Source organism: Antechinus flavipes, chromosome 2 (genome assembly GCF_016432865.1).
Source record: "Antechinus flavipes isolate AdamAnt ecotype Samford, QLD, Australia chromosome 2, AdamAnt_v2, whole genome shotgun sequence".
NCBI lineage: Eukaryota > Metazoa > Chordata > Mammalia > Dasyuromorphia > Dasyuridae > Antechinus > Antechinus flavipes.
The window spans coordinates 208,145,897-208,434,254 of record NC_067399.1 but is presented as its reverse complement, the minus strand read 5'-3'; the positions used below and the strand labels follow the sequence as shown (position 1 = coordinate 208,434,254).

At 34.7% G+C, this 288,358-nt stretch overlaps 1 protein-coding gene across 2 annotated transcripts; it reads right to left on the bottom strand.

Annotated features, from left to right (window-relative positions):
- Positions 1–79,433: 79,433 nt before the first annotated feature.
- TTC27 (tetratricopeptide repeat domain 27) lies at positions 79,434–286,040 on the bottom strand. Of its 2 annotated transcripts, none has more exons than XM_051976129.1 (20): positions 285,784–286,040; positions 277,933–278,107; positions 275,901–276,030; positions 271,879–272,019; positions 268,764–268,866; positions 252,219–252,383; positions 237,513–237,646; positions 234,753–234,865; positions 232,535–232,601; positions 197,573–197,686; positions 159,604–159,699; positions 153,827–153,949; positions 138,463–138,690; positions 121,749–121,847; positions 120,770–120,822; positions 105,009–105,174; positions 90,002–90,199; positions 86,991–87,102; positions 83,226–83,326; positions 79,434–79,678 (listed from the first exon to the last, which is right to left on the bottom strand). In XM_051976129.1, the coding sequence occupies exons 1-20, from the start codon at positions 285,869–285,871 to the stop codon at positions 79,556–79,558; spliced, it is 2,529 nt and encodes an 842-aa protein (XP_051832089.1). In that variant the 5' UTR covers positions 285,872–286,040; the 3' UTR covers positions 79,434–79,555. The 2 variants fall into 2 exon arrangements, with proteins under 2 accessions (XP_051832089.1, XP_051832090.1); XM_051976130.1 differs by having other exon boundaries at positions 79,434–79,675.
- Between the last annotated feature and the right edge of the window lie 2,318 nt (positions 286,041–288,358).

Sequence of the window (288,358 nt, the reverse complement as noted above, 5' to 3'; positions counted from 1 at the left end):
TCATTCCCATCTCAACTCATTATATAGATGGGGAAACTGAAGCAAACAGGATTAAGTGACATGTCTGGAGTCACACTGCTGGTAAATGTCTGATGATGGATTTGAACTCAGGAAGATGAATCTTTTTTTCTCTTTTTTCTTTTTTTGTATTATTATAATTTTTTATTTACAAGATATATGCATGGGTAATTTTTCAGCATTGACAATTGGAAAACATTTTGTTCCAATTTTTCCCCTCCTTCTCCCCACCCTCTCCCCCAGATGACAGGTTGACCAATACATGTTAAATATGTTAAAGTATATGTTAAATACAATATATGTATATATTTTTGTATGTATTGCTATACAGAAAGAATTGGACTTTGAAATAGTGTACAATTAACCTATAAAGGAAATAAAAAATGCAGGTGGACAAAAATAGAGGGATTGGGAATTCTATGTAGTGATTCATAGTCATCTCCCAGAGTTCTTTTGCTAGGTGTAGCTGGTTCAATTCATTACTGCTCTATTGGAACTGATTTGGTTCAGAAGACAAATCTTCTTGACTCAAACCCAGTGCTCTATCCACTATGTCATCTAATGGCCTCATTACAACCAGACTACAACTTTTCAAATACTTGAAAACAACTATCTAATCCCCCATGCTTTTTCTTCTCCTGCTTAAATGTGCCCAGTTGTTGTTGTTGTTGTTGTTTTTTATCAATGTTCATATGACATGAACTAAGGGCCTTTCATAATCCTGGTTGCTCTCCTCTGATCACTTTATAATTTATCAAGATCTATCTCAAACAGTTGTACCCAGATGAAACAAAACTTTAGATGAGATCTGACAAAGGCAGAGCATAGTGCAACTATTATCTCCCTGTTCCAAAATGCTGTGTCCCTTTTAATGCAGACCAAGATTAATAATAATAACTAGCATTTATAAAGTGCTTTAAGGTTTTATTCTCAATTTTTTTGAAAATTGTCATTTTATTCTCAAAACAACCCTGGTAAATGGGTGCTAGTATTAGACCCATTTTACAGATGAGGAAACTGAAACAGAGTTTAAATGATTTATTCAGGATCATACAGTTGGAAAGTGTCTGAAGCTTGATTTGGAAGTGGGCTTTCTTAACCTCAGATCCAATTCTCTTATTCCCTATGCCACCTTATTTCCTATCTTATTTTAGCTTTTTCAGCTTCTCCACCAATGTTTCCATTCCACAAAACCCTCAGCTCTTTTCCACAACTGCTATCTTTTTATACTCCTCTACCTTATAATAATGAAACTGACTTTTTCTACCCAAATGTAAGATTTTATATCCATCCTTATTAATTTCTCTCATAAGATTTAGCCCCAAAGGCTAGCCTATAAAAATCCTTTTGAATCCTGTCTATATCATTCAATGTTTTAACTATCCTGCTTCACGTCATCTGGAAATTTGAGTAGCATACCATCTATTCCTTTATCCACAGCATTGATAAAAATGTTTAGCAGCCCTGAGCTAAACACAGATCCCTTAGAGGTTTTATGCAGTATGCTTTGTATTAGCTATTATTATCCTCTCATCTGGCCTTTTTACTTTCAACTTGAATAAAACAGTTGTGCCTATGAAAAAGGGCCTGAAACAGGATCTCCATATCTTTCTTTCAATGTGCCTTGTCTTAAATTTCTCTAGTATCCCCTATGCTGCCTATAATTGCCCTGCCTATGCACTCAGTAGGCACTCAGTTCTTGACCTCTCAGTGTCCTCAATCTCAATTGCATTCCTCACTTTATTTATCAATACCAGTTCATTCTTGGCATTGTTTGGAAGCTATTTCTTGAAAAGTTATTAAAGGCTGGTTCCAAGATGGATTTCAAGGGCAGAATCTCCCAGGGCTTCTAGAGAAGTTCTGTAAGCCAGCTGGTGAATAGCAGTCTGGGGATGCTTCTGGTTGCCATAAGGCTGCTGCTTTACTTCCTAACCAAATTAGCTCTGTGAATACACAGATTACCCCCATCCCCCACTCCGATGTCCTAAAAAAAGAACTGAAGGTCTGTCCACAGAGAGGCTACCAAGTCATTTGAGAAATGATGCAGAGTTTAGTGAAAAGGAAACATTGATAGGATTAATCAGTTTGCTTTCAATGGAATTAATCTTGAATCTTTTCCTTCAGTGAGATGTGTTTTTTCGTCTGGACCAAACATGGGCATTACTATCAGAACCTCTTATCTTCTTCCTACGTAGCAAAAGAAAAGAACATCCATTATTCTATTTTTTTCCTGCAGAATTCTGGACTTTTAAAACTTTGCTGTCTTTCCCTATCTAGCACACACATCTTTTTTTGCCCTCTAGGTGATACTCATTTTTAGTTTTACAGAGGATGGACTCTTCTATGACTTAGAGCCATTTGACAAATGGAGTAAAGGATATTATTTTAAAAATATTTAACTGAGGAGTAGGGAGAGAATGAGTCAGTCACATAGCAAGAGATAGGAATAATGAGCAAATCCATTTACCCTACTGATATACTTGTGAGGCCAAGAAAAAGGAAAAGGAAGGGCTCTAGTGTATGAGCTGCATTCTTTGTGCAGATCTTATGGGAGGATATGGACCAGGATAATACAGGATAGGCAGACATGGGTGACTTGAAATCTTCATCTTTAGAAAGCTCATCCACACAGATGAGATACAGAGATAACTGAATATTTGAAAGGAAGCAGAGCCTTGAAGTATATACCAAGCAAAAGTATCCAAATCCAAGCTGTTTGTGTATCAATTCAAGGGATAGCTACTATTTGATTTAAGAATGGAGAGAACACATTTAAATTTAAACGTAGTAATTATTAGCCCTGAGTACTGAGGACATCATAATAATTCCAGATCAAACAAAGGAGATCTAGTATGATAGAATATCAGTGAATTGTTTGGAGGGGAAGTATCTAAATAAATATTTTATCCGAAATCAGCTAGGCTATCAGAAGTGGGTGTGGGATACCTGAAAACAGAACTAACTTCACCTTGTTTTGGTAAAAATAAAATGTTTATTGAAAGTATTTAAAACTAAATCAATGTGATGGCAAAGAATTAGAAACTAAAGGGATGCCTCTCAATTAGATTAGCTGAATGAATTATGAAAATGAATATATGTGTATACATATATATGTGTGTGTGTATATATATATATATATACACTACTGTAATATAAGAAATGATGAAGGGAAAATTGCAAAGAGACTTGACAAGACAACACTAGCTGATATAGAATAAGTAGATGTGATATGAGTAGAACCATATCTAAACAATCTAAACAATAACAATAATATTGTAAATATTGAACTCTGATAAATGTAATGACCAGTTACAATTTTATAGGATTCTAAATGAAACATGCTACTCACATCTGAGAGAGAGAATGAAGGTTGCAGAATCTGACATATTTTGGTGACACTACCAAGGAAGAAATTTGTTCTGAACAACTGTGTATTTGCTGCAAGAGTTTTCTTTTTATAATAGGGGAGGAGGAAAGAGAAAGAAACTAGGCATTTTGTAAATTAAAAAAATTAATTAAAAATTGAAAATTAAAATGATTGTGATTTGTAAACCACAAAATCCACTAAGTGTGATATGTTTAAAGAAAACTAAGCCAATCACATTTTGGGAAGCCAATATAAAGATCACTAAGTCCAAATTAGCAATTGATGAGGCAGCACATTTAAAGTATTTGGTCCATGTAGAATGTCAATTCCTAGAATACAATATTGTTGATCTCTTATCCAGTCTAAAAGAATGGTTCAAACTCATGTTATAAAAGCAAAGAACTTAAGTTTTATCAGATCAAAGAAGAAAATCGCATGGATATAATATCCTAGAAAAGAAAGCCTGCTTGTCTCAGCTTTTTATCGTGACACCCTTCAAGTTGAATTCTGAAAGGATTCATTTGCATCTGGTCATTTGACATTTGTTGTGCTTGGGTCATTTGACTCTTCTTTTCTCTTCCACAGAAGAAGGAAAAGAGATCCTTCATTTAGAAGCTTCCTGGTACAATGGCATGAGATAAAAGAGCTGAGTTCAAGTCTCTGTTCTGCCTCTTACAATAAAACAAACATTTATTAAATTTAAGCATTATGATAGGCCCTAGAAGAAACAAAATATCCTCAAAAAGTTTACAGAAAGAACATGACAATGTGTGTAGGGGATAGAGTTGGAAGTGTGTTGTTAATGATGGTAAGGGCAAGAATAAATTCAATATATATTTATTAATTGCCAACTATATTCAAGGGACTGGAGCTTCCAAGCTAAAACCGATAAACAGTCCACATCTTCAAATCTTGCATTGCAGAGCTTGGAAAAAAAACTTGAGAAGATCAATCATTTTCATCTGAAGTACTCTGAGTTGGTTGGTTTCTTTGAGTATTATAAAATCATAATTTCTAGTCCAACTTCTTCATTGTACAGATAAGAAAACAGATTCAGGGAGTTTTAGTGACTTGCCTGAAGTCACACTGAGTAATTGTTGGTTTGTTTGTTTTTTGGTTTTAATCCTGGTCTAGGGATTCCAAATTCAGCCCTTCCCCTGTAGTACCTGCAGGATACCACCCACAGACACTTCAGCTAGGCCTTGAAGAAAGAAAAAGAGCCAGCTATGCAAAATTTTTCACAATTACTTCATGTGTAAAATGGGGATAGTTATTGTAATATTTACATACACAGAAAATATATATCCAGAGTTCTTGGGAGGAAAGTTTTGTTTTTTTTAATGAAAGCATTAGAGTCAAGGTCAACATGAAAAAAGAAAACTGGTTTAAAAAAAATTAACAGCAATTTTCTCTGATAAAGGCCTTATTTCTCAAATATATAGGGATCTGAATTAAATTTACAAAAATAAGAGCCAGTCACCAATTGATAAATGGTCAAAGGATATGAACAGGCAATTTTCAGAAGAAGATATTTTTTTTTAAATCTCCAAGATACTACTTCACAGCCATTAGATTGGTTACTGTGACAGAAAAGGAAAATGACAGATGTTGGAAAAGATATGGGAAAATTGAGACACTAATGCTCTGTTGGTGGAGTTGTAAACTTATCCTATTATTCTGCAGAGAAGTTTGGAACTATGTCCAAAGAGCTATAAAACTGTGACTACTTTAACCCAGAAGTACTAATACTAAGTACATATTCCAAAGAGATCAAAAAAGGGAAAAGAACCTATAAGTACAAAAATGTTTATCATAGCTTTTTTTTGGTAATAAAGAATTGAAAATAGAAGGAATGCTGGTCTACTGGGGAATGGCTGAATAAGCTATGATATATGATTATGATGAAACACGTTTGTGCTATAAGAAATGGTGAGGGGATTAGTTTCAGAAAAGGAAGAGACATATGAATTTATGCAAAGTGAAGTAAGCGAAACCAAAGATCACTGTACACAATTGACTGGAATATTTTAAGGATGATCAAGGGTGAAAGACTTAGCTACTCTGATCAATACAATGATCCAAGATCATTCCAAAAGATTCATGATGAAAAATCCTATCCACTTCTAAAGAGAGTACAGAACTCTGAGTATGTATCAAAGCATATTTTTTTCACTTTATTTTTCCTGGGGGTTTTGCAACATGGCTAATATGAAAATATATTTTGAATGATTTCACATGTATAATTGATATCATATTGCTTGCCTTTTCAGCGGATGGGAGAAAGGCTGGAGAGAGAGAAATGAGAACACGAAATAAAATTTTAAATGAATGTTAAAAATTTAAACAGAACAAATTTATTAAAGGGGGAAAAAAATTAAGAGTGGAGATCCCTAGTGCCCAGAAAAGTTTTTTTAATGAAAGCATTATGAAATTTCATTAATTCATGTAGATCCCCCCATCCTCTAAAGACTAGAGATGCCTTTTAAAGACTTTAAAATTCTAGAATGAGCAACATTTGTATGAATGAATGTCAAAAAGGTAACTGTCAAATTGACAATTGTAAAAGAAAAATTAAACAAGTATAACATAGGCAAGACTTAGCATTCCACACAAGACAGGGGCTAAAGGGGAAGAAGCACTGGAGTTCTCTGTTTACACAGGATTTAGACAGGGCTGGAGAAAGCATTATCTCTCTTGTGATGGGTACAGGAAGGATGTGTGTTTCCAGGCAAAGAGTGCATTTTAGGAGAAAGGTCAAAGTTGGAAGCAAGAGAATTCCTGTTAAACTTGTTAAACACACAGTTGTATCTTGTTTAGCTTTCACTTTTGAGTATCAGTCAAGGGTATTTTCCATGAGATTCCTATATCCCTGTCTAGATTCTACATTTCTTGGAAAAGGCCCTTGAAGATAGGAGATAAAGTGTTGGACTTGCAATGAGAAAGACCTATTTGTGTTTGAACCCTGCCTCACATACTTACTAGCTTTGTGACTCTGGACAAATCATTTCACTTCTATTTGCCTCAGTTTCCTCATCTGTAAAATGGGGATAACCGTAGTACCCACCACCCTCTCAGAGTTTTTATGAGGATCAAATGAGATACCATATGTAAAGTGCTTTGTAAATCTCAGAATGCTATCTAAATATTAGTGATTCTTATTGTCAGGGGTGTATGTGTGCATGGACACGTGTGTGTGCAAAGACAGCCTTATGCTGTTGTGCATGTATATATGAGGAAGATTGCCTTCTGTTGTTGTGTGTGTGTGTGCAAGTGACTGTATATGCAGATATGTGTGCAGACTGCCTAATATTGTTCTGTGTATACATGTGTGTGCAGAAGCTGCCTTATGTTCTCATATGTGTATATGCTTTTTTTCTTTTAGTGTGCAAACTGCCTAATATTCTTTTGTATATGTGTGTGCAGAGACTATGTCCTTGTGTGTGTGTGTGTGTGTGTGCAAGTGTGTGTGTGCAGACTGTCCAATATTCTTGTGTGTGTGTGTTTGTGCAGAGATTGCATTATGGTCTTATGTGTGTGCATGGGTGTGTGGAGAGACTGTTTTATGTTCCCCTGTGTGTGTGAAAGTATGTGTAAGCAAACTGCCTAATATTCTTGAGTATGCACATGTTTGTGCAGAGATTCTCATGTTCTTTGTGCATGTGTATGTGCAGAACTGCTTTATGTTCTTGTGTATGTGTGCAGATTGCATACAAGTGTGTATGTGTGTGCAGATTGCCTAATATTCTTATGTATATACAAGTTTATATGTGCAAACTGCCTAATATTCTTGTGTGTGTGCATGCATGTGTTTGTGCAGACTGCTTTATGTTCTTGTGTGTATATCAGTGTGTGTGTGTGTAGACTTTCTAATATTCTTGTGTGTGCATGAGTCTGTGCTGAGTGCATTATGTTCTTGTATCTGTGTATGTAGAGACTGCCTAATATTTATATGTGTGTGTGTTTGTGCTGAGTGTATTATGTTCTTCTGTGTGTTTGTGCAGAGACCACTGTATGTTCTTTGTGTGCGTGCAAGTGTGTGTGTGCAGACTGCCTAATATGCTTGTATGTGTGCATGAGTTGTCCTGAGAGTGCATTATATTCTTGTGTGTGTGCAGAGACTGCCTTATGCTCTTAAGTGTATGTGTGTACGTGAAGAGACCTCCACCTTCAGTTACATAACCCCATATTGTGATCCACAGTTTGAGAAGCTTTGACCTAGACTACTAAAGTCCTTCAGTCAGTCTGTATCAGAGATGGCATTTGAATCCAGATCTTTTATCTCTCTGTATATATTGTAATAACTCTAAATTTCTATGTACCCCTTAAATTTTAATTCTGATACTTGATTTTTAATAACTAATTTCACAAGTTCAAGATAAAGGAAGAGTAGCTAGATAACTATTTATCTGAGAATTTAGTAGGCTATAAGCGCAACAGAATTCAACAATGTGAGAAGGCAGCCAAAAAGCTTGGATTAGCTTTCATTAAAAATTAGGCTTCATTAAGAGGGACAGAATGTTCAGAATTAGGAAAATAAGAGTCCCACTAAATTGTGTCTTCATCAATCACATCTGGAGTGTTTCTTGGTGTCATATTTTAGGAAGAACACTTTAATTGTACAGAGCAGGGCAACTGGTATGGTGAATGGCTTAGAAATTACATCACTCCAGAGAGCCATAAGACCCCTTAGTTGGTCCATTATAAGCTGAACCACATTAGCCATATCTAAACCCTCACTGCTCCTCAATGATCCCTCAAATGAAAGTATGTTCAGTCTGGAAAAGAGAAGACTTTGAGGGACATGATAGTTAAATTTAAATATATGAAGGACTACCATGTGGAAAAGTTCATCTGCTTTGCCTCAGAGAACAGGACAAAGAACAACATCTGGAAGATTCCAAGAAAGCTGACACAAGGAGCTATTCTAAAGTGGAATGAGCCACTTTGGGAGAGAGCAGTTTCCTCTTCACTAAAGATCTTCAAATGAAGGCTAGATGATCCAAGTAACAAGTCATGCTAACAAGGATTTTTTTAAGTACTTTCTATCTATCAGATAGTGTACTAAGAACTGAGGACACAAAGAAAAGTAATTGTTGGACATGTTATAAACTGGATCCTTGTACAGATTAAACTAGCTGGCTTCTGAGATCCTTTCCAGCTCTGAAGTTGTGATTTTGTGGTTGTCTTCCTCACCATCCATTTTTTTCCTCACTGCCTCTTAATCTAGCTTTTATTCCCATCATTCTCCTGGAATTGTTCTCTCAAAAGTGACCAATTGGTTTTCAATGGTCACATACAGTGGTCTCTTTTCAGTTCTCATCTGACTTAATCCCAGAATTTTATACTACCTACCACTTCTTCCTTCCAGATCAGAGGTTCTAGAATCCTTGGGATCTGTTATAATTATAATATAGTATTTTATGTATATATATATACATATATAGTATTATAACTATAATCTTGTACACTTTGTTTTATGCATTTAAAATGCATAAGAAATTCACTGGATTTTCAAAGACCTCCATATAACAAAAATAGTTAAGAATCCTTGAGCTAGTATTTAATGCTGTCCTTCTGGCTTAGATTGTGGACTGGGGAAATAACTAAATGAGATAGAGGAACATCATCTGTGCCTTGTAAATATTCCTGAACAAATGCAATACTAATGAATTCAGACAGTCAGTTGAAAAGCCCAGAAAACCAAGTGCAGGTGATGTCTTGATTTGTGCACGAATTGGATTTAAGTGAGGCAGAAGAAAGAATATGGGATCATATATTATACAAATGAGAAAACTGAAGCATGGAGAATTTAAATGTCTTGTCCACGACTGCACAATTAGTAACTAAGGGATTTTTGGACAAAGGTATTTCTGATTGCAAATCCGGCGTTCTATACACTAAATCACATTACCTCTTTAAAAAAAAAAATACTGAAGATTCAACAAAATATTAGAAGAGTATTTGCTTTAAATAAGTTGTTTCCTCTTGTTTTGTTTTTTTGTTTTGTTTTGTTTTAAAGAGTCTTAAGATACTCACTTCTGTTTATAAACAGTTGTATAAACTCAGCATCTCATCTTAGCAGCAGATTTCCTGGGATACAGAGCTCACAGGCCTTCCATATTTTGTCACTGGAAATTCAACTAGAAAAACAAATCCCTCACAGTTTTCTTTTTCCTTTTTGTGGTGGCTGTCTCATTCTTTGGCTGTCTCTGGTTCTGATTATAACTATCACCAGTTTCAAAAGATGTGCTTCTAGGTGCCAAAACATCCCCAAAGCTGCTGCTGGTGGAACTTTCATAGGCTACCCGACACCAATTTTTCCTCCTCAAAACAAGAACACTCTTCTCCTTCTACCTATTAATTGACCAGTGGAGAATGAAGACTTGGGTTAATTAGTGTGGAATTGTTTCCATTAAAAGCTTAACAGAATTACTACCAGCTAAATTAACAGTAGAGGGAAACAGCCACAGTTAAATTGCATTCCACTGTTTCCAATTAAATAGGAAGTCATGGGTGTGGCCAGCCCCAGCATTACAAATTAGGAATCCTTGCCAAAGCTGAACCCCTTTGTTTCTAAGTTATCAACAATTCTATGTAGTATTTGTACATTGAATATGTTTTTTAATAGAGCTAAAGTTCTTGCAAAACACAGGTGAGATGTAAAAAGGCAAAGTTGAATGGCAAGAGAGAACAATTTCTTTCCTCTATAGTTTGCATTTCTAATGCATTAAGAATTCTTCTCCATCAGGTTTTCTCCTCCCATCCACCCCACAATGAGAAAATTGGTCAATCACACTAGGCTCCGGCTCCTTAGTCAATCAACAAACAAGGATGTATGCAATTTGTAGATGGAGGCTAGACAGGAAGTGTGAAGTTCAGAGAAGATATTTTTGTGTCCTCATGAAACTAATCACTAATAGTAGTTTGCAAATTACTGTGGTTTGGGAACAACCTAAGATACCAATATTTTCTGTGATTTATTGGCAAGTGTAGGAATAGTAATGGATCTAATTTTGAGATCTGACCTAAATATGTAGTAGTTACTTGATTAGTTATGTCTCTGAGACTTGGTTTTACATACCTGTAAAATAGAAATTACAACACTTTCATTAAAAGACAGACCTAATTTTCAGTCCTTCCTCTGACACATATTGGCTGTGTGATTTGGAGAAGTCATTTTACCTTTTGGTGTAACTCTGTCACACAACTCTTGAAAAAATAATTTGCAAACTAGTTACCAATAATATAGTTGCAGATAATAAAAAATAGTTGCAGTAATATAAGAAATTTCCTATACCAATGAAATCATAGGTATAGTTTGTTTTTTAAGTTTAAATACTTGCATTGCCTTACTCCAAGGGATTGTTGTTAGTGATTTGTAATTGAAGATATATGACAATATCAGGAAGTGTTGTGAGCTTTTTCTTCTCAAAATACAGCCAGGTGATAAAAGTTCAGATCTTTTATTATCTCCAATATAGCCCGGTTAGCTTAGAGGCCTATCTCTCTGCTTGGTTCCAAGAGCTCGCTCCGAATGTCGCCAAATCCAAAGGTCTGGTCCTTCAGCCTCTGCCTCTGCTTTCTTCAGCCTCCAGCCAGCTCCAGTCTTCATGTCATTCCGGTGAAATCTCGACTTGTAGCGTCTTCCTCTCTAGAACTCTCCAACTGGCCCATTGGCCTATTTATGCTTCTTCCAGAGAGAGGGGATTATGGGTAGTTCTACTTAGTACCTTGTTTCAGGTTCTGCCCAAAACATCTTCTTGTAAGATTAGATCAACTCTAATTAGTTAGCAGTTAGTAAGGATTCCAACATCTCCCCCTTTCTTTTGTTTTAAAACATAGGGGGTTTCTGAGGGGGTACACATAAATCCATCAATATGGGCCAGAACTTTGTAACAGATATACATGGTATACATAAATCCATCAATATGGGAGGCATTATACATAATTTACATAAGTACATAGCAATATAACACAGGCTAGTAGTAATGTAACAACATGAATCAACCTAAAAATTTACACATGTCCATAAGTCCTAGAAACAGTCCAATAGGATTCCATTGTCCATTAGTTCATGTGCCAGGAATCCAATAGTTCCTGTAAGCCCTGAATACTGCAAAATCTCATCAACAATTTTTCATCTCAGGGAACCCAATGATTCTTGCTGGTTTTTCAAGAAGTAAAACAGTTTCATCTTGTGTTAGGAAATCCAATGATTCCTGAAGCTTTTAAAAGTCTTTTTAACAGTTTCATAGTCAGCCATCTGATTCTTTCTCCATCTGTGGAAATATAAGCAGATCCTCTTCCCCAAGCAGTTAATCTAATTCCCTTCTATTAACCAAATTTGGGATTTCTCCTCATCATCTGGTAATTACATTGGAGTCGTTTGCATTGGATATTGTCTTGTTGTCTTAAAAGGCCTGTATTCTTCCCAACTGTAATCCTGATTGCTTTTCTGTTGGTTGATGACATCAGAATCCTGAATTTCTAAAGTCTCTCTGGGTGTAACCTCAGCTGCTATCATGCCCCACCTGTCCTTTGATTGATACTTTAGAGCTGGGCCCTGCCTCTCATTCCTCTGGGTCAATATACATTTAGAAGCCCAGTGAAAGCCTCCATTACATTTTGGACATGGGGTTTTGGGTTTTCTCTCACCCTGTCTTCTCACTCTATCTCCATATCTACAATGAGCTCTCAAATGTCCAATTTTTCCGCACTGAACACATCGACGAGTTTCTCTAGAATTCCTCTGCCAAGAAGGACCTTGTCTTTCCATGTTCATCATAGTCTGGGCATAATAAGCATTTGTGCCCACTGTGGCACAGTGTCTTATGATTTCTTCTAAAGGAGCATCTTTGTCTAGCCCCTATATAATTCTTTTGCAAACCTCATTGGCATTTTCCTTAGCCAAATGTTTAGTCATTATTTCTGTTGCTGCATTGTCTCCAATGGTTCTTATTACAGCTGTTTGTAAACGTCCCACAAAATCTGCAAAAGGTTCATTGGGACCTTGCTCTATTTTTGTGAAAGCATTATTTCCATCTTTCTGTCCAGGGAGAGAATTCCAAGCTTTTATTGCAGCCTTAGAAATTTGCTCATAGACTGTTATGGGATAATAAATCTGTTCTGAACTCTCTGCATACTGACCTTCACCAGCTAGTTGGTCAAAAGTGATTTGTACAACAGCTCCTTTTTGCCTATTGCGTTGGGCTTGAATCCTACATAATTCATGAAACTCCGAAAGCCACAATAAATTTTGTCCCGGTTCTAGACAAGTTTTCGTTATGGATTTCCAGTCATTCGGGGTTAGGATTTCATAAGACAAATTATCCAGTAACATCTTCACATAAGATGATGTAGCCCCATAAAGAGTGCAACCCTTTTTCAAATCTTTAATTTTTCCCAAATTAAAAGGAGTGTATTTTCTCTCTTTTTGACCTGAGGAGTTGAGCTCTTCAATCACAGGATATGCATTTATAAAATCAGATATATCTTCTCCTTCATGTTTTGCTTTAATTAATGCTTTTTCTAATCTTGTCAAATTCTGCTTTACAGGAGAAGCTGACTGTGTTTCTGTCTCTCTCCCTCCCCCTTGTTCCACCCATGAAGGGTTCATTGTGGGGGGAGGGTCATGAGATGTGGAATCACCTAATTCCTCCTGCTGTGAAGTATCAGACTCAGAATTGTAATTAACTCCATTCTCATCTGATTCATCCTCCTTTTCACCTAGTAAAGTTGGCTTTTCTTCCTCCTGTACTTTCCTTTTCATCATTCTATCACTTAAATAACTTCTTATAGCCAATTGTATTACATTATATGTATTAATTATTGAGTTAGGCCCATTTTTATCATAGAATTGACAAAGATCCTCTCCAACTAATTTCCATTCATTTAGATCTAATTCCTTATCAAGAGAGAAACAAGGACATATGTCCTTTACAGTTTGTAAAAGTTCAGTGATTTGCTGTAAACTTATAATTAAACCTTGGCTTTCCATAACTTTGACAATGCTCTCTAAACATTTTCCTTGAACAGAAACAGGCTGTTTTCTAAATATCTGTCCCATCTTAGCTGAAATTCTACTTTAACTCTTCTAACAAAATTTCTTTGTTGCACTCACCCTAATTTCTGGGTTGAAGTCTTTTCCACTGGATCAGGATCAGAGGCTTTTCCACTTGAATCAGGATCGGAGCTTTTCCACTGAAATCCACTGAGGGGGTCTGTCAGCCCCACGTTCAGAGCGCCAAAATGTTGTGAGCTTTTTCTTCTCAAAATACAGCCAGGTGATAAAAGTTCAGATCTTTTATTATCTCCAATATAGCCCGGTTAGCTTAGAGGCCTATCTCTCTGCTTGGTTCCAAGAGCTCGCTCCGAATGTCGCCAAATCCAAAGGTCTGGTCCTTCAGCCTCTGCCTCTGCTTTCTTCAGCCTCCAGCCAGCTCCAGTCTTCATGTCATTCCGGTGAAATCTCGACTTGTAGCGTCTTCCTCTCTAGAACTCTCCAACTGGCCCATTGGCCTATTTATGCTTCTTCCAGAGAGAGGGGATTATGGGTAGTTCTACTTAGTACCTTGTTTCAGGTTCTGCCCAAAACATCTTCTTGTAAGATTAGATCAACTCTAATTAGTTAGCAGTTAGTAAGGATTCCAACAAGGAAGGTGGTGATTTGTGTGTGAAGTGGATTCGTGAGGCAGGACTGTGCAAAGTCATCTGCCTCAATCTCTTCTCTAGAGCCACTAGAAGCCAATGACAAGACATAGATCATGATGACTGGAGGTGGCCTACTCTAAGGGATGCTGTGAGACTCAAGAAGAATATATGAGAAAAGCTTTGTAAGCTGTAATGTGCCTACAGAAATGTGATATTTTACAAGAAGTGGTTCATAAAATTATTACCATCTACCTCCTTTCTCTTTTTCTAAGTTTACTTTGCAGGGCTCACAAAGTTGCAGTCAAGTTTTAAACTTTAAATAACAGGGTTTGAATCCTAATCCTAGCGGGCTCAGAACTATGCTGGGCATCAGGCAAAGGCAATCACGAAATGGTCCTTACCCTGAAGGATGATAGCAACACATCTGCTATGGAAGATAAAGGAACAAAGAAATTGTATGAAGAATTTGAGAAGAGCCTCCAAAGCAAATCAATATAGATCACAAGAGATGCTCATTTCAAAACAAAATAGGAATAGGGCTGAAAGGACAAAAAATGTGTTTGAAAATACTGTTTGAGGTGAAAAAATAAAATGAACTAAAGACCATAATCAAGTAACCCAGCTGCCTCAGGCCTCATGAATGTATTCTTTTAGAAGTGTCAGAAAGAGTTAGATGTGTAAACCATAGACGTTGCCCAAACCAGAAAAATGATTAAATTGTAACAGAAAAGGAATGATTGGTGACCAACTTGGGAACTGTTCCTGCATCATCTGTCATTGTATAATCATATCACCCATGAGGATTAAAATCATAACCAATTAGAAGAAAGGTTAAAGATAAGAAAACACTGTATGCAAATATAGCCATTTTAACTCAGTCTGTTACTTGAGCTGTTGACTCCAGAAAATGACAAATGAAGAAAGGTAAAGTCATCCTTGAGGCACTGACTTTATTCTGCCACTAATGTGATATTCCTAAAGCATAGTCTTGACCAGGTCACTCCTCTGATCAATAACCTCCAGTGATTTCTTATTACCTCTAGGAACAAATACATATGTTTTGATCTTTTTTGTTTTGACTTTTAAAGCTTTTCACAGTCTGGCTCTAATCTTTCTCTGACACAACATTTCTTCTCCCTTCACCATGGAAGTTGCACAAGCTGCTTCCCATATCAAATATGTACTTTCTCCTTAGAATCTGCCTTTTTCCTTTAAAATTCGGTTTATATACTCCCTTCAAAGAGACCTTTAATCATCCTGTTATTTATAATAGCATGTATTTTTTTTTTAAACAGGGGCAGCTAGGTTCATAGAGGATAAAGTGCTGAGCTCATCTTCTTGAGTTCAAATTTGACCTCAGACATTTACTAGCTGTATGATCTTGGGTTAAATGACCCAATTTGTCTCAACTCCTCATCTATAAAATGAACTGAGAAGGAAATGGCAAACCACTCTGGTATCTTTGCCAAGCAAACCCCAAATGGAATCAAGAAGAGGCAACACAATAGAAATGACTGGACAATAACAATATTTTAAATATACACATATTCACATGTGTAAATATTGTCTTATGTTATAAAATATAGGTCTTTGAGAGCAAAATCAGCTTCCATATTTATCTTTGTTCCACCTGGCACACAGTAGAGTACTTTAATAATTGATTAACCAATATAATTCCTTAAAGATACTTAAGCACTGCAATGTAGTCACCACAAAGAAGAGACATATTTATGAAACTGCATCAGCAAGAAAAACATTTGGCCCTACAAGATAGAGAGACAAGGACAAGGCTAATTCAAAATACAAATTCATTTTCAAAATATTATGGAGAAGAATGCTATGGAGAAATAATATTGCCTCATAGCATAAAAAGAGAAAGTGAAAAATAAAAAGCAAGAGAAAAAAATGAGCTTTAAAGAGCTTGGTCTGAAGCTTAGTTAAGCCAGATCATCCCTAATGCATTTTTAGGTGAAAGTGGAAGGAGTATAACAAAGAGACCTGAAAGGGAACAGATCTGCCAGTATTTAGGGTCATTTACAGTAGAACAACAGAACCTGGATTCTGGAACACCTGTACCTGACATATAATGTGAAAAAATGGCAAAGGCATTAAACAATTTAAGAGTACAACTCAAACTGACCAAATACATACATAAGAAATTTATACCAATGTACATAATGCAATTTTTAAAAAATAAAATTTTATTGATCTTTTTCTATGTGAAAAAAATCACTGCCCCTCTCCCTCCAAGACAGCCATCTCTTATATAAAGAATTTAAAAAGAGGAGGAAAAAAACAGTTCAGCAAAACCAACTGACATAACCAGAAAGTCTGATAAATTAAGTGTTCTACATTTTATAGTCCTCTTACCATCTCATAGAAGTAAAGGGAGTTCCCTTCATAGTCTCTTCTTTAAAGCCATGTTTGGTCATTATAATTTTGCACACTTCACTTTTTATTGTTTTGTATTGTTTTTGTTGTTCTTTTCATTTTTGTAGTGATTATGTATATTTCATATACTATATATTCACTTGAAATAATTTTTCATTGTTGTAATAATTGCATATAATATTTGCCACTTCTGTATATTATTTTCCAATTGCATATGCTAATCCACTTTGCATCAGATCATGTTAGTCTTTCTGTGCTAATGTATACATTATTTTCATTATTTCTTATAGGACAACAATATATTCCATCACATTCCCATATCATAACTTACTTAGCTATTCCCCAGTTCATGAGCACCCATTCTGGACTGCTATAAAGAGTGCTTATGTAAATATTTTGAAGATATTTAAATTCTTATTACTAATCTTGAGGTATATGCTCAGGAACAATCTCTGGGTCAAAGGATATTTTAATCAATTACTTTGCAAAATTTAAAATTATTTTACAGATTGATTAGAGTAATTCATAATTCTAAGGTGATGAGATTTTTAAGGCATTTAAAGATTAATTTTAAAGAAAGAGTAAAGATCCCTCTTCTCTCCATGAAAAAAATCAAAGCTATTTAAAATTTATTTTAATTGATTAAGAAAAACATCAGCAACTTTTACCTTTTGTACCTATGGAATAATTAAAATTTTATTAAACAAAACATCATGTTATCTGTTAGGCATATTAATAGGAAAGTAAAACAATCTCTTTTCTCAAAAAGTTCACATTGCTTGTGGAAGGTTTCAGCCAAATAAGATGAAAAGGTCCAATGGTGATGCAGTAGCAAAGCGGATGACAAAGCATAGTCTTTAACATCATTTTCATTGATAGAACTTCATCTCTGATGTTATACCAAATACATCGGTGACGAGAACTTCTTTATTGGCTCTTTAGTTGCTAGGTTGTTGTCCTTTGTTCTCCAAAAGGACCAAAATGATATAACTCTTTTGGGATCAAGGTACAGTGTCTTACTATGGCTGATCAGATCAATATTAGCTTTGAAAGCTGTACCATAGATTGGGTACAAATAGCCTGTATAAACATTTGGAATGGAGATGTCTCTAAATTTGTGCATCTCACATTTCTTTTGGGCTACTGCAATTCTGTTTTGTTCACATAAGATAGCTCATTCTTTGATATAAGCAATACATACTGGATGATCCTGTCCCAGTGTCTCTCCTGTCTCAGTTAATTCCAAAGCTCTTCAGTGAGACCTTGAGAGTGGTCTCCTATCACTTCTTCTGACCTCCATGTGAATGCTTGCCTTGTGTAAGTTCTCCACAAAATGGTCTTTTAGGCAAATGTACTTTTGACTTTCAAAGAATGTGGCCAGCTCCTTAAAGTTGTGAACTCTGCAGAAGAATCTGAAAGCTCAGCAGTTCACCTCCAGAAAGGAAGTGGGGATAGTAGCACCTGCAGGAACATTTGAGAGGTTGCATCTCCACAATGGCTGTTCCCCTGGACAATGGCTGTTGGACCCAGGCCAATAGCATGGTTGGTCCAGTGGGTAGGACTGCTATTTCCTTGCCTGTTTTATGATGGGCTTATCTACCTGATGATAGCAGGAAGTAAGCAAACTTTTATGACTCATTTCCTACCATAAATTACCTCCTCACAGGAGTACAATTGACTGAAAGTTAAAGAAGAGGCAGCTGGGTGATACAGTGGAGAGAATAGTGGCCTTGCAGTCAGGAGAACTAGTATCAGACACTTGATAGTTACTAGTTGTTTGACCCTGGACAAGTCATTTAACCCTGATTACCTTGCCAAAAGAAAAAAAAAAAGAAAAAAGTTGTAGAGAACATAAGATCTTACTTGCCTATGCTTATTATAGACATTAAAAAGCATTTGATTCAGTAGGACAAAAAGCAACCTTAATCATACCAGATTGGTAATGAACACAGGAATTGAAAAGACTTTGTTCAATGATCCACTCAGCATCAGCATCAAATGAAGCATAAAATAAGATATGCTCACTGACAGTATTCATCAGGGAGAGATTCATGCACAAAATCTAAGTAGATAAAATTGATTTAAATTAAATTAGAAATCAATTTTAAAACATATTAAGATGACTAAAAATAGAAAAAACCAAAGATATTCTAGCATTAAAAGTTGACCTTATGCCTATTTAAATGGATGAATAAATAAGTGGAAAAAATATTTAAATGCTTATTATGTGCAAGTAGAAAAGTTCTATAAATGCCGCTAGTTTTAAGAAATACTAATTACATCAAATCTCAGAGTGTTGCACGGTCATTGACTTTAGGAGCAAATTAACTTAAAAGTAATCTGTTTAGCAATTCACATAGGGAAAATGAACAATAGATCAAAGAGCTTGATTTCAGCTCCTGCGGGATTCGAGAATAGATCATTAAAGAGATAACTAGAGAACATTTTTTTTTAAATAAAGGGAGTAGAGATCACAAAGAAACAGTTACATCAGGAAAAGGTCATATCAAACTAACTTTATTTCCTTTGTTGATAGAGATATTAAATGATAGATTAAATAAAGTATAGATATACATATATATAGCATTTATATAATTAAATTTATATATATATATATACATATATATAAAACAGACTTTAAAAAAGCCTTTGATAAAGTATTTCATACTTTTTTATACTTGTGGAAAAGATGGGAAGATGCACGTGGTTGGATTCATAAGAGCATCACTTAGAAATGAAGGAATTTTAGAATTTATCCAGTCCTATTTTGTCATTTTATTTACTTATTCTTCCCACCTTATTTCCCAAAATTGAAACACTGTGTTAGGATCAAGCTTTGTGAGCTTCTGGTCCTATTTTGTATTCTTTGGTATCCTTCTGTATCCTTTATATCCTGTTGCTGATTCCTATGGGCACTATTATGTTTTTCAAGGATCTCAGGAGCTGTGCGCATTGTTCAGTACCCCAAATGGTCTGATTTAAGGTGGTCTGATTACTGCCCTCCTTCTCTGAGTTTTGCAAATTCCTGGCCTAGATATAGGTCAACACAAAACAATTGTGAACTTACTTCCTGGTTGAAAATCCAATAGACTATTACAGAACTAGAAAGCTTTGCAAGTTCAGTTTGACATAACTGCAGGTTCCTCCTTGATTTGAGCTCCCTCCCTTGGTTACTCAGATGCAAGCTTCAGCCTGGACTATGGCTGAATCTGTGACACTTATGCTGTTCCTCCTCCTTGGCCAGTATACCACTTCGGGTCTGGAAATGCTACTTGTCCTACTCTGCTACCCCTGGTCACAAGTCCTTTTATCAGACCCCCAGTTCTGAGATCAGAGACACCTGTTCCTGTTCTCCACACCATTGTTAGGTCCTTCTCTGGTGTATACTAGAGCTTTTGTCACCATCGGGGGAACATGGAGGCACCCTCTTGCCTAGACTCTGACCCCAGTATCCATAGAGCTCTATTTATCTTTCTGGGGGTGAAAGAACTGGGCTCTATTGCTCCCTTTAACTCTACCATCTTGCCTATCATTTTACAAATGAAGAAATTGAGGTCAATTTCTTGAAAATTGAAAAAAGTCAAGACACAAATATTAAATTACAGAGCAAGAATCAAGTAATTTGATGACAAGCCCATTACTTTTTCTTGAATGCTGAAGATTCAGAGTAGTCATTACTAATTCATTATCATTGTGGCAAGAGGTCTTCAGTGAAGGATCCTGAGGGAGGGAGGTGTATATTTGGCCCTCTGTTATTTAACACTTTTTAAATATATGATCTGAACAAAGGCATGCTCTGCAAATTTGAAGATGACACAGAGATTCGAGGAATAAGTAACACAGTGGATAACAGAGTCAAGATCTAAAAACATCTTGTAAAGTTAGAGCATTGGACCAATTAAGGATAAATGTAAAACCTGACTTTAGGATTTACTGTAGGATTTTTCTGACTTTTCCATCATACTCGAAAAAGCTCATTATTAGGAAAATCTCATCATCCTGCAAAATCCCAACAGCCTCCAGGTACTCCAATTCACCTTTACCCTTTGTTCCTTTGATAGGAAGATGCAATCATGAACTCTAAAAGTTCCATTTAAAAAGGGAACTCAACTAAGAACATTTCATTTTTTTTAACCTGGCTATACCACTTTGGACTTTTTTGATATTTTCACCATGTCCCTGCATCAAGTAGCTTCTCTACCCTCCCCACCCCCACCCCCATCCCTGCTTTCCTGCTTCCTTTTGTGTATTATTTCCTCCAACTAGATTGTAAACTCCTTGAGGGCTGAAATTATCTTCCCTTTTTTGGTATTTGTATCCCCAGTATTTAGCACAATGCCTAATACATGATTGGTCCTAATAAAGTATTCTTTGAACTATACCAACCAATCAAATATTTATTGACATTGCTATAGATTCAAAGAATCAACTCCCCAAATTCAAAATGGCCTGGGTAGATGGCAATTTGTCCAAAATGAAACTCAATATGACTTAGCAGTGTAATATAGCAATTAAAAAAACTAAAGCAATCTTGAGCTGCATTAAAAGGCATAGCTTTTAGGAATAAAAAGAAGATAGTGACTCTGAATTCTGCCCTGTTCCTACCACCTCTCAGTGTGGTGTTTATTGCTAGATGCCACACTTTAGGAAGGACATTAATAAATTGCAAAATGTCCAAAAGGGGCAAGTAGGATAGTAAAAAGCCTTGAGTCTATGTTATAGAAGAATCAATGGAGGGGGAAAAATGAGGATATTTAGCCAAAAAAACAAAAATCTCAAAGAGCATATGTATTCAAATATTCAAAAGATGACTACAGGGGGAAAAATAATTTGTTCTGTTTGGCTCCAGAGAGTGTAAACTAAAGAAGCAGGTAGAATTTACAAAGAGGTGAATTTGATGTCAGGAAAAACTTTCTAATAATTAGAACCTTCTAAAAGTAGAGTAGGAAGAGGTGATGGGTTCCCCTCTTTCCTACTTCTATTAGGGAGTAGATGACCACTTTTCAGGTATGAATGAAATCAGTACCTTTCAACTCAAAAATTTTGTGATTCTGTGAAGAATGCATAATGCTCGGATTATGACATGCAACTGCTCACTGAATATCCATTGAGTCAGCTCATTCACAGATATCTTGAACTAGCATAAGAAATAAACAGTGAGCTTGGAATTAAACAGGAGATAATTATGCTGAATTACGTTTGGATAATTCTGCTGCACTGTCAATAATTCAAATATGTTCACTTCTACAAAGCCCATCTTTTTCATTGTAATAGACATATTACAAATTATGGAATATAAGGATTACAATTTAAGGTAATTCAAAAGACTATAAAAAGTTACATCATGGTTAGAGTTAGGCTATAATACAAGAGCAAGTAGGTGGCAGTATCGGGAGTGAAGTCAGGAAGACTCAGCTTCTGGCCTTAGATATTAACTTGCTATGTAACCTCAGTCAATTCATTTAACTCTGTTTGCCTCAATTTCCTCATCTATAAAATGAGCTGGAGAAAGAAATGGCAAACCACTGCAGTATTTCTGCCAAGAAAACCCCAATTGGAGTCACAAAAAGCCAGACATGACAGAACAATAAAAACAAGAGCATCATGATAGCAATGATGGTGACTTGTTCTTAAGAAGTGACATTAAAGACATCATCAAAGACATATTGGCTGTCAAAGAAAATGAACTGCTCATACAGTGTAAGTGAGGAATCACCTGATAACAGATAGGCAGCCACGGAGCCAGTAGCACCTCGGATAGATCCTCTGAAGATTCTGCAGACAAATATGGACAAGAAAAACTTAGGGGTAGATGAATTGGATTTGCGATCTATACCGTTAGAGAAAAATCTATGATATCATTATTATTAAAGAAAGATAGTTGGGAGTACCCTCCACCCGAATGGAAAACTTGTCCTGAGTTTTAGAGTAAGTCTTGATTGAGAAGCAGAAAGACTGGGAAGAAAGTTTGAGAACAAGAAATGCCTGGAGGACTGGAAAGAAGGCATCAATTCTTGGGGGGAAGGGGCTGATAGAAGAAGGCATTGAACAGAGAAGCTGAGAATTCGGGAAATAACTTTGTCTGCTTCCTGCTTTTGTCTAATGGGGAGTCTGTTTGACCAGATACATCCACTTCCATTTGTCAAGTTTGATAAGATCTTTACCATTTTCTAAACATTTGTTAAGTCATTTCACAAAAGAAAAAGGAAAAATTAGTAAGGGAATTAAATTATGCAGTAAAACCTTTAGATTTAATATTATTCTTTCACAACACTTATATAGAGGAATAGCAAGGTAGTACACTGGATAGAGTATCAACCCTGGAGCTAAAAAGATCACATGTTGTTTCAGACAGTTGTGTGACTCTGGAAGAGTCACTTAATCTTGTTTGCCTCAGTTCCATCATCTAGAAAGTGAGCTGGAGAAGGAAATAGCACATCATTCCAGTATCTTTGTAAGAAAATCCCAAATGAGATCACAAAGAGTTGAACATGACTAATAAAACCACATTCAGCATAATGAGAACAGATTCAGAGAAGTCCTATGGGACAAATTACCCCCTTTCACAATGTGTTACCTGGATTCATTCCATGGTGATACTTCAATTGTGGAAATTCTGTGATAAATTGAATTCTACCTTCCACTTACTCTTTGGATTTAGTGTTTGAATTAATTAATCTAACAAAATAACAATTGGTTATTCTTCCTTTGACCCATGTCATAAAGTAAATACAAAATAATTCATTGGAAAGAAATGCCTACAATGTGGAGAGGATCAGAAAAGGTGTTTTATAGGAGATGGTGTCTAAGCTGTCTTGAAGGAAGCTCAAGATTCCAAGAAGTAATACTTTCTAGGTACATGGGACAACTTGGGCAAAGGCACAGAGATACAGACAGCAAGTAGCCCAATTTAATTGGAAAATAGGGTAAAGAAGAAGTAATCTGAAGAAAATCTGAAAATATGGACTGAGTCAAATTGTGGAAAACTTGAAATATCATAAGATATTTAACTATTTGGAACTATGCCCATAGGATTATAAAACTGTTCAAACTCTTTGATCCAACAAAATCCAAAGACATTTTTTTCAAGGGGAAAAGGACCTGTATGCACAAAAACATTTATAGCAATTCTTTTTTTGTAGTAGCAAAGAATTGGAAATAGAAGGATTCCCCATCAATTGGAGAATGACTGAAAAAAAGTTATGTTATATGATATGGTAGAATATTTATGTGCTGAAATAAGTGATGAGCAAGATGCTTTCAGAAAAACTTGGGAAGCTTTATATGAACTGATGCAAAGTAAGGTGAGCAGAGCTAAGAGAACACTACATACAGTAATAGTAATATTACACAAAGATCAACTATGAATGACTTAGCTATTCTCAGCAGTTCAATCATCCAAAATAATTTTCAAAGGATTTATGATGAAAAAATGCTATACATCTCCAGAGAAAGAACTGATAGAGTCTGAATGCAGATCAAAGCATACTTTTATTCTCCTGTGTCTTTCACAGGCTAATATTGAAATATGTTTTCCATGACTGTGCATATATAATCTATACCAAATTGCTTGCATTCTCAAGGAAATGAGAATAGAAAAAGGAAAAAACTTTTGTATTATTAAGAAGCTCTTCCTGACAGCAGATCTAAATTAGTCTTTTTTTTTTTTTTTGGTAACTACTATCCATTGAATCATGGGTTGGTATCATAATAAGTTAGAATCATAGAGTTAGTACTCTAAAGTTAGGAAACTTTAGAGGCCATCTGGTCCTCCCTCCTCATTTTACATGTGAGTAAATTGAGACTTAGAGAGGTTAAATGACAGCCAGGGTCACACAAGGCTGGTGAATCATATAGGCAAGATTTGAACCTGGGTCTTCCTGATTGCAAAACAGATGAAAGAGAAGGAGAAAGATCATCTTCGGTCATTCTGATCCATATCTTGCCACTGGATCCAGATGACTCTGATAGAGAAAGTGATGGTGGTGACAGCCCTCTTTCACTTGAATCCAATTCATTTGCATGTCATGACATCACTTACCTGATGTCATGGGCATCTTCAAGAACAAAAGACAAACAAAACTACACAGACAAGATTAGTTCTCTTTCTACATTAAAGAGAGTGAGAGTGAGAATGAGAAGAAAGGATGTTGAGGTATCAATTATAGATGGTTTTTTTCAACCATGAAAAAGAGGAGGGATATAGGACAATAGTTAATGGGAATGGACAGATCAAGTGAGATATTGGGGTATTGAAGGAAACAGGCATGTATGTAGACATTAGGAAAGCAGCCAGTAGAAAAGAAAAGATTAAGTATAAGGGAGAGTAGGGATGATAGAGGGAGCAATCTGTTGGATGAAATGGTCATGGCAATTAATATCAGCTCACTTCCATGAGCATATATCCAAGGACCTACTTTGTCAATTCAAATCAAGTCAGTAAGTGTTTATTAAGTGACTGTTATATGCCAGGAAGCACTGAGGGATACAAAAAAAAGCAAAAATTGTTCCTTCTCCCAAGGTTTTTGCAGTTTGATAAGGAAAATAATATGTGAACAATTACATACAAACAAGATATATACAGGGTAAGTCAGAGATAATTTCACAGAAAAGGTACTAGTATTAAGGCTTCTAGTTGAATGATGATTTTAGCTGGCATTTGAAGAAAATCAAAGTTGAGAATGGAGAGAATTATAAGGAAGATCAGCAAAAATGTTCAGAGTGCAGAGTAGTCAGACAGGTAGGAGAAGACCCAGAAGAAATCAGTGTCATAAGAACAGAGAAGAGAACAAAAAATAAGATGGTGATTGATAGTGTCATTGGTTTCAAGGATGTCAAGAAGGGTGAGGATTGAAAAAGCCATTAGATTTGGCCATTAAGAGATCATTTTAACTTTAGAGAGAGCAGATTCAGTTGAATGATCAAGCAGAAAGTCAATCTGTATAGGATGTAGAAAGGGAGAGAAAAGGAAATGAAGGTATTGATTATAATAGACAGCCTTTTTATAGACTTTGGCCAGGGAAAAGATATGTGGAGGGAAAGTTAGGGAGGATGGAAGGATTAAGTGAGAGTTGTTTTTTGTTTTTTGTTTTTTGTTTTTTTTTTTTTTTTAGTATATTGGAAAACAGGATTTTTTTGGACACTAAGTATGTTGTCAGTAGGCATATAGAGATTGAAGATAAATGAGAGTATGGGGATTATAGATGGAGTAATATACTGGAGAAGACAGGATGGAATGAGATCACTTGTGCATAGAAAATGGTTTGCCTTGGCAAGAGAAATTCTTTGTTTTATATGATAAAGGGAGAGAGGAAATTGCAGTGGGAACAAGATTGTGTGTGTAGATATAGATGTGTAGAAATGAGGAGCAGGAGGAAGTTCCTAATATGAGGGCAGGTGTTAGGGAAGAAATAAGGGCAATGAGCCAGGCACTGACCTCATTGAGAAAAGAAGAAAGGTATACAGGAAGTCAGTAGATAAGAGTTACTAGAATTTGGATTAGGCCATAGATGTGAATAGCATGAACTTCAAAGGAAGAGAAGCTACTGAATGATAATGGTAAAGGAAGAACGTGGAAATGGCAAAGAGATCCTGGAAGTATTCCCACTCTTTTACCTCAGCCAATGAGTCAGGGGTTTGAATGAAAGTGAAACAAATACTAGAATGAAACAAATACTGGAAATGTTGGCCTAGGAGATAGTAAGAACAAAAAAATGGAAGGGGTTAGAAAGGAAAATATTGACTCCTAAAGCAAATATATTACCTTAGAAGCAGGCATTACAGGAATACAGTGGAAAGGGTGACTAGATCTGCAGTGTGATATATTGGATTAAGGAGGGTAGAAATAAGGAAATGGGCAGATGAGACAGAAAAATGGTGTTTGAATAATGACAACCAGGCGTTCAAAATCCCTGGAATGAGAATATCAGGAGGTGAGTAAATCATCAAGGAATGAGTTCAGGTAGGTTGCCAACATCCCTAGGAGTTCTACCTCAGGTTGAAGTCCACTAAATACAAAGTACTATGCAAGGTGCTGGAGATAAAAAGAAAAAAGTGAAAAATAAAATCATTCCTAGCAAGAAGAAGATGCAATCCTCTAGATTTTTTCATCATGCTCCAGGAACCCCTTCATTCTACAAGATCACTTCAGCCCTGCAAATCCCACTTTGTCACTGGCTTCTGCCCCTGAGCTCTCTCTGTTTTACACACTCAGAGAGCTCCTCCCATAAACTCCACTTAAGGAGGGCACTCAAGGTAGCCATCCGGATTCCTTCACCATATTCCTCTATCATATCTTCCTTCCACCCTAATTCCTGCTTCTATTTCTTTGCTTCCTTTTGTATTTTGTCTTCCCCCTTAGATTATAAGCTTCTTGAGGGCAGAGCAGAACTCTCTTTTGCTTCTCTTTGTATCTCCAGGATCAGCACAGTACCTGGCATTAAGCAGAACTTTAATAAATATTTATTGTTTGACTAAGATGAATGCAAATAGCTCTTACCTAAGTGGTTTATTCCCCAACAATTGCTTAGATGGAGAGGAATCTGCAGCCTTAAGTAAAGACCAGAAATTTCACACAAATCTTCTCCCCCATAGGAAACACAAATAAATAGTAGCAAGTCATTTATTCTTTGCCAACCAGCTCAGACACAACATAAGGAGAAAAAGTTATTAGCGAAAGTTGAAGGAAAATTGGCACCAAATCATACCCTGAGGAATCTTTGTTCCTAAGGTGAATTGTACAACAAAGCTGCCCATGCTCTCTGGAATGATCCGTTCCTCCTTCCTGTCCACACAGAAAACACTATGATCTTGATGTCGATTTCTTCACCAGACTTCAGTCATAGAGTCATTCAATGAATAGAATTTCAAGGAGACAGATACCTCTCTTTTCAAGCAATGAAAGTTTAAAACAAAGTAGTTAATTGCTTTTTAAAACCTCTGAGTATACAGATTCCAATCTCTCTCTCAAGCTTTAATAAGCTTTATGATTCTTTGTTGTGCCTAATCAAATTCTTCTCTAAGGAGAATGAGAACAACAGAATTGAGCCCTAAATTGAATAAACATTTGTTAAGCACTTACTATGTATCATTTTTTCCTTCTTAAAAGCTTCTTCAACCCTTCTTCCCTCTCTTTTCCCTTTCTCTCTCTTTCTCCTTTTTCCTCTTGTGTTTGAATACACAGAAGTATATACACAGAAAAGTGCGAATCAATGAAAGAGCCAGAAACCCATCAATTCAAATTGTATTAGAATATTTGGGACCCAAAAGCAAACCAAAATGATCTTCCTGTAATTACTTTAAATTATCCTGAGTGAAAACAATCACACACATAAATAAGCTAATACAACAACACAATAAATACAAAGAAATTTTGACAGAATAATAACTGGAGAAGTGAAGAGATGTCTGACATAAATGGTGGCAATTGTTCTGAGTCTGAAGGAGGAACTAAAGGTCTCAAAAGACAGAGATAAAGAGAGAAGGAATTCCAGAAATATTGAACAGCCTGTGCAAATGAAGAGAGAAAAACAAGGAGGTCCTTTTGGCTAGAATGGAGAGTATGTGGAAGTGAGTAATGTATAATCAACCTAGAAAGATAGGTTGGAACCAAATTTAAAAGGACTTTAAATATCAGAGAAGATTGTATTTTATTCTAGAGGCAACAGAAAGTTACTAAAGCTTCCTGAGCAGAATGATACAGTTCAGACTTGTACTTTGAGAGTATCAGTTTGGCAGTTACTTTTATGAAATCATACCCTAGCTTTGAAAGTTTTCCTCAGGCTAAACAACCTCAAAAATTCTTAATCTTTCCCACAAATCCCAATTATCCATCCTTTAAAACATTAGTGTTACTCTTCTATAGATTTATATTGCAACTACTTCACAAAATGTGAGGACAAAAATGACACTATATTTTAGTAAGGGCTTGACTAATGCCAAGGATAGTTGAAGGATTATTTCCTGACTCTTGTATGTCATACTGTGAATACACATAGTATCATATTTATTTTTAAAATAACATGGTATACTTCTCTATTTGCTCAGTTTTCCTGACTCATGTCACATGTGTTCATTGCTCCTCAGAATGACCTCAAGAGACAAATGCCATGATAGAAAGTACTCACAAAATGCAAGAGAGGTGGGAAAAGGAGGGGGCACCCAATCCCTTGCACTGCTTTTGCTCCCATTTGTGGTTCAGTGCATTTTGACCCTTTGTCTACACCCCTTCCTCTAGGCAGATTTTGAGTCTTTCATTTCTCTGACCTACCCTCCCAGAAATTCTTGATACTTTGAGGACCATTCTGAAAGATACTCAATATTCCATCTCCAAATGATGACTCTCTTGGCGGCAAAAAATTGGAAATTGAGGGAATGCCCATCATTTGGGGGATGACTGAAAAAACAGGTGTAGTATATGAATATAATGGAATACTATTGTGCTAGAAGAAATGATGAACAAGTGGATTTCAGAAAAACTTGGAAAGATTTGATCCTGACTGAAGTGAACAAAACCAGAACACCATCGTACATAGTAACAGAAACATTGTGAGATGACCAAGATCGACTTTCTCAGCCAAATAGTAATCCAAGATAATTACAAAAGATTTGTGATAGAAAATGCCATCCATATCCAGAGAAAGAACTATGGAATTTGAATTTAGTGTTAGACTATAGGAATAGAAGAATGTATTTTCATTTTTAAAATTTGCTTTTTTTTCTTTCTTATATTTTTTGCTTTTATTTCTTCTTTCACAAGATGACAAATATGGAAATAAGATTAATGAGATTATACACATATAGCCTATATTGGATTGCTTCCTGTCTTGAAGAGAGAAGGTGGGAGAAAAATTTGGAACTAAAAATCTTACAAAAATGAAAGTTGTAAACTGTCTTTATCTGTAATTAAAAAGAAAATACTATTAACTGCAAAAAAAAAAAGAAAAAGAAAAAAAGAAGAAAAGACTCCTTGAAAAAAAGAGGCCTTTTTCAGAAGCTCTGAAGCCCTGAACTAAAATTTCCTTTGACATCAGGTTGGTCAAGGAGGAAAGTTTATACTGTAATTTCAGAACTGCAGGTCCACATGAGGCACCCTCCCTTTCCTCCACTCCCACTTTTCTCCACCCATGGTGAAGAAGAGAGTCACAGCTGTCATAGAGCTAAAGATGGTATATTCAGCAGGGAAGGATGGGAATAGTCTCTAGCTTAAACAACAAACCTGACAATTATAGGATCTAACCCAGATAAATATAGTTGCTGAATAATTTATTTCCTCCCCTTTTGTTTATTTGAATCAACATATTACATTTTAGGTTAAAGGAGCCTATAGAACAAGTAGTATTTTCAGTGTTGAATTTCAAAGTATTTCATAATCTTAATTAAAAAAAAAAACTCTATTTGGATGCAAATGGAACACTGTACTATTATTTAAGGTATTTATTGGGACACTACCCCAAAAGAAGTCTAATAACAAAGAGATGGAAAATTTTCCTGTTTTAGGAAACAGACTTCTCACCATGAATTCTCTGTGACATCTGATTTCCCACTTAGTTCAACTGATCCAAATAGTCACTAGGTAAGGATGGATGTGACACAGGCCTAGCTGTGTTCCAGTAGCACAAAAGGAAGTGTGAGCTACACAGTACTGGGAATTGGAAATCCTGTCTTCATTACTCAATCAAAGCTCTACTACAGCAGCAGCCAAGCTCTAGGACATCAACCATCATTTATATGAGCCTTCCATGTTTGGAAACACTTGCCTTTAGAAAATTTTCCACATTAAAACAAAAACAACCTTGAGTCTTAAATATCCTCAGCTTTCCATTCTATAAAAGACTTAATTTATATCACAAAATGGGGCACTGAAATCTTCATGGAAGAGTTAGGGAACAAGTAGACCAAGTCATCTATGGTTCAAATTCTAGCAGACAAATCACAGTCAAAAACCTAAAAGCAGCCTAACCTATCCCTCTGAATAGGTTTTCCCTATACCCTGTTGGAGGTTTAGACTACTTTTCTCAATCCCATGCTTAATGCAAGAGAGATTCAGAGACAAGTTTTCCCTAAAAATTTCTTAGATCAATATAATAGACTTGGCTGATGGCATGTAATTAATTTTTGTTTCTCCGATAAGTCTCATCTTCTTTTTTTTCCTGAGGAAATTGGGGTTAAGTGAGTTGCCCAGAGTCACACAGCTGGGAAGTGTCTCATGTCTGAGGCTAGATTTGAACTCAGGTACTCCTGACTTCAGAGCTGGTGCTCTACCCACTGTGCCACCTAATTGTCCCTAAATCTCATCTTCTAACAAAAATGAGACTCACTATTACTTTGGCTACTTTGAGGTTATCCCCCTTTTCAAAAAATAAATTTTTAGAGGTTTTATTGAGTTTTTAATCACCTCCTTCTCCCAGAAGGTTAAAAAATAGTTTAGTAAAACTTTAAAAAAATTTGACATTATTTGCAGAGTTCTTCACCCACAGTCCCCCATGTCAACAAAGACTTGGGATGGGAAGGTGGCCATGGTAATACCTTTTCATAGGGATGACTCCTGCTAGAAAAATATTCATTTTATGGATATCTTTGCCTTTTCATTGTTTTTATTTCCCAATCTTCTTCCAACTTATCCATCCCTTGCAGCAAAGCTTTTAAAAACAAGAGTAAAAGCAGTTTAGTAAAGCTAACCATATACTGAATAGTTTATATAATCTTCCACATTCATAGTTCCCCAGTTCTACATTGAGAGGAGGAAGATGCATTTTCCTCTTCTTATCCTAGACCAAGCTTCTGTGATTCCTTTTCAGAAATGTAATGAATAATCTGTGTGCACAATAGATAATAAGCATTTTTGCTACAGATTTAATGGCACATTTCCATTTGGAGTTAAAATCTTTTTATTTTAATTCATGCCAATTAAATTCTTCTTACCACATAATCCAGAAATAAATTTGTGGGCAGGAACTTTGCAGAAGTGGAAAACTATACCTTAAGTTGTATGATATTTTGGCTGGTAAATGTGTTTTTTCCCCTTCCCTCAGCTTCCCTACAGCCTCAGCTTCCACTAAAGTAGTTTTCTTCTTTCCTCAAGATTTTGTCTTAATTTTCTAGAATCCTTCATAAAAAGATTCTTTGTGATTCAATGGTGCTCCCTGAAGGAACACTCTGAAGAAGTGATAATAACGTTCTACCCCGCCAGTACTGGGACAGGGATATATGGAATAGGGAAGGTTTTCCCAGGGCTCTGTCAAAGAGAGGAGGGGCTAGACTGCTGACTCTTTAGACCAGAAGACTTGGTCTATCCACTGCGCCTAGTTTCTTTTCTTTTTCTGAAAACTGCCTATTCATTCTTATAAATGTTTAATCTTGAATCTTTGACTGTTTTCTATCTATTTGAGAATAAGTCCTTTATCAGAGAAACTTGCTGTAAAAATTTCCTCCCAATTTTCTATTTGTAATAGGAAGATCTTTGATACAGTAGATACAGAAAAAAATCTGCCTCTGTCACCTTTTATCTGTATGAGCTCAGTTAACGCATTAACCCATTTTTGCTCTAGTTTCTTCATCTTAAAAATGAGGGGACTGGATTAGATGTTCTTTGAGGTCCCTCCCAGTTCTTGATTCTTGATCCTGAGTAGATATACTTAGGGCTATATCAAGAAAGGAAAGTCTGACACTGTGAATGAAACATATGTTGTCAAGGTCTTAGTGAAGTCTTAAGTTATAAGAAATAGGCTTCTTTGCTATCTCTGTTTCTAGGATGCTTACTAGTAAACAGTGGATATACATGCTTTTATGCATTCAGAAGAAGTATTTGGGAGCCAAACTCTGAGGGAAGGCATAATTCAAAGGTGGGATCATCTATTTCTCACAGAGATTCTCAGGGGAATATTTAGTCCTGAACAAACTAATGAATCTGCAACCTTGGTTACTGTTGTTTTATCTTGGCTGTCTCTGTCTTCATAAAAAACCTTTTAATGTGAAAGTTTTATAGCTGAAAGGAACTATAAGATAGGCAGTATAGTGCAGTGGATAGGGAGATGGCCTTAAAACCAGGGAAATCAGGGCTCAAGCTTCTCTCTAATAACATGCTAATTGTGAGAACCTTCACTTCTCAGAGCAGGGAGTTCTCAAAGACTATAAATTTCAAAGTAATTGCCTAATCTATGTTGGTAGAGAGAAATTTCTCATTAGAGGCTCCTTGCACTCATGAAACTTTAGACCTAGTCTAAAAACAATGAACAAAAAAATGGGCTAACTCCTAAATTAGGTCTTAATTCTATAGATTATTAGTCAGAAGGCAACAAAGAAAAATAAATTTCATGCTTGCTGTTATATTTTGGCATTGGACAGTAGAGATGAGTGTACTGGAAAAAACATAGGATTTGGAATTGGAGGATCCAATTTAAATTCTAGCTTAGTTGCAGGTAAGTCATTCCCCCCTTATGGGCCTAGCCTCCTCCTCTTCACGAATGAAAGGGTTGAACTTTCTAAGATTCCTTCCAATTCTAAATATACCATCCTATGATCTACTTGTATGTTCAGTGAATGCTAAATGATAAAAACATCTCCAACCTGAGTATAAGCCAGTCATGAATGTTGTGGATAATGTGCAAAGTCTCTCAAACATCTGACATATTGGAAAATCCTCACCATCTCAAGTCCTTTCCCCATGATATTTTCATGATGCATCTGGCTTTCTACTTAGATTATCTCTTCCGACAGTCAGAAGGTAGATATAGAGAGTGTCCTGTGGCATGAGTAACATAAGCAGAGCATGGTCTAAGAAGTACTGGGAATTATTCCATTTCTCACTTTGAAGCCAGATACAATTGCAGCCAAGATATGTTGACACTGGACATTTTGCTGTTCTTTCTCTATTTTGGAGCCACTTTGTTTTCTGCTAGGGATTTTCCATTCTAACATAAATCTCTGAATTTCATTGTATTAAAGAATATATTCATTTCCACATCAATTAAAATGAAAGACATATTTGATTGTTCCCATGGGTCTTGGCCAAGGTCTTGACTAATGAGAAGGGAGAGTCCTAGACTCCCTTCCTGCCATGCCAGCTAAGGACATCACTTTCTTGGCCTTCCTCGCAAAAGGACAAAAATTAAATTCTACTGTATCAAAGATTTTCCTATTACAAGTAGAAAATTGGGAGGAAATTTTTACAGTAAGTTTCTCTGATAAAGGACTTATTCTCAAATAGATAGAAAATAGCCAAAGATTTTAAGATTAAAATTTTATAAGAATGAATAGGCAGTTTTCAGAAAAAGAAAAAGAAAAAGTGGATAGAGTACTAAGACAAGCATTAAGAAGACTCTTCTTCATGAGTTCAAATTTGGCTTCAGACACTAGCTGATCCCAAGCAAGTTGCTTAACCCTATTCACCTGAGTTTCCTCATCTGTAAAATGAGCTAGAGAAGGAAATGACAAACCACTTCAGTATCTCTGTCAAGAAAATCTCAAATGGATGATAAAGAGTGACTGAAATGACCCAGAAGTACACCATTAGGTCCATATCCCAGAGGGATTTTTTTAAAAAGGAAAAGGACCTATGTGAACAAAAATATTTCTAGTAGCTCTTTTTGAAGTAGCAAAGAATTGGAAATTGAGGAGATGCCCATAAATTGGGGAATGGCTGAACAAGTTGAATGTAATGGAATATCATTGTACTATGAGAAATTATGAGCAGGATGCTTTCAGAAAAATTTGGAAAGATTTATATGAACTGATTTAAAGTGAAGTGAGCAGAATCAGGAGACCATTATACACAATAATAGCAATATTGTACAAAGATCAATTGTGAATCAATTATTCCAATGATCCAAGATAATTCTGAATTTATTCATAATGAAAAATGCTATCTACTTCCAGAAAAAGAACTGAAGGAGTCTGAAGGCAGATTGAAGCATATTTTTCCCACTGTCTGTTTCTGTTGTTGGTTTTGGACTTTGTTTGTTGTTATTGTTTTTTGGTTTATATTTTTATTTACAATATGACTAATATGGAATACATTTTGCATGGCTATAGGTGGATAATCTACACTAGGTCCTCTCCTTCTCAAGGAGAAAGGGCAGGAGAGAATTTGGAATTGAAAATTATGAAAAATAAATATTACATGTAATTGGAAAGAAAATAAAATATAAAATTTAAAAATTAAATATGTTTTTTTAAAAAGTCTTTCTTACTATTATGCTGTAAAAATGATGAGCAGGATGCTTTCAGAAAAAACCTGGACTTACCTGAACTGAAATTTGAGTGAAGTGAGAGCAGAACCAGGAAAGCATTATACACAGTCACAATAACAATGTGGGATGATCAATTATAATAGATTCAGCTCTTCTCAGCAATGCAATGACCCAAGAAAATTTCTTTAGACAGAAATGTAGATTTGGAAGTAGCCTTCACTCAGTAATAGCTTGACTAATTCTTAGTAGGCACCTAATAAAGGTTTTTGATTGATTACAGAAGTAGGGCTTTCCTGACATTCCCCTGCTAGTCAATCCTATGAAATTTACTTCATCTCTATACATTTCCTTGAGCTACAATGATGTTTACTTCTATTATCTATCTTGGTTCTATTCTATGTCCAAAAATAGAATAACTTCAGTGCCAAGTAGGCCTATTTCCACTCAATCACACTGCTTTAAATCACTATTCTCATATTGATTGTATGTAACATTAAAGGTCTTGAAATCCTGTCTCATCTTGCCTTCTTCCTCACACTAGTTTCCATGGAAGATTTAAAAGAATACAGAATGGATAAGGGTACTTCTAAATAGGACAAAATGTAAGTAAAGTGAATAAAAAACTTGGAGATAGGAAGAAAAAGAATAGAGAAGGAATTGAAAGAAGTGGGAACATAAACACCAAAAGAAATTCCTGACAGGTAAATGTCCTAGAAATACCTAGAGTAATTTTGGTGGGGTGGAGTGATTTAAGAGAATTAGGATACGTTGTGCATATTGATCTAAGGAGTTCTTTCATAAAACAAAAAATGTCAGTATCTTATTCTTTCCACTGAGTACTCATTCAATCTACTCTTCTACTTTTCCCCAGTCCTGTATGTCAAAATAAACTACTAACTTTCTTCTCTTCTTCAAGTATAAACAGAAGAAATAAAGAGAAGAGTGCTCTAGGATGGGACCAAAAAGCTCCCAACCCACCTATAACAAAGAGAGCATACTTTGATTTTAAAAATTATAAAGTCAGAAGGGACATTAATAATTATCTAGTCCAACTTTTTATCTTATGTGTAAAGCTCCTGTACAGACTCCCTAACAAGTGGTCATCTAGTCTTTTTAAGAAAACTTCCAGTAATTAGAATTCACTGCATTTTGCAAGGTAGTCTATTCTACTGTTGATCAACTCTAACTGCTAGAAAGTTCTTTTGTTGTATTAAGCCAAAAATCTGTTTCCTAAAAACTTCTCTATTTCCTAGGGTAGTTGATATATGTCCTCGGGATCCTTATTGCATCTTCCACTACAAATGTGTCAGATCTCCAGAGCTTAACTACCTTTATCTCAAGGGTACCCTTAAGGAGGGGAGTGGGCAAGCAAAAGATTTTAGTTTGTTCATTCTGCCATGATTTATTAAATTATTATTACTCTAGACTAGAACAAGATTCTTTAATGCCATCAGCTCAAGCCCTATCAGTATGTTCCAGTCTTTTCCCTTTCCCCAAGATTTATTAGTAAAGAATTAATTTAATCAACTAAAATAGTAAAGTAAGAACAGCTGGTACAAAACAGCCTTCCCAAATGTGGCATAAGCACATCCAGAGACCAGAGAGAAGTGGGCTCAAACTTAGAGATCATGTATGGCAAAAAAAGGTAAATAATAGATTCTGGTTGTTGTTTCTCTCTCTTTTTTTTAATTTGTGAGGCGCTAATAAGTTCTCCCTAGCAATGGGACTTAAAATTGATCTCAGAGGTTGGGCTTTCATGACATTCTTTGCTAGACTCCTTGCTGAGCTATAAATTCAGTCTGTCCTTGCTTCCTGTTTCAAACACTATCCCCATCCAGGGATGAAAGCAATAAAGGGGAGATGGGATGTCCAATATCTATCTACCAGACTCTTTGAAGTTTACAAGGTCCTCCTCTTGTCAAGAAGATGGGGATAGGAGGAAATTGAACTAAAGTTTCTTGTTCTCTCTTCAGGGATGTGCTTGAAGGTTTAAAAAATTCTAAGATTTTGAAATTGTTTCTGAATTCTTCTTCAGGTCACTAGGTAATTTCCAAATGATCTTTGGGGAATGATCAAGTTTTCTTGCTATAAGATACCTGTGTAATGCCCAAGGTTTGGGGAAATTGTTTTTGTTATTAGCACTTAGTTGAATTCCAGTGACTTATTGATTGAGATATCTTCTCACCTAGTTAAAGTGTAAAAGCTAAAATGAGATGAGATAGTTTCAACCCTGCTTTTATACTCTATCCCTAGTTTTAATATTTACTAGCATCAGTAAATCTACTGATTTATGCTTGATAAAAATCAAATCCTGAATAGCTCTTTAGTGACTTGGGAAAGCTGTTTTCATTTTTGAATGCCTTTTTCAGTGCCTTGTACTAAAAAGTCTTGGGGAAATCTATGTGGCTTAGTTCACAATCAAAAATGACAATTTACATCCTTCTATACTTTCAAATATGACATGGTATAACTTAACAAACTTGATTTGGACAAAGTCCTAATATAGATTGCCACCTGTTTTGTGGCAAAAAATGGTCTTCACCAAACCCCTCCCCCCAAAACAATCAAGAAAGAAAAAAATCAAAACTTCTCAGTGGAAAAGTCTAGTGGCTTATAGAATTTTCTGAGAACTGTAGGGCCCCATGGACTATCCCATCTCCTTAAAAAGAATAAATTTTGATTAATCCATCAATCAAAATGGAGAGTAATTTGGATTGGAGTTTGTTAGATTTGGTTCAAATCCTACCTTAGCTCTTAGTAAGTCACTTAACTTCTTGGGGCCTTATTTTTCTCATCTGTATAATGAGGGGGTTAGACTCGATGACCTCTGAGTCCCTTCCAAATCTAGATTTATGATCCTTTGCTCTCTCCATAGGAAACCATTACCCCCTACTATGCGAGGCTAAAACAGGATTCCTTAGATTTACAGGATGACTGGCACAAAGGAGGAGCTTAATAAATCCTCATTGACTGATTGTTAGTGTTTATAAATCTTCCTTCTTACTCTGTGGAACATGGAATGCTGATTTGTTCAATCTGATTATATTTAATAAACATTTATTTTAGTGCCTGTAATATGCATGTGAAGAGGCAGTATGGATGGCAGATGTGGAGCAGACTCAGAGTCAGCTAGGCTTGACTTCTGGTCTTGCATCCAATTTATACTTATGCAGCTAGGTGACAAAGTGGATAGAGCACTGAGCTATAGAAGTCAAGAAGACCAGAGTTTTCATCTTGATTTAGATATTCCCTAGCTATGTGACCTTGAACAATTCAATCTCTCTCTGTATTTTCTCAATTGTAAATGGGGATAATAATACCTACTTCCCAGAGTAGTTGTGAGGATCAAATGTGAAAATATTTATAAGGCACTTAGAAAAGTTCCTAATACATAGAAAATGCTGCTACTGCTGCTGCTGCTACTCTTACTACTACTACTATTACTACTATTACTGGTACTAGTAGTAGTTAGTCAAAAAACATTTAGTAAACATCTACTATGTGCCAGACTCTAGGCTAATAACTGTACTGATATTATGTAACCTAGAAAAATCACTTAACTTCTGAGAAACACAGCAGAAAACAGCTGCTGACCAAGTAGAGTGTTTTGTATGTTAATACATCAAACATATGTGGTTGCATCAGTTGACACAGGTCACAACCCATCTATCACTTTCTCAGTCCAAGACAGCTGACTCCCATCAAAGAAGATAAATAATAATGTACATAATAAGTTTCTGTGGTGAGTTTTGACTCTAAATCTTGATTCCAAGTCCAATCACACTTCTTTTTAATGTAGTATTTTTTCTCAGACAAAGGAAAAGTCTTTAATCTAAAAAAGGTCAAGGTCACCCACTGCCTCCTGGGCCATCACCAGTCTTGTCACTGGACTCTAATGCCTATGGAAGAGACAGTAAGGCTGATAACTTTGCAAAGCTCTTCCTCATTTAAATTCAATTCATGAACAAATCAAGACATCATTCTCCTGATATCATTTGTCTTCTTTGGGAATGAAAAACAAACAAACAACAATAATGTTGAGTTTATATACTAGGCGTTAAGTATACTGATGAAACAAGAGGTTGGAACCAAAATGCAACAATAATTATAACAATAACCATAATCATATTCAGGCACTAATTGTTTTAAAATTCTATAATTCAATCTCTATAGAAAGTACTTCATACATTTTACTTATCTCCAGTGGCTCCAGTGGCATTTTTCTACTCACTAAACTCTTAAGACTGGTTTTAATTCTATCCCAACACCCCCAAAATGATCTTTTTTCCCTTACTTTTTTATTAAAGTATTTTTTTCTAGCCTGAATAGGAATCCTTCACCCCCAACAATAAGCAAAAGCAGAAAGATGCATTCTTTAAACCTTTCACCTTCTCTTCAGCTAGCATTTATGGCACACATAATTTATAAGTGCCTCGGGCAGGAAGAAAAACATAGCACATACTCTGAGAGTCATTGGAATCATTCCTTCAGTTTCCATACCTCCCAGCTCTGAAATGGAACTAATGAGTAAGTTCTCGCCACTTTCTTTTGCTGCTTATTTTTTAAAGAGAAGCAAAATATCCAGAGGCATTGAAATGTGCTATGCTGAGACCCCATAACACTTACATTTTACCTTTATTAAAGATAAAATTTCTTGAAAGGTATTTGCATTAGCTTCTTATGTTTTTGTATCTTCCCTAGAGTTTAGCACAGAGCAAAAGGAGTCCAATAAATAGTGGCTGAATGAACTAAAGTTTTGTGTAGCTCCTTATGATGGTAGTCCCTGTAAACTATTTCCTATTTAAATAACACAGTGCTTGTTACATAGTAGGTGCTTAATAAATGTTTGTTGATTGCCTGACTTTTCTAACTAGCACTTTTACTAGTGTAACTGTAGCCTACTTCCTATTTGACAGATCTATTTACTGCTAAGCTACTAGTTACATGAAAGAATACCAATATTAAGCTTCTGTTGCTTTACTTTTTTTCCCTGGGCAATTGGGGTTAAGTGACTTGTCCAGGGTCGCACAGCTAGGAAGTGTTAAATGTCTAAAAACAAATTTGAACTCAGGTCCTCCTGACTTCAGGGCTGTACTCTATCCACTGCACCATCCAGCTGCCCTATCTATTTCTTTTCAATAATTTGTTCAACATGCAGTAAGAATTCGCTGAATTCCTGTGGTTCAGTGTTTGGACTTGGCATCAAAATCTGAGATCAAAATTCACTACAGAAACTTATCTTATTATGTGCATTATTTAACTTCTCTGACTGAAGGCAGTTCTTTTCGACTTAAAAAGTGATAAGTAGATAACCTGTGTCAGTGAAGAACTCTTGTAACACAGATGCTTCATGTGTTAAGATGAAAAGCACTATCCTAGGTCCTGAAGGATATAAACAGATAAATAAAATCCAGTTCTCAGGTAATTATCCTGGGTCACTCTCCTTGATGGAACCCCAGAAAGTCAGGTATTTTGAGAGTTAAAATCCTCTTCAAAACATTATTCAAACCCCATCTATCACTCCCATTAATATATTTAATTTTATTTGTCAGACAGAGGGTACACTGTACAAAGAAATAACATTTAATCAATAAAATTTACAATAGACCATCCCCTCAAAAACAAAAATCATCCTCATGAGTTCAGATTTGATCTCAGACATATTTATTAGCTGTGTGACCCTGGATAAGTGACTTAACTCTGCCTCAATTTCCTCATATGTAAAATGATATGAAAGAGGACATGGCAAATAACAAGTATCTTTGCCAGGAAAATTCCAAATGGAAACAAGAAAAATAACAGAAATTTGATGATATTTTCTTCTGACTGTCCTCATACTCTGCCTTTCTAACTACTCCTTGTTAATCTTTTTTCTGCTGAATCTTCATTAAAGTCATGTCTAGGAAAAGTGAGTATCCTACAGGTCTCTTTTTGGGACCACTTTTTCCTCTATACTATTTCACTTTCCATAGATTCAATGATCATTTCTGTGCTGATGACTCTCTGATCTATTTGCACAGTTTTAACCTCTTGGCTGTTCTCCATTCCAATATCTCTAACTATTAGACATAGCAAACTGGATATTTTGTAAACATTTTAAACTCATTGTGTCCAAAACAGAAATGATTAATTATCTTTCTCCCCAAACCTTTCCCTCTTCCAAACTTTTCTATTTCTATTACAGGCACTACTAATCTCATAGTCACACAGGCTTGTAACCTAAATGCCATCCTTGACTTCTTACTATCTCTCATTCCCTATGTAAAATTTGTTGTCAAAGTCTTATCTTTGTAATATCGCTCCTTCTTCTTCTCCACCTTACTTCAGGTCTTCAACTCCTCATGCCTGACCTATTGCAATAACCTGCTTTCCAAAAGTCTCTCCCTATTCTAGTCTATCCTCCACTCAGCTGTTAAAATAGTCTTCCTAAAGTACAAATCTGACCATATCTCACCCCTGTACTCAGTTACTCCAATGATCCCCAATACTTCCAAGATTAAATACAAAATCCTCTGTTTATTGTTCAAAGCTCCTTCCTACCTTTCTAATCTTCTTATACCTTATCCCACACATGCTCCCTCCATGTATTCTGCAAACCTGTAGCACTGGCTTCTTCCTGTTCCTCCAATAATGGTCTACCTTTGGATTCTGGGTATTTCTACTGGCTGTCCCCTATGCCTGAAATGGTCTCCCTCTTTCTCTTTCTGTATATCCCTGGCACTTTAACAGAGTGCCTGGTATATAGTATGTATTTAATTAATATTAATTTAATAACTGGCTGACCATTGTCACCATTATGTTCCTTTGGCTTATGCAAATCACAAAGGAAGGACTTGTTGGAGAAGTTGGAAAAATTTGGCAAATTTTGGCCTCTATACCACCAGTAACAAATTACATCTTATTCTTTCTGTATTTTTTAATGCTTATAAAGTAGCAGAAGATTTAACACATGTGCATAAATATCCACAGTTCAAAACAGAATATCATAAATGCATGAATGAGATATAATAAAAGTGTTCTGAGAGTTCCAAGGCATGAAAGTCATTTCTGAGCTTAGGAACTTCACATAAAAAGTGGCATTTGATCTGAATCAAAGAATGAGAAGGAAGTCAACAGACAGCTAGAGGTCATTTGCTGATTAGTTAGGTGTCAACTCAGCCTCTTCCAATAGTCTCCAAACACAGAACCCTGAACTAAAATATTAGGAAATCTCTCACTCACCTCTTTCTGCCTCTTCTTGCTGATATTGTTTGCTGATAGACTTTTGGTGGATTTAAGGGATAATACCTTTGAAAAGTTTCAAAAGAGAAACACTAATGTAATTTTTTATTCACTGTGGATTAGTTAAGACTACTCTTATTTTATTTTAATACATGTACCATATAATTAAAAAGAAAATGTGTGTCATCTAAATAGAAAACATAGTGTTTTCCATTGACCTATAAGCAGAGCCATAAATTGAGTAAAGTAACCAAGCTCTGTCCCTGGACTTTGATATTAGAGGGTGCAAAAATACTCCAGCAGTAGAGAAGACATTTTATTAACCAATTTCTGCTCCTACTCAACTGAATTTATCTTAACTATTTTTGTATTATTTTCACATCATGAATTACAAGCTTGAAGGCAAACTTCTCTAGAGTATTCCATTCTACTTACTTTTATTAACTGGGAGAATGAACCTCAAAACCTGAAAAAATTTTTGAAAGAAATATATTTGATCATTTGGTAGAGATCCAGAAGGTGTGGTTCCCTACTGAGTCTTTGTGATATTTACATTAAATTAACTTCAGACAAAGGATAAAGACTTGTCTGATTGGTCACACATAGCAAGTAGTCTCTAGAGAAAAACAATTAGAGTTGCAGGTAAATCAATCTAATTTGGGGAATCCAAAACACAAGTTTTGTCTAGACTCAAAATAAAATCTGAGTGGATCCAAAACAAGCACTGGGTGGAATCTAAACATTCTTTACAGCCATCTGGCTTCCCTGGAGGTCTCTGGACTCTATAGTAAGCTTTTGGGTTACACAAAACTTTGTCACACAAAGTTAGGTTCAAACAATAATATAATCACGAGTATTTTTTCATACCCCCTGATGCCAAAACAGCTATTTACAAATCTTCTTAGAAGCAATTAAGAGTAGATCTCCAAGGTAGAGTAGGAGAACAATAGTTCGAGTCCAACCAAGAAGCAAAGATGTTAAGAATGGTCCTCTGGCATTGGAAGTGTGATCTGCCCTTATGTCTGTGCTAGTCATGTGTTTCCTATGTGTATGCCCTTCTGTGTGATTCCTATGTCTGGCCATTCTTCCCTTTAATGGTATGAATAGTTGTGGAATATTATGCCCTAGGTTTGTGGGAGAGAATATTCTACTGCTATTTTTTTAAAAAAAAAAACTATACTATTTCATTATTTACCATAAACTAATTGCAACTTCTGGTTAACTAGTGAAAATAAACATACTGGAGAGGGTGTGGAGCTAAAGTTTTGAGTGAATAGAGGTCCACAAACCTTGAACCTGGGTTGCCTTTTCTGGTACTGGGGTTAAGAGTTGGTGCCTTAGAAAATATAAATAAATGATGAATAAAGAAACAGAGGGTCAGAGAATTTAAATGATCACACAGCTAGCAAGTGTTAGAGGGAGAATCTGAACTCAGGTTATTTTGATACTGAGCTCTGCAGTCTTAAACACGACATCATGCTGACCCATTAGCTGAAAATTTTTTTGAGATAATAGTGCAACCCTAAGAAGCTGTGTTCTCATGATAGTTTTCCTTGTGCTGAGAGACACCGTATCTGTCCTCAAGTCAGGGGTTCTTTTTGTGGATCATGGGCACCTTTTGTAGGTTGGCAAATCCCACAGACTTCTTCTCAGAAGAAATTTTAAATGCATAAAATAAAATATATAAGATTACAAGGGAAATCAATTAAAGTGAAAAAGTTATCAAACCAGCTTTTAAAACAAATTCACAGACCCCAGTTAAGAATCCCTATCCTAGGGAAAGTATTATGCATTGGACTGCACTGTAACCTTTGGAAGTCTTAGGCACAGAATACACAAAAGATTGATATATCCTGACTCTGGGCCAACCAAGCTTAGTAACAGCTGTCCCCTTGGAACGTCTCTATTCACTTAGATGTGTGTATGACAGAGGCCCTGGGACCCTGACAGTTCAACATGTACAAATCTTTATTCATTCCCTATTTAAGCTGAAAAGCCCGCCCAAGCTAATGAAGAGATACTATGTGGGTATTGCAAGTAAGGAAGAGATCTCTTATGCGTCATTTATTTTGCCAGAGGCAGCTAGTCGGCGCTAGGGCCAAGAGTCAGGAATATCTGAATTCAAATCTGACCTCAGGCACTTACTAGAAGTGCAAATTTGGACAAACCTCTGTTTGCCTCAGTTTCCTTATCTGTAAAATGCTTTATCTTTTAGGGTTATTGTCAGGATCAAGTGAGACAATATTTGTAAAATGTTTAGCACAGTTTCTGATGCATAGTAGGTATTTTATAAATGCTTATTTCCTTCCCTCCTTTCCCTCCCCCTTCCCAGCCTATGACTATCACTTTTGTCCAATTCTGCTTAGTTGACCAGGCGCAGTCCTGGAGAGGGGCCATCTCAAGGAACCACATTCTAATCTTATTAAAAATGCTTGACAGAACTATTCTTCAGACTTGTTTGGCTTTTTAAAATGGCGATTTTATAGAAATAACTCTGTATCAATTGCTGTTCCCTTAGAGATAGGAATCTGTGGGCTCTTGCAAGAACATTATTGGAAGGGGGAAAGTGATCCTTCTTGCTTCAGTAAGCCACATTTCTTCCCTGCTTCACATCTGTCCTCAGGACTAGGCCCCAGCCAAAACATTCTCGTTCAAGCTCTCACCTCGCCAGAACTCTGGGACGGCCGAGGCATTCTTTTGTTCTCCATGAATGAAACAAGATACCTTTCATTCTCTCCAGCCTGTGCCCCTTCCTGGTATTGCTGCTTTCATTTAAAGAATGTACCAGTTGCATTCCTGAGAACAAGAAACCAAATGTTGTCAGGGCCTATTGGTGATACTAAAAAATCCCTTACAGAAGTAAAGAAGAGACAGGCAAAGGAAGAGTTTATTGGTGTGATTGGAATAAGTGGAGTAGAATTGGTTGGATCAAGAAACTTCTAATAAAATGCAATACCTTTGATCTTGAGATCACTAGTTTATTTAGGGGGGTTCCTATAAAACCACCCAGACATTCCCTCCAAATATGCATCTGGAATCCCGCCAGATGCACTGAAAGGTTTCAAAGCCCCCCCCCTTTTATCCCTTTATGCTGGTGGTCTTTGAATTATCATTGCCAATGGGCTATGAGAAGATCATCTTTGTTGGAATAAGAGCTAAAATTCTATGGAAGTACACTGACTTCTTCCTGAACATATTTGAAACATGTTTCACCCTAAGAAAATAAACTAGTTACATTATGAGAAAAAGAACTTTCATCCCAATTTTGGTAAAATCAGCTCTAGATAGTTAGAAATCAGCTCTAGACAGAGCAGCTAGATGGCACAGTGGATAGAACTCTGGACTTGGAATTAGGAAGGCTCATTTTCATCAATTCAAATCTGACCTCAGACATTTACTAGCTGTGTGATCCTGAAAAAGTCATTTAACCTTATGTGTATGTATGCATACATACATACATATATATATATATATAGAGAGAGAGAGAGAGAGAGAGAGACATATACACAGTTATATACTATGTATATAACATAAATCAGGTATGATATAGGTTGTTTATTTCCACATAGAAAATAGAATGGCTAAACAGTAGTCACAGAATGATTAGAACAAAATCCAGTAACAAATCACTAATAGTACAATTCAAGTCTCATTGGACCACAAATACTTTTGTTGAAAGTTTGCTACTTAGCTAAACATATTTCTTTTCCACTGAACCAAGTCCAGTTAAATACCAAGTATAATATTTCAAATGGTCTGGCTTTCTTTTTAATGGAAGTCACCTTTTATTTTAATGCTAATCTTCTTCTACTACTGTTAAACCTTTTAATGCTCTGATAGCCATTGTTACATCTCCCCAATGTACACACTTCTTCTAGAAATTTTAGGACTTTTTGATACTTTTAAAAGCCTTTGAAACTCACAATGATAAATGGTGAAGTCACCATCATCCCGTTCATTCCTTATTTTTGGAATAAAGGGATCTCTTTTCTTGTTCAATATCTTAATCCTTTCCCAATAGAAAATAGTGGGTCCTCACTTTCACAATAGGAAAGGCAATAATGTAAACAGAGTTACTCTTTATTAAAAGGTTGACTTCTCATCCTTTATTTCCTCAAGAAAACCATTTTTGTCCTTGACCTATCACCTACCTTTCCAGGGGACTTATCCCAAGAACCTAAAAAAGGCTTTAAAGAAAAACAGTCTTTCTTGATATTTAATTTTACTAAAACCGAAGTTTTTAATATGCTTCCTCAGAGGCAAAGGCAGTTGGTGATCTTGGTACAAACCAGGCAAGTCTCCAATTCATAACGGAGGATGGAGGAGCAGTCCATAGCACCGTTATGCCAAAATAGAGCAGAGACTCCTCTACCCCTGGCTGAAATCATATCTCAATTTCTGGAATGTGGAAGCCAAGAGGACTGCCTCATGGATGCCATCTTTACATTCTAATCTATGTGGTAACCCATAACATTAGGGGTTTTCTGGCTCAGCAATGAATCAGGGGGACAGAAAGAACCCAGAAATGAATCATACATATCCAGAAGAAACGGAGGATAATGGTACATGTTTAGTTTCCATAAAGCCCCTTGGGGTCAGGCAGAGAAAATCTGTGTGTTCTAAAAAAATGTATGGAGAGGAAGAGGGAAGAGTCTATGAATTTGACTTGAATGCTTTAAGGAGAATGCCCTAAAGAGTGCTACGGGTCTTGCCCTGATTGAACATTTGCTTTCCTCAGAAAATTAGCTGGGATACATTTTTAATTTTGCTCAGAATCTCAAGACAGAACACTCTTCTGTGTAGTCTTAATCTTTGTCTTTTTCGAATACCTTCACCAGACGTTTGTACTAAAAAATCTTTGAAAAGTCCATGTGGCACAAATCTTACAAGAAGAAATCACAATCAACTCTCCAAATTCAGAATTATGCAAATTTAACAAAGAACATTTTACAGATGTTTTTATTTGCTTTACTTAAAAGGGGCTTACCACAATCACAAATATAGAGCTAAAAATTGCCCAAAAAATCCAAATTGGAATAAACAAAGCTAGGAAAAGTGGGAAAAATAGAGAAAAGGAAAACTAAGTTTCCTTTCTCTGAGAAAGAAACTCTAATCCCATTCTAGCTTCCCAAACACATTGATGTCTCTCCCTAGGGATTAGGGTTGGAGTCAACTAGAAGCAACTCAGTCATCCTTCAGATGAGAAACCACACTGCTTTGCCTGGAAAATTCCTTGGAGACTCCGCAGTCGGTTGCAAAATCAGCTGTGGCACACTTGGCATGTGGAACTAACAGTACAGAATCAAATACACCTCAGGACATACATAACAAGGATGATTAACTCGGCATCCCAGGTTATTACTTTACATCACCACACATGGCAAAAACCCATCAACCACCTCAGCAATGGACCTAAGTATAATACAAAGCCTCTTGGCAGGTTGCTTCAGTTACTACAAGTCAAAATTACAAGCAGAACATTGCATAACAAACTTGAGCAATCACAGAAAGTCTATAAAATAATAAGATAAGCAAACTAGTAAAAAGCTATGTGTACAGAATTAACAGAAAAACTAGACAAAGTTAAACTAATGTAGCTACAATATGAGCATAAAATGAATATAAACCAAATGAGCCTAATCAGAAAATAAAAGAGTATACTTAAGGATGTAGTAATTAACACACCTATTGATATGAGCAATGTATAATAAATATTAGCATATAAACAAACAAGCAGAGGTTATCTCAAAAAAAAAACAAACTGCTCTAGCTTGTAAAGAGAATCACTGAAAAATGCTGTCCTGGTACATTATTTAAAAAAAAAATAGAAAAATGCAAAATTTTCTTCAGTGGATACCTTCAAATAAGGGCATCCAATAAGAAGAGTCCTAAGTGAAGAAGACCTCTAGAAGGTCCTTACAAAATCAAAGGTGAAGTCTACAAGCATTTATTATGCATCTATTCTGTGCTAGGTGCTATGCTAAGCATAGCAGATATTAAAAAAAAAAAAAGCAAAAGACAATTCCTGTTCTTGAAGAACTCACAAATGGGAGATATAGCATACAAATATATGCAAACAATATATACAGGATAAATTGGAGATAAACACAGAGGGAAGCCACAAAGATTAAATGGAATTTGGAGAGGCTTCTAGTAGAAGGTGAAGTTTTTAGCTGAAAAACTAAGGGAACCAGGAAGCAAAGATGAAAAAAGAGAGAATTCCAACCATGGGAAAGAACCAATGAAAATGCCCAAAGTATGGAGATGAAATAGCTTATTTTAAGAACAGCAGGGTACAGCAAGGAAGCCAGTATCACTGGACCTTTTCCTTTTCATCTATAATACACTGTTAATTTATATATAAATACAAACATACACATACTTAAAAATTATTTTTGTCCTCCAATCCCCTTTCCCCAAATTACTCTTCTCACTCTATAGAAGCTCTTATATTTAGACAACGGTGAGTTAGTTGAATAGTGCCTATTATTCTAGCTGTGGTTCTGGCCCAACTCCAAAGATTCTTTAGAAGTATGGTATTTTTTTGTCATGAATTCTCTTGATTATGTCTTCTTTTTTTCCTTCAGATAAAATGCTTACATTTTCTTGTTATTCTGAGGCAGCATGGATTAGTAGATTGGACCCTGGACTTGGAGGGAGGAATATCTGTGGCCAAATCCTACTTCAGATATTTACTAGCTGTGTCACCCTAAATAAATCACCTAACTTTCCTATAACTCATTTAACTGTACCTGTACCTCAATTCTCTCATTTTCAAAAGGAATAGGATAAGTCAAAGAAGAAACAAAATTACCAGTTTTTGCAGATGATATGATGATTTACTTAGAGAATACAAGTCAAGTAAAACATTAAAGTAATGTCCAGCAAAGTTGTAAGATTTAAAATAAATCTACATAATTCATCAGAATTTCTGCATATTACAAAAAAAACACTTGCAAGATATAGAAAGAAAAATTACAATGCAAGAACTCCAGTATATTTAAAACACGTGTCTACCTATTAAGACACACACAGGAACTGTATGCATACAATTACAAAGCATGTTACAGAATTATAGACATGCTTAAATAACTGAAAGAATACTAATTGCTAATAGGAAGGCCAAACTAATATTATAAAAATGACAATTAGTTTACTTAGTCATATTAGAAAAAATGAAATTTATATGAAATGAAAAATCAAGTATTTTAAAAGAAATTATAGAAAAAATGGGGAAAATGAAGCCTAGATGGACCAGATATCAAACTTTGCTGCAAAGCAGTAATCATTTAAATGATTTGATATTGGTTAAGAAATAGAGATTGATCACTGGAACAGATCATATACATATATAAGTACAAAAGAAAATAAACTAGCCTCATACTTAATAAATCCAAAGATCCTAGATATGGAAGTAAGAATTAATTATCTGATGAAATTTTCTGGGAAAAATTGAAAGTAGTCTGGTGGAAACTAGGTGTAGAACAACATTTCATTGTAAATACCAAGATAAGTTCAAAATCGATCTATAAAGAATAAAATTATAAACAAAATAGAGGACCAAGGAAGAAATTACATTTCCAGTCTAATACAAAATATATTGATGTACAAAAGATCACATAAGATGGACAATTTTGACTTTGTAAAATTAAATTTTTATGTACAAGTTTATGTTGCTGTTTGTCAGACACTTTGTGATCCCATTTGAAATTTTCTTGGCCGAGAAACTACTGAAGTCTGCTATTTCTCCAGTTCATTACAGATGAGGAACTAAGGAAGAAGGTTAAGTGATTTGCCCAGGATCACATGGCTGATGTCTGAGGCTGGATTTGAACCCAAGTCTCCTGACGCCAACGCCTGCTTAGCTGCTCAGAAGACAAGTAGTTACTTCTGGAGAAGGGGTGCTGATAGGGGAAACACAAAAATCTTTCCAGTGAATTTCTCTGTTAGATATATAAGATCCAAGATATATAAAGGACTGATATAAATTTTAAGAATAAGTGAAAGTTTCCAATTTTGACAAATGTTAAAAATATGAATAAGGAAGAAACCTAAGTCACAGAGGAAAAATGCTCCAAAACAGGATTAATTAGAAAACTGCAAATTAAAGCAATTCTGAATTTCCATCCTATGCCCATCTGATTGGCAAAGCTGACAAAAAAGGAAAATGATAAATGGAGCAATTTCAGGAAAACAGGCACAATGACATACTCTTGTTAGATCTGCAAATTGATCCAGCCATTCTGGAAAAGCAATTTGGAACTATGACCAACAAGTTACTAAACTGTGAATATCCTTTGATCCAGTAATATTTGGCCTATATCCCATAATGACTAAAAAGAATTGGGGGGAGAGAGAAGAGGAAGGTAAAGAGAGAAAGAAAGGACCCACATGTACAAAAGTATTTATGGTGAAGAACTGGAAATGGTGGGGTGCCTGTCAATTGAGGAATGGATGAACAAATTATAGTATATGAGTGTGGTATGTTATATGAATAGACAGAATACTATTGTGCTGTAAGAAATGAAGAAGGGAATGGTTTCATTGCAACCTCAGAAGACTTATGTGAATGCAGAAGAAAGTGAGGAAAACCAGGAATAGTTTCCATAATAACATAATAATTATAAAGATAAACAGCTTTAAAAGACTTTAGGATTCTGACTAATCAATTGACCAACTGCAATTTAAGAAGAATCATGAAGCATTTCTTGATAGAGAAGTGATGAAATCAGTGAAGACTAAGTTATATTCTAGTCAGGGAGAGGAAGAGACACATGGTCAATGGATTTGTTTTGCTTGCTTACAAAAGTTTGTAATATGGGGTTTATTTTTCTTTCTTTTTTTCCAGTGGTAGAGAGGCAAGAGGGAAAGAAAATAGATTTTTGTTTATTGAAAAAATATTTTTTTCAAAAAGAAAAAAATGAAAAGGGTAGACTTGGTAGCCTCCAATGTCTCTTCTAGCTATAAATCCATGATCCCAGCAAAGTGAGTCTGACATTAAGATTCATGTTTTTAAATTTTCCAAATGTTGTAGTTCAGTTTATTAGATCATATTTGTTTTTTGTTGAAAAAATATTTTGAAAAAATGAGTATTTTTCAGTGATCTCTTTCTTCTTTGTGCCTACTAGAAGTATTTTTTTCTTTTTCATCAGTTTTGAAATTTGAATCTGATGAACACTAGTTTAAGTTCATTGTGCCTCCATAATCTGACCACACTATTCTTTCTCTCTATTTCATTGCCTCCAATCTAGTAATAAATAACCCTCCAAAAGGTCTTTCTACCTCCACTCTCTCCCGATTCCAATCCATCTTTCATACCCCTGTCTGGCTGCTTTATTTACACAAATCAAACCTATCACTCACAAATCTTGTGTGACCTTATTTCTTAAAGATTAAAGTTCTAACTTCTTTGGCATTCAAGGCTCTCCACATTTTGGTGCCTTTCCAGATTTATTTTACACCACCTACAACTATGCAGTCAGTACTTCACTCAAGTATTGACTGACTCCATTCCCTCATTCACAATATTCATTTCTCTTGAAATATCTTCCTCAGAGACTCAGTGAATTCTTTTCTGATTCTCCTAACTACCATGACTCTCACACCTAGGACTTTGAAAAGCTTACTACCATTCTATTATGGCTATCATGTTATATTGTTTAATGCTTTTCTGCATAGGTGTGGATCATCCCCCATTATACTTAAGCTCCATGAGGCCGGAGAACATAGCTCATTTAAACTTTAAGTTCTCCCTTGCTAGCCTACTGATCTGAGGGGTATGTGGAGTGTTCAGGAAGAGGAGCATCTCTGCTAGGAGGACTTGCAAAGCCTTTTTTCAGAGTTGTCCATCCACCTTTGGCGTTCACCTTTCATCCAACCCTCACCTGTGGCACCAAGAAGCTGTAGCATGCACAGCAGACATACCTAGTAGTAACCTATCTCAGCAGATGGGCTACATCAGGTTCAATCTACAGGCTTCAAACCTGGTGGAAACTTCTGGTGGAATGAATGAATGAGGACAATTTGTTCCAATGTCTGGGAAGGTTGCTGAAGCAGGCATTGTGGAACACTTAGAGGCAGATCAAACATGGAAGGTCATCCACTGCATTCAAGGCCATCTCTAGTTATCTTGATTTTTGTCTTGCCACTAGACTTTGATGACTCTGGAAGAGAAATTAAGACTGATGACTTTGTGCAACTCTGACTCTGACTCACTGAAATCCATTCCACGACCAAGAATCACCCCATAATGTTATAGGTCCTCTTCTTTGATACAAAGGATGAACAATAATTGTACACAGTGGGAACACTATTCCATGATGTGATTTCCCTTTATCGCTTTATTTTTTATGCAAAAATATGAAATACAACTGAGATGAATATGTATAGAATGGGACAGAAACTATTGCCATATTCAAGGACTACTGGGGACTGGGATTATGCCTGAAAAAGATATATTCATAAGTGACTGTTTCCAAATCTTCAAACCATTAAGCTTTTTATGTAGCTTTTTAAGATTCAAATGCAAATTATTCAGATTTTTTTAAGCTTCCTTTGTCCTGAAGGAAAGATAGAGAGGAAGCCTAGAAAAAAGAAGGAAGTAGCCCATTCTGGAAGTTCCTCTGAGAAGAGAAGCAACTGAAGAAGATGGAAGAGCAATACCCTCCCAGCACTGCTGCTAGAGCAATAGTAGTGATTGACTAGCCTATAAACTTGCCAAGAGAATGATGAGATAAAAAGGGAAGAGACTCCAATTGTCACTTTATGTTCAGAACAACTCATTAACCTTTTACCTCTCCATTTCTTAATTTGTTCTTGCTCTTGTTGATCCTATGTCCCATGTAAATTTTTTTCGTTCTTTTTCTTTTTTCTAGATTCATTTTCTGTGTTCTCAAAAGAAAACAATTTCTCAAAGAATGTGTTTGAATGTGTGTTTGTCTGTGTCTGTGTGTCTGTGGGTGTGTGGTGTGGTTTTTGGCCTTGGGGGAATTAGGAGAAACAGAGCAGGAGCCAGTAATCACCTGAGGACAGAGTCAGACAATCAATAAATATCTATTAAATATCTACTTTGTGCCAGACATTCTACTAAGTGCTGGGAATTTTTAAAAAAAATTTAAAAAGTCAAAATATCCCTGTCTTCAAGGAGCTCACATTCTTATGGAGGCGACAACAAGCCAAAAAATATATACAAAGATGTTAAATGAGGGCCATCTCCAGTTGGCTTGCTCCCTTTTGTTGACATTGCTTCCAAATCCTTCTCCAGGTTTTTTAGGTTTCCATTTCTTGTTTTTAGTTTTTTCCCTCCATTTTTTTTCCACTTTGAGTAAGTTACCTGATACTTTGTCTTCCACCCTATTAACCTTTAACAAAAAGGTTTCACACCATGATATAAGCTAATACCTGGAAGTTACCAATCAGGTAACTCCACTTTCTATTCACAATTGTGCTTGATTTTGACTTCATTCCCTTCACAGGATATCCTTTTTCAGCTTCTTTTGTAGGTTGTCTTTACTCTTTGGACTGCAAGCTCCTAGAAAGAAGAACTAAATTCAAATTCAAGCTCTGATATAGTTGGGTGACCCTAGGATTCTATTACACCATCTCTAAAATTGTTAATTGTCATCTATTTTTTAAAAAATGTTCCCAGTCCTGGAGTCATCCTCAATTCATCTCTCTCCATCAGACCACAACTCTTTTTTTTAATATAAAGCTTTTTTATTTTCAAAACAATGCATAGTTTTCAACATTCATTCTTGCAAAACCTTGTGTACCAAGTTTTTTTCTCCCTCCCTTTCCCTCACCCTCCCCTAGATGGCATGTAATCCAATATATGTTAACCATATACAATTCTTCTATACATATTTCCACAATTATGCTGCACAAGAAAAATCAGATCAAAGAGAGGAAAATTGAGAAAGAAAACAAAATGTAAGCAAACAACAAAAAAGATGAAAATACTATGTTGTGATTGCTTTCTCCATCACAAGACTATTGAAATTGACCTGAAACACCTCATTGTTGAAAAGAGCCATGTTCATCAAAATTGATAATCATATAATCTTGCTGTCACTTGCACACTGTTCTTCTGATTCTATTCACTTCACTCAGCATCAGTTCATGTAAATCTCTTCAGGTCTCTCTGAAATGATCCTGCTGGTTGTTTTCATAGAATAATAATATTCTGTAACATTCATATAACACAACTTATTCAGCCATTCTTCAAATGATGGACATCCACTCAGTTTCCAGTTTCTGGCCACTACAAAGAGGGCTACCACAAACATTTTTGCACATACAGGTCCCTTTCCCTCCTTTATGATCTCTTTGGGATATAAGCCTAGTAGAAACACTGCTGGATCAAAGGTATGCACAGTTTGATAGTCCTTTGAGCATAGTTCCAAATTGCTCTCCAGAATGATTGGATCAGTTCACACCACCAACAATGTATTGATGTTCCAGTTTTCTCACATACTCTCCAACATTTATCATTATCTTTTCCTGTCATCTTAGTCAATCTGAGAGATATGTAGTGGTACCTAAGAGTTGTCTTAATTTTCATTTCTCTGATCAATAGTAATCAGAGACCCTTAAGTCTAAACATCTTTCCCAAATCTCTACTTATATGGCCATATTTTCAGGCCAATTTCTTTTTTCACCAGAACTATTGGAAGAGCCTCCCAATTGGCTTCCTTTCCTCAATTTTCTCTCTAATCTACCCTCCAGAGAGCTGCCAAAGTTATAGCCCTAAAGCTAGATCTGACCATGTTATTTTCCTGCATAGTAAATTCTAATAATTCCCAAATATTTCTAGGATCTACTATATGTCCTCTCTTTGTAATTTAAAAACCATTTATTATCTGTTGCCAGCCTATATTTCTAGGTTTATTGCTTATTAGTTGCCTTCACATACTCTGTAGTCCCACCAAACTAGCCTTACCTTTTTACTCATGATAATCCACTTACGTATCTAGAATATCCCTCCTCAATTAATACTTCTGCATCTCAGAATTCAGTCTTTTTCAAAGTTCTACTCAAAAGCTACATCCTCCTCTAGACCTTTCCTGATTATCTACCCCCATGATACTATTTTCACTATGATACTATTTATACTTTGTATATACTGAATACATTATTATATGCAGGCATATCATATTTTCTGATAGACTATAAGCTCCTTGAGGGCAGGGACTATTTCATTTCTATTTTTGTATCCCTGACACCTGATCTATATCAGTGGTTCTCAAAATGTGATCCAGAGCATCCTGGGAATCTCTAAAACTTGTTCAGAGGGTCTACAAATTCAAAAGTAGTCTTTATTTCTAATGTGGGAAATATCTATAAGTATAACCGACAAACAAAAACTCTTTGGATAGATCCTCAATAATTTTTAATAGTACAAAGATACCGAGAACAAAAGTTGGAAAATTACTGGTGTATTGGCCTATACTCAGTGCTTACTGAATACTTAAACATTAATTAATTGATTGGTTGAAAGTATAACAACATTATTTTACCTATTTTGTGGAATTTTTGTGAGGAGAGTTCAGTGTGTAAAACTTTGCCATTTTTTTAAAAAGTCACTTTTGACTCTCCATGACTCCTTTTGGGAACTTTCTTGACAAAATACTAGAGTGATTTGCCATTTCCTTCTTCAGATCATTTTATGGATGAGGAAACTGAGGAAAACACAGTTAAGTGACTTGCTTAGGGTCACACAGTTTGTAAGCGTTGGAGGCTGGATTTGATCTCAGGAAAATGAGCCTTCCTGACCCCAGGTCTGGCACTCTATCCACTATGCCACCTAGCTGTTGCTATGTAGACCTTTAGGTTCTCTATAAAGGCAAATTGTCATCAATGAATGGCCTGCTCTTTGGCTAGCATTGAAAGCTTGTCCAGTTTTATAAAAGCCACCAAATTTACTGTTCACTGGTCAAGCCTTTAATAACTCTTTATCACCTCCAGGCTATGATGAGGGTTGAGTTAACCCATTATTACTGGAAGAAAAATAACAGAGTATATGCAAAGGCTTGGGGGAGTCCTTATTACATAAAGGAAAATTTCCTATTACATAAAGGAAAATATGGTATGTTATCTACTACCTATTTTTAGATTCTGAATTCTGGTATCTTACTCTAAGCAATTGTTAAGGCAAAATGAAATTGAATTTGATAGCTAGAGTTCTGTCCTCCCTCAACCATGTTATAATATGTCATACAGACCAAGTGTAGAAAAGCAAGGACAGTAATCTAGGAATGAGGAGACCAGGATCTAGTCCCAATCACATGATCACAAGCAATCTACTTACCATGCCCAGGATTTCTATAGTGCCTGCCATGTACAGAACACTCTGCTCTTTTATAAAAAAAAAAATTACCTCATTTTGATGTTTATAACAACCTGGAGAGGTGGATACTATTGTTGTCCCCATTTTACAGTTCAGGAAACAGAAGCAGAGGTTAAAAAACTTGCCTGAAGTCACACAGCTAGTGTCTGAGGCCAGATTTGAGCTTAGGTCCCCCTGACTCTGAGGTCTAGCACTCTATGTATTACACCACCTGGTCCCCATTTCCTCCCAATGTGATGGGGACCTTCCTTCCTTGCTTTCACTTTACATGTGACAATGTCATTGAGGTACATGGACTATCCATCATTTAACCATTAGTTTTGCCACCTGGATGACCAGTTCATCTTCTTTTCCTTTTATGCATTTCTTTGATGACATGTTTTATACTATTTCCTTGCATTTCCCTGACTGCATGTGTTATGACCTGCCCCTGATTACTACAAATTTCTCCACTGCTTTTTGGGTGACTGTGAATTTCAATTTTTTTCAGACAAGTGTCCCATGACACTGGTAGAATGTATGTGCATGTGTATATGTGTTCATGTGTGTTTAAGATGGCCCTTGTTTCTGTAAGAAGTTTGAAATAATTAAATGAGTTGCATACTTTTCCAAAGGCATCTGCTCTTCCCATTCAAGTCTGAGCCTACTTCATTGCCCCATTTGTAAAGCCTGTTCAACACACAAGCATAAATAGGTCATCCACCCAACTGTATTTCATAGCACAGCAGGCATTTGTAATATACTTTTTTCTATATGGATAATTAATTCCAGATTACCTATTTTTTTAAAAGCTCCCTTTTACACTTGAAAAGGTGGGGTTTTTTCAAGGTTATGGTGCTAAAAAAAAAGTTCCAGAATCAAAACCTGAACCAAGATTTTTCATGACAACATTCCATGATAGTGCTCCTCCTCCTCCTTTCATCTTCAAGCCTTCGCACTGATTAAAATGTTTATTTCTACCTCTTGGAATCTACTTTCCTTCAAGACATAGTTCAATCAACATTTTCTACAAAAAACCTTTCTTGATCTTCCCACTCCCAGTCCTTAGTAGTCTCCCTACCAAAATTACCTTTAGATAATTTATAATTTGAATAAAATTTTGTATATAATACTATTGTGCATATTATCTCCCCTGAAGAACTATAAGCTCTTTGAGGGCACACAGTAAATGTTTGATAAATACTTGCTGACTAAATGATTATGTAGCTAGGTGGTAAATGGGATAGAACACTGGACTTGGAATCAGGAAGACTTCTTTTTGAGTTCAAATCTGACCTTAGAAATTTTTACTGTGTGACTCTAGGCAAGTCATCAAATTTTGTTACCTCGGTTTCCTCATCTATAAAATGAACTAGAGAAGGAAATGGCAATGACTCCAGTATCTTTGCAAAGAAAACATCAAATGAAATCAAGAAAAGTTAGACATGACTGAAAAAAACAACAACAATAACAGACATTCATATTAAGAATTTCACAATTGGCTCTCAGGAGCAGTTTTGACCTGGCTCTAGCTAATCCCTACCTATATACATATAAGATGAAGTAATATAAAATAGGCGAAAAAATATTATCCTGACAGAAGTCAGAGGAATTCAGTCTGAATACTAGGAAATCTTTTAATTTTACTGGATCTCAGTGTTCTCATTCATTGAATAAAAAAGTGTGTTTAGAAAAAGAAGGAAGAGAACAAGCACTTGTTGATCAAGCAATCATATTTATTAAGCATCTATTATGTGCTGGGCAATGTCTTAATAAAGATGATTTCATTTGATCAGGATTTTTAAATTTATTTTTGTATCATGAACCTCTTAGGCAGTCAGGTGAAACCTATAGACCTCTTCTCATAATAATGTTCTTAAATGTATAAAACAAAATACATAAATTAGAAAGGAAATTAATAATAAAGAAGCCTATATGTACATATGTATAGTTATCAAATATATACACAGTTATCAAAATAAAATTATCAATATAGTTATCAGAAGGGCAGCTAGATGGCCCAATGGATAGAGTATGGTCCTGGAGTCAGGAAGACCCAAGCTCAACTCTGGACTTAGACACTAATTGTGTAACCCTGGGCAAGTCACTTAATCCTGTTCTTGTTTCCTCACTGCAAACTTAGCTACAGAAGGAAATAGCAAAGTACTCTGGTATCTCTGCCAAGAACATCTCAAATGGAGTCACAAAGAGTTGGACACTACTGAATAATAACGTGTGTGTGTGTGTGTATGTGTGTGTGTGTGTGTGTGTGTGTGTGTATCTTTTAGGAAGTTCACAAACCCCAGGTTAAGAATTCCTGAACTCTAGAGGATCTCTAATGTCCTTCCAAGCTCTACATCTCATTAGTTCATGTCCAGATTGAACTAGGGAAAGTACAGCAGTTAGTTCTGCAGTTAACACCTTAAAAATCATTAGCATAATTTATCTTTTGCCTTTTTCCTTCTGGCTACAAAAGATCTGCCACCAATTTTAACTTACTGCAGAAAAGCACTTTAATATCGGTTTTCTCCTTCAAGGCTCTTGGCTAGTTTTCCCCCCTTCATAGATCATAATGCTGGTGTGGGGCCAAGAGATGCTGTAGTTGACTCACAGGTCACTGCAGTTTATGAGAAGTAGGAATAATAAAGAGGAAGGGAGCTCTGACATCATTGATGAGTGAAGGGGAAAAAAACCCACCCTGGTGTGTGCTGAGCAGGCTAATTACCCAGCTCTGGATAATGTGAAAAGAGACAGGGCATTGTTCTCTCCACTAACTGAAGCAGAAAGCACAGTCATGGGAAATGCCATTAACAATGGCCAGGGTCTTCTGATACCCCAAATTCCACAGCCGGGTTTTATGATAGGAATTGCAGAGGGGCAGTAAGCAAGGAGAAAGCTGAAATCTATTGCAACCAATGATTCCAAAAACTAACACTCGGAAAGTAGGGAGGCCCATGATGGCCAATCAAAGGATGCAGTTGGGAAAACCCCATACCCTTCTTAAATTAACTCTACCACAGATGGCCCAGTGAAGGCTCAAACTACTTCTTTGTCCATTAACTTAATTCCATTAAGAAAAGAAAAATATCAAGATCAGCTAAGTTTTTTAAGCTCCTTGCCTGGGGAAACCCCAATACAGCCCCAATTATGATTAGGTCTTGGTCTGTGAAGAACTTTCATGGTTAAAAGCAAACCAGAGCTACCTCTGACCCATAAGGGATTACTCTTTTATTAGTATAGCCCAGGGATTAGTAGAAATGTTTGGCTAATGAATGTTACTACTATATTTGAGCACATGCCTAAATAAGCTACTTGTCGATTGAAAGCTATCTATTTATAAGCACTTGTGTATGCTGTGAAAAATCCATCTGTGTTATCGTGCTGTGCCTTCCACCATTCCAGCAAAGGGTCCTTTGCCCTATTCACTTGAGGCCCCACTCAGTTAGGGAAACGAGGAAGTATGGATTTTATTCCTCACATTTGGCCAATAAACCAAGAGTTAAGTCCCTGAGCAGTGGTTCGAGGTCATTTTAACATTAAAAACTCTAAAATAGGGAGGAAAAAAATTGTTTTTTCCACAATACTAACTGCAGGCATTAACCCAGTAGTGTTTGTTTGGATAATTTCCCACAAATGCCACAAATCAGTCATTTGTGTTTATACTCTCAAATGTTCAAACTCCTTAAATGTAAAAAGTAGCATATTTATTGCATAGGCATAGAGTCTCCAGACCTAAGTTTGTATCTTAGTTCTAGCATTTACTAGCTCTGTGACTCAGATAGAAAGCACTTAACCTTTCCTTGCCTCAGTTTTCTTCCTCTGTAAGGGGAGAGCTTTCGGAGGGAAAGGGCTGGATTTGGATTCAGAACCCTGCGTCCCAGTCTACGTCTGCTGCTCATTCCCTGGTTGACCAACACCTTTGCAGCTTTGTCTCATCGGTAAAGGAGAAAGTTGGAGTGAATGACCTCAGAGTTCCAGTTCTGCATCTACATAATGAGCTCCAGAATCATCATTATCATCATGGATTCTAGTTCTCATTTCTATTTTGAAAAGCTATTTTGGTATGCATCTTACACAGAGATCATTATGCTGTCAAAGTCTAGGTTTGATCCTTGTTATTCAATCAAGCCCTCCTCAAAACCAAGGAAGATCCTCTCATCCATGGTCCTAAAACTTCCTTGTGCAAAGGCAGAGCCTTAAAGGATACATCCCATCCCATAAGGGATTCAGTAATGAAGAATCTGGCAAGGACCTCCAGCTGCTCAATCTACCTCATCTGACCCCCTGTCAGGTCAGATCCATTCCCTATTTTCTCATTGGCTTGGCTGCAGACAAGACATTACTTCCTCTTTCAGAATAGAGACTCTGAAAATTGACTAAATTGATAAAGCTGTCAGGATTTTCAAAAGAGTAACTAGGAATATATAGATTTTAAAAGCCCTAGACAACATAGTAGAACAAAAGCTAAATGTTTATCAATGGACATTGCCAAAAATGGAATAGGGTTTACATCAAATGATCGTTTATTGTTCAATCCACCTGTTGACAGATCCATACATATCTATAGAATTTAAATCTTTGTGCAATATTCATACTGTAAACATTCAATCCAATTCTGTTTGAAATCAGGTCTTCCTGAGTCCAGATCTGGCACTATATCCACTAGGTCACCTTAGCTGCCTTTGTAACAAATACTTATTAAACATGTATAAGTCAGGCATCTTGAAGTCAGAAAAATTCATTTTCCTGAGTTCAAATCTGACTTCAGATGCTTATTTAGCTTTGGGACCCTGGACAAGTCACTTAATCATGTTTGCCTCAGTTTCCTTATCTGTAAAATGAGCTGGAGAAGAAAATGATAAACTATTCTGGTATCTTTACCAAAAAAAAATCCCAAATAGAATCATAAAGAGTCAGACACTATTGAAATATAGTTATACAGGAACAGCTAGGTGGCCTAGTGGATAGAGCACCTGAAGTCAGGAGGACCTGTGTTCAAAACCAGCCTCAGACACATAACATGTCCTAGCTATGTGACCCTGGGCAAGTCACTTAACCCCAACTGCCTCATCAAAAAAAAAAAAAAAAGAAAAGAAAAGAAAAGAAAAGAAAAGAAAAGAAAAGAAAAGAAATAGTTATACAACAAAAATGTTAAGATATTAGGACAGGTGCATGGGCTATATGGACAAATATAAAATATTTCTGCCCTTAAGAAAATTACATTTTATTGGGAACAAAATGTGCACAGACAAGTAAATAAAAAGCCTACAAATGATAATTTCAAGAGGGAGAAAGTGAACATATCTGAGGACATCAGGAAAGGCCTTTTATAGGTGATGGTACCTAAGGTGGTCTTTGAAACAAGCCAGGGATTCTGAAGCAAAAGTAAGGAAGGAGGAGATTCTAATATGAAATCTGAGAAAAGACATGTCTAATAATAGCCATCTCTTTGAGGGGAGAGAAGGGGAAATAAAGGAAATTTATACAACTTTATTGTGTATTTAAAAGAAATAGCAAGTTATATATAATAGATTTGCAGTTTCATGAGCAGTCATCTCATTATACTATGTTATAGAAATGTTTTTTTATTCCATAAATTAAAAATACATTTTTAAAAAAATAAAAGGCATGGAAATTGGAGATAGAAAGACTATTAAGCCAACCTGACCACAATAGTGCAAGAAGAACTAGGTTAGACAAAGCCTTTGTGAAAGTTTTTAAATGTTAGATGGAGATTTTGTAAATTAGCCTGGAAGTAAGACAAAGTCACTGGAGACTTTTGAGTCAGGGGAAAAAATATGGTCAGATATTTCTTTTAAGAATAACAATTGGGTAATTTCATGGATGATGGGACTAGAGAAGGGAAAGAGACCAGTTAAGAGGCTATTGTAATAATCCAGAACAAGAAGTGATCCCAAAAAAATTTGAATTAGAGTGGTGTGGGTTAAGTGAACAGAGAGCAAATAGGGAAAGGGACATATCCAAGAAAGCTTGAGAGAAAAGACTCAGCAAGTCTTGGCAACTGTTAGGATAAGTGGGATGAGAGACAGGGAAGACTCATCCAGCAACAGCTATAAAATGATGGCGATGAAGCCATCTCTTAATCCCTTAGTGCCTTGGTTTCCCAATTGAGAAATTGTTCATTTCTTCAGAGCTGTTTTTCAAACAAAACACTAGCACTGGAAAACTAGGATAAAACTTACAGGCACGCGGTGCTTGGAAATACCAAGTATTTAACCATGTCATTATTAGGCACCAAGGACTCAACACTAAATGAAATACAGCTGTTTGAGCAGACATTGTTAGCTGTACTGCACACAGCTGGTGTGAAAGGGCTCTCTGAGACAGGAAGGCCTCTGTGGAAGGTATTTGTTTTCAAAAGAAAGTATATGTATTTTACAGTGGGGGTGGGGAAACCCCCTTTTTCTACTATAGGGGGCCCAGTTTCTCAGGAAGAAAAAAGTGAAAGGGCTACACACGTTGAAAGCAAATTTTTAGGGATGGGGGGGAGAAAAGTGAAACTATTTAATTTGATTGTTTTTAAAAATAGAATTAAGGAACATAAACTTTTAAAAATGTTTCTTGTTATCAACATTTCAATATGTATAGAACAAAGGGATTATGTAGGAAATCATGTAGTTTTTATGTACAGTTTTGTTTAAGTGTATTAACACGGAAGTAACCAAGTTATGGCATTTACATCCCTTTCTGAATTTTTTTTCCCGTTTGTTTTCTTCTGTGTATTTTTAATGCTTTGTTGATGTTCTTTCTTTTGGTGGTTCTATTACAACTCATTAACTCAGTTCCATCCAACTTCTCAAAACATCAGTAGAAGCTCTCCTTGTAGTAAATAAATGTAATCAAGCAAAACAAATTAACACATTGGCCATGTCTGAAAATGAGGGCTTCATTCTACACCTGAAGAATCTTAATTTACTCTGTTCAAGAACAATCATGCAATTCATTTCCAAAGGACCCATATTGAAAAATGCTATTTATCTCCAGAGAGGGAAATGAAGAACATTGAGTGCAGATTGAGGCACACTTTTTTAAACTTTGTTTTTTCTTGGGTTTGTATGTGTGTGTCTGTGTTTTCTTTTGCAATACTGCTAATAAGAAAATATATTTTGCATGACTTCATATGAATAATCAATAACATATTGCTTGCCTTCTCAATGGGTGGGAAGAAAGAAGAGAATTTGGAACTCAAGATTTTTTTTAATGAATTATTATTTTTTTTTACTTATAATTGGGAAATACTTTACAAAATGCATTTTTAAAAATGTTAAACTCCCAGCCAATAAGTAGAAGGGATATTTCATCATTCCCTTTTAAATCCTGATTGATCATTCCTTGAATCAAAGATCTCAAGTCTTTCAAAGCTATTTTCTTTTACATTATTGTGATCTTCAAATAAATCAAGAACATACAATTTAGCAAATAAACGATATGGTAGATAGAGCAATAGATTTGGAGTTAAGAAGACCTATGTACTTCTAATTGTGTGATCCTGGGCCAGTGACTTAATCTGTGTCTGCTTCATTTTCTGCATCTGGGAATAATAATGGATATGATAATAGTACTTACCTCCCAAGGTTGTAAGTATCAAATGAGATCTTTGTAAAGCACTTTGTAAAGTTTTAAAAAAGAGCTATATATTATTATTATCAGTCACTTTCTTATTATTGCAATTTATAGGAGAGAATTATTTACAAAGAAAAAAACAGTGAGAAGGAAGAAAAAAGAAAAAAGAGAGACTGGGAAACAAAGAGGGAAGGTGAGAAAAAGATAAGGGTCAATATTCACTACCCATACAACTTTGGAATGCTGAATCTTGGATTACCTCAGGTGTACCTCTTTGTTCCATCTCCATCACTATTCCCTGGCAAGTTAGGTTTCCTTTTCACAAACCAGCCAGAGGAAACTTAATCCCAGTGGTTATATTCAGAGGCTTGTTTTAGCTCAATTGCTCCTGTTTACATGAAGCCTTTGTTGATCTTCTTAATTATTATGTTTACTTATTAGTGTCTTAATTATTATATTTACTTTGCTTGTATTTTTGATTTTCTAATCTGTGTGTGTTGTTTCTTCCCGGTAGAATGTCTGCTTTGGGAGCAAAGTCTCTTTATTTTATGTCCTCAGCACTTAAGATGGTGCTATGGCTTATTTTTCATGCAAACATAAATACTTGTTGAATTGAACTAACTGAGATTACAAATAGGTGATTTTTCAAAAGCTGAACTTCCAAAATCATTTGGGATTCAAAATATATTACCCCTCAGTAAAATATATCTATGACCATTACATGGTCATAGATAGTGATTAGATTCTTAGGATAACCTATAAGAACATAATCCCATATATAACCAAATTATTGTAGTATACTTAAACGGAACTACAGCTTAAATGGAAGCTTTTGGGGAGTTTTTGATTGAAAAACTCTAAATTTTTCATCTAGACTATCTCTGCTCTATTTTTGGCCTGGGTTTGGGATGGAGTCCTTGCATCATTCTCTGTTCACATATATTCTTTTAATGTTTGAGCAAGAACTCTATATTCATAATACAGCCTTCATCAAATATACAACGAAGTCTTTAAAGTCTTCCTCTTATGATTTATGCTAAAATCTAAAGATATGATTCTTAGATTCCATACTATATATGGTCAAACCACAAAAAAGTGACATGTATTCATATTTCATTAAGATAGAGGAGTGACCTCCTCCAAAATGCTCCATAATTTTGAGATATTTCTTAGCAGAGACCAGAAAGCAAAGATCAAGCGAAAAGATCCTTCCTTAATGGAAAGGTAACTGTGATTGGAACAATTTATTGTGGCTATATTTAATGCTGGAAAAATGGAGTTGTTCCATTGTTCCAGTATTGGCAGAGTGCCCTATCTTAAGAACCAGGATTGACTTAGTAGGTACTAGTAATAAACTTATGCTTGCTATGATTTCTAGGTTGTCTCCAGGATGTTCCCTGAAATATGTAAAATCAGACTCTGTGAGGTCATAAAACTCAGCCACAACTCTAACCACCATTTTAAACATTTTTTTTTTCCTATGGAAAGATCTGTTATGATTCAGATTTCCCTGCAGTTTTTCTTTTTTGTTTCTTTTCTTTTATTTCCCTCACTGTCTCCATTTGGCTGTTTCTTTCTCTGAGGGGTACACTGAGATCCCCAATTATTATAGTTTTACTTTCAATTTCTTCGTATAAATCTATTAACTTTGACTTTCAGTATTTAGACGTCATTCAGAATATTTCCTCATCTGTAAAATGAATTGGAGAAGGAAATGGCAAAGCACTCTAGTATCCTTGCCAAGAAAACCCCAAACAGGTTATGAAGAGTCAAACATGACTGCAACAACTGAATGACACAGAGCAATCAAGTCAAGAATGAATATTAATTATCTATGTTCCCCTTAAGCATATCATAATCCTTGTTTACTTTTAATCAGCTCTATTTTTATCATTGCCTTCCTTGAAATCATAATTGCTGCCCCTGCTATTTTCAGTTTGGCCAAAGTGTTATAGATTTAAATTAAGATCCTTATTTCATCTCTGGGAATCTCTTATCTTTCAAGGGTGTTTCTTTTAAACCCCGATTTGTTTCAAAAGCTTCTGCTTTTTAATCCATTTTGCTGCCTTTCTTTGTTTAATGAGGTGAGTTTATTTCATTCATTTTCACAATTATGTTTGTTAATCATGTATTTTTCTCCTGTTCATCTTGTTTTTTCTTTCCTTTTCCTTCCACTTTTTCTTCCTCTCCTCAGAACTTTTTAAAGAAAAGAAGTTCTTATTCATTTTTGCTTTCTTCTTCCCTTATCTCTGAATAATTAACCCTCCATAAATGGAGTTTGCTTTGCTTATGGTTAATTCCTTCCTGAATCTTTACTGCCCTTCCTTCTCCTTGTTCCCACCTATTTCCTTTTTGCATTTATTATATTTGTGCAACAAACTTCTTGTTTCTCTGCGTGTATATGTCTGTTCAGTCCTCCTTTGTTCAGGTCAAATGAGAATGAGTTTCCTGTAGAATCCACTTCTCCTACTCCCTTCCCCATGCTTGTATAGCCCATTGTACTAGATGAAATGATAAATTCCATCCTATTCTTCCCTGTTTCCATTATATTCCTTTTTAATTCCCTTTTCTTTCTTCTCTTAACATCTTCAAAATGTAACAAAACCACAATCGGATGTATTTACTCCCCCGGGACATTTGAAGACATGAGGGTCCTTCTTCTAACCCATTAAAATATAAATACTTTATTATCAATATTCTCTTCTATTTGCTCAAATGTATTTACCATCCCATATTTTTTTGAGTCTCCTATGTTTACATTTTAAAATACCTATTCATCCCTGGTCTTTTCAACAAGGATTTTAGGAAATCAAAGATACAGTTTCCTCCTATAGGCATATGCTTATTATTTTCTAGGTAAATTATCTTTGGTTATAATGTTTTATCAGTTTTTATCAACAACAATAAAAAAAAAAAAGAAAGAATGGATCAATGAACTGCCATAAAACTAAAAAACACCTCCTCATCATTACCATCATGGCTAACATTTCTATAGAGCATACTGTATACCAAACACTGTACTAAGTACATTATGATTATTATTTCATTTGGTCCTCACAATAACCCTAGGAGTATTACCCCATTTCATAGCTGAGTAAACTGAGGTAAACAGCAGTTAAGAATCTTGTCTAAGGTCACACAGCTAGTAAGTATCTGAGGCCAGATTTGAATTTAGGTACTCCTGACTCCAAGCCCAGTGTTCTATCAATTGCATCACCAACTGTCTCCAATTTTACTCAATTATATGTCAACAGAACTGACAACTTATAAAATGGATCAATATGTGAAAAAAAATTAAAATATCTAGACTAACAGAATAAGAATTTGAGAATTCAAATAAACCAAGTCTCAGGAAAATAAAATGAATAAACCACATACTCCTAAAGTTGGGGATAAGGAAAAAGGCAGGACTATATGAATTTATAAATTAATTCTTTTAAACACTCAAAGAATAATTACTTTCAGGGAGTAAATTCTTAAATGTTTAACCACTAGCTTTCTGGAAGGAGGGGAAGTATGTGCATGATACACTCTTAAATTTGATCTGCATTATTAACATTTTCTCCATAACTTTCTAAGTTGTTCAGTCATTTTCAGTCATGTCCACTCTCCATGACCCCATTTGGGGTTTTCTTAACAAGGATATTGGAGTGGTTTGCCATTTCATTCTCCAGCTCATTTTGATGAGGGGGGAACCTGAATCTCTCTAAAACTCCTTGAAGGACAGATTCTCCTTGAATTCTGGCCTCTATAAAAGACCCCACCTGAGGGAAACAGGACAAACAGCTTCATTCTGTTATCCTGAGAGGCACTGCCCCCATTGATAACACTCACTACTGATTAAGCTTCCCACTGAATTAAACATCAGCCTAAAAACACTCATTCAATTCCAAGATTTTCTGGGCTGGGACTGCACCCAGCCCCCATCAAGCAACCCCCAGCTTGTAACCAAGGATCTCATTATAAAAATGAGAGTTTTAAACTCAGTCCTTGCAGAGGACCTAATATGCTAACCCAGGCATAGCAGCAACCTCTGTCCTCTGAAATGATATTCTCTTTCAGCATTAACCTCTCTTAACTCTCTCACTTATTTCCCTAATGAGACTTTATACCTCTCTGTCGGGATTTCTCTACTAGAAACTTTACTTCTCTGTCAGACCTTGCCACTAAGGAATTCAGTCTTTCTATTCATGCATAGCAAAGACTGACTTCCCAATGCCAATAATAAACTTCTTTTTACCAATCCAGTTTTTCAGGTTCCTAAATTCCTTTATGAAGGACCTCTGTGTTGCCAGAAGGGAGTTTCCACAACTCCCTACCATGCACCGAATCTAAGGAGATTTAGGGGAGTCAAACCTCTTCATTTGGTTCCCTGAACCCCAAACCTGTCACTAACCTCATCATTTAACTCCCTAACCAACAGAAACCCTAATCTCATCATTAGATGAGACCTGACCGGGAACCCCGAATCTAGATCTCATCAATTTGACAGGTGAACAAACTGAGGCAAAACAGGCTTAAGTGATTTATCAATCTGATATCAGGCTATGAAGTAAACTCATAGAAACCATCAATCTTTTTATACCATCTCAGCAACAAAATACAACAAGAAGAGAAAGAAATGTCATTTAAATTAACTAAAGAAAGTACAAAGTATTTAGGAGTCCAAATACCAAAGCATATATAAGAACTACATGAATACTCTAGAGAAATAAATACAAATCTAAATATATGGAGACACAATAAGTACTCATGGATGAGTTGTGCCAATATAATAAAAATGACAAGGTCAAAGAATTTATTTATTTAATATAATACTAATCAAACTACCAAATGATTTCTTTATAGAGCTAAAAAGAAAAAATCAACAATACAAAATTAATCCAAACACTGGGAAAACATGGGATCTATCAGTACCAGATCTGAAACTATAAAACAAAGCAATTAATAGAACTGTGTGGTTCTAGTTAAAACAATAGAGAGATACGTCAATAAAACAGGTCAGTCAGTCAGCTGGTAAAGTACACATTACAGAGCTTAGTGCAACACCTGACACATTAACTGAATGATTACAGATAGAAACAAATTAATAGAACAACACAATATTGAATAAATCCAAAGTCCTCCAACTATTGGGATAAAGACTCAATATTCAACAAAAAAATGCTGAAAAAATCAGAAAAGCAGAAAATTGGGTTTAGATCATACCATATACCAAGACAAGCTCCCATGGATTTATGACTACAGTCTGAAAGATCATATCATAGATAAATTAGAGAAGCAAGAAAGGAAATAATGTTTTCAGACATGAGGGGACTTGTTTAGCTTAGCTATGCATATTTGTTACAAGGATTTTCTTTTTCTTTTCTTTCTTTTTCAATTGGGAGAAGTTGAGAGGAAGAGATAAGCTATGGATAGAATTGACAAAAAAAGAAAAAGGAAAAAAGAGAAAGAGGTCATTGAAATATTTTTAAAGGCAATGAAGAAAACAGAAAGTCCAGGTTAAAATGCAGAAAAGCAGAACAGTTTTTAAAAGTACATGTTTTAGCATTTCCACTCCTTCTGTTTTTGTCCACTTGCATTTTTGTTTTCCTTCTCAGGTTATTTTTACCTTATTTCTAAATCTGATTTTTCCTGTGCAGCAAGATAACTGTATCAATATATATATATATATATATACATATATTGTATTTAACATATACTTTAACATATTTGACATGTATTGGTCTACCTGCCATATATGGGAGGAGGTGGGGAGAAGGAGGGGAAAAGTTGGAACAGAAGGTTTTGCAAGGGTCAATGATGAAAATTTACCCATGCATATGTCTTGTAAATAAAAAGCTGTAATAATAATAAAAAAAGAAAAGCACATGTTAAATTTATCACATATTTAAAAGGAAAAGCAATTTGTAATAGGTTTGCCTTTTCATTGTACAATCTTCTTTTTCTGTTCTACTTTGTATAAGAAATTGTCATTTTTTCTAGAATTTGTTTGTAATAAAAAATAATTTTAAAATGTTATTCCTTATTTTACTTAATAATTAGGGAGAACTTGGGGTGTTATCTCAGATCCCCCACAAGAAAGGAGTCTCTTGGGTAGAGAAGACCTATCCTAGTGGTTAAAGGGAGGAAGGATATTAACTTTTGTCATCATCCTTTTTGAACCTGGAACTGGTGAAAGAGAAAAAAGATGCCTTATCACTTTGTGAGCTTTTCAAAGGCTAGAGGTCATCATATAAATGCCAATGGGGAATGGCACCCTTGGGAGCAAACCCTTATTCTGGTGCTTCATCACCAGAGCAAGAACACAGAACAACCAGAAAACAAGGAAATCCCTGGGGGATATTTACTTTCATGGGGACAGATATTCGACCAGAAAGTTGTTCCAGCTAAGGAGTTTTCACTCTGACCAAAACAATACTTGGACTGCTCATGATTATCAACAAAGAATTACAGGAGGAACAAAAGTCCCTTGGTCTGGCCATATCTATTGGAAGGACCAGAGAGAAACCTGCCTATTTGGGAGTTAAAGTGACTGATTTGGGGGAGTGAATTGCTTACTGGGGAACATTTGTTTTCTGTAATTTTAACTTTGTTTTCTTTGATTTTTCAATAAAACATTTCTTCTTTCATCCTTTTTTTAAAGGCTTTACAACTTTCTCAAATCTGTTTCCTTTTTTCCCTCATCCACCCTATTCTCTCTTGCCTATACTATTATAATAAATAGCCACTCACCTGGTCCGGTTGCTGTTTCTACCTATCTCTAATTCATTCTTCACAACATTGCCAAAGTAACCTGCCTCATACACACATTTGATTGTATTACTCTTCTCCTCAAAAACTTTCAGTGACTCCCCACCTGTTAAAAGATGAAATAAATTCCCTTCTCTGGCATTTAAGGCCCTCCATGAAGTTTGGCTCAGTCTGTTCCACTTCATTTAATTCTATATTCTGTCCCTTTCTCATCTTGCACTCAACATGCCAATCACATCAGATTGTTTCTCATTCCTTGATATTGTCCAAACTTTATTGACTCATTGCTCTTGGCCACACCAGCCAATCGTCTTCAGAAGACTTTTCTGCATCTTTAATGTCTTCCCCTTTTAAAGCCTATCCTAGTCACTGTCTTCCTCTGTGAGTACTTCAATTCAATGAATATTCAACAAGTAATTTTTTTCAAGTGTAACAACACAAAACTGCTGCAGAGTTCAGGAGGGCTGGTATAATTAGCTCTTCTCTCTAAGGTCTCAGATATCTATTAGCTGTTAGACTCTGTTCAAGTTAATTTCTGTTTTCTTCAACTTCATCATCTTCATCTTCATCATCAGCTACATCAAATAAGGATTATAATGGTACTTACTTTCCAGGGTTATTGTGAAGATACAAGAAATTTGTAAAGCACATTGGAAACTTTAGAAGTGTTACAAACATGCAAAAGGAAAAATAAGAAATTTGCAAGAGCATGATGACATTTAATATTTTAAAATTTAAAAAATAGCATTAAAATAATTTTAATACACAGTAACAAAAACAAAGTTGAGAACATTGGTTTCCTCTAAAAGTGAAGTAATAACATTGTGTCAAAAATCATCTCTGACAAAAAAATATTCTGGATTTTTCACTGTTACACAGGTAATATTAAGAAGTGGCTTTAGGGTTTGGAAGTATGGAGTAAAAAGCCGGAAATGAAACATCAGAGTCAAGTTGGAAGGAGCCAGCTAGGGGCTAAACATGTGAGTTAGCCTGTTGTAAAAGCCAGTGATGGCAAGGGAGCTGGAGGCTGGAAGATAGTCCAAAATGGGGAAAACCAAGCAGTAGGTCAGGAATTTAGGAAGGTGAGTGGTGGGGATATTTGGAGGATCAGGATGGAAGGGGAGAGGAGTCAGAACCAGTGAAGACTGGACAAGGCACCAGCCTCAAAAAAGAGTTTAGTTCTGCACCAAAGGCTATGAGAGTCAGGTGTTCTTTCTATAGTTTCTGCTATGGGCAGGAGCTATATGTAGTCCAGTGAAAAGTTTGAGTCCAAAGATCAGGGCAAGTAGGTGAAGGGGCTTGAATAGGAAGTGGAGAGCTATGAAGTTCCTGACAGGAACTACTTATTGAATTTGCTTCCCTTTCCATTTTTTAACACAAGAATAAAATGCTTGTGTAAGTAGAAACGTCAGTAAACAAGTCTGTTAGAATAGTACATTATTACACAGATTCATAAAATCAGTTAGAATACACTATATTAGCCTGAGATCCAAGAGCCCCCAAGGGATCTATAGTTAGACTTGGCAGATCCATGAACTTGTTGGGGGGAAGGGTTACATATTTATATTTGTACTGATTGCTAACTGAAATTTAGTAATTCAATAGCTTCAATTATTTTAAAACATTATTCTGAGAAAGAATCTATAGGTACTACCAGATGACCAAAGAGTCCATGACACATACATAAAGGCTAAGAATCCCTGATTTAATCCAATCCTCTTTATTATCCTGTAGCAAATGCACTATAGGGAAAATTAGGATTAGAGGTTAAGTCACACAGAGAATTAGTCACACAGCTGGGACTCACAATACCCAGGTCTTAGTCCTCCGAGACCAGAACTTTTTCCATTACTTCACACAATCTTTACTAGAGGTCAAACCACGTTCCACAAAAATGGAATAATGTATAGAAAAAAGCAATACTATTCTAGACCACATAAGGGTATTAATTTGGTCCCACAATACTCAGGATCTCACCATAATTTTATTTTAATGATTTAAGAAATCCACTTATTTTAAAGAAAAAAAAATTTTCTATTGCTTTCTATTAATCTACATTTTTTGTTTTCAGTTATTTAGATGTGCAGCACTCCATTGTGCTATGGCAGCAGCTTTTGGGCTGGAAAAGCAAGGGGGAAGATTATCACTGTAGCAGTAGTGCCAACATTCAAGATTGGAAAGCAGACACGGCATGAGGGCACACTTGTGGTAGCAGGGTGGCTGCCAAATTCTCCTGTGAGGAGATAGCAGCCATTATTAATCTACCAGCACCAATTCTCCTGAAATCTAGTTCATGCTGGTCTGTGGGACCTTTTGCCTCCTGACTCTATCTAGACCTTGAGTCCATCCTGATGCCAGATTTCTCTAGGGTTTCTGTATTGGTGTTTAAAGATTGACTTTATTGGATGTATGGGCTGAGACTGAAGGGACATTCTTGCACACAGGGAAGTAACTCATCCTCCACATTTCCTAAAACTTCAGGGTCAACACTGCTTCTGTATTTTTTGGAGGGCTAGAGGCTTTCAAGGTTTAGGCAAATAGTGGGATCACAGCCCCTTTGTCTCTACTTTGTTTCATTATGCACTAATAGTTTTCTTATTGATTTATTTTCTTATTGATTTGTATTGACTCCAGGTAAAAAGAATTGTATCTAATATCTAAGTGTGTCATTGGCTTCTGTTGAAATCTTGGGCTTGCTAGCCAATGTGCCCAATTTTGGGGTCTATAAGGAGAATTATGAGTCTTAAAAAACAACTTGGGACGATTAAAACAGAGCAGGTATAAGTAAATTCATTACTCAGGGTTTGAATCAAGGAATCTAAGGACGGAAGGGACCTCAGGGTATCATTTAATCAAAATCCCTTGTTTTGACAGACTGCTGCTGTTCACTTGCTTTCAGTCATGTCTGACTGGGACTCCATTTGCGATTTTCTTGGCAAAGATACCAGAGTGGTTTGCCATTTCCTTCAACTTATGAAGAAACTGATAAAAGTAAATTGTGTCCAAAGCCACACCACAAGATAGAGGCAGAGACTGGCCTCGATCCAAGGTCTCTGGTTGGCCTCTCAATTCAGTGTTTTTTTCTTTCCTTTTCCGTCCATTATGATGAGGCTTTGTAATTACAAAACTCACTGAAACATAGTAAGGTCAAGGATTCAAAACCTATTGAAACAAGGGACTTTAACTAAATAATCTCTAAGGTCCCTTCCAGCCTAAGGATTTTCTGAGTCAAATCCTAAGAAACACATAATACCTGTTCCATCTCAGTAGACTCAAATTGTTTTCTGGAACACATGCAATTCCCTTGTTATTATTGATTTATTTTCAGTCATGTTCAATTCTTCGTGATCCCATTTGAGATTTTCTTGGCAAAGATACTGGAGTGGTCTGCCATCTTGGCTCATTTTACAGATAAGGAAATTGAGGCAAACAGGGTTAAGTGACTTGCCCAGGGTCACATAGCTAAGTGTCTGAGGTCAAATTCAAACTCAGGGAGATGTCATCCATTCCCTAGCTGCTCTGAAATTCCCTTACAATCCCTGAACCTAACCTGGCTTTATTGATTTTAAAGCCTGAGATCTTTGTTGTGTTTGTATGAAGTGGCCAAGAGAAACAGATGCATCAGGTAATCTGGACTGAGGTAAGGAAACGGGGGAAGAGATCTGGATTAATTGCAGTTTGATTAATACTGTTATAATTTACATGTTATAATTTTCCTATTCTCCCTCTACTTTTTCCAGGAGTAAGACAGTATTTGCAGGTGGAACTTCCTTACTGTTTCCCATATGCTGTGCTTTTGTCTCAGGCTGTCCCCTCATATTTGGATTACATGTCACCTATTGTTGGAATCTTTACAAACTGTTACATCATTAGAGTTGATAGAGACAATAATTATCTAATTTAGCATGATTCAGTATCATTGATCTAATCCTATAAGGAGATGTTTTGGGCCAGAACCTGAATCAAGGTACTAAGTAGAACTAATTGATACAATGCTTGTGTTCACACCTTTACTCATTGGAGTTCACAAGTATGGGAGATTCACAAAGTTAACTGTGTCACTTTGTGAATTCACACCTCCCTTGAAGCTCTTAGGGCCAGAGAGCACTCTGGGAGAAAATCCATAATCCCTCTCTCTCGCATCCCACAATTCCTCTTTCTCGGAGGAGCATAAATAGAGCTTCAATGAGCCAGTCATGGGAGTTTTCAGAGTGAAGAAGCTACGAGAAGAGAATTCAGCTGAATTACATTGGAGAGGAGCACTCTGGGCCAGACACAGAGCACTCTGGGAGATTGAGAGCCAGAAGCCCTCTCTCAGAGGCAAGAAAGATTCATTACAACTTTGACCTTGGTGCTGGCTGGAAGCAGAGGCAGAAGCAAAGGACAAAGCTGCAAGAGCTCTGAGAGAGAGGCCTCTAAGAAAAGCTAACTGGGCTATATTGGAGACAATAAAAGATCTGAACTTTTATCACCTGGCTGCGTTTTGGGTGATTATTATTTTCAACTGCAACTAAAACTGCCTCCAGAAAACCTCCCTGAGAAAGCTGCTTTCTCCCAGAGAGAACTATTATTTTAAAAGAAGAAAATCACCATAACCTATCTCTCAGGCGTAGGCCTTTCCTCATTTTCCTCCCCAACATCTAAGAACTACATCATTTAAATTACTTGGTATTACTTTATGTATTTTATACATACAAACTGTCTCTCTCCAATAGAATGTAAACTTCTGGAAGCCAAGTACTGTTTGATTTTGTGTAGTAATCACTTAATAAATGTTTGTTGAATTAATTCCCCTGCAGGTATCTAATTTTAAAATTCAGGAATAGACAGAAGTCAAAATGCCATCAATATCACTATGTTTTTTAGGATATAGTACATCTTTAAAGAATTTTCTCCTTTGGAGCAAATACTTTTCTATTTAGGCATTTCTGAAAAGGAAATATTTGTTAGTTGCTACTTAAATAACCAGCGATGACTGCTATATGCCTGGAAATGAAACCAAAGCAAAGTCCAATATGAATAGTTGCACAGCTTGAGGGTCATCGTGGTTTTCTTGAGATAGTCAAAGAACTTGAGGAAAGCCTTTAAGACATTGAGTGTATTCTCTGTGGGAGATTTGTGGAAGGTTAGACACAAATCCCAAAGGACTTGGGAAGGGCTTTCACCCTTTACCAATGAGATCACAGATCTATTCTTAACTGTGCCTCAGATCTATGCCTTTTACATCTCATACTTGTCAAGCTGATTTTTTTGAACCCAAGGGCAAGATTATTTTTGTCTCTATTGAATTATGTTATTAGATCCAGCCCAGTGCACTAGCCTGTCAAGATATTTTTGTATCCCAATATTAGCCTATGATGTGATCATTTTCCCACCTAGATTTGTAGTAGTTGAAAATTCTATAAACATGAGATTTGTATCTTTATCCACGTCATCATTGTCCCCCCATTTTTTCCCCAAATACTATGGATCTCTGGGAGATTTGTACCTTTATCCACGTCATCATCGTCCCCCCCATTTTCCCCCAAATACCACAGATCCCTGAAAAGCTTCTATCAAGATAAAATCAAACTATTATGACTATTTTGAGTCCAGCACCAAATCCAACTCCAAATCCATCTAACTGTAGTCATATAACTAATCTCTCTATCAATTCCACAAAAAACATTAAATCAAATGCTTAACACTAGAAGAACTAGAGCCAAGATTATGGATCAGAGGCAGTCACCCAGTTGAACTCTCCCACCATTCCCTTCCATACAATTTTAAAATAATGCCTTAAATCAAATTTTGGAACAGCAGAGCCAACAAAAAGTCAGGGTGAGATTTTTTCTGGCCTAAGAAAACTTAAGTTGGCAGAAAAAGTATGAGTGTTACTCAAGGTGGAGGTCTGGTGGGGGGGAGGTCCACTCTGGAACCTACAGACTCAGCAACAACTACCCCACAAGCACCTCTTAAGAAGCCCTATGCCAAGAAAACATGAGGGGGTTAGACAACTGCTCAGAAAAGATTATAGAGGATCCTTTTGCTGGCACTGGGTATAGCTGATGCTGATTGGCAACACTATTGTCCATTGGGTCACAGAGAGAAATGCTGGTGATCTCACAAGGGAGCAGGGATCTGGTCATAGTTCCAAAGCAGAGAAGAGCACTGGCATGTGTAGCTACAGAGGAGCAGGAGAACCTGCTCCAGGAGACTCTTCCAAGATCACATCAGTTTGGAAACACCAAGAACTTCTAGCCCCCCATAATTAGCTCTAAAAACAGCAACACAAAAAAGCCTGAAGCTTGGAACATTGCCTCCCCACCCCTAAATGAAAAAAGCCCAACTTTAAGATATAATTCAAAGTCAAGAAATAGGCTCGAACAATGAGAAAAAACTACCAGTATGGCAGAAATGAGTACATAAACTCAGAACAAGCCATTAATGTGAAAAAAGCTACAGTCTCAAAGGAAAAAAAAAAAATGCTAATTAGACTTAAGTCCAAAAAGAATTCCTAGTTAGTTCCTAGAATTAAAGAAAGAAATAAGAATGATAGAGGGAAAAAATTGGGAAAAGAATTTAGAGTGATACAAGACAATTATGAAAAGAGGATTAACAGTTTAGTAAAAGAGGAACAGACACAAAAAATCCTTTAGAATTATGCATATCCTTTGACACAGCAATATCATAACTATTACATTTGTATCAACAAGAGATCAAAGAAAAAGCAAATGGAACCCATATATACACAAATATTTATGTCAGCTCTTTTTGTGGATGGCAAAGAATTAAAAATCTAGGGGATGCTCATCAATTGGAGAATGGAACAAGTTGTGGCATATGATTTGATGAAGTATTATTTTAAGAAATGATAAAAGGAATGGTTTCAGAAAAACATGTCAAGATCTATATGATCTAATGTAAAATGAAGTGGGAAGAATGGGAAGATCATTGTCAGTAACAGCAACATTGTAATGATGAACATTGAGTGCAAATTAGACTATAGTTTTCTCATTTTCTTTTTCTTGTTTTTTTTAAAATGTAACTAATGTAGATATATATTTTGCATGGTTTCACATGCATAAGTGATTATATTGCTTGCCTTCTTTACAAGGAGGGAAGAGAATAAGAGGAATAATGAGAATTTGGAATTCGAAATTTAAAAATTAAAGAATGTGAAAAATGGTAAAGAATTTTTTAAAAGTTGAAAAAAAAAGAAAATGAGCTCTTATAAGAAAATATTGAGTAAGCAGTTTAGTGGGTAGAAATATCTGGGTTTAGTATTTTTTTTTTTTTTTGCTGTATATTGAGTTGCATGACCCTGTACAAATCCTTTAACCTCTTACTGTCCCAAGGTAATTCTCTCAGCCTATAAATTGCAGAGAAGATACTGATCTACATTAGTAGAGGGGTTACTTCACCAATAGCTTCCCACAAAAATGAAATCATAAAGGGGGAAAAAGAGTGAGTAAATGTGCATCCAACTAAGATGAGCTTGATGATTACTGCTCCTTGCCTATGGAATAAAATATAAAATTCTTATTGTTTGTCCTTCATACTCAAAAAGGACTAATGACATCAAAAGTGGAAATTAAAATACAGTGTATCTGACAGTGGCTTAGTCTCACCAAAACAAGTACCACAGACTGGGCACAAATGGTCTGTCTGAACATTTGGGATAGAGCTATCTCTAGATCTACACATCTAATATTTCCTTTGTGACACTGCTTTGCTCACAGAGCACAGAACTTTCTTTGATGGTTCCAGATGGTTACCAGAACCTGGAAATCTTCTGTCAAGATGAAATCAAACTATTAATGACTATTTTGTGTCCGGCACCAAATACAATTCCAAATCCATCTAATTGTAGTCACATAGCTAATCTCTATCAATTCCAAAAAAAAAGCATTAAATTTGGGTGGTCCCCCAAAATTTAAGAGAACAAGAGGACAGACTTTAACAAGTTGGATAGTTTTCCCAAGAAGGATGTATTGAAAAACAGAGGAAAAAATCATTCTATTTGTGAGAACAGTAAGTGGGATTATGAAAGTAATGACACTAGTCAATCTAGCACAGTATCAAAAGCAAAAGACCAGACTTAAATTTCACAAGATCTCAAATTTTTGTATATAGACTATCTGACTGTTCCTCACCATAGTATTTGCATACATTAATGTGAAACATTTTGCCCTGGCATTTTTACAAAGATTCATGATTTATAATCTTCACTCACAAAAACCTTATGAAATGGTCATTTTTTAGGACAAGCAGTGTAGATATATAAAGAGAGAGAACAGTGGATAGACAGATTGATCAATTTATCTATCTCTCTATTTGTATACTGTCTGTCTGAAAAAATTATCATTTCATAAGGTTATTGAGTATATACTATAAATCATGCATTCTTGCAAAAATTCCAGGGTAAAATGTTTCATAGTAACATTTGTGCAAATAAAACTAAACACAGGCAACTAGGCTCCCACTCAGTTGCCAATGGTTTAGTTAGAATTCAAGTGAAACATGTTCTTTTCACAAGTCCATGTTTCTCATTTTGTCAAACCTATATTCTTATGACACAACTATATAATCTTTTAAAAGTATAAAGACTTCCATCTTCAGATCTTTTTTTTTTTTTTAATCATTTGTGGACAACTTAGAAGCCAATGTAATCACTTTACAATCTGGTAGTCATCTCTCACTCTGTCCCACTCTATCCCCCAATTTAGACTAATCTTTCCAAATAACAACCCAATTAATGTTCAGCTGAGACAACAAACTCCATGCCACAAAGAGCTGTCATTTATTCCCTCATAATGCTCCAAAACTTTATGAATAATAAAACATATTTTATCCCACAGTGCCTAGATCCTTAAAAAAAAAAAAAGCTCATTTCAAAAGCTTGAGGAGTCTAAGAAAATCTAATGGGGGTGAGGGCAAGAGGGAGAATATTCAACAATAACAACAAAAAAATAGGACTTTTATTTAATGTTTGCTTTGTGATACAGAAGCACAAGAGTGACTGCTGAAGAACAGATATCTTGTTGAATCATCTCTTTCCAGTGCTTGTCCCTTGACAGCTCAATATTGATTCCTTAGTTGGTTGCTCATGTCTTGGAGTTCTGTTATCAAGATGTCCATTGTAGTCATTTCCTCAGCTAATTCAGGGGAAATCTCACCACTTGCCAAATCCACAAAAAGCTGCTGCAATATTTGGAAAGAAAAAAAACATACACATACATACATAAGGGTTTTGTTTCAAAAGACACCTGGACACTACCATTTCCCACCCTCACTCCTTTCCAAAATAGTTTTACGTTTATTTATACATATACCTGCAGGTGGTATGACTGAAGTAAAGTGATAATATGGGCCACAGGAATTGAAAGTTCTGATACAATGGAAGGTCGGGATACCCAAAGGTTAAAGAATAAAGCATCAGAGGAAGTCTGGGGACTGATGGGAAAAGTAAGCCAAGTTCTAAATCCTAGAGAAAGGGGAGTGACTCAGAAGTGGCTAAATAATGATAGCAACGAGGAACTAGACAAATGATACAGACAGGTACAGTGAAGCGCAAAGAAAAAGTTAGTGAGACAGAGAGAAGGGCAGGAAATCGAAGCGGGGAACAAGGAATAGAGAGATTCCTTCTTCTAAAACTCCATGTGGTTTGGGGACACAATTCAATCCAACAAGCATTTATGTGCCTACTATGTGCCAGATCTATGTAATGAGTGCTAGGAACACAAGACAAAATACACACACAGTTCAAGGGAAACAATATGTGCAAAGACAAATAAAAAATATAAAAAGTAAATATAACAATTTCAATGAGGAATAGGAAAGGAGAACTCTGACAATTGGGCATATCAGGAAAAGTTGGCATTTGAGCTTAGCCTTGAAGAAAGTTAGGAATTTGTAAGAAGCATCTTAATATTTAAATTCATCAAGCATTGAATGAGGAACAATTAGATAGTACTTGGCTCTCCTATGTTTCTTTGACTTGATTTCCTGTATTTTCTCAACTGGTTGCTAGATTAAGTGTATTTAGTGGAGGTATATCCATGCAGCCATCCTAATTTCATTCCTATAAAATGTACAAAAATGGCCTCTTTTTTTTAGGGTCTCTTACTGCATATGTGAGTTTGACATCTCAATTTATATGGGAAGGGAAAAGAGGCATATGTCTATTATTAAATCATATATAATTGGAAACCTCAAACTAAAATGCCAGGAGGAATTTTTTCCTGCCTTTTTCAGATGATCTAATGAAAAAGAATGAGAACAAAAATCTAACCCAGACAATCATTCCCGGCCTCACATCCACTTTTTGGAAAGTCCATCATCACAAAGCAAGACTTTTCAACTAAATGTAAAAATTCATTATGAATACAGGGTTATACTAAAATAGGTGCTCAAGATATTAGACTTATAAAGTAGAAGTTTTACGAGTGAAGGAAGGCTCTTCCACTGAAAGGGAGACTACAAGTGAGAATTTTTAAATATACATACAAAAATACTGCTACTTTCAAGTTCACTTGTTACTGTCAGTAATAATAATATTCACTGTCATTAAGACTAGTATCAATTAACAAATGAATCTTGGGAGAACTCATACTCATTTAATAAAAATCAAAATTTCTTTTAATTATTCATGAACCTGTTCAGATTGTCTTAATGAAGGGGGGGCGGGAGGAAGCAAATACTTTCAATTTTCAGACAGTGAAATTTTTCTTCAAAAGCTTAATTTCTTGTTCTTAAATTCAGTAAACTTTCCAGTGCTAAACACTGGATGTTAAATTTGTTTTTGTTTTTTTTTACAACAGTAATAAATGTTTTCCACTTTGGAAATTAAATGCAATACCTTAATTCCTCAGAACAAAGAAAACTTTTATTAATTATTCATCATATGTTATGGTCTTTAAAAGAATATGCACATACTATAGTTTTTCTTTACAATTTCAAAAATGCAGGACACATCACAGACATAGTTGCATGATCATATACTAAGGATGGTTTACATATATTTTGAATTCTTGTTTTTATTTTCCATTTTTTAAAAATGTAATACCCATGATATGAACATAAGGGAGGATGAATACTATGACCTACCACAATATCTCTTCAGGTCAAACAATCAGATAACTAAGGAATTGAGGAAATGATGAGCAAAGATAATAGAACAGAGGGAAAAAAACTAAGAGCTCTGGTTAAGCATAGTTATGCTTTTAATAAAGGATGAAGGCTTTGCTTAAAAATTGTTCCATTTCAAATTTTAAAAAAATTTTCTGTAAGAAAAGGATGGAATTTGTTAAGCAAAATTTGCATAAAACTTTTTACTAACAGCAAAGTTAAGTGGTAAAATTCTAAAGACTCCAGATATTGCTGAGGAGAGTTATTAATGAATAATCCTTAGAATTATTTTTAAAAACAATACCAAAAAAAGCTACTACTTTCTACCCAAATAGTGACTTTCAAAGGAAAGTGAGGGTACATTTAAAGGATGCTACCTGTAAAAACAAAACCTGATTGAAAGAATCAACTGCCAAGTGGCTTCTGGCTGCCAAGTGTACCTAAGATAAACTAATCTTGATCAAGGAATCCTGAGGGGGCTAAAACTAGGTGCAGCTTTGAGCTCTGGCTGAACAGGAAACAAAGGGCATATAATAGGAGACTAAATCGAAAAGGTAGGTAGAAAAAAATGTCTTTTCTGTAAATATTTCAGGTATGAACTTCTGGGAAAGGTAAAGACAAGATTCTAAGTAGAAAAGTTAAGTCAGCTATTTATCAGTGCTAAAGAGGGAAAAGAAAAGCTTCACTTTGATAAAGGGCAAAGAGAGCTAGTTAAAAGGCCCATCTGAAGCGGCTTTCTCCCAAACAAAGGAAGACATATAGATACCTCCTCTCATGAGTATACTCTAAAAAACTATCTGATTCTAAAAGGGAATTAAAGTCAGTTTGTGGCCCAAGATTAAGTGACTATTGATAAAAAAAAAGAATAGAAAAAGAACAAACATATGCTTAGATATTATATTTCTTTATATTTTGTCTCCAGTGTTATTTTAAGGTTAGTCAGCTCAGTTTATGTTTAATCAATACGGATTAATAAAATTTTCTTTTCTTTCTAAAATTCATTAATTATTTTGAAATTTGATTTCATTATGTGAACATGTTCTTTTAATAAACAATCATACTTTTATGGAGAAGCAAATAGGCTACATTGTGTACCTTAGTTTCTGACCCAACCATATTCATAGTCTAATTCTTGAATCTTTATTTTATTTAATAATTAATAGGCAAATATTTCACAAATTGTGAAGGCATTATTCTAGTGTAAGCAATCATCATCATAATCATCATTAATACCATCTACTTGGTAGCAATTATTCAATCTGTAGGCTTTGGGCCCAAGAGTAATCAACAAGCATTAAAAAAGGATGTTTTCTTAAAAATTCAAATGTATTTCAATGATGGAAATTTCTCCTAGACTCCACAAAGATCCCTGATTTGGAAGAGAAGGAAGGGTTTAAAAGCAATCATATCAGGGCAGCAAGGTAGCACAGTGGATAGAGTAACAGCCCTGGAGTCAGAAGACCTGAGTTCAAATCCACCTTAGACACTTACTAGCTCTGTGACACTGGGCAAGTCATTTAACCCTGATTGCCTCCCAAAACCCCAAAATAAATGCAATCATGCAGATTTATAGACACCATTTATAGACTGTGTCTCTAAGAAAGAAACAATCCAGTCTCACCTTAGCTTTGGATGACAAACCACGTAAGTTGAGTCGAGCTGATGAAAGAATCTGTACTGCTTCTTGAGGATCTGACTTGTTCTTACTGCAGTGCAATGCCACTGGATGTTATATAGGAGAAAAACAATCAATCAAAATCAAATAAGAAGCATATGTGCTAGCAACAGTGATTTTTAATAATAACACTATATCCAATACCCCTCAGAGAGTATTTCAACATGAAAGCACAATTGAAACTTTGGGGAAACTGCCATAATTGTCTACACAATTTTCATATTTTCAAAGAAACTCTACTCCTAGGACATGAATTTCAAAAAAATTCAACATTAGTGAGCTCCCATCCCCTTCCCAGGAAGCAGCTACAAACATAATTTACCCTACCAAACAGTAGTAAACATTAAGTGAAAGAGTCTTTAGAGATCATGTCATTGTAAAGATGAAAGACCGGAAGCTCAGCAAAGTAAGTAGCATATCCAAAGTCACCAAGCAATAGGTTAAAGAGTTAGGATTCAACACTAGGTGAACTGACTCAAAATGTAATGCTCTTTCTATAGTACCAAGTTGCCTGCAGGTATGAGAAATTCATATAAAAAGTTGTGAAAAAAAGTAATCCTGGAAGTTTTTCTATGACTTTTTTTTGTTTTCCTTTAAATATTATACCAGTAAGAACTCAACTAGGGCAAGAGAGAAGTTTTTCTCTTTTAAAAATACTTCTAGACAATGAACTATGCCTAGCACTCTATAGTATTGACCAGACTTCAAGTGCTGAAGGGATTCTGAATAATGAGTAAGACCAAGATTTTTTTTTAATGTGATAAATGGGCAAATGTAATAGAACAATAGAATGTATTTTACAGCATAGTGCAAACCTATCCTAGCTAAGGTCTTTGGGCTTTTTAAATCTCTATCAACTTTGTATCAGAAAGAAGTATGATTTTCATTGTTTATTTTCAGTCCTCCAAAATGAGAAAATCAAATCCTCTAAGGTAGAAGCAAAACTCAAAGGTATACTCTGCCTCTCTCATTTTTAAATTAGATCATAAATACACACATAGAAACACTGAAAAAACTTTCCAAATATGACACGAGAGATTTCAAGAATATTGCACTTTCCTATTGACTACTTTGAAAATATCCACCCATTGTGAAATAGCATGCAAAAATATGATGCAGTTTGAGATCTAACACCCCTTCCACCCAAAATTGTAAAGTAAAACTGACAACAAAACAGATGAGTGAACAATGTCAGCCCCTTGTGCAAAAAAGCCCAAATCATCCAGGCGAGATTGCCCTTACCAAATCTTTTGAAGATTAGAGCTGCCTGCTTAGAATGCATTATGCACAAGAAAAACATGTTTATTTTCCCTTGATAACATGCAATTAACTAGATAAATAGAAGGGTATTCAAGAAAAAACAGTCATAGAGTAACAATTCTTATTCTCTACTGGCAAATGAATTTGCATTGACCCAAGAAAATATTCACAGAAAAGATCATAAACCCAGATTTCTATAAATCTGAAGTGGTTCATTTGATGCTTCTTCAAAGGTCATGTATCTTTTTTTCCACCACGATATTTTCTTCATTAGGGCTGTTCAACATATACTGAAAATACACTAAAGCCTATAATGAAATCAAGAAAAGAAACCCTTGTTTTCCCCAAAGTATTAAAATTCAGGTTGGAAAAATACTGAACTATTTGTAAATTATAACCAATATAAATAGCTGATAGAGTGTAAGGTTAGGAATTAGATCCATGATTTCTTTGGAGTAAGAAACTTTTAGATGAGGAAGTTCTAACCAATACAGGTGAGTAGCTTCTCTACAACTTAAGAGTTTTAGACAGATGTTTCACCAGGGTCAGAGAAAGAAGGTACATCAAAGTCTAGATTTGAATCCAAGCATTCCAAATCCAAAGGCCAGATCTTTATCTACTATGCCATGATGTTTCTCAACACTAAGTTGGAATTTTTTTTAGAGTATTCATTAAACCTGTATGTTTACACCTATACGGCTTTAAAAGTCAATTGCCTGATCATGACAAACACATCCTGAGCCTTTCGTGTCAGGGATTTCCTGAAAGAATTTTCCTTTGTAGTTGAAAAACTAGCTGAAAACTGCTGAAAAAAAAAGAATATTTTGTAAAAGATGTCCCATTCGTTGTGCACAACTTTGCATTATGTTATTTTCTCAAGAATTTGATAATAATCATATCCATTTGGATAGGTAGACAACTGTTTTGCAAGAAGTGTTGGATGGATGTTGAACAAAGAATTTCTGAGAAGATATGCACAAGGTAAACGGGCTGAGATGGGCTGTGATTTGTGTGGTGAAGGAAGTGCCTATATGTGTAAGGACATATTTTAGCTATGTAATATGGTCACCTGAAAATTTTCTTAGTTGGTATTTCAGGAACTTCTGCCCTTTTTTTGGAGCTGAATTAACTACATAGGCCCTCCATCTGCTTAATTACAAGATTAAAGAGGTTTACACAAGTCATTAGATTTCATTGAGAGGTCAACAAATACTTCATTATCTCCCTAGTTCAGGAAAAGTCTGAAAAAGAAATCTAATCCCAGGTGGAATGAACAGCAGGGAGGAGTTAGGCAAAATTCTAAAACAGGGCATCTGGACAGCTTCCTAATCCCCTGATTCAGGTCTTTAAAATGTGACTTCATTATATTTTTTGAAGCAGATTCCCAGGATATCAGATACACCCATGCTGAAATACAAGTAAAAATACTTATCACTAAACCCAAAGGACAGATTTTTGGAACATCCACTTTTCTGTACCCACCCATTAGTATAAATAATAAAAAGTTGACATTTGGGATTCACTGTGAACACAGACATACTTGCAGCAAACAATGTAAGCTCCTAGGGAGTATATTTTCTTCTTTTAGATATAACAGTTTTAGAGCTGCCATGACTATAGGAGTCTGTAAATCCTCATAAAGCGAATGTTCCTTTATAAATGAGTAAAAGAAGGCAGGAAGCAACAAAATTGTTGGCCTAATATTTCCATTTAAGTAAAATTGAGCCATAAAAATTGGTCTTCTATGTAAAAGGCCAAATTCAATTTAAAAATATGGCTATCTATGAAAACAAATGGTAATAATAGTTTAATGTGGCACAGCATCCTAGATTTAAAAAACATTTTTTCATTTGATTCTTTTAGTGAATTCATAATCAGATGAAGTATTATAGATGAGCAAACATGCTCAAAAGGAGTAAAATAATTTGACCAAGATCATCTGGTTCATATGTTGGAAAACTAGGTTTTGAAACAAGGGCTTCTCTTTCTGAATCCAGTGTTCTTTTCTCACAATAAATGTCTATAAAACAATAAATTCCAAGACCCTTTTACTTCAAAAAGTTTTCAATGCAGGAAAATCTCTGGCCACTAAATTACTTACAACTAATTAGGTTCTAAAATTAACTAGTAAGTAAATAGTGTAACTTTGTTTTTAGCAGGTAGGTGGTACAGTGAGTAGATCAAAGGAGTTGAAATCAGAAAGACCTGAGTTGAAATCCTGCCTCAGACACTAAATATTGACCTTAATCTCTCTATGCTTTGGTTTCTTTACTGGCAATCTGGTAATAACAGCACCTACATCCTAAAGTTGTTGTGAGATAGATGAGTTAACACATATAAACTGCTTTGCAAAAAGTAAATCACTATATAAAAGCTAGCTTTTATTATTATTAGTGAAGTTCATAAAAGTGAGAAATGATTATAAAATGTTGCAATATATGAAAAATATACCATGTGCAAGTTCTACGGCCCCTTTAACAATTTCCTTGAATGAAGCAATGTCTTTCTCCCAAGAATTGGAGTGTGTATCACATTTATAAGCCTTAGTGAGATACTGGAGGACCTAGAGAAAGAAAAAATGCAATATTATCAGCAAAACAAAAATTTTTTCTTTAAACTTTGTATTGCCTGAAAATCACATGGAATTAATTCCAATCTGAAAAATTGCATTTGTGCAATAATTAGTTCTCTGTTACTCATCACAATGAAGAGCATAGTAGCATATTGGACAGAAAATAGTCATTGACATACAGAACCATACATGCTTACTTAGATAGACCCTCCTCTCCAGAACACAAAGGAACCGAGGCTCCAAAAACTTACATGATCAAATAAGAGTCAGGAATGGGACTCAGAGATAATTCTGAGTCTACTGATTGGGTTCTAATCTCATAGATTTTGTATTACTCAACAGCAGTCTCTTTCTCTCTGTCAGAGGATATAAATAAAATAGGTCAAAATTAAAGCACTTAAGAGGTCATCCAGACTAAGCCCCTTATTTCATACATGAAAAAGCCAGGGCCAAAAAGCTCTAAGCAATAGAATTAGAGGTCTTAAGTTTGTATTCTGGCTTGGCCTCACTACTGTGTGGTCTTAGGAAAGTCATTTTACTGGAATCAGTTTCCTCATTTGTAACATGGAGATCACAGGAGAAAAGATTCAGAGTTGAAGGAAGCTCCGAGCTCCCCTAATCCAATCCCCTTATATTAGAGATACAGAAAAGGAGGTCAAGAGAGGTGCAGACAACTGTCCTCAGGTGTGTAAGTAGGAAGAATTAGGATTTGATCATAAGGTCTCCCTAATTCTGAGTCTGGTCTTATTCCACCCTCTCATACTGTACTTACAGTCACAGCTGATTGTCTACATCAGACAGTTGGTGGAAGGATCCAAAAAGAGAATTTATGAGCATTACTTATGGGCCTTAAAGGATATAATTAACAGTTATTGTCATTTATGAAGACATTTGTGATGATGGTGAATGCCCAAGGCCAGACATTTAGTGAGGAGCACAGAGATTTTGAATCCACTTCACTTATCTGTTTTAAAAAAGTCTATCACTATGTGATTGTGTTTGTGCCTGCATGTGTGTGTTTCGGTCTTCCGTGAACAGATAGGACAGGGAGAGAAATCATCTTCATGTGTAGAGAGCCAAGACAGTGGGAGAACTCTGGGGAAGGTATAAGACCCTTCAGCCCAGAGGGCTGAATACAGGCAATACAGGTCTGCTATATAAGATACATAAAAACTGAATTAAAATGCTTAAGCACAAAAGTCATTTCCCAATAAATAATGTTCAAAAGAGATTAAAAGACAGTTTTCAAAAGGAAGAAACTCAACTTACCAATAATCAAAAGAAAAAAATACTCCAAATAACTATTAGAAAGATTCAAATTAAATTATTCCTGAGGTCTTCTTTTACAGATCAGCAAAAAAGACAAAAAAGGAAAATGGCAAGTGCTGAAAAGACCATAGGAAAACAGGCACATTATCGCACTTTTCATACAGTGATGAATTGATCTAGTCATTCTGGAAAGGGATTTAGAATTAGTTCCCATCAAAGTCACTGCACTGTGTCTAAGCTATGAACCAGAGCTATCACTAGACTTATACTCCCAAAAAAAGAGGAAACAGTCTTCATGTGTACAAAAAATTCAGCAGCTCATATTTGTGATGACCACGTATTTAAAATCAGCCAGAGTCAGGAATTCAGGTTAAGGGAAAAATCTTCAATCTTTATTCTTTTTGAGGTGAAGGGAGATTGCGATAGCAATATGGGCAGCTGTGATAGGAAGCCAGCTAGTAGAGGAGGATTGGAGGTGAAGGGCTGTCGCGATAGCAATACGAGCAGCTGTGACAAGACGCCAGCCAGCAGCCTTCCTTCCCCTTCCTTTTCCACTCCCCTGCCTCCACCCACCCAAAACGTCATTTCCTATACAACACATCAGGACTTGCACAAAGAGTGGGCGAGGCCATTCTTTCTCCAAGCTTATATATTAATAGAATATGGTCCAATTACTATTTAGCCTCATGTGCTTGGGACCTCAGTGCATCAACTCGAGCCTCAGCCCATTACACATATTGTTGTAGCAAAGAACTGGAAACAAAGAAGGTTCCCACCAACTGGGGAATGGCTAAAAAAAAAATAAGGCATATGAAAGTAATAGAATAGTACTGTGCCTTAAGAAATAATAAGAGATAGCTTCAGACAAATCTAGAAAACTTATATGAACCGATGCAGAGTGAAGTGAGCAGATCCAAAAGAATAAAACACACAATAACAACACTGTAAAGAAAAAGAACTTTAAAAGATTTAAGAACTGATCTCTCTCTCTCTGTGGAGAGAGAGAGAGAGAGAGAGAGAGAGAGAGAGAGAGAGAATATAGCAAATGTATAGATTTGTTTTGGTTTAACATTATTATTTGTCATAAAGAATACACTTTTCCTTTTTTATTTCTAGGACGGGATGTTGGAGGATGAGATGAGTTAGTGTTGTCAATTTTTTTTTTTTAAAGAGTCATTGAAGCACTTTAAAAATGTATAGAAAACTAAGGAAAAGCAGGACAACTTTAAAACTTGCAGGTTGATTTATTATATACTTCTTTATACAACAAGTTGCATATACTAGAATTTAGTAATTTCTCTCTCTCTCTCTCTAGATATATATACATATATATATATATATATATTCATTCATATTCTTCCCCCCCCCCCCCCAATTCTAATTTGTAAATAAAAAATACTATTTTGGAGGGTTTGCTAAGTTTAAAAAAATTGTAATAAAATGAAGATAGATGTTGGGATAAATGGCTTCAAAGATACTTTCCAGTTATACATCAATATTAATAAGATTTTAATTTTCAAACAAATTCTCCCTCTGTCCAACCAAGAAAACAGATCAATGCATGACTGATTTATTGCATCGTAGATTATGAAATAACATCCAAGAGAATGTTAAAAGTTACCTTTTCATTTTCATCAGGATTATCACTCTGACCATTCCCATATATTTGTGCATACAACCTCCAGATCTCTCCATCATTTGTTACTCTTGAAGTCACTCTGCCAAACAATTCCCGTAATTTCCCTTTGAGGCCAGTTGCAATATCTCCACTACGATCAGTCATTCCATCAGTGACTGCCCTGACCAGAATCTTTAGAACCTTATGAAAAAATGCATATTAGTAAATTACAAAAATATCATGTAATTTTGTTTAATAGGTTTACTTTCAAAAGTTCTTTTCTAGAATATATATGTACTAAGATCAGAAATTAAACCTATATTCAAAAGACTATTACATGCAAAGTATTAAATCAGCTTTTGTAGAGGATATTTATTTATATATTTAATATACATATGTATATGTATGTATGTGTATATATATATATGTACAAAAGGCCAGTGATTGCCTCTTCATATGGGTGGGATGCCAAAAATCTATCCCCAAGTTTTAGCATTATGTGGGCCTAAGAAGAACAAAGGAATACCCATGTATGCCTTGATACAGTGTAAATTTCCTCTATCTTGAATCGATGGAGGTTGATGGGAGGAGGTAGAAAAACCATGTTTTTGCAGTCCCACAGAAGGGCAGAATCAGCATTAGCAATGCCAGAGAGTAGCAAGAAGATATGTGCCTACAGACAAGTCAGATATACCATCTGTAAAATGGGAACATTTGCAGTAACTACCTCATAAGGATGCCAAAATGAATGAGGTAATATATGTAAAATATGTGGCAAGCTTTAAAATGCTACTGTAGTGTCAGTTAGTGTATTTTCTCCAATAAAATGTAAGCTCCTTGAGGGCAGGGGATAATTGGGTTTTTTGGTTCGTTTGTTTTTGTTTTTTTAGTCACTGTATCTCTATGGCCTAATACAATGCCTGACACATAGTAGGCATTTAATAGTACTGAATGAAATTAAAGAAACCCTTTTAAAATCCTAAAATGCTATAGAAATATGAGCTATTATTATATCAAATTCCTACTCTAATATTTAGGGACAAAATTTAGAGATACTCAGTCTCTCTGAAATGGACAGCAAGTGTTATGGATCATAGGATTTAAAATTGGGAAAGACCTCAGAGATCATGTAGTCCGATCTCCCCATTATATCTGAGGTTAAGTGAAGGCCACACAACTGGCAATGGCATGCTATTAAAGCCCTGTGATTTGATAGCCAGTCACTAGGGTCACTAAAATAACTTTGTTAGAAAAAAATATTAGATGTTGGGCAAATGACATATTCCTAAATAAAACAGCAAAGTGGTGCTAGATTTGGTGCTTTATAGTTAGAAATGGAATTAAGTCATATTTTATCTATATTTCTTATTTCTCAATTTAATGTGATTCAGCAAGAATATGTCAAGGTCCTTGCTTGGCTTTTAAATAAAAATCAATTATTGGGAGAAATGCAACAGGGTTTTTGCAAAAAGAAATAATGTTTGATTTGCAGATGAGGAGAAGATCACTTGGAAGGAACCAATTAATGCAATATATTTCAATTTTCCCAGTCTCACAAAGATTCACACCAAACGCTATTCTTGGTATTGAAAGTACTCCTTTGTCAAAAAGAAGGAAGGAACTTGCTTAAACAAGTTTTCTTGGAGATTGTGCTAGGATCTGTCGATTGACATTTAGAAATCAGAAGGAATGAAAAGTGAAATTTCCAAGTTTGAAGATTACATGGGATTCTTATAGGTAGTACAGCTGAAACTCAGGGGAGATATCCATTATTTGTTCTTGTTCCTTGAGGCCAATCATCCATAGATGCCCATTTATCAGTTGCCATTAAACTCCTGACACTTTACCCAGCTATTTAATCATCCTCATATTCCACATGTCTTTGCCCATATCAGCAGATCTGCTTATTTGGTCTGAGTTTTTTCTCTGTCTTATCTCACTGTTCTTCCAAACCTTAACACTAATACAAAAAAGAGAATTACAGATTTGATGCTAAAGGACAAGGAAACAAACCCAGAAATGTTTAAATGTATCCAAAAAGCAACTGTGTCATTCATATTTAATTCTCTGATTTTGGTAATGTGAGTATCATATTAAAATATTTATTATAAATATAATAATATAATATTATATATATACATATATATAATATTTAATTTAATAATTTAATCCAAATTCCAAAAGCAATAATTTTCCTCACAAAAACTGAAAACCTTGGGAGGAAGTCACCATTCCAAGAGCTTATGATAGATAAGAAGAACAAAGGCAGAATCTGATATACAGCCTAGATATTCAGAGATTAGATTTCAAAAATTAACATGCTTATATTTATATAGTTTGCCCTGGACATGGAATAGAAAAGCCATGTCTGAATCCTCCCCCATTTGGCTTTTACTGTCTGTATTACCTACTATCTCAGAGTCAAAGTTTCTTTCTTTATACATGAAGGAGTTGGATTTGATAGCCTTTGCAACTCCATATCTTTGATCCTCATTTGACCCTTACAGCTCTCCCATTATTTAATCTGTGATTACTTCTGCAGAGAAAATTATTTCTCCCAAATGTTTTCAGTGACTTACAATGTTAAAGAACTGCCTGGGATACTTAAATAGTTAAGCAATGTGTCTAGGGCTATAGAACTTGTGAGAGGCAGGACCTGAGCCAAGGTTGTTCTAATTCCAAAGTGAATCTTTATGCCTTGTTGCCGCCTCTTACTATTTTACTATCTCTATTTTACATGAATTCTGAAAAGCTAAATGGCTTGTCCATTGTCACATAGGTCTCTCCTGAGTTCAAATCCAATGCATTATATCACAATGACAATTTGAAAATTTGAGAAATAATGGATAGGTAGGACACCACTCCTAAAAATTTGATAAGGGAGGTGGTCCAAGGGAAGTAGCAACTGCCCAAAACTAATATTCTAACAACACAAGAACTAATGACTCCAATGAGGAAGAAAAAGGAGAATGCATATCAAGCCATCAAAGGGGATTTCACAGTGAACTTGTGGCCAAATTAAAGATTTAAAAAAGACATACACAAAAGAAGCCAGGGCGTGGGACTGAGGATGAACACAAATGATAAATAGGCAGGATCCCATAAAAACAATATTAGAGGAGGATTCTGGAGAGAAGGTGAGCAGATCAGAATTCCAAGCTCTCCAGATTCACCCCCCCTCCCCAAGACAAAATAGTGCCTCAGGGCAAATAAAGAGTGGTTAAAAACAAACAGGACTTGGGGCAGAATACGGTCTTGCTGGGATGGAGAAGATTCAAGAAAGACTCCAAGAATAAGGTTTGACCCCAAACCTCTAGGCTATTTCTGCTGAAACAAACAAGTGGGGAACTTTGGGATAAACAGGATTAGGAGGTAGCCTCAGCCCCACCACAGGAACTCTCACTTTCCAGACAGTGAGGGAGACCCATGTCTGCTGATAAGGAATGCCAGGCCCACTTGTGCTGTGGAGACTCAGACACCCTGGGTAAGAAGGAATTAGCACATGGCAGGTGGTGCAGAAGCAATGGGGCAAGAACGCTGCTGGCTGTGGGTTCCTACAGGTGGGTATTCTTAATGTGAGGTTCCAAGCTAGAGGAGACAACTGAAGCAGGAACTGAGACCAGAGGCACCACCCTCCTCCCCACCACAGGGCGAGAGGTGATTACATTGATAAACTCTTATTTAAAAAACAAAAACAGGCTAAGGAGAAAGAACAATTTTTATGGAAATAGGGAACTGGAAAGACTAGGGTTCATCTTTGGAGAATATTCTGCTGTCTCAAGGAGTAAAGTTCAATGGTCACCTACCTCAAAAGAATTCACAGATGAATGCAAAAAAGAATTTAAAAATCAAAAGAGAGGGCAGCTAGGTGGCCCAGGAGATAGAGCACCAGCCCAGAAATCAGAAGGACTTGAGTTCAAATGTGGCCTTAGACACTTAACACTTCCTAGCTGTGTGACTCTGGGCAAGTCACTTAACCCCAATTGCCTCAGCAAAAAAAGAGAGACAGATAGATAGACAGAGACAGACACAGACACACAGATTGAGAAAAAGAAACAACAACAACAACAACAACAACAAAAACCTAATAAGTTATTAAAAGAAAGTCAACCAACTAGAAAAGGAGATCCAAAATCTTAAGGAAGAAAGTGACTCTGGAAATTAGAATTGGGCAAGAAGAAGCCAGCAAAATCACGAGTATAAAAAATAAGATATAAAGAATGAAAAAACAGAAGACAATGTGAAATATCTCATAAGAAAATCAATTAATCTGGAGAACAGATCATGAGAAAAATTAATAATTATAGTACCCGAAGGCTATGATTTTAAAAAATAATCTTGACAAAACGAAAGCAAATTATGTTGAAGTAAAAGAATAAGATAGGAAAAATACAAATAGGAAAAATATATATCCACTGATCACCACCTGAAACAGATCCTACAAGGAAAACATAGATGAATTTCATTGCTAAGTTTTCAAAATCTCCAGGTTAAAGAAAAAATTTTATAAGCAACAACAAAATTCAAATATGCTAGGGCCACAATTAGAATCATACAAGACCTATTAACAGTTACAATAAAAGATCACGGGTCTTGGAATATTATATAACAAAGATCAAAAGTAATAGGGTTATTATGGTCATATCCAGCAAAAAATAACTATAATCCTCAATGGGGAGTAGAGGGAGGGGAAGAAGGACATTCAATGACTTGCCAGACTTTCAGGATTTTGTTGCAAAAAAAAAATCTGAACCTAACAGAAAATCTGACACATAAGAAATAGAAGGTAAACATCAAAGACTAATTTCAAGGGACATAGTAAGGACAAACTGCTTATGTTTTATATGTGGAAATGTAAACCATATGTCTAAGATTGTCATTAGTAATTGGGTAGTTCAAAAGAAAGATTGGGCTAGAGCTGAGTATGATGTGAGTCTATAAAAGCCAAAACGTGCAGGGAAAGGTAAAAAGCAGTAATTATGTCATAAGAATGAGGTGTGAGAGCAGGAACTGACACAGAGGAATCAGATGAGGGAGGAGGGCTGGTAGTTCTGAAATCACTTCTTTGGCCCTCACCCTTTTTTTTTCTAGATTCTCTTGAATCTCACCCCATTTTCTTGGCCCTGAAATATGGCATGGTCCAGGCCCCTTTCTATCACTGTGCTGCATCTAGTGGACTAAAGGACCACATGTCCTTCTTGGTCAGATCCAGGGTAGACTCGTCTTCTTACTATGAACTTTTGTGATGGTATAAAACTAGAAATGTTACTCCAGTTTGTAGAGAACTTTTGAAACACATTGTTTATCCTGTGAGATGACCTACGCTCAAAACTGGTGAGCACCCAAACATTCCATTACATCAGCATTGCTCTACTCTCTCTTTCATGGTATGGAAGAACTTATTCTGACACAAAACAATCGTGTAAAGGTTGTTTTTCACCAGGGATGTCAGGAAACCATCTTATTGACTTGTACTAGCTGTGCACAGTATTGTTGGTCTGCACGTGACATTTAGAGTCCCTGCTGTGTGGAGTCTGGGGGAACAACTGCAGAGAGCAATGCACAAGCTGTGGGTACTGGCTCTCCTCAGTATGTTTAGATAAGGAATTATTCCCATGAGGCAAACAAAGGTTTCTCAGACCTTTCTCTAGGAGACAGTCTTTAGTTGAGGAGTAACCCGAACTCCAGTCTTCAGAGTTAGTCATCCACTGTGCACTCCAGCACAGATCCTCATCACCTCATATCTGGGTTGCTGGTTGGCCTCCTTGATCTCAAGTCTCTCCCCCACTCTAAGCCATCCTCCACTCAGCTTTCTAAAACACAGGTCTGACCATGCAAACTCCAGAGGCTCCCTCTGACTTCAAGAACTAACGCAAAATCTCCTGTCTTTTAAAAAACCCTTTATAACCTGGCCTGCTCCTACCTTTATCTTTCCAGTCTTTTTTATATTATATTTTAGCTCTCCTCCCAACTCCCACCTTACTTTCTGATCCAATGATATCAGACTTCCACTGTTTCCTGCAGGGAATCTGCTGGTTCCATTTTTTTCCCACTGGCTTTCTCCCATGCCTGAAATTTCCCCTCCATTTCCTTTTCCTGACTGCTCTAGTTTTCCTTCAAGTATTAGCTCAAATTCTACCTTCTTTTCCTATCTTTTTCTGACCCATCTCAATTCTAGTATCTTCCTTTTATTGATTATCTCCAATTTATCCTGCATATATCTTATTTATTATATGTAGTTGTGTTCATATTGTCTCTCCCATTAAAGTGTGAGCTCCTTTATAGCAAAGATTGTCTTTTATTCTTCTCCTTATCTCCTTATGTCCTTTATTCTTCCTTATCTATGATTAGCATAGTGCCAAGAATATAATAAGCACTTAGTAAATGTGCTTATTGATTTGACTTGGTCTCCAACCCAGGGGCAACCCTTCAAGAAGGAAGTGAGGAGAGGGAAGAGGAATGTCGGTCTGAAATCCCTCTACTTCCTTAGGTCCAGGAAAAACATCCTTTTTTCTTTATACCACCCTCAGATCTAATCACTGGAGATAAGATAGGCTCAAAAAAGGTTTATATATGCAAGGGTTGGAAAAGAAGTAAGAACAAAAACAAACCAAAAAGCAAGGTTATACAAGGCTTAAGTGCAAAGTTAAAAACACAATAGGATTCCAGTTCATTCTTGACCTTCCTCTTATTTTAACGTTTAATAACTTTTTAATTTAATTAAGGCTAACTCAGCAAACTTTATTAAGTACCTACTATAAGTTGGGCACTATAAGTGTTGGGAACGTAAAGGCAAAAGATAAAACCATCCTTTTAGAATTCTGCTCTTCCCAATGTAGCACACCTCTTCATTTTAAAGACCAGGAAACTGAGATCTTAAGAGAGATACTAAGCTGAACACAGTTGTACACACCAGTAATTTCTGCAGTTGGGGAAGTTGAGACTAAGGTGATAATTGACAAAGCTATTAATAGAAGGAATTTAAGCATAGACATCCCTTAACATCCCCTAACATCCTCAAACGCACACTTGTGACATAATAATTGCTGACACTGCTAAACAACTTTAAAACTTACAACACATTTTAACTATTATTATTTCATTTGATCTTTATGTCTACCCTATTTATCCCGTGAGATAGGTGCTAAATTACTTCTCTCCCTTTTTGTTTGAGATCTATCATTTCAACAATACTGGGAAATCCTTATGTATAAACTTATTCTATCAGTACAGCTCAGCAATTAGTCTATAATCTGTAGTCTGAAAGGGTCCTTTGATCACCGAAAGATTGAATCATTTGCTCATGTTCATAGAGCTAAAATGTGAGAGATAAAACTTGAATCTAGATCTTTCTGACTGCAAGGTTAGGCCTATAGTTCTGACGCCATGTGTCCATTCATATTCCCATTTTATAAGACACTGAGGGTCAGAAAGTTTATTTGACTGCTCAAGATCATATGGCTAGTAAATATCACAGGTGGTATATGAAACGATGCCTCTCAACTTCATGTCTAACAATGCAATTGGGAAAAAAAAAGTTTAAGATATTGAGGCCATTTTATAATAGCCCAGAAAAGAATTCTATAAAATTGAGACTTTATGCTATGGACAATAAATTTTGTCTGAAAGTTCCTGAGGTTGTTTAACTTGGAGAAGAGAGGACAGAGGGAACATGATAGCTTGATTTTGAATACTTAAAAAGATATCCTGCAGAAGAGGGAAAATACTTTATCTGTCTTGTCCCAAAGGGACAACTAAAAAAATCAGTAGGTGAAAATTACAAAGAAGTACATTTAGAATGTCTCAATGTTGAAGACAACAGTATTGTATTTTCCCCCATGCTACTACCACTTATTAGAGGTCTTCAAGCAATGGCCAAATGACTACCTGTGAGGAATATTATAAGAGAGATTGTTGGAAAAGACTGAAAAAATGATTACTGCTCAGACCCGTGGAGAAACTAATTCTTACTAGGGAACTTATAGTCTTAACAGCTGAGATCTAGTAAATAATAGCTCAATGATTGGGATTTTTCTCCAAATGCTGATGTTTCAGAGCATCTAGCACATAGTATAATCTCTTCTAGATGCCTTTCTATATAAAGATAAAGTACAGGTGGAAACAGTGAAATTGTGAAATCAACTTGGAAGAAAATTAAACAATGATAAGAATGTCACAAAGATTGAAAAGGAGAGCATTGCTGTACTTGCCCTATTTCAATAAATCAAAAATCTTCCAGATAATTCGATATTCCAACATGCAAACATTTTTATGTCTAAGGAACAAAGATCAATACAAGAAAGGAATCTATTGATGTACTAGTAGATAATTTCCTAATTAAGAAAGAATATAACTCTGGGAAGCTATATGAAACTGTGATTTAATAATAATTGAATAATGAAATGTATATATCATTTAATCTTTAAAATTACATAAACAAAAGTTTAATTATAATTAAATACTTATCAAATGATTATGTAGTTAACATTTCCATCACATTTTAAGCTTTGAAAAATATACACTATTTAATTTGATCTTCACCAAAATTCTATGAAGTAGGTGCTATTATTATATCTACTTTGCAATGAGAAAACTGACTCAGAGGCTAAATGACTAAGGGAAGATTCAAATCCAGGTCCTGCTACTTCTAACCTTAGCATTTTGTCTACTTCACTTGCTGCCTATCTAGTCACTAAAGCATGTGAGAAAAACTACCACCAATGCTCATAACCAATTCCATACAGTTATTGACAGAACTTCGGCCGGGAGAGCTCTTTATGGTAGGCTTATAAGAAAATGTCTAATTGACTGTCTCTATATTCCAGTGCCTGAAAGTGGCTCTAAGGTGAAAAGCATTATAAATTTTGTTATTAGTTAATTTGCCCCAAGACTTCAGAGTTAATGTGTATAGAGGGCAGGGCTGGACTCCATATTTTTCTGACTCCAAAGTAGGGCCTCTATCTACAATACCATGCTACTTCCCACTCATCTATTAAGCTCCCATCTGGAGAGAGAGTTTCCAAAAATGTCACACTGATAGAAGACTACTCCTTTATCAGAATCCTTACAAAAATGCCAACTTTTCTTTCTTTGGATGCTATTTACTTATCACAGACTAGTTTAGTCTTTGAATTCTTTGGAAATGAAATGAAAATTCCAACTTGAAAAGTAAAGCTAGTCCCATGTTATTAACTGGAGAGGAAATAGAGGATAAAGGAAATTTAACTGACTGAGGATTTAATATATAGCCTGGCTTCTTTAGATATTAACAAAATTTCTTCTAATTACTGACCAAGTTACAAGCTATGCTATGTCAGATGGGGTATAGGAATAAAAAATAATAAAAATGATAAAAATCAACATCTCTAGGAGGTCATTTAAAGTTTGCAAAAACACTTTACATGCATTAGGTCATCTGGAACTCACAATAACCCTTACTACAAATGCCATGAGACTGGGAACCTAAATTCCTTGTGATTTGCATTCTAATTTGTCCTAAAATAGAGCTAGAATGAAATTTAACAAAATCAAGCATTTATCTGACATCAGGAAGAAATCATATGAAAAGAACAAAAATAATACATCATATCCTGGCTAAAAAATGCTTTAATCTCTCTCATGTACACTCAGGACAGACATGCCAGAGCATAATGAGCTCCTCTACAAGGTGCTCTTTACCTTTGTTCAGCAGCACCGCTTCCTCTCCCCTAACTCAAATCCAATGTGGAAAGAAATACTTGTTCTTCCCTTCAAAATGATTTCATTCATTCTCCCCTTGCCTTTCTGAAGGTATGTGCACAGAGTAAGCAATTGTGCACCCAAAAAAGAGTCCTGGGCTTGGGGCTCCCAAAAGATTTCTAAGGACTGGTTCTTAGAGGGCCATTGAAGTTCAGACAGTATTCAACATGGCTAAGCCACAATTGAAGTTGAGTCTTTAGTTGTTTCTTGGAGACAGACAATCACAGGCTGTTCCTGCCAATTCCTGAGGGAATGAAGAGATTCTGCTGCCACCTCTTCTCACACATCTGACAGTCCTTGAACGCAGTTCAATTTTCTACAGCTTTTAAAGAATGTTTCCATCCTGATTAGAGTTTATTTCAGTTTTGAAGAGACTCAGTAATGGGACCTCTAGGAAGAGTCCACAGATGTAATAACTGCAGTTATGCATCCGTTCAAAAGGATTTGGGTCTTATCTATAATATTCTAATCATTATCACTCATATATTTATGCTGATTTTTTTTGGTCTTGGCATATAAACCTCCCAGTTGTAAAAAACTAAACAGATGTGATGTTTAGAATGCTCTAGTTTGAAAGATTAACAAATTAATCCCTCCCGGGTTATTTATACCTTCTGAATCCAATTCTCCCTATGCAACAAGAGAACTGTTCGGTTCTGCAAACATATATTGTATCTAGGATATACTGCAACATATCCAACATATAAAGGACTGCTTGCCATCTAGGGGAGGGGGTGGTGGGAGGGAGGGGAAAAAAATCGGAACAGAAACGAGTGCAAGGGATAATGTTGTAAAAAAAATTACCCTGGCATGGATTCTGTCAATATAAAGTAATTATTAAATAAAAATTAAAAATAAAAATAAAAATAAAAAACCAAATTAATAGATGACAATATTAAGGATTTCAAACTGGCTGGCAATATTGGGGAGATTGTTAGCCCCTAAATTATAGAATGTAGTCCTTTATCCTAAGGAATGTGTAATTGGAGTAACAAATCCTTCTGAAGAAAAATAGATGTAGATAAGAGAAATAGAAGTGGTGCTGGCGATAGAGTACTGGGCCTAGAGTCAAGAAGACCTGAATTTAAATGTAGCCTCAGACACATACAATCTGTGTAACCCTGGCCAAGTCACTTGACTTGTTTGCCTCAGTTTCCTTATCTGTAAAATAGCTGGAGAAGAAAATGGCCAACCACTTCAGTATCTTTGCCAAGAAAATCCCAAATGGCATCAGGAAGAGTTGGATACAACCGACACAACATGTCCTTGGATGATGTCTTTTATACTACCTGCTGAACACAAGTGAGGGTACTTTTCTCCTCCATAATTCTATGGATCACCTCATATAAATTCGGATTCCATAATGTACCATGATTTGTAGCCACATACAATCACAAAAACACTGGTGTTTAAACAATTAAGCTTTTCAACAGTGAGCAACTTGGGATTATTTAATGAGTTGTATTATTTCCTAAATGCACACAATCCAATTTCCTCTAAATTCATTTTGGAAACTGGCCAACCTCATTTCAATCTCTTGTCAAAGACTCATAGACTAAGGCAAAGCCTATCTAATTGCATGTTATACTCTGACCAATATGCATTTTTTACCCATTAGGTTTTTCCTCTCTAGATAACTACACTGATCTCCTTTGAGGATTTCCCTCAGAAATCCTTACAAGGTTGATACAATCAGCAAAACATTTGTGAATAGAGCATGTGGGGAACTTCATTATGAATTAGAAATCCCTCTGCCATTGGATACCATTTAAGGATTTCTATAAGATAGTGGTAAGTAGCTCTGCCAAACTGTCACTCTGTTTTATATCTTGCTTAATACTGATTAAGTTCTTCAAATAAAAATAATTTTCACGACTGACATTTATATAAGCTTATTGTATATGGCAAGTTATTATTTCATTTGATCTCACAACAATCAAGGGAGGTAGGGACTATTATTATCCCCATTTTGCAAATGAGAAAACTGAGGGAAATAGATGTTAACTGACTTGCCTAGGCTCACACAGCTACTAAGTGTCTGAGATTAGGTTTGACTAGCTCTCTTTCTATTTTTCTACCTAGTTGTTCCATAATTCACAATGTTTAACAAAGTTATCTCCATGGCTAAAACTTGTGAGATATATAAGATGTTCTGTTATAGAGAGATTTAGAGATAAATCTATAACATTCTGTTATAGAGCAATAGAGAGATATAAAGTAAATAAAAATTCATATCTGTCAGGATAATGTCAATGAGCTCAAGAGGTACAAAGGAGAAGGGTATGATGGATGGGAATGAATAACTGGAAAAAAGAGATGTATCAGAGATGAATGAAAAGGTCTATCTTTTATCTCACTTTCTTTGCCTCCTAATTTCTTTCCTCCCTTTCATTTTCTTTTTTTCTAAATTCTCTCTTTAAAAATAACAAGTATTTGTTAAATGTTTATTATACACCATCCTCTATGCTAAATGCTGGGGATTTGGGAATGCTAAGAAAGACAAAGTACATACAATCATTCCTTTCTTGGCCTAGGAATTTTAAACATCAATTAAGCCATACCTCAAACTCTGACCTGCTTCATGTGTCCTTTGCTACATGGGCTCTGGGAGAAGACAGAATTAAGGAATACATCAAATACACATGTTCAGAGACTAAGGGTGGGGGAGGGAAAAGGGGGAATTTGATAAAGGTCTTATTTCTCAAACATAGGGAACTGAACCAGATTCATACAAATAAGAGCCTTTCTCTAACTGCTAAAAGTCAAAGGATATGAACAAGCAGTTTTCAGAAAAAGAAACTATCAATAGCTACATGAAAAAATGCTTTAAATCATTACAGATTAGAGAAATGCAAATTAAAACAACTTTGGGGTATCACCTCATAGCTATCAGATTGGCTAACACAACAGAAAAGGGAAATGATAAATTTGGGGGAGAAGACATTGAAAAACAGATATACTGATGCATTGTTGATAGAATTGTGAATTGACCCAATCATTCTGAAGAACAATTTGGAACCATGTCCAAATTGCTACAAAATTGTCCATTCCCTTTAATCTGGCAATACCACTACTGGGCAATAACAAAGGGATCAAAGAAAAAGGGAAAAGAACCATATATACAAAAATATTTATAGCATCTCTTTTTGTGGTGATAAAGAATTGAAAATTGTCAGGATGCCCATCAATTGGGGAATGGCTGAACAAGTTATAGCATATGATTGTGATGAATATTATTGTTCTATGAGAAATGACGAGCAAGCTGACTTCAGAAAAGCTTAGAATGACTAATATTAATTGATGCTTAGTGAAGTGAGCAGCACTAGGAGAACATTATACACAATAACAATAGCAAGATTATGTGATGATTAACTATGACAGACTGAGTTCTCAGCAATGTGTGATCCAAGACAATTCCAAAAGACATGAGATGGAATGTGCCATTTGCATCCAGAGAAAGAACCATGGAGAAGTTATCCTCAGCTGACTTAGCAGAGACTATAGAGGACAGTTTTAAGTGCCATCTCTGACAACGAGTAGATAATTCCAGAAGAGCTACAGACTTTAAAGGAAGCTTTGAAACTTCTAAGAGCCAAAGCAGTTCCATCTATACAGGTAAAGCTACTACTAGCTTTAAAGGATAAATTGTGAAAAAGTCCCAGTTATGGTTGTGAGACAAGCCAAGTTAAACCCAACTTTAGTAACAATGGAAGTACACATAACTGATTTAAAAAGAGATATTATCACAACAATGCAGAGCATTTTTTCAAAAATTTATGTTCTTTTAATATTTCTGAGTTCAAATTTTTTAAACACAATTGAAGTAAATTGAAGTAAAAAATACTTCAATACAATGCTAACAAAATTTCTTTAAATTTTTAAAAATAAGTGATTGAATTATTAGTTAACTGTTAGCCTATTTAGATATCCATGTTAGACACAGCTTTCCATGTTTGACAAAGCGACCAACTAAAACTGTAAACAATGTCCCCAGAGGATGCTTTTGTTTGGACTTGACTTATGACTTTATTGGTGTAAAAAACTCTCAGGAGATACTCTTTACCAATAGAGATTAGCACACAAAAGGGAGGAAAATTTAAAAGGGTATTCCAGATACTATTCAACTGATTAGGAGTATAATTTAAAAAAAAAAAAAAAACAACAACAACAACACAACAACTTTTTTTTTTTTTTTTAACAGCAATGGAATATAAATCAGGAACTGTGGCCTCACGTCTTGGCTCTGTCACTTACTCACTATGTGACAACAGCCAAATCACTTCATCACCAGACTTTAGCTTCCTCGCTGTAAAATGAAGGAATTCAACATCGTTGTCTCTCAGGTGGCTTTAAGCTATATCGTTCTAGGATTCAGTTTGGATATGACAATAACTCACAAAACCATTTCACATTTATTTAGGGTTTTCTCACAACAAACCTGGAAGGTAAGCAATGCTGTTGCTCAGTTATGTTTCCGTGACTCTTTTTGTTTTTGGTTTTCTGAACAAAGATACTAGAGAAGTTTGCCCTTTCCTTCTCCAGCTCATTTTACAAATGAAATTGAGGCAAACAGGGTTAAAGTAACTTGCCCAAGGTCACAAATTAATAAGGGTCTGAAGGCAGATTTGAACTCAGGAACATGAGTCTTCCTGATTCAGCCTAGCAGTCTATGCATTATGGCACACCTATCTGACCAAGATAAGCAATACAGGCATCACAATCTTGATTTTACAGATTTAGAAACTAAGAATTAGAATGATGAAGAAGTAATTTATCATAGTAAGAACTTGGATCAGTGCTGACTAACCAGGTCTGCATTCTTTTTGCTCACAGATTCATCTCCAGTAGTCCCATTAGGAATCACCAATGTAAAAGCACCAAGTGTATTATTCTGTGTAGAGTCTGTATCTTGCATGAATGCATATTAATTTTTAATTCATTGATTCAGAGGTTTGAATAAAATAGAGATAAAATTCCTGATTTATTATTGCTTTAAAAATCTGGCATTATAGTACCAAGGAAAAGACAGCCAAGTCTTCTAATTTGGAGGATATTTAAATATGGAAAATTATACTTTTCCTTTGTGAAATATAACAATTTTCATTTAAATTAACTTTGAAAGAATTACATATTACTACATTATAATTTGATAGTGATAGTATATTAAAATGTTATATTCCATTTCATTATATTATTTTAGGTATTATATATTTTATTATATTATATATTTAAGGATTAATTTCAAATGCAAAATTGAATGAATCTCCCTTACCTGGACATCTTTGTATTTATCTCGTAAATCCATAAGTCGATGATAAGCTTTAATGGCTTCTGAAAATTCACCAACATCAGTGCTGGTGAGAATATAGTTTTCCCAGATCTGCCAATGTTCATAATTACACTTAAGAGCTTCCTGCAGTGTTCGAAAAGCTTTGATTCTGTGGAAGGTGAAATTAGGAAAGTGATACACACAAACATTAGAAAATATAAACGTATATGGTATTATATATAATATCCTACTTAAAATATTCAAGATTCAAAATAAAATATATATTTTCAGCCATGTAGGAAACAAATTATTTTATCTTTTTTTCTTGCTAATGCATATTTGTTTCAAGAAGGGTTGTTTTTGGTTTGTTTTTGCTTTGCTTTACTTTGTTTTTGTTTTTTCAGTTGGGAGGGGGTTGAAAACAAAGGGGGATAGTGAAGGAATTGTCGAAAAGAAAGATAAAGAACTGAAAAAAGAGAGGGAAACTAATGTATTTTTAAATGCACAAAAGAAAATAGCAAAAATCTCACAAGAACTCAAACAATTTTTTGTTATATATATTTATTTTTAAAATGAAAAAAAATTAATAAATTCAGCTTCAGTTCAAAACTAGCCCCTTGTTTTTAATTTGGTTAAATTATTTCTCAATTTAAAAAACTAAGGTCATTTCAGGTGTTAGCAAGTTAATGGAATTCACTACAGAGTTGGTTCAATTTGATTTAAAGATCTAGTTATGATAAAACTACTTTAAATGTGTTCAGAAAATCCCATGTTTATATTTTCTTTAGATGGCTGCAAGAAAAATGTAAGTTCTATCAGGAAAACAACATTTTTAAAAACTTGAAAAAGTTATAACTATTGCTAGGAAATCATATTAAATGGGTACTAATATCTACATAGCTGACATTACCAAAATGTCTGTTGGAAAGAAAGCTGTTTTTTCTCTTTAAAGGCATAAGTTTATCCCTGATGATTGGGAAGATAAAAGAAGAGGTGGAGCACAAGAGCTTTTGTGCTTTCCACGCAGAGATACCTTATACTGTTCTTCTGTTTTCCTTCTTAGTTTGCATAGCAGAGAAGAACAAATACTAAGGGATTTGCCTCAATGGCTATGAAGAAGCCTGAAATCAGTGGAAATTACCTTTTAGTTCTATTATGGTCAGGTGGCTCTGAAAAGCTGGAAGAGGTATTTTGAAACTGTATAACAGAACACTTCAAGACAAATCACTGGAAAGAGTGTTTGATGTTCAGTTGAAGTGTCCAGTTCCAAATCAGTCGTGAGTACAAAATTACTCAGTGAATTAGAATGAGCATTCTAGTCAAAGCCCAAGGAAAGGTGAAACTGTGACTCAGTTCAAGATAAGCAAAAAAAGTTAATGATTTATTTAAAAATCTGCCCAACATAATATTAGCTTCATGTATAATATTGGCTGACATTGCTATGTTAATAGAATTCTACTTTTATAAACAAATAAATGGATGACTGCTATCAAAAACCTTAGAAGAAAACACCACTTGTAGTTCAGACTGTGGCTTCACAGAAAATCACATTAGTATCATCATTATCAGCAACATACTCCTGAGGAAAAAATAACAGCTGACAATTATATATGACTTTAACATCGGCAGGATATTTTACATATCCTCAGAATCCTATGGGGTAGATTTTACAGCTAATCTGAGGAAAAAGAAAATTGGGTCTATAGAAATCTATAGGACTGTCTGGGCAAAATCAAGGCTAAAAGCCAAGGACCTTGTCTCTTCAGATATGTGTCTCCCATTACAAATGATATTATTTAGCTTGCCCTTAAAATGGAATGGAGAAACATTTATTAAATACTTTCTATGAGCCAAATACTGTGCTAGGTAAGGGGGACATAAATAAAGAAGTGAAATCATTTCTTCTCTCAGAGATAATACATAATAGAGGATTAAATTCATGGCAGATGGAAAAGGTCAGGAAGAACTTAGCAGGGGAAATGGCAAGGTCAGAAGGAAGGGAGCTCTGAGCTGCCTCTAGAAGAGATGAGCATTGGAAGTGGGGCATAAGGGAAATAGTCAGCAATAAGCTGAGAGTGGGCTGAGGAGGGGAAGGGGAAGGTCTGTGTTTTACTGTGTTCAGAAGTACCAGTATTTGGTAACTGGCCTGCCCATTGGCAGGTTGGTGTGGGGAAGGAAAAAGTCCTTACGATTCCTTCTCACATATTGAAGAAATCTAGAATACTACCTTTTTGTGCTCAGTCACTGGTAAAATAAGATGAGGATAGGAGGTTGGAAGGGAGTCAATGTTTTGATGTCTATCTTGTTTTTCTGTATTAGGAATATGCCAAGGTAAAACACAGATGTTTTCAACATAAGATGAAATCATTCTCGGTACAAGTGAAACTGTGACCTACTTAACTTCTTCCTAGTTTGGATCTTTGCCTCAGTCTACTGATTTAAATGTTAATCCCAGGTCAACAGACACTCCATCACAATCATCTAAAAGTCTTCAAGTGAAAATTCCTTTTCATGTAGAAAATTAGTAAGAATGGCAGGCACCATCATCTGCTGACCAACTCAGCAAAGCCCAGATTTGCAGTGGAGGGCCACTATCCCCCGACCCCCATGCAGCCTTGTGCCTCACAGCTTACAAGGCGGCTCTCTACACCTTGGCATTTCAAATTCCCAAAGTGCAAAAATAGGAGGGCGGATAAGACAGTTACTTTGTCTGCTCTGAAACACATACAATATACCCATCTTTTAAATCCATTTCCCCTTTTCTCTTCCCTCTGACACCATTATTGTACTAAATTATGGGCCTAAAATAGATCACAGTAGCCTTCTAACTTGTTTTCTTGACTTTAATCTCTTGAATGCTTCTTACTCAACACTACCATAGTAGGAATGATGATTGTGCTTCTGTCCTCCTCAAAAACCATCGATGGCTCCCCAGTGTCAACTATTTTAAGTTCAAATTGCTTAGCTTTGCATTCAAGTTTTTTTCTGTAAAAAAGCCACTTTTCAAAGTGGCTAACTCAGTCTCCCAGGAGTTGTTCTACTCTTTCCAATTTCTGGTACTCTCTAACATTTGAGAGGTCCTCACAGGGATATATTTGCTGGTAATCTCCAAGACTATCTCTTGGAAATTCCATTTATCCTTCAAGGCCCTTGCTCAAATACTGTGTACTCTAAGAAGTCTTTCTTGATTCTCCTACCTAGAAATAACTTTTTTCTGTTCAGACCTCTCCCAGTATAGCTGCATTCTCTTCTGTTACCTATTTATCACTTTACTCTTTCATTTGCCAGATTCTCAACTTGCAGAGGACAGGAGCTGGGTCATATTCCCATTTGTAACTCCGTCAGTATAACAACATGCTGTACACACAGTAAGTACAAAATGTTTACAGAATACCATATAAACTCTCTGGAATAAAATACAAATTCCTCAGCTTGGGATTTAAAGTCATTTACAATCTGATTCCAAATAGCTTTTCCTGTCTTTCCCGCACTTTTTGTTACAGCCAAATTGACTTCACTTCCCTCAAGGCTCAGTTTGAGGGCTATCCCTACAAGTCTTTCCTGGTACCTCCCTTTGTTAAACTTTTCTCCCTCCTCAAGCTTCCTTAAATTGACCATTCTGTTTATGTGTTATATTCCCCAGTGAAATATAAGTTTTTTTGAAGGTAGATTCCCCCCCCCCCCCTAGTCTTTGTATTCCCAGTGTCTCGCACAGAGAAAGTATAGTGCTCAATAAATGGGTTAAATTAAGTGAATCACAACTTTGAAAGACCTGAGAACTCTGATCAAAGCAATGAACAATTAAGTAAGAGCCAGTGAAAAAAGATGTTACCCATCTCCTGACAGAGAGGTCATAAACAGACTCAGACTGTAAAAAGAGAAAGATATTTTTGGATATGATTAGCATGGGAATTTGTTTTCTTGAGAGGCAGACGTGTTAGAAAGGTTTTGTTTTGTTTTGTTTTATTTTTTTTTTCCTCGAAGGTGGGATGATGTGGGAGCAAGAGGAAAATAAATTTAATTTTAAACAAAGAAATGAAGTAAATTACTATTAAAAAGGTTGACTACTTCTATGCTAGATTTTGTAAATACATTGCTGAAGTTTTTTTAAAAAGTTAAATAATTGTAATCGAGATTATGAAAGTATATCGGCCCCAGAGAAAATTAGAATTAGGGACAGCTAGGTGGCGCATTGGCTAGAGCACCAGCCCTGAAGTCAGGAGGACCTGAGTTCAAATTTGATCTCAGACACCTAACACTTCCTAGCCGTGTGACCCTGGGCAATTGCCTCAGGGAAAAAAAAAAAAAAGTGGAGAGAAGAGAAAATTAGAATTAGTAGACAATGGAATAAAATACAAACATTCTCTGGAACTAGACAAGATAAAACACAAAGCCAATTTTCTTTCAGTGAATTCCTCTTCAAACCTTTGGGGACAATATTGTAAAAATCTTTACTCAAACCTGAATTTTAATTCTACAATATGAATATGCTTTCCAGGTCCTCAATGTTTCTACTATGTCTATGATTTTCTTTTCTTTTTTCCACAAGCAGAGAGCCAGAAAAATATTTGTATTGCCAATTTTAAAAACATCCAAAGAATAAGGGTCAATTTCAAGGCTAATTATCACTCCAAATTAAGCACTGTGCTTAGCCATGCATTGTGCTTAGCCATGATTGATGTCAGTAAAAAAGAATTAAAGCTTAAAGGAGAAGCAAGGAGAAGGGAAGAAATAGAATAACACATTGTCTGGGTGACTACTAAACAAGTATGCATTAGAATACTTGAGAAGGAATCAAAAGAGTTATTGATCCCTAAACAGCAATGAAGGAAGACCCAACAGACTTTCAATGAGAGTAATCTCATAAGAACTGAATGAAGATCTTTCCAAACTTTCAGGCAACTTTAGGAGTTATTTTAGAACTCTGCATTTTAGAGGCTCTTTATTATTATTGTTAATTATATATTTATATGATGTTTTAAGATTTGTAAAATTCTTTATATATATTATTTAATTTGATCTTTCCAACAACTTTATAAGGTCAATACTACAGTTATTATAACTTCCATTTTAGGGGTAGGGAATTAACTACAGAGAAGTGAATTGATTTGGTCAGAGTCCATACAACTACTAAAGTATCTGAGGTGAAATTCAAACCTGAAACTTCCTATTGTCAGGTTCACACTCAAACTACTCAGCCAAGTTCTCTCTCCAAATTCCACAAGGAATCACTACAAAAATAAAAAACATGATTTAAAAAAAACAAGAGTAGAGGTGAAGATTCCCAACAGTTAGGGAATCCAACTTCCAAAAGCTCACAAACTTTTACTTATTACAATATTTACCCACATCATTCTAAGCTTTATGGATATAAAGAAAAACAAGAAACAAGAGGCATATATGCACACACACCTTGCAAATATGTAAGGTCTCCTTCTGTTACTTAGATTTTAACCATCCAAAGAACAAAAGGGAAGTAAATTATATGGTCATTTCTGATAGCAATCTTCATGGAAAATCCCTTTGGATATGTCAATGGATCTATAATTTGCTTTATGAAGAGGCTACCTCTGTAGGATTTCAGTCCACAAGCAGATAAAGATAATTGACTATATTGTGGAAAGAGCAGCATTGGAAAGAACTTAATATGTAACTTTGGGTAGATTACTGATCCATTCTTTCAATTAAAGAGTGTTTCCTAGTCTTGGGATTCCACCAAATCTCAACTAAAGTCACCTTCTACAAGAAATCTGTACCTGTCCTTAATTTTAGTGCCTTCCTCTAAGACTTCTACAATTTGTTCTCTTTCTTGGGCAAAATTGTTTTTCTGTTGTCGCCTTTATTTACTTTGTGAACTCCTCAAAACAGGGATTTTTATTTATCTATTTTTATTTTTTTGGCTTTCTTTCTTTCCCCAACTTTCTTCACAGCACTGGGCACACAGTAGCCACTTAATAAATGCTAGCTGACTGACTTTCCCCCTAGGGCATACATTAGAATGTGTCTAATTAATGAACAAACTACCCATAGACTGAATCAAGAAATTCAATACAAGATGGGCCTAAATGACTCATACTTCTCACTGTAAACTCTTTCCATATTTTAAGGCCTTTAATTGGGAAGCAATTTTAAAAAATAAGAAGTAACTCATCAAATTTTATAAGCTGTGTGTTTTGTTTACAATTATAAAAGAAACTCTTGGTATAAGAGTTTCCTTTTTCCTCTCAAAAGAAGCTGTCTCTTCTTATCACAGACCTAACAATTTAAAAACCACAGGGAGTAGGAGATATTTTAGTCCATGTTTTTTCCAAATACTGAAGTTATTATCTTTATGAAAACAAGTTTAGAAATACTAGACTACATACACATACATATAATACACATACACATATCCTTCCTTGAACAGATTTACAAAAATGTCAAAAGCTCTAGAGGCCCAATAATTTGGCAACAACCTTTTCTGAAATACTATTTCCATAGTGTTCTCATTGTTAGAACACCAAATTATACCAGTTTGAAATAACCACCTACAGGAGAGTATTTTGAGGAGGGCAAAAGTTGCTCTGTTGAAATTTTTTGCTTTACTGAGTTATTTTAAAATTGTTCTCAATGACTTCAATAGAGGCAAAAATGATATACTAATCAGAACTGCAGATTACACAAAATAAGAAGGAAAACTACATCAGTAGATGTCAGATTCAGAACTCAAAAACAATACAGGGCTGAATCTACTATTAATTCAATTAAAGGTAAATATAAAGGAATCCAAAAGCACCAAAGTGCCTATCCTCAATGAGAAAATTAAATGGTTTTATATTTAATTGAGATGAGAGAGGTCCTTTTAAATGTACTGTAATTTACATATTATTTGTAAAGTTCCCACCAAGAGTATTGTTTAAGTGTATTATCTATTTCTAAAGAAAAAATTCCTAGGAAACATATAAATAAAATAGCAGCCCTCAATTGCAATTACCAAAAGTGATATGATAATATCCCACACCCCTCTACCTTCCCCATCAAGACCATAAAAGTTAAGCTAATCCTCTGCATAAAATACAAATAAACCATCCCCACAGACTTGATTGGCTCAGGGGATTAAGGCAAGTCACCTAGCAGTTGACTCATCTGCCTGATGGTCTCAATTGACGCGGCTCCTGTTCATCTAAGGACAGAAAAAATTCCCCTTTGAGCAATTTGGGCCCTTCAAACTCTGTATCATGAGTCATAGTAACCTGTCCTATGTCAAGTTTCCATATGGAGGTATGTGTATTTAAAATGAATGCTGTATTTTTGTTCAGTCATTTCTAGGCAATGACTAAGTAAACCTCCTTTGGCTCACTGCTGAATGACTTATGAATGTTTCATTTCATTCCAAGACTAGACATAAACTACCAGGAGACCTTACTGAGTCAGGCTTAGTCCACTATATCTAATAACTTTTCCCAATTTTCTGATGACATCATCATTATCATCATTTATAAATATTTTCTGAGCATAAGTTAAAGTATAGGACATTATGGTAAAGCACTGAGATAAAAAGTCACATGTAAAGTCCCTATCTGAAAGAGGTTTATAATCTGGATGTTTTTTTTAAAAGGGACTGTTGGATGTTACTTATATTGTTATTAAGTTAAGTTATTTAGGTTATTAAGGTCATTAAGGTTAAGTTATTTGTCCAGGGTCACACAGCTAGTAAGCGACCAAGGCTAGCATTAAACACAGAAAGATGAGTCTTCGTGACTTGAGGTCTGGTACTCCATCTATGGCGCCAAGTAGCTACCCAAATACAAAACACTGGGTTTTAAATACAAGTTTTAGATATAACTTCCTTTAGCCAGGGAATTTTTTTTATCTTTTTCGACTTTTTTTGCATGGGCTATTGACCACTTTGGAACAATCTGGGGAAACCTACAGATCTCTTACCAGAATGTTGCTTTGTTTTTTTTTTTTTTTTTTTTAACGCATAAAGCAAAATGGATTACAAAAGGAATCAGTTATATTGAGTTACTAAACTATTTTAAAAATAAATTCAAGGATCCCAAATTAAGAACTCCTACCCAAGAAGAGAATCCCTTCTCTTTCCCATTACAAGGGTTAAGAGCATAGCATTCCCACTATCTGGAAAATCTGCATGAAATTTTTTGGCTTTCCTTTCATACCAGATAAGAAGTCTAAATTATTATGGTCTTAAAAGATAAAATATGTTGATATTATACAATACTAAACATATATTTTGTGTATTACTGACTTTCTAAGTTTTTTCTGTATTTGCTAATCTTTGTGTCATCTACAGGTTCCGCAAAACTCTCCAAAAATTCCTACTTAATTTTTTATGCCAACCTGCAATATATCAAAAGCCTTGATGGGGAAATTTGAAAATTGGCAGGGATAACTGTAGACCTTTAGTTTTGTCAACAATGCTCCTGAGTCAAAACAAAAAGATCATAACGTTAAAAGAATCAGAGTTGTGATTTCTATACAAAGCAGTTCACTTATCATAAAGAACTTTGTTAATAGCTAAACAAAGTATGCATCTAACCTTGCTAATTTATCTTGTAAATCTGTGCTGTTAGTTAATACTTTTTGTAAGAGTAAAAGTAAGGCAAGAAAAAGATTACTCTCCCTCTCTCCAATCCATTCCTTCCTACTGACTCCCAAGTATAAGATCCAAAACCTCTCCTGCCATTTGTCCACTAAATCCATACTATTAACTGCAGTTGATCAAGAACATGTACCTCTGCCTCACTTAAATTTAATTCATGCACAAGTTTGGTTCTCTTTGAAAATGAAGGACGATGCGTTTTTGATTTCCTTCAGGCTAATAGTACACTATTTCAAAGTCCGATTCTTTTTGTATAGCACAATAACTGTTAGGACATGTATACTTATATTGTATTTAATTTATACTTTAACATATTTAACATGTATTGGTCAACCTGCCATCAGGGGGAGAAGATGGTGGGAAGGAGGGGAAAAATTGGAACAAAAGGTTTGGCAATTGTCAATGCTGTAAAATTACCCATGCAAATAACTTATAAATAAAAAGCTATAATTAAAAAAAAAAAGAAAATGAAGGACGAACAATATTAATTGTTGTAAATTTTTGTAAAACTAGGAAAAGGAAGAAAGTGTAGTTAAAAAAAAAAAGGACTAGATAGTAGGATACTTGGATTCTAGTCTTATATCTGCCACTAATTGGTTAAACTTGGCCTAATTTATTTCTCTGAGCCTTATTTTTTTCATCTAAAATCTGAGAGTCAGATTAGATGACTCCTCAGTTTTCTTATTGTTCTAATAATCTAAGGTTTTATGATTCACTGCAGTGCAATTTTCATTGTGACACATTATGATAATCAAAATATCTTCAAGACAAAAATGATTTCTTAATGGCTCTATTATTTCAAACAGTACTTGTTATAACAGTCAGAAAGCTCTGTTCCCAATACATACTAGTTGCAAGAAAGTTACTTATCCTCAAAGTGTACCAAGTGACTCTTTATAAAGTTGTCTATTTGCATTAGTGGAAGGAATTCCCCACACATATGAATTCACAAGTATGACTAATTTTCACCTCTTTCCCTCCCTCTGTAATTATGACATTAATTCCCATTTGGATAGTTGATTGAGTTCAGTATAACTGTATATGACCATCATAATCTTTCCTTAAAGAGATAAAGAAGAAAAGTTGAACAATTAAGCAAAATAAAACTGCAGTGACATTGGCAAAAATGGGGAAAGAATCTCTATTTAATATTCAGATTCAGACTCTTTTTTGTTATAAGCCGTATTTCATTCTTGCCACAGTTTTCTGAATTAGTTTTGACTAAGGATTCTGACTAAATCACAAGAAGACAAATTATTTTTGCTGCTGTTGTTACAAACTGTTTCAAAGAGAAAAGGGATTCTAGGATTATTGATTTGGAGCTGACATCAGAGGTCATTTAGTCCAATTCCCTCATTTTACAGATGAGGACACCATGAACCAAAGAGTTGGAAAAGTTTATTCACACAGGAAGGAAGTAGCAGGACCAAAATTTGGACACAAGCCCACTGTCTCCAAGTCCAGCACTTTTCCCAAAAAGTACAAATCTAAATCAAATTGTTTAACCAATAAATAGATAGTTTTGTTCTTGGCAGAAAAAGAAATTACTTAATTACTCTTAAATTATTATTTCTATTTATTGGTTTTCAAATGTATTTACACTAATTACTTTCCTGAACTATAATAAATAGAATAAACCATTATTTTGCTATATCTACCATATTTTTTATTTAATTTTATAAGTTAACTTGGACTATTTCTATGTTACAAAGAAAACTCTGAAACAACTATATAAATTTCAGCATCATATTTTAAAAGTTCAATTTTGTTGTTGTTGTTGTTGTTGAGGCAATTGGAGTTAAGTAAGCTTGCCCAAGATCACATAACTAAGAAGTATTAAGTTTGAATTCAGGTCCTCCTGACTTCAAGGCCAGTAGTCTATCTACTGTGCCATCTAGCAACTCCTAAAGTTCAATTCTTTATAGTAAAAATTAAACTTTTAGAAGCCAAATATAAGTGCTTATTTTCTATATTATGTACTAATCTCACTGGTTTCCCTCCTTCCCCCCTCTCCCCTACTTTTACTACTTTTCACTACTCCCCTAGCCTTCACCATGATCACCACTTTATTTAATTCACTCAGCTTTGGAACTCTCACCCTTGAGTTTAGCTTTCTTAATCTTTAAATGCATGAACACAAATTCACATAGCATACTATATCTGGCTGGCCCTGGTCCAAACCCTCCAGACTAGTGTTTCTCAAAGTGTGGTCTAGGGTCTCTTGAGGATCCCTAATTCTCTTCCCAGGGGTCCACAAGGTCACAACTATTTTCATAAAATTTAAGATGTTTTAATTTCTAATATATTAAAGACTAAAATAATAGCCACATAAATAAAAGTTCTTAGGATGGTCTTCAATTATTTTTAAGAGTATAAAGAAATCCTGAGACCAAAAAGTTTGAGAATCTCTACTCTAGAACATGTTTCATAACCTTTCTAGCAATAACCAATAATATTACTATTGTTTCTGGAAGAGATAAATCAAACTATTGCCTTATGGCTTTCTACTCATCATTTCTGTGGTCAACAAATTGTCCCTCCCTAGCTGCCAGTCCTCTATCAATGTCATTTCCCCTTTTGAAAATGTAAATATTTTGAGGGAAGGGAAGTCCAGTTTTTATATTTCTAATCTCCCATCATTTAATAAAATAGTAAAGGCTTAATAAATGCTTTTTATTCACTTATTTGTTTGATAATGAGACTGTTCTGTTCTCTTCCATCATTCTCCCTGGCTGCAATATTATAGTTTCATGTTCCTAGCTTTCAATGACTTTTCTTAGAAAAAAGAAGGAAAAAAGGAAGGATGGGAGGGAAAGAATCAGTCTTTAGAAACACATAATATATAAGAACACTTACATAACAAAAACATAAAGAAGCAATCATTCTAAAGAAAAAGAAGAAAAAAAAGAAGCAATCATTCTGAAACTAAGTAACACAAAAAGTGAAAAAAATTTCTGAGTGTATCTAAATATTGCAGAACATAAAAAAATAAAATCATTCAGCTAGGTATACAATATGCAGATAACTATATCACTACAGTATTTCTCAGAAGCTTTTTCATATAGATGAGTTCATTTAATTCTCATAATAGCCCTATAAGATAGTGAGTATGAGAAGTGGAAAAAGTCTTGTCTAAGATCAAACAGCATGGCCACTACTACCCAGGATGAAGCTCAGAACTTCCTGATTTCATCTTTCCAATCCTTCTCTCTGCCTAGGTTTCCTAGGCTCAACAAATGGTGAAACTTCTTTAGAAACAAAACAAAACAAAAAATCACAATCACAATTGACTTCTTCAAAAAGGGAGTTTCGTTTCCAGAAGATTCATTAATCAAGGTATCCCTTAATAGTGAAGCCTAATGGGTAAAATTAACAAGACAGGGAAAATTTCCTAAGGGAATTTTGGAAACCATCAGCAAAGGTATTTCATGTTTTACTAAAAAGAGCAGTTGCAATATACTACATAGTAAAGAATGCTGCAGTGGTGGGGAGAACAAGATGATTTAAGTGACCATAGTCATCTCTAGCATTTTTTTTTTTTGAAAGAGGCAACAATGATTTACCCCTGGTATCACAATCTCAGAAGTCAAAGATGAGCTATGTCTGATGCAAGAAGAGAGAAGAAGGAATGGAAGGAAGGCTTCCCTCTGATGTTATAACTTTACTACAATACAATGAGCTAATTCAGAAAAGCTGCTAAAAGGCAAGGGGGGAAGGGAGTTGTGTGTAGGAACTCCTAGAAAAGAACTATGTTCACAAGATTGATGGGCTGAAAGACAAGGAGCACCAAGAGTCCAGTAACTCAAAATTATCAGAGTAACCAGAAAATATAGCTGAGATCATCCTGCAAATATGCCAAGCCCCCCTCCCCTTCAAGTCCCCTTACCCACTTTTAAAACTTAATTTAGCTGTCTTTTGATTTAATACAATCAGCTGCTATAGAAACCTAATATTAATGATTTACTGAAAGAGTGAAAAAAGAACAAGCCATGTGTTATTCACAGACCCAGAGGAAACATTTCAGGATTTCAAAGAGATAGGAAAAAAATATTTCCTTCCCTTTAAGCCACTGCAGACTAACCCAAGGGAAATGAAATAAGTAGACATGGCACAAAAGGCCCCTGGCTCCAGCATCTACTCCCTCTTCATCATTACTGGAATAATGTGGGGCACCAAACCCAGTTTAACTCAAGGGCTGGTGTTTAAAGAATCTCTTACCCCAGAATCCATAATATATGAAGGCTGTACCTAATCTACTATACACTATATCATCAAACCATCTAAGAAAAGAATGGCTCAGTTTCCATGACAACAGGAATGTTATTTTCATTCAAGGGCCTATCCTGTACTCATTCTTTACAACTAGTGAACCTGGATATGTGGGGCAAATGAGTCCAAGATGATTCCTAAGCTGAAAACCAGTATGGTATCCTCAAAAGAAAGAAAGAAGTTTGGAAGACAGCTGGATTAGGAAAAGAAAATGAGTTCTACTTGGAGCATGATGAATTTGAGACTATGGGAAATCCAATTCAAATAGCCCGATAGTTAGTTATTGATTATAACATCATAGAATCCTCATTCTAGAACTGAAAAAACCTCATTAGTCATATAGTCTAATCCCTCTCATTTTACATATAATGGAACTGGGGTCCATGGAATTAATGTGATTTTTTTTCCAAGGTCACACAGATAGTAAGTTCCATAAGAAGAATATGAATCCAGGTCTTCTAAATTCACAGCACACTTGTTCATGTAGGACTAGAGCTTGGGCACTTAAAGCTCCAGAGATAGAAAGATAGATGGATTGGATGTATACAACATACAAATGCATATATGGATATATGAAAATGCATATCTACTTTAATGATGATAAATTAAACACATAGGAGCTGGTGAGGTCAGTAAGATAATATAGAAAGAAGAGAAGGCTGTGACTAATTCTTGGATATAAACCACAAATGAGACAGTACAACATGGATGACGATCCAGCAAAGGAAACTGGAAAGATGTCAGAAAATTAAAAGGAGAATCAAGAAAGAGCAATAACATGAAAAGCCAAAGTTATCCATAGAGGAGTTGGTAGACAAAAAGGGATTTTTCGTCTTCGGGAGACAGTGTTGAGGAATTATAAGATAAAGAGAAGGAAAAAAATCAACTATTAAGTGAGTTCCTCAGTTGTAGTATGTGAGATAAAGGATCAATCAGGCACCAAAGAACTGAAAAATAGCTAAACAAAGTGTGGTACTTGAACATTACTGTTCTGTGAGAACAATGATGATAAAGAAAATCATAGAAAGTCTGAGGGGAACTGATATCAAGTGAAGTAAACAGACCAAAGCAAACAATATACACAATGACTAGAACAACTTAAATTAAGAGAATAATGAACCAAAACAATAAAAAAAAGCACTACAAAATTACCAAGAACAAGCTTGACTTCAGAAAAGATATAGGAGAATAAATCTTGCCACTCCTTTGCAGAGATGACATATACACAGGAATAGAACATTGTACATATTGTCAGTTTTTTTTTTTTTTGATGTACTGATTTTTCTATCACAATTTTTTATTTTTTGTCCTTATGCTTTAAAAAATGCTTTGTTATAAGAGACAGATCTTTGGAAGGGGCAAGAATGAGAGATACAAGGGATAGAAACAAAAATATATTAAGAAAAAAAATATTTTTTAAAGAACCAATTATGGAGGCCTAGAAGGATTGTCTTTGATAAAATCAGGATCCAGTTGAGGCTAAATAACAAATTTGTCATCAACTCAGTCAGCAGGGTTTCAGGACTTTCTCCTATTTCATTCCGTAGCATATGAAATGAAATGGCAGTTAGTATAGCAAGTAAACAAAAAACAAACAAGCAATGCCTCTAACAAATGAGCACCCAGGACAGGTCTTTTTCTGCTCCAAACTTATCCCAGATTAGATCTTCAGGTCAGGTTTGATGGAAAAGAGAGCATATGCTCTGCATACAAGTAACTTCTGAGTGGGTCTCATCACTCACCACTGTGGTAAGGAATCAGACTCACACATGTAAGCTAGGGTAACCAATAATCAAATATTTGTATATTTGTCAATCTAGGTGCTTGAATTGATCTTCCTTCTGTTTTCATATCCTCTTCCTGTTATTTGAAAAAGAATAAGCAGAAGCAAACTTCCTTTGCTTCATCCCAGGACCTTAGAGGGTGAGGGATTCTGTTTAACTAATACCACTTCTATAACTAAAAAACTCCTTTTCCTTCCTCTCCAGTATTATATAATCCTTCTCTTGTAACCTCAGATCAGATCTATCTATGAGAGAGATGGAGAGGAAGAACTCAGAAGTGATGACTTCATATCTCTAAGGGACCAAGGCCAGCATAGGGCTTGTCACTAGGAAGGCACAAGTAGTAAGAACTGTCTTCTGTGAAGAAAGGTAGCAGGACCAGGCCTGGGTAGAGACATGTGCATAAACCTATGGGAAAGTTGTTGCTAATGGGAGACCAGTGACCCTGAAGCCCTGTGTGTAGCACTACAGCCAGATTATAGGTCACATTTAGATAAGTTTCAGTATATTTAATAAAATACTCATAGTTAACATTAGTAGGCATACTATCACTAGAAATAAGACCATAATACTACATGAAATTTTATTTCAGTGTAGAGTCGGGGGAAAACAGACATCTATTTTTAAGAGAGTCTATTGAAGGAGAGAGGAAAGGGGCTCATATTCAGTGAAATTGAGTATCTATATGTTAATTAATACAAACAATTTAAATTTACTGCCTTGCCTTTGAATTTAATATTCAAAAATAAAAGACTGAAATTTTTATTAAACAACTGATATTTTTCAGAAATAAAACTCAAAAGGTTATATAAATGTAAGTATGTATATATACATACATATATACATGCGAGCACACACACATGCATATATAGATACACATGCACATTTATGTGTGGTGTGTGTGTGTGTGTGTGTGTGTGTGTGTGTGTGTGTGTTACATTAAAAATCAACCCTGGACCAAACTACTCTGTGAGCAAACTTAAAATAGCAGAATGGAAAAAAGTCAAAGAGTAATAAAACTGTGGGAGTGATAAGTTCATTGCTAAGATAGAAGGAAATATGATTTGTTGACTTTGGAAGAAATGTTCTTATTTGTTTTAAGTACTTACTTTTGTTTTAATCTGATATAAGCAGTAGATAAATTGTTCCAGGCTTCAGCATTCTATAATGATAAAAAGGAAATATAATTAATAAAATCAAGTATTTCAAATTTGGAGGGAAAAAATCATTATCTAAAATATGGCATTTTTAATATCTTTTTATATTTCTTATTCAAGGTAATAACAAAAAAATAAACTTAATTTTTATAATGATAAATTTTAAGTTGTAATCTTCAAAATGCCATAAGTATAATTAATTTTAAAAAGCACTATTATGTCTTGTACACAGTAGGAAATTAATAAGTGATTGTTGCATTAGACTGAACTACTTAAGATTTATTTTCCATAGGAAACTGAAGGGATACTGTTATTATGCCTTAACATGGTATTTTTGAGAGGGCCAATAATGAGATTTTTTTTAACTTTTCATCAAAGAAGAATTTTAGTAACAGACTTAATTAATTATGTACTGTTAATATAGACAGTACATAATATCACCTGAGAATATGAACATAGTGACTAGGAAATTTTATTTTAGTACAATGGATGGATAAAATGGAGATTTCAAATTAACAAGTATTAAACAAAAGTTATTATTTCAGTTGATCTTCACAATACACCTTGTGATACATATACATATACTATAATTATATATATATGTATATATATATATGTGTATATATGTATATGTGTGTGTATATATATATATGTAATATACTCTCTTTCTCTCTCTCTCTACACACACACACACACACACACATTACTCAAAATTTTTTCCTTGGTAAAATAGCAAGGCAGTTTGCTTAATCCCTAGATTTCAAGGTAACTCTGAATGGTTGTACTAAACTTCTTTCTATCCCTCTCTCCCTTAAGAGGAGGTTTCCTCCTGCTATCACAACTCTGTTGAATTGGTACACAGCCTAAATGAGTGAGTAGAGAAAATCATTTGTAGTTGTGACAGAAAGAAAATCAATAAAATCAAACATACATCAGGCTCCAATGTCACACAGCGCTGAAAGGCCTTTGCTGAACCTCCCCAGTCCTCCAGTGCTATATAAGCACAGCCTAGGGAAAACCATACTCCCAACTGAAAAGAAAAAAAAAGTCAAAGTCACTCTAGCATATGAACAAAATTAAATAAACATTTTCAGGGGACAATACTGAACAATATTTATAAAACCATGAACAAGTCTTACTTCAAATGTTGATTAAGTAGATGATGTAGAAACACTACTAGCTTGTCTTAATTTTTACTTTGCAATTTGGTATCTCTGAAATATAATAAGGTCAATATCTGAACAGTGGAAAGAACACTAACTTCGGATTCAAAAAGGTAAAATCTTACATGACTGAGGACAAGACTTTCTGGACTTCAGTTTTCTCCTCTGAAAAAATGAGGCTCCTAAACAGCTTCTAGAGCTATGACTCTATGAAATGAGTTTTATATGTCTTTTACTATTTTCATAGCAGAAAAAGACTGAAAGATACCCAAAGATGCCCAAACACACAAACTGGATGCGTCCAGTATTAGGTTTAACTACCAATCAATTGCAACCTCTGTATGACATTTTAAGGGGAGACAGTGCTTTAAATTCACCACGCCAGCTTACAAAAGAAGCTCAAGAGACCTTGAGAGAAGTTGCACTGGCTTTATCCAATGTAGTTGAAAGAGTAACTCAAAAACCCTTGGAAATATCAGTTTTTGCAACGAAAGAAGCACCCACAGCAGTCCTTCATCAAGGAGACAGTGTGATAGAGTGGGTGAACCTCCCAGCACAACCAGAACAAAGCCTTACGCCTTACCCAGTGCTTGTGGCTAGGATTCTATTAAAGGCCATTAAGCGAGCAGTACAATTATCTGGGACAAGACCTGACAAGATATACACCTTTTATACAAATGCACAAATTAATGTATGCTGTGAAACCATCCCAGAGTGGCAAATTTTATTGGCCATGGCTCCAAATTTTAAAACTAAAATTTTTTTAAATTCCTAGTCAATTTATTATTCTCAGTAGTACAATTATACACACCTACTCTGAAGAACTTACAATGAAAAATCCTTTCCATACCCAGAGATGGAACTAATCAAGTCTGAATACAGATCGAAACATTCTCTATTGCTCTATCTCTCTATTTTTAACTTAATTTTTCTTTTTTTCTTTCCCTGAGGCAATCGGGGTTAAGTGACTTGCCCTGGGTCACACAGCTAGGAAGTGTTAAGTGTCTGAGTTCAAATTTGAACTCAGGTCCTCCTGACTTCAGGGCTGGTGCTCTATCCATTGCACCACCTAACTACCCCTAACGTAATTTTTCTTGAGATTTTTATTTTCATCAGGGTGGAAAATCAATGTTTTCTTTCACAACTTGACTTTTATGGAAATGTTTTGCATTAACTTCATATGTGGTTTCTTAATTGTGGATGGGGATAAGGGAGAGAGCCTAGAATTCAAAAATCTTCAAAACAAATATGAAGAAAATTATTTTGAATGTACCTGGGGGAAAAAATAAATAAATAAATTTTTGCACACTTCCTAGCCAAAGTATGAAACTTTTTTAGTATTTTAGAAGTACCACAAAGCATTAGAGAATCAAGTCAAATCATTTTAAATTTATAGATGAGGAAACTGAGGCTGAAAAAATTAAGACTTTCCTAAGCATACTCCTTGAGTCAGCAGCAGAGCTGAAAGTAATCCTTTTATCTTTGTCTTTTCTTCTTTTTCCCATTTTTCATCTTCCCCTTTTCCTTTTCCTTTCTATAGTATTTTTTTAATTCTTTAAAGCACTAGTTATAAGAGTTGATCTTGCTTATGTAAAAACATTTATTATCTTTTCATTAAGACATGCCAATCTCTCTTGAAACCACCATTAATGTTACTATGTAGAAAGCTAAATGTACAAGAAATAAAATGTCATTTAAGCAGTCTTCATTAGTCCAGTATAGATATTTACAAATATTTCCACTAATTTTTCCTCTAACAAATCAAGTCAGCATGTCTATAAATAAATACATATGAATGCATACAAACATATGTATGTATAAGACTAGTCAATTCAAAAAAGCACTATTATAACGAGTGTGGTAATAGCAAGGGACTAATAAATGACTGTTGGACTGGACTGATCTACTTAGGATTTATTTTCCATAAAAAGAGGAGAGGGGAGTTAGTGATGGCGTACTTTCAAGGAACAGTCACTTCTTAAAAAAAAAAAAAGTTTCAATACATTCAAAAGTGTATCCTGAAGCTAAATAGGAAGTAGTTCTACAGTTTAACCAAAAAATAAACTATGCCAGGGACATTCTGTCATTTGCCAAAGAAAGATTTAACTTAAGGGTGAGCTCTTACATGAAGCCTCTCCTGATCTTCCCAGTTGTTATTGCCCTCCCACAAATACTCCCATATTACTTTGTATGTGTATTGTCTTTAATTTTCTAAACATGTTGTTTCTCCAAAACAAAAAGCAAGCTCAAGAGAAGGCATTTTCTTTTTGCCTATTTTATCTCTGCTTACCTAGCATAGTAATATGCACCTAGAAAGCATTTAACAAATGCTGAATGAATGAAGGGGCTTAAGCTGGGAATTATATCCATATTCTAATATAGATAGTTCTTACAAAAATTATAAAAGCACCCTTTCTTAAAAAAAAAGATGAAGAAAACCAAATATATTAAAACTTTCACATGAAATGTTTTAAGGCTTTCAAGTTAATATAAATAAAGGAGATACACTATTCTCTTGACTTATTATAAACAGAAAACTTTTCTACTGGAGGGAAAATATCTCCCAAATAACTTAGTAGGAAGCAACATTTAGCTGAGAAATAAGGAAAGGTATACCAATGCCATGTATTGGTAAGTCCTGGCAGATACACCTGTTGCACTCTATTTGCATTTTAACTTTGGACTCTAATTGTGGAATGAAAGGGTTCATTCTTTGTTCAAGAAATTTCAAGCAGACCTTCTTCTAGTACCAAAATAAAAATGACAGGAATTATCCTCAAGGGACTCAAATCCACCAAGTGCTCTATTTGCTATTTTGGTGGCAGCAAAGGACAAAGTATTCCCACAATAACATGGGCACGTAGTGGTATAACACACCAGTGAATGTAAGCTCATACTATAAATAAAAGTGATCTGTTTCAGGTTTAATTAAAAAAAGACCTAACAATAGTCATAAATGACTAAAAATTTTCCCTGTCTTATGACTTCTGCTATCTTTTTTTTTTCCTTTTAATTTGAGGGATAGGTTCAACTTGGTCCAGGATAACAAATTTTATTACATAAGCAATATCAGCCCTTATAACTAGTGCTTTAAGAAATCCAAAAGTAATATAGAAAGGAAAAGGGAAGATGAAAAATGAGGAAGAGAAAAGAATTAGGCAAATAACCTAATACACACACACACAAACACACACACATACACATTTTAAACTGGCTACTACTATTATTGCCATGGTGATCTTGAGAATTTTTGTCTATGTGCTATGACTATTTAGGTTACCTTCATTTATGGATAAAGTAAAACTATTGACAGTAAGAAGGCTATGGAAATCATACATAGATTATACTCTATGAAATCATATGACAGATCTTTTATAACACTTTTAACACAAAATGTCTAATATCTATTTGGAATCTATCTATTTGGAAGCTAATTATGTATGCCTAAACCACTGTGTAAAAATGACAAATTCTAAAGTTTGTGAATAATCACATTCCCACAAAATAAGTACTAAATAGAAAAAATGAAATCAAACCCAAACAAATCTCATCATATGATAAAACACAGTATGTAGTACAATGTCAAATATTAAATGTAGGAAATAAGGTAATACTTTACAAGAAGGCATGAGCAGATGAAAGAAGAAAAACAGATTGGAAAAAAAAATGAAAAAATGACTCCCAGAGACTACCTTGAAAAATCAGGAAATACCAACAACATCCTTAATCATATAAACACACATATATACAATTAAATATCAAAGGAATAACAAACAAAAGCCCACCAGATAGCCTATTGTTGCTCCTATATCTTAAAATGTATGGTAATAGCATATTCACTTTTAGTGCAATAAAATCTAGAAATAGATACTGACAACATTTAAGCAAAAATGACTTTTTTTTAAAGTAAATTAATGATAACAATTGCAGAAAAACACAACTTAGTATTAAATTGGGTGTGTGAGAAAAGGAAGAAAGTAACTTGCTTTTATTTCAGTTTTCTCATGAGATATCTCATGTGGGAAAAAAGAGCCCATTATATAACATTTCAATCCATCAAAAACACAATATGCTAAGCATCAGGAATACAAAGGCAAAAAGACAAAACATACCTATCTTCAAAGAGTTTCCATTCTAACAAGGGAGGTAATATGTACCTATATTAGGTATGTACAAACTATATACAAATCAAATGCCAAATGATCTTGGAAGGGAAGGCAAAGGAAGAAGTTGGAGGGGGTAGGGTGTGGTACAGATCAGGAAAAGCTTTCTTCACCAGGTGGTACTTGAGTTAAATCTTTTTGAAAAAGGGATTATGATGTAGATGGAGGTGAGGAGAGCATTTCAGAGGTTGAAAGGACAGTGCAAAGACACAGAGATGGGAGGGGAAAAATGTACAAAACTGGGAGTCCATGTTATGAAGAGTTTTAAATTGTAAAACGTAAATGTAAAAATTTACATTGGATCCTAGAGACAACTAGATTTTAATCTACTAGATTTTAACTGGTAGAGGAATGACTTGGTAAGACCTGATACATTTTAAGAAATGTATGGCTAGGTGGAAGATGAACTGGAAGAGGGGGAGTTGAGGCAGGAAAACTATATAGAAGGATATTACAATAGTACAGGCAAAAGGTAATGAAGTCTTCAACTAGAGTAGTGGTTGTGTGAACAAAAGAAGAGGACATATATGAGATATTGTGAAGATAAAAATGAAAAGACTTGGTGTTTGAATGTATATATGTGTGGCTGTAAGAATGAAGAGCTGAAGAAGACAGCAAAGGTTCTAACCTGAGCAATTGAGAGAACAGTGAAATCAATAATAGCGAAGTTCAGAGGAGGGATGGATTTGGTGGGAAAGAGGGTGCTGAGTCACACTGAGCTTGAGACACATATAGGACATCCACAAAAATGTCTAAAAGGCAGTCTGTGTTACGGAATTGGAACTTAAGAGAAACACAAAGGATGTATATTCTCATAATTGATGGTTTTGATAAATCAGTGATTGCCAGACAAAATAATTAGCAGTCAGCATCCAGAAGGAACTGAGGTTTCTAACAATTTATTGCATAAGAAAAAGCACAGCTAAAGTATATCCTGAGCAAACCTAGGAAATAAAGGTTCTAGAATTTTTACTTAAAACCTCTCCTGTTTTGATAGACCGCTCAGGCAAAAATAAAAAAAGGAATCAAGGGAACAATTTTACTTTATATTTAGCAAAGAGCCCCCAAAGACAGATAATCTGATCTCATCTTCTAGGCTGAGTAAGAGCAGCCAAGTTTGATGAACAAGAACTACTAAGAAGAAAGAGTGCTCATGCTACAATTTATGAAGATCTTATCTTCAGAGAAAGATAAGAAATGCAGAGTACAGCATATGAACTGGAAAATCTGAAAAACAGAGGTCCCCTCATTTTGAAGGAACATTAGAAAATTTGAGAGTCTTGACCAGAGGTTCTTAACTTGGGGCCCAGAGCAATGCATAGATAAATTTCAGGGAATCCATAAACTTAGATTGGGGAGAGGGGGGAGGGAAGAATTACATCTTTTCCTTTTACTAGTCCTCGGGTTCCCTTTATAATCCTATGTATTTTAGTTTCTGTATTTAAAAACATTATTCTGAGAAGGGGTGACACTAAAAAGGTTAAAAACCTCTAGACTATATGGAAAAAATTTTATTAAGACTTTAATTCCTTTGACTATTACTTTATATGTATACTATAATGGTTACAAAATCAAATTTTTAATGAAGCACACAACTTCAAGAGACATCATGATAGAGAGCAGGCCTCAGAACTAGGAAGATTTGGCTTCATGTCCTGGCTCTGACATCTTCTAGTTATGTAAGCCTGGAGAAGTCAATGAACCTCCAGGCTACTCTCTAAGACCTTAAGTTTTAGAAAAACATACTAAGCTGTATTATAGAGTTTCTTCATCTTGAAATTCACTGTGTCAATGAAATTACTCAATCCATATTCCTATTTATCCTTATATATATATGACCGTATTTTTAATGGAAGAATCTGACTAGATGCTTCTCTGGAGTGCTCTCACTTGAAATATTCTTTGAAAGTGGGTATTGGGAGCATCTTTGTTGATTGACTGATTGATTGACAGAACCTGAAGTGTCACTAATTTTTAAAAGGGCACAAGTGCCCCCTAGTGATAAAATAAGCGTATTGCAGGTGGAACACACCTCAGAGTAGTCTAACACGGAATAAAAAAGACTGTAACTAGGACCTCACACAAAGCCTGACAATTAATACTAGTGTCCCACTTTATAAGGAGATGTTCAGTAACACTGGCTGGTTTGCATTCCTTCGTGATCAAGCCCAAGTGAGCTCAGAAAGCACTAATATCCATTATGAACATCTGGAAGGAGATGTCTTTGAATCTATACGTCCCTCCTAGAGCATGTTGTCTTCTTCAGTGCAGGCACACCAAGCTGGACAGTCCTGTGCCAGTGTCTCCCACGTCTCATAATCAATTCCAAAGTTCTTCAATGAGACCCTGAACATGTCCTTGTAACGCTTCTTCTGACCTCCATATAAACAAATTGCTTTGGGTGAGTTCTCTGTGAAATGGCTTTTAGACAAATGAACATTTGGCAACAGAACGATATGGCCAGTCCACCCAGAATTACAAGCTTGTCCTGTTTGGCACACTGATGATGAAGGACTCCAGGACTTCATAAAGTTTTTCTTTGACCTCCTTAGTGTTCATCATGGTGGGAGCAAAGGCACTGATGATGATGATAATGCGGCACTTTTCTGTTAAGTATCAACTGCATTGTCATGAACCCACCACTTGCTCCTTTTAGTAGACATACAAGTTTGTTGACAAAATTAAATCTGACTGCAAAGTCCACATCAGCTCCACTGTGCTTTTCATTACAGTGACTCCTTCAAAAAATGTGTCTGTAGCTCACACTTCAGTAAGTTGGTCGTCATTGGCCAGCCTTATTTCATTCAAAGAGGCTATTTGGATACAATACTTGCTAAATTGTCCTGCAAGAAGAGCTGCTTGTTTTTCAGATCTACTGGATTTTGTGTTGTCCATCCAGTGTGGGCACATTCCATGTACCAGTGGTGAGTGGAATCATCTTAGCACAAATTTTTGTTGTTTTTTTTGTTTTCTGCTGCAGAGGGATCCCCGCTTGCTCTGGTAAGCAGGCCGGTCAGGTTTGATGAAGCAGATAATTTTAGGGCATCTTCCTCAGGCCAGGAAGTGAACAATGTGATTCCTCAAAAGCCCTGGATGACTGTAGTATCTTCAATGTGTGACTGAACCTTAAGTGCTCCACAGCACCTGCTTCTGCCATCTGCATGACCTGTTAGATCAAATTATTCACATCCTCCTCTTTGAAGAAGAAAGTTTTCACATGCTTGAGATAGACATTCCCCTAACTCACTGAGGGGGGATGTATCCTCGATCTGATTTACCCCATCTACAAACAGTTTTATCAGGGTATGGCCACTGTGCATGCCGCAGTTTCTTGGGGTCACAGGTGAGATTTGGGTGGCAGATCGGCATTAAAGGTAGAAAGCAGTCCTGAAGGGTATGTGCATCTCATATGCCAGAGATACAAGTCTTGCCATAACACTTCATTTCACCCTTAGGGACATGAAATGACTCACAAAGACCAAGAATCATTAGAAATACAGAGAGAGTAATTTATTTGAAAAGCAGCTGTCTCTCTTTTCTATCTTTTGAGTTCAACATACAACCTTTCTTCGTTTCAACAGCTGTCATCACATTTCATAAAGTTTACAAAGGATGAACAATCAGAAGCACTCATTTTACTCACTTTTCTTGATGAATCACTCAAAAAAACTAAACAAACATACTCCAGGGAACAATTGCCTAGAACTTTTATTTTCGAAATGAGGAAAGAATGGGCTTTTAACATTTAGTCAAATGCAGTGAAATTTAAAATATTACATCTTATCTTGACATATTATATTCCATCTTAATCCAACAAGGCCAAAATATAGGCAATTTCAACAAAAGAAAAAAAACAAAAACAAAAATCCAATGTCAAATCATACAATAAGATCAACATTATTTTAAAACAAGTAAACAAAAAAAAAATCAAATAGTATACACACATTACTTTTTGGAGAGGAAGAATCCATCAACTATGAAATATTTTTTTACTATATCTAAACTATTCTCCTTCCTAAAGAAGCAGAAGTCTCACACCACTTAAGCATGCTCTTCTCCAAAGGATTTTTCTCTATTTTAAATGGTTTCCATATGTATTTGCTTCACTTGGCACTTGGTTTTGGTTTCCTTTTCCCTGGTCACTCATTATTAAATGGCTTTCTTTTACTTTCTTGACCTAAACATAATCAACCATTTCCTCAACCTGGAAATCCTATGCTGTCTTACACTATAGGGTTGGTCCTGCCATTATTCTATTCCAACATTTTCAGTGGCTCCCTTTTCTTTAGAGAGTAAAGCCGAAATACTTTTTCTTTGTATTCTCACCTACTTCCTACTTTTTCAGCCTTAATCTATGTTATTCCCCTTTATGGGTTTGGCTCTATCTATACTTAACGATTCTCTTTCTCCCAGATAGATTTTATTTCTCCATTGCTAAGTCTTTGCTCACACTTTTCTATGCTTGGAATGTCTTTCTAATTCCTACTGCTGAATTCCTACACAAAACCCTACTCAAATGCCACTTTTTCCAGGGATTGACTATTAAGAAATAATATAGCCTGATGTTGGCTGTTGGAATCTTTACAAACTGCTAACTAATTAGAGTTGATCTAATCTTACAAGAAGATGTTTTGGGCCAGAACCTGAAACAAGGTACTAAGTAGAACTAATTAATACAAGGCTTGTGTTCACACCTTTACTCATTGGAGTTCACAAGTATGGGAGTTTCACAAAGTAAACTTTGTAACTTTATGAGTTCACACCTCCCTTGAAGCTCTTTGGGCCAGAGAGCACTATGGGAGAAAACCCACAATCCCTCTCTTGAAGGAGCATAAATAGAGCTTCAATGGGCCAGTCAAAGAAGTTCTTCAGAGTGAAGAAGCTACAAGTCGAGATTTCAGCGGAATTATGCCAGAAGCCCTCTCTCCGAGGCAAGGCAGAATATTTTCCACTTGGCTGGCTGGTGGCAGAAGAAGAGTTTTCAGAGGAAGAAGCTACCAGTCGAGAGTTCAGTGAACAACCAGATTCATCTTCATCTCACACCACTGTGGTAGGTGGCTGGGCTCCTGCACGCCCCCCATTGAGACCAAGCTGGTCTGAAAGACTCACCAGAAAGCTAGCCGAGCCCCAAGTGAAGGAGACAAGAGATTCATTCCATCTCTGTGTTGGTTGGAGGCAGAAGAAAGCAGAGGCAGAGGCTGAAGGACAAAACCTTTGGATTTGGCGACATTCAGAGAGAGCTCTTGGAACCAAGCAGAGAGAAAGCTCTCTAAGCTAACCGGGCTATATTGGAGATAATAAAAGATCTGAACTTTTATCACCTGGCTGTGTTTTGAGAAGAAAAAGCTCACCACATTGGAATTGGAGACCAGAGACAGTAAGGCTTCAATCTAGTTCTGATATATAGCTTACCACCTATATGAGTTGGACAAATAAGAGTTTTCTCTGAGGTTCTTTCCTCAAATGTGAAATAGGGATATTACCTGCATCACTTATTAGTTCATGGGGCTTTATAACTTGCAATACCATACAAAATATGAACTACTACATAAAATTTTCCATGATTACTTTAATGGACAATACTTCATTAAAAAATTTTTCTCTAAAGTAACAATTATAGAATATTACCTATTATAACTATCTGCATTTGGGTCTTAGCTCTCCCCTTTCTCCTTACCCCCAACTCCCAGATTCTAAGATTCATGAGTTAAACAACATGTGTTAACTACCCTTTGTAATCATCAGTGTAGATCATTAAACTCTATAGTACCTTTTAAAAAAAAAGAAAAATGAAAATGAATCAGAAGAACAATACAAAATGAACATCATAGTGTGACTGGGGAAAAAAAATGAAGCCAAAAGCTGAGTGATTATGATGATCTATCATATCTCAAGAGGAAGAGATGAAGGAGCACCTTTATAATACTATTTTATTTCTTAAAAATAATTTATATCAGGGAATGGTTGAATAAGTTATGGTATATGAGTGTAATGGAATATTATTATTCTGTAAGAAATCAGCAGGCTGATTTCAAAAAGCCCAGGAGAGACCTACATGAACTGATGTTAAATGAAGTGAGTAGAGGCAAGAGAACATTGTACACAACAACAAGATGATGTTCAATTCTGATGGAGTTGGCTCTTTTCAACATTAAGGTGACTCAGGTCAATTCCAATAGACTGTTGTGATGGAAAGAAACCTTTACATCCAGAGAGAGGATTATGGAGACTCAATGTGGATCACAGCATAGTATTTTCATTTTTGTTGTTATTTGATTTTTTCCCTTTCTCATTTTTCATCTGACTTTTCTTATGCAACATAATCAATGTAGAAATATGTTTTGAAGAATTGCACATGTTCAATCTATATTAAAATATTTGCTGTCTGGGGGAAGGGGTAGAAAGGGAGGAAGGAAGAAAATTTTGGAACACAAGGTTTTGAAAGGGTAAATGTTGAAAACTTTTTTTCATGTATTTTGAAAAATAAAAATATTAAAAAATTAAAAGTACACAATTCAAAAATTCAAAAAAAAGCATTTATATCAGCAACACTATATGCATAAACACTATTGATTAAATATCAAACAGATTTTTTAAAATACTATCAATTAAATATCAAACACATGTTTTTTAAACAATCATGTTATCACACTCAAATAGAAATGAATCCCTGCGGGCTATATATTGACTTAGAAAATAAGTTAACCTGATCTATATTGCACTGTATATTAAATTATTTTGTTAAACATTTCCTAATGACATTTTAATCTGTTATAGGCCTCACCCAGGAATTTTACAGTCAGCTTTGCTCAGAGTTTGACACCTCTGCTATACAATATATAACATTTGTTGATCTTAAAACTATGGTGCCATTTTATTTATTTTAAACAGTAGACAATGATTTGTAGTTATTCAAAGGTGTTTTCTATACACAGAGTTTTACAGTCACATATTGTATGTCAAATGGATAGAAGCAGTAACACTCTCAGGGTATAGCGAATAAACACTTCAAAAGTCTAAATAATATCTTTTTGTTTTATTATCCAAAATCAAACAAATTAAGAAAGGCTTTGGATATTCATTTCATTCCTCCTACCATTCCAAAATGCCCAAAGAAAAAAGTGCTTTTTAATTGGAACCACATGACACAGAAGTTAAATAAAGTCTCTCTCCTTTGTACTAAGGCATTGCTAATAGCAAGGCAAGTGAATAAGATGCTAGTGACATATGTACTGACACAAGTATAAAACCTTAGAGTTTTTTTAAGAACCAGCTGAACAGTCTGTCCTTCATTTTCCTAATATACATCATCCTTTAAATGGAAAAGTGTAAGACTTCACTGATATACACAATCACTTGGGTAGCTGGTTTTGCTTGGCTGTTTTTCTTTTTTTCCTTGTTTTCTTTGCTCATTTTTGCATGAGGTGGTAGAAATGATTATGATGTGAATGTACATAAAAGATATAAATAAAACTTAAAGAAAAAAATTAATTATTTACCTAATTTCTATCAAAGGTACCGTGTAAATCTGTATCTCTTCTGGGATCTGTGCTATGCATTTATAAAATAGCAAGAAGCTAAGGAGAGGATTAAGGGAAAACTTAACCTTGCAAAAATCATAGGAAAAGGTTTGAGTTGGATAATCATCATAACAATTTGTTGTTATACATATATTTGTTGAGGTTATTGGTATAAATATAGTATGGCTCACGTGTTTTTCTTGGAGAAGTAAATAAAAGAAATGATGAAAGTTTATTTAATCAGGTGTTCATAGTTAATAATAAACATAAATGGGATTGCTGGTTATTTAATCCTGCAATCTCATGATGAGCAGAAACAAAAACACTACCAACCAATCAACAAGCATTTATTGTTTATGATTTGTCAGATTCCATACTAAAATTTGGGGATATAAACAAAGGTAAAAAATTCCTAACTTCAGGGCATTTGTATTCTAATGGAAGAGACAGTATGTAAAAAAAAATAACATAAATAACATGTATACAAGATATACATAGAGTAAATGTCAAGTTAGTAGGTTCTAGAAGTTGGGACAACCAGGATATTTACAGTCAATGTGTTAACAAGTATTGGAAATAATGAAAAAGTTAAAAATTCTATGAAGAAATGAAAATTATGTCAAGATATAAATTTACACTTGGATACTTCAATGTGTCAGTATGAAGAAAACAGAAAAAACTATGGAAAATATGGCTCAGGAATAGGAAAAGATAAATGTTTGTGTACTATTCAAAAGCTGTACACTTATATATCATGAATACTTTCTTCCAGAAAAAGAGTCAGAAGGTTCTAGACATTACAGGCACTGGAAAACATCAGAAAATGAAATTTAGTGTATTTTAAAAGACAGAAAATGAGTGGTTACCAAGATAGAAATTGCTTCTGGCTTAGATATCAGTGGATAGTCAACCCATGAACTAGTTTGGACAATGGTCAAAATCAACACCAAACTAGAAGAAAGAAATATGGGAAGACAGCATTCAGGCAATTATAACAACTAAAGCCTGGCTGATCTATTCAAACAAAATACTAAAGAATGGAAAACAGATAAAAGAAAAAAGTGACTTTGTTTATCATATTTTCCTACAAAAGTTTAAATCATGCAAAGGAATCATGACCATATTGGGCTAAAATATTTCAGAAATTGTACTGAACAACAAACATTTGAACTTCTTAAGGAATGACAGAATGCAGACCTCTCCTTCTTCAATGGATCTTCCATAACTACATCAAATTCATATGAGATGCCTTGATTGACACAGAGAGATAACTTTGTTCAGCAACCCTCTGATTATTAATACTGAGGATTGCATGTTCACCAGTGTTTGTTACCAACACAAAAAATGTACTTAAGCAAAATCCAAAGTTAAAGGTAACATACAATCTCACCTTGGAGAAAATCTAGTCAAGCCTTCTCATGTTACAGATGGGAAAAATGAGACCCAGAGTGGCAAAGTGATTTGCTTAAGGTCACACAAGTAGCACATGGCAGTGTTGGAATCCAAACCTAGATCTTCTGGCTCAAAATACTGGGTATAACATCATGCCATCTCTTGAGGTAGGAGAAAGGTATTCTGTAGTATTTTGATGCTTTCTTCTCTTATTACAATATTGCCTAAATAAAAGGCAACTGGACTAGAGTATTATTGAGGTCCTTTCCAGTTCTAAAAGTACAATCTTGGAACTACTCAAAAGAGGCTGACTTAATAATCTATACAGGAACAAAAAAAGAAGATGAATTCATCCAGACTGCATCATGCAGCTGGACTAGCAACTCGTCTTGGATAAGAATTCAAGTTAGAGACAATGAACTGAGCCCAGAATGAAACACCAAGAAAAGGATAAGCCTGGATTGCATCTGAGAAACTGAAATGTTTTCAATGATTCCAAGCTGCTCTATGTTAAAAAATTAAATGACTGTCTCAAAAGAATCAGAATTATTGGGGGTGGCTCAAAGAACAATGGTGATAGACGCTGCAGGAGTATACAGGATACAGCATATGGTTTGAGCACAAGAAATGGCATGAAAGATGTCCAGGAAATGTATAATTGGGGGAAAAAAAGTAGATTGTGGAACATAAGCAAGTAGTAACAGATGGATATACCAAATACTGCCCTGGTACCCACATAATGCTTTAAAAATCTAAAAGGAAAGACTATAGCATATTGGACAGATTTTCCATGGAGGATTCCTCCTATGATGGATTCATAGGCTGGCATCCATACATCCTTTATGATTTATATAACCGGAGAAAAGACCCATATTCCTGAAAACATGAAGGTTTTTAGATATAAGGAATATATATATATATATATATATATCTTTTTCCCCCCTTTCTGAGGCAGTTGGGGTTAAGTGACTCACCTAACGTCACACAGCTAGGAAGTGTTAAGTGTATGAGACCAGATTTGAACTCCTGACTTCAGGACTGGTGCTCTATCTACTGTACCACCTAGCTGCCCCAAGGAATATTTTCATAGAGAGATATAGATAATAGAGATTCAATGATTACATAAGACTAGGCGATAAAGCACAAATATTTTAGTTCTTATGAAAAGCCTAGTATGGAAAAAACTCATAATAACTTGCCAAACACTTTCTCTGATGTATTTCTTCACACTAATAATAAAAAACAGAGAAACCTTGGCAGTAGTGACTTTGAAAGTTGCAATTTGTGGACAGGGAGATAATATGAAAGAATGAAAATTAATGGGTAAAAAAGAGTGGACAATTTCTAGTATTAAAATATAAGAGATATATCTTATGGCTCTCAAACTTCAGAAGGGAAACATGCAACTTGGACAAATAATAAATGTTGCTACCTTTGTAATGGATCTAACTATGCTTATTTTGATCTTTTATTAGAGTTACAAGGAGGTAGTATTATGAACAAAGACTCTAAATGTCATTTGAATATAAATAGGAAGCTTTGTATCTATTATTAATGCATGTTACTTACCAGCACCATAAACAACCAAGAGGTTAAAACCACATGAATTATTCAAATAGCACTTTCTTTTGCCTTAATTTTATTTTCTAAAGAGTATGGCAAGGTACCAAGTAAGCTGGAAATACTTGAAATTGACAACAGTATGATCACTGAAATAAAGATTTTTCTATTTTGATTTTAATTTCTCTTCTTTCCTCTTTCCTGAGATTTGAAAAAGATTTTTAAAAAATCCTATAGCCTATATTAACACTTTATCTCTAGGGAAAGTTTAAATTTGGATCAAAAATATATTTCCATTGTTGCCTTGTGTTAGTACCATACATCCTCTGAACTGTCTACTTTGACATGATGTAGAGTCTGCCTGAATTGGATTCACATGTGGTGATGCAGAAACATCTTCTAAAACATCTGCATACATTGTGTCTGGTTTTTAACAATTATCATTCCTTTTGTTTCCCTGGAATAATTAGTTCCTAATTATATTACTCCACCATAACACCTCTCATATTTGTACCTTTCTTTCCATTCCTGCTGCCACCAGCCTTAACCTATTGACTGGGTTATTTTATGACAACAACTTCCTATCTAGTTATCATTTTCTCCCACTTCATACTCTAAGTCTCTCTACCCAAGTCAAAGTGAGAACTAGATTATTGTTCCTAAATGCTTCCTTTGCACATAATGCCTCTTTATCTTCTCAAAACTAACATTTTTCCATGATTACCTGCAGAATAAAATCCAAACATCTTTAATTTGGCACTTTACAGCAATTTACTCTCTGTTCCTAATTGTTATTTCTTGTTTTTTCCTCTAATTTCAGTCCTATATAAAGTCTTTGTCTTGACCAAACTGATTTAGTCATTCATTTGGCATCTTCCCATCTCCCCTGCACACACCTCTTCCCACATATTGACCTCTCTCCCACTTCAAAAAAAAAAAAAAAAAAAAAAAAGGCTTTACCCTTCTCTTCTTTCCAAAACTTATAGAAAAAAATCAAGTCATAAAGAAATGATTGGAATTTATCAGAAAACAATTCTATGATAATGTAGTAAACACAAATCCCATATCCTCTATAATTCTTTATGGGCACATGATTCCCTCTTTGTTCCTTTCCTATGTATTTTTTAATTTATTAAGGAAAGGTTAAAAGAAAAAAAAAAGGTAAAACATGATATGAATAAAAATCAACTCCTAACATGAATCAAATATCTCTAGTGTTAAATTCAACTGTCACTAAATTCTTCTATAGAATGTTTTTTATACTGTTTTTCTCATTTGTGGTCTTAGGGCTTTTTCATCATTCTTTCCTCTCTGTTCCAGCCAAATTTTAAAGGCTGCTTATCATTTCTTTGTATTCACTTTATAAATAATTTTCATTTACTCATCATTACAGATCTTTTCCCAGTAAATATACATTTTTTACCTTGAACACTAGTTAGAAATCGCAGCAACTATTTTCAGGGCCATTTGTGTTTCTGGTTCTAGTTCATGATTCTCATTCTGCCAAAAACTTTTGCTTTTAAAAGCCATTCCCACTCTCTATATCACAGCTCAAAGTGCCTGGGATGGTATAAATGAGGTTCAGAGAGAAACAATGATGCGGGAAACAGAATGATTTGTAGTACCCAAAGAAAATACATATTACCTCTGCACTATGTATGCTAAAAGATAAAGGATGTAGTCTGTGTCCAATTATTTTAAAGAATAATCCCCATTTAGCCATTTAGTCATAGAAAAAAAAAAGAGTATTGATTCACTAAGAGTAAATGGGGGATTAGGGAGTAGAAAGCAGGGGCAATGAGCATAAAACCACCAAAAAAGCAGTGGGATTCTATCTGTTTTCTGACCTGCATGGGATTAATCTTCACAGAACGTTCAAAGCACTCCACACATTCTTTAAACTCTTTGTTGCGAAGATGAAGGAGCCCCTTGGAACGCTGGGCACGAGCACTCCGATGATTGGACAGCTCCCAGGCCTTGTCATAGTAATGGTGGTCTCGAAGCACATCCCCAAGCAAACAGTATAAAGATGGTGTTTCTTTCTTCTCTAATTCTTGCCTTAAGATTTCTTCTGCCTGATAGTAACAGAAATAAATCAGTTCCTTAATAAAGAAAACCAATGGCCAATCTAATGCATGGAATACATTATTCAATCACAGAAGAATTCCATACGTTCCCAAATATTTATTGTTTTCTTAAGAATACCTATCCAACGGAATAAAACATCTTGGACACAGATTGAATTAGAGATGAACAACGGAAATGAACTACTCTTCCAAATATACTTAAGGTTAAGTGACAAAGAAGAAATAAGTCAACTCCTTCGTTTGTTTTACCTGCTTTGACCATAAGTTGTAATTCCAAAAATGCAACGTCACAGCCAGATTGAAGATGTGAAATATGTAGAGAGCCACAGACAATGGGGAAACTCTAGGAAGGTATAAGACTCTTCAGCCTAGAGGGAACCTGCTGACAATGTCTGCTTCAGCTCCCCAACTCCCTTAAGGGCTTTCAGTATTCTTGAGAAGTCAGGGGGCAGTGACAATCTGTGTTGGGATTAAAGCAGAGTGATAGCAAGTGGAAGAGTGATACCAGGCGGCAAACTACATACAATAACAAGTTGCTTATGTGGTCCCACATGCGCAGTGTATACTTAGCGCGTGCCCAGTATTGTGTTTGTTACATAAGGATATGAGGGTGTATAAAGGGGAAAGAGCTTGGAATAAACAGACTCCATATTTCCACCATCTTCATGGGTCTTCTGCCTTCCTCACTCCTATACTAAGATGGTATATTCTGGCTCCCCAACCTAGGGGCCCTAGAAAGCAGGACAACCTGCTGACCTATCATAAAGGGAACCACAGAATCTCATCATAAATGAGGACTTCAAAGGCTATGTACAAGGCAGCAAGGTATTGCAGAATGCTGAACCTTTAGTCAGGAAGAAACAAATTCAAATCTACACTCAGACACTTATCTATGTGTCACTTAACTTCTATTTGCCTCAGTTTCTTCAACCATAAAATGGGGATAATAACACCTACTTTGAAAGGTTGATATGAGATTCAAATGAGATAATATATGCAAAACTCTTAGCATAATACCTGGCACATACTAAGTACTATATAAATGCTAGCTATATAGATGTTGTTGTTCTATTCCAACTGCAACTGAACAGGATTTTTCTTTAGATCATTTTTATTATCATCAAATATCCTCTAGCCTCTGCCGGAACATTTCCAGTAAAGTTACAAAAATAATAATAATAATAATAAATAATAAATAGCCTACACTTTTAGGGTAAAGGTAGAATTTGCCTACAACAGTTCATTGAGGTAGTTAGTACAAGCTTGTCCCACTACTGGAGGTCTTCAGGGAGAGGATAGAAGCCTCCTTGTCAGGATAGTTGGTATGAGATGGAAGGAGAAATTCTAGAATTCCATGAATAGAACAATGACTCCTTTTGATACTATTATAATCCATGGCATGTGATGTATTGACAAATGACATATGATTATATTACATGATGTAAATATATTTTAAATATTTATAGATTATCATTTATATATTTATTTTAAGACTATTTTTATCATAATATTTTATACTTTTCTATATTTAATATTTGTGTATTTATTTGGGGATATATGTTTTATATATACATATACACAATACACAAATGGATCACCTTTAAAAGGAATTTTCTTCAATAAGCATTCATTAAGCACCTACTACTATCTGCAAAGCATAATGACAAAAATGAATCACTCTTTGCCCGCACTCCTCTTCTCTCCCTCACCCACCAAGGAGCTAATATTCTGTTGGGTTAATACAACATAAATATAGAATAATTGGAGATATACTAAATACTAATAACTGAGGCCAGCAGGAAAGTCTTCATGGAGGCAGAAAACATATGATATAAGCCTTGGGGGAAAAAAATAAAGATTCAGAGGGGTAAAGAGGTGGAGTAATTTCATTACAAAAATGTAAGGATAACTTGTAAGAATACACAAAGAACACTGAAGAGAGATCTATATCATGGCTTATGTTGTACTTTGTTGTGTATGGTCTTTTATATTGTGGTATAATGTTGTGTCTCATTTCTAATTTCTCACTTTCCTAACTCCTGCCACCATTATGGACTCTTACTGTCTAGTGCCAATTGAGTGTTATGGGCCAGAGCAACTCTTTCAAATCAGTTTTATCTATCTTCATTGAAAAGTATTATTTTGTGAAAGAGTTGGAAATTCCCCCCAATTCTATGATTCTATGGATTAAATTTTCAGTATTAATCTCTATAGAGGCCTAGATACCAGAACCTGTTCTGGCTCAAAAACAAAAAACAAACAAACAAACAAACAAAAACTGGCTGTCTTCTATTATTTGGAGACAAATTCACTCTGTATTAGTACAAACAGTCTACTATGTAAAAAGGCAGATTTTGGCCACATAGGGGCCAAGTTGTTTTTTTAAAAGATCTTTCAGGCTAAAGAGATGATTTCATTTAGTTCTAGAGAACAAAGCTATGTTCTGTCAACCAATAAGTTGTTGGAAATCATTTAAAAATTAAGGTACTTTGCTATTGTGACATAATACATGCCTCAATGTTAAGCAGTCTTATTCACTTAAAAAAAAAAAAAAAGCAACAGAATTGGAATTGGTATGACTATGAAGAACAGTTTGCACAACTAATTTAGCTGGTGAGATGTTTGCAAGAATCTGAAATCCTGCTTTTCCTTTGCTCTGTTCAATGCATTGTGTAGGGTTGAATGTAGGCATACATATAGACAAACATATTAATTATATTTTTAAAACACTATACATAAATTTCACATGGGTACAAAGTTTCTGAGAATCCTTTCTAGTACTTGAACCTCTGCAGGACTAGAAGCTATATTTCTCTCGGGAAAGAGCCTTAATCCTGGCATTATGCATAATGGATAAGAAAACCATGAAAAGAAATATCATTTCCCCCATATTAGAAAGTAATCTATTATCTGGTTATTTCCTGTCTTATTTCCTCTTTATGCAGATATATATATATAGTAGATTTAACTCTGCTCTGCTTCTACAATTCAGCTGTATCTCTGATTCTATTCCTCTGTTTTAAATGGTTTTCTTTAGGCTGGCCCACATAATTTCCTACCAGATACCTATTTCCACCTCTAAAACATTGCCATTTTTCCTCTAATTACTTCCTTCCTCTTTATGCTTTTGCAGGTGTGATTCTTTCTGGATCACATCAGACCATCTCTTCTCATTGTTGGCCTACTCAACAATCTCCAATAAACTTCACAGGGTGAAGATTTAAAAAAAAAAAAAAGTATAATTTTGAAAACCTGAAAATGCTAGGATACAGATAAGAAGGAAGTAAGGAGAGAGGGAAGGAAGGAGGAAGGGAAAAAGGGAGGGAGGAAAGAAATGAAGGAAGAAAAAAGGGAAGTAGGAAGGGAGGGAAGGGAAAAAAGGAGGAAAGGAGGGAGAAGAAAGGGAAGAAGGGAGAAAGAAAGGAGGGAGGGAGGAAGAAAAGAAGAGAGGAAGGGAGGAAGAGAAGGCAGGGAGGGAGAGGAGGAAGAAATGAAAATAAAATAATAGTGTCATCCAAAAAAAAGCTTTTCCACAAAACAGTGGCTCCTCTCCCAAACATATATCGAATATGACCACACTTTGAAGCCTCCCTAGCTCCTATTCCACATAACTCCACTCATTTTGAGAAGTAAAGGCCAAAATGTAATCATAGGTTAGATACAGATTTTTAAAATTAACTTGCCCAAGAAGGTTTTGACATATCAATAATTTAGGGCTAACTTATGATCCAAACCCATATTACCTGCCCCAATGCACTTCTCCCCTAGAATCCAACACACTCTCCTTTTTGAAAACTACTTACCCACAAAAGGGCATAATGACCCCAGAGCTTTGTGGTGGCCAGGGCCAATCCAGAAAACATTTTAACTCTCAGCTGGACTAGACACCAGAATTAGAACACACATAGTACCTGTCCCTCCAGAGACTAACCCTTTATTTATACAAAGAGAACATTTTCATATCAAAAATTAATTTAGGAAATTTGCATAGTTTCAAATTAAATCAGAACACAAACCACATTTTCTCCTTGGCTATTTTACTTTACTGGAATGTAAAGGAGGAAGAGCAATAAATCACATGCTAAGGTAAGGAAGTACTATTGATGTTTTACAGCTATATGCTACTAACCAATGCTGAGTCCAGGTATTGTACACTCTGTCACACAAGCTGTGGGATGTTAAGAATGTTGAACTTGGGGAGAGTGGGGAGAGTGGAAGGAGGTAACTGATAGAAAGGCAAAAAAGTACAAGAAGTCCCCTCCTTAGGGTAAAATGTCCTATTTTTAATTTTTTTCAATGTTCTTAAACCCAAATTTATGTGTTGGATAAATTAATTTGTTCTCCTTCAAATACTGACACCTTTCTCTCTCTTGCCACAAGAATGATATTTTCCAAGGGCAGAATTTATATGCAATATGTTTCCTTCATTCCCTAATCATATTTCACCCCTCAATCTATGCCATCTCCTTTCCAAAAGGTTTTCTTCTCTCTTCTTACGCATTCATTTTCAATTAGCACCCTTTAAAGAGCACATCTTTTATAATCCAGTGTTTTTCCCTTATTGGGAATATTATCTAAAAATGTGCCTTTTGCATTGGCTGACTGCACTAAAGTAGAGTAATGGCATCATAAAAAGCTATGCTGAGATTCTGCCAAATCTCAGGTGTGGGTGGGATATTTCCAGGACATGCAAAAAATTATCACTCCTAACTGTAGGCTACCACATGAGCAATGAACAAATATAAAGATATATTTTTGAGTTTGCAAGAGGCTATTCAGGTAGAACACTATCCAATAAAGTAAAAAAGCTGAATAAAACATGCAAAAATTTAATAAAGAACTTCTGGCAAAGTCTCTGGAGTACATCTGCAGAAAATTTATCAGATTTTTCAGCCCTCGAAGTACTGCCACCACCCGAAAATGGACTATTTTTGCAATATATTTGTTGCAATTTGTCCCAACTCTAATTTTTGTTCTTAGTTCACTTTTAGGGAAATGAGTAAATCCTGATAATGGATCTCAATATAAAATTAAGTACATTAAAAGCCTCAAAGAGAACCTACAGACACCAGTGGAAGATAACACAGGGTTTGAACTGGTATATGACTAAGAGAATCTTATTCAATACTTGGCAAGGTCTATGATTTCAATGGTGTGGTTACTTCCTCCAACAAAAAGCACAAAGCCACCTCATTTCATAAGTTTGCTATGAAGGTTAGACTCAAAGAAGAAAAAAAGACAAAGGACCTTCTTTATTTAAAGAGGTGAGTTTCCACAAGCTGGAACATCTGCATATAGTCAGACTCTACTGATGTGCTGGCTACTTTTGCTAGAACTGCTTTTTCCCCTTTTTTTATTCTTGGTGACAAGGGAAGGTTCAATGGGTATGGAAGGGAAAGAGGCACATCTTAAAATGAAGGTGATATAAAAACATAAGGTATTGATAAATATTTAATAAAAAACATGCTGAGTAAAAAAATCATCAGTGGGGTACCAAACCTTGTGAGTTCTTTGTACTTAACTATGCTATTCTTCTGATGATAACCACATGGTCCGTTGTCAGGTTTTTAGCATAGAATCACAAAATCATTGATTTAGAACTCTTGAAGAGACTTGAGAGGTCATCTCTTCACAGAATAGATGCAGAACCAAAACCCAGAGACAGAAAAGTAACTTCTTGAAGGTTAACTGAGACAGAAAAAGTAATTTGTTGAAGGTTAATACAGGTAATAAATGTTAAAGTCAAATGTTGAATCTAGGATCCCTGATTCCAGGTACAGAATTCATTCCGCTTTACCACACTGCTTGACAGGAGCTCCTGGAACTTGTGTTCTAAGGCTATATAATTCAGGAACCCAGGTTTACATGCATACAACAAAAAAGCAGCAAATTAGAATGTAGTGGGGACTGCTGCTTACTAATTTCTTCAAAAACATATCATCTTCTTGAGGAAATGAGTCTCTAGCACTCCCTTATTCTATTGACAGAAAAAAAGCAGCAGGAGACCACTACAGTCTTTCTGATCTTGCTTGAGGACCAAAAAGGCAAGCAAAATGGAAGAGAATGACTTGGTTGAAATTTCTTTCCCAAGGAGATAGGGTGGACTGAATAGTTTCTTTGGGGGAAAAAAATCTTGGAAACTAACTGGAGTTTCTCAAGGTTAAAAAAAAAAAATAGCTGTCCTTATCAACAGACACAAAAAAGTGATTATGTAGCTGGAAGACCAGAGATGAGTCAAGATTAGGACTATAAGAATTAAATGAAATTCTTGGTAAGAAGCTAGATCCAAAATACATCTATGACCCTTACTTAAAGAAATGGAAGACTATGGGCACAGAATATGGCATGGACTGTCAGATGAGATCTCTATATCAGTTTTGCTTAACTGTTTTTCCTTGTTACATTACAAGGAGAAATTCAGTGAGAGCATGGGAAAGATATTTAAGAATATCTTAAAGTGAATGATACAAACATACCAATAAAGTTTGTTGCTGTTTGTTTTTGTTTGTTTTTAAGGAGGCTAGATTTAAGCAATGGTGGTTTTAGGGTTTGTTTTGTTTTGAATACAATTGAGCATGAAGGACACAACAGATGCCTTATAGACCTCTGAGTTAGAAGAAAGGCCTTCAAAACTATAGTTAAAATTGCCCTGCCCACAAATAAATAGGTCATAACTTTAAGGAAGTAGGAAGAAGCCTAGCTTCTTTTAACAGAAGGAAACAGAATCTGCTGGCCAGATGGAAAGGGTTCCTTTGTAAAGATGATTGTTCCATAAAGTCAATGCCAAAGGAAGCAAAAAAAAAAAATTGTTGGTGTTGTCTGATCTTAAGATTTCTAGGTGAAAACAAAACTCTCCTCACAGTTAGAACATAGAACTAGACCTCTGTTAAGAGATGATTTTTTGAATGATGCAGAATTAGACATATGACTTAAAGATGAAGTTGGGAAAAAAGGATAAAGAGAAATAGCTTTTCCCCTGGGCTATTCCATTAAGCAAAGAAAGTGTGTCTCTGAGTCTCTAGTTTGATGCCTATTCCAGTCATAATGACCACTACTACAGAAAGAGTCTTAAGAGAAAGTGCTAGTAAAGTTAGGATCACATTCATGATTCCAGGTTAAGAAGGTTCAATAGTCATTATAAAGAATGAGAAATTGAAGATTACTTATAACTGAAAGAGTTGCGTGCTTTGGCTACATTTAAAAATAAATTGTCAAACCTTAAGATCAGATGGTATAAGGATGGTGTATACCTGAGGACATTATCTTCTCTGGCTGTAATAGCTCTAGCATCCTTTAACACACTAGACTGTGAATTATTTCTATTTATAGGGACAGAACTTTCTGAGCACCTCTTTGGCCTTAGAATGTCAACAAGGGGGCAGAGATGAAGTTCTCAGGCTGAACAAGGAAAATTTAAAACACAGAACAGAGAATCAAAAGTTTAGAGCTGCAAAGTAACTTAGAAGTCATCTACTCTTTCCCCCCTTGATTATAGTATTGGAAACTAAGGCCTTGGAGTGATATGACTTAAGGTCACAATCAAAAGGTAAGAGAACCAGCAGATGTAGACTTTGAAACTACAAGATTCTGTCCATTCCATCACTTTAACTGCTTATGGCAGAATGGAATGTCTCTTAATTTGGAGGTAGAGTATTTCAGTGCAGAGACCAAGTTCTAGAGTTCCAGGACCTAGATTCAATTCCTGGCTCTGCTACTTGCTAGCTATGACACTAAGTACTCTCTTCCCTAGAGCTTGCTATATGACTTTTGAGGTCCTTTCCATATACAAATCTGCAATATACTTAACACTAGCATTTTGATGAAGAGGGAAGTCTCAGAACCTGAGACTGTCACTAACAACTTCTATAATCCTAGTCAGTCTGCTTCTCCAGATCCCTAGATTGGTTCCTTCCAAGCTTAGTTCAAGCGTCACCTCCTACAAGAAACCATACCTGATCCCTCTAGCCTCCCTCGCCTTCAAAATCACTTTACGTTACTTTACTTTACTTTGTATATATTTCGTCTTGACTTAATCCCTATACATGTTTCCCTCCCTGCCACAGTGAAATGTAAGTTCCTTGAGGGTAAAGATTATATCCAAAAAAAAAAGAAAGACAAAAGTTCCTGCATCCCCATCAGAAAAGACAATAATAGTTTGATGCATGAAAGGAGGATAAACTGTGATTGGCGAGACTCAGTCTGCCCATTGAGGAAGAGTGTGTTGTAGAAAATTGCTCTCTTAGAAAGAAGAGTATACTTGGCAGCTGGCTTACAAGTGCAGGATTCTTCCACCTTTGGCAACTGATATTTCCAGGAGATACTGTTGTATGGTCATGGACCCATTCAATGAATATCGAGTTGCAATACCAGAGACTTGCTACACTGTTGGCAACCTCTGATAAGGGAAATCACTAATTGATGCCTCGGTGTCAGTTCTCTATGACCTAAATAAAGAGAGAGAAACACACGGGTGTCCTCTTGCTTGTTGATATAGACAGAGACGAGGAAACACCAGAAGCCACATGTGGATGTCCCTAACATAAACAGAGAGGCAGGACACATATCCTCCCCAGCAAGTCACTAGATCAGGGACACTCGGATGAAGCTAAAAGCCTTGGAAAGACTCCAAGCAATGAGAGAACGGCTCTCTCTCCTGACAGCTGCCAGACATAATCCTTTCATCTTTGGAAAAGAAAGAGGCAGGCTCTTCCTGGGCTGAATTCTTGCTGTATGAGCAACAACTGAGAGGTGAAAAGTGCAAGGCAAAAGGCCCTTTGACCTCACCCCACACAGTCACTCGCAATCACAGCTCTTTTTGTGTGGTAGTTCCTAGCACTAATCTTTGTCGCAGTATGTGAAACATCCTCTCACAGCACTCTACATTATTAGGTGCCTCCAGGAATATGCTCTGCCCTGGTTTTAAGAAGACAAATGGCCAATACAAATATCCCAATATTCCTATATCCAAAATATATTTGAATAATTAGAATTGCTGTTTTGGGCAGCCTGTTCATTTGATCAGCTAACTAATCACTTCCTGGTTTTGCATTATAAAATAATATAGTATTTCCCATTTGGGGCCTATTTTTCCCACTTGAAGGAAACACAATTAGTTTAAATTTATTGATTTAATTCATGTTTTAAAAACTATTAAGCATTGTCTACCATGAGAAAGAAATTTTCCCCAATGCTTTCAGCACTCACTGTTCTAGATTCTTAAATCTGATTGCTCATTTTTCTTCCATGAGGAGAGAAAATAACAATCTCCAATATGTTGTCTTCTCTGTCAGCATGAGTATACGACAAGGACTAGTGAGATGTTTCACTCCTTGTCATTCAATTTTTGGTAAGCACTAGCAGACAGGCATGAAGATGATACCTCCAAAATCATATGAAGAAATAATAAGTGAAACAAACAAAAAGAAAAAAAAAGGGAAAGAAAAAGTCCAAATATAATCTATGTAGAAATCTTGTTTATGGAGTCTTTAAAAAACCTCCTAGACCTTTGTCTAGATAGCATACATCTTTCAGCAAGAATCTTCCCCTAACTCAGAAATGACAGCACATATTTATCCTTCAGAATAGGGTCAAATTTGTTTTATAAAATGAGAGGAAAACAGAATGTTGTGAGTCAAATGAGTTCTAGGGAATACTTCTAGCAAATGAGAAACAGTTCTGACATCTACTTTGTCAGTCTGTATTCAAATATGTGATGGCCCCCTTCTGTTGTCTGTGATTGACTAAAAGAAGTTGAGAGAAATCTAAAACATGGGGGGATACTCACACAGATGTCTGTAGATCACAAAAATTGTGCTTCTCTGAATCTTCCATTTAAAAGAATATTATTCCATTAACTAGATTAAAATTTCACAAAACCCAGGATTCAATCAAAATATAGTATCAACTAATGGATTTTGCTCAATTATAAAGGGGTGCCATTTTAAGAATAAAATATGTGCTAACCTCTTAAGGGAGAGGAAATAATGCATATTGGATAGAAAGCCATAATTAAAGGCAACAAAGTTTGAATTCCATTTCTTGACACATACTGGTTGTGTGGCTTTGGTCAAGTCACTTAACTAACTATTCTGGATAATTCTCTCCAATTATAAATTGCATTGTAGTTGCAGGCCATCATTGGTACAGGAAATTCCTTCACTTTGAGGTTCATTGTATCAATGAAATGACCAGCTGATTTTCTATTTTTTCCCAAGAAAAAACTTTAGGCTATATTTAAACTTTTCTGTAAATGTAATATAACAAAAAATGGGTGACATAAGTATTTGTGTTTGATAAATCTTGAAAGAAATTCATAGGATCTAAATGATCTCTGATGTGTTGCTGTAATTCACAAAAGATATGTCATAGCAAATCTCACCTTCTCAACTGATTTTTCCTCATTTCACCAGAAAAAATTGAGACCATTCAGAGACAGTTTCCTTTTTTTCCATTTCTCATCTCACATCTTCATCACAGAAGATACCTCCTATCACTACCTCCACTTTTACTCACTCCATCTCACATGAGATAGTTTTTCTCCTTGCCAAGGCAAACTTGTCTAAATACACAAGTGATTCTATTCTATACCACCTTCTATAAAAGACTGCTCCTTACAAATCTTCCATCTCTCCCTATTGGCTGCATCTTCTCCTTATGTTTCTTCTATGTTTTTGTGACACTGATCACTCTTGAGTCTCCTCTTCTCAATCTTCATTCAAGTCATGCCCATTAATCATAAGTATCCCTAGGGCTCCATCCTGGTCCTTCTTCTCTTCTTACTCTATATTATAATTTCACTTGGTGATCTCATCGCTCTCATGATTTCAATTATCAACTCTATACTGCTGCTTCTCAAGTCTACTTATCCTGTAGACCTCCAATGGCTTTAAATGGATGTTTACATGCCTTGGTAACTAGTTGGACATGGGCATGTGAAAGTGTAAGGTATTGTAGGCATGACTGCTTCAGAGGTACCCTCAACAATAACAGGAAAGTTAGAAAGAATAGAAGGTTTGTGGGGAAAGATAAATTTAGTTTTGTACATGTTGAATTTGTTTGAGATGCCTAAGGAAAGAGTAGGAAAATTAGATTCATCTCAATTCAACAAATATTTTTAAAGTGTTTACTATGTCAAAGAGATATACAAAGATGAATATTCAAAATTTGCTGCTTCAATTTCAACTGAATATACAGAAGGTCCAGGAAAGAACTTATACTATATTTCTAAGTCAATGATTCCAGATTTTTTTTTTGAAATTCATACTCTTACATTATTTATCTAAAATGTTAATTGAAACATTTACATAGTTAACTCTTGATTAACCAAGGCAAATGGTCTACTTAGGGGGAAAAGGCAGTGTGGTCTAGTGAAAAAAAACATCTAGTTAGAAATCATGAGATTCCCAAGACATTTGACAAGTCATTTAGCCTCTCTGAAACTCAATTTCTTCCTTATAAAATAAGAAGGTAGACTAGAAAGAATTATCATGTCCTTTTTTAAAAATCTAAAATTATATGAGTCTATAGTACCCTAGTGTTGGAATCCTTACAAACTGCTAACTAATTAGAGTTGATCTAATCTTACAAGAAGATTTTGGCCAGAACCTGAAACAAGGTACTAAGTAGAACTAATTAGTACAATGCTTGTGTTTACACCTTTGTGTTCACACCTCCCTTAAAGCTCTGGGCCAGAGAGCACTATGGGAGAAAACCCATAATCCCATTCTCTCAGAAGATTCACATATAAGGCCAATGAGGAGAGAAAGCTATTCCAGAATACATTTTCCACTTGGCCGGCTGGTTGCAGAGGAGAGTTCAGCTGGACTGGAGAGGAGCGACTCTGGTGCAGACAGAGAGCACTTTGACAGATGTCAGCAGAATTACGCCAGAAGCCCTCTCTCCGAGGCAAGGCAGAATATATTCCACTTGGTTGGCTGGTGGCAGACGAAGAGTCTTCAGAGGATAAAGCTACAAGTGAGAGTTCAGTGGACAACCAGATTCATCTTCATCTCACACCACTGTGGTAGGTGGCTGGGCTCCTGCACTTCCCCACGGAGACCAAGCTGGTCTGAAGGACTCACCAGAAAGCTAGCCGAGCCCCAAGAGAAGGAAACAAGAGATTCATTCCATCTCTGTGCTGGTTGGAGGCTGAAGAAAGCAGAGGCAGAGGCTAACGGACAGAACCTTTGGATTTGGAGATATTCGGAGGGCTCTAAGCTAAACTGGCTGTGTTTTGAGAAGAACAAGAACTCCAACATTTGAACTCACTACACCCTAGAGTAATTTTTTAAGTCTAAATTGGCTTCACCTCATGAATTCATTTTAATCAGCTGCCCTAAAAAAAAATCAATTGGTATACCTATGTTATAGAAATGAATTTTGTTATTAAGCTAAACAAAACACACTAAAGGAAATATGAATATACACCCATTTTATAAACAAATTATTTTTCATTATCAACTATCTTAGGCCTCTTATGCTATTATTTTCTTGCTTTCATGTACCCAAAGCCATAAGGTATATGTAAATGGTTAAATGAGTGGACTTTCTCCAAATTCTCTGCTAAAATTCTTGTCCCGTATTTCACTAAAAAAAAAAAAAAAAAAAAAAAAAAAAAAAAAAAAAAAAAAAAAAAAAAAAGAGATCATTCACAAACAGCTTCATTTTCTTTCCTGTTCCTCATCTCACATCTCCTAGATAACTTCTGTCATTATCTCCTTCATCCCATCTCACTTAATGAGATAGTTCTTCTCCTTACCAAGGCAAACTCTTCCACATATACAAGTCATCTAATTCTATCTCATTTTCTCCAGAAGACTGTTCTATCATCCCTACTTTTAACTAATCTTCCATAGTTCCCTGTCTATAAACTGTTTCCCTATTACCTATAAACATGTCCATGTCTCCCTCATTCGTTAAAAAAAAGAAAAAAAACTTCACTTGATCTACCCATCCCCATTTGCTATCATCCTATATCTCTCTTTCCTTTTGCGGATAAATATGTTGGGAAGGCCATCTATAATCCATTCCCTTTCCTCTCAATATATTCTCCACTCTTCACATTCTATTTTCTGACTTCCTTATTCAATTGAAACTACTCTCCCCAAAGCTAACAATGATCCCTTAATTGCCAAATCTCATGTCTTTTCTTAATCCTTATCCATCTTGATTTCTCTGCAGCCTTTAATGCTATCATTCACTCTCTGCTTTCTAGGTTTCCTAGACAATGCTCTATCTTGGTTCTCCTCTTAGTTGTCTCACTGCTTTTGTTTTCCTTGCTAAATGTTCATCTACATCAAGTCAGTCAAGAATTCTGTCCTGGGACCTCTCCTCTTCTCCATCCATCTTACTTAATATGGTGATTTCAACAGCTCCCAGCATTTCAACTGTCATCACTATGCATGTGTCTCTTCCTATTTACCTTTTCAGTCCTAATTTTTCCTAATCTCTACTGCTGTATCTCCAACAATCCATTAGACATCGAGAATTGGGTTTCCCATTGACATCTTAAATTGATCTCATTTTTTCCCCTTAGCCTCTCCTTTTCCTAATTTCTCTATTACTGTCCAAAGTATTGCTCTCCATGCTTACAACTCAAGTGTTATCCTGAATCCTTCTCTCTCATTTTTCATCTCTAAGTTATTTCTAGGGCCTGACATTTCTACTTTCATACATGTTCCCTTTTTTCCTCTGACACATTGCCACTAGTAGTACACGCCCTCATAACTTAATACCTGGAGTAATGCAACAGCTGACTGTTTGGTTCACCTGCCTTGAGTTTCTCTACACTCCAATCCATCCTCCATTTGGCTGTTGAAGTGATCTTCTTAAAATCCAGGTTTGACCATGTCATCCCTCTATTCAATCAACTCCAGTGGTTCCCTATTGTCTCTAGGATTAAATATGAAATCTTGTTTGCCTTTTAAAGCCTTTCAAAATCAGGCCCTTTCCTAGCTTTCCAGATTTCTTGTCCCTTACTCACCTCCATCCCAGCTCCTTCATGCAGTGACACCAGCCTCCTTGTTTCCCACATAAGACATTCCATCTCTCAACTTGGTTGATTTTCATGCCTGGAACTCTTCCTCCTCATTCCCAACTTCTAGCTTTCCTAGCTTCTTTCAAGTCTCAGCTAAAGCCCCATCTTCTGCAAAAAGCTTTTTCTAGTTTCCCTCCCTTTGCTATCTCCAATTTATCCAATCAGCACAGGATTTATATATTGTTGTTTCTATTATTCTCAGTATAATATTTGTATATTGTAGTAAGTTCCTTAAGAGCAAGGGCTGGCTTTTGCTTTATTTGTATCCCTAGCACTTAGCATAGTGCCTGGCATAAAATAAGAGCTTAGTAAGTGCTAGAGATTTACTTTCTTATACTATGTTTTCTAGATTTACAAACCATATTTTATCTACTTTAGATTTCAATTCACAATGGCATTTGATTTCAATATGTCCACTTATTTAGATAGTTATGTTTTTACACTCATTGATATTCTTTTAAGTTATGTTCATTTGGTCAGAGGGAGAACCAACAACACTAGCAACAAATAGGAATATTGCAATATTTTCCTTATTACACAATATAAGGGTGGGATCAAATATGCATTACATATTTGACAATTTGTCCTCCCCAAGAGGGACTGTCACACCCTCTGGTCTTTCCTGAATAGGGTTTGCCAGCTGTTCTCCCTCTTAGTTACCTCCCTTTTCTGTCTCACAGCTGACTACACAGCAGGGAACCTAGAGACATCAAGAAGGAATTTTCTAATTTTCTGCTTCAAATTTTCTGCAAACATTTGGAGTTTCTGTTTCCTGATCTATATAAAACTGATGGAAGAACAGTTAGAAAGGAAAACAAAATAAAATGTAACATGATCTAATTGCTTATTCTTCTTCCTGAAACTTTCAGTACTTATTATATACATACAATATGAATGGAATGAAGCAGAACATCAAACTGAAAAAAAAAAAAGTCTGGAAGAGCATTTTAAATAAATTTTGTGCCATCACTTTGTGATGGCAATTCGGAAGAATTTAAACTGACATACAAGAGTGAAAAAAACAAATTCTTTAGAAGATACACAATAACTGTAGTGTCACATCAGTATAGATGATTTTTAGTTACATACCTTCCCATGATGTCCAGCTCGCTCGTGACAAATAACAACATCTTCCCACATTTCTAGTTTCTCAAAGATCTGAAGGGCTGAACTAGTGCATCCCAATTCAAAAAGCAAAGTTGCAAGCTGGCGCTAGGAAAAGCAAGTTAACATAAATTAACATTTCTTAATAGAGACAGGAAGACATATACATGGAATTTCATGCATGGAACATTATATATACTTAGAATACAATGCAAATGCACATGTGTGCGCGTGCGCGCACACACACACACATAATGGTTTGAGGGAAACATAATCAATATTGCTCAAGTTAATAATAATTAAAATTTCTAGACACATAGAGTTATATAGATGTACAAGTAAGTATATATGTATATAGATACACATATATATGCACACATATATGAATATATATATGCACAATGGTCAAATAATAGTCCATTTGAGAGACATATATCTAGTATTTACAATCTGTTAGTATTTGTATAACACTTCAAAGTCTATGAAGTACTCTACAAATATCTCATTTTATCATCACAACTACCTGGAGTATTCTACTCCCCAGATTTACAAATGAGGAGAATAGGCAAATAAGTAAGTGATTTGCCCAGGATCACACAGGAAGCTTCCGAGGCTGAATTTGAACTCGTGTCTTTTTAATTCCAGGCTGATACTCCTTTTCCTTTCAGAGAGATCCCATTTTAGGGGGAAGGTCTACACTGAGACAAACAGTTATCATAATCACTCTCTTTAGAGAAGTTGATCAGCTCATAAACTGAAAGCCTCTTTATTAGAATCCTGTGGAATCTGACGTTTGCTTACCAAGATCTTACTCCATCAAGAATGAAGATAGATGCATATGAAAAAACTAGAGGGAGGAAGAAGGATGAGAGTTGTCTTTTAAAATATTTAAGAGAACAGAGGAATTTCAAATGTCCATAAGCACTTCTATTCATAATTCTCCAAAAGTCTTAATGGAGTTTTAATTATATAATTGATATGCATTACTGTTAAGTGGTAATACTCTACTCACTGCTAATCACTCTTCAAGTCAATTCACGTTAGAACTCTAGTCAAGCAGCCAGAAAGAAAGGACCTCTGGGAAGTCAGAAATGTCACATCCATCGATGGCAAGAACAAAAATGCTTAAGTATTTTATTCATATTAAAGGAGGGCTGCCAACCAGCCTATTTCTATCACAAAAGCCAGTTGCATCTTATTAACATGGCATGTTAGGGATAATTTTTTAAAGATGTGATTTTGGAATGAGGTGCTGATTAGTTTTTCCTTTCTTTTGTCTTGCTTTTTAAAATTTTGTTATAAGGAAAGGCTCTATGGAAGAGGTAGGAATATGTTAGGAAATGAAAATCCAAAACAAAAAAAAAACCAATAAAAATTAATTTTTAAAAAGGTTGTGATTTTGATAACTTCATATGTAAACTATAGAGGCTCTCATTCAGAACCTATTTACTCTTAACTTAGATACAATCCTAAAAAACTTAATTAGCTCATGAACTCAATCCTAGCAAGTTAGAAAGAGTTAAATCATAATATGCAATAAGAAGGAATAGAGTCCAAAAGAAAAAAAATAGGAAGCTATATAAAAATAAAAGAAATTCAAAAAGGAAAGCTCTTTGGAGCCAGTTAACATAAATCTGTAATGTGATATGTCTTATGACATTTTCATCCTCAGGGGAGAAAATAAACATGTTTTAATATTTTAGGGCACAGTTTATATGAAAATGTAGGTATATGAACTACTATATTTCCTGAAGATGCTAGATAGCTCGTACCCTAGCAAGGACAAACTTAATAAATTTTAACAAAACAAACTGCCCCAAATATTGGTACATTCACAATGAACTTGGTTCATTTGGAAAATGACAAATATTTAATTTTAAATAATAATAATCAAGGCTCAGTTCTTTTACTCATTTCAGCCTAACCATTAAAACCTCAAATCATTGAGGTTCTAATACATTATTACCACAATATTTTAAATTCACCCAATTAGCAGTATTTCTACAGATATGCATCATAAACAACTTAAAAAGTATTTTTTACAACATATTTTCAAATATATACTAGAGATATTCCTGGAGAAGATCAACTTACTTAATGTAATTCATTCCCATGTTGGGGAACTAACTTTTAAATTTTGGCAGCTAATAAGTCTAAAAATGGAAGGGAGAAAAAAGAAAGGAAAAGTAGATAAGGTTCCTGAACAAGACACTCCATCTTCATGAGATCAGGATGTTAATTGGCAATTCTCTTTATCATCATACTCTTCTGTAACCAAAAATGTTATTACCCTACAAGTATTGTAACATTTCAATTTGAATGAAACCCTACACTCTTCCACTTAAAGCTTCTCAATCATTATGATGAGGAAAACAGTTACGAGATTTTTAAAGACCTGATTACCACACCACAAACTTAAGTATTACAGCAAGCAAAAAGTCTGAGGATGGCCTGCACCAATAAGGCCTGATGATGGACTATACCTCGTTTTGCAAAACCTGTTAAGACCTTCCAGCTAACTATTGAGCAATTCATTGCCACGTTGGCTGGAGAAGGACTACTTTTTTCAGCCACAGTAACTTTTGAAATCCATCTAAAAGTCTGTGTCATTATACATGTTGATGGCTAAATTCCTGAAGTTCTAAAATTTTATTAAATTACTATGTAGATTAGTATGAAGAAAAAGTTTTAAATTTTTATAACAGATACTTTTTTAATAATAGTTTTTTTTATTTTTCAAAATACATGCAAAGATAGATAATTTTCAACATTCACCCTTGCAAAATCTTGTTATAAATTTTTCTCCCACTCTGCCCACCTACCCCCTCCGTTGGACAACAAGTAATCCAATATAGGTTAAACATATATAGTTCTTCTAAACATATTTCCACATTTATCATGCTGCACAAGAAAATCAGATCAAAAAGGGAAAAAAAAACAATGAAAAAAGGTGAAAATATTATGTTATGATCCACTTTCCGTCCCCATAGTCCTCTCTCTGGATTTGGATGGCTCTCTCCATCACAAGTCTATTGGAAAGGGCCTGAATCACTTCATTGTGTAACAAATGCTTAACAAGGAGAAGCCATTGAAGGCTTTTTTATATGTCCCCAGAAGGACAAAATAATAAAAAGAGAGAAACCTGAAAGAGGTACCCTTAAGATAAAAAAAAAAAAAATTACTCTGTGTAAATATATATAGATTGTTTATGTGTGATACACACACATAAAGGCTTTAAATTGCACTAAGGCTTTTGAGACATCCTGTATATTACTATATCCCTGTTGCTTTCTCTCTCTTTTTCATACACACACAAACCGGCAAGTACCACATGCACATACTCAGTCATTTATATCTGTGTGACACATCACACACATATATATAATACATATTGATCATATATAAAATTGTGTACATATACATATATTCACACACAAATGCGATATACACACGTGACTGTGGGAATGTGTAGGTGACACCTCAACTGAGAATTATACACACACACACACACACACACACACACACACAATATTAATGTAATTAATATTTATACAATATATGATATATATTAGAGAATTATCTTAGGAAAGAATTATCTTGGGGTGGTCATATAGCTTCCAGCCTCTTAAACTGTGACTTACAACCCTAAATGGGATCTTATAACTGAATGAGGTCATGAAATTATGATTTATTATCAGGAAATGTTTGATAATCCTACTTTATAAACCTCTATACTCAGGGCCATATAAAAATTTCTCAGACCAAAGGGGGTCACAAAAGGAAAAGGTTTAACAATCCCTGCTACAGCTGGCATGTATCAGAAACCAGATTTGAACTCTTATCTTTCTAGTTTTAGGCCAGCTCTCCATTAATTACATCATGGTGCCTCTCAAAAGTAAATATGGACAATCAAATACAATGTATCATTTGGAATGGCCAGAAGAAACAATAAAGTATCCTTATATGTAACTTGAAGATGAAATATTGGAAATCATCACAGTATTTTAAGAAGGTATTTTCAAAACCTGAATAGTGAAAACAGAGAACTAAAGTATTCATATGGGAATGTGTTCTAAGCAAATGACACAAATGGGTCTCTGAGTAAAAAGGAATAGTGAAAACAGAGAACTAAAGTATTCATATGGGAATGTGTTCTAAGCAAATGACACAAATGGGTCTCTGAGTAAAAAGGGATAGCTATTGTTTACTATGAGATCATATCAAAAAGAAGCATCAGCAATCTCTCCCAAATGACGCTATAGCTTCCTCTTGAAGCAGAGTAGCCAAAGCCATGAAGGTGGGAATAACAACGACTTGGAGAAATGCTTGATTATTTCTGACAGATTTCAAAGGCAAGATGGACATTGAACAGACATAAACTTTACAAGAGTTTAATATTTTTATCCTACAAGCCACATGGTCCAAAGCATTTAACAAATTACATAGTTCAGAATCATAAGGATGCCAAAAATCTTTCAGCTGCTAACTTAACACCTTCCCGATGAAAAGGCTATTACTTTGGGAATGATGTATTAAAGTCTTTTACTTTCCAATATTTTTTGCAAACTAGCTCAAAATATAAAAAGACCTCCAGCAAGCAAGCACCCAGACCTATTAATGTGTCAGTGGACATTAAGAATATAATTCATATTATGAATTTATATTAAACACATAGTGGTTTCATCGCAAAGAAGCTACTGCCTGAAATCTGCTGTATCTCTTTTTTTTCCTAGGATAGCAGTAGTTTTAAAATTATTATTCTTGATTATACTTAGATTAGAACTGTAGAATCACCTTGGACATTTTTAGATTGTCCCTGCAGAAGTTGGAAAATATATCATTCCATTTGGGGAGAAGAGGGGAAGAACTCACATTATTTAACCCAAGAAAGTGATAAATGGGAAGAAAACAGGATTAGGATAGAAAAAACTGAAGTTCCTATCCTAGCTTCTTTACTAGCTAATGTGTTCTTGGAAAAGTCAACTTACTTCTCTAGACCCAAGATTTCTCAGGGGGATACTAAGGAGGCTAGACTAAATGATCACCAAAGATCTTTTCAGTTCTATCATTCTATTACATCAAATTAATATATCTATACCACTGAAAAACTATGGGTGGTGGGAACCAGGAACTGCTAATCTCATTCATGGTTTCTCAAACTATGCCAGGCACTCATAGAAATCTACATTCGCAGTCCATGACAGGATTATCTTCCTATTGAACTCTGCAACAAGAATCATGTACAAAAGTCTCATTCTCTTTTTTTCCTAATTATCTCTCATGCCCATTTGCATCAAAGGTTTATCATTAATATTATGGCACACATTTAATATGTTAATATCTAACAAATAAATTTCCCTTCTTTCTGTAAAGAAAAAAAATCCTTTTTGATCCCTTGGGAATAATATAACTGAAATGTAACTATATCAGCAGAATTAAGCCTTAAAAATATGAAATTATTTGGAAAACAAATGCTTGCACAAAAACAGCTGTATAATTTTTAAAATTAATATATTTTTTAAAATTCTCATTTCACTAAATTTTACAGATTCTGATTTTTAAACAACATATTAATAACAGTTATTCTCTTCTTCAGGCCAGATATCCAATTGCTTTAATTAAAACTTTAAAAATTCAAACATGGTCAATGCTAACTAGTGGTTTGAATTAATAATTCATAGCTTCTGAGACCAGTGATTTCTAGTGCAATTTAAGAAACCTTTTAAAATAATGTCATCAAAAGAGGTAATGTTGAAATTAACCTGGATAGCCCAGCGTGTTGGCACCTGGCAGCAATAGAAAATCTTCAGGCGTTCCAATATAGAAGTATTCTTATCTTCAAACTGATCTGCAAGAGCCTGCAAACAGAATAATCAATATTCAAATTTAAGAAACCTGTATATTAGGAAGATGGGTCTAATAACCATGTGACTTAAAAGTTTAAAAGCTATTTAAACAAAACCACAAATAAAAAACTGACTAGGAAAAAAAGTAGTTTTATTTAACCACAAAAATTCAGATTCCCAAAGGCATAATTAAGATATCTACAGAACATTTATTTTCATCTTTGTTAATGTAAATAAATTGTAATTAGCATTTCCATTCCAATTCTAATGAGTATTTTCCAGAATAAGTATTAAAGACATTTGTTTAAAAATATTTTCCTGTTTATTGATCATAAACAAAAGCAGAATTATCCTGATTATAAAGTTTTCTCTATATTACTGAAGTATAGCTTTGATTAAAACAGTTATGTCTATGAAGTGGAAAAACTAGATGACAGATGAGCAGAGGACTCATGTGTAACATACTATAGAATAACAAATGGCCATGGAACATTAGGAAATTATACCAACAAACAGAGCAGCATGGCACAGAAAAAAGCCTTCTTTGAAAAAGCACAGCAAATCTCCACAATTCCCTAAGGGGTAATAAGTAATGCAAATAGTGACCAATTATCTAAATAGCAACTACAGCTGTAGTGGTTTTCACATGATCTATTATTAAAATTAATATAGCAACTTTCTTTCACAAACATACCAATATAGAACAATAATATTAAGAGAATCTTAAGAGTGCTTGGATCCAGCTTCACCAAGATATTGGAAAGTTAGTATGTTGTTTTTTGTTTTTCACTCCCAAATTCCTTTAGATCTTTACTCAACTCTGAATTATCATGAACTTCTTTGCATAAGTCACATTTTTTGTATGGTTTGATTAGTTTAATTTGCTGCATGGCTACAAATTTGTAATCTCAAGGATTATAGTCTCAGATGAATTAAAGTTATTTGAAGAGCAAAGGAGAAGTACTTGGTGGATTATAAGGACATTATCCTTATCTCAACCTCCCAAAATGGGATTTGTAAAAAGAAAATAAAGGATGTCAGCAAAGAAATGTGTAAGTGAAAAAAACAGATAACCATCCTAATCACATGGCAAGAAAGAGGGATACCTTTTAGATAGTCAACATATTCCACTGGTATCCCTATAATGTCAAAAAACAGAAGATCCTGAATATGTTGACTGAACCAACCTGCACAAATTTATGGGAGGGTATAGACAGGGGTAGCCACTGTTGGATTATAATTTGTACTACAGGAGGGAACATAATAGTTTCACTGGATTATGGAAGATTATAGATCATGGATTTAGAGCTTAAAGAAACCTTCAAGGTCATTAAGCCAATTTTTTTCATTTTATAAATGAGTTAATAGAAGCTAATTTGAGTAGTACTCGCTCAAAAGAATTGAACTGAATTGAGCTCTGACAAAAGTCTGAAGTGACATATTTATCAACACATCTCTAAGACACTTGTTAAAAAATGTATTTGATACTAAATTTAAAAAATAAGAAATGTCAAATAGAAAAAGAAAGACACAAAAAGGAAAAACAAAACAAAACATTGTCTTGTGCCCAGCACAATAAATTTCCATTTCAAAAAAGCATATATAATAGTACAATTTTCTCCTTTCATCTCACACCACCACCCCCAAGGAGGCTACAGTTAAGCACATATATATGTATATATATTTTCACACCCATACATATCCACACACACATATATAGATATGCATATATATGTAGACATATATCTAAAACAATATTAATATGGCTGAGATATAATATAGATTACACTCTTGATTACAACTTTAAGTTTGACTTTGAGATCAATTATTACTAGCTGACTCTTTTTTAATAAATTATATTCTTGATCCTTTTTATTTGTGTATATCTCTTATTTCTTATCACTGTTGTGGGACAAGACCATTGGCTCAAATAAATTAAGGAGATTTCTCAAGGCAAAAGCAGAAAGGAATTTTATTAAGGGCATCTCCTTCCCCACATAAGCAGATAGGCAAGAAGAGCCCAGTTAACCAACAAGAATTATATAGGGAACTGGGCAAACACTCCCAATTGACTGGATTTTTGCCCTGATTAGCCAGGACAAAAGACCTCACATTTTAAGTCATAAATGAGGAAAACTTTCAACCCAACCATGTAATGGGCTGAGGCTTGAGTTGATGCACTGAGGTCCCAAGCACATGAGGCTAAATAGTAATTGGACCATACTCTATTAATATGTAAGCTTGGAGAAAGAATGGCCCCGCCCACTCTTTGTGCAAGTCCTGATGTGTTGTATAGGAAATGACGATTTTGGTGGGTGGAGGCAGGGGAGTGGAAAAGGAAGGGGAGGAGAGACTTTTGGGACTGCCATTGCTACGGTTGGCTCCACGGTTGGCTCGGCTCGCGTCGCTCTCTCTTAGCTGGCTTCCTGTCGCAACTGCCTATATTTGCTATCGCAATCTTTCTTGCCTATATTTGCTATAGCAATCTTTATTCACCTTTTCACTTCAATAAATATTGAAGATTTTTCCCTTAACCTGAATTCCTGACTCCGGCTGACTTTAAATACGCGGTCATTACACAACCACATCTTTAGGATGACTAAATTACCTTACATGGGAGTTTCAATGCCAACGTGGCCCCAGCTTAGTCTCATAAAGAAAAGGTCCCACTCCTTGTAAACCACGAGATTTCTGGAGAAAGAAAGTGGGGCACAGCTGACCTTCACTCAGTCTTTAGAACACAATCTCCATCTTGTGAGATAGCTTTCACAGTTCACTTCATTCAATTCCCCTTTCTCATCAATTGAAAGCTTCTCACATGTCTTCAACTCCCTGATCAACTTCATCTTCAGAATCTGATCTATCCCCCCAGACTCTAGTTCCCACCCTTGTCTCTTGAGCACCATCATCACACTAATGCCAAGACTATACCTTCTATCATGATAATTCTGCACAGTTTTCCACTTTCGCTGATGAGGGTAGATGCCCAGGGATGTATAATTGCCACTCAATTTGCAGTCCTTCCCTATTATTTCTTAAAAAGTAAAATGTTTCTTTATCAGAATCAATTATCTTTACCAATCCATACTTATATGCAATTTGTTCCAATGTTATTTCACTAACTCTTCAGCATCAGAGCTCAGAGAAAAGCTTCCACCCATCCCCTTAATATCTGTTTCCCCACTGGTGTCATTTCATTAAAGCATAACCTAAATATTCCGGAGCCAGGCTCCATCTTTCTCTGGGGATACCTCCTCAATACTTATTTATATTTAGACATGTTATACACCTTTTAGACACAATTTGTTCTGTAATTACATACATCCCTATACACCAAATTTCCTTGCTTTTACAAACCTTAAGATTAATATTCTAAATAACCTTAGATCAAAGTTCACAAAATTTATGCCACATATCTAGCTGGGCAGACAAAATGTTAAAGCACAGCTCATACAAGTTTTGCAAATTACCCAACATACAATTTAGCAAGCAACATAGTAGCTTAAATATATTTCATCTAATTAGGATATACAAACATGATTTCTTTAGGTAAGTTCCTAGAAAACCAAAATTTTTACCTTAAAATCAAATCAAACACAGATATAAATTTCTAGTAACAATACTTCAATATCAATGTACACATTTCTAAATGCTAGTACCAGAATAAACAAGTTCATACTTTTAGAGTAAATAAATAGTAATTATCCCCTACAATTTTGGAATCAGAATTCCATTGTAAACACACAATCCCCAAACTTAAGGTAGCAAAAAACTGCCCTTTCAAATCCAACCACAGGACTTTAAAAGAAATTGACAGATTTTAAGACCTGGGGGAAGAGGGTCAGAGAAATTTGGATTTAGGTGTCCGGCTGCAGGTCCATGGCCCATTGACTGTCTCACTCTCCATGCCAGAAATGCTGGGGAGGGGGCCCATGTCAAAGATATTGGGGGTACCAGTGCAAACCCCAGAATAATTTAGGTCAGTCAGTGACACCTCCCTAGCCATGATAGATTCCAAAAACCTGAAAAGCTTGGAAAACACAGAGAGTAGTTTTTTTCTTTTTTTCCCTTGGGCAGTTTCCCACAGAATACTTTTAATTATGTAAATCAGGCCTACTTAAAAACACAATAGACCAACTCAATTTAGCTAATAGAGCCAAGTAACTTAAAATTTATTCTAGAAAATCCCAGAATCCGGTAAAATTTTTTTTTGTTTTGTTTTGGTTTTTTTTACAATTCTACAACAATTATTTCTGCAGACTCAAATTGGCCAGTTCTGGGTCCACAGAAATGTCACTTCATTTCATTGATAATTTTTTTTAAGTGGTAGCACACTGCTTTTTCCATTTTTCCCAAAAGTTCTCAAATTTTCTAATCCCTTTCAGTCTACGCTCTTCTCATTCATACATACTTAAGCTTTCTCACTAACCTTTCCATATACAGTTAAAGATCTTATCTTTCTAACTTAGCAACCAGCAACAGAAGCTGACTCCTTAAATTTCACTCAGCTTTTAACACAGCACACAGAAATCTGTTACATACAGATTTGGACATACTCAATTGCCCTGGGAAAGTCCTCCCATACAGAGTAATCGTTTGGGGGCAGTGGGAGACTTTTGGCTAAGCTCTCCCATTTTGCCTATTTGAGGAGATTTTTCAGAGCACCCCTCCAGAGTCTGTAAGCACTCCTCCAGAATCTGTCAATTCAAGAGTAGATTCAAGGGTCTCACAGGTTAGTCTCATGGCTGAGTCACCTCAAAAGCCCCAGTCACCCAAAAGGCCTATCCTGTCCAGAGCACCCCTCCAGAGTTTGTCAACTCAAGGGTTGACTCAAGGGTTTTACATGTAGGTACTTACCCTTTTGGTGTTCCATGCAGGAAAGTTGCCTGATTAATACCATGCTCAATTCCTGACACTTGGGATTTACCACAGAATTTACTAAACTGACTTTCATACTTTCATTTTCTCTTGAGCTCTCCTCATTGGGCCATTTGCCCTTGGAAGCAGGAAAAAGTCCCAGAAGTTCGCAGGCTGCCTACAGCAAGGCAGGACGGCCAAGCTGTTACCTCTCGACACCTGGCCCACTCACAAGGCCACATGATCCCGGACAGCCCCCATAAACTATGTGGGACAAAATTACCAGCTCAAATAAATTAAGGAGATTTCTCAAGGCAAAAGCATAAAGGAATTTTATTATGATTTCGTGAGAAAGGGCATCTCCTTCCCCACAAGCAGTTGGGCAAGGAGAGGCAAGGCCCAGCTAACAGACAAGAATTAGTTAGTGGGCTAACACTCCCTATAGACTGGATCGCTGCCCTGATTAGGCAGGACAAATGACTTTATAAGTTCTAAGTCATAAATGAGGAAAAACTTTCAACCCAACCACATCTTCAGGATTACTAAATTACCTTACATGGGAGTTTCAATGCAAAGATGGCCCAACTTAGTCTCTCTCTCTCTTTTTTTTTTTTTAAATAACTTTTTATTGATAGAACCCATGCCAGGGTAATTTTTTACAGCATTATCCCTTGAACTCACTTCTGTTCCGATTTTTCCTCCTCCCTCCCTCCACCCCCTCCCCCAGATGGCAAGCAGTCCTTTACATGTTGAATAGGTTACAGTATATCCTAGATACAATATATGTGTGCAGAACCAAACAGTTCTCTTGTTGCACAGGGAGAACTGGATTCAGAAGGTAGAAATAACCTGGGAAGAAAAACAAAGATGCAAATAGTTTATATTCATTTCCCAGTGTTCTTTCTTTGGGTGTAGCTGCTTCTGTCCATCCTTGATCAATTGAAACTGAATTAGCTCTCTTTATTGAAGAGATTCACTTCCATCAGAATAATCCTCAAACAGTATCGTTGTTGAAGTATATAATGATCTCCTGGTTCTGCCCATTTCACTTAGCATCAGTTCATGTAAGTCTCACCAGTCCTCTCTGTACCAACTTAGTCTCACAAAGAAAAGGTCCCACTCCTTGTAAACCACAAGATTTCTGGAGAAAGAAACCTGGCCCTGGGGCACAGCCAACCCTCACTCACTCTTTAGAACACTGTCTCCATCTTGTGAGACAGCTTTCTCAGTTCATTTCATTCACTGCTAAATCTTCTACTTTAGTTCTACTCCTTGACTTGCTATTGCTTAACTCCACCATGACATCCATGATTCCTTCCCTTATCTTCTCCCCCCACATTTTCCCTTCCTTTAATCTACACACCTTGTCAGACTCCCATTAAACCACACACCCTCCTATATTCTACCTTACTTACCCTATTCCCTCCCCTCATTTCTTTATAGATTTTGAAGTATGCATAAAACACACACATACACACACGCACACACACACACATTATTCCCTATATAAATGTTGTTCCCTATTTAACTCATTCCTGAAAGGAGAAAGTTTTCAGAATTGCCAGCTTTCCTCCCCCATCTAATGCCTTGGAATCATTTCTTCCTTTGTACCTCATTGGCACAGTATTATTTTACCTTTTGAACTCTTCAATTACTGATGTCACTTTTAGACATATTATTTACGTTTCCATGTATAAAACATAAATACTGTCCTTATTAAGTCCCTTGAAATTAATCTTTGATGTTGGCTCTTATATATTAAATTTTCTGCTTAATTCAGGTTTGGTTGAGACAAAATCCTAAGAATCTATAAATGCACTGAATGTCCATTTTGTTGTTGTTGTTGTTGTTCATTATCACAGTTAGTTTTGCAGCATATGATATTTTTGGCCACAGGCTGAGTTTATTGCTTGACAACATATACCAGTACCTGTGGTCTTTTATTATAGCTGTTGATAAATCCTGTGCAATTCTAATTGTAACTCCAGCATATTTGAATTGTTTTTTGCTTGTCTGTTTCTTGTAGAAATTTCTTTTTTTAATCTGGTTTTTTTTCCCCCTTTTTCTTTCTTTCTTTCTTTCTTTTTTTTTTTAAAATAATAACGTTCTGATATGTATTTTTCTTGTAGGATCTCTTTGATGTGGTGATTAGTAGGTTTTTCCTATTTCTACTTTCCCCTTATAATCTATCCCTCCAGGACAATTTTCTTTGATTATTTCTTGCATTATTATGTCAAGATTCTTTTTTTTTTTTTTTTTTTTTTTTGGTCAGAGCTTTCTGACAGTTCAATTATTTTTGTTTTTGTTTTCTCTTCTTGAGCTGTTCTACAGATCTGCCATTTTTCATAGGTTTCACATTCTCTTCTATTTTTTTTCTTTCTTTATATTTTGCTTTGTCATTTCTTGGTCTCAATCTTCACTGGCTTCCCCTTGTTCAAAGAATTATTTTCTTCTTCAAGATTCTGTATCTTCTTTTCTACGTGGTTATCTTTCTTTTCATAATCTTGTTTTTCTTGGATGGTTCTTAATATATATTTTTTAATTTTTTCATCAATCTTTTCAAAAAGATTTTTAAAGTCTTTTTTATCCTTCTATAAATTCTTTTTGGGCAGGTGGCCATTTAACATTACTGTTTGGAGTTAGGAGACACTTGTTTTACTTGAATATTCTCCTTTGAAGATGATCTCTAGTCTTCTCTATTCCCATAATAAATTTATAGGGTTGGGTTCTCTTTTGCCTGTTCATTTTTTTTTAAATAAGAAATTATTAGCGTAACCATCTCTATTCCTGAGATGGAAGAGGATGGTGCCTTTGACTTCCCTTCAGCTCTCTCCTCTGACCAGGAACCCCAAACCAAAGGCTCCCCCCTTGAGCAAGTGCCCACAGCCAGCAGCATCCCTGCCCCACTGCCTCTGCACTCACAGGTGCTGGTTCCTTCTCCCCCAGGGCCACATTTCTGCTGTATATCTGGGCCTGGGTTATTAATAAGCAGAGGCTGCCACAGTCCTTCAGGCTTCAGACCCTTGGAGGTGAAAGTTACTGTGCTTTAGGATAAGGCTACCTCTCCAACTTTCTCCAGGATTTCCTACTAGTTATTTCTGAGAGATAGCCTGGAGGTGTTTGTACTTCAAAGGGGTTAAACATTTGTCTTGGGGTTGGTCCTCTGGTCCTCTCAGACTGTTCCAAAAGGATCCCTCTTCTGTCACAAGTCTTATCTGTTTTTCATCAGTCTATGTCCCCCCGAGGCACAATTTTGTTTTCTTTATGGGGGAAATCTGAAGAGCTTGGAATTTTCTGACCTACTCAGCCATCTTCTCTTCTGAGATATTTTAAAAACAAGAGTAAATAAATTAATAAATGCCTTTTGGATTGAATATTCACAATAATTTTATAATTCTGAAGAACCCCAAAGGTGATTCAGTATTTCCAGCTATTTCTAGTCCCTTGCCACTAAAAAAAAAAAAAAAAAAAGGACTGCTACAAACATTTTTGCATATATGGTCCTTTTCCCTTTTTTATGATCTCCTTGGAATACAGGCCCCATAGAGACCCTGCTGAGTCAAAGGATATGCACAGTTTGATAGCCCTTTGGGCATAGCAGCTAGATGGCTCTATCGATAAAGTGCCAAGCCTGAAATCAAGAAAAGCTGAGTTCAAATCTGTCTTTAGACCTTCACTACAAGACAATTATTTGCTTTAAATCACTTGAAAAGGAAACATTCTAGTATCTTTGCCAAGAAAAAATCCTTACAGGATCACAAGGAGTGGGATATAACTGAATAACTGAAAAAAGGACCAATAGATTTTCTAATTCTTACACTCACATTTTAAAGCTGAAGAAGCTCCCTTCCACAAGCCCCCTTCTCTCATTCCCTTCCTCTCATACTTCCCTGTACAGTAAAAGGTATATTCTCTACCCAACTCAGTATGTACTTTATTCCCTCTTTGAGCCAGTTCTGATGAGAGTAAGACTCAAGCATTCTACCCTTGTAAAAGCTCTCCATGACAAAAAGCTCTTTTGCACTTCTTTTATGTAAGGTAGTTTACCCTATTCTACCTTTCCCTTTCCACTTTTCCTAGTGTAGTTCTCTTTTTCACCTGCTAATTTTATTTTTTTAGATATTGGCCCACCATATTCAGCTCACATGTCTAAATAAAAAAGTTTTTAGGAGTTACAAGTATCATCTTCTCATAAAGGAATGTAAATAGTTTAACCTGGTTGAATCCTTATATTTGCTCTCTCCTCTTTAGCTATAGGCTTCTCTTGAATCTTTATTTCAAAGTCAAATTTTCTATTCAGCTCTGGTTTCTTCATCAGGAATGCTTGAATGTTCTCTTTTTCATTAAGCAGCCATTTTATTCCCTGAAGGATTATATTCAGTTTTGTTGAATAAATCATTTCTGTTTATAATCCAAGTGTCTTTTCCCTTTGGAGTACCATACTCCAAATCCTTTGATCCTTTCATATGGAAGCTGCTAAAGTTTGTTTTATCCGGATTGTAACTCTACTATATTGAATTGTTCCTTTTCTTTTTCTTCCTTTTTGCATTAATAGCTTTTAATTTTAAAAAAAATATGCAAAGATATTTTTTAATATTTGCTCTCATAAAACCTTGTGTTCCAAATTTTTCTCTCTCCTTCCCCTCCTCCCCTCTCTTCTAGATATGAATGGCTTCTTTTTGCTGATTGTAATATTTTCTCTTTGAACTGAGAATTCCAGAATTTTGCTATACTACTCCTGGGATTTTTCATTTGGGAGGATTTCCAAGTAATTGGTGAATTCTTTCATTTTCTATTTTATCTTCTGGTTCTAAAATAGCATGACAGTTTTCCTTGATAATTTCTTGAAGAATGATGTCTAAGCTCTTTTTTTTTCAGGTAATTCAATAAATCTTAAATCATCTCCCACTGATCTATTTTCAGGTTAATTTTTTTTTCTTTTTCCCTGATAATTAGAAATTTCAGATTTTCCTTTATTTTTCATTCTTTTGAGTTCGTTTTATTGTTCATTGATGTCTCATAGAGTCATTAGATTTTACTTGCCCAATTCTAATTTTTAGGAATTATTTTCTTCAGTGATTCTTTGTACCTCTTTTTCCATATGGCCAATTCTACTTTTTAAGGAGTTCTCTTCAGTGAATTTTTGGGCTTCCTTTTCCATTGGGCCAATTCTGCTCTTTTAAGTGTTCTTCTCTTTAGTGGATTTTTGTGCCTCTTTTACCATCTGGCTTATTATGGATTTCAGTGTATAATTTCCTTCATTATTTTTTGTTCCTCTTTTACCAAGCTGTTGACTCCTTTTTCATGATTTTTTTTTCATCACTATCATGTTCTTTCCCAATTTTTCTTCTATCTCTCTTATTTGATTTTTAAAAATCCTTTTTGAGATCTTCCATGACCTGAGAGCAATTCACATTTTTCTTTGGGGTTTTAGATATAGCATATAGATATAGATATAGTTATTTTCTTCTGAGTATATTTTGATCTTTCCTGTCACCACAGTAATTTTCTATGGTCAAGATATTTTTCTGTAACTTGCTTATTTTCCCAATCTATTTCTTGACCTTTAACTTTATATATTAAAGTTAGGTTCTGATCCCAATAGGTAGGAACAAGCTTCAGAATTTTTGTGAAGCTGTTTTCAGAGCTAGTTTTTGGATTCTGTAAGTTTTTAGTTTTTCCCAGGTGTTATGATTTAAGGAAATGTATGTTTACTATTCTTCTAACCCATGCTCTGGTAAACAAGCATTCTTTTCCATGCTGGAACTAGGGTCCCCACTTCCATCCACCAAAAGCAAAGAAGAGAAAGAATTCCAGAAGCTGAGCAAGAGAGATGAGAACCTGACCAAGATTCATACTTAAGTGACATTTGTTAGGGGTTTGGAAGACTGCCTCTATTATCCTTAATTGAATTTATATACTAACCTTCACCATGAAATATTGCCTACAATTCTGATAGTGAGACAACATTGATTACATCACTCTTTTTTCCATCCAAGAAGACTTTTGGTCCTTTGGTCAAATACATTCAGAATAAATTAAGACATAATGAGACTTTTAAACCATCTTGGTCAAAATACTTTGATAGTTTTTTGGCTTTCTTTCTAAGAAATTAAACAGCAAAAGGGTTGAATAGTTCTTTCCAGTATTCTGTAGATGGTAGAAAGATTAGAAGAATGAGAAAAAAAAGAGAGAATGACTTCTAGTTTCAAACATATGGTTAAAATACTCAAATAAAGAAATCACTGAATTATTTCATGAAAAAAAAAATCTTCTACCTTCCAATATAAGGGATCAGGAAGAGAATTTTGCTTACTACTTATTCCACACTCTCTCCGTCCACCACCATCAGACAGCAATCTCTTTTCTTGAAGTTCATGCCTTTGGTTATATAAGAACAAGAAGACTCTTTCTGCTAATATCTCCCCATCTACAGGTCATTCTCTCTTAGCCCACAATGACTTCAGCATTTGTCTCACAGTAGTCTTGCTCATAACATCTTTAATAATTTGAGTAGGCCCACTAATGCCTCCTCTCATATCCTAGCTTGCTAGGTTAATTTCCTCTTTGTCCTACCTCAACCACCAACAGTGGTACACCTTAAGCCATCAATTAAAATGACTATTGCTTAGCTGATTAAAATCTCTTGTCTTTTTGGTTTTCTCAGCTCAATCAAATAAGCACTTATTAAGTGCCTTAGATATACAGGACATTTTGTTAGGCCCTAGGGATACAAAGAAAAGAGGAAAAATAATCTCACCTTCAGGGAGCATTCTGCTGAAATCAAGCTATTCCCATTGCCAACCACCTAAACTGCATTTTAGCCCTCAATTTCTAGTTTCCAAATATGTGCTGCTTCTAATCCATCACTCCGTTTTGTTTTCAGTTTCTTTCCTTCAAAGGGTCTAATCCTATAGTAATCCACTTCACCAAAACACTGTCTTTCTCCCTTGAATCCCTAATCTTCTTTGTCCTCAAGCTGCATGTCTGCTGCTCAAATCCTTTTTTTTCCAATTAGAATCTGGTGTTTTCCCAGCTTCTGTTCACTTCTGTCTGCTACTGAAAGCACTAGCACCTTCCTCAAATTTTTCTAGAGTAGTTTATGTATATCTCTCCTTTCTCTCCATCTTCATCTTCAAAACATATATATATACTTTGCTAGGATCTCATCCAACAGTGAATATGATCCTGGGCTATCAAAGAATAATGACCCAGGAAAAAACCATCCCTGCTGCTTAATGACATCCCAAGCTAAGGAAAAAGATACTCTATATCATCAGAAGAATGGCCATTAGGTGATAAATTCTCTGGTTCTGAAAACTCATGAAACAGAATGAATACAAAACAGCCCTAAGGCCTGTATAGTCTCCTGTAATTTCCAGTTACAACTGGAAGAATGAACAAATGTAAAAACAGGAAAGAAAGGGAGATGAGGATATCAATCATTTCTTTGAATTTAGACCATCTACAAGAAATATAGTAGCACCTAGAGGAGGCTAGATCTCCCACGAACACTCCAGCAAAGCTCTAAAACTTTACCAATCAGAACAATGAAGAGAATAGGGTACAAACTCTTTTATTCAAACCAGGACAACACAAAAAGACTGCCAAAATCTTGAAGAATTTCAGGACAAGGCAAACTAGAGTAGGAAGAAGGAGAAGTAAAACAGTTCAATCTCGGGACAGGAGATGGTCAGAGCAGCATGCCCAGTACAAAAAACCCAAGGAGCTCTTCAGCTGCAACAGCCAGATTGGTCTGCTGACCAATGTGGCAGATGGAGCTTCTGCTCCAGACCAGTAACTAGGGCAGGATCACATAGGGGCCCAATCTTCAAGAAATAGGGCCAGACCAGCACCAAGGCCCAGTGCAGACTGGGGAAGATCTCTATTTCCACTGATAGCAAGTGACAAGAACAGACTAGAAGCCATCACTGGTAAACCAAAGGTTCATCAACAGTAACAGACCACCCCAGCCAGGGTTAGCATTTGATACAAAAGACAAGGCCAAATGATTCTTGTAGAAAGAGAGACCTGGACTTAGCCAGGTAGTACCTTTCTAAGAATCTGGTAGTAATTTTCTACTTCACCTAAGAATAGCAGAATGAAGTCTGAGGCACAAGCTGAAGCCTGCAATACAAAACTTGATGCTAGAGATATGAATGAAGAGGGGGAAAAACACCATACACAATGAGGAAATATCATGACCTGAGAAGGTCAAGAGGTAAATGCAGAACAGAATAATAACACAACTCATCCAAGAAAAGCCTTAGAGAAAAGAATGTCCTGGTCACAAAGACTAAAGATATAACTGGAAGAAATAAAACAGAGAAAGCTAGTAAAATGGCAAGGACAATTAATACTTTAGAAAAGATGGTGGAAAACCTTTCTTAAGGATATGACTGTTAATATGAAATCATCTAATAAAAAAAACCTACTAGAAGAAATGAACTGCTTGTTTCTCGATATATATTCTCATTTTAAATGAAACCCCATAATTTTTATGGACTATGAATTTGAAACCACATATGTGGTTTATACACACACACACACACACACACACACACACACATATATGTATATATATGTAAATATGTGTTATAGATAACACTTCAATACCTCTCTAGTCCAGTCTGTACTTAAAAATGAATCCCAACCAATGATGAATACAAGCTCTGACCTGAAGACCTTAATGAAGGAAAAATCATAAATTGTCAATATATCCTACCATTCCTCTCTGGAATACCTTTTTTTAAAAAAAATAAAGCTTTCTATTTTCAAAATTTATGCAAAGATAATTTTCAACATTCACCTTTGCAAAACCTAGGATTCCAACTTTTTTGTCCTCCCTACCCCTGATCCACTCCCCTATATGGCAAGTAATCCAATATGTATTAAAGATGTGCAATTCTATACATATTTGCACATTTATCATGCTGCATAGGAAAAATCATATCTAAAAGGAAAAAAATTAGAAGAAAAACAAAAAGCAAACACAACAACAAAAAGTAAAAATAGTATGTTGTAATCTGTACTCAGTCCCCACAGTGGTCTCTCTAGGTGCAGATTTATCCCTCCTCACAAGTTCATTGTAAATGGCCTAAATCACCTCCCTATTGAAAAGAACCACATCCATATCTTCATATAATCTTGCTGTTGCTGGGTGCAATGTTCTCCTGATTCTACTCACTTCACTTAGCATCAGTTCAGGTAAGTCTTTCTAGGACTTTCTGAAATCATCCTGCTGAGCTTTCCTTATACAACAATTATATATATATATTTACATACCATAACTTATCCAGCCATTTTCCCACTGATGGGCATCCACTCAGTTTCCAGTTCCTTGCTACTAGAAAAAGGACTGTTACAAACATTTTTGCACATGTGGGTTCTTTTCCCTCCTTTAAGATCTCTTTGAGATACTGGCCCAGTAGAAACAGTACTGGATCAAAGGATATGTACAATTTCATAGCCCTTTGGGCAAAATTCCAAATTGCTCTCCAGAATGGTTGGATCAGTTCACACAATTCCATCAATAATGGTTAGTGTCTCAGTTTTCCCACATCCCCTTAAATATTTTTTCATTTAACTATAAATGGTTTTAATTTCTTCATCTGAAAATTGTCTATTCTTATCTTTTGTCCTCTTATCAATTGAAGAGTGGCTCGCATTCTTATAAATTTAAGTCAATTCTCTATGTATTTTAGAAATGATGCCTTTATCAGAATCCTTGGATATAAAAACTTTTTCATAGTTTATTGCTTTCCTTTTGATCTTGTCTGCCTTGGTTTTGTTTGTACAAAAACTTTTAACTTAATATAATCAAAATTATCCATTTTGCATTCTATAATGTACTCTAGCTCTTCTTTGGCCACAAATTACTGGAATAGCTTCTTAATTGTTAAGAATTTTTGCTGTTATCACCCTAATTTGCCTCTTTGCAACTCAGAACCACTTCTAGAGGTTTTGGTTTATGCAACCAAGTGGAACACATATCAGCCCTCCTCCACATGGCAAAACTTAAAATATTTTAACATTGCTACAATCCTCCATTCCCACAAGTCACCTCTTCATTAAAATAAAAACATTCCCAATTTCTTCAAGGTCTTTATATATTATATGGCATGAATTCAGAGACTTTTCCTATCCAAGATGCCCTACTCCATATGCTTCCCAGATTTTTTATGCATACTTTTTTTTTTTTTTTTTTTTTTTTTTGCTGAGGCAACTGGAGTTAAGTGACTTGCCCAGGATCACACAGCTAGGAAGTGTCAGGTATCTGAGATCATATTTGAACTCAGGTCCCCCTGACTTCAGGGCTGGAGCTCCATGCACTGCACCACCTAGCTACCCCTACCAGTTTTTTTTTTTTTAATGCATACAAACATGTGTGTATATTACACAGCAAATCCCACATGATTTAGAAAGATAAAACACAAATGTCTCTGGTCATTTGCATATGTGTGTATTTGGGGGGAACAGAGGGAAAGTAAAAGCGGGTATAGGCACAAAGAGAGATAGAGACAGAGAGACAGAGAGAAAGAGAGAGAGAATGAGAGAAAGAGAGAAGAAGAAGGGAAAAAGAAAGGGAGGGAGAGATGCAAGGAGGCAGGGAGAGAATCAGTCCTTCTTGACCTGTAACACTTAGGTTTGAATATAATATTCATGAGGTGATCTGAATAGTCAATGTCTTTCTTATTCCTAGAATTTATGTCCCTCTTACTGCAGTACCAGCTCATATTAACTGTTTTAGTCACCACATCATCTCACTGCTAATTTATATTGAGCTTGCAGTGTACTAAAACTCATAGATAATTTTCAAACAAACTATTATCTAAGTATGCCTCCTCCATCTTGTACTTGGCCAAACTGATTTTTTTTGGAACCCAAGTACAAGATTATGTTTATTTCTATTGAATTTTATCTTATTAGATTCAGCCCAATGCACTAGCCTGTCAAAATAACCTCACTTTGGCAAATAGTGTGTACCTTTCCCTCCTAGCATTATAGTAATTGAAAATTCAATGACCATGAGATTTGTTCCTTTATCCACGTCATCCCTCCCACCAAAAGAAAAAATCTTTAATAGCACAGATCACTGGAGATCTTCTGCCAAAATAAAATCAAACTGTTAATGACTACTCTGACCAATACCAAATACAGGTCCAAATCCATCTAACTGCACTATCATGTAGCCATGTAGCTATTCCACAAAAAAAAAAAAAAAAAAAAAAAAAAAAAAATGTGAAATATCTGATCAAATGCTTTAACACTAGAAGAACTGGAGCCAAGATGGTAGATTAGAGGTACTATCCAGCTGAATTCTTTCAATATTTTTCTCCAAATAACTTTAAAACAATGCTTCAAATCAAATTTTGGGTGGCAATCTCAATCATTTGTTGTGAGACGTTTTTCCAATCTAAGACAAGTTAGGAGAGGGACAGGAAAACCAGGGAAGGCTATGGACCTTGGAGGTAGCCATAACAGTAGTAGCAGCAGCACTTTGGGGAGCTCACAGCCTTGAGATCATAAGAAGATCAAAAAACTGGTCAGAAAGAGATTACTGGGAACTTTGAAGCTTTCAATGGGTGAGGACCAGGTGGAAATTGGCTCTACTGTCCATAAGTAGTCTTGAGTCATAATTTCTGAGCAAAGAGGAATATTGATGGTGATTAAAAGGAAGCAGGGGCCCTGATCACAGTTCCAAGGCCAAGAAGAATATTAGAGTTTCTGGTTGGTTGGAAACATGGGCTGCTCCTGAATAAAGACCAGACTGCAGACCAGAAAAGCAATGGCCATATCTCTCCCAGGATCATACCATCTTAGAAACCCTGAAAACTTATAGATCCTTAGGACTAGCTCTGAAAATAGCATGATGAAAAAACCTGAAATTTGGAACATGGATTTTCCATCCACAGAGGAACAGAACCCAACTTCAACATAAAATAAGGCTGTTTTTTTTCTGGTGTTTTTGCCTTTTGTTATGATTTTTCTCTCCCAACATAATTCATATGGAAATACATAAAAAATGAATATACATGTATAACCAAAAAAATTGCTTTTACATGTAACTGAGGAAAATAAAAATAATAAATTGCTTACAATTAAAAAAAAAAGTAAGTATTAGAAGTAAGGTCAGAAAAAATAAGCAAGTAACAACAAAAACAACAAATTTGACCATAAAAAGCTTCTCTGATGGCAGAGAAGACCAAAATATAAATTCAGAAGAAGACAAGAATGTTAAAAATAGCTACAAACAAATCCTCAAAGAAAAATGTTCAAGAAAAATGTTGACCAAGCCCAACAACAATCCTTGAAAGCTTTAAAGAAAGAGATAATATTGGAATAGAAAATTTGAAAAAAGAAATGACAATGATACAAAAAAGTATGAAAAAAGAACAGTTTAGTAAAAAAAAGATATTAAAAATATGGAACAGATGTAATGATAATAGAGGCACAAAAAGAAGAAAAGAACTCATTAAAAAACAGAATAAGGTAAATGGAAAAGGGATACAAAATCTCAATGAAGACAATAATTTCTTAAAACTTAGAATTGGGCAAGTGAAAGCTGAGACATCAACAAAAAATAAATAAACAATGTTGAAAGAATGAAAAAATAAAGAAAATGTGAACTCTCACTGGAAAAATAGATGACCTGGAAAACAGATCATGGAGAAATAATTCAAGGATAACTGAGCTACCTGAAAGACACAATCAAGCAAAGAGCTGAGACATCATATTTCAAGAAATTTTCAAGAACTGCCCTAATATCTAAGTTTCGATACTCCGAGATTCAGAAATGGAAAGAATTTGCTCATTACTTCCTAATAGAAATCTCAAAATGAAAACTCCCAAATATATTATAGTTAAATTCCAAAGCTCTCTAGTCAAAGAAAAAATATTTCAAGAAGTCAGAAAGAAATAATTAAAATATCATGAAGCCACTGTCAAAATCATACTAGATTCTGTTGAATCAAGTCGAGTGGTTAGAATATGATATTCTAGGAATCAAAGAAGCTAAGATTATAAGCAAAAATAATATGATCAATAAAACTGATTATAATTCTTCAAGGGAAAAAACAGATATTTAACAAAATAAAGGACTTTCAAGCATTTGTGATGAAAAGACTAGGTCTGAATAGAAAATTTGACATCCTAATAGAAAATGCAAGAGAACCATAAAAAGTAAAAATGTCAAGAGTGATTATATGGGACACAAAGTTAAACCATTTATAATCTTACATGAGGAAATGATACATATAATTTCTAAAAACTTTATAATTATCAGGGCAAATAAAGGGAACTTATATAGACAGAGGACATGGGTATGAGTCAATTATGTTTGATCTCAAAAAAAAAAAATCAAGTGATAAAAAGAATGCACTGGGTGTAATGCTGGAGAAACTAAGCAAGATAGAGATTAGAGAGTATTTAATAATTTATTAAATGGAGAGATATAGTGGGATCAAACGGATCCATGGTTTGACCCCAGGGCTGAATGAGACTATTGTCTCCAAGAATCCAGCAAACAATCAGAGCTCTCAATGACATATATACATGTGGCTCAGATGCAGAAGGTAGACTGAGGCAGGGGCGGAGTCAGGGTCCTGAGAGCGGAAACAGGACTCTTGACAGGGTGGGGTGAGCCACGGGAGATGGGGATGACCTAATCAGGGGGAGCCGGACATGGGAAAAGGCATCTTGATAAGACAGTATCTGATATTCTAATAACTTGGGATGGGGAGAGACATTCTGATGTTCTATCAAGTATTCTGATAAAGAGGAAGAGGAGATTTTGCAGAACTAAGAAGCAGGGAGGCAGGACTGAGTCAGGATAACTAGGGAAAATGAGTCAGGACAATAAAAGAGAACTGTGTCATGTTATGGGCCAGAACTTGAAACAAGGTACTAAGTGGAAAAGAGGAAAAGGAGAGAGAATGGAAAACATTTTCTCAAATAAAAAAGGCTTGCAATGAATAGTTTTAACAGTAGAGACAAAATGGGGGGAGAGGATAATGTTTTTACCTCACTCTCATTGGAATTGGTTCAAAGTAGGGGAAGAAATATGCACATGCTCGCATGCGCGCGCGTACACACACAAATACACACACACACACACACACACACACACACACACACGAAGTTAGATATAGAAATGTAACTTATCCAACAGGGAAATAGGAAGAAAAAGGAATTAATGGAAAAGGGAATGGATGACAACAGTAAGGGAGGATTAAGGAAGGAAAGATTAGGAGCAAAATAGACATTTGAGGAGGTACAGGATAAAAAGAGTCTGGAAAGTAGAAGAAACAGAATGGGAAGTAAATATACAATAATTATAACCATGAATGTGAATGGGATGAACTCAAACATAAAATTTCAGCAGACAGAAAAACAGATTAGAATTCGACAATTGCAAAAGACATTCTTAAAATAGAAAGACACACAAATAAAGTTAAAATAAAGGACTGGAGGAAAATATAACATTCTTTAAGTTAAAGTAAAAAAAAAAAAAGGCAGCCTAATTAAAAAGGATAACTTTTTTCATTAATTCCCTTTAAATTCTTGATCTTTTGTTCTTCCAGATAGATTTTGTTATTATTTTTTCTAGCTCTATAAAGTAAGAATATCTGGAATTTAAAAATACTTCAGAAAACCAAGCTGTATCAGTTGATACAGTGCATTTTTTATACCTGTATGTATATTTACACTTATATGCATTGTATATTGTACATATATACTTAAGAAAAGGAGAAACAAGGAGGAAAAGCATTTTGCAAAAAAAAAATTTTTGTAGCAAACCTTCACATGAAAATAAAATTTACTGTAGAGACTCAGTGGTGTGTTTGTTACTGTTTGCTTACATAAAAATATTTGACTTGATAGTGCAAAATTTAGACTCTTCTCCCAAAATTAATATTAATATCAAAAAACATTCCTTATAAGATAAATAATCCCAAATCAATGCCAATCAGAAATAGTAATGTAGTCTTTTAGCAACTAGTGAAGGCAAACTCCCTTACTCCAGAGGCAACCCATACCATTTTTGGATTAGCTCAACTTGTTAGGAAAATTTCCATAACAGCAACCTTAGAATTTTTACCTACAGAGGCTAGTTTTGCCCTCTGGAACCAACAAGAACAAGTTTCTTCTTCTTCTTTTTTTTTTTTCTTGAGACAGCTATCAAACTAGAAGACAGCTAGAAGATAACTATCAAAGACCCTTGTTCTCTGGGATAATTATCCCTAAATCCTTCAGTCATAATTCAATAAGAACTTTGACCAAGCTAAAGAATGCCACTTCATGCTATACACAAACTCACCAAAGAATAAACTCTGAACAAATCATGAATATTAGTTGAATGGGAAAACACTGGGTTGGTATATTTATACACAGTAGCATATGTATGTACGTACTAGTTTAACAGTATTTTGAAAAAGGAATGCAAACAGTTCTAGAAGTCTAAAATTGAACAATAGGAGAAGAGTGAAATGCAAGATCACAGGTGACCCCAGATACCAAGAACCAACATTTCAGCACCTAGTCAGGCTGAAGAAGGAACCCCAAAACTCTGAAAGTCTTTAAAGGAGAAAACCTCCTTCAACTCTGCCTCAGTGAGGGAACTCCACCCCAAGCACAAACAGTTTCATCTTTGTTATCTGGGTGAGGTCTGCTCAGTCCAGAAACCCATGGAATTCAATTCAAATTCTAGCCCTAGCTGAAACCCAGCAAGGAGCCAACCTGGGACTCCACCCACAAGTTCCCTTCAGCTTGTAGCCAAAACCTCCTATTATAAAAGAGCCAAACTAAAACCCTCTCTTTGCAGAGGTTCCAAACATGCCAGCTATGCCATGCTTGGCATCCCAAGGAGCATCTGTCCACTGGAATACTGTTTCCAGTGTCCTCTTTTCTTTATCCTCACCTATTTCCTTATTTCCAATCCCCATAATAAAGCTCTTTCATCAATGTAGATTTTCGGGTCTGTAAATTCTTTTACAGAGAACTGCTTGCACTGCTAGAAGGGAGTTCCCCAGAACTCCCAACCCTTGCACCGAATCCCAAGAGATGCAGGGGAGCCAAACCTACCCTGTACCCCGAACCTGCCACTAGACCTCATTTAACTCCCTGACCACCAGAAACCCTCATTTCATTTGGGTACCCCAAATCTAAACTGCATCAAGGCTATGTAAATGAATCATATGAAATGCCAATCTTTAAAGAAACATAATTGTAGATGACTCTAAGTGCAATGTTGAGTTATTATAAACAAGCAGCACAATTACTAAAGCTAGCACACACACTGAGAGCAAGAAAAAGGAGGTAGACAAGTAATAGGAACAGAGGATAAAACATAGATAACCCATGCATACAATAATATCTGGGAAATATTAAAATATTCCCAACAAGGCAAGGCTTCTATTTTGTAGCTTCAATCTGGAGGATTTACTGAAGGACATTAGCAAGAATAACAGGATTACTTTTTCTTCTGCATAACCAATTTTCAATAGCACTCCCTACAACTGCTCCAAACCTCACCATTTGAAGATCAAGTAATTGGAGTATACAGAAACTATTTCTCACCCTCAAGTTTAGAAATCTTAGATTAAAGGGCCAGAATCATTGAGAAACTGGTTCATCTCACATCAGATCATAAGTCTGAGTGTTTACCAGAACTAAAAGCCTAAAAATTCAAGGCAGTGTGAGGGCACCACCTACTGTAATAGCTAGCAGGGAAGAGTTATTTCAATGTCATAAAAACAATAAATCACCTTTATATGGTGCTTTAAGGTTTGAAGAATTAAAGAAAATTACTTTCAACCCCAGACTAAAAATTTCTACTTCAGTAAACATTTGTTGATAATTATGAATATGATATAGGATCATAGATTTGAAGCTGTAATGAATTCTGATACCCAATTCCTTCATTTTATAGATAAAATTGAGAACCAGAGAAATGAAGTGATTCATCAAGATCACACAGATCTAAAGTGTCAGAATCAGACTCGGAATCCAGGTCTTTTGACCCTTGAATTCTTTAAACTGAGATTCCATATCTCTATTTTTAAATGTCTAGTTCATTTTCATTTTTTAAAGTAGTACTTTATAGTCTAAAAGCAGCTTTAAATGAATAAAGCTTATGAAAATTAATTGGTTTTCATTCCCATCTTGCAGATGAGGAAACTAAAAAAATGGAGACGTTAAGTAGTTTAATGACCACAGCTATAGTAAGCAAAATAGATCCTAAATTCAACTCTTCTATAATTTTCCCATTATCTTAAGTTATTTCTCATAGTTGACATTTTCAACTTTTCAGGGATGAAAACCAAACATTAAAATATCTCTTTTTGAAACAAAACAGCAGCAGGATTTTGTTTTGTTTTTTTAAAGTTTAGAGTAGGCAACCATCAAATAAACATAAACTCAACTTTTATCGATGCCAAAAAGCAGAAATGACTTATAAAAGTATTTCAAATGAACAAAACTGTGCCTTTCATTTAAATGCCCTCTGATGTTATTTAATTAAAAAAAAAAAACCAAAAACTTAAATTTTCATATCCTCCCAAAGTCCTTTCCTTTTCTCTCGAGCTAGCACTTAATCTCTTATGCTGAAAAGTGCAAGACTGGAACAACCAGCATGTTTAATTAATAAGATACTCAAACTCCATAAATCTTAGTGAAGCTTAACAGCACTACCAATGCCTCCATTCCTCTGGGGTGTGCAGTCAATCCATTGGTGAAAATCATAATTCTCCTTTCAAATTCCTTGCTCTGAGGCACAGAAGGCTAATTAAAGTACATTTTCTCCTTCACATGTGCAGTTCTGAAAGAAAAAGAACATACTGTCGCCTGTATTAGAGGAAGCAAAGGAAAATGACACAATGGCTGAATAACTTTCCTGCTTATTCTTTTGGGTAAATAATTCAAATAATGTATATTTCAAGGACAAACCAAAGGGAATCAGATCAGTCTATACTGGCTTACATCCAATGTCAAGAAACAGACAAAAAATACCAAACAGGTTATAAGAGCAACATCTCCCAATCTAATACAGATTGAGAAAATGCCTAGTTTAGAAGCTTTTTTTAAAGGGAATGAGCTACTACTTTAGAGAAGCAACTCCTCAGCAACAAATCACTGCTACTCTTGCAGTACCTAAAATTACTGATATTCCATAAGCGAGCCTCTCCCCTTGCAGTTAGTGGAAATCACTAGAAAAACTATAAATTCTTTAGAATTTTGATAGCAGACTTCATTTATGTACCCATAATACATCTAAGGGCATAGAAAAGTTACCAGAATTTGACATCAATTGAGAGAACTTGCATCCAATCTAAGCTTTTGCTAGAAATCTCTTTGGAAATCTATGAATTCACAAAGCAAAAGAGAAATGCACAGGCTTGCTCACTTTGATCTGTGGGTTGAGAGACATGTTTCCCTTTTAAGTAGAAAATTCAGCATGTGTTCACAATTGTTCTCAAAAAACAATTGTTCCATTCTATCATTTTGTAATGGACTCAGGAAAGATACCTAATGAAACAGACAACTTTAGTCATCCACATACTCAACTCCAATAAGCAAAAGTATTTACTGAAGCATTTACTTAGCACAGACTAATCATTTAGCTAACTACTAGGGATACAAAGACACACAAAAAAAAATAAACAGTCCTGTCAGAAAAAAAACAAACCAAAAAAACCCAAACACACACACACATACACACAAATAAACCCTTATATTCTATTGGAAAAAAATCAGGCATACAAATAATCCACACGACATGAACAATCATTTCCAATAGTCAGGAGATGATGACAACAGTGATAGCCAAAAGACTATAATTTGAAATAGCAGTGGAGAGATGCATTGTTGGTGGAATTGTGAATACATCCAGCCATTCTGGAGAGTGACTTGGAACTATGCTCAAAAAGTTATCAAACTGTGCATAACCCTTTGATCCAGCAGTGTTACTACTGGGCTTATACCCCAAAGAGACCTTAAAGAAGGGTAAGGGATTTGTATGTGCAAGAATGTTTGTGGAAGCCCTGTTTGTAGTGGCAAGAAACTGGAAATTGAATGGATGCTCATCAACTGAAGAATGGCTGAATAAACTGTGGTATATGAATATTATAGAATATTATTGTTCTGTATGAATGATGAATACAGAGAGGCTTAGAGAGACACGAATTGATGTTGAGTGAAATAAGCAGGACCAGGAGATCATTATATACTTCAACAACAATACTATATGATGATCAATTCTGATGGCCTGGCCATCCTCAGCAATGAGATGAACTAAACCAGTTCCAATGGAGCAAAAATGAACTGAACCAGCTACACCCAGCGAAAGAACTCTGGGAGATGACTATGAACCACTACATAGCATTTCCACTCCTTCTGTTTTTGTCCACTTGCATTTTTGATTTGCTTCTCAGGTTATTTTTACCTTATTTCTAAGTCCAATTTTTCTTGTGCAGCAAAATAACTGTATGGCTATGTATACATATATTGTATTTAATATATACTTTAACATATTTAACATGTATTGCTATCTAGGGGAGGGGATGAGGGGAAGGAGGTGAAAAGTTGGAATAGAAGGTTTTGCAAGAGTCAATGCTGAAAAATTACCCATGCATATATCTTGTAAATAAAAAGCTATAATTAAAAAAAAATAGCAATGGAGATTCTATTTCAGAGGTTGGGTCTATGATAATAGGGATATTGCTTTATAGTCTGACTTCTAACCTCAGGATTCAGCTGAACTGCATTCCAAAGTAACTAGTTGATCTATTAATTAATAAATCTCCCACCAACAAAACACACACACACACACACACCACTCTTCCAAATTTCTCTATTTCTATAGAGAGAACCATCATATAGGCTTTATATCATCATCATCATCAAATCTTCGTAGTAACTGGCCTCACACATACAATTAACTGGCAAAGACTGTCATTTCTAATTCTACATCTCTTGAATATGCCCATTTCTCTTCATCCACACAATTACCATTCTAATTTACAATGTCATTACTTGTATCAAAAATTATCACAATAGCTTCTTAATTAGTTTCCCTGCCTTAAATATCTCTCCATTCCAATCTCTACACAGCAGCCAAATTGATTTCCCTAAAGGGTGGATCTGACCATATCATTCCCACATGCAATAAACTAAAAGCAAATAGATTTTCTTCTAGTTTAGCATTTAGCACCTACCTTTCTAGTCTTATTACACATTATTCTCAATCAGGTATTACAATCTAGCTAAAATAGCCTTCTTGCAGTTGCTCATATGAGTACTTATTTCCAGTCTTCATGCTTTTTTTTCACTGGATGTTCCCATGTCTGGAATATAGCTCCATCCTCAATTCTATCCTTAAAATTTCCTTTCCTTCAAGATTCAATTTTCAACTTTCTAATGAAGTCTGCCTGAATCTCTTCTCTGCTCCCTTGTTATCTAACTGCTTAGTAAATATTTAGAATTATAGATCTAGATCTTAAGTTAGAAGAAACATCAGAGGCATCTTTTCCATATCACTCCTGTTTTTCCATAGAGAACAAAAGTGAAGTTTCAAAAAATTAAATGACTTCATCAAAATCACATGAGTAGTCAACAGACTACTTGAACTCAGATCCTTTGAATTCAGAGTTAATACTTTTTCCACATATATCTAAGAAAGCATAAGTTCTTTGAGGTCTGACACTTTTTCACTTTGTTCTCAGTATCTAGCCACCTGACTGGCATATAGTTAAAAATTTATAAATGCTTAATGATTGATTGTCAGGTTGAAAGAATCATAGGTCCAAAAGGAGAAGAGGTGATATCTAAAGTCTGGAAGATATTTTAGTAGATATACTAATCAGATATCCTTAACGATTTAATTTAAATGTATTCATCTTTCTTTTTCTCAAATATTGTCATATAAGAAGAGAACAGAAAATCCTAGAGATGGTTTTATAAAATAGAAAGACAGCAAAACAGTAGAAAATTATTTTATTAACTTAGTCTGTAACCCTAGGCCTTGTTTTTCTGGCCTGTAAAATATAGATTCTAGTGCTAAAATTTTCTAATTTTATAACTCAAGTACAAGAATTACTTAGGCACACTAAAAGTAATACATGATCTCTTCAGTATGGGAAATCTCTCTCTCTCTGACAGTGCTTATGATGACCCTTTTATCTTGAGAAAATCAAATGGATATTGCCTCCATGCTTCCATTTTTCTAATTGATTCTATTTTGTTTTTTGTTTTTTTTATTCTGTATCACTGCTGACATTTTGGGACATGTTTCATTTACTTCAGTGTTAAGTTTGGAAATTCCATTTTTCCATAAATTATTCATGATCTTGTAGTTAACTTTAAAAGTTCAGGTTTCCTGCTAATCTATTTTTGCCTCAAAGAAAATTAGTTATCCTTGAAGGATACAAAGTTTATTCAGAGAGTATGTTCTGTTACTTGGGCCACTAAGCTATCCTTGCAGGTAGACTCAATGAACATTTCTTAGGATGGAAGTAGGGGTTGTTGGGAGCCCCTCATTTCCTGTTTGTAGCCAATCATATTGTTCTCACACCAATGAGACTGCAAGATTCTTATCAATTATATTATTTTCCCCATCTATGATGCTATCTTCTATTTTGGAGAATACTCATTTTCTCTATAAAAATGATTTGCCCTGATTGAGAGACTTATGGCTTGCTAAGGAGCTAAGAGACCTCATTTATTGATAACTGTTAACTTTACCAATAAATTACATGTGCTCAAACTGGGACTCAGTTTGTCTTAATTTGAATCATGAAAATCTCCTTGTTACCCATGGATTTTTATTCATTTGTTCTATAAATATTCCATAAAGAATTTAATCAAGGTACCAGAGGTTGTCCCTTGGTTTCAGCATCATATGAATCCATTGATCATTAGATAAAAACTACAAATTAAGAGAAGTCATTTACAGATCCTGAACAATCTAAGAACTTTGTGTATTTCATAGGCTCTTTAACTACTCTACATTATCAATACAAAAGAGAAAGGGTCCCAAGACTTAGAGCTATTTTTGATTCATATCCATTTTGGAGATACTCATCATCAAAAAATTTAAAAATTGAAAAAAAATTGTCTAATCCTTCTGGTGAATCAGCTCCATATTTAGCTGGTCACCCTAGGGCTTTCCTGGAAACCTTTCTAGGTTGGAGGAAATTTTCAAAGCTTGTGCTAGATGGACATAGTCTTTGAGTATAGGCTTTCTCTGTAACACAAAGATTTCTATAGAGAACAAAAGAATTTATATGGAGAAAATAAAGAATGTTCCTTAAAAAAAATAGTATGGAAGAGTGTAGAAAACTCCAACCAGTCAACTGTGGACTATAATTATCACCTACATTAACTGCCATTTAGCCATTTCAGTTGTGTACAATTCTTCATGACTCCATTTGGGGAACTTTTTTGGCAAAGACACTGGAGTGGTTTGCCATTTCCTTCTCCTGATCACTTTACAGATGAGGAACTGAGGCAAACAGGGTTAAATGACTTGTCCAGTGTCACACAACTAGTAAATAGTTGTTTACTGAGCCCAGATTTGAACTGAGGAAGATGAGTCTTCTTGACTCCAAGCCCAGCATTCTATCAACTGCATTATGTAACATTCTACCTCCTAAACTATTTGTGACAATTGACTAGAAAAGTCATTCACTGATATGGAATACTACTGTTCTGTAAGAAATGACTAGCAGGATGATTTCAGAGAGGCTTGAAGAGACCTACATGAACCATCATACACAGCAACAACAAGGCAATACAACAATCAATTCTGATGGAAGTGACTCTCTTCAATAATGAGATGATTCAAACCAGTTGCACTTGTTCAGTGATGAAAAGAGCCATCTACACCCAGAGAGAGGATTGTGGGAACAGAGTGTAGAACACAACATAGCATTCTCACTCTCTCTATTATTATTTGCTTGCATTTTGTTTTCTTTCTCAGTTTTTCTTTCTTCTTGATCTAATTTTTCTTCTGCAGCAAGATAACTGTATAAATATGTATATATATATATATTGGATTAACATGTATTTCAACATATTTAACATGTATTGGACTACCTGCCAGCTAGGGGAGGGGGTGGGGGGAAGAGGGAAAAATTTGGAACAAAAGGTTTTGCAAGGGTCAATGTTAGAAAAATTACTCATGCATATATGCTTTGTAAATAAAAAGCTTTAATAAAAAAAATCATTCAAAAAAAGGATCAGGCCATGAAATTATTAGAAGTCATTACTGGTATTTTTCTTTCTTAAAAAAAAAAAGCTTCTGAGGCTGTTAACTTTGGATTATGCCCAACTGTTACATAAAATTCTAGCAGCACATAACTTAATAAATGAAAGATATGTAAAATCATATTCTTTACATTTTCTCAGACGTAAGTACAAGCCTTAATGTAGAGATTTCAATATTCTGGAATCAATCTCACACTGACATTTCTACCTGTAAGATCACTTTTTCTTAGCTAAATTGCATTTTTGTTATAGCAGGACGTTAGCCATTAACAACATCTAAAACCCTGTCCTGGAACAGGACTCCTTTCTAAGACGGGTTTTTTAGACCACACAGAAACCAGTCCTACAATGTTAATAACAATCCTGGTCAAAACCCTCCTACATCTACCTCTGCTTTCTGAGACATAAACCATGAACACACTATATCCTCTACTGGAAAGATGTAAAATATTAACACAATCAAAAAAGGATATGCCATGCTGGATGGGCTGTGGAAGATTTATGGAAGGACATTGACAAGTACTACAGAGGACACAAAGGAAAAAAGAAAGCTGTCATCCAAAACTCATAACTATTAAAAATCACAGAGAGATCAAAGGATTTGAACAAAATGACAAAAAAAAAAACCCTATATTTTCATTTCTTACTAAGATGGCATAAAAACAGAAAATCCTTGGCATTTCCTAAAACTATAGGTATAGGAAAATGCTCAATAAGAAAAAAAATGGGTGTGGGGAAAAATCCTTTCATAATTTGTACAGTTAACTAGTCATTTTTTTTCCCCATCACTCTTTAGGAGAAACAACATGATACATTACATAGAGAGCTAGTCTAAGAGCCACAACAGTCTAGATTAAAGTCCCACCTCATACATTTTAGCTGCATGACTCTGGACTCATTACTTATTCTCTAATTGCCTTCTGGTGCTTCTCCCTAACCTGTATACCAGTGTCAAACTAGTATAGTAGAGGGATTTTTGTTTGGTAGTATACATATATAGAGAGAGGGGGAGGGAGGAGGAGGGAGGGAGAAAATGAGAATACCAAAAAAATCATGGGTCCAATTAAAAAAAAAATTCACCAACAACTTTCTTCAGGAGGTACCTTGAACAACTACCACAAGGCTCAAGATGTGATGAAATTTTTAGTCACAAAATTTCAAGAGAGATGGAAAAGACACAAGGATCTTTATTGTACAATCACTACCTGAAACAGAATCCTTTCCACAACCCAGCATTCAGTCTTTATTTAAAGATCTTGAGTCAGGGAAAATTTAGGAATATCTCTAGAATCAGCACATTTTACATGTGAATAACTTTGGCTACTGTTAAATTTTTCCTTTCTCCAAGCTGAAATCTCCCTCTCTGCAACAACTCCTTCACCAATCAACAACAACTTGCTAACTGCCACATACAATACCTGATGAATACTAGGCACCAAATTAATGCTAGTTGATTGCTACAGAGGTTGGGGCAAAGTTGCAAAGAGTTTTACAACAGAGATAATAGGTAGACACTGGAATCTTAAAACTAAGTAAGTGTCATAAGGTCAGATCTGAGCTTAAGAATAATCACTTTGACAGCAATGTTTTCTTTTTCCCCCAACTACAAAAGGGGATAATGATGGCTCCAAGATTTAGTGATTTGCCCAGAGTAACCAGGACTTAAGCCAAAGATTTCTAACTCAAAGAGCAATGCTTTAGCCTCAGTAGCTTCTTACTCTATTTGCCCAAGGTTTTTACCAATGTCATAGATAATGTCCTACACATGTTCTAGTAAGAGAAGGAATCCAAATAGATGGCAAATTTGTTCAGATGATCTTATTTACAAATAATATTGTGCAGGATACAGTAAACCCTGGAATATTTTTAAGTCCTTCTTAATGAGATATTCAGTCAGAAATAAGGCATCTTCCGAACAGACTACTGAAGAAAAAGTATAAAGAGAAAGATTTTTTGTTAGATAGCCAAACACAGACTATGCAAAACACATATTACAAAAGGTATTTGGACATATTACTAATTCAGTTTTAGTCCATTTCACAAATAAGTGGAAAACATGGAAATATTAGATGAAAAATAAGTTGGGCCCAGAAATATAAAGGAAGAACACCCTCATTTCAGAAATTGCAATGTTTCCCATAATCACAAATGTTGAAACTCTTATTAATAGCCACCTAACTGATCTCCCTGCCTTAAATCTCTCTCCACTTCAATTCATCCTCTTCACAATAGCCAAAATGATTTTCCTAAAAGGTAAGGTCTGAGCATGTCCTTCACCTACTCAAACTCCATTGAGGGGATGTGAGAAAACTGGGACACTAATGTAATGTTGGTGAAATTGTGAATTAATACAAATGTTCTCAAGAGCAATTTGGAACTATACCCAAAGAGCTAAAATCTCTGCATAGCCTTTGACTCAGGAATATGACTACCCGGTCTACATCCTATAAAACATTTTTAAATGGGAAAAAAGATTTGTTTGTACAAAAAGATTTATAGCCACTCCTTTTTTGGTGGTAAAGAATTGGAGAATGAGGAGATGACCATCAATTGGGGAATGGCTGAACAAGGTGTTGTATATGACTCTAATGGAATACTATTGTGCTGCAAGAAATGACAAACAGAATGCCTTCAGAAAAACTTGAAAAAACTTACATGAACTATTGCAAAATGAAAAGAACAGAATTAGGAGAACACTGCACGTATTAAGACATGTACAATGGCTATTTTCTTTTCTTTTTTTTATATTTTATTTTGTTTTATTTAATAATAACTTTATATTGACAGAATCCATGCCAGGGTAATTTTTTTACAACATTATCCCTTGCACTCGTTTCTGTTCCGATTTTTCCCCCCCTTCCCTCCACCCCCTCCCCTAGATGGCAAGCAGTCCTATATATGTTGGATATGTTGCAGTATATCCTAGATACAATATATGTTTGCAGAACTGAACAATTCTCTTGTTGCACAGGGAGAACTGGATTCAGAAGGTAAAAATAACCCGGGAAAAAAAACAAAAATGCAGATAGTTCACATTCGTTTCCCAGTGTTCTTTCTTTGGGTGTAGCTGCTTCTGTCCATCATTTATCAATTGAAACTCAGGTCTCTTTGTCAAAGAAATCCACTTCCATCAGAATACATCCTCATACAATATCGTTGTCGAAGTGTATAATAATCTCCTGGTTCTGCTCATTTCACTTAGCATCAGTTCATGTAAGTCTCGCCAAGCCTCTCTGTATTCATCCTGCTGGTCATTTCTTACAGAACAATAATATTCCATAATATTCATATACCACAATTTACCCAGCCATTCTCCAATTGATGGGCATCCATTCATTTTCCAGTTTTTAGCCACTACAAACAGGGCTGCCACAAACATTTTAGCACATACAGGTCCCTTTCCCTTCTTTAGTATCTCTTTGGGATATAAGCCCAATAGAAACACTGCTGGATCAAAGGGTATGCACAATTTGATAACTTTTTGGGCATAATTCCAGATTGCTCTCCAGAATGGTTGGATTCGTTCACAACTCCACCAACAATGCATCAGTGTCCCAGTTTTCCCGCATCCCCTCCAACATTCATCATTATTTTTTCCTGTCATCTTAGCCAATCTGACAGGTGTGTAGTGGTATCTCAGAGTTGTCTTAATTTGCATTTCTCTGATCAATAATAATTTGGAACACTCTTTCATATGAGTGGTAATAGTTTCAATTTCATCATCTGAAAATTGTCTGTTCATATCCTTTGACCATACAATGGCTATTTTCAAGAATAAAATGCTCCAGGACAATTTCAAAGGACTCACGATAAAAAATGCTATCTACCACTAAAAAAAAAAAAAGTGATGAACTCTGAATGAAGATTGAAGCATGCAATTTTTCACTTTTATTATTTTCATGTTTTTGTTTTTGGTCTCTGTTTTCTTTCACAATGTGACTAATATGGAAATATATTTTGTATGATTGTACATGTAAACCTGTATCAACTTGCTTACCATCTCAGAGCAGGGAGGAGAAAAGGACAGAGGAAGGAAAAGAATTTGGAACTCAAAATTTCTAGAAATAAATGTTAAAAATTGTATTTTTTTGAGCAGTTGGAAAAATTATTTAAAAATTATCTCCCTTGGCTCTTAATTTACTCTAGGATCAAAAATGATTTTATCTTTATCTTATTCTTTTTTATTTACACATTGCATTATTTTTCAGGATAATTAGTATAGGTGTACATTTATAAATTATTAAGTTAGGGGCAGTTAGGTAGCGCAATGGACACCAGCCCTGAAATCAGGAGGACCTGAGTTCAAATTGGTCTCAGACACTTAACACTTCCTAACTGTGTGAACTTGGATAAGTCACTTAACCCCAATTGCTTCAGCAAAAAAATAAATAATTAAGTTAACATACAGATGGTGTACTTTTAAAAATTTACTGATAGTAATGAGAGATGAAAAAAGTTTGCCAAGTACTGACAAAGAAGATGTGTATGACCAAAAAAGTAAGTGAGACAATCACATTTTACATATGAAAAGATTAAAAAAAAAAAAAAGAATACTAAGCCTAAGTGTGGCCTTAGTACATAAGAATAGTAAAAACACCTGAGAAAACCCACCAATGCATGGGGTCAATTTTCTGTGATGAACTACTGATAGAAAGCTAAGATAGAAATGAAAGGATAACAACGCATCAATGGGTTTCAATGTATGCTCATGGAAAGAGCACATAAATGAAATCACAGAACTTTTCAAATTTTTGGGGTAAAGTTTTAAATGTGAAATGTATTTTTGTTTTGCTTTATACTTTAAATAAAAACTAAAGACTATATTTTTAGTTCAAAAATAGATCAAAAGGAGAAAATTGTAAAAACTAATTTATGCATACAATTCCAAGTTCCCTTGCCTTTATTCAGAAAAAGAAACACTTATCAGTTTTCCTGCTTCTTAAAATTGGCTCAAAAGAAAAATCTGCATTTTAGAAAGAATCAGTTTGTCTTCTAATAAATAAGTGGTCAGAGAAAAAATAAAACAAGAAAAGCTACTGTTGGAATACACAGGAGCTAGTCACCTAACAGTGGCTGCCGGAGAGCCAACCCAGACCTGCAGAATGGATCTCCTCATGTGAGAGGATGATAGAAGGAGACTGAGAGGTAGTGGTTGTTCTCTGACCACTCTGACTGAGAAGCTGTTGCATTGTCTGATCTTTCTCTTCTTCCCGCTGCCTACAATTTATCTCATTCCCAGTCCACAATAACTGTGTCAGCAAAGGCTGCCCTGCAACTCCTTCAGATGTTATTCACAGTTATGGAGGCTCTTAGAAAATTGACCTGACCCTTAAAAATTCCCCATTTAGATCAATTCTCCACAGCTGGGGATCACAGGTGTTGGGGAGTAGGAATGAAATAAATTAGAGGCAGAGGGAAGAGGAGAGAGGTCAGACACACAATAGCCTCTCAGTCAGAGAGGTCAGAGAAAAATCATTGCCTCTCAGTCTCCTTGTATCATCCTCTCACACGAGGAGATCCATTTTGCAGGTCTGAGTTGGATCTCCAGCAGCCACTGTCAGGTGGCTCCCATGTATTCCAACAAGCTACAATCAATAACACTTTTGAAATGCTTCAAATTACAATTAAGAGCCATGCAAATCAAAACCAAATTAAGCCAAAGTCTCATATGCTACAAATAGCAAAGGGAGTAGAAGAGAAAAATAGTCACTGTTGGAAATTTTTATGACTATGCTGCTGCGAATTGATATGACCTTTCTGGAAAACAATTACAAATTGTGAATGAAAAGTTTCTAAACTGCTAAAATACTCCTATACTCAAATACCCAAAGGTCACTGATAGTCACATTTAAACACACACATATAAATTCAAAGCAGCACCACTTGTAGCAGCAAAAAATTAAAAGCACTGATTATAGAATGATTTAATAAACTGTAGTATATAAATACAATAAAATATCAATGTATTTTAAGGAATGGTGGATGTAAAGAATTTTTTTAAAATATGAAAGGAAAAGAACAAGCACCGTACTGACTTTGCTGTATGCCTGTGAAACCTGGATAGTAAACCAGCATCACACCAAGTAAACCAGAAAACTGAATTGCCTTCATCTGAATCATCTTAGGAAGATTCTGAAGATTACCTGGCAAGATCAGGTACTGGACAATGAGATCTCTTCTTGAGCTGAACAGTCTGCACAGATGGGCAGGCCATATACCTTGAATGTCAAATTTATGTTAACCTAAAAGATTATTTTATGGAAAACTCATACTAGGTAAATGTTCACACGGAGGTCAAAATAAAAAAAGAGGTACAAGGTCAAGGTCTTTGTGAAGAATTTTAATATCAACCGTGACACATAGAAGACACGAGTACAGAACCACCAGCATAGTGCACCCACATCTAAGAAGATGCCGTGCTCTATGAGTAAAACAGGGTTGCAGCATCGCAGTTGACACAAAGGAAACATGAGATGCATACATTTAGAACCATCTCTATCCCAAATGTTGAGAAGGACTAATGGTGCAGAGCCATCCAAGCTTGTATTGGACTGATGAGCTAGTCAAAAATAGTGTACCCTGATCCCAGCATCATGACATCATTGGTCCTCTTCAAATAAGGAGAAACAACAATGTTCTAATCTCTTTACAAATGTTATCTCAACAACCATGGGAGGCAGATGCTGTTGTGTTCCCTATTTTACAAGCAAGGATATAGAAGTAAACAGAAGGGAAATGACTTGCCCATGGTCACATAGCTCCTAAGTGCTTGGGGCCTGACTTTCCAGTAACAGAGGCAGTGCTTTATCTTCTGTGACACTGGGTGCTTACTATACTAGGTAATAGAGACATAAAGACAAAAAATGAAGCAGCCCCTGCCCTCAAGAAGTCTACATTTTTCTGAATGGGAAATAATACGAATATAAACAATTCAAAATATAGACAAACTAAGTTAGATAGTACTGTAAGAAATGCAATATATAAATCAATGACCAAAATCCTGCCTCAGACAAGCCCAATGATTTCAGAGAAATGGTTAGTCACTACAGATAAGAACAATGAGGCTTCCTGGAAGAAGCATTAACTAGGTCTTTGATATAGTAAGGAAAGAGTGAGAGAAGGCATTCAGATAAAGCTAAAAACATGAAATAATGTATGATGTTAGCTCTAAACCTTTAGCTATGGGACTGAACAAATCACTTTAAATTCTCTGGCAAAACTCCTCATCTGTAAATGATTGGGCCACACAAAATAATTCCAAATGTCACTTTATTCTCTAAAACTATATAATTTGTCAACATTGTTTTAAAAAAAAGTGGAATAAAAGATTTCTAAGGTATTATCAGCACATATTACTCTATGTTGACCTCCCAATGATAAGAATGCCTGAAAGAAGGCAAAGAATTAAGAAATCACAGAATATCAGTGTTGGCTAAGACCTTCAAAATCATCTAGTCTAGAAGTTCTTAATCTGGGGATTATAAACTTGTTTCTTCACTGGTTCAATAACTTTATTTCAATATAACTGGTTTCTTGTGTAATCCTGTGTATTTTATTTTATGATTTAAAAACATTATTCAGAGGTGTCCATTGACTTCATCAGGGTGCCAAAGGGATCCATAAAGAGAAGAGGAATAAATATTTATATAGTGCCTACTATGTACCAGGCACTGTGCTAAGTGTTTTACAAATATGCTCTCATTTGATCCTCACAATAACCTTATGAGGTAAGTGCTGTTATTATCTTCGTTTTATAATTGAGGAACCTGAGGTAGAGGTTAAGTGAGTGAGGCTAAATTTGAACTCAGGTCTCTTCTTCATTCCAAACCCACGCTATCCATTAAGCCACCTATTTGTCCCTTTTTGTCAGTATAAGGAGCTTCCACTAAGGAAGTCCTTTTTTTGCTACTTTGAGAATTCCCAAAGCATTGAAAAGGTCCCAGGAACAAAGAGCCAGTAGTTATCAGAGGCAAGATGTGAAAGCCAGGTCTTCCCAACTCTTCACTACAAAATACTGCCCGCAACCTAAGAATCAAAACTGTCTAAACATGAAACAGGTTGCCTCAGAATGTGGTGGGATCTTCATTAATAGAAATGCAATAACCACTTGCCAGGATTACCAAGTAAAAACTATTCTTTGGGACCTTATAACTCCCATCCAGCTCTGAAAGTCCATGATTCTGAATCAAAAATTAATAACCTTGCCTCATGCACTGAACACTGATAATTCATAGCTTTTATACTAAAAAATGGCTTTACTTTGTAAAATGACTTTAAAGGAGCCTGAGTGCTTCAATTCTAAGACCCTTTACAATCCAGAATAGTGTTTTATTATTAGTTTAAAATTGGAGCAGAACTAAATTAATCTATAAATCAAACTTATGACTCACTCCAAGAAATCAACACACATATAAATACCATAAATTTAAAAACATCTGAATCAACACACGCTGGGGTTTAGATGGTAGCTCAAGGATTATATAATAAGCCTGATCAGGTCAGTTCTTAAGTTATTCCCTTGAGATAATTAGTTACATTTGGAAAGTGAATTTTTCAGGTAATTATAATTCCAGACATGGAGTAGTGCCACACTGATAAAACTATAAAGGACTGTTATTAGCCACCACCCCTAAACCACCCCCCCCAAAAAAAGCCACCCAATTCTTTAACTACCATAAGGCTTATAATTTGTTTCAGAGTTAATATCTGAAACCATGATGAGTCCCAAAGAGATTCTACCTCAAGTACATTTCAAATTAAAAATCACTAGTGATCACTCTATATAAAACTTTTTAACTTTTTAACGACTTGTGAGGTAAATACCATGGGTATCACTGACCCCTTAAAGATGAAGAAACTGACATTCATAGATGTTATGTGAATTATCCATGGCCACATAGCTTATCACTGTTAGCAAGGCAAAATATGGAACTCAGATTTTTCTAACTCCAAATAAATACAGCAGATCATCCATTATGCCAAGATGACTAGCAAAATATTTTCCATGAACCAGATGGTACAGCTTACCTCAATTCCTATAGTGAGTTGCAAAGTTCATGTGAAATTTTAAAAGAAAAGTTTTTAAAAACTTGATATTTATGAATGACATAAAACTAATGAAAAATATTTTAGTTGAAACTTAATTCTTTACTAGAATAGAACATACACAAGGATTGTAACAATCTCAACAGAAAGAACATATTAAAAGGAAAACCAAATGCTGGTAAAATGACAATGACCAAATCTAATCTGGAACATTGTATATAATGTTAAATCCAGTTGTAGTGGTAGTTTTGAATTGCTTTATCCCTCACTACCATCTTTGTTTTTTTCTTTGTTAAAACGCATAACCCTTGACAGGGTAAGGGAAAAGATATATTTCATCATAAAGGTGATGTAAAAGCTAAATATAAGAATAAAGACACAAAATTTAAAAAAAGCTTTAAAGTTTGAATAAAATATAAGAAAAAGCAAACAATTTAAAAATCTGTTTAATAAAAAATCTATTCAGATGACAGTGAAGAGGAATTGTTTTTAAACAGTCACTTTAAATTCTAGAAAGTAAAAAAAAAAAACTAAGAGATGGAACATTAACATTTTTCTTTGAAATCAAACTAAATAAGAAATGTACATAAACAATGATACTGATAAAAATCAGTATTTAAAGAAGGGTTATATGATTAACATAAATACTAAATAAAGGGATGAGGATAATGAAGAGAAAAGAAGAGAATATGAGAAGTATACAAAGTCATAGCATCCCTACCTGTGTCTGCATCATTGCCCGTTCCACTCGGCGAGTGCTCCCTTTCTCCAATTTTGTTCGGAGGATCAAAGCTGTTGTCTGAATGGCCCAAAACTTGGGTTGTGAAAGTAAACACTGGAAAAACAAAGCATAAAAGAGACATAGCATACGTTTTGTGATGAAAGTTGCACATCCTACTTTTGCATAGACCAAAATATCTTCCCTAACATTGCATTTCATTTTAAATAACTCCCAGGTTATTTAAAGATTATTTGAAGTTTCGTTTATATTTATTTGTATTAAGGATTTTGATAGCATGAAACTACAAAGATTCTGGCATGAACAAAATTGACTCAACTAGGATTAGAAAAGGGAAGGGATCAATTGAGAAAAAAAAAATTGTCAACCATAAAGGTTGACATAAAGTCTTGATATCCAATATATTTAAACATTTAATAGAAATATTAAGTTCAAAAGCCATTTCCCAATGGTCAAAGAAAATTAAATAATTGTCAAAACAACTGGCTCAAATAACCTTATAAAATAATATTCCAAATCACAAATAAGCGAAATGCAAAACAACACCACTCTGAAGTTTCATCTCATACTCATTAAATTGGCAAAGTTGACAAAAGATGAAAAGTCAGTGTTGGAGGGGTTATAAAAAGACCGGCATATCAATGAATTGTTGATAAAGTTGTGAATTGTTTCAAACATTTTGTAATGCAATCTAGAATCATGTAAACAAATTGAATTGGCCCAATCATCCTCAAATTTAATTTGGAATCATACAAAGAAACTGATTAAAATGTTCCTAGCCTTTGACCTAGAAAATTCTTTGACCTAGAAAATTCTTTGACCAAGAAATTCAAGGACAAAAAGAAAGGCCTCATAAAAATAAAACTAATTAGTTTTGGTTTTTTTTTTTTTTTTTGTAACTAACAAATATAAACAAAGTAAATGCCCATCAACTAGTGAATGGCTAACCAAACTATAATACATGACATAATGGAAAACTGTTACTTTACAATAGAAATACGAATATGATGAATATAGAGAAACATGGGAAGAAATACATGAAATAACATAAACTGAAGTAAACAGAACCAAGAAAACAATATAAATAGAACAACAACAAAATAAAAAATGAAAGCTCAAAAAAAACAGTAAATAGTTCACATCTCCAAAAAAAAAAAATATGAAAGGATATCTTTCCCCTCTATCTTCTATTACTTCTTTGTGGAAATGGCAAAGAGGAAGGACTCTGGCTATGAAAAATATACAATGTCAGTCTTTTCTAATATATTAGCTTTGGTGGGCTGCTCTCCCCAGTGCTTTAATAAGGAATTGCTTGGGGAATGGGCAAGAGAAAATGGAGTATATTTCCCTTCCTAATTATCATTTATATATGTTTTGGGTGTTGTTGGGTGTTATTGGGGTTTTTTGGTGTTTTGTTTTGTTTTTTTGGTTGTTATTTATTTTCAAGGTGGAGTTTTCACATATATTGCAAATTCATTTAAAAATCCAAATTTTCCTTTAATGTTTTTACAAGCTATAGAAGAGTGTTTATGCTTATGGAAATTCCTGAATTAAGTAAATTTAAACTTTGTGATTTTTGAATATGATCTGTATTTTGAATTTAATTTAATTCAATAAGCATTTATGTACCAAACAAAATACAGTTCAAAATCATTATATAACATATTTGCTATTCTGTAAACACATTTATACTATGGATTAATTTATATCTTTCCTGTATGTGCTAATATAATTAAACAGAGGGATACAAATACCAAGAGCAGTACCATAATGGAATCCTACAAGACCTCTGTCAACTCTAACTTACCTATATTTTCCCTTCACTTAATAGCACAGAATTCTAATCTCCAAAACTTCATCCACACATATCAAGATAGCAACTATCACATAATTGTGCTAATCAAAAATCAGATAAAAGTAATCAGGATTTTAAAACACCTCTTTCAGTTCTCCTAAGCTATTATGTTTTTCCAATTTAATTATTGCTAACTTGAATTTTCTATTAAAACTAGATCACCAACATTAACTCTTGCTTTTGTGCTATATTACATAGCACTATACTATATACCAAATTTAAAAAAAAGACTTCATAAATAGATCTATGATCTCATCTAATGAAGAGTTCCACCATGGATCACAACCCATCCTATGCAATTCTTGTCTGTCATATGCCGTAATATTACAAGGAACTTCTCCAGAAAGAAAAGAAAAGAAAAGAAAAAAAAAAAGAGAGAGAGAGAAGAGCAGAGAAGTGAAGAGAAGAGAAGAGAGAAAGAAAAGAAAAGAAAAGAAAAAGAAAAACAGCAAATTAAAAATATAATTCCTAAAACTAAAGGGAAAAGGTTTTTTTAATTAAATTGAATTAATAAAACTAAGAGAGACTTTTAAAAATAAAACTAACATTTAGTTGGTCTATTTTTTTTAGAGAGGAAAACAAATTGCCAAAATCAAATGTAAAAAAAAGAAGAAATCACAACAAATAAGGAGATTTTTTTTAATTATTAGAAATTATTTAGACCAAATAAACAAAATACACCAAAAAAGTCAAATTAATTGAAATATTTATAAAAGTATAAAATACTCATAACACCATAAAAATACATAAATAGTTCAATCATAGAAAAAAGATATTAATAAGACACAAATATACTACCAAAAGAAAAGCATCCTGGATTAGATAGATTTAATTCTATCAAATTGTCAAAGAACAATCAATTCCAATATATTAAATGTTTGCAAAAAATAATAAAGGGTTTTCCCCAAATTCCTTTTATCATATAAACATATTCTCTCTAGCTAAAGCAGAGAGCAACAAAATGAAGAATAGACCAATATCTCTAATGAGCAATGATGCAAAAAATGTTTAATAAAATATTTGCAAAGAAGCTATTATACTACATGTATAACATATATATGTATATATATACATATATGAGTGCATGTACATGCATGTGCACGTGCACACACACACACACACACACACACACACACACACACACTATGATCAGCCTAAATTTACATCAAGAAAGTAGAATTCATTCAATATTGGAAAAACTATAAACATATAAATAAGGTTTATATTATTAGCCCATATTAAAAGAAAACCAAAAAATCGTATGGCTATCCCAACAGATGCATTGGAAGCTTTCAATAAATAAAAACAATCACTTCTGTTAAAGAGACTAAGTATAAGAATAAAAGGACCTTAATATAATAAATAGTATCTATCAAAAACCAAGAGCCAGCAGTATATATAATGAAGACAAACTAGAGGCCTTTTCATAAACATGTAGTAAGAGATGTTCATTATCACCACCATTAATTGCTACAGTACTGGAAATGCTACCTCAAGAGCAATAAGAGAAGAAAGCTAAACTTAGGAAATAAAAGGAAACAAAATTGTCATTTTGGGATACAAAGTATATTTAAAGAACCCCAGGGAATAAACTTAAAAAAAAAAAAATAGAAACAATTAGTAACTTCAACAAAGTACCACAAGATGAAATGGCCCATGAAATCAGTGGCCAGTTAGCCAACAAAGCCCATTAAAAGAAATAAAAAGAGAGTCCATGCAAAATAACCATAGAATGTATCTATTAATTGGAAGTTATCAAGATATATATAGGAATCATATGAAAACTGCTAGAAAACAGACTTTATTTAAAAAAAAAAAAAGACAAACCTAAATAACTGCTGATGGTAGGACCTATGCTAATATCATAAAATGAGAAATTTATTTATTTAATAACTGCCATCCAATTAAAGTTCTAAAGATTATTTTAGAGTTGTCCCCTCCCCCCAAAAAAAAAGTTAAAAGGAAAAAAATTATGTGGAAAAAAAAATACCAAGAATTCCAAAAGAAATAATGGAAGGAGAAAGGGGATGGGAAAGAAGGACATGTAATTTTATCAGATTTCAAATGATATTACAAAGCAGTAATCATCAAAATTATTTTGGTACTAGTTAAAAAAACACAAAAGTTGATTAGTAGAACAAATTAAGAACACAACATATAGAAAGAAGTAAAGAAACATAGTTACAGTGCTTTATAATTCCAAAGATCAGCACTTTGGCCAGCTAATTTAAGGATTTGATGTATAGTAGCTTGCCAAGTACTACCAAAGACCTCCAACTAATGGATAAAAGACTTGCTATCTAACAAACACAGCTAAGGAAAATGGAAAGTAATCTGACAAAAATTAAGCTCAGACTACCATCTCAAATGGTATACCAAGATAAGCTCCAGATAAATATATCATATAAATATAAAAAGTCAAATCATAAAACAAATTAGAAGAACAAGGAAAGAAATACTTTTCAGAATCAAAGCCAGGTAGAATTTATGACCATGCAAGGAACATAAAAAAATTAGAAAATATAAAATGGATTACAGGGGCTTAAATTAGAAAATGGAACAGACCTTAATGCATCATCTAATCCAAGGTAGAGGGGAACCTCTTTTCAGGCAAGGGCCATTTGGATATTTAAAACATCAGTCACAAGTCAAATAAAATTATCCATTTATAGAACTCAACAAGTAGAAAGTTATGTACTTAACTTTTAGCGCATCATTACTTGTAGTTACCTTAGCAAATTATTTCATGGACCTCATAAAACCCACAGACTGGATGTACCCTACCCCTGACCTTATCAAATCCTTTTTTTTTTTTTTTTTTAACAGATGAAGATAATATGTCCTCAGAAAAATTAAGTAACTTGGCCAAGTTTAAACAGAAAGTGAGAGTGCTGGAATTTAAATTAAGAACCTAAGACCCCAATGTAATACATCCCAATGCCTCAAAATAGACAACTTTGATTATATAGCATTATAAACAAAATGATATAGTTAAAACTACAAGGAAAATAATTAACTTGGAAAATAATATTTGTAATAAGTTTCTCTGAGAATTACTCAATAGTAAATATTTATAAAGAATGGATTCAAATTCCTAAGAACAAGAATCATCTCCAAATAGCTAAATGGTCAAAAGATAACAACATGCAGCTCAAAGGAATAAATCCAAACTATAAACAATTATATGAAAAAAAATTATCCAAATAATATTTTAAAAATGCAAATTATAAGAATTCTGAGCTTCTATCTCAAACCTATTCAAATGACAAAGATGACAAAAATGAAAAATGAGAATTGTTGAAAGGTCCAGTAGAGAACAGGCATATTATTAGAATACTGCTAATGCAGTGAATCATTATATCTTTACATAGAGCAATTTGTAACTGTGGCCAAAAAAATCACTAAATTATATATACCCTTTGGCCCATCAACATCACTACTATCAAAGAGATTAAAGAGGAAAAGGACTTATATGTATAAAAAAAATCTCTTGAACCTCTTTTTGTTTTTGACAAATAAATGAATAGAAAGATGGTTCCTGCTAACTAGGAAATGCCTAAACGATAATTTTTTTTTCAATTTTTAAAATATTTTTACTTAAAGCTTTTGAGTTCCAAATTCTATTCCTCTCTCTCTTTCCCCCTTTCCCATACCTGAGACAATAAGCAATCAGATAAAGGTTATACATATGTAATGATATAAAATATTTCAATATTAGTCAATATATATAAAAAGACTCAAAAGAAAAAGAAAAAATGAAAAATAGCATTTACAAGTAACCTCAAAAAAAAAAAAAGCCACCACAATTATGAAGATAAGAGAAAAACTTCTTGCAGAAGGCAGGATTTTAACTGAGACTTGGAGAAGCCAAAAGGAGATGAAAAGGAAAGGCATTGAAAGCATGTGGCACAGTGAAGTGCCTACAGTCAAGAGATGGAAGACCTTATTCAAAGGAGCAAATAAGGAAGTCAGTATCACTGGATTTTCTGGATCTTAACAGTAAATAGAGGGAACTAAGATATAAGAAGGCTGGAAAGGCTGGAAGGGACCAGGTTATGAAGAATTTTTAAAATTACACAGATTTTTATATATGATCCTGCAGGTAGCAAGGGAGTTTAATTAATAGGGTGTAAGGGGGCAACATGGTCAGACTTTAGGTAGATCAATTTAACAGTTGAACGAACAATGGACTGGAGTGAGGTGAAATTGAAGGCAGACAGATTTAACAGCAGATAATTGCAATAATCCAGACAGTGATGAGGATCTGTACCAGAATGGCAGCAGTAAAGAGGAGAGAAGGGGACAGGTGCGAAAGGTGCTGGGAAGGTAAAATAGCAACAGGATACTGTGGGGAAGGAGGGGTTGCCTGAGAAGAAAAAGACTAGATGACACCTGGTTTACAAATCTGGGCAACTGGGAGATTCATTAAAACATTAAGAAAAACACTGACTCTCCTGATATTGGTGTTATTTAGGCAGAGACTGGGCAACTAATTATGGGGAACTTTGCAGAGATGATTTATCCACGATGGGTGAGATGAAACTAGATGACTACTAAGGTCTCAGGCAGCTGTAGGATTTTTGATGAGAAGTAAGATTTGACTACAAAACTTTAATGTAAGAATTTTTTTCAAAGGAAGAATTTTATTTGTATTCTGTAAAAGTACATATTGACTATATCAAATACAATGTGGGAGGTCCTCATTACATCATCTTACAAAAAGAGGATTACTCATTTAAAATCTTGTGCCAAAATCATGAGACTGATCTGGAGGAGGTCCTCTGTATATGAGTCAATAGATTTTAAACAATGTTTGAAAAACATAATCTTTCTGATATATAAATTGAGCCATTTTAAGTGTAAAAGGAAATTTCCTGAAACTTACAGCTGAAAACTATACATTTTTCTTTTCAACTTGTCTTTTCTTTATAGTATTTATAATGTTACATCTTATACTTAGCAGAAAATGATCAGAAGCCATTTTTTAATCTGTTTTGCTTCCTGACTTTGCTAACTAACCAGGCCAAACTCAGTAAATCCACCACTTATTTTTTTAATTAATATCAGAATCATAGGGTAACACTTCAGGCTTTTCATGTTAAGCCAAAATCAAATGTAGTTATCTTAAAGGTTCACATAAAAGGGAGTAAATATTTTCACCAAAAAAGCTACAAAAGCAGCTTTTTTTTCTACCCTAGCAAGACGAAAGCACTGTGTACATGGTAAGCAAAACATCTTACTGAAAGTTAAAAGTAAAATGCAATCTGACAAAAAAAAAGACCTTTGAAAAAAGACCAAAGAAAAATTCTGGGAAATGATATCACTAAAGAATGCAATTCTCTTTGATCATTCTAGTTAGGAAAAACATTTAACAAAATGTTTTTTCTGTAAGGGGTCAACTTTAGATAGGGCATGTTTAAAATAAATGCTTTCCAAAGGCCGCCATCAGTGATAACATTGATAGGGCACTAATGGAGAAAAAATAAAAATATTCTAGAGCCACAATGTTATACTGCCTTTGGGGCCCATATGGGGAATAGTATTGTAAACAAGGCTATATTTTAACAAGACATTTTAATACTCTGGAAACAAAGTCCACTGGACAATGTCCAATTCAGAATGCCATGTTCAACTTGTTTCCAATTTACAGACCCTTCATTTGTCTGAAGAGGGAGAAAATAAACAAGTCAAAACCATCTCCCCCATCCTTTGTCCCCCAGTTCAAAAATGAGCTCCTCAATTAATTCAGTTAATCAGAAAACAGATGTCTTTTTTATGCAGATATAGAAAAGAAGTATCCTTCCATTACAATGAGGGTAGTGACAAGGGAAAAAACCTGACTATCAGGAATATCTACTTATTTCTTCTCCCAAAAGAAAGATGTCTTTGTCCCAAGTGCTATGAAGGAAGGAAAATATCGGGTAGCTGAAAGTAGAAACTGATTTTCCAAGAAAAACAATGATAAAAAAATACTAGAGCAGTACTATACTTGAAATACACAATGTAGGATAAATAGGCTTTTGTAAGCAGTCCCAAAGAACCTTAGCCCCCTTTTATAAGATTGTTTCAATGGGAAAATACATCAAAATTTTGTTTTTAATTCCAGGAAATGCAAAGAATTTTTTATAAAGCCTTTGGCAACATGATTTGATCACAGGTTGGGGATCAATTATATTGAATTACATTCTACATCTGGTATTATTAGAATAATGTTCTAATGCAATTCTATACAACAGTTCTTTTTTTAGTGTAAAAAGAAAAGAGAGGGAGGAAGGAAGGGAAGAAGGGAGAAAGGGAAGAAAGGAGGGAGTAAGGGAAGGAGGATGTTATTCTCATCTTTAAGACCCCAAGATCCCAGGGGCAGAGTCCAAGTTCCATTGAGAGAAGGATGAGGAAGATGGAAACAATGCAAGATTTGGAGAAAGTTGATCATATCAAAAGATTTTCATCTTTTCATCTCAGAATTTCTACAGTGAGGTCACACCTGTCCTTCTTGGTGATACTTTACCAAGTCTCTGATTTCACACATATCTCAGCAACAATTCTATTCACTCCTTACTTCCCAATTGTCTCTGTCCCAGTTGCCTTACTGCTACATTTCCCTACTTCTTGTTCCAGAATCATGATGAAATCAACTCAGCCATTGTTCCTAAAATGGTTGCATAAATCTATTCTCCAGTGACACCATCCCTATAGTTTTCAGGACCAATATATCTCTCCCAGGGCCACCACTTTTCTTTGTGTTGCTTCTCTTTATTAGAATTGTAATCATTTTGAGAACCAAGAGCTGTTTCTAGCTTTATGTTGATATTCTTAATTCCTGGCATATTTCTTGACACATAAGCATTTCATTCATTCATTCCAGAGAACAACATTGGCAATAGTTAAATTTCAAAGTTAATTTCAAATTCTGAGATATTATTACAGTGTCTTGATCCACAGTAAAACCCAAAGAAAAGGGGGAAAAAATTCTAATGGAGGCTTTTGACTAAGTCACACCAGGCAATGGCTTCCACTTCCATTTGCAATAAAGACTTCTCCCAAATGTAGCATTTGCTGTTAGTTTTCTAAAGATGTATGCTCATTTACTCTGCCACTACCAATTTGGTAATAATGTAATTATCTCTACTTTTTTAAGATGTAGAATTTTGATTTTATCCCATGACACTGGAAGAACAGACTTTTATAGCATACATCACAGTGTATAACCATGTTCTTTGGTTCAAAAAAAAAAAAAAGCTCTCCAAGTCAAATGGAAAAATATAAACAACTCCCCATCAATAAGATGTGGCACCTTAATATTCTCAAGTAAAAGACTCAAAGTACAATGAAATACTAGCTAAATAAGCCAAACTTTGGAAATTATTATTTGTCCAAAGTGTTTAGCAAAAATCAAATAAGGATAACAGGAAAATTATATATCTTAATACAATATAATCCACTAACAGAAAATAATACAACAAAGCAAAACATAAGTTCAAAAAATAATGTGTTCTTTTAAAATCTTTTAAAATTAATTAATAAAAATGTACTGCTCTTTTCTCCCCCTTAAGGCTTAAAAACAATCAAGCAAAACTTTTTTTTATTATATATATACAAATATATACATTTGCTATTATTTTATTTTACTTAATTAGGGCAAATCTAAATTCAACAAACAAATTAAACAAATCAGATGCCTAATATGTACAAGGTACTTTACAAAAATAAATAAGGGATGCTATTTTTAACTGCCTTGCTGATAGTTGGAAAGATTATCATGGGATTTGATCTTCTTTAGCACTTGTAAATCATTTTTTGATTTGCTATTTCCAGCTTCTTCAAGTTTTCAAAAGAACCACAAATTCCTTTTTATAGCTCTGGTCCCTCATCATGATAGACTCTGGTGGACTACTATCATCATCAAGAAAAAGCATTTAAGTTTCTTCTACCTACACACCTGTAAAAAATATTGCTTGTAATAAAATAACAGTCCCTTTTCAAAATTCAGCGATCTAAATATAAAGCTATTCATTGTCAACTTTTTCATTCAAAATTACAAATGTACCTTCTAGATACAATATTCAAATGAGCTCCTATTCTTGACCTCCCCACCCCCTTATTATGCTTGACAAGCATAATAATGAGCACAGAGGTGGTTTGTTTGTTTGGGTTTTTTTTTTTTTTTTTTTTTTGCAACAATGTCAAATTAAATGTTTCTGTGCTAATTTTTAGAGCTGTATGTTTGTTTATGGGGCAGTTAGGTACCACAGTGGATTGAGCTCTGGACCTTCATTCAAATTTGATCTTTGACATTTACTAGCTGTGTGACCCTGGGCAAATCACTTAACCCTATTTGCCTCAGCTCTTTATCTGAAAAAATGAGGAGAGAAGAAAATTTCCTGGAGAAGGAAATAGCAAACCATTCTAGTATCTTTGCCAAAAAAAACCCTAAATGGGGTCAGAAAGAGATATAACACAACTGGAACAACTCAAAAACAACAATCATCCTTGTTTTTCAGTGTTTATGGATGAGATGGAAACAATGAACACCCCACCAAACTCACATTACCTTTAGCAGTAATAATAAAACATTTGAATTGTCTATTTAAAGTAATTTATCAAATTAATTTTAGTCTTATTTTAAAAGTTATTGTCAACAAATTATAGCTTAAGATTATAACGAATACTCTTACACTGTAAAAATGATGAAGATGGTTTCAGATTACATGGGAAGAATTGTATGAACTGTATAACTTTAAGAATTATATAACCAGAAGTGAATAGAACCAGAACAATTTATACTACAACAGCACTATTAAAAAAAATTTCAATAGCAGTAATAGTCTAACTATACAGGAGAGTATTTTACATTGAACACTAATTCCTAGTCCTAGTTTAGTGACATCTGAAAATGTCTTCTGTGACCCCAAGTTACTGCACAAAATTGTCAGAGGCCAGATGTGAATGAAGGAAAATAAGTCTTCCTGATTCCAGGTCCAGAGCTTCCTCCAGCTGCCCCAGAAACACGTATATAGTCATAAGTCCTCGAAAGAACTGATTACGTATTTGTTTTAACAACAAAAATTAATTTTGTATTGAAAACAATTTTTCACAATCACGAGATTAGAGAAGACATTCTTAGATGTCTCCAAACGAGGGTTAGGAATCAGTGTTCAAGGGAAAATAATTTTCAGATTAATTACAGATAAGCTAGTCTCGGGGTACAGAATACTTTCGAGTACATCATGCAGCAAGCTGTTGTTCATAAAGCTAAAAGATTTACTGACATTGGCAAACTGGAGGAAAAGGGTCTCAAGAAATTTGCAAACTGTTTATAACTGGGTTACTGGAGGAACTTTCCCCTTTCAAACTGAGCATACCCATTACTATAATATTTTGATTCTATAGGCATAAACATCTCCCACTAAGGAAAGATGTTCACACAATCACAAACTAGTTTGGATCCTCCCTAAGGAAAGTCTCTACTCAATTGATTATCTCCCATTTTTATATATCTTCTTTGTATGTAACTGTTTGCAGATTATCTCTCCCATTAACTACGAATTCCTAGAAGGCAAAGATTGACTTTCCCTTACTTTATTAAACCCAGCATTTAGCCCAGAGTCTAGCATATAGCAGATCCTTATTAAATGTTTACTAACTGACTGCTCTTCTGAGATAAGTGCTTTACTGGGGAAAAAGAGACTTAGGACCAATAATTTCATCACTTTAGGTAACTCCTGATAGGGGAATTCTTACTGAAAGGGGAGTCTAAAATATAGGTATTTATCAAATCTCCAAAGAATACTCAAAATAAAATTTATAAGATAATAGTGAGAACTTAAGATATGGAGAATATATATTATATATTATTAGAAATTAGATTTTAGAAATTTGGAAATTGGAAATTAGAAATATATATATACACACACATATATATATTTTAAAAGGTATAGCATTTTCCAAAATCTATAAAGAAACAGGGGGAAAGAATGGGCAGACAAGGAAGTAAGGTGGAAAGAGGAAGATAAGGGAATGATCCATGGGTTGGAGGAGGTTAAGCAATAGCAAGGCAAGTTATGGAGCAGAATTTAATTAAAGAGCCAGCAGGGGGATTTCCGGTTAAGATGGCGGAGAGGAGGCTCACAGCTGCATAAGCTCCGCGCTTTCTCTCACTATCCACTTCATTACAAGCCTCTGAATTAATGCTTGACTGAAAAAAACCCACATATACTTACCAAGAGAAGCCATCCTTGAGATTCGCCAAGAAAGGTCTGTCTTTACTGGAGGGCTGGGACGGTTTTAGATCAGGCGCAGGCGGCGGGCAGCGGCAGTGAGAGCGCGGGAGCAGACGGGAGAGGAGGTGGGGAGTGATCGCAGCCGTCTCTGCGGGGAGAGCTTCGCTACAGGTTTGGATACTTTGCTCCGGCAGCAAGTCAGCAGCCCAGCAGAGAAGCTAAAAACACCGGGGCTGAAGAATACAACCTCAAAGAGCTGGAGTCTCTCGGGACCTGGCCGCCCCCCCCTTCTCCCCCCACAGTGACTCAGCACGCTCTGGGATCTCAGAGCACAGGCGAAACACAGTCCTGCTAGTGCCTCACTGCTGCCCCCCATAGTCTGTAGAGGAAGCTCGGTAACACACCCAGCCCCTCCCCCAAAGAAAGACTCCAGTTTTTTCTGTTTTTCTTTGCTAGTTTGTCTCTGATTATTAGACAGAATGAGCAAGAAGCTGAAGAGGACTTTAACCCTTGACAGCGTCTATACAGATAGAGAGCAGACTCTAAATCCTGAGGAGACTAAAAACAGACAATCCCCAGGTGAATCCCCAAAGGAGGAGATCATCTGTTCCTCAGCACAGATGAACCTCATAGAAGTAATTAAAAAAGCTCTCACAAGGGAGCTAGAATAAAAATGGGAAAAGCAGAGTGAGGCTTGGCAAAAGAGCCTGGAGAAGTCAGTTAAAGAGAGAGTGGATAAAGAAGTAAAATCCTTGAAAAATAGGATTGGTGAACTGGAAACAGAAAATAGCTCTCTAAAAAACAAAATTGGCGAAATGGAAAAAAATTCCACAGAACAAAAGAACTCAATTGGACAATTAGAAAAAGATCTTTAAAAAGTGAGCGAAGAAAATACTTCACTGAAAATCAGGGTTGAACAAATGGAATTGAATGACTCGAGGAGACAAGAAGAATCAGTCAAGCAAATCCAAAAAAATCAAACAATGGAAAAGAATGTGAAATATCTTCTGGGGAAGACAACAGACCTGGAAAACAGATCCAGAAGAGACAATCTGAGAATCATTGGACTCCCAGAAAAGAATGATGAAAAAAAGAGCCTGGACACTATTTTCCAGGAAATTATCAAAGAGAACTGCCCAGAAGTCATAGGAACAGAGGAAAAAATAAACATTGAAAGGATTCATCGATCACCCACTGAAAGGGATCCTAAAATCAAAACACCAAGGAATATAGTGGCCAAATGCCAGAACCCTCAGATGAAGGAAAAAATATTGCAAGCGGCTAGAAAAACCCAATTCAAGTATCAAGGAGCCACAATAAGGATCACCCAGGATCTGGCAGCATCCACATTAAAAGATCGAAGGGCCTGGAATATGATATTCCGAAAGGCTAAGGAACTTGGTATGCAACCAAAAATAACTTACCCAGCGAGAATGAGCATCTTTTTCCAGGGAAGAAGATGGACATTCAACGAAGTAAGCGAATTTCATCTATTTCTGATGAAAAAGCCAGAACTTAACAAAAAGTTTGATCTACAAATATAGAACTCAAGAGAAATCTAAAAAGGTAAAGATTAATCTTGGGAACTATATTTTGACTATATAGATGTATAAAGAATAAATGTATACCTTGTTCTAGAAATTGATGTGGAAAGGATATTGTACCAGAAAAAGGGTAAAGTGGGGGTAGTACATCTCATGAAGAGGCATAGGAAACCTATTATATCTGAGAGAAAGAAGGGAGGGGGATGAATATAGTGGGTGTCTTACTGCCTTCAGAATTGGCTTTAAGTGAAAAATCTTAAGACATATTCAATCTATGGTGAAACTTCTCCCACCTCATTGAAAAGTGAGAAGGGAAAAGTGAAAAGGGAAGGAATAAGCTAAGCGGAAGGGAATACGGGAACTGGGAGGGAAAGGGGTAAGATAGGGGAAGGAACTCTAAGGCAGGGGGAGGGATACTAAAAAAGGGAGGGCTATGAGAAGCAAGTGGTGCTCACAAGCTTAATACTGGGAAGGGGGGGAAAGGGGAAAGAAGGGAGAAAAACATAAACCGGGGTTAACAAGATGGCAAGCAATACAGAATTGGTCATTCTAACCATAAATGTGAACGGGGTAAACTCCCCCATAAAGAGGAAGCGGTTAGCAGAATGGATTAAAAGCCAGAATCCTACAATATGTTGTTTACAGGAAACACACCTGAAGCGGGGAGATACATGCAGGTTAAAGGTAAAAGGTTGGAGCAAAATCTACTATGCTTCAGGTGAAGTCAAAAAAGCAGGGGTAGCCATCCTGATCTCAGATCGAGCTAAAGCAAAAATTGATCTAATTAAAAGAGATAAGGAAGGGCACTATATCTTGCTAAAGGGTAGCATGGATAATGAAGCACTATCTATATTAAACATATATGCACCAAGTGGGGTAGCATCTAAATTCTTAAAAGAGAAACTAAGAGAGCTGCAAGAAGAAATAGACAGTAAAACTATAATAGTGGGAGATCTTAACCTTGCACTCTCAGAATTAGATAAATCAAACCACAAAATAAATAAGAAAGAAGTCAAAGAGGTAAATAGAATACTAGAAAAGTTAGATATGATAGATCTCTGGAGAAAATGTAATGGAGACAGAAAGGAATACACTTTCTTTTCAGCAGTTCATGGAACCTATACAAAAATTGACCATATATTAGGACATAAAAACCTCAAACTCAAATGCAGTAAGGCAGAAATAGTAAATGCATCCTTTTCAGACCATGATGCAATGAAAATTACATTCAACAAAAAACCAGGGGGAAGTAGACCAAAAAATAATTGGAAACTAAATAATCTCATACTAAAGAATGATTGGGTGAAACAGCAAATCATAGACATAATTAATAACTTCACACAAGAAAACGATAATAATGAGACATCATACCAAAATGTATGGGATGCAGCCAAAGCGGTAATAAGGGGAAATTTCATATCTCTAGAGGCCTATTTGTATAAAATAGAGAAAGAGAAGATCAATGAATTGGGTTTGCAACTAAAAATGCTAGAAAAGGAACAAATTAAAAACCCCCAGTCAAACACTAAACTTGAAATTCTAAAAATAAAAGGAGAGATCAATAAAATTGAAAGTAAAAAAACTATTGAATTGATTAATAAAACTAAGAGTTGGTTCTATGAAAAAACCAACAAAATAGACAAACCCTTAGTAAATCTGATTAAAAAAAGGAAAGAGGAAAATCAAATTGTTAGTCTTAAAAATGAAAAGGGAGAACTCACCAGTAATGAAGAGGAAATTAGAGCAATACTTAGGAGTTACTTTGCTCAACTTTATGCCAATAAATTCAACAACTTAAATGAAATAGAAAAATACCTCCAAAAATATAGCTTGCCCAAACTAACAGAGGAAGAAGTAAATATCCTAAACAGTCCCATCTCAGAAAAAGAAATAGAACAAACTATCAATCAACTCCCTAAGCAAAAATCCCCAGGACCAGATGGATTTACATGTGAATTCTACCAAACATTTAAAGAACAATTAACTCCAATGCTAAATAAACTATTTGAAAAAATAGGGATTGAAGGAGTCCTACCAAACTCCTTTTATGACACAGACTTGGTACTGATACCTAAACCAGGTAGGCTGAAAACAGAGAAAGAAAATTATAGACCAATCTCCCTAATGAATATTGATGCTAAAATCTTAAATAAAATATTAGCAAAAAGATTACAGAAAATCATCACCAGGATAATACACTATGACCAAGTAGGATTTATACCAGGAATGCAGGGCTGGTTCAATATTAGGAAAACTATTAGCATAATTGACTATATCAATAACCAAACAAACAAAAACCATATGATCATCTCAATAGATGCAGAAAAAGCATTTGATAAAATCCAACATCCATTCCTAATAAAAACACTTGAGAGCATAGGAATAAATGGACTTTTCCTTAAAATAGTCAGGAGCATATATTTAAAACCATCAGTAAGCATCATATGCAATGGAGAAAAACTGGAACCTTTCCCAGTAAGATCTGGAGTGAAGCAAGGTTGCCCTCTATCACCATTATTATTTAATATCGTATTAGAAACACTAGCCTCGGCAATAAGAGTCGAGAAAGATATTAAAGGAATTAGAGTAGGCAATGAGGAAACCAAACTATCACTCTTTGCAGATGATATGATGGTATACCTAGAGAACCCCAGAGATTCTACTAAAAAGCTATTAGAAATAATTCATAATTTTAGCAAAGTAGCTGGCTACAAAATAAATCCCCATAAATCCTCAGCATTTTTATACATCTCCAACAAAACTCAACAGCAAGAGATACAAAGAGAAATTCCATTCAGAATAACTGTTGATACCATAAAATATTTGGGAATCTATCTACCAAAGGAAAGTCAGGAATTATATGAGCAAAATTATAAAAAAGTCTCCACACAAATAAAGTCAGACTTAAATAATTGGAAAAATATTAAGTGCTCTTGGATCGGCCGAGCGAACATAATAAAGATGACAATACTCCCTAAACTAATCTATTTATTTAGTGCTATACCAATCAGACTTCCAAGAAAATATTTTAATGATCTAGAAAAAATAACAACAAAATTCATATGGAACAATAAAAAGTCGAGAATCTCAAGGGAATTAATGAAAAAAAAAAATCAAATGAAGGTGGCCTAGCTGTACCTGATCTAAAATTATATTATAAAGCAGCAGTCACCAAAACCATTTGGTATTGGCTAAGAAATAGATTAGTGGATCAGTGGAAAAGGTTAGGTTCACAAGACAGAATAGTCAACTATAGCAATCTAGTGTTTGACAAACCCAAAGCCCCTAACTTCTGGGAAAATAATTCATTATTTGATAAAAACTGCTGGGATAATTGGAAATTAGTATGGCAGAAATTAGGCATGGACCCACACTTAACACCATATACCAAGATAAGATCAAAATGGGTCCATGACCTAGGCATAAAGAACGAGATTATAAATAAATTAGAGGAACATAGAATAGTTTATCTCTCAGACTTGTGGAGGAGAAAGAAATTTGTGACCAAAGATGAACTAGAGACCATTACTGATCACAAAATAGAAAATTTCGATTACATCAAATTAAAAAGCCTTTGTACAAACAAAACTAATGCAAACAAGATTAGAAGGGAAGCAACAAACTGGGAAAACATTTTCACAGTTAAAGGTTCTGATAAAGGCCTCATTTCTAAAATATATAGAGAACTGACTCAAATTTATAAGAAATCAAGCCATTCTCCAATTGATAAATGGTCAAAGGATATGAACAGACAATTTTCAGAGGATGAAATTGAAACTATTACCACTCATATGAAAGAGTGTTCCAAATCATTATTGATCAGAGAAATGCAAATTAAGACAACTCTGAGATACCACTACACACCTGTCAGATTGGCTAAGATGACAGGAAAAAATAATGATGAATGTTGGAGGGGATGCGGGAAAACTGGGACACTAATGCATTGTTGGTGGAGTTGTGAACGAATCCAACCATTCTGGAGAGCAATCTGGAATTATGCCCAAAAAATTATCAAAATGTGCATATCCTTTGATCCAGCAGTGTTTCTATTGGGCTTATATCCCAAAGAAATACTAAAGAAGGGAAAGGGACCTGTATGTGCCAAAATGTTTGTAGCAGCCCTGTTTGTAGTGGCTAGAAACTGGAAAATGAATGGATGCCCATCAATTGGAGAATGGCTGGGTAAATTGTGGTATATGAATGTTATGGAATATTATTGTTCTGTAAGAAATGACCAGCAGGATGAATACAGAGAGGCTTGGAGAGACCTACATGAACTGATGCTAAGTGAAATGAGCAGAACCAGGAGATCATTATACACTTCGACAACGATATTGTATGAGGACATATTTTGATGGAAGTGGATTTCTTTGACAAAGAGACCTGAGTTTCAATTGATAAATGACAGACAAAAGCAGCTACACCCAAAGAAAGAACACTGGGAAACGAATGTGAACTATCTGCATTTTTGTTTTTCTTCCCGGATTATTTATACCTTCTGAATCCAATTCTCCTTACGCAACAAGAGAACTGTTCGGTTCTGCAAACATATATTGTATCTAGGATATACTGCAACATATCCAACATATAAAGGACTGCTTGCCATCTAGGGGAGGGGGTGGAGGGAGGGAGGGGAAAAAAAAAATCGGAACAGAAATGAGTGTAAATATAATGTAATTATTAAATAAAAAAATTTAATAAAAAAAAAAAATAAAATAAAGCAGTAGTCACCAAAACCATTTGGTATTGGCTAAGAAATAGATTAGTGGATCAGTGGAAAAGGTTAGGTTCACAAGACAGAATAGTCAACTATAGCAATCTAGTGTTTGACAAACCCAAAGCCCCTAACTTCTGGGAAAATAATTCATTATTTGATAAAAACTGCTGGGATAATTGGAAATTAGTATGGCAGAAATTAGGCATGGACCCACACTTAACACCATATACCAAGATAAGATCAAAATGGGTCCATGACCTAGGCATAAAGAACGAGATTATAAATAAATTAGAGGAACATAGAATAGTTTATCTCTCAGACTTGTGGAGGAGAAAGAAATTTGTGACCAAAGATGAACTAGAGACCATTACTGATCACAAAATAGAAAATTTCGATTACATCAAATTAAAAAGCCTTTGTACAAACAAAACTAATGCAAACAAGATTAGAAGGGAAGCAACAAACTGGGAAAACATCTTCACAGTTAAAAGTTCTGATAAAGGCCTCATTTCTAAAATATATAGAGAACTGACTCAAATTTATAAGAAATCAAGCCATTCTCCAATTGATAAATGGTCAAGGGATATGAACAGACAATTTTCAGAGGATGAAATTGAAACTATTACCACTCATATGAAAGAGTGTTTCAAATCATTATTGATCAGAGAAATGCAAATCAAGACAACTCTGAGATACCACTACACACCTGTCAGATTGGCTAAGATGACAGGAAAAAATAATGATGAATGTTGGAGAGGATGCGGGAAAACTGGGACACTAATGCATTGTTGGTGGAGTTGTGAATGAATCCAACCATTCTGGAGAGCAATCTGGAATTATGCCCAAAAAATTATCAAATTGTGCATACCCTTTGATCCAGCAGTGTTTCTATTGGGCTTATATCCCAAAGAAATACTAAAGAAGGGAAAGGGACCTGTATGTGCCAAAATGTCTGTAGCAGCCCTATTTGTAGTGGCTAGAAACTGGAAAATGAATGGATGCCCATCAATTGGAGAATGGCTGGGTAAATTGTGGTATATGAATGTTATGGAATATTATTGTTCTGTAAGAAATGACCAGCAGGATGAATACAGAGAGGACTAGCGAGACTTACATGAACTGATGCTAAGTGAAATGAGCAGAACCAGGAGATCATTATACACTTCGACAACGATATTGTATGAGGACATATTTTGATGGAAGTGGATTTCTTTGACAAAGAGACCTAACTAAGTTTCAATTGACAAATGATGGACAAAAGCAGCTACACCCAAAGAACGAACACTGGAAAATGAATGTGAACTATCTGCATTTTTGTTTTTCTTCCCGGGTTATTTATACCTTCTGAATCCAATTCTCCCTATGCAACAAGAGAACTGTTCGGTTCTGCAAACATATATTGTATCTAGGATATACTGCAACATATCCAACATATAAAGGACTGCTTGCCATCTAGGGGAGGGGGTGGAGGGAGGGAGGGGGAAAAAAAATCGGAAAAGAAACGAGTGCAAGGGATAATGTTGTCAATATAAAGTAATCATTAAATAAAAAATTAAAAAAAAAAAAAGAGTCAGCAGGGATAGGAAAGACTTGTATATGTGGAGTGTATATGTATGTGTATATATATATGTATACATAAATGTATCTTTTCTTAACTGTGGCTTGCTTGGGAGTGGGATGGGGGATGAAAGGGGAAGAAAAGAATAACATAAATAATGTGCACAGCAGAGAACCAAAGAACAATTTACAAGGAAGTAAAGAAAAAGTGGACATTCATAAATATAATTTCTTTTATTAATATAGATATTTTCTTGATCTGAAATTTGTTGTTATATTATAAATCTTCCTTGATGTTCTACTGGGCACATGACAATGTTCTCTTTTGTTTTGCTTCATTCTGTTTTGTATTTCTTTTCTATTTTTCTTTTTTTCTTACTCTATTTTTTCAAATAAAACAAATTTTAAATAAAATTTTTAAAAAACAAAAAAAATTAAGCAAAGGAGTTCAGGCCTGTTACCTTTACTTCACCAAACCATCCTTTAAGAGAGTCTGATTTGCTATCCAAAAATCTGGGACACTATTTCACATCTGGATTCAAAGAGCACTTCTTAATCTCATGAGAAAAGAAGGGGGAAAAGAGATTTTAAAGAAAGGAAAGATAACTGTATGTGCAAGAATGTTTGTGGCAGTCCTCTTTGTTGTGGCCAGAAACTGAGTAGATGCCCATCAATTGGAGAATGACTGAATAAATTGTGGTATAAGAATATTATGGGATATTATTGTTCGGTAAGAAATGACCAACAGGATGATTTCAGAAAGGCCTGGAGAGACTTACATGAACTGAAGCTGAGCGAAATGAGCAGGACCGGGAGATTGTTATATACTTCAACAACAATACTATATGATGATCAATTCTGATAGACCTGGCCATCTTCAGCAATGAGAACCAAATCAGTTCCAAAAGAGCAGTAATGAATTGAACCAGCTACACCCAGGGAAAGAACTCTGGGAGATGAGTATGAACCACTACATAAAATTCCCAATTCCTATATTTTTGTCCGCTTGCATTTTTGATTTCCTTCACAAGCTAACTGTACACTATTTCAAAGTCTGATTCTTTTTGTACAGCAAAATAACTGTTTGGACCACTTAGTTTGTATTTAATTTATACTTTAACATGTTTAACATGTATTGGTCAACCAGCCATCTCGGGGAGAGGTTGGGGGGAAAGAGGGGAAAAATTGGAACAAAAGATTTGGCAACTGTCAATGCTGTAAAATTACCCATGCATATAACTTGTAAATAAAAAGCTATAATAATAAAAAGAAAGAAAGAAAGAAAGAAAAGAAAAAGAAAAGAAGGGGAGAGTCACTGCTATCCCCTATTACTAAACTTCTAACCAATCATGTTGTTCCCTGTGCCTAATGCTAGAACCAATCATGTGGGCCTAAATTCCATGATATTACCTACTCTGTTCTTTTTCTGTACTCCCCAAAATCTATAAAAAAGCAAACTGTCCTTTTGTTTGCAGGCTTTGGCATAAAAGGAAGCAAACTTACTTAATCAATTATTAACATGCAGCATGCCCTTGTTTAAAAATGTTATCTTGCAGAGATCCGCCTCAGTTTACCCTCTTGTTAATTCAATCATCACGTAACAAATGCTTCTGATGTAATGAAGCCAAAGATAAATGTTTTAACTTCTAAGCTATATTATAACAAATTCCTTATCAGCAGTATTCAAATTAATGATGTTTTAATGGACATCTAACAATTACTTAGGAAGAATGAATAGGTGCTACTTTCAACAACAATAAATTAATTGTGACTAAGTAAGAACAACTCAAGCCCAGAAGGAGAGCTCCAAAACAAGGGAAGTCACTGGTAAAGACACCAAAGCTGAGTCTCTAAGGTCAGAAGACATGATACATTGATTTACCCATGTGACCTTGAGTAATTCACTTAATTTAGTTGTAAAAAGGGGAGATTAGACTAGATGGCCACTAAAGTTGTCCTTCAGGTCTACTTCCAGGACACGATGACCTGGGTACCAAATGTAGTTTTTTCTCCATTTCCTAAACCTTCTTCACACTATCTAGTACAGAAATGATTTCTCCTTTGTGCACAATATGAATCTTCAACTTGATATCAGATTGACCAAAAGGTGGAATACATAAAAAATATAAATATAAAATGAATGATCTTAAAATAATATTGTGAGGAGATATGACAGATTCTGGGACTCCCAAGGAAACAGTACATTTTGCAACAGAAAAGCAGCTCAAATTTTATAGCACAGTAAGAAGTTTGGGAGTAGATTCAGAGTTTTGGATGAAGGTCTTTTTCTTTTTTTTTTTCAGAGTATGTAGAATCTCCCTGTTTAAAAAGTCTCAGCTCTTCCATTTTCTTTTATTTTCAATCATTTCAAAATTTCTAAGATTGGTCTTTATTTTAAAGTTGTTTGCCTTTCTAAATCCCTTTTTCATTCTTACTCATTTTCCCTCTAGTACTTCCTTATTGTCTTATTAATAATTCAACATTTAAAATTTTAATATTCTTCTATTTATTATTCAAATTCTTTTCCCCAAAGCTTTGATGATTCCTAATTTTAAAGGTGCATTTTAACACTCTATTTCTCTAAAACAACTTTTAACCTTCTTCCCTATCACAGTGTAAACAGAAACATTCCCTTGGCTTCTTACTAAATAATGCCTATTACTATTTCTTCCAATAAGAACTAATTTTTTTAAAATTTATTAGTTTTCAACACTTACTTTTATAATATCTTGACTTCTAATTTTTTCTCTCTCCCTCCATTTCTCATCCCCTCTCCAAGATGGCAATCAATGTGATATAAATTATACATGTACAATCACATTAGACAAATTTCCATATAAGTTATGTGGGAAAAGAATCAGAACAAAAGGGAAAAAAACACAGGAAAGGAAAAACAAGAAAAAAAAGTGAAAATAGTATGCTTCAACTGTATTCAATTTCTGTAGATGTGCATTGTATTTTCCATCATGAGTCTTTTGGAATGGTCTTAGATCATTATATTGCTAAGAGGAGCAAATGTATCAAAGTTGACTATCTGTACAATGTTGCTGTTACTATATACAGTGTTCTCCTGATTCTGCTCATTTCACTCAGCATCAATTCATGTAAGTCTTTCCAAGTATTTCTGAAATATTTACCTGCTCATCATTTCTTATAGAACAAGAGTATTCCATTACATTCATATGTCACAGTTTGTTCAGCCATTTCCCTATTGATAGGAATTCAGCTTCCAATTCTTTACCAGCACAGAGAGCTACTATAAATATTTTGGTACAAGTTGGTGCTTTTCCAATTTTTATGATTTAAAAAAAAAAAAGACTTAGTAATGGTATTGCTTGATCAAAGGATACGCATAATTTTACAGTCCCTTGGACATAGTTCCAAATTGCTCTACAGAATGGTTGGATTAATTCATAACTCCCCCCCACAATTCATTAGTGTTTCAATTTTCCCACATCCTCTCCAACATTTATCATTATTCTTTTCTATCGCATTAGCCAATTTGATAGGTGTTAAGTAGTAGCTCAGAGTTGTTTAACTTGTATTTCTCTAATCAATAGTGATTTCAAGGATTTTTTTATATGACTATAGATGGCTTTGATTTCTTCATCTGAAAACTGCCTATTCAAATCCTTTAAATATTTATCTACTGGGAATAATTTTATTCTTATAAATTTGATCATTTCTCTATTTATTTTAGAATTGAAGTCATTATCAGAAACACTGGCTGTAAAAATTGCTTCTCAGCTTTTTGCTTCCTTTCTAATCTTGGTTGCATTGACTTTATTTGTACAAATCCTTTTTAACTTAATGTAATCAAAATCATCCATCTTGCTTTACATAATGTTCTCTACCACATGTTTGCTCATAAATGACTCCCTTCTCCATAGATCTGACCGATAAACTGTTCCTTGCTATCCTAATTTGTTGATATTACCATTTATGTTTAAATCATACACCCATTTTGACCTTATCTTGGAATATAGTGTGAGACATTAGTAAATGTTTCATTTATGCCATACTATTTTCTAATTTTTCCAGCAGTTTTTGTCAAACAGCAAGTTCACATCCCAGAAGCTAGTCTTTGAATTTATCAAATAGCAAATTCCTTTAGTCATTGAATATTGTATCTTTGTGTACCTAACCTGTCTCCAATGAACTCCCATTGTATTTCTTAGTAACAGCTAGTTTTGATGACTGCAGCTTTATAATACAGTTTTATATCTGGTATGTCTATGCCCCCTACTTTTGCACTTTTTTTCACGATTTCCTTTGATATTCCTTCTTCCAGATAAATTTTTATTTTTTTCTACCTCTATAAAATATCTGATAAATAGGGCACTGAAAAAATATTTTTAGGTAAATTGTCATTTTTATTATATTAATTCAGTCTACTCAACAATTAATATTTTCCCAATCATTTAGTTTTGTCTTTATATGTAAGAAAAGTGTTTTGTAATTGTGTTCATATAGTTCCTGGATTTGTTTTTAGCAGATAGACTTCCAAATATTTGGTTTTGTTAATAATATATAGAAATGCTGATGTTTTATATGGGTTTACATTATATTCTGCAACTTTGCTAAAGTTGTTAATTGTTTCTTTTGTTGTTGTTATTATGGTTTATTTTATTTTGTGATCTATATGGGCTTATTTTAAAGTTTGCTACTTTCCTGTAATTTAGTTGTTAATTATTTCAAGTAGTTTTTCACTTGTTTCTCTAGGATTCTCTAAGTATACCATAATATCACCTGCAAAGAATGATAGTTTTGTTTCTTCATTGCCTATTGTAATTCCTTCAATTTCTTTTTCTTCTCTTGTTGCTAAAACTTAACATTTCAGTACTATATTGAATAATAGCGGTGATAATGGGCCTCCTTCACCCCAATTTTATTGGGAAGGCTTCTAGCTTATCCCTGTTACATGTAACACTTAGTAATAGTTTTAGATAGTTTTGTTTATCATTTTAAAAAAAACTTCATTTATTCCTATGTTCTCTAGTGTTTTTAATAGAAATAAGTATTGTATTTTGTCAAAGGCTTTTTTTTTGCATCTATTGATACAATCACAATTTCTGTTGGTATTATATTAATATGGTTCATCATGCTGATAATTTTCCCAATATTGAACTAGCCTTGCATTTCTGATATGAATCCCATCTGGTTATAACATATTATCCGGTGATAAATTGCTGTAATCTCTTTGCTAATATTTTATTTAAAATTTTTATATCAATATTCACTAGGGAGATTGGTCTGTAATTTTCTTTTTCTGTTTTGACCTTTCCTACATTAGCATCACACTTGTGTCATAAAAAGAATTCTGTAGGACTGCACCTATTTTTTCAAATAATTTATGTAGCTTTAGAATTATATTTAAACACCTGACAAATCCATCTGATAGTATGTTCAATTTCTTTTTCTAAAATGGGACTAGTTCATATTTTTGTAAATATTCATCTATTTCACTGAGTTTGTCAAATTTATTGGCATATATTGGGCAAGATAGCTCCTATTGTTTTAAATTTTCTCTTTATTGGTGGTGAATTCACCCTTTTTGTTTTTTATACGATAATTTAGTTTTCTTCTTTTTAAAAAAAACTGAATTAACAAAAAGTTTATCTATTTTATTGGGCTTTTCTTTTTTCATAGGAGCAGCTCTTAGTTTTTGTTAGTTCTAATTTGTCATTTAATTGAGGATTTTTAATTTGTTCCACTTCTAGCTTTTTTAGTTGAGTGCCCAATTCACTGATCTCATCTTTCTCTAATTTATTCATGTAAGCATTTGAAGATATAAAATTTCCCCTAAGAACTGCTTTGGCTTCATTCCATAAGTTTTGGCATGCTGTTATTGTCATTCTCTTGGATGAAATTATTGTTTCTACAATTTGTTATTTGACTAACTCATTCTATAGGAGTAGATTGTTTAATTTCCCATTGGTTTTTAGTCTAATTTTCCCTGGCCATTTATTGAATGTAATTTTTATTTCACTGTGATCTGGAAAGGATGCATTTAACATTTCTGCATTTAATTATGAGATTCTTAGGCCCTAATACATGGTCAATTTTCATATAGGTGGCATGTACCCAAAAAGTTGGATGTGACTGAAAACAACTGAACAACAACAAAAAAGAAATTTACCAAATCCTTGACTAATAAAATGAGAACTTGTAAATAAAAGTACTGAAATATGATTTCAATATGAAATTCAGCTTCTGATATTCACTGGCAATCTGAATTAAGCTTTGTCATAAAGCTGGTCCCTCAAAATGTATGCAAATTGTTAGTTTCAGCTCTCAAAGAATTTAATTATCTCTTTACATCTGCTACTACAAATTAGAAACTGTGCCACCAGGTACAGTTTATACATATAAAATATTTGTGTCTTTGGCTTAAATTTGGCATAGAAATCCCAGACAGTCCCAGGCTTTCATTTTCTTCTTTTAAAGATTATGGTAGCATTATATACCTCTCAGATTGGCTAGGATGACAAGAAAAGATAATGCTGAATGTTGGAGGGGATGTGGGAAAACTGGGACACTGATACATTGTTGGTGGAATTGTGAATACATCCAGCCATTCTAGAAAGCTATTTGGAACTATACTCAAAAAGTTACCAAACTGTGCATACTCTTTGACCCAGCAGTGTTTCTACTGGGCTTATATCCCAAAGAGATCTTAAAGAAGGGAAAGGGACCCACATGTGTAAAAATGTTTGTGGCAGCCCTTTTTGGAGTGGCCAGACACTGGAAACTGAGTGGATGCCCATCAACTGGAGAATGGCTGAATAAATTGTGGTATATGAATATTATGGAATATTATTGTTCGGTAAGAAATGACCAGCAGGATGATTTCAGAAAGGCCTGGGAAGACTTGTATGAACTGACGCTAAGTGAAATGAACAGAACCAAGAGATCATTATATACTTCAACAACAATACTATATGATGATCAATTCTGATGGACATGGCTCTCTTCAAAAATGAGATGAACCAAATCAGTTCCATTTGTTCAATAATGAATAGAACCAGCTACACCCAGCGAAAGAACTCTGGGAAATGAGTGTGAACCATTATATAGCATTTCCAATCCCTCTGTTTTTGTCTGCTTGCATTTTTGATTTCCTTCACAGTTAATTGTACATTATTTCAAAGTCCGATTCTTCTTGTGCACTAAAATAACTGTATGGATATGTATACATATATTGTATTTAATATATACTTTAACATATTTAACATGTATTGGTCTACCTGTCATCTGGGGGAAGAAGGGGAGGGGAAGGAGGGGAAAAATTAGAATAAAAGGTTTTGCAAGGGTCAATGCTGAAAAATTACCCATGCATATATCTTGTAAATAAAAAGCTATGATTAAAAAATAAATAAGTAAATAAATAAAGATTATGGTAACAAAAAAATCTTTTCAAGTCTTCAATCACTGTAACAATTGAGGCATTGAAAGCTAGCAGTTGTCAAGTCATATCATCTTAAGAATTGATTCTAGAAAAACAGCTCCACAGGCTGGTCAGGAAAGAGTACTGCTGGTTTGAGGCTCAGGATGCTATTTTGTCTTTAATCTTATTAAACTCCTTGAAGAACTGTTGCTTTTGTCTTCACATTCTCTTGGTTGGTCATGGTGTTTGACACATAATAGGAACTATAGAAATTCTTATTGATTAACTGTGAAAAAAGAATGAAAACTCTACTTTTGCATGTCCCAAGGAATAAATTAACAAATGAATACTTTATTGAAATATGGGAAAAGGAATCTGCACAAAAATGATTTTAAAATCTAAGGCTTATGTACTATATATTTCATAATGTGGAGCATCTGGTCACCTTCATATGTTAACACAAACTACTAAAGCACAATAAGCATCTCATACAAAATTACCATTACTTTATATTTCTACTTACTAAGAAATTTTAATAAAGAAAAATACAAAAATACACACACACACACCCCAAAAAAAACATAAAGGAAAGCTAATCCAAATTCTTCAGAAGAAAAATAAAGAACAAGCATAATTTTCTGAAATAGTGGATAGAGGATTATTTTACGAGACATGTACCCTGTTCATTGAATACATTTGGAATTCAAAGCAGAAAGGCTCCTTTTCCATCTCTTTAACTATAGAAAAACAGAAAAACTTTGGGATTTCAAGCAAAGACACACACACACACCCACACACACACACACACACACACACACACACACAAAGAAAAGGGCAGACTGCCAGTATTAATAATCCACACCTAAGCAAAAGTTTTGCCAATGAAAACTAAAACACTTGTATGTAGAAACTAGATTGTTCACTTTTTCAACAATAAAAGGAAATTAAAAACACCAATGAATGTCCCTGGACTTGGCTCATCTATAAGGAAATGATATAGATAATGTAGCTAATTATAAATTATCTACTCGATATAACGCAATTGGCCCACTAGCACAATATAAGTTATTTTTGTTATGAATCATTCTGTTTCCTGAAATGTGTAATTGAAAGATTTGGGGCACTGCCTATCATAATGATAGTCTAAGAAAAGCAAAAGTATTTCAGAAAAATCTTTTGACACATTTGAATTGAAACACTATTACTGCTCAGCACCCTATGCCAGGATTTCAATACTATTCAAAACTTCCCCTTTAAAAGGATAGTTAAGCTGTTCAAAAAAGAAAATTACCAAGAACAAGCATGGGGGGACAGCTAGTTGGTATAGTGGATAGAGCACCAGCCCTGAAGTCAGGAGCACCTGAATTCAAATTTGGTCTCAGTCTTCCTATCTGTGTGACCCTGCAAGTCACTTAACCCAACTGCCAGCGGGGAGAGGGGAGAGGAAGGGGAGGGAGTGGAGGGGAAGAGACAAAAAGAACAAGTGTGGCTTGAAAAAAAAACAGTTATGAGAGATCACTTCCAACTCACCCTTTCAAAGAGGTGGGAGGTTTACAAATATAAGCATTGATCACATTTTTGGATTTTTTCAGTTTATTGTTCAACTGTGTTGATTTGTTTCTCTATTCTTATTTATATTTTCTGTTTTGAAAATTTTTTTTATTTCTTATATAAGATAGCTTTCTTGGAGAAGGAAGGAGGAGCATACTGGGGGAAACTATAGTGATATAGAAAACAAAAGGCATCAAAATTTTTTATTTAAAAGAAAAATCAAGTATGTTGTACTAATTGATAGAAGTCAAGATTATCAAGTCATTCTTTCAACTAACAAATGTTTACTGGGCACTATCATGTGCAAGCACTCTGCTAGGCCCAGTCAGACATATAAAAATGAATAAGAGTTAGAGGTGAGTGGGAATAAGTATTTTTTTTTTAACACTTACTATCACCAAGCACTGTGCTAAGTTTGATCCTCACAACAATACTTTGAGGAAGGTGCTAATAAAAAAACAGGCTCTCTGCTTCTGAAACCAGTGATGGAGAAAGGAGAACAAATGAAATCAGCAACTACCACCTTAGAGAAGAACTAGGAAGAATCCCGAAAAAAAAATTTCATCTTAAAAGTATCTCAGAAAAAAAAAAAATCAAGGCACACATGAGGCCCAGGGTACCTGGGGCTTTTAAAGTTGAAGTCTATCTTCAAGAAAGAAAATACATGGAAAGCAGAATCAGCGAGATACATACAAGACAGGTTGGACCCTGAAGCCAAATTGCTTCAATGGCAACCAAATTAGTATATGCAAGAAAGTAAATTATACAACTCAGATTAGATTGCCAGTAGCTTCCACTTCTGGAACCTAAAATTCCAAAAGACTTTGGGATCTATGACTCTGCTCTATTATCCTTTGGACCTGTGGTCTCTAAGAACAGGAGTCCTGTTCTGTAATTGGTTCAGTGGACCAAGCGCTGGGCCTGAAGTCAGGAAAACCTGAACTCAAATGTAGTCTCTGACACTAGCTGTATGACCTGTTTGCCACAGTTTCCTCATCTGTAAAATGGGGCTGCTGTGAGGATTAATAACTATAAAGTATTTACTACAGTGCCTGGCACATAAGCTCTATATCAGTGTTAGTGATGATGATGATGAAAATGATAACTATGATACTCAAAATGGTTCAAAGTCAAATGAAGGAGGAGACTGACTTGCTCTTGCAGGGCACTGCAGTTATAAAACCAGATGACTAAACAGCTACATGACTTTGATGTAAATTCTGGGCTAGCTCCCTGGAGACCTCAGGATCAGCCAGAGTCAGGATAAGCAAAATTCCTTAGTCTTTAGGGGAAAAGTGAAGGAGATGGACAAAACTGCCACAAGCTCTTCACCAACCTCCATTCTTCTGGTCCTGCTGCAAAGTGAGTCTGCTTTTCTCATTCCACCCTCTAATCCCTCCTAAGATTATCTATATACACCAGCATGAACTAGTGAGAAGGGCCATTTTTCCAAATATATGCCAACAGAGTTATGGTGAGGTAATTAGCTTTAAGTGCTCAGTTGTCTGATTCAAGCACACCTTTTAAGAGTTTCAGCCCTTTACACTCTGATTGAACATGATCTCTCTAGGTTTCAGTCTCCTCATTGGGACTTTAATCAAGGGGGTTAGAAACTAAAAAGATACCCTTTAAACTCCATGCTCACTTCACTTGAAAGTAAAAATGAAGTGCTCCCCTTACCATCTGAAATGAGATGAGAAAAATGGTCTGTACTCCACAAAGTAAAACAAAAGACAAAACAAAACAAAATGCTGCTAGCTTCCTCTTCTTCTCTGCTTCCTCTGTTGCTTCTCCCCACTCCAGCATCTGTGTGGCAACAAAGGCTCATATGGACTCCTTTAGAGAGGCCTAGAGAGACTTATATGAACTGATGCAAAGTGAAATGAGCAGAACCAGGGGATCATTATATACAGCAACAAGAAGATAATATGATGATCAATTCTGATGGCCGCGGCTCTCTTCAACAATGAGATGATTCAAACCAGTTCTATCTGTTCAGTGATGAAGAAAGCCAGCTACAACCAGAGAAAAACCATGGGAACTGAGTGTGGATCACAGCATAGCATTCTCACTCTGTTGTTATTTGCTTGCATTTTGTTTTCTTTCTGTTTTTTTTTTCCTTTTTGATCTGATTTTTCTTGTGCAACAAGATAACTGTATAAATATGTATACATATATTGGATCTAACATTTATTTCAATGTATTTAATATGTATTGGACTATCTGCCAGCTAGGGGAGGAGGAGGGGAAAGAGGAGGGGAAATTTGGAACAGAAGGTTTTGCAAGAATCAATGTTGGAAAAATTACCCATGCATATACTTTGTAAAAAGCTTTAATTAAAAAAAAAAATTCTCAATTCCATTGCCAAAAAATATATATCTTTCATCTCCTGGAGTGAGAAGACCTAGGATTTAGACCTGGGCTTTTCAACTTATAAACTGTGTGACCTCCTCCAAATCATTTCATATCTCAGATTCAGTTTCTATAGAATCAAGGTAATATTTGCACTTAATATCTCATAAAATTGTTATATTTTACAGATATGCTTGACTCATTACACAGTCATTTATCTGGAGAAATATTAGTCACCAAACAATGGAACTACAATGGGGAAACAAAGCTGAACAAGATCTCATCTTTAGCTTCCTTGAATTTCAAGAATGTTCCTTCTTCAATTCTATCAACGAGGGCCCAATTTATACTATCTAACAATACTCTCTTGGACAGTGCTCATAGTTCTCTTGTTTATTCTTTATTATCTTCTGCCATTCTCCATTTTTCTGAGTGGCTAACCCTGAACTGTCCTTATAATTCCTCAAACTTAAGAATAACATGGTATGTTAATCATCTTAAGGCTCTATGTAAGCCAAACCAATACCATCATTTCAGTTTGTTTAAAGTTTATGTGAATTATGGTCTATCACCAATCACCATCACTGGATACCTTTCTGGGAAGATAATCAAGCTTATCAATATATGTCACCAAGTATGGCACTCAAAATGGAACACAGTCTTCTGGATGTGGTCTGACCAAAATAGTACAGATGGATTACCATATCCCTTGAAGTGGACAATATAACATTTATTATTATTATATTATTATTATTGTTGTTGTTGTTATTATAAGTAGTAAGGAATTTTCTTTATTTTCTGCAATATTGAAAAATTCATTTTATTATTTGTAGGAGATTGTTTAGAAATTGTCCTAGTGTTGTCATTTTATTTTTGATTGGTATGAAGAGATAAGTAAATATATGAACACTATATATAAGTACTGCTTATAATTTTATAAAACAATTTACATCTTATGTAAAATAACTGATCTGTGTATGACCCTTTAGTTAGTTGGGTTTTTAAATTTTTTTTCTGGATTTATTAAATACCAAATAAAATTAGTATTGAGTATAAATTAAAACAGAAAGAGGATCCTACATGAAAATGTGGATAATATATATAACTTGCCTTTCCTTTTAACTATATAATAAATTCAATATGTAATTTTCAAAGCTATTCTTTCTGACATGAGTACTTTCTTAAAGCAAACAAAGACTGTATTAGCTTTTCTGAGTACTACATTACACTAATAAGTTATACTGAACATATAGTTTTTTAAAACTTCCAGATCCTTCTCAGATGAACTAACCATTCCCCTATCCACAACCTAGTTATTTGTAAGGTTTTTCAGAACTTACTTCTAAGGTTTTACATTTAATCATATTAAATGCCATCTTTCTAAAATTTTATAACCTTTCATGGGCTTCTGAGATTCTGGTTGCCATCTATCTATTTTATTATTCACCTATGGCTTTAGATTTAACAAATATGTTAGTTCTCAGCCAGTGAAGCACAGTTGCAATTTGAGAGGGAACCAACAGTGAATATTCTATAGGTCTGGTCACCAGAAGTCTCCAATCCAAATTATAGTATCTACCCCATTTCTCTCCCTTTTCAGCAACAAATAACATGACAAACTTAACAAAATGCTTTGCAAAAATCTAGATGAACAACATCCATGGCATTCCCTAATCCACCTATATAATACCAGTACCAGTATAAGGTTAAAGTGACATGACCTGTTCTTGAAAAAAGCTATACCAGCTCTTAAAAATCAATCGCTACTTAACTGTTCAGTTGTATCCAATTTCATGAGACCTCATGGACTTTGTCCTTGGGGTTTTCTTGATAATTCTGGAATAGCTTTCCATTTTCTTCTCCAATATGCCCTCATTTTAATGATAAGGAAATCAAGCAAATAGGAGTTCAGTAACTTGTCGAGGGTCACATAGCTAGTCAGTGTGGGTTGGACAGGCCTGAAGGTCTTTCTACTGTCTACTGTCTACTGTCTACTGAGCTGCTCCTTAAAGATTAGTTGCTGTTTTTGTTATTTTCTTCTCATTTTACAGAAGAGAAAACCGAGGTAAACAGGCAAGTGACTTGACCAGGCTGACACAAAGTGTTTCTGAGACTGAATTTGAACTCATGATGATGCGTCTTCCCAGCATTCCACTCTATCCACTTCACCCCTTAGCTTCCCTAGAAATTAGTACTAATCTCAAAGTTAAACAACCATTCACCTTAATGTTGTATTATTTAGATTTCACAAGGAACCAATGTCCAATTCATTGGTCTTTGATTTGCAGAATTTCCTCTCATTACTTTTTTTGGAAATTAGGATATTTGCCCTGCTCCTTTGACATCTCTCCTATTCTTCACAATCTTCAAAACATCAATGAAAGGGACTCAGCAATTAATTGATAAATTTTCTGGCATTCAATAAGTGCTTACTACATGCCAGGCACAATATAGGCACTAGAAATACAAGTATAAAGAATGAAATAAATTCTACTCCCAAGGAACTTCCATTATTGAATAGTTCTTTTCATTTTATAGGATAGTGGAAAGACCACAGTTTCTTACATGATCATGAAAAAGTCATTCTGACCATCTAAGTTCCTTTATCTGTTAAACAAGAAAGTTGCACAAGTTGACTTATCAGGAATCTTAAATTCCAGATCCATAATTCCATTGTTGATGGAACTCATCAAAGCCTACCACATGTTTTCTACCTCACTACTTATCTTGTATTTCCATTTCTGTAAAATCCATGATAAACACAAATTCTTCTTGTCAAAGAATGAATTCACAAAAATCAAATTCTGACTTCTTTCCATCTTTGATTATCACTTTGATACAACTCAAATACTTCTTTCCCTTCTCTGGTTTTCTTCCTTTTCCCAAATAAATGTAAGAAATGTTTTTTAAAATTATTATTCTTTTCCAGCCTCAGCTCATTAAAGCTCTAGTATTCTTAACATGGTTTTTACAGGACCATCCCATACTTTTGCACTCTTCCTCCATTACTTGTTATTGCTTTCATCTTCTACATATGCTTTTCTGGGCAGTTTTCTATGCAAGCTACATTGCTCCCTTTAGCCAACCTTCATTTGCTCATCAGAATTACTTGTCTTTATATCTTTAGAATTTCATTTTTGATTGCTGTTCATGCCTTTTTAGGCTGACTTCCCCTGTAAAATATTAGTAAAATGGTAAATTATTTTATAAAGACTTTGAAATCTTTATCCTAAAAACCTAGACTGTATTTCAAACTTCAGCTGGTTTTTCTCTCTCACTATATTAAAAACTGTAAGTTGAAGTGGTCACTTTCCTCCAAAGCTCATTTTTATTTCAGTATCAGTAAACCAGGTGCTTCTTGTTATTGAAAATTAAAACAAATGAAAATGAAATAAAGAACAGTTGTCCTCATTGCTTTAATGAACTTTTCAATGATGAAATCATTAAGGTAATGTTAAGATAAGCTAAAAAATTATTAACTGCTCTACTTGTAGGCACTGAAAAAGAAATTCAGAAAATGACAAATTGAGCAAAATCTTCCATCACTTCTATAGTGCACCTCTGGACCAGACTGGGAGCCTAGAACACCTCATTTATTTTGTCCTTCTCTCAGGGTGATCTGTAGTATGCCGGGATGTCAACTCTGCTTCTATTTCTAATTACCTCCATTCCTGACATGCTCTGACCATGGGAGAATGTCTCAAAGAACGGACAAACAATTGACAAAAGAAAAAAATTTTAAAGAAGAAAAGACCACATACTGATGTAAATGCCAACAACTCCTCTTCAGTTAACTTATGCACTGGGTTGGTCTTCTGGAAATTTGTACTGTAAAAAAAAAAAGTATATTGATTTCAAAAATTCTAATTTACAAAACTGGTTTGATCCAAATACAAAATCAGTATGTTACAGCAATTTGTGCATAAGTGTGTCTATAACGAGGAGGATGAAACAAGCAGTTATTAATGGCCTACTATGTACCAAGCACTGGGCTTAGCATTTTACAAATATAATAGCATTTCATTATGTGTGTGTGCATACATGTGTGGGTATATGTATTATGCATGTTTATAAATACATATATATGTGTGTATATATATTTATATATATGTATGTGGATATAGGTGTATTATGAATATAAACAGAAAAACAAATTTATTTCTCTCTGAAATAACTGAAGCTTTGAACTAAAGAAAGCCTGGTAGTGACTCCAATTTCAGTACAACTTTGTAACAACATCAAGCATAGGTAAAAGGACCACACAGCTGAGAATCTACTCTGAAGGAGTTGCCTCATGAATTTACACATTTGTTCTTAAGGAGACTTTAAAAACAAAAATCTTTATTTAAAAAAATAAAATGTAACTTGAAGTTTCTTAATATGTGAGTGCTCCAATTATCTTTGATTCATTTCCAACACAAAAATTAAGACAATAAAATCCCATTAACCAGAATACCAGGGAATGACTATCCTGTTTAATGGATTTAAAAAAAAATAATAAAACCACTTAAAAATGAACCAGATTTTTTTTTATTTAAACTTGGTTGTTGTTACAAATTTTTCTAAAACATATTCCTAAAATATATTAAGGGTATTTTCTTATCTAATAATTATGAATTTCACCCAGCCTTAGAAGATTCAGGACATCACTAAGATATATTATTAGTAGAGGTGACTGCATATATAATGACCTGAGCATATAAGATAGAGGAATGTTTTTTATTTTATTTTTAAATAGCATTTACTGATAGTTTTCTTGTAATTTGATTTAGTCTCCTAAAAGCCAACTATAGTAATCCAGTTAATAGAATTTTCTAGTTAGTTGGGATTCATTATTATTGTCAGTAATGGAGGGGAGTAAAACTGATCACAAAAATGAAGAAGCAGTATATACAGCTATATATATATTGTATATATATACAGTATAAACAGCTAACATTGTAGACTTCTAATTTCATAGAGTTTGTTCTTTAGTAGACTAATATCTATGGAGTATATTCAGTATCCTAGAGTAAATCAAGAAAGACAAACAAATCCGTGCCTCCTCAAACCTGAAGGTGGAAGCAAAATCAAACTTTGTCCTCAAAAGAAAAGACTGAGAATAATGAATGAGAATTTTATGAAGGTAAATATAATATAAAAACTTCTGAGCAATTAGAGCAATATAAATATGGATTAAGCAAAGTCAAAAGGTAATGAATGAGTTATCCATTATTATTTTTTTCTCTCTTCCTACTTGCATACACCCAATTAAAAAACAAAGGCAAAAGAAAAACAATAAACTCTTATAATAGAAGCATATGTTCAGGCAAAACAAATTCCATGTCCAAAAATATATGCTTCATTTTGCATCCTGAATCCATCACTTCTCTATCAAGTGTAGGGAACGTGCTTCATCATTGTCTAGAATTGTGGTTGGCTCTAAAGTCTTTTAAAGATGTTTGTTTTTACAATGTTGTTGTTATCATATAGCATTCTTCTAGTTTTACTACTTCATTCTGCATCAGCTCACACAAGGTTTCCAAGTTTTACTAAAATTATCCCTATCATCATTTCTAAGGGAACAAGGGCACTCCATTATATTAATACACCATAATTTGTCTAGCCATTTCCCAAGTGATGGGCCCTCTTAGTTTCCATTTGTTTGCCACCACAAAAAAAAAAAAAAACTGCTATAAATATTTTGTGTCCACCTTGGTTCTTTTTTCTCCTTGTGTAATCTATTTTATCCCCTCAGATACCAGCAAATAATCACCTGAGTTAAGGAGCATCTCTTAGTAATTGGGGATGGAGGACTGAGGATACTCAGTCATTTACTTTAATCAAATATCCCCTTGGCTACTTGACATACTCTTTTTGTTTTTTTAAATAAAGACTTCCTCTATTCATAAGGCTCACAAAATACCTCAAATGCCAAGTTTCCCATAAAACCAACAATATATGATCTATTTGAAGTACAAAGGTTACCAAATAACTTACCAGACTCCAAGGATCACAGCAAGCTCTTCAGCACACAAGTCAGGCATCTGATATTGTTCACAATCTGCTAACTTTATCTCATTCAACACTGTATCATCATTTAGCTCAAGATTCTATTATTGGGAAAAAATGAGAGAGGAAAAGAGATCATTTAATCCATTCATTAAATGCTTTCTGGGTGTTTCATATTATCTTTAATCTCCTAAACTGACAACAATATCTTGCTCCAGCTTCATCCTGCCCCTCATTTCTCTTCCCTATCTGCCCATCTAGACATAATTCTTCTTCCATCTATCTTTTTTTTTTAATAGCTTTTTATTTACAAGTTATATGCAAGGGTAATTTTACAGTATTGACAATTGCCAAACCTTTTGTTCCAATTTTTCCCCTCCTTCCCCCCATCCCCTCCCCGCAATGGCAGGTTGACCAATACATGTTAAGTGTGTTAAAGCATATATGTCCTAACAGTTATTTTGCTGTACAAAAAGAATTGGACTTTGAAATAGTGTACGATTAGTCTGTGAAGGAAATCAAAAATGCAGGCGGACAAAAATAGAGGGATTGGGAATTCTATGTAATGGTTCACAGTCATCTCCCAGAGTTCTTTCCCTGGGTGTCGCTGGTTCACTTCATTACTGCTCTATTGGAACTGATTTGGTTCATCTCATTGCTGGAGATGGCCACGTCCATCAGAATTGATCATCATATAGTACTGTTGTTGAAATATATAACGATCTTCTGGTCCTCTTCCATCTATCTTACCAAATTAGGATGCCATCTGGTATGGGTACAGGAGACCTGTGGCATTTAATCTAAGCCATGCAGATCATTGGATGCTGCTTTCTCTTCTTATTATCACAGAAACATGGACAGCCTTCAATGGCAGATACTACATTCTACCATCAGCCCATGCCAGTTCTGAACAGTCATAGTAAGGACTTCTATAGAACACTTCACGGATCATTACAAAAGTGAAGACTAACATTGTCAAGTAATCAAAAGGGCTGGATAGTACTGGCTTATAACACTAGGAATTTGACAAAAGATGACCTATAATGTTGGTTTTGTAACTCTAGGATAAATAAAGCCTACACAAATACCTTTGGTAGGATAGTAGTGTTCTATGGGGAAAGTACATGGGACTTGGAGATACAAGAACTAAACTGTAGTCCTAGCTCTGGCCTTTTTTACCTTATGGCCTTAGATAAATAACTTAGCATGGGCCACATTTTCCTTATGCTTGAAATAAAGAGGTTGGAATAGATGATTTCCATATTTCCTTCCAGTTCAAAATCTGTAATCCTATGAAATGGGGGACTAGTGAAAAATAGAAGGCTGAATGGAGAGAAGGAAGGAGAAATGCTGTTTTGGAAGATAAATGCTGAAAACCAATGAATTGACTGTATGTACAGAAGGATAAATGACAAGTCAGGCTAGAGATGGCATCCTTAGCAATCCACCCACTGATGACTCAGAGGAATGTGACCCAAATTATAAAACTAGTAAAAGAGCCCATAAATACTTCGTGAAAACAAAGTAAGAAGTCTAAGTTTTTGGATATTATAAGTACAAGGGAGGAAAAAGCAACACAAACACTATTTTGTTTTGTTCATTTCTGCCTGGAAGAAAGTATACAGCTAGATTAGTAACACTATATTGATTAGAAACCACAAATTAATAAGACACCACAATATCCATCCTGTCTCAAAGAGAGTATATCATATGCTTTGGTCCAGCAGTGTTATTGCTGGGTTTATATAAACCCAAAGAGATACTAAAGAAGGGAAAGGGACCTGTATGTGCCAAAATGTTTGTGGTAGCCCTGTTTGTAGTGGCTAGAAACTGGAAAATAAATGGATGCTCATCAATTGGAGAATGGCTGGGTAAATTGTGATATACGAATGTTATGGAATATTATTGTTCTGTAAGAAATGACCAGCAGGGTGAAAACAGAGAGGCTTGGAAAGATTTACAGGAATTGATACTGAGTGAAATGAGCAAAACCAGGAGATCATTATATACCTCAACAACGATACTGTATGAGGATGTATTCTGATGGAAGTGGATTTCTTCGACAAAGAGAAGATCTAATTCAGTTCCAATTGATCAACAATGGACAGAATCAGCTACATCCAGAGAAGGAGGACTGAGAAATGAGTGGGAATGAATTTTTGTTTTTCTTCCCAGGTTATTTTTACCTTCTGAATCCAATTCTTCTTGTACAACAAAAGAACTGTACGGTCTTGCACACATATATTTCTATCTGTATAAGTATAAGACTGACTGCCATCTAGAGGAGGGGGTGGAGGGAGGGAAGCAAAAAGTCGGAACAGAAGTGAGTGCAAGGGATAATGTTGTAAAAAATTACCCATGCATATGTTCTGTGAATAAAAAGTTATAATTATAATAATAATAAAAAAGAGTATGCCAGAGAAATTTTTTTTTAATCTGATTTTTCTTCTGCAGAATAATAAATGTGGAAATAAGTTTGGAAGAATTACACATGTTTAACCTATATGGGATTACTTGCTGTCTAGGGAAAGGGGTAAGGGAAGAGAGGGAGAAAAACTTGGAACACAGGTTTTACAAGGGTGAATGTTGAAAACTATCTTATCATGTACTTTACAAAATAAAAGGCTAGTAATATTTTTTTTAAGATATTTTGAAAGTCTTAGACAAAGTAAAAGCAAAGTCTACATCTCTTGCTACCAAACTCAATGTTGTTCTTAACTGGTCTTCTGTGTTAATAAGCCTGCTTACCTTTGTTAAATTCTCCAGAGGAGTAGGTGCTGGACTAAGTTCATCATGCGGAAGGTTGTCCTCTCCTCTTTGTACATCTAGAATAAGTTGTGCCACATAATTTTCCTGAAACCGAGTCCTTTTCCCCAAAGCTCCTATTTTTAAAAAAAATCCAATAGTTTAATTGCTGCTGAGGCATACTACCTAATTATCAAAAGATTATCAAAATTTTTTGCTTCATATGACTATAAAAACATCTTTTAGGTTAATAATTCTCAAACTTTATTCAATAAACATTTCTATGGGGCAGCAGATCCAAAAGACCATCAAACCTATCTCATCCCCTTACTGTTGTAATATAATATTTAAATAATACAAGAAAACAAAAGATTCAGAATCTAATGATCATATATCTATGAGAAAACTAAGACCTACAGAGTTTAAGTAATTTTGTTCAAATTAAAACTGGTAGGAAGTAGCAAAATCAGGACATAAATCCAGGTCTTCTGACTCCAATTCCAGGTTTTTTTTTTTTTTTTTCCTACTGTGGTACTGTTTCTTCTTTGTGCCAATCAGAGACTGAATAGAAAGGGAAAGAGGAAAAAAGGAAGAAAAGTTTTCCACTAATTCTAGAAGCTTTTTACTTTGTCCTTCATAATCTGTTTTGACTATAGTCATATCAATGCTAAAGTAAATGAAGCAGAGGAAAGAAGGGAAGAAGAGTGAAGGGAAGTCAGGAAGAAAGTGAGACTACTTTTTTTTGAGGGGCAACTCACCTCATTTCAGACTTTCATTTTCAAATTTATTGTTTTTTAAACATTCTTTTCTTTTTAAATTTTGAGTTCCAAATTTATTCTGTTAACCCTTCCCTTCCCCAATATGGAGGCCAGCAAAATGATATCAATTATAAATATGAAATCATGCAAAACATTTCTCTATGTTAGCCATATCACCAAAAAAAAAAGAAAAAAGAAAAGAAGAAAGGAAATTATACTTCAATTTGCACTCAGAGTTCATCAGTTCTCTCTCTGGAGGTAAATAGTGCTTTTTTCATCATAAGTCTTTTGGAATTGTCTTAAATCATTGTATTGAACTGAGTAGCTAAGTTTTTCATAGTTGGATCATCATTACAACATTATTGTTACAAGATGATCTCCTGATACTTCTCATTTCTCTTTGCATCAGTTCATACTGGAGTTCACATATGTTACACATTCACTACACCCACAGCATCACGTTAAGATCTTTTGAACAACTATAAGCACTAGTAAAAAAAAAAAAAAAAAAAACCATGGGGCCATCTTATGAAAAGAATCACATTGAGCACTTACCATTTGGCAAAAATTGCTGGAAAAACTGGAAAATAATATGGTAGAAACTAGGCATTGACCAATACTTAATACTCTATATCAAGATAAGGTTGCAATGGTTTCATAAGTTATCCATAAAGGGTGATACTATAAGAAAATTAGGAGAACAAAGGAAAGTCTCTCTCTGAGATCTGTGAAGAAGGAAGAAATTTATAGCCAAAGAGGAACTAGAGAACAGTATGAAATACAAAATGAATAATTTTGATTATATTAAATTAAAAAGGTTTTATATAAACAAAACGGAATGCAGCCAAGATTAGAAGAGAAGCCCTTTGATTCAGCCATCTCTCTACTGGGTCTATATCCCAAAGAGATCATAAAAAAAGGAAAAGGACCCACATGTGCAAAAAAATAGCTACCTTTTTGTAGAGGCAAGGAACTAAATAAGTGGATGTACATTAGCTGGGGAATGACTGAATAAATTGTGGTACATGAATGTAATGGAATATTATTCTTTTATAAAAAATGATGAGCAGGCTGATTTCAGAAAAGCCTGGAAAGACTTGAATGAATTGATGCCAAGGGGGTGAATAATTGTACACAGCAACAAGAAGATTATGTGATGATCAACTGTGATGGTCTTGGCTCTATTCAACAATGAGGTGATTCAAAGCAATTCAATAGATTTATGATGGAAACAACCATCCACATCCAAAGAGAAGACTATGGATCCTGAATGTGGATCACAGCATAGTATTTTCACCTTTTTTGTTATTGTTTGTCTGTTTGTTTTCTTTTTTCTTTCTCATTTTTCCCCTTTTGATCTGATTTTTCTTATGCAGCATGATAAAGGTGGAAATATGACTAGAAGAACTGAACATGTTGGATGTGCAATATTGGATTACTAGCTGTCTAGGGGAAATGAGAGGTAGAAACAAGGGAAAAAATTTGGAACACCAAGATTTTGCAGGATGAATGTTGAAAATTATCTTTACATGCATTTTCAAAAATAAAACCTTTTATTTTTTTTTAAATAAAGAGAATCCATAAAGATATTCTTTAGTTCTAAAGACAAATCTGCCTCTAAATTTTCTTCTAGGGAAAATTTATAAAGAAACTCTTCAGGAGACTTTCAGTAATTCATATCCAAACAAAGAAAGTTTCAGGAAGAATAGACTAGTAAGGAGGGAAAAAAAAGAAGAAAAAGAATTCACTTGTTCTTATTTGAATATTCAAATTTTTCTCAGTTTAATAAATTTTTATTAATTGCCAACAAATTGTTAAATCTTTTTCATAGGTACTGGGAATACAAAAATAAAAGCAAAAATGTCCCTCCTTCCAAACTACTTACATTCTAGGGAGGTAGAGGTAATCAGGAAATCAAGAGTGATCATCAAAAAGGTACTTGCAATAGAATGAGGTGGAGAAGTAGTCAGATTGCAAAGTGGTTTTCGAAAGAAAATAACTCCCAGTCTTCCCATCTCTCCTTATATCTCACCCATCCTAAATCTCTTCATCTTCATAATGATCTCTTCTCACTTCAGTACTTTCACAGGCCACCATGTGCTGCTTGGACTTCAGTGTAATTCTGACCTTCTAATTAATTTATCTCTAGATTGTCATCTATTTCCACTCATTTCAATCCTCCATTTCCTTTACTTCCTTTTATTCCTATCCATATGCAACAGAAAGAAGTTGAAAGTTAGCAAGGCAACTTAGATCTTCCCAGAAGCAAAACCATCTTTTTATTCCTTCTTAATCATTTCCTATAATCACTGTTCCCACATCTGCCCCTCCCCTCTCCTGCTGACACTTAGTTTACAAAGAAAATTGAAGCTATATGCTGTGAACTGCTTTTAATCCTCTTGTTTTCACCTCAAGACCACTAGATTGCATCTCTCACACTCTGTTCCTAGTCTCTAGTGTCCTTGATACCATTTCTTTCCATCTTTCCAAGCAAACTCTTCAAACTATCTTACCCTCAATATTTAATCATTCCCTATTTACTGGATCTTTGCCTGATATTTTCCAATATGGCCAAGTCCGCCCTATCTTGAAAAAAATCCTCATTAAACCTACCATCCCCTGAAGCCAAACAAAGTTATCTTCACTCCTAGCTTCAATTTCCTTTCCACAAAGTTCAGCAAACAGTGTGTGGCTCCAAATTGTAATACATATAGTAGTCACACACAATGAATCATTTGGCAGAGGGATTAACTTGGTTGAGAGTGATTGACAGGGCTCAAACTCATCAATGGGTTAGTTTCTACCCCAATACTTTAAAGACTTTCCTGGGTAGGATGAGTAGATGACAACAATTTATTCCAATGGCCATGAAAGTGTTGAAGCAAGTGCAGTGGTCAGAATTCAGAGGTCAGACATTGAAATGCCAAAGTCATCCACTGCATCTGGACCATTTTCAAGAGGCTTGACTTTTGTACTGTCACTAGATTTTTGAAGACTCTGGAAGATAGAGCTAGGCTGACTGACAGCTTTGTACAATTCTGCCTCACTTAAACTTGATTCACGTGCAAGTCAAGATATTTTCAATAATGTCACTGGTTCTCTTCAAAAATGAAAGACAAAAAACACAGACAAGAGAACAAAAGGAAATACAGACAGCAGGACAGTTTTGAAAATAGCATGTTGAATTTATCATAGACTTTCAAGGAAAAGCAAGACGTATGTTATAGAGATTTGCAATTTCATGAATGACCATCTTTAATGTTCAATTTTGTATAAGGAAATATTCATCTTGTTGCTTATTAAAAATCAAAATTTTATTAAATGTCAAATAAGAGCTTACAACTTGACACCCAAACTATCTTTCCAGGCTCATTGTATGCTTCTCCTCTTCTGGCACTGTTCATTCCTAAAAATTAACTCTCTACTCTTCATCTATAACATTCTTATCTCCTCATCTAGCCATCTTCTATGTCTGAAATGTATTTCTTTTTCACTTTTACCTCAAAGAATTACCCCTTCCTTCAAATCATTCAACTGTCACCTCGTACATGAAGCCTTTCATGATATCCAAGTGTTAACTACCTTACTAACAACCATCTCTTTACTTACTTTGTAGTTATTTTCATTTTTCCTGAATATATCTATATATGTACTTTTCACCTCCATCAAAATGTAAGCTCTTCAAGAGCAGAAATTGTTTCAATCTCTTTGTATTCCCAGCACCTAGAACAAAGCCTGGAACCTAAAAAAACCTTTAAAATGTTTGTTAGCTGATTTACTGATTAAATATAGAGCTTATGGAGAGTTTCAGAGTTGGCAAGAACAGGTATCACAATATAAATAAGGAGAATTCAAAGCACTCAAGAGTGAAGAAATCCTAAATATCAAATTTCAAAGGCATTTAATGGTTAAATTACAAAGTATAATGTGAAGTACCTCTACTGAGAGAAAAAAGAGATTAAGTGACTAAGTGAATTAAGTAGGAACATAAAGTAAGTAGAAAAATGAAAAAAGTAACAGGCTAAAGTAAAAAGAAAGCTATGCCAAAAGAAATAGACAATAAAAAGATCAGTAAAACTAAAAGTTGGTTCATGGAAAAGATCTATAAAAGTAGCAAACCACTAGTAACAAAATAAACAAAAAGAGACTCTTAAGTTCAACAAAATTAAATGTGAAAAAATAAGAATAATGAATATCAAATAATTAATTTATATTTTATAAATTATTACAAGTATTATACACATCTATACATTAACAAATTGGACCCCTAAGTAAAATGGATTACTATTTACAAAAATACAAATTTGACAAAATAGTAAATAAAAAACAAATACAAAAAATTTTGGCAAAGAAAAAAGTTATCAAAAAACCGTCTAATAATTTTTAAATACACATAGTTCAGACATAATAATTGCTGCATTAAAGAAATCATTCACTAGATCATAGGGATTTAAGAGGTCACAAGTCCAACTTCCTCACTTCAGAGACATCAACTGAGGCACAGAGATTAAGTGGCTTTTTCAGAGTCACATAACCAATAAATGTCTGAAGTAAGATTTGAACTGAGGTCAGCCTGCCTGAATGCTTAAAACTTAATCCACTTACACCATTTAGTTATCCAATAAATAGAGAAAAATGGAAAGTGACTTAATACTTTTTATGAGACAGATATGGTACTGCTTAGAAGAACTAAAAATAACAAAACTGATAAATCATAGACTAATCCTCCTAATGAAAACAATAAATAAAAATAATAGCTAATATAATGGAAATATTAAAAAATGATCATTCATCATGATCAAAAAGGAAAACAACATTAAAAGAAAAAAGTGTCATACTTATATTAACCAAAAAAAAGGTTTAATTATGATAATATCAATGTTGCAATGAATAGATTCATGATCTCACTGGTATAGTGACCCAATCCCATTTTTTAAACACAACCCTTTGGGGCACCTAGATGGCTTAGTGGATAGAGCACCAGCCCTTAAGTCAGGAGGATCTGAGTTCAAATCTGGCCTTAGATACTTATTTCCTAGCTGTGTGACCCTGGGCAAGTCACTTAACCCCAATTGCCTCAGCAAAATTAATAAGTAAATGAACAAATAAATAAATAAGATAAGCCACAATCTTTCCATACATTACTATCCTTTGTGATTATTGTCCATTTCCCACAGAAAGTAGATACTCAATATAACAAATTTTTATAATATAAAGACATTCTTACAAATTAGGGATTCTTAACTGGGAATACATGAACATTTAAAAAAATAATAATGAATTAAATTAAATTTTAAAATATCATCAATTTCTTTTGTAATCCTATGTCTTTTATATTATGAATTTAAAATCATTATTCTACATGGATTAAACTTTTCTAGAGTGTCAAAAGTCTAGGATACAAAAAAAGGTTAAGGTCCCTGCTATGGATCTTTTATATTCCATGAACACCAGTGCAGCCTACAGCTTTCTGTCCATTATTCTTCATATATGCTAGCTCAACTCCTTTTCTAATTCATTTTCAGATGCCAATTTTTAATGTCATTTCTTCTATATAATTAATCAGCTGAAAATATGTTGCAAACTACTAATGCCCATCAGATGTCTCTGTATTACACTTCAGGTTACTACACTGTAAATAATGAAGAATGTTTGTAGAATTAAAATTATTAATGAGATGATTAAACATTATACTCTTTAATCATGTTAATAGATGCAGAAAAACTTTTTAATAAAATCCAAATTCATTCATGTTTAAAAAGCAATGAAGACCTGGAAAAGATATTCTTCCTCAATAATAAAATCAAAAGCCAAAATTATATGGTGAAATATTAGAAATATCCTCACAAAAAATGAGCACAAAACAAAGATTACTTCTATTTGATAGAATTTGGAGAACAAGATAAAAAAGATATTAGTAGGATTAACATTAGAGTATCATTACTTTATGGGGTAACTAAGTGGTGCAGTGGATAGAGCACCAGCTCTGAAGTCAGGAGGACCTGAGTTCAAATCTGGTCTCACACACTTAACACTTCCTAGCTGTGAGACCCTGGGCAAGTCACCTAACCTCAATTGCCTCAGGGGAAAAAAATACTATTGCCCCTTACTATACAACATGCCCTTCACAAAGTCAAAATACAGAATTCCCTATAGTGAGCAATATTTTCCAGATGTCTGGCACATCATGGGTGCTTAATAACATAAAGTGAATTGAATGTACCTATTTGCTTCTGACATTTTTTTAATTGGTAAAAGGACAGCAAAATTTACACAGATGTTCAGAGGACTTAATAATGATAAGAAATGATTGGTCTTTTCCATCAAAAAAAAATCTAATCTTTTGGATGACAGCCTTAAATGTTTTTTAATTGTTTAGAACATCATGAAGCACTTTAAAAAAACCTAGTGATACCAAATTTGTAACTGAGGGCTGTTATTGAAATTATCAAGGACAGGTTAGAAAAAGAAAGAAAAAGCTCACTATAATTGAAGAGATGTCCTTGACCTAAAATATACCTAGAAAGAATAGTGTTTGAAAAAATAAAATTTGGGAAGAGTATTCATTATTTAATAAATAGGAAATTTGTATGAGGAAAATATCAGGAAAATAAATTTAGAGCAAGATCCTTATGGCATGTACCACAATAAATTCTAGCTGGATCACAGACAAAAAATTTGGAGCTTCTTTAATCTATAAAAAAATGGAATAAAATGCATTTTTATCTCAATTGTACAGACCAGTTAAATTTTCATGTGCCAAAAGAAAATACTTCAGTGCTAAAACAAATTCTCTCAGTATAAAATTTCAAGATATTTAAGCTATATTAGGGAAAATACTGCATTTAACAGAAAAGAAAAAATCTTAATATCTACAGTTTTAAATTTTTTTTAAAAATTTAAATATTTTAAATAATTTTTAAATATTTAAAAATTAAAATTTTTAAATAAAATTCATTTATTCCCAACTGAGGACACTGCCTCTTATTTGTACTGAGAAACCTGGAGCTATTCAATGTGAGCTCCCTCTCCTCCAACCTCATCATCTCAGAACATCTTCACCTCACCTCTTTTTCTTTTTCTTACAAAAGTAGTGTCAAGGCCAACCTTGGCACATGTCCTAAATCCTAACTCCATGTTATATTCCCTTAAAATACCAACTACTACTCAATGAATAAAAGGTAGATGGGATGTCTTATAGCTTTGGCTATAGGCAAAAAAAGTTATTAGTCCATCATTGTCAAAGACAGGCTTTTTAGCCATTGCCCTCTAGTAGAAAATATAGACCTGGAAACCCAAAAAATAGTCTTGAAGGGCTTAACTTCTGAAGATGGTAGAGAGAAGAGAGTAAAAACAAGGGAGCCGCAAAGCCAAAAAAAAAAAAATCCAATAAACTTTAGATAGAAAAATCTGCATCCAGAAAAAGAACTATGGAGACTGACTATAAATTGCTTTTTTTTTTTCTCTCCTGTGGTTTTTCCTTTTTTGTTCTGATTTTTCTTTTTCAACATGATTCATAAAATCATAATAGAACTAAAAAAAGAAAGAAAGTAAAGCACAGTTATCAACTGTTTATATTGACAAACATATAAAATAATGTCAATGGCCAAAAAAAAAAAAAAAAAAAAAAAAAAAAAAGCCAAAAACAGTATCATATCTGGCAGAGGGTGAAAAGAGAATCCTAGAAGAGAAGAGCTTGAGTGTCCTCAAGCTAAGATTTTTGATTGTTTGTGTTAGACTGATTCAAAATCCTTGGTCTTAGATTACTAACAGTGTAAGAAAATGCCTTATTGTTCTCATTTAACCCAAGCTGAGGAGGTTGTCTTCACAAAAGTCATGTGTCCCCCCCCCCCAAAAAAAAAAAAAAAAAAAAAAGCACAGAGAATACAGAAATAGAGGCTAAACAGCACTCACTTTTCTTCCAATATTCTCCAGGTTAGCATACAAATTAAATTAAACAAAAACAAAAGTTACATTAAAAATATAGTTACTACTGACCTCCACCTTCTGAATCCACATCTCTGCCTTATCTCACAACCATTAAGTACTAGACATCTTATCTGTCCCTTAATCTCAAATGCAACCTCACTGCAGTAAGATAGTTCTTTTATTCGTTCAGTTGATTCACCATCTCACATCTCACAGAAACTATTCCAGGCCTTCTTTTTAGTCCTCAAGTCTCCTCCACCTCTCCTCTACATTTATTCCAACTGAGGACACTGCCTCTTATTTGTACTGAGAAATCTGGAGCTATTCAATGTGAGCTCCCTCTCCTCCAACCTCACCATCTCAGAACATCTTCACCTTACCTCTTTTCCTTTTTCTTACAAAAGTAATATCAAGGCCAACGTTGGCACATGTCCTAAATCCTAACTCCACATTATATTCCCTCAAAATACCAAAATTTCCTTACAAATTTCTTTACTTATGCTAAAAAGTGCTGCCATTCTTATAGTCTTTCAGGTTCATATCTTGACATTATCCTTGATTCTTCACTCTCGTTCATTAGACATAATCTGCCAAATCTTGCCCTGTCTGCCTCCACAACATCCTACACCATCCTTTCACTCTGACCATACAGATACCACCTTAGTAGAAGCCCCCAACAAATCTAGAATAGAACTTTTTCTTAGTCTTCTAATTCATCTCCCTGTCTACAGTCTTTCCAAACTCCTCCACACAGCTAGCTGCCAAAGTGCCAATCTGGCCATATTACTTGCCTACTGAATAAATTCCAGCAGCCGCATATCGCCTCTAAGATAAATATAAACTCACTTGGTTAGCTTTTAAAGCTCTTCATAATATGGGCTCAAAATTCTCTTTTCAGTCTTACCAGAGGTTACTCTATCTCCCATAATCTGTGATCCAACAAAATTGGTTTTCTCCCAATTCCTCACATGATGCCATATTGTCCATCTCCTTGCGTTTACACTGACCATTACAGATTCCTGGAACATATCTATCCTTACCTCCATTTCAGGGAGTCCATTCCTTCCTTTAAGCTGCAGTTAAATCACCAACTTTTGCATGAACCTTATTTTCTGATCATAGGAAATGACAGAATCCTCCCTTTTAAAATGCATTGTATTCAAATATTTCATATATATTTGTGTTTATTCACTTTATATTGATTCTGTATAATTTATATACATAGTTGCTGCCTCCCACATTGGGGTCTTGATGTCTAAATATATGGTCAATTTTTGTATAGGTTTCATGAACTGCCAAGAGAAAGAACACTCCTTTCTGTCTCCATTCACTTTTCTCCAAAGGTCTACCATATTTAGCTTTTCTAGTATTCTATTTATCTCTTTAATTTCTTTCTTATTTATTTTGTGTTTGATTTACCCATTTCCGAGAGAGCCAGGTTGAGATCTCCCACTATTGTAGTTTCACTATTTCTTCTTGCAACTCTCTTAACTTCTCCGTTAGGAATTTAGATGCTACACTACTTGGTACATATTTTTAATATTGATATTATTTCATTATCTATGGTACCCTTTAGCAAGATATAGTTTCCTTTCTTATCTCTTTTAATGAGAACAATTTTTGCTTTTGCTTGATCTGAGATCAGGATGGCTACCCCTGCTTTTTATACTTCACCTGAAGCATAACAGATTCTACTCCAGCCTTTTACCTTTAATCTGTATGTATCGCTCTGCTTTAAATGTGTTTCTTGTAAACAACATATTGTAGGATTCTGACTTTTAATCCAGTCTGCTATTCGCTTATGCTTTATGGGAGAGTTCATCCCATTCACATTTACAGTTAAAACTATTAATTATGTATTTCCTGCCATCTTATTAACCCCAAATTACACTTTTCTCTTTCCTTTTCCCCATTCTTCCTCCCCAGTATTTTACTTATGAGTCCTACTTGCCTCAAGTAGTCCTCCCTCACTTAGAGACTCTCTCCTTTTCATATACCTTTTCCCTACTATTTCTGTTTTCCCTTCTATTTAGCCTATCTCTTCTATTTTCCCCTTTCCCCTCCCACTTTTCTATAGGGTGAGAAAAGTTTCTCAGTGAAACCAAATAAATCTAATATTCTTTCTTTGAGCCTACCTCCCACATTGTAGCACAAGTTCTAAGTAAGTAAGGATTATTTCATTCTTTGTATTTTTATCCTCAGTTTCTAAAAGCATACTATCCTGTACATGATAGGCATTAAATAAATGCTTACTGATTGGCACATTATCTGCAAAACACAATGATTAATCTTGATTGCAGAAGACCAATGAACAAGGTTATGTTACCCATCTCCTGATAAAGTGAAAATGATCTAAATATACAAAATGATAACATTTTAAGCATGTATTGGACTACCTGCCTTCTAGGGGAAGAGATGGGGGGAAGGAGGGAAAATTTGGAACAGAAGGTTTTGCAAGGGTCAATGTTGAAAAATTACCCATGCACATGTTTTGTAATTAAAAAGCTTAAATAAAATCACAAAAAGAAAAATAAATACATAGTATGAGATACATATTTTGGATATGGCAAATATGAGAAATTCCTTTTGCCTAACTATGCATCTATATTACATAGATATGTTACATACATGTGTAAGAGATACATAATATGTATCTTTTTTTTTTTTTAAGTGGAATACAGAAGTAAGAAGGAGGTAAAAAAATGCTGGATAATTTTAGAAAATAAAATTCAATATAATCATTCAGAAACAAGATATGGTAAAAGGGTACAGTCCTTGTAATGTTAAGTGTTACAATGATGACAATGGATGACCTAACATAAGGAAAAGCTGTGTGTCTGTGTGTGTGTGTGTGTTTACTTAGCTGATAAGGACAGTTTTAAGACACAAGGAAAGGATAAATGATGCAAAAATCAAAGCCATTAACAATTGAGCCAAATGCCCAAGGTTCTCTTTCATTCCTGTACCTGATCCCAGCAGTTAATTCAAGTCCAAGCTCTGTTTGTTACCTTAAGGAGCTTCAACTTGACTCCTCTCTCTGTCATTGCTTTTATTCCTAAATACTGATTGATTCTTCAACTCAAGTGCTACTCAGACAATTGTCAAGACGGGGTCTAAAGGACTTAAAAGTATCTATTACACATTTTAAAACCCTGTTTTATCTTGACATTTCCTTTGTTTTATAATTCTTTTTTCCTGCTGCTAACTAGTTAAATTCCTACTATGCTTCCTACAATTAGGATGCTTTTCTATGGTCAGCAATAGTCAGAAATTGCATTCAAAGACTGGCTAAAGACCACTACATAATAATGGGGAAGAATTAGGAAACAAATATCAGTTTAGGGGAAATATTTTAGCCACTGAAAAACTCCACTGTCTTCCTACAGATATAAGTTCTTGAATTGGCAAATGGCTAAAGAAATTATGGTGGTTTTTATGTTGAGGGTGATTAATTAGTCATGTCCAATACTTCATGATCCCATTTGGGGGATTTTCTTGGCAAAGATACTGGAGTGGTTTGTCATTTCCTTAAACAGCTCATTTTATAGGGGAAAAAAATGAATGCAAACAGGGTTAAATAACTTATTTACCCAGGGTCACGTAGTTAATAAAATATCTGAGGCCACATTTGAACTCTGATTCCAAGGACAGCACTCTATCTACTATAACACCTAGCTACACAAATTGTGCAGCTAAATTGTGGTACCTAAATATAATGGAATATTACTATGCTGGAAAAAAGAATTTGTATGTCTACAATTATATGAAAAAAATGCTCTAAATACTATTTATTAGAGAAATTCAAATTAAAACAATTCTGAGATAACCATTTCACAATTATCAGATTGGCTAAGATAACAGAAAAGTAACATAATAAAATGTTGGAGAAAATGTGGGACACTAATGCACTGCTGGTGGAATTGTGAAATGACAAAACTATTCTGGAGAACAATTAGGAATCATATCCTAAGAGCTATAAAATTGTGCATAGCTTTTGATCTAGCAATAGCACTACAAAGAGATCATAAAAAAGTGAAACGAATATATTTGTGCAAAAATATTTAAAGCAATTTTTTCTGTGGTGGCAAACAACTAGAAATTGAGGAGATGTCCATCAACTGGCAAATGGCTTAACAAGTTGTGGAATATGAATGTGATGTAATACTATTTTGCTTTTAGAAATTATGAATAAGCATATTTCAGAAAAACCTGAAAATACATGCAAGAACCAATGTTGAGTGAAGTAAGCAATAACAGAATAACATTGTACACAGTAACAGCAATAGTGAGTGAAGATCAACTTTGACTGACTTAATTCTTCTCAGCAATACAATAATCTGAGACAATTCCAAAAGATTCATGATGGAAAATGTTGACCACATCCAGAGAAAACTGATGGAATCTGAATGCAGATCAAAGCATATTATTTTTTATTTTCTTTATTTTTTAATAGCTTTTTCTTTTTGTTCTGTTTCTTCTCTCACAACTTGACTAATAGGGGAATATGTTTTAGATGATTACATTATATATAACCAATATCAAATTGCTTGATTGACTTAAGGAGAGAAGGAAGAGGAAGGAGAAAAGGAAAAAATGTAGAACTCAAAATGAATGTTAAAAATTATTTTTATGTGTCATGTCTGGGTCTGTATCCCAAAGAGATCATAACAGGGAAAATGACCCATATGGGCAAAAATGTTGTAGCAGCCCTTTTTGTAGTGATAAGGAACTGAGTCCACTGAGTGGATACCCATCAATTGAGGAGTGGCTGAATAATTTTGGTATATGAATTAATGAAATATTATTGTTCCATAAGAAATGATGAGCAAGCTGATTTCAGAAAAGATTTCATGAACCAATGCTGAGTGAAGTGAACAGAACTAAGAAAACATTGTACACAGCAACAACAAAATAATGTGATGATTAACTATGATGCACCTGGGTCTTCTTAATAATGTGGTGATTCAAGGCAATTCCAATAGACTTGGGATAGAAAAAGTCATCTGTATCCATGGAAACTGAATATGGATTGAAGCATTGTATTTTCACTTTTCATTTGTATGTTTGTTTTTTTTCCTCTCATGTTTTTCTCTCTTTTGGTCTGTTTTTTCTTGTACTACATGACAAATATGGAAATATGTTTTTTAAAAATTGTACATTTTAACCTATATCAGATTACTTGCTGTCCTGGGGAGAGAGGAAATAAGGAAGAGAGAGAAAAATTTGGAATACAAAGTCTTACAAAAAGTAATGTTGAAAAGTATTTTTACATGTATTTGGAAAATAAAACACTATTGAAAAAATTCTAAATTATTTTTACATGCAATTGAGAAAAAAACAAAACACTGTTAAAAAAAAAAAAAGTGTATAAATGACCAGAGAGAAGAACAGATTAAAAAAAAAATAGAAAAAAAACAATTCCACATCATACAAAAATAGAAAGATCAAGTAGGAACCGAATAAAGAAATACAAGAAGATATCATAAATCTTCCCTTAGTAAAGGTTAGAGGTCCACAAATATTCCAAAAAATGAATTTTTTAAAAAACTTTTTCAATGTATCAATTGTGCTGACTTTTTTCTTCCTCTCTTAAATATTTTTTATATGAAATGGCTCTCTGGGAAGGGGAAGGAGAGACACATATGGGTACTATGTGATATAAAAAACAAAATATCAACAAAAACTTATTAAAATTTTTAAAATGCATGTTCTTTAAATAGAAAGATTTTCATTTTTGACTTTATAATCCCCAAAATCTAACATATACAAATAGAACTAAATAATAAAACCATCTTATTAACAGTAACAGATTGAGTTTATATGTTTAAATTTAGCAGAATTTAAACAACATTTTAAATCCTTCTTATAGAAAAAGACAATAGAAGAAAAACTGAAAAGCATGGCAAAGAAAGTATGCCAAAGTGCTCAACATCCATAAAAAATACACATATTAATCTTAATTTTGCAATTTGAATACATGAATTGGCCATAAATTTTCTCAAAGGAAAAAGTAGATGTTTACCTGTTAAATCAATTTTCAATTTGGTTATATCTTTAGCAATGTTGAATTGGTCTTTTGCTTTTGCATATTCATAATAATACAAATACGTATGTGCACACTCAAGATGGAACTGAACATTCAGGTATCCACATGTCTCCTTGGCCAACAGATTTTCTAGTTTCATCACTGTAAGACAAGAGAAGATGTTAAGAATTTATCTCCTTCCAAGAAAATTCCAATAGACTTTGGATAAAAAAATGCCATCTGCATCCAGAAAGAGAACTATGGAGATTAAATGTAAATCAACATATGTTATGTTCACTTCTTTTTTCTGTTTTTCTTTTCTCTTCCATGGTTTTTCCCTTTTCATCCAATTTTCCTCTCCTAACATGATTCATAAAGCAATGTGTTTTAAAATAAACAAATTTTAAAAGATTTATAACCTGAAAAGATATTGTTGTACTTACAAAGCAAGAAAACTTATCATCAATTGCCAATAAAAACTGTATCACTACGGTCAAAATGAGAGGAAAAACACAATGAACAGAGCTGAAAAAAAGGGATCCAGATGCTGCTCCAGCTACCAATTAATAACAATTTATTATGCTCCTATTATGTGCCAGGCTTTGATAAAACAAAAAAAAGAGAAAGAAAGAGAGAGACTGACACTCTGGACTCTGCTACTTATATTTTACAATTGGTGTCAGTAGTGACACCAGTAGTGACTGATGGTTATCTACCTCTCACCACAGATCAGAGGCATGGTTACCACAATCAGGGGCATATCTTCCTCCACTTCAAGGACTAAAATAGAAAATTCTGCAGGGGCAAAGTATCATCTTATATCTATAGGCAACTGTGAAGAGGAGAAAGTTAAAGTAATTGAAGATTTGAGATCCATTATAATGTAGGAGAAGATGGTAGGATGAGTGATGAGTATCACTTGAACCTTACACTCATTAGTTTTGGCTCAAAGAGAAAATAATATACACAATAGTTGAATATAGAAACCTATCTTAAAGTAGAGGAGAAGGAGATGGTAAAGGGGGAAGGGGACAGAAACACTGAGAGAAGAGAGAACAGATCAGAGGAAGTGGCAGACTGAAGAGCATGAGGAAGGAAAGGTAAAAGGAGAGAAGACAAACACAAAGAAAAATAGCAATCATAACTGTAAATATTAATGGGATGAACTTCCCCATAAAAACAGAAGTGGATAGGAGAATGGATTAAAAATCAGAATTCTACAATATATTGTTTATAAGAAACATACTTGAAGCAGAAAGATATACAGAGAATAAAGGTAAGAAAATGAAACAGAATTTATCATGTTTCAATTGAAATTTTAAAAAAAAACAAGACTAGGAAACTTGATCTCAGACAAAACAAAAACAAAAACAGACCCAATTAAAAAGGATAAGGAAGGAAACAATATTTTGCTAAAGTACCAAAGATAATCAAATAATATCACCATTAGATATATATGCATCAAATGATATAGCATCCAAAATCTTAAAGGAAAAGTTAAGAGAGTTATAGGAAGAAAAAGAGGATAAAACTATACTAGTGAGGGATCTTAACTGTCCTCTCTCAAAATTTAATAAACCCAACCAAAAAACAAACAAGAAAGAAACTTAAGGAGGTAAACAAAATATTTTTAAAATTAGATATGAGTTTGAAGAAAACTAAATGGAAACATAAAGGAATATAGCTTTTTCTTTTTTAGCTTTGAGTAAGGCTTTTTTTTCTTTTTAAATTCTCAATAGTATTTTATTTTTCCAAATAGATGTAAAAAGAGTTTTCAACATCCATTTTTATAAGATTTTGGTTCCAAATTCTCTCTCCCTTACATTCCCCTCTCCTCAAGAGATCAAGCAATCTGAGAAATACACCTTTTCCTCAACAGCACATGGCACCTACACAAAACTTGTCCCTGTATTAAAGGATAAAAACCTCAAATTCAAATGTAGAAAGACCAAAATATTAAATGTACTCTTTTCAGATCATAATGCAATAAAAATTATATTCAAAAGAAAAGGCAGCAGAAAGACAGATTAAAAATTCACTGGAAACAATAATCTAATCCTAAAGAATAAGTGGCTCAAAGGACCAATCATAGAAACAATAATTTCATTTAAAGAAAATGACAACAATGAGACAACATATTAATGGGTTGCAGCCAAAGCAGTATTAAGGGGAAATTTTATTTTTCAAATTCTTACATCGACAAATAGAGAAAAAGCATTTTTTAAAAATTGGGCATACAAATTTAAAAATAGGCAAAGAACAAGTTAAAAACCCCAACTGAGCACCAAATTTGGAAATCTGAAAACCAAAGATGAGATTAATAAAATTGAAAGTAAGAAATATACTGAGCTAATACATAAAACTACAAAACAAAACAAAACAAAATAATAAAACAGATAAGGCATTGGTTAATTTTAATATTGGATTTTCGAAGTCCAAAAATGTAATATCAAAATTAAAAGGGTGAAATCATCATCAACGAAGAAATTAAATCAATCATTAGAAAATATTTTACATGGAGACACTGATACATTGTTGGTGGAATTGTGAATACATACAGCCATTCTGGAGAGCAATTTGGAACTATGCTCAAAAAGTTATCGAACTGCATACCTGTGATCCAGCAGTGTTTCTACTGGGCTTATACCCCAAAAAGATACTAAAGAAGGGAAAGGGACCTGTATGTGCCAAAATGTTTGTGGCAGCCCTGTTTGTAGTGGCTAGAAACTGGAAAATGAATGGATGCCCATCAATTGGAGAATGGTTGGGTAAATTGTGGTATATGAATATTATTGTTCTGTAAGAAATGACCAGCAGGATGAATACAGAGAGGATTGGCGAGACTTACATGAACTGATGCTAAGTGAAATGAGCAGAACCAGGAGATCATTATATACTTCAACAACGATACTGTATGAGGATGTATTCTGATGGAAATGGATTTCTTTGACAAAGAGAAGATCTAATTCAGTTTCAATTGATCAAGGATGGACAGAAGCAGCTACACCCAAAGAAAGAACACTGGGAAATGAATGTAAACTGCTTGCATTTTTGTCTTTCTTCCCAGATTATTTTTACCTTATGAATCCAATTCTTCCTGTGCAACAAGAGAACTGTTCGGTTCTGCAAACATATATTGTATCTAGGATGTATTGCAAAATATCTAACATATATAGGACTGCTTGCCATATAGGGGAGGAGGTGGAGGGAGGGAGGGAAGGGAAAAATCGGAACAGAAACGAGTGCAAGGGATAATGTTGTTAAAAAAATTACCCTGGCATGGATTCTGTCAATATAAAGTTATTATAAAATAAAATAAAATATTTAAAAATAATAATAATAAAAAGATAATTTTAAAAAATTACCCAGGCATAGGCTCTGTCAATAAAGTTTTTTAATATATATATATATATATATTTTTTTTTTGCCCAATTATAAACTAATTGGCCCAACAATCTGAGTGAAATCAATGAACATTTTTAAAATATAAATTACCCAGATTAACAGATGAGGAAATAGATTGTGTAAATAATCCCATTTTAGAAAAAAGAAACTGAATAAAACATTAATGAACTCCTTTATGAAGAAAAGTGAAACTCATAGAAATCAGAGGATTTGTCTCATCACAGTAAACAGGAGAGTCAAGATTTAAACCTAGCTCCTCTGATTCCAAATCCAGTGGTTTGAGTTTCTGTTTTCCTACTATCTGATGCTTGCTTTTCTCCATGCTTTCTTTTGAAAAACTTTTTGAAAGAGTTTGTTGCTGGATGTTTCTGCTTCAGTATTAGATAGGAAAAAGGAGAACTGGTGAAAAAAACTTATGACAGAACCATCATTAATAAACAAAAAAACTTTTTTAAAAAGCCCTCATAAAGGCAAATCTACCATCAAATTTTCCTTTGTAACTAATCACATATACTAAGACAAATACATAATTGGGTTCTAAAATTTGAGCCTGTCATTAAAAGACCAAAATTTTCACTATACTGAAAAGGGTCCTTCCTTTCTGATAAAATGACTACCAAATGGAGTTGTGCATAAGTGCAATAAAATTTAGATCATTTCACAACATAAGCCTTACAGGTAGCAAAATTCGAGTGATAAAGCAATAAAGGGTTTCTTTAAAAAACAACAACAACAAAAACAAACAAACTTAGGATGAAATTATATACTATTTGGAAAACACTGTAGCTGACAAATTCTTCACAACACTCAATGGTACTCAACTATGAAAAGTTTCTCACAGCAAATTCCTTCGCATTAGATGAAACCTTATTTGGCTATGACTTTTAGTTAATTAAGAAAAAATAATTTAATAAGGAGTTTGGTAAATCTTTGTTTAAAATATTCAACTAAACTGTTTTTATTTTCTTTTGTCTTAAAAAAATATATATATTTTTTAACCAACCCACATTCCTAATATTCAATGATGAAATGAATGACAGCCAAATTAATTGGATTCTGCTATAGCAGTCTAGCAGGAGTCTAGGCTATACAGAAGCCGAGTCTGAAAATAAGAAGATAAGTACATGAAATATTAACACCACTTGGATGTGTAAATGAATTATCTCCACCTAAATCAACTAACATATTTATGACATTAAAATTCCATTTCAGCACTTCTATTTTGAAAGCAGAAGAGTTAGCTGAAAGTTTTAAATTTATATCCCAATAATCCTGACATGATTTTGTTAAGAAACAACTTTTTGGCACTAATTAAATTTGTTTCTCTGTTGAATGGAAAACAAATCAATTACATTATTCAGCTTCATATCCAAGCTGAAAACTTGGTCTTATTCAACTAAGTGTAAATAGCAATATGAGTATTAAATATGCAAAGTTACAAAAAAAGCAGGAAATACAAAGCAATCTTTCTTCATTTATATAAAGGTTTTATAGCAGTCAAGTGTTTTTGATTTGGGGTAGCAATATAATACCATGGAAAGAGCACTCAATTTGGAAACATAAGTTTTCTGTTCCAGGCCCAGCTACAAAATTTTTAGATTAGGTTAATTTAGGCAAATCACTTGAACTTTTCCAACTCTTATCTATAAAATAGGAATAATAAATAATATGCACTACCTTCCTACCTCACTAAAAAAATGTGAAAATACTTTGTAAAGCACTATTTAAATTTTATAGTTACTTTTTCTGCATGAGACTCATCATTATGGATGAATATTGTAATTTGAAAGGAGTTAAATAATCTGAGCAAGATTCCAGAGTTAATTGGGGCATTAACAAAACTACATATTTGAAACTGATACCCAGAAATTAATCATGAAAAGCAGTACTCATTTAAAAATAGCCTACAGGATTTATACATGAAGGTTAATACTATAAGCACATTAGGAGAGCAAGGAAGTCTCTCTCTCAGATCTGTGAAGAAGTAAGGAATTTATAGCCAAAGAAAATGCAAAATAGATAATGTTGGTTATATTAAATTTAAAATGTTTTCTATAAACAAATCTAACACAGTCAAGATTAGAAGAGAAGAAGAAAGCTGGGGAAACTTTTATAACCAGTGTTTCTTACAAAGGTCTTATTTATAAAATATAGAGAGAATTGATTCAAATTTATTTAAAAAAAAAGCCATTCCCCAATTAATAAACAGTTAAAGGATATAAATAGCCAATTTTCAGATGAAGAAATTAAAGCCATTTCTAATCATATGAAAAAATGCTCTAAATTACTATTGATTAGAGAAATGCAAATTAAAGACAACTCTGAGGCATCACTTCATACCTCTCAGATTGGGTTAAGATGACAGGAAAAAATAATGATAAATGTTGGAGAGGATGTGGGAAAATTGAGACACTAATACATTGTTGGTGGAGTTGTGAATTAATCCAACTATTCTGGAGAGCAATTTGAAACTATGACCAAAGGACTATAAAATTGTGTATACCCTTTGATCCAGCAGGCTACTCTCTACTGAATCTGTATCCCAAAGAGATCACAAAAAAGGGAAAAGATTCCACATATGCAAAAATATTTGTAACAGCCCTTTGTGTAATGGCAAGAAACTGGAAAATTAGCGCATGCATTCAGTTGAGCAACGGCTTAATAAGTTATGGTATATGAATCTAATGCATATTATTGTTCTATAAGAAATGATGAGCAAGCTGATTTCAGAAATGCCTGGAAAGACTTACATGAATTGATGTTAAGAGAGAAGAGGACAATCAAGAGAACATTGTTCACAGCAACAACAAGATTGTGTAATGATCAGTTGTGATGGACTAGATTCTTTTAAACAATAAGGTGATCCAAGGCAGTTTCCAATAGACTTATGATGAAAAGAGCCAACTACATTCAGAGAGAAAACTATAGACTCTGAATGTGGATCAAAGCATAGTATTTTCACCTTTTTTGGTGATGGTGGTGTTTGTTTGGTTGTTTCTTTTTTTTCCTCTCATTTTTTGTTCTTTTTGATCTGATTTTTCTTGCACAGCATAATGAATATAGAAATTTTTTTGGAAAAACTGACAAGTTTAACTTATATTAGATTGATTGCTGACTAGGGGAGGGAAGAATAGGGGAGAAAAAAATTAGAACACAAAGTTTTGCCAAGATGAATGTTGAAAACTATTTTTGCATCTATTTGGAAAAACAAAGAGCTGTTATAAGAAAAAAAATTAAAAATAGTAGCTTAGCTAACAATGAAAATAATACTAATTTTCTTTCCTCTTCCAAACAAGCATAAATTATTAGAAGATAATACCTAATTTGTATTATTTCATAAGCTCATTAATACACAGATGGAGACAAGAATGGTCTATAGAGATCTCTGCACTCAATGCTTTTCAGAATTCTCCATCTCTACCCCAGTAGATTTCTCCCCCAAAAAGGTGCCTCTGACCTTTCTAACAACTAGCAAATTAACTAGGGCTTGACTCCAAATCTTTGCTACACAACCATGCTTCAAATAAGTTTAATAGATAAATAAATTACAGATTTTTTTTTAAATCAGCTATTGAAATATTGTAATTAAGACTAAAAATTTTATTATAAACTATTAAACTATAACTCAGTGTCTCATACTAATTGAAAGTTTTAAAAATAGAAATACTTCAATACTTCATGTGTCTAGGATCTCAAACAAATATATGTAAAATATATATATATACATACCTATGATAATTTTTGCAGGAGACGAAAGCAGGGGGAGAAAAATCAAAAAAGGATTCATGCAAGAATCAGCACTTGACCTGGTGATTCTAAAAGGAAGCAGTTGATTCTAAAAAGAAGTGAAATTAAAGAATATATCCAGGCCTATTTAAGTCACTCTCATTAAAACATTATATAATCCTTAAAAGCTTACCCTATGGTGTATCAGTCTCTATCTCCAATAACAAGTGCAGTGTCTTGCATGAAGCACATTCTTAACAAATGTTTCTTGGTCAAGTGATTATACAATGGGAATATCTACATTTAGAACGAAGTTCTTTGATCACAGGAATTGTCTTTCTCTTTTTACATTTATATCCCCAGCAGTTATGATTAGTATATAATAAGTTTTTTTATGACTAACTGACCTGCACTGGAAATAATTCTCATATTTCTACTAGAGATTATTTTACAAATTAAACAGAAAAAATGTTTTAAACTTTTAAGTAATGACATATGAGCACTTTATATCATTATTTGAATAATTCTAGAAAGCCACACATAATAAGGAATATACCACAAGGAAAAATATTTTTAGAATATTCTGAGCCTTTCTAGGAAAAATGACTTCTCAAAAAGCAAAAAATGTAAAGATAAAATAACAACAACACATCTATATTGTAGTCTAACTATATAGTACACTAAATATAGTGCAAAATGTTGTACTTAAGTTTTCTTGTTTGATCTTGGATCACTGAACTGGGAATAAGAAGTCTCCCCCTTGAATGCCTAACTGTCCCTTATTTTCTTAAGTTTATGGGATATACAGCAGATCAATGTGCAAAATCTAGTTTAACATGGACACAATCTTATTATTAAAGTTAGGAGATTTACTATTACTCTGGGATCTTGGGAAAGTCATCCTGTGCTTCAAATTTCTTATTTGTAAAATGAGTGTTGAACCAGAAAATAAGATCCCAGGATTTACAACGAGCAGGGATCTTAGAGAGATCATCTAATCTATTCATCTTACAGTAGAAGAGATGTTAAGTACTCTGCCATGATTCCTTCTAATTATAAAACTCTAATCTTTCATTGGAGAATGTGCTTTTCCCTTTATCTCTTCTTTCCCCTTTTTCTTACCATACTATTGAGACTTTAGAAATCTCCTAATATAGAACAAAATTTCCTTTAATGTAAACCCAACAAATTTATTCATATCTTTGAAGCTCTAAATATTTTTTCCTAAGCTTTTTTCTCATTTAATAACTAGCTGCTCCTTTCTTTCTTTTTTCTTTTGCTGAGGCAATTGGGGTTAAGTGACTTGCTCAGGGTCACACAGCTAGGACTTATTTTTTTTTCTTCCTTTTTTTTTTTTTTTTTTTTTGGCTGAGGCAATTGGGGTTAAGTGACTTGCCCAGGGTCACACCGCTAGGAAGTGTTAAGTGTCTGAGGCCAGATTTGAACTCAGATCCTCCTGACTTCAAGGCTGGTGCTCTAGCCACTGCACCACCTAGCTGCCCCACAGCTAGGACTTATTAAATGTCTGAGACCCGATTTGAACTCAAGTTGTCCTAATGTCAGGGGCTGGTGCTCTATTCACTGCACCACCTAGTTTCTTTCTTATCCATTGTTGTATAGCACACATATTATAATTTTTAATATCTGGTTTCTCAACTTTAGCTAAAAAATTCTTTCTCAAATTTTAGCTTCACACTTTTTGATTTAGTCTTTTGCCAGTTGTGTTTGTTTTGCCTGTTGCTTCTCCTTTTCCTCTCTTTTCCCCCCGACTAGACATAATCCTAACAGTCCCTTTGAGTTAGGTTATTTATCAGAAAATATCAGAAAAATTTAATAATATAAATAGATGCATATCACTTACTGGGCTTTGGAACATCATCCTATTTAATTATCACTAATATCTTTGACAATGAACCATTCAATATTATTTAATATTTGTACTGCTACAATTATATTTATATAACTAGTTAATTACTGCAAAGTACTTCCTTCAAGCACTTTCCTTCTTTTCTTTTGAAACGCTCCATTCCATTCACATTCTCCAATTTCAATGAATACTGCTGGAAAAACTTAAAAAGGAGTCTGGCAAAGAATGAGTTTATATCATCTTACACAATAAATTCCAAACAGACATGACAGGGATGAGGAATAAAACTATGATTCCATTAATATAGGAAATTCCTAGGTAAGAAATCCACTCAATTCTCATTGCAGATCAGATCCTTTTCTGCAATTTACAGTATTAAAGTTGCCTAACACACTGAGACATTAAGGGATTTGCCTAATGTCACAGCCAGTATGTGTCAGTGCAGAAACTCCAACCCCTATCTTCCTGAGTTATCCTAGAGAAAACAGAAAAATCTTGAGCAGAAAGCAAGACCTGTGCTTTAAGAATAACAATTTGACTGGAAAAGCAAAAGATTTGAAGAGGTAAACTAGCTAGGAGGATGTTGCTCTAATACAGGTGAAAGCTTGATAAATGCTTAGTACTTACATTCTTGTTTCTGTCAGGGTAGAATTAAGCTATGAGCACAAAAAGTCAAAGTCTTCTTCCCATAAGAAGAAAAATTAAACAAGTTGGAAGAATCCCTATTTACTTTTCTTTTAAAAATAAATAAATGAATTGTGAGGACAGAATACTAACAAGTGCTTTAAAATGAAAACAAAGGAAAAATAAATGGCAAGTTTGGAAAGTGAACAATTCAGGTTAACATAACCACATCTAAAAACTCATTTGGATTTTTGGAACACACCTTAAAATTTAGAAATGACAGTTTTCTGGCCAGAAATGTGGTATACAAAGATTGATAAGATGGTTTTTGTCTAGATTCTTGAAAATAAAATAGAAAAGAAATAAAACTAGAAAGGAAAGGGAAAGAAAATTACATTTATCAACATAGATTTGTGTATGCGTGTGTATATGTATACATATAAGTTAGAGTCCATAAAGAATAACTATAAAATAAGAAAAATCACAGCATCTTACTTGGAAGACAATTCACAACCAAAATGGATGAATAGTCATGTTTTAAATAAGAATCCACTCTACATTAGATCTGAAAAGTAATTGTTTAGCCTTTATTTAAAAAGTTCAAATGAAAACCCACCAATAACAAGAGCAATAACAGCTAACATTTATAGGACACCTTAAGATTTGCAAAGCACTTTACACATATTACATCATTTGATGTTCACAGAAACTCTCTCAAACAGAAGCTATTTGTTATCATTCTCATTTTACATATGAAGAAACTGAAGTTGACAAAGGTTAAGTAATTTGCCCAAAGACATATAGCCAACAAGTATCTGAGGCAGGATTCATACTTGCATCTTTCTGACTCCAAGTTCAGAATTGATTTTTTGTTGTTGTTGTTTTGGTAACTGCATGTTCAGGTCATTAATCCTTTCTTTTTCTCTTTGTTAATTTTCTCAGGGATATAATTTTTCCCCTGAAGGCCACTTTACCTACATTCCAGAAATTTGGTTATACTGTCTCATTTTCATTCTTTCATAGTTACTGTTTCTACATTTTGTTCTTCAATCAACTCATTATTCTGTTTTTTCAATCAACTCATTATTCTGTTTTTCAATCAACTCATTATTCAAATTGTCATTACTAAGGCTCTTTTTTGTCTCTTTCTTTTGCTTATACTCCCTGTAGTCATTCCATTTTTGAATATGTAATCATCAGAAGGCTTTTTCCTCCTCACTAGAGATCTTCAATCACAATTTTTTTTTCCTTTTTTAACCCATTTTGCATCCTTTCAAACTATTACCTCCCAAACATTTCTGTGTATATTTAGTCTGTGGTCAGTTGTGCTTTTCAACTTCCCTAACTACCAATACCATTCTTTGGCCATATTTGTGTCCAACAGTAAATTATAGCTCCCCACCCGCCAAAGAGCATTTTAAATTTGCTATAGTTCATAAACTACTCAACAGAAAACATGGAGAAGTGAAATAACAGTTCTTCCTCTGGACTGTCTCTAGATTCCCTCTAAACTACAAATGCTATCCTTATATCAAAGATTCGGCAACACTTTGCTATATTAGGACAATCAGAAAGAGTGATAACAATGTTGCAAGTCACCTGTGATACAACAACCATACATTCAACAAATAGCTGGAAAGAGGTTCCCTCCCCAAATTAAAATACATTCATTCTTTCCTTAATATATGTTAAAACTTTTTCTTAATAGCAGTAAAAGGCCATGGGGGGGAAAAAGTCCCTAAGGAATTAGGATAAAAAATTTCCACAAACTTTGATATTTAGAAATTCTTTATAGCTGTTTCTTTCTCCCAGACACTGACAAAGGCCACAGCTGCTATAAGAACAAGCATGAGTGACAAAGGGGAAAAGAAAGCCTTCTCATATTTTAAGAAATAAGAATTTCTGATCAAAAAAATATTCCATCATACTTGCTAAGAGAGGCAAGGAAAATTAATTTCTGCAGTGGCCTTTCTAAAACAAAACAACAATCAATCTACCAAGTTATAAATCTGGATACTTCTTTCAACAAAACAAATCACAGCTACCTATGCCTAACAATTATGCAAAATCAATGAAACAAAGCCCTAAAAGCCTCAGTGTTCTTACTTGTAAAATGAAGTTCAGAGTACAGAGGAGAGAAAATAGTTACAGAATTGGATATCAAGAAAAGAGTACCATCATCAACAAAATTCCTTCTATGAAATCTCTGTATTGCTACAGTAATCATTAGAAACAATAATAATACTAATAACCAACATGGATTTAATGCCTACTATGTGCCAGGATCTATGTTAAACACTTCACAAATATTATCTCATTTGATCCTCATAGCAACCTTGGGAGGGAGGGGTTATTATTATCACCATTTTGCAAGTGAAAAAACTGTGGTAGGCAGTTAAGTGACTTGCCCAGAGTCACACAACTAATGTTTGAGGACATATTTGAATCCAGTTCTTCCAGACAGCAGACTCACGACTCTTAATACTGTGACATCTAGTTAGCATTAATACTGCACTCTGCCCCAGTGAGAATAAATCTATAATACTGTGATTAAGTTCAAGATAACACACATTGGAAATTTTACTACTAAAATTATAACATACATCTGTGCCACAGATCCTTAAATAATCTAGTAATCTATGGACCTCCTTCTAAGAATAATATTTTTAAATAATAAAGGAAACTGTAAACTTCAGTCAAAGGTTAAAAATAAAAGATAAAAAATTTTTCCCATACACATTTATGGACCTATAGAAATCTATCTACTTTTGTGGATTTCAGGGTAAGAACCCATGAACAAGTGTCCAGAGGAAAAGAATCAGAATGTTTAAGCGAGTCTCTAGTGCATGCCTTATAAAGCTCGTGAAGGAAATAGGAATGTTTAGTCTGGAGAAGAAGAGATTTGGGGGAAATACTTGTCTTTAAATAGCTGGAAGGCTACCATGGGGAGCAAGGATTAGATAGCCTCTATGAGGAGATGGGAGAAAGAACTAATAGACAAATTAGAAAAATGAGTAAAAGAAACCTCTTAACATGAAGGAAAAAAATACTGCACAGTAAGACAAACCCAGAAAAAAATAAAGAATAGGACCAAAGATCTTATAAATGGCATTTAAAACTTTGAAATCTTAGGACCTTTCAAATCATACCTAATCCAGCACTATCATTTTCTGCATGAGGAAACTAATGTCCTAGAGGTTAAGTGATCTGTGCTTTTAATGCTAGCATCGTCTGTCTATTAGTTTTTCTATATTTATCCTGTATATAACTTGTTAATGCATATTTGTTTGCATATATAGTTTCCCCCATTAGTCTGTGAGATCCTTAAAAGAAGGGAAGAGTTTTTGCTTAGTTTCATATCTTCAGAACTTAGAACTGTGCCTAACACATAGTAGGCATTTAAATGTTAACTGACTAATCAACATCATGAAGTTAACAGAGCTGAGATCTGAAACCAACTAATCAGACTCCAAAACCAGTGCTCTTTCCACAGGTACACTGGAAAATTGACTGGAAAAAATAACAAAAGTGGTCAGAAAGTCTAATAAAAGAACTGAATGATCCTAACAATAAAAATTACTGACATTTAAAATCATTGTAGATTTTACAAAGCACTTCATATACTATTACCTCACCTGATCCTCTTATTAACCCAGTATAATAAATGACATAAATCTTATTATCCCCATTTTTAAAATGAAGAAATTGAGACAAAGAGTTTAAATGATATGCTCAAACTCAGCACAAACTGAACTGGGACTAAAATTCAAGATTTTTTCGCAGAGTTCAACACAACTAACTCAAAATTAGAACTTATAATGAAAAACTGAAAAGGAGAATTAATGGCTTAGAATAAAAAAGGAGTGACCACTTAGCAAAAAAAAAACTTAATAAAGACAACTCAAAAGTTAAATGATTTAATAATTATAATTCAAATGACTAAAACTGAAAGAGTGTGTAAGATATTTGTAATCAGAAACAAATAATCTATACAATAGCATTTTTAAAACTCTAATGACAGTAGTCCTTCCAGAAAAAAACACACTGAAACTAAATATATATATATATATATATATATATATATATATAAATATATATATATGTATATATATATATATATATATATATATATATATATTTCAAAGCAGGGAGATAGTCAAGAGAGAGTCAATATTCAGCTTTGAGGGGAAACCCCCTGAAAAATGCCTATTGGGGTAGCAACAGCCCAGAGAAGAGTCCTTAAATTTAGAAAGAACTACCAATTTCACAACACTAGACCAGCTGTCATTTCCTCCATGATATTCCCATAAAATATCAAAAATAGAATCCTAGCTATCACTTCTCAATCAGACTGGTAGTTCCTCTTAAACAGAATGTTATCTAACCACTTTTCAGTAAACAGGAAAACATTTTCACCTACCAGTGGTCCTCAAAGTGTAGCCCAAGAATTGTTGGGGTTTCTGAAACTCTTTCAGAGGGTCTACAAATTCAAAATCATTTTTTATTTCTAATATATTAAATAGCTATAAATCTAACCTATGTGAACAAAAACTCTTTGAACAGATCCTTGATAGTTTTTTAACATCATGAAGATACTGAGAACAAAAGTTTGAGAACCACTGACCTAAACCATAGTAAATTAAAATGTTCATTGATAATTTATGAATAAATTTAAAAAATGAAGTTTTCAAATATTAAAAAAACAAACAAGCTGAATCAGTAATAAAACCAATAAAACAAACACCAAAAGATAAAATGAACTATATTAATAAACATATTAAAGCAAGCAAAGGAATATTTAAATTTAGTCCAAAAAACAGCAAGGGAGAACTTAAAGAAAATGCAATATAGTACAAAAAAATTTAAAATACCAATGGAAGAAATAAAAAAAAAAAAAGAATAAAATACAACTAAACAATGATCAATGGATAAGAAGAATAAAAGTAGAGAATAAATAGATTGTCACATAATTTGAAAAACAATGACAATAGGTGATAAAAATATAGTCTTAGAAGATAAATTGAGAAGTTCAAACATTAAATTAATTGAGATTTTGAAGAATAAAAGGAAAAAAAATCTTGGCATTATATTAAAAGAAATCAGAAACTATTCCCTGAATGAACAAATGAACAATAGAAATCACTCACAAGTAGAAAAAAGTCAATCACCTCACCATGTTGAAATCTAAAACTCAACTTTCCAAAACACAAATTTAACATATTTGAAAATCATGACAATTAGAGAATAATAAATAGGTCAAAACATTTAAGAAAAATTAAATTAGAAGCAATAGAATATAGTAGAAATAGTAATGAATTTGGACTCGTACGATTTAATTCCTGCCTCTAGGCAAGTCAATATGCCTCTTTAGGCCTTAGATCTTTAACTGTAAAATGAAGGAATTGAACTAGATGGCCTCTATAGACATTCCAGGTCTAAATCTAAGAGTCTATGATAAATATTATAAAATACCTATTAAAATCTTCCCAGATTTTTTCAGTGATGAATCATTATTCCATGAAAAAATAAGGAAAATTAATCAAAATTATACATATTGAAAGGAGCAAAAGTTACATAAACTTCAAATTTGAACATTTTATTTGGGGCCAGAAAAAATACCAAAACTTTTAATAATTTATTTTTTAAAGTCCACATACATCAAAGATTCCTATAATCAGAGGAGAATTTCATTTCTAAGGACAAAATATCACCAAGGAAGAGTCTATTACAATAAGTTTGTTATTATTTTTACTTAGAGATATAAAATATTTACATAGTAAACAAATTAATTCATATAAAAGTATATGTTGTAATTAAGGAAAAATAAGAAGGTCAAATATATACAGGGTTACAAATAAGGTGTTTAAAAATGGAAAGAAATAATTACAAAAGTCCTACCCTCCAAAAAAGAAAAGTCCAAAAGAATATAAAGAGTCAATATCCTAAAAATGAAACAAAACAAACAAAAAAACCAGAAAACAGAAAAAAGTGTCGGAATTGAAATAGCATATAACAACGTTAAATTTATGTATACCAAGTCAACAATTAGATTAATAAAAGTTAACAGAGCAAGAAAAAATAAAGAAAACTATCATGATAATAGAAGTCATCAATATGACAAATCTACTAAAAGGAGTAACAGAAATAATAGATATGAATTGAAAAATAAATTATAATTTATCAGTAAAATGCAAAACCACAAATCACTCAAAAACTATAAAAATATGAGAAGTATAAATAATTTTGAAAAGAATTAGATGAAGTAAAGCAATTTAAAGAAAGCAAAACTGGACATGATATATATTCATGACTATCATTACATAAAAATTAAAACGTATATATGAACATAAAAATTAATGAACATGAGATGAATGGAGATATACAAGGAACTAGTCAGAATAACATGTGTTAAAATTCATTATCCATTTTTAAATGTAAACAGCAGGTACCTTCCCTATCCTTCTCCACAGAGGTAGGAGATGCTAGGTGTGAAAAATTGCACATACAATCAGATTTTTGATATGCTAGATTTTTCTAAGAGTTAGGAAACACTGGCAACATGAAAACAAAACATGTCAAGAAAATAAATTTTAAATAAAGAAGATTCTAGGTGAGACCCATAAAATATGTAAAGATCTATAAATGTATTAAGTATTTGGTCTTGTCATTCAGATTATTATTGAGATCTATTACTTTTTTTTTTCCAAGTCCCAAAGTATCAACTTGATTTTGGGTTATTTGCCTTTCTCAGAAACATCTGGTAAATCTAGCACATGCAATTGTATAATTATAAAAAGTTATTTTTTTTTAAATGGTGTTAAGACAAAAATTACAACTTGACAAATAACTGAATACAAATCATTTCAACTGAAATGACTTAAATTTTATACTAACACACACATGAAAATTTCAGCACATACCTTGCTCAATACTGGTCTGTGCAAGACTGAAAAGCTCAGGTGAGCGCTCCTCTAACAACTGTTGGTGAATGTTCACACATCTTAAGGTCCACCATGGTAAGGTCTAAAAAAGAAAAATAAAATCTAAAAATTGAAATAAATTTACAATTTTGAAAAACTATATAGTTTTTAAATATAACAATATATTTATTATACTTATAGACCCAATTAAATATCACTTTTAATTTGATTTAAACACACTAAGCAATTTTGTTAAAGTCACAAAGGACTGAAAGGATGCTCAAAAGTCATAAAGTCCAAATTATATGTGCATAAAAATCCATAACAAGTGGTCTTGAAGACTTTTTTTCTAAAGACCTTCAGAATGTAGAATCCACTATCTCCTGAGATAGACTATTCCACCAACAGACAGTAATGACTGAAAGTTTTTCTTACATCAAGCTTAAATCTAATTCATATCCTTCTCCAGGCTATTTTCAGATTAAACAAGTCCAACTTCTTCATCAGATAATTCCAGCAATTATAATTCTCAAATCTCTCTGCACTACCATGGTTTCTAACATGTACTACATTTCTGTTTGTCTATGGGCCAGCTCCACTTGATTGTTACATCACTAATATAAATTAAACGTTGAAACAAATGCAAATGCTAGTGCAACAGTTCCATTGGGGGATTAGGAAGGATAGAGGATGTGTGAGTAGACAGAAGAGAATAGACATGAAAGAAGTTCTGGAGTTAGAAATGACAAAACTGATGACTGATATAGGAAAAGTGGAGAAGATGCTTGCTTTGGCAGCACATACAGTAAAACTGGAACCATACAGGAAAAAAAAATTCAAATGTCCTCTAGGCAAGGATGATAAGCAAATTAATAAAGCATTCCAGATTTTCTTTTCTTAAAGATAGAGGCATAAATGAAACATTTAAAAACATAAAAAAAAATCTTCAAAACAAATGGCACTAATATGATATTATCATGATAAATTAACTACACTTTTTTGAAAAATTTTAATAGGAATACAGTTTCATCTGAATTTTGAAAACGTTCATGTTTGTTGATGTTTATCTAGTTCATGATAAAAAAAATTCTGATGTCTTAAATTATATACTAGGATGACCACTTCCTACAAATCCTACATTGTCTAAGCCCCAGCTTTTTAAACTGTGGTTTGTGGTTTCATATGGGATCTTGTAACTAAAGAGGAGTTCATAAAATTATGATTTATTATCAATAAATGTTTGATTTGTATATCTATTTTATATACCTATATACCTGAGGTCTTTTAAAATTTCTCAGTCAAAAAAGGGTTAGAGTCAAAAGTTTAAGAGGCCTTAGTCTAAGTTCTATGGTTAAGAAATATCTATCCAAAGTCATATTCCATGATTCTCTAGTACCTATGAGATCAGACTTGCTTCCTTACATTAAAATACATGGTTTAGCCTATGTATTATATACACTTTGTACATTTATATGTAAACAATGGGGTCATGTAAATGCTAACTGCTTTTTTTGGATTTTTATAAGTTATGAATTTCTATTATATATTTCTATTACATATCTACAGTTTTTTTTTTCTTCTTACACTGTGTATACTCTTGACAATAGCCAACAGAGAATGTTTTCAAATAATAGGACAAATAATGTGACAGAGAACCACAACAAAATTAACCCTATTTTAGTAAAGAAAATAGAGAAATCCATGAATGTAAGTCCTAAGAACTGTTGTGCATGAACTAAAAAGGCCACTTTTCATTTAAAAGGAAAAGCTGAATAAAGAATAATATCTACATAAAAAGTCACAAAACTTTAAGAAAGGACTTTAAGCCAAAGTCAAAAGAAGTTTGGCAATGGCAAGGAAATTGAGATAGCTTTTTTCTTAAAACTCACAAAGAGCTGGATGGCTGACATGTTTATTTATTCCAGTGTACTGATGATAGTGAATAGTATCTTCTTTCAAATAATGCTTGCCATACTTAACAATGAAAGGTTTATAACTGACAGAACTGTATTATATTCCTCACTCATTACTGCCCCATTAATCTCACTTGAAAGGAAAAAAATGTCATATGGCAGCCTTATGCTCTCACATTATATTTTTTGAAGCTCACAACTAAGTGAGTCTTCAGTGGTGAAAGATTGCCTCCAAGGTACCTCTACCTCCAATGACATTTTAATTAAGATCAACATGAGAGAAGAATTTTCTATTCAGATAAATATCATTAAAATCTACATGACAAGAAATCACTGCTTAGCTACAAAATACAAATTCTAAGTATGGGTGACATTTTTATGTTCAGACACCATTGCTGTTACTCACATTTTCAAAGATCTTCTTTGTGAAATTATATTGAATGCAGAAGATGTGAGTGGGTAAAACCTGTTAGAGACCATCACCAGCACTATTTCTAAGCCTTTCCTTGGAAAGCCAAGGACTGTGTTTATCAACATAGGATACTAGTCTTTTAAATTTGTACTTCATATTCTATACAGAACAATCTTTTAATCCCTAAAACATAGCCTAAGTCTAGATCCAAGACTGTCTTGTCTCAATTTAATATAAAATATTCAGAAGCCTCCAAATTTGAAAGGATCAAAGAGGATGCAGCAAACCTCCTGGAACTCAAAAACAAAGTTCAAAGCAATTGTTCTTTAATATAATAAATGGGCCATGATCCAAGATTACTGACCAATTGTTGACATCATATTCAACTATATTATCATTTCATGCATTCAAGAAATTAATTCAGAGACCAAGAAGAAAAATGAAATATCTGAGCATTCAATTTATTAATCAACAATAAGCATCTACTATGTGCCAGGCACTGAATTACTGTGCAGGAAAATAAACATAGCAAAGGATCTAATCTTAACTATCATAGAGTTTACATTTACTGAAAAGTTCATTCAAATAAAACTCTCATGAATGATAGGCAGAAACAATAAACATTGGCTGGATAGAATAAACAACATTTCACATTTTTAAAACACTTTTAAGTTTACCCACAAGAACACTATGAGGCAGGAAATATAAGTATTATTATTATTACCATTTAAATTGTTTAATGTTGATAGTTACCAAATGCCACCAGGGAAATAATTTTTTTTTTTCTTACCTGAATACTGGGAAATTTGTGTCTTAAGTTCACTAGTATTATTCGTGCTAACAACAGCAATACAGGATGAGAAGTCAAACTGTAGATTGATTCACCATCTAGAACCAACAGACTCAAAACAATTGTGCATAATTCTTTGGTCTGAAAGAAAAAAATTATTTGTAGAATGATAACATATACATCTTACTGATGAAACATCTTTCGTTAAAAAATAAAGTACAAATACAGAAATCCTGCTGTATTATATATACAATTATCTCTTCGTTAAATAACAAAGTATTCAAATCCTGATCTAGAACAACCAGCATCCTGCAGACTAGAAAGCATTACAGAAATATGATTTATAGGTTCGTAGATTTAAAGGTAGAAAAGACCTTAGAAGTCTTCTAGTCAGTTCATCTCCCTCAACTGATAAATGAGGAAACTAAGGCCCAGGAGAAAAACATTCTTGCCCAAGGTCACTAAAGTAGAATAAGTAGTAAAAGAGCTGGAATTTGAACCCAGTTCAGCCTCTCACACAAGGCAGGAATAACTTCTACAACAGCTTGAGAGACACTCACTCAACTTTTGTTTTTTCCTCCTCTACAGAGAACTCTAAATATTAGAAATTTCTCTTACTTAGTGAGCTAACAAAGCTTTCCTCAGTTCCATACAGTGGCCTTTAGCTCTGCTTTATGGACCACATAAAACAAGTTGATTTCCTCATCCACATGACTGAATTTCAAATATCTGTAGACAGCCATTATGTACCATTCCCCAAGTCTTCTCTCTTCTAGACTAAACATCACCAATTGCTTCAACTTTTTCTCATTGGACAAGGTTTCCTAATTTGGCACCTTAGTTGCCTTCCCATGCTTCCTCTGGGATACCTGTCATCACAATAGTGGGGGAAGAGGGGGAGGGGATGCTCTGTGGACCATAAAGGTGAAAGAGAAGGCAGCCGTATCTCATGCTGCCACATAAAAGATTTTTTCCTTCATTGTCAGGGTCACAAGAAACAGCTGCAGTGAACATCACACTTAGAAACATCAAGCATACTCCAGCTACTCTCTTCTCTCCAGAATCTCTTTAATACAACTAATTTTCTTCTACTGTGTCATGAACATGCTAAGGTCTTATCTATTTTTTAAAATGTTTTCTTTTAATATTCAACTGCAGGAGAATTACTTATCAGGGAGGAAAGTAATTTAAGGGGAGGTTAAGAGTACACATTACATAGTAGGCATTTAATAAATTTAATAAATGTTATGGAATCAATAGATGAATGCATGAATAAAAGTTACAGGAAAGGAGCATATGATCCTAACATTTGGAACAGACTTTAGAGATCATTTAGTTTAACCTCTTTATTTTACAAATATGGAAACTGAGGCCCAGAGGAAGGAAATGATTACCCAAAGTCACAAATACTCAAACTAAGCAAGAATTCTCAAACTCCAAAGTCCAATGTCTATTTTATAAATTATTTTTAAGGGAAAAAAATCATTTTAAAAGCAAAGAAGGGACCGAAGATGCTTCTTGTATTCACTTAAGCCCAAAGGTGTAGGATTAACAAAGAGGGTTCTACCTCAACTATGAAACTGCTAAGAAAATAACATGTGAATACAATGGAATATTATTTCACATAAAAACTGATAATATAAAATTCAGAGAAATAAGGGGAAATCTGTATGAACTTATATTGAGCAAAATATGCAAAACTAAGAAAACATATGCTCCTAAAAATATAAATAAAAAGATGGTTCAAAAGATGTCAAATTCCAAGTAATAAGAAAACCAATGAAGGTCCTAGAGAACAGATAATAAAATGGATCTTCTTCTTCATGGCAGAATAAAAAGGGAACAAGAAGAAAGTTTATTATATACACTGTCAGATAAGATCATTATATCAGATATTTTTGCTTAATTGTTTTTCCTTGTCCCACAGAAGGCTTCATTCGGGAACGGAGGATTTAAATGGACTGACTTGTAAAAACAAGAGGCATCAATAAAATGTGTTTTTAAGAAAATAAAGGATATCCCTTATACTTTATTTTTATTAAAGAAGGCCAAAGAAGCAGGATAGTGGAGCCATTACATTTCCTTTCCTACCAATAACCACAACTTTGATAAAAAGCTATACCAGGGTCAAGTATCTATCTCTAATACACAGATACTATAACATAGTGGAATCTACAAGCTTTATCCCCCAATATCCAAATTAGAGCAACCTGGAAGAAAGAAAAAAAGCTAAGTTAAACTGACACCATGAAAAATGACAGGAGGAGAGTCAACATTGGCAAAACTTATCCTTATCTCACTTGACTTGACTTGATGTCAAACCCTATCTGCTCTAAGCATAAATTTTAGAGCATTTTTTTGAAAGCAGAATCATTGGCCATAAACAGCATCAGAAAGAGTTGCATTACAAATTTACAAGACATGTAGTTAGGCAAAAGCATGGCATTATTTAATCAGATCATATTTCATTTTCTGATGACTAACTTGGAAATTATTTTGATGCTGCTTGATGTCCAATAAAAGACTGATTTCTGATCCAATTTTCATCTCAAACCCCTTGAAATATGGTACTAATTAAACAATTTTTTTTCCAAAAGAAAACAGAGAATCTAAGTATTTCATCTATACCTCTGATTTAATAGTAGTATTCTGATTTGAGATCTAAATATGCTCCCAAAAGGTTTGGGTAACAATTCAGTTTTAAAAGAGAATTGTTTGTATTTATAATTTTTTTAAAAGATTAGTTTCACCTAAGTTGGAAGTACAGGATCTATTTAAGAAGCCTACTTCCACTAATGATCAGCACGAGATCTTTGACCTGTTCCTTTTTCCAATCTGAGTCAGTTTTCCCTTTCTTAGACAACCTAGTAAGTCCCTGATCCCAGGGGTTCTCCATATCAATGCCAAATATAGTACAGACATCTGATTGGTACAACTCATTGCACCTTAGAACTTCTAATCAAGAAATCTGATCTACTTTTTCTAGCTTCTTAATTTGGAGCTCGACTCCTCCATTTCTATGAGGATCTTCCTGTAAAACCCCCACAAATTCTAGCTTAACAATTTCCCTCTGCTAGTAGTCTGGGAAACCAAACAACTAAGATTATTAGAATTACATCTAAAGAGAGATCATATAGTTCAGTGAATGTTTTATCTATAGACATCATAACATCTTATGTGACTGCTCTAAAGTCTTTCTCTTTGCGTGGAAGGGTCAGTATATTTCTTGTTTCTTGGCTCTTGGATTTTATTTTAATCATTCTCAGTGGCTAGCACAGTCCAATGCATAGCATAGGTACTTGACATGATGAATGGTTAACTGACCATCAGTCTTATATATTATCTGTGACACTTTCAATATATCACTTCAATCCTCTATGTCTCAATTTCCTCATCTATAAAAAATATAAGGGGTAAGTTAGGTGACACAGAATACCAGTCCTGAAGTCAGAAGGACCTGAGTTCAAATCTGATCTCAGACACTTAACACATCCTAACTGTGTGACCCTGGGCAAGTCATTTGACCCCCAATTGCCTCAGGGGGGGGAAAATTATAAGGGCTGAACACAGATACCTAAGATGCCTTCTGCATCCAAAGCTTAGGATCCCATGAAAAACATATCAGTTGCTATTCTTAAACATAATTGCATTTTCTTTAATTTCTTGCACCACACTTCTCACAAATAGTCATTCTCATCTAGTAACACATTTTTCTAACTATTTTTATACATTCCAGACACAACTACAACTAAGAAGCAGAGGTGTCTGCAGTATTATGAGAATCACAACCAAATTAGGTTATCGTTATTTGAATAAGAATTGAAAAAAGCAGCAGAATTGGAATTTTTCAAAATATTCAGAAATCTAATAAAGGAACAAGCATCCATATAGTTTCTTACATGGTGAAACATTATATATGTATACTCACTAATCCTCTAGGTCTAAATTCTATATGTATTCTTACCTTTTCTCAGAGAAGGAAACTATAATAAGAACCCAAAGGGAAGCTTGAGTCAACATACCTCAGTAAATTGCTGTAATAAAACAGATGGCAAAAAATCCGGTGGTTGTAAGACAACAGGAGGGCCAGTCCAATTGCTCTGAACAAAGAGTTGTAAGCTGCTCACTCCAAGCAGAAATATCATTTGTTGTCTGCAAAGGAGAGAGTGAAAAACATAAACACGAAGCCCTTTTAAGGGCAAAGTCACAGGTATGTATGGTCTGATCTTGACTTCAGAAAGACTGAGCATATGTAGGATTCAAAACAGTGCTGAAGCAAACTAATCCATCTCAATGATAAAGTACCACAGAAACATTGTGATTTGAACTTTGAACATTGAACTTGAAGTAGTGAAACTAAAAAAAATCATAGAATTAGAGTTCAAATCCTAACTCTTCAGATTATACCTATGTGACTGTCACTTAATTTCTATGAACCTCAGTTTCCTCATCTGCAAAATTAGGAGTCTAGACCAGATGACTTTCAAGGGTTATTACAATTCTAGAGTCATGATCTTGCGAACCTATGTCCTTTTCTAATTTCATCAGTTCTCACATTTTCTGAAGATATATGAATAAGAATCTGAACCCAGAAAAAAAAAAAAACCTTAGATAAAAAACTTTATTGAGATCATTTTCCTAAGGAAATGCTGCACTCATTCTCATGCTATGTCATTCATATAAATATTTGTGAGGAATAAAAAAAAAAAAAAAATACTGTCCTCTAAAATATCCTTGAACTAAGAGGCTGGAAAGAAGATAACCTTTCTCTCTAGAACTACAAAGTCCAAATCAGTAATGCTTTCAAAACATTTTAACAAACATCTACTACGTGCACATTATGTGCAAGGCATTATGTTGGGGATAAACCCAAACAATACCAGCCTTCAAAAAAACTTCATTTTAAAGGAAATAAACTATAAGGGAAGGAAGATGTACATAAATAAATAATCACAAAATATATTTAAAATGGTGAGAACAAGGAAATCAGATAAGTCTCCAAAAGGGAGGTGGCTGGCAATTGAAAAGAACCTTGTAGAAAGCTAGAGTCTAAGAAGAGGAAACTAAGGAGAAAATAGACCAAGCTTGGAAGAGAAATGCATGGAAGTGGCAGAAAAAATGTTAAAGCCTAGGAAACAGTCAATAATTTAATTTGTCTGGAATGCATGTCAGGAGGTAACATGAAGTAATTTAAGAATTAAGAAGCTGGAGCTTGATTATGAATCCTATATTGGTTAAAAACATAATTTATCCATTGCAAACTGGTTTATTCTAACTCTTGGTAAAAGTAATCTACATTTAATTATAGCAAAATGAGTCAAAAGCTGTATCCTCACTACCAGAACAGCAGCTGCCCATACTGGGAAAATTCAAGGGACAAGAAATAATAATCTGGATATAGGACATTTATGGGAAAAAATACCTAGTGTAGCAACAATATACATCTGAGCATGGAAGAAAAAACTTCAAGAGAATATCATGGGTGAAATATATCTTTGTTCAGAAGAAAGAAGAGGACTATGGAAAGTAGGAGCAGCAGCAGATCATGGTATATACATCAAAGAAGTGAGCTAGAAAATGAGGGAGTCTCTGCTGGAAAACTGATCTCTGGGAACATTTATGCTCCATCAATTGGCTCTAAAAAATAATTACTTTTGATTTATAAAAAATCATTAAGGAAACTAGGTACAGGATAATAGAGCACCAACATGATTAATTTTTTAAAAATGCAACTAAAGGAACCAAAGCCTTTCCTTAATGTGTTATAGAATCTGTTTCACAGTACAAAGAAAGGAAAAACAAAGCTGACATTAAAAACCATATACTTGAAGGCTCGGTTCTGGGACACCAAAAATCTTATACTGAACCAATGTAGCAAAACAAAACAAAATCTAGGTCAGATGTTGCAGAAATTTCAAAGTCAGATTATTAGGCAGAACTCAGTTACTCAAGTAAAATAATGAAGAATGAGATTAATGTTAACAATTTTTTAAACAGATTAACTACAACTTTGTTTCCACTATGACAACTTCAGTTAAAAAAAAAAAATCCTACCTTTCAGTTTCATACAAATCTGAACAGTCCAGGAATGAAAGAATCTGATTTTCCAAGTAGCTGTCAATCTTCTCCTCTTTCAAAATAGATGCAGTAAAAATGTTTTGGGTAACTGTATTTAGAAAAATAGCTTCATAGTTCCCTTCTAACATCAACTGTAAAAAGGATCCACTATCTGCAATTCAAAAAAAATAATTAAATAAGCTAAAACAAATAATGTGGTAATCTGACATTTTTTTAAAAATCAGAAAAACAAAAAAGCTGTATTACATGTGTGCTCATTAGCCGTAAAATAATGGGTATCATCCTGGGCTATATTTCCTGGAGTAACACGGTCACTGCTACTACCACCACCACATCATAGCTACCATGAATTGCCAATTAGATATTAAAGTCTAAATACTTTTTATTACATTAAAAAAAAAGGGACACATTTCATGTAATTTTTCTTTAAGTCTACCTCAAAATCATAAACTTTACAAATAAACACAGTCCTCCACAGTGTGTTCTTCAGCTATCTTCATGGCCCCTGGAACAACCTATTCTCATCTGCTCACTCCTGGCAGGGGAAAGTCTTGGGTAGACATCCCCGATGTCTTTTAATGGCTTTTGAGATCTGTGGGTTACCCTCAGTCTAGGTGAGCCCATCTGCCAAGACAGTTTTACCAGAGTGTGGCTACTGCACAAGCTACAGCTTCATGAATCAGAGTTGGGTGACTTGTGGATACCAAAATAAATGAGCAGCCCTTAAAAAAAAAAGTCTTGACATCAGAGAAGACTCCAGAGGAGGCACCTGAGCTGAATCTTTACAGAATACAAGAATTTTTCAAGAAAGAGATGAACAGTATATTCCAAGGATGGAAGACATTTATATACATAAAAACACATACTCAGTTCAGAAAAAAAAAAAAAAAAGTATTATGATTTTGCTGGAACAATTAACCAGGAGAGCAATATGGAACAAATATGGAAAGTCAGAGCAAAATCAGATTAGGGAAGGTCTTAACTACCAAACTAAGAAAACATAATTTGAACTTGGTCCCTGCTAACTCCAAATCCAGCATTTTTCAACAACATACTAATCCAATTGTGAGTGTACTCATACATATATACAATTATTTAAGAAAACCATGATGAACACAAGAGCTATTTTCTACTCTGATGACAAAGAAATAACATTCTATGTTGAACCTCTAACCTTTTTTTTTCCCCTCCAGATACTGGTCAATGACAATAGTTTGAAAGTATGCTTTCAAAATTCAAAACAGTATCTATCATTCAGTTATGATAACTGTGGATTAAGAAATAGGACATTCAATGGATATCACAGGTATTTGCTATGTAATTCTTGGATTACTTTTAGATCTGTAACTATTTTCCTATCTGAAAGTGAAGTTAATTTTAATATTCTTCTAAAGTTTAAGTACCATAATTTTATCCAACTAACAGCCAAAATAATAATAATAATAATGCAAGATTGTAATTTATATCATTCCTACTTCTAAAGAAATAGACTTGGAATTATAGGACCTAAACTCAAATATTCATTTTGATACTACCTAGCTCTGGCACCATAAAATGAGGATAAAAATTCCTATAATCCCTTCTTAAGAAGAGAGTTATGAGGATCAAATGGCAAAGTTTATAAAATGCTAAACTTTAAATTCATAATGAATAGAAAAGAACACTGGGCCTGGAGTCAGAATGATTCCTTTTCCTAAGGTCAGATATTTCCTAACTATGTGACCCAGGACAAGTCTCTTAATCCTTTTAGCCTCAGTTATTTCATCTGTAAAATGACCTGGAGAAAGAAAGGAGGGAGGAAGGAAGAGAGAGAGAGAGAGAGAGAGACACAGACACCCTTTTGGTCTGATTTTCCTTGTACAACATGACAAATAAGGAAATCAGATTGTCTTGGGGAAGGTGGGGAAGTAAAGAAGGGAGAAAATTTTGTAACAAAGTCTTACAAAAAATTAATGTTGAAAACTATCATGTATATTTGGAAAAATAAAATACTATTGAAAAGAAAAAAATATAAACACTGAGTAAACACACACACACACACACACACACACACACACAGAGTAAACTCTGAGTTGTCAGAGAAATAATAGCCTCCTTGATGGAGAGAGGAAAGCCAGATTTTAACCAAGGTGAACAGACTGGAAAAGTACTTGTAAAAAAGTTAAGGAGCATGGAGAAATTTATTCCCAATTTAATGAGGTCCACTAAAAGGCTTTGTAAAGAAGTAGACTAAAGCACAAACCCACAAAAAGTTAGAGTTCAATTAGAAAGGAGTATAGGGACAAGAGAAACTAGCAGGGGAAAGAGAAGGCAATAATAATAACAGATAAAGGAAATAGGATCCCGAAAGGTAATATTGAGTGATTTGACAAGGAATGAGAGCATAGAGTTCAGTAGGCTGAGTTTTATTATAAAACTAATTAGTAAACTCATTAGCCCCAAAGATCTATTTAGAATGTAACTGCAGGATCTTGCAAAAATTACTTCTTAGGAACCAATTCGTTCCTAAAAACTCAAGATAAGTTCACAAAAACTTGAAATAGGCCTCTGTCAAGAAAATGGCTTGTCTCATGTCACAAAATTATAAAGCATCAGAAATGAAATTAAGGAAAGTCACGAACATAAGTTCATATAGCTAAAGGGCATTAAAAAAGCATATGAATTATAAAATGCCACATAAATGTATTGTTGTTTAAGATTTGCAAAGAGATTTATATGAATTATACCTTTTCATCCTTATTAAAACCCACAGAAATAGGAACTATAGTTCTTAATGTTCCGATTTTAAAAATAAGTAAACTGAGGCTCAAGGAGGTTAAGTGACATATACAATCACAGTTAATGGTCACAGGAAGGATTTGATCCTCTGTGATTCCCCCCATACCATTCTCTTTTTCTGTCGCTGCAGGAGACACATAAGTAAAATATAACCTCTAAACTCAAAGATTTTATAAAATACCAAAGAGAATAAGGCAAGTTCATAAATTAATAATAATAAAATTAGCATTTAGGCAATGCTTTAACATTTGCAAAGTACTTCACATATACAGATTGTTGGAATACATAGGAGCACCTGACAATGGCTGCTGGAGATCCAATCCAGAATGAATCTCCTCTTGTGAGAGGATGATACAAGGAGACTGAGAGGCAGTTGCTGTTTTCTGACCTCTCTCCTCTTCCCTCTGCCTCCAATTTATCTCATTCCCAGAAGGCAACACCTGTGTCAACAAAAGCTGCCTTGCAATTTCTTCAGATATTATTATCCACAGCTATGGAAGCTCTGGGAGAATTGATCTGTCCTTCACACACATGACCTATATAAATTATCTATGTAACATGCAGGTGGCATTTGTAACATGTGTAGCTATTATGTGTGACTTGGGGAGAAAATATTGTAACATATAATCTTTGATAACAGGAAGAGCTGAGTTTTATTATAAAACTAATTAGTAAACTCATTAGCCCCAAAGATCTATTTAGAATGTAACTGCAGGATCTTGCAAAAATTAGAGGTACAAACACTCTTAGAACAGCTCTGAGGAAAGGGATATATCTATTATTCCTAGCTAAGAGGACTCTCAAGGTGCTAATTCATAGAAACACAGATTGTTACAAATGGAATTTCAGTACTGGAAGGGACTTCAAGGACTATGTAGACTGACATCTATATCTAACCAAAATGCACTCTACCACTTACTCTCAAAGTGGCCATTTTTCCTCACATACACCCTCCACTTTCCCAGAGAATAACACTTCATTTTTGGATAACTCGTTTTCTTGACATTACACCAAAATTGGCTTCTTAGTAACTTTCACTTATTATTCCTAGTCCTGTCCTTTGAGGTAAAAGAAAACAAATCTACTCCTTGCTGATAAAGTTTTCCAATTCACAAAGAAAACTACCATATCTCTACTTTCCCCCTCAAAACTCTCTCACATGCCACGCCAATACATACTTTTCTCTTTTCTAGATTAAACAATTTCATCAACCCATATAGACCAAATTCCAGGTCCTACAATAGCCTTATTGCCTTACTATGGATACTCTCCAAAGTTTTTGAGAACCTTAAGACTATCTATTACAATCTTCCCAAATTATGGATAAGAGAGACCTTGAAGAAAGGATAGGATTTTCAGGGAAAAATTATTGGAAAGGAATTTCTGAAACAGGAAATAAACATGAACAAAATCTTGGAAAAAAAGGAAGAAAAACCAAGCATAATAAAGATGCCATGGATAGTGCAGTTCATCTCAAACAGATGCTTTGTGTATAAGACTGAAAAATAAGAATTAGAAAGACAAGTTGAGGAATATATCAATGGGATCCTTGAATACCACCCTACAGACTACAAAATTTAAATTTATAAGCAATAAGAGTCATTGAATGCTTTTGAACAGATGTGCATTATGGAGATTAATTTCACAATGTTTGCTGGGGACTAGAACAAAGAACACAGGATTTAGAGCTGAAAGAGATCTTACTAGTTATTTAGTCCAACCCTATAATTGTATATGCCAGGGAAAATAACTTGTGTAAAGTAAAAAAGTTAGTCTGCCTAAGTCATTCAGGCTTGAAACCTAGGTGTCAACCTCAACTCCTTAGTCTCCTTATGTACTCAACTCCTTAAATGCTGCTGAGGTCATGGATTTTACCTTTAATATATCTTTCTCATGTGCCTCATTCTCTCCTCTGACACTGTCACCACTGCAGTACAGGTACTCATTTCCTCATGTCTAGATTACTGCAATAACCTATTGGCTGGTCTTGCTCCAGAAATCTCTCCCTGCTCCCATCCATCCTTTACTCAGCAGCCAAAGTGATCTTTCTAAAGTAGCATAATTTTGTTTAACTGTAGGAAGGAAGGAGGAAAGGAGGGAAAGAAGGAAAGAAAGAAGAAGGGAGGGAGGGAAGAGGAAGGGAAGGAAAGAGAGAAGGAGGGAGGGAGGGAAGAGGGAAGGAAGGAGGGAGGGAAGGAAAGAGAGGAAGGAGGGAGGCAGGGAGGAAAAAAGGAAAGGAGGGAGGGAGGGAGGAAGGAAGGTTTTATTAAGTACCTATTGTGTGTCAAGCACTAGGTTAAGCCCTTTACAAATATTATGTTATTTGATCCTCACAACAACCCTGGAAATTTCCTGGTCTTATTGTCCCCATTTTTTAGTTGAGAAAGGATTCACATAAAAGGTAGAGTCAGAGACCACATGTGAACTACAGTCTTCCTAATTACAGGCCCAGCATTTTAACTAGATGACTACTGTATGTAGTGTCTCCTTATAATCTCTGGTATCAAATAAAATCCTCTGATATTCAAAGCCCTTCCTAATCTGCCCCGTTCCATACCTAGCCATTCTTCTCATGTTTTTTACACCCCAGCCTGCCTCTACTGCCTCCAACCAAATACTCTCTATCCAATTGAAAGGTGTTCCTCAAACACAATACTCCACACATTTTCACTGAAATGCATTTCCTTTTAATCTCCATCTACTTTCTCAGCATCCAAGTCCCAGCTAGAATCGCACTTTTCTTGGTCCCCTTAATTCTACTGCCTTATCCCACAAAAAGCTTATTTTGCCTTTGTAGCCCCAGTGTTTAGCACATATCTAGAATATAGTAGGCACTTAATATATGCTTAGTTACTGATAGCAAATCAAAGTGCATATTTTAAAAATATGTCACAGACAGGACTAAGTTAGATCTTCCCTAACTTCAAGTCTATGACATAATTTTCCTCCTCCCCTTGATCCTTTTAAAACTATCTTTTTCACTCCACACTCAGCCCTAATTTTCTTGAAAGTTGGATATCTCAACAATCATTACACAATCATCATTTCAAACCCATCATTCTATTGAAGCTGTTTTAAGTCACTAATGATCTCCTAGTCATCCAATCCAATTATCTTTTGTTTTTGTCCATATTTCTCAATAATTTTTGAAACTACTAACTGCTCCTCAAATTTTGGATATCTTCCTATTGCAAAAAAATTAAAAACGCCCTTGTCTTTCTCCCAAAATTTGGTATCTCTGAACTTCACCATTACTACTCATGACACTACCATTTACTCTATCTCTTATATCAGTTATATGAAAGTTGAGGAATTGGGAAAAGAATCCATTAGCAAATTCCATAAATTCCATCTCTGTAACACCCATTATATCAATCCTCTCTAGTCTCACAAAAATTACTCTAGTTTAAGTTCTCCTTACCACTCACTTGGATTATTTCAATAGACTCCCGAGCCAGAAACTATTTATCAAGTGTTTAATAAGGACCAAGCACTGTGCTAAGAACTAGAAAGGGCAAAAACAGCTTCCTTGCCTCAAGAAGCTCACATTCTACTGGGAGAGACAATATACAAACAACTATATATGGGAATCTCAAAGGGAAGGTTCTAGGAGTTGGCGGTGAGGAGGGAGTGTACCAACAAAGGCCACTTAGAGAAGGTTGGAATAAGGCTGAGTCTTAAAGGAAGCCAGATGGTAGAGGTAAGGAGGAAGAATATTTCAGACAAGGAGTGAAAAGCAGCAGTGGAAAAGGATAAAATTCAGAGGATATATTGTCCTTATTGACTCCTTAAAAAATATTCCCACCCCATCTAAGTAAAGCTCAGTCCTTTAAACCTAGCATTGAGACATCCCAAAATCTAATACCAGCCTTCCACATATTACCGCCCTCCATGCCACAGGCAATATGGACTACCCAGACCCTGAAAGATTATTCATGTTCCCCAAACCTAAAAGGTCCCTTCTTTTGCTCTTTACCTGCTAAATTCCTATTCTTTTAAACCCAAACTCAAATGACACCATCTCCATGGTCTTCCATGAAGACCTTCCTATACTCAAAACTAGTCACTGATCTCTCTCAACCTTCACAAAGCGATGTTTTGCAACTCATTAAGCATTATTAGTTATATTTTTCTTTGCTTATTTGTCTATTTTTAAATTTCATTAAAGCAGCAAGTGTCTCTGATCTTAACTTTCTATCTACCCAAGTACCTACCATACAGCTCTGCACTCCGTAACTGCCTGATTAATGCCGGATGAATGAATGAATAAATGACTCAAGACACTTTGAAAATAGAATATAGTGAACTGCAAGCAATTAACGAGTACCAGAAGTAACATGTAAGAAGTGCCAGGTAACATGTAAGTACCAAATAACATATATCAGAAGTTCTGCTAGGCAGTGTGGATACCTAACAGTGCCTAGTATACATAATCTGCCCTTAAAATGCTGATTAATTCAATCAAAACATACCCATTCCTTCAACCAATATTCAAAGAGACAATCAGTACTCAATTTAAGCAATCCATGCAGGAAAAATACGAAATGCACAAATTCTGATTGCTCGCTTGCCTGAAATATGTATTTCAATATCCTCTTACTTTGATTCAATGTCAAAGTCTTTCCACTCTCTAATCCAACCTCTATTCCCAATGCTGAGCATGTCATTTCCTTGTTCCAAGGGTTTCAATGGCTCCCCACTATCTCCAGGTTCAAATGAAAACTCCAGGTCACTAGAATTCACTAAGTAGAGGGAGTGACACAGTTAGACCCGAGCTTCAGGAAAATCAGTTCGGCAGGTGAAGCATGGCTTCGAGTCAGGGAAATCAATGGCTGGTCCATAAACGGGTGATGCAGACATGTTTGTCAACAATAGCTGGGACGAGAGGTGAGGAAGATCAAAATGAAGCTACGTGAATGGAGGAGGGAGTGTCCACTAGAAACGTGGTGTTTGCGACGTCGGGGTTGGTCACCCCCGAGGCAGCCCGCGCATCCGACCCTGGGACAGGGGAGCAAGGCGTCCTCGGGGCCAGCGAGCCCTTCCTCTCACCTGCGCCGGCTTCCTCCACCTGTTTCCACTGCTGTTGCTCCACGTGGGTGGGGAAGCCCCTCAGCACCGCCAGCTCCGGGGGCCACATGGCAGCGCCAGAGCCAGGCACCAAGAGGGGCTCTACGGGTGCTGCTCCGGGCAACTGACCCAAGGGCGCCCGGACTCTTAACTCAGCCTGTTCAACTTTGTGGCCGCCGCACTAAGCCCGGCGAGCTACTATTCCATGTGCTAAAACTGGTCACAGGAAGCGTCCATGACAGTGCCTCGCAGCACTCTGGGAAAAATAAAATGACTAAAGGAGCATTTCCCCTTCCGCTTAGGAGGCGGCGGCTTCAATCTGACTACAGAGCATGCCCAGAACATGGGCCCCTCCTCCTCAGGGATAAAACTACCTATGGATTCTCCCTTGCTGAAATAAACTAACTCTGGTCGGAGGGGGAAGGGATAGAACTTGAAAGTGGATGGTGGGGGCTCCTGGTGGGGGCGCTAGAAGGGACAAAGAAAAGAAAAGAGAAAGGGAAAGGAGATGATGGACAGTACTTGTGCGCGCTCACACAGCCTGTTCCTTATAGTTACTAACTGGTAACTTGCAATGTCGTGTAGAGTGGAGGACTCTACACAAAATGCCTTCCTCTTGTTCATTTGTGTCCAATTCTTCATGATTCGGTTTGGGAGGTTTTCTTGGCAAAGATACCGGAGTGGTTTACTATTTCCTTCTCCAATTCATTTCACAGATTGAGGAACTGAGACAAATAGGGTCCCACAGATAGTAAATGTCTGAGGATGTATTTCAACTCAGATCTTCCTGACTCCAGATGGTTCTGGCACTTGCGCCTAACGGGATATGAACAAAAATACGTAATATTTATTTGTATTTATAGAATTGCCTTGATTTTAGCACTAAGACTGTGAGATAGGTGTGTCAACCTGAACTCAAGAGAAAATGGCCAATTTAGCAAAATGGAGTTCTTTAATTAGAGGAAATGAGTCCCAGATTAGGTGCCACATAATAAGTGTTTCTGTATCCTCGGAGTGGGCTGGGAACAGGGTTTAAATTAAGTACCAAGGTAGAGGGAATGGCCAAGCTACCAAGATTTACAAAATAATTAGAGAGTGGCAGGAGTACTGTCTGGTCCAGCCCCAAGCAATTCATTGGCCTGGAAACTGAAAAAGGTCAACTTCAATCAGTTTGTAGTCAATTGTGTCAAGTACAATTATTATTCCCATTTTGCAATCCTTTGCTAGGAGCCCTTTAAAGACTGGGGCAAAATGTAGGTGGTCTTACTTTCTAAATACTTTAAAACAAAATAGCTATATTAAAATTACCCTGTAATAATAAACAGACCAATAGAACAGAATAGAGTCAGAAAAAGAACCCAACATAAACATTTTGCTCTTTGAATAATCTGTGGGGAGAAATAAGGAAAGATTAATCAATATTCTTGGAGAAACTTCCTGGGAATGTCATGAAAAATAAATTCAGATCCTCATTTCAGTACCTGATTTCCCCAGTTTCCTCATCTATAAAATGAGATGGAGAAGGAAAAGAAAACCACAAATGGAGTAGAGTCACACAACTGAAAATTGACATATTTAAGCATTTTTAAAAGCTATATGAAAAAAAGAGAAAAAAATGGTCTTGAAGAGGACACCCTGAAACTCTGAAAATCCTTAAAGGAGAAAATCTCCTTCAACTTTGCCTCAATAAGGGACCCTGTCCCAAGTCCTTTTTCCCTTAAATGAATTTAAGTTTTGACTGCTTGAAGGGAAAATGAAGAAGGGACCCAGAAACTCTGAAAATCCTTAAAGGAGAAAATGTCCTTCAATTCTGCCTCAGGGAGGGACTCTGCCCTGAAAAAAACAGTTTCATCCTTGTTATCTGGGTAGGGTCAGCTCAGTCCTGAAACTCATTGAATTCAATTCAAATTCCAGCTCAAGCTGAAATCCAGCTAGGAGCCAACTTGGGACTCCACCCATAGGCTCCCTTCAGTTTGTAGCCAAAGCTCTCATTATAAAAAGAACCAAACTGAAACCCCATCTTTGTTGAGGTTCCAAATATAGCGGCTCCATGCTTGGCATGTCAAGGGCCTCTGTCCACTGGAATACTCTTTCTAGTGCCATCCTCTCTTTACCCTCACCTATTTCCCTAACCAGATTTTATGCCTCTCTATCAGGATTTCTAATCTTACTTCCAATCCCCATAATAAACCCTTTTATCAATCTAGGTTTTCAGGTCTGTAAATTCCTTTACAGAGAACCTCTGTGCCACCAGAAGGGAGTCCCCAAAACTCCCTACCCTTGCACTGAATCCCAAGGGATTGCAGGGGAGCCAAACCTCTCCATTTGGTTCCCTGAACCCCGAACCTGCCACTAGACCTTATTATTTAACTCCCTGACCACCAGAAACCCTAATCTCATTTTAGTTCCCTAAATCTAAACCTCATTAGTCTCAATTATGAAGGAAAGATAAATATTGAATAAAGAGAAGAAATTGTTTAAAAATTAGAGATTTGTTAGGCTACATAAAAATAAAGAATGCAAAATAAACAACTTAAAAATAAGATTAGAAAATGTA

Coding starts and splice junctions, on each gene's coding strand:
- TTC27 (XM_051976129.1), bottom strand. CDS start 285,871: ATGTGGCCCCCGGAGCTGGCGGTGCTGAGGGGCTTCCCCACCCACGTG. Junction 232,602..234,752: donor GCTGTGATCCTTGGAGTCTG/GTAAGTTATTTG, acceptor TTTTTTTTACAG/TACAAATTTCCAGAAGACCA. Junction 79,679..83,225: donor GTTTGTCATCCAAAGCTAAG/GTGAGACTGGAT, acceptor CAAATATTGCAG/CAGCTTTTTGTGGATTTGGC.